General features: G+C 45.3%; 2 long non-coding RNA genes across 5 annotated transcripts; one reads left to right on the forward strand and one right to left on the reverse strand.

The window, feature by feature from the left end:
* The first annotated feature begins 86664 nt into the window (after positions 1 to 86664).
* On the forward strand, positions 86665 to 199745 carry LOC132206614 (uncharacterized). Of its 4 annotated transcripts, none has more exons than XR_009443050.1 (4): positions 86665 to 86718; positions 151346 to 151474; positions 157571 to 157667; positions 199418 to 199745. It is a non-coding gene; the product is annotated as an uncharacterized LOC132206614 (long non-coding RNA). The 4 variants fall into 4 exon arrangements; XR_009443047.1 differs by lacking the exon at positions 86665 to 86718 and adding an exon at positions 141054 to 141174 and having other exon boundaries at positions 151161 to 151474; XR_009443048.1 differs by lacking the exon at positions 86665 to 86718 and adding an exon at positions 141054 to 141174.
* On the reverse strand, positions 102237 to 107062 carry LOC125447882 (uncharacterized). Its single transcript, XR_007246622.2, has 3 exons — positions 106968 to 107062; positions 106267 to 106340; positions 102237 to 104568 (listed from the first exon to the last, which is right to left on the reverse strand). It is a non-coding gene; the product is annotated as an uncharacterized LOC125447882 (long non-coding RNA).
* Positions 199746 to 288358: the final 88613 nt, after the last annotated feature.

Consider the following 288358-nt stretch of genomic DNA (forward strand, 5'->3'; position numbering starts at 1 on the left):
GGTAAGTTGAAATGGTTTCCGACTGGAAGGTGTAGTCGTTTGTCACGAACCGAGTGTAGCTGTTCCAAAAAGCAGTATCCAAGACTCTGCTTGGTTTCCCTGATGTACAGGAGGCCACATCAGGAACAGTGGATACTATAGACCACGTTAGTAGATGTGCAGGTGAACATGTTTGATGTGGAAGGTTTTCTTGGGACCGAGAATGGGATTGAGCGGGGTGGTGTAGGAGCAGGTCTAGCAATCCCTGTGGTTGCTGGGGATAGTGCTGGGGGTTGTGGGGCTGGAGGGGAGTGTGGAGCGGATAAGGGAGCCACGGAGAGAGTGATCCCTCTGGAAGGCAGATCAGGGTGGGAAGGGGAAAATGGGGTCTGATTGCAGGTGGTAGAATTGCCGGAGGATGATGCTTTGGATCCAAAGGTTGGTGGAGTCGTACATGAGGAGAAGTGGGATTCTGTTTTGGTTGTTATTGTTAGGAGTGGGTGTGAGGGATGAGTTGTGGGAAACATGAGAGATCCATTCAGCGGGTTTTTCGACATCTGTGGAGGGGAAGTTCTGGGCCTTGAAAAACGAAAATATCTGGGATGTACGGGAGTGGAATGCCTCATTTCAGGAGCAGATGCGACGGTGGCAGCGGAATTGGGAGTAGGGGATGGAATTTTTGCAGGTCAGTGGGTGAGAGGAGGTGTATGCTATATAGCTGTGGGAGTCAGTAGACATGAAATGCATATCATTTTCCAGGTGGTAGCCAGAGATGGAAACAGAGATGTCGAGGAAGGAGAGAGAGGAATCAGAGATAGTCCAGGTGAACTTAAGGTTGGGGTGGAAGTTGTTGGTGAAGTGGATTATTTGTTTGAGTTCCTCGTGGGAGCACGAGGCAGCACTGATACAGTCATCAATGTAATGCGGGAAGAGATGGGGCTTATAGCCAGTGTAACCTTGGAAGAGGGATTGTTCCACATAAGCTACAAAGGGGCTGGCATAGCTTAGGCCCATGCGGGTCACATGGCCACGTCCTTTGTCTGTAGGAAGTTGGGGGAATTGAAGGGGAAGTTGTTAAGTGTGAGGACGAGTTCGGCTAAGTGGATGAGGGTGTCAATGGAGAGGGACTAGTCGGGCCTGTGGGACAGGAAGAATTGGAGGTTCATTAGGCCATCTGCATGGGGAATGTATGTGTATCGGGGCTGTACATGCTTGGAAAAGATAAGGTGTTGGGGGCTAGGGAATCAGACGTTTTGGAGGAGGTGGAAGGCGTGAAGGGTGTCATCGATATAGGAGGGGAGATCTTGAATCAAGGGGGAGAAAATGGAGTCGAGATAAGTGGAGATCAGTTCAGTGGGGCAGGAGCAGGTGGAGATAATGTGTCGACCAGGGCAGTCAGGTTTGCGGGTTTTGGGAAGAAGATAGAAACAGGCGGTACGGGTTGGGGAACGATGAACTTGGAGGCCGTGGGTCACCTGAAGTGATGAGTTATTGGATGGTCTGGGAGATGATGTTTTCATGGTCAGGAGTGGAGTCATGATCCTGGGGGCGCTTGAAGGAGGTGTCAAAGAGCTGCCCTGGCCTCAGTGATGGAGAGGTCAGTGCGCCATACTACCACTGCACCTCCCTTGTCTGCAGGTTTTGTAGTGAGGTTGTGGGTTGGAGAGGATGGAGCAGAGGGCTGCATTTTCAGTGGGGGAGAGTTTGGAGTTGGAGAGAGGGGTGGAGAGGTTGAGGCGATTGATGTCTCGATGGTAGTTGAATATGAAGAGATTGCGGGAGGGTAGGAGGCCTTGGGATGGTGTCCAGGAGGAGGGGGTGTGTTGGCTGTGGGGGAAGGCGTCAGTAGAGCGACAGCTAAAGACAGGAGCTACTTAAGCCATTGCTTGTCAAGCAATTAAACCTGTTAATATTTTATCTCAGTGGCACAGCAGATGCACTCAACATTCTGCAGTTGAGGCAATTGCCTTGCATTTGTTCAACACTGAAAACTCTTCCCTATTTAATGCAGTGAAGCGAAACAGAATTTTACAAACCCAAACTCATCTTAAAGCTGGCATGCAAAATTTGACTCCAAATTTGGGCATGACTTTGGTCTTGTGTAATGGGTAGCACAAAAGCCTCTGTGCTAGAGCTCTGGATTCGTTTCCCATCCCTGAACATGTGGTAATGTCACTAGCTCTGGACCAAAATTTCTGGTTTCAAGTCCTGCTGATCACAGAGGTGTGTCTCAGCATGTCAGAACAGGTTGATGAACGAATATACAGGAGAGTAATGTTGCAGATTCAGGGGCATCACAGGTGGTGGTAGTGTTTGCATGCTGTATATCTCTCTGTCTCTATGACTCCCTGTCTGTATAATTCATTCTAGTTCTGTGTAACTCCAGAGCAGAGAAGAATGATCTCCCATCTTATCACAGCAAACGTGACTGTTTGAATGGGGATTTCCTTTCCCTCTGTAGCAGCTCCGAAGGGTGGGGTGAGAGAACAACGCATAGGGCTAGGAACTGCAGTTGGCCATTCGGACCCTCGAGCCTAGTCCTTAATTTAGAAAGGTCATGGCTGATCTGTTTGTGGCTGATCATCCCGTTCCTGTTTATTTTTAATGAATATTGACTCCGCTGATCATCCAAGGTAAGTTGAGGTCAGCATTAAATATCTTTAATAATCGAGTCTGCAATGTTCCCTAGGGTGGACAACACGACATACAGCACAGTATATTAGAGAGATATATATATTCTTATCTCAATCTTATTTGGAAGACTCCTTTAAATGTGTTAACTTCTCATTACTTTGGAAATAGTGACCACAATTCTGTAAAGTTTAGAATACTCATGGAAATATATAAGAGTGTTCCGAAATTAAGAATTATAAACTGGTGGAAGGTCAACTGTACCACAATTCGGCAAGATCTTAGGAATGTAGATTGGGAGAAACTGTTTGAATGTAAATCCACATTTGATATTTGGGAGGTTTTTAAAGAGAGGATGATTAGCGTGTAGTAGAGAAATGTTCCTGTGAAAAAGAGGGATAGAAATGGCAAAATTAGGGAAGCATCGATGACAGGTGAAATTGTGAGACTAACGAAGAGGAAAAAGGAAGCATACGTAAGGTCTAGGCGACTGAAGACAGACAAAACTTTGGAAGAATATTGGGAATGTAGGGCGAATCTGTAACGGGAAATTTAGAGGGTGAAAAGGGGACATCAGTTATATTTACCAAAGATGGTTAAGGGAAATCCCAAAGCTTTTTATTCATTTATAAAGAGCAAGAGGGTAACTAGAGAAAGGACTGGCCCACTCAAGGACAAAGAAGAAAAGTTATACGTTGAACCAGAGAAAATGGATGACATTCTTAACGACTACTTCACATCAGTATTCATCAAGGAGAGGGACATGACAGATATTGAGGATAGAGATAGATGTTTACTCACTCTAGGTCAAGTCAGCATAAGGAGGGAGGAGGTGTTGGGTATCCTAAAAGGCATTAAAGTGGACAAGTCCCCAGGCCCGGATGGGATGTATCCCAGGTTTATGAGGGAAGCAAGAGAGGAAATAGCCAGGGCCATAACAGATATGTTTGCAGTATCCTTAGACACGGGTGAGGTCCCAGAGGACTGGAGAATTGCCAATCCTTATTTAAGGAGGGTAACAGGGATAACCCAGGTAATTATCGACCGGTGAGCTTGACGTCAGTGGTAGGGAAGCTACTGGAGAAGATGCTGAGGGATAGGATCTATTCCCATTTGGAAGAAAATGGGCTTATCAGTGATAGGCAACATGGTTTTGCGCTGGGAAGGTCATGTCTTACCAACTTAATGGAATTGTTTGAAGACGTGACAAAGTTCATTGATGAGGGAAACTCTGTAGATGTCATATACATGGACTTCAGTAAGGCATTTGATAAGGTTCCCCGTGGTAGGCTGATGGAGAAAGTGAAGTCACATGGTGTCCAGGGTGTTCTAGATAGATGAATTTTTAAAAAATAAACTGGCTAGGCAACTGGAGACAGAGAGTAGTAGTGGGTGGGCGTTTCTCAAATTGGAGACCTGTGACCAGCAATGTTCCACAGGGATCTGTGCTGGGTCCATTGTTGTTTGTGATATATGTAAATGACTTGGAGGGAGGTGTAGGTGGTCTGACCAGCAAGTTTGCAGATGACACTAAGATTGGTGGAGTAGCTGATAGTGAAGGGGACTGTCAGAGATTATAGCGGAATATAGATAGATTGGAGAGTTGGGCGTATAAATGGCAGGTGGAGTTCAATATGGTCAAATGCAAGGTGATGCACTTTGGAAGATCTAATTCAAGAGCAACGATACAGTAAATGGAAAAGCCCTGGGGAAAATTGATGTACAGAGAGATCTGGGTGTTCAGACCCAATGTTCCCTGAAGGCTGCAATGCAGGTCAAAAGAGTGGTCAAGAAGGCCAGATGGCATGCTTTCCTTCATTGGATGCGGTATTGAGTACAAGAGTGGGCAGGTCATGCTGCAGTTGTATAAGACATTGGTTTGGCCACATTTAGAGTACTGCATACAGTTCCGGTCATCGCATTGCCAAAAGGTGTGGATGATGAGGAGGGGGCGCAGAGGAGGTTCACCAGGGTGTTGCCTAGTATGGAGGGTGCTAGCTATGAAGGAAGTTTGAGTAGATTAGGATTATTTTCATTAGAAAGACAGAGATTGAGGGGGGACCTGATTGAGATCTACAAAATCACGAGGCAGAGAGACGAGGTGGTTAGCAAGAAGCTTTTTCCCAGAGTGGGGAATTCAATTACTCGGGGTCATGAGCTCAAAGTGAGAGGACGAAATTTTATGGGAGATCTGCGTAGAAAGTTCTTTATGCAGAGGGTGGTGGGTGCCTGCAATGCATTGCCAGCGGAAGTGGTAGACACAGACATGATAGTGCCTTGGAAGATGTATCTGGACTGGTACATAGATGGGCAGGGAGCAAAGGAATGCAGATCCTTAGAAAATAGATAACAGGTTCAGACAGAGGATCTCGATCGGTGGAGGCATCGAGGGCAGAAGGGCCTGTTCCTGCGCTGTAATTTTCATCGTTCTTGGAAATGGAGAGTAAAAATAATTAGTTATTTTCAATTTGGAAAGCTCAATCTACTGGAATTCCTCAGGGATCAGTGTGAAGTCATCAACAGTTTACAAACTAGAATATTGGTTTGCATCAAGAGCTGATAGGATTTGAGCTTAATTTGCTAGTTCACTAGCGTATTCATCCAATAAGATGTCTCGTGGAGGCAGAGCATCTATAACGACTTGGAGACAGGGGATGTTGGTGAGCAAACTTCTGGCATTGCAAATAAAACAGTACAGTGTGGGTTATGGGAAGTTTGTGTTTTGGGGAAGGGATAAAAGAGCAGTAAGACCATAAGACCATAAGACATAGGAGTGGAAGTAAGGCCAAGCGACCCATCAAGTCCATTCCGCCATTTAAATCATGGCTGATGGGCATTTCAACAGCACTTCTCTGCACTCTCCCCATAACCCTTGATTCCTTGTGAGATCAAGAATTTATCGATCTCTACCTTGAAGGCATCTAACGTCCCGGCCACCATTGCACTCTGCGGCAATGAATTCCACAAACCCACCACTCTCTGGCTGAAAAAATGTCATCTCATTTCCGTTTTTAATTTACCCCCTCTAATTTTAAGGCTGTGCCCACAGGTCCTAGTCTCCCCGCCTAACAGAAACAACTTCCAAGCGTCCACACTTCCTAAGCCATACATTATCTTGTAAGTTTCTATGAGATCTCCCCTCCACCGTCGAAACTCTAATGAGTACAATCCCAGCATCCTTAGCCGTTCATCATACGTTAAACCTACCATTCCAGGGATCATCCGTGTGAATCTCCGCTGTACACGCTCCAGGGCTAGTATGTCCTTCCTGAGGTGTGGGGCCCAAAATTGGACACAGTATACTAATTGGGGCCTAACTAGTGCTTTATAAAATCTCAGAAGCACATTGCTGCTTTTATATTCCAACTCTCTTGAGATAAACGAAAACATTACATTTGTTTACTTAATCACGGACTCTACCTGCAAGTTAACTTTTCGAGAATCCTGGGCCAATACTCCCAGATCCATTTGTACTTCTGCTTTACGAATATTCTCTCCATTTAGAAAATAGTCCATGCCTGTATTCTTTTTCTCAAAGTGCAAAATCTCCATTTGCTCATGTTGAATTTCATCTGCCATTTCCTGGACCACTCTGCTAAACTGTCTAAATCTTTCTGCAGCTTCCCCACCTCTTCAGTACTACCTGACTGTCCACCTATCTTCGTATCATCGGCAAACTTCGCCATAATGCCCCCAGTCTCTTCAACCAGTTCATTAATATATATGGTGAACAGCTGCAGCCCCAACACTGAACCCTGCGGGACACCACTCGTCATCAGTTGCCATTCCAAAAAAGAGTCTTTTATCCCAACTCTCTGCCTTCTGTCAGACAGCCAACTCTCAATGCACGCCAGTAGCTGACCTCGGACACATGGGCCCTCACCGGGCTCTGCAGTCTCCCGGGAGGCACCTGATCGAAGGCCTTTTGGAAGTCTGGATAGATAACATCCACTGGGTTTCCCTGGTCCAACATACTTGTTACCTTTTCAAAGAATTCTAACAGGTTTATCAGGCACGGCCAAACCTTACTAAATCCATTCTGACTTGTTCTAATCTGAAACCTGCGCTTCCAGGAATTTAGAATTCTCAGCCTTAACCCTTTCTTAAACAAGAGGGTTACAACTGCAATTTTACAATCATCTGGGACTTTCCCTGAGTCCAGTGACTTTTGAAAGATCACAACCAAAGCCTCTGCTATTTCCTCAACCACCTCCCTCAGAGCTCTCGGATATAGCCCATTGGGGCCAGGAGATGCATCAATTTTTAGACCTTTTTTTAGTGCCTACCATACCCAACTCTGCCCCCTGACTCTCGCTAATTGTTGGCGTACTACTCATGTCTTCCACTGTGAAGACTGACGCAATGTACTTGTTAGGTTCTTCAGCTATTTTCTTATCTCCCATCACTAGCCTTCCAGCATCAATTTGGAGAGGCGCAATGTCTACTTTTGCCTCTCGTTTTTTTTTTCTTATGTGTTGAAAGCAGCTTTTACTATCATTTCTAACAGTACTAGCTAGCCTACCTTCATATTTGATCCTCTCCTTCCTTATTGTTCTCTTTGTTATCCTCTGTTTCTTTTTGTAGCCTTCCCAATCTTCTGATTTCCCAGTGCTCCTGGACACTTTATAGGCTGTCTCTTTTTTCTTTGATACATTTCCTGACTTCCTTTGTCAGCCATAGCTGTCTAATCCCACCCCGGATAATCTTTCTTTTCTTTGGGATGAACCTCTGTACTGTGTCCCCAATTACACCCAGAAGCTCCTATCATTGTCGCCCTACTGTCTTCCCTGCCAGGCTCTGCTTCCAGCTGATTTTCATCAATTCTTCTCTCATGCCCAGTAATTACCTTTATTTAACTGTAGCGCCATTACATCCGACTTTGCCTTCTCTCTTTCAAACTGCAGACTGAAATTACCATATTATGATCACTGCCTCCTAGGTGTTTCCTTATTTTAAGGTATTTTATAAAGTCAGGCCCATTACATCGCACTAAGTCCAGAATTGCTTGCTCCCTAGTGGGCTCCATCACAAGCTGTTCCAAAAAGCCACCCTGCAAACATTCCATGAATTCCCTTTCTTTGGATACACCGGCAACATTACTCACCCAGCCAACCTGCATACTGAAGTCCCCCATGATCACCATGATCTTGCCTTTCTGATATGCCCTATCTATTTCCCAGTGCATCTTGTGCCCCTGGCCCTGATCACTGTTAGGAGGTCAGTACAGAACTTCCATGATGTTTTTTTTTTTGCCTTTGTTGTTCCTCAACTCCATCCACACAGACTCCACATCCTCTGACTCTATGTCATTCACTGCTGTAGATTTAATTTCATTCTTAACTAAAAAGGCAACCCCACCCCCTCTGCCCACCTCCCTGTCTTTTGTCAATTGATGTTGTGGATCCTTGGTTGTCTAACTGCCAGTCCTGAACTCCCTGCAACCATGTCTCTGTGATGCCTACCACATCATAATCATTTAGGAGGATTTGTGCTGTTAATTCATCTACTTTGTTGCAAATACTATGAGCATTTAGATAAAGTGACTTAATGCTAACTTTCTTATCATTATTAGAGATATTGGAAGCCCTAAGATGCCTTAAGCTTTCCTTCCTTTTTGCTGTATTCCTCGTCTGCCTCGAGCTTAAACCCAGCTGTACACATGCTATCCTCTTGCTTATCTTTCCATTTAACTCCATACTCCCTGTCACTTTCACAGTCAGTAAATTATGTGACTGGAGAAGGAACGCAGAGGTCGGCGCTACAGAGAGATTTGTGAGTACTGGTACATAAATCATTTAATATTATTCCGAAGATGTCGCAAGTGATTTGGAAAATGAATTAAATGATGCTGTTACTTGCAAAGGTGTCGGGTATGATCGTAGGCATGTTTCCCTGCATCTGTACAGGGCATTGCTGAGACCAAATTTGATGTTCTGTGTGTGATTATGATGCCCGAAACTGAACAAAAAAATACACAACTGTGTTTAAAATTTTTCAAAAAATAGATCTCTGTCCACTGTCCTGGGATGAAAGCATTAAGTTATGGATGATTAACAGTTTAGGCCTGAGAATGAGAAATGTTCTTCTTGACGATATACGATTTTGAAGCGAGTGTAGGTGGTGAATACTAATGGATATTTCCTCGTGTATAGGAGAATAAAACTGAGGAATTAATTTTGAAAATAGAACAGGTTCCGAGGAAGGTTCATTGGGCCCGAAACATCAACTCTGACTTCTGTTCATAGATGCTCCCAGCCTGCTAAACTTTTCTCGTAATTTCTGTGTTTATTTAGGAATAAAACGCATTCATTTTAACACAAATATTGTGAAGACATTAAACATTTTATTTTTAAATTATGCAGGCACATATACACATATATTGAACGCAAATAGTCCCATTTGTTGCTAAGGAAATGGCTGTGTGTACGACCGCAGCAATGATGCACTGACATGGATCAGGAAATGTGGCGGAAACATATAGTTTGGACAAAGTTCAAGGAGACCTCACATATTCCAGTTTGGGATCGAATAATGTTATCGTGTGATTCAACTCAGAGAGGGAAAAATAATGTAACCCCCCTGTTTAGCAACAGCCTATTGCTCCCTGTCTCTTTCCTTCTTCCTCATCACAGCGATGTGTGAGAGTTAAACACCGGTCTGTCATCGTTACCACTCATGGAGGATTCATGACGAGGATTGACTGGAATCTCCCACTGCCTGAAGCAAAGGGAAATCAGCCAAATCTAAGTGTTCTGGGAAGTAATCCCACTGTCAACAACTTGTGCAAACAGGACACATTTGGAAGCAGAATAACATTTGGGGCAATCTCACATTTTTCCTTTGAACATGAGTTCAATTAAGTTTGCCATTAAATGTATGTACGTGTGTGTGTGTGTGTGTGTGTGTGTGTGTGTGTGTGTGTGTGTGTGTGTGTGTGTGTGTGTGTGTGTGTGTGTGTGTGTGTGCGTGTGTGTGTGTGCGTGTGTATATGTGTGAGAGAGAGAGAGATTATTTTTACTAAAGGAAAATATCAATGTACATATTTGCAGGCCAAACTGTTTTATAGTCTTCTTTCCATCATAGCTTGAGTAAATTTATTATGGTCATAAACATGCATTTTAGAAGTTTAAAGAAAACTGACTAACTTGTTCCAAGTACAAAGCCTGACCCAGTCTGAGATCTGTATCATCGGCCATATCACCAACTTGGTGACGTTTAAAATTTGCTGCGACCAGTGGAGGAGAGGGACTGGAAAAGGAAACCATGGCCAGCCCAGTCAGGGAACCATAGACCAGTGAGCCTGACATGAGTGCTGAGTAATTTTTTGGCGGGGATTCTGAGGGATAGGATTTACATGCAATTGGAAAGGTAAGCATTGATCAGAGACAGTCAAAAGGGCTTTGTGTGGTGGAAAACATGTCTCATTAACTTGATTATTTTGTAGAAGTGATAAAGTAGGTTGATGAAGGCATTGTGGCAGACGTTGTCTGTACGCACTTCTGGAAGGTGTTCGATCAATTCTGAATGGCAGACAGATTAGAAATTGTAGTTCACACGGGATGTGGAGGAGGTAGCCAATTGAATTCAAAATTGGCTTGAAGGCAGAGGATTGTTTACAGACTGGAGACCAGTGACCAGCGGTATGCTGCAAGTATCAGTGCTGGGTTCACTGCTTTCCATCATTCAGATAAAGGATTTGGATGTGAATGTCAGAGACATGGTTAGTAAGTTTACAGATGACATCTGACAGTGGTGCAGTGGACAGTGGTGAAGATTATCTCAGAGTGCAATGGGACATTGATTAGATGGGCCAATGGGCCAAGTTTTGGCTGATGCAGTTTAATTTAGATAAATGAGAGGTTTTGCATTTGGTAATGTCAAGCAGGGCAGGATTTATTCAGTTAATGCTAGGGTCCTGGGGAGTGTTGCTGAATAAAGAGACCTTATTGCAGGCACTTAGTTGCTTGAAAGTGGAGTAGCAGGGAGACAAGATGCTGAAGATCAAATTTGTCACGCTTTCCCTAATTTCTCAGAGCGTTGGGTTTCGGGATTGAGATGGTATGTCGTCCCTATACAGGACGTTGATGAGGCCGCATTAAGAATATTGCGCACATTTCGTTTGGCTCTGCTAAAGGAAGGATGGTGTTAACCTTGATAGGAGCAGAAAAGATTGTCAAGCATTTTCCTGGATTGGAGGGTTTGATCTCTCGGGAGACGCTGAATAGTTTGATGCTTTTTCACCTGGAGTGTTGGAGGCTGAGGGGTGACATTACAGAGATTTATAAAATCATGAGGAGCATGAATAGTCTGAATAGCCAAGATCTGTTTCCCAGGAGTCAAAAAGTGAAATCCATATGTTGAAGGTGAGAGGGGAAAGATACAGAAGGGAAGGTGGGGCAACATTTTCATGCAGAGAGTGGTGTGTGTACAAAAAGTACACTCAGAAGTGGTGGAGAAGGGTGCACTTACACAGTTCAAGGGAACCTCGATTGGTTAATGAATAGGAAGGGTTTAGATGGATATCGGCTAAATACTGGAAAATGGGAACAGATCAGATTACGTATCTGGTCAGCGTGGACAAGTTGGACTAAAGGTCCTGTTTCTGTGCTGAGTGAGTTTCTGATTCTATAAGATGGATGGGAAGAAATTCTAAATGGGCATTTAGAATGGGAATTTTCTTCCCCAGAATTCTGTGGTGCCCTTCTGTTTACATTTGTTCTGAGCTACATGAGTGAAATAGTTGACAAATGTTGTGAAAAGAAACAAAGCCTCTCAAGCTGCTTCCTCAAGTCGTATTAACTAGACAGCTTTGTACCTCTTGTCCAAGCCCTCTCTTAAAATAATCCAGGACAAGATAACCTAATGCAGTTACAGCATTGTCACATGAGTTCGCACATCGACCTGTTACAAAGGAACACAGGGAAGCCCAATTCGGCATTTGTCCTGCTGTAGAGGCCCTTGATTCATTGCCTTTTGAACAGGAGGAGAACATTCAGCCCGTACAGTCACTTACATGGAAACAGAGTGAGGTAACCGATGCTCCAACATGCAAAGCAAATGGAGCAGAGGCTTCACAGATAGCCTGTTTTCTGCCGTTCCTCATGCGCCCATTGCTCGTGGTACACATGTGGTACTTTGAAGCAGTTTTCTAACAGTGAGGTATGAAGCCGATTGTTTGGTGCAAAACCTCAAACTGTCATCCTCCGAGAAGAAAGACTATGAAGATCACAACGTGGTTGGAATGGCTTTCTGTTTCAGAAGTAAGGTATTGTGGATAATGTCGGGATTGTGAACAACATGATATTCAGTGTAGAGTCATATTTTAATGTGCTCAGATTTCATCCAGAGTCTGCATTTCTCTCTTAATCGACATGGGGCTCTATGTTATTCAACATGTAAAATCTACATGTATTTACACAGGTAAATTACTGCTTTTCTCATCATATCAATGTGTTTTTTGGACATGTGTTCACCGCCAACCCTAAGTTTTAATGCAATTATCTGTTATTCTTTCACAGCGTTACAGATTAAACACTTTCCTCATGGTGCCAGCATCTCAGGGATGAGACTGGTGATACTCATTTTCACCCTGCGTGTGGGCAGGTGATCTTCCCTTCCAAAAGAGACCAAAGCTGTACACAGTGACCCTAAATACTGTCTGATCAAGGAAGGCTCTACAAGTGCAGAAAGATGGTTTTATTTCTCCACTTGAATCATTTGCAATGAAGGACAACATACCATTTACTTCCCTCGTTACTGATACTCCTGTATGTACTATTTTGGCGACCTATGATCAAGGACATGCAGGTCACTTTGGACAACAAGTCTTCCCAAACTTGCGCCATTTAATCAACACCAAATGATATGTATGCTCTTGCTAGGCACATCCAAATTGTTTGTATGCGTTTCAAATTACTGTGGCCCAAACACTGATACATGTGACACACCAAAGTTAACAGTCTGGAAAAGGGCTCAACTCTCTGTATGGTCTCAAATAAACAATTCTCAATCCATGTAGTATATTCTCCCCCTTACCCCTGGACTCCGACTTTATTCATTCACCTGTGCGCAACCATATCAAAAGTATCCTGGAAATTCAACTACACCACTCCCACTGGTCCTCATGTGTGGATGCTTCAATTATTATATACATATTACTCAGTCGTGCATGCACTGGATAAAGGACAACAACACACAGGAATTGTCAAAACAAATAGGAAGGTATATCTACTTCTGTCGATAATCTAGTTTTCTCAATTTTTACAACTCATCATCCAAATTCGCTCTCTCTTTCTCTGTCTTTCATAAATGTATGATATACATCGAGTTAATAAATACTCCATTCTTTCTCAATGTCGTGTCTCTCACACCTCCCTCTTTCAGTTTAAATACTTTGCTCACGTTTGGATGTGAGATGATTATAATTGAGAAATGAAACTACAATGACAAGTGGGAGGAAGTGGTCAAAGCTAATAGGAATAAAATCTTAGCAGGGAAAACTGTGAAGCAGCAATGGAAGATGTTTCTGGAGATAATTTGGACTCAGATCCGAAATTTGTCAATGCTTTAATTAACACATTGGCCACAGGTTTATCAAAGATGACGTTCCTTTCCTGAAACTAAGTTGACTTTGCCAAGTCATATTATGATTCCACAAGTGTCTGTTTTTCACAGTCCTCATAAAATATATTCATAATTTCCTCATAACTGGCATCAAGTTGTCCAAATTTTAATTTCAATTTGATTTCTCTCCCACTCCAGATTTTGTTGGGGATACAACAACTATTTTCCATTCTGCAGGAACTACAAATTCCAAAATCTTAAGAATTTTGAATGGTAGCCAGTAATTCTTTCTTGTAGTTACAATAGTTACAAGTTTTAAATGACATTTGGATAAGTACATGAACAGGAAACAGTTGGACAGACATGGGCCAAGCCCAGGTGGGACTAGGATAGCTTGCGATTGTATTTGACATGGGCCGATTGGCCTGGAAAGCTCGAAGACCCTCTAGCTCTTTCACTCGCTCTATTACCATCTCCATGTATCCTTTGAGGCAGTACCACAGCAATGTACCAAACTTCAGTTCAATTAGATTTGAGTAATTCCTTTTATTAATTCTAATCTCCCACAGTTTCTCATTTTCACAGTCACTTGCCTGTAGAATTTCTGGATTATTTTCTGCATCTTCTGTAGAGACAGAGTAATGCATTCCACTCATCAGCAGGTTGGGGTTTGGGGGGTGCGGTTGAGGAGAAGAGAGATGGCCTCTGCCACCAAGTGAATGCATTGGAGCGCTGCTGCACTTAGGAGATGATTACATGGCACCCACTCCCGCGTGCAGAGAATCTAAATAGTTCAATGAAACTGTCATTTAATGGCCATCGATGTGTTATGCTGAAACCACTGACACAAAGCTATAACCACCACATTTTAGAATCAAACTGGCTTCACACTTTGCAACTGGCATAGGCCCAGGTAGAGACAAGAATAATTATGCAATCAAGATATTAGTAACTGCAAGTGTGGCCAGAACGGAACTGCAACTGGAAAGGAGAAGATTATAGTTTATTCAGAAACAACACTGAGGCAGAAGCAAAAACTTTGAATATTGTTTGTGATAAAGGGAATATTGTGATATAAATCAGATCAGGACAAAATGGGCCAATGCTGGTTATTAACACTTTTATTCCTCCTCGGGTGTTTGTAAGTGAGGGTGAAAAAAGCCATGGAATAAGAATTGAGTTTATAATTGAAAGTGAATACAACAGCTTACATCTTTGCCAAATATAGGTGATAGAAATTGAGATGCTGTTCACAACGTTTGACACAATAAATGAAATGACAGAGATAGAGAGACTTACCAGGAACACTGCCAATAGCGATGACGGGATAGTAAGCCCCTTGAATAACCATCAGTGCGTATTCTATCCGCCATGTTAACGGTAACGAATTGAAAGAAAGCCAGAAAAGCCCATAATAGAAACCTCTGTCCATTGTTAGAACATTCCAATCGATGACCCTCAGATTCTGGTACATTGTTGTAACATTCCTGTCTATGGTTCTGAGATTCTGATCCATAATAGGAACATTCCAATCTGCTGTTCTCAGATTCTGAACATTTCCTCTCTCTGGAGCTGTTGGTCCCAACCGTGGTGAGAATGACAGAGCCACTGATACTATGGGATAACGCATTGGAAGAAATCTCTTATTAATAGAAGAGGGAAAACCTCCAGTGACACAGTTAGTATGCATGGAGACTGACATTAACACGAGTCATGGAACAAACAGCTCCAGTTAACCCCTTTCACTCTGGCACTTTAACGTAACAACAGTACATGGCCTGGGTGGGATGTTGATATTGCCTGCGATGGGTCTTAGTGTCCATCTCCAATTTCTCTAACATTGATGGAGATAGAGGAGAAAGGTTTTGCTTTCTCTGCACAGGCTCAATGATTCTGTTGTGTTACCCACGTGAGATGCTCGATGCAACCGCATTCCTAAGAGCTGATCGAGACGATGTTCCTGCGCTGAAGTCTCCATCACTACAACTGACAGTTTAAAATCTATCTCCGGACACAACTGCCCTGAAGAAAGACAGGACATGTGGATTTCGTTGATTTTCCCCCTCACTGCTCTAATAAGACAACATTTTATCAGTAACACAACCCATTCAATAATTTGCTTCTAAAGATGCAAACATATTTTGAAGAGTTTAGACACCTTTTCTTTACCTTTTTTTTTGGCCTTAGCTCAAAAGTAAGCATTACATTTCCAATTGCCTTTTTTATTGGGATTAAAGAGTCAGACACAGCATCTATGCCAACAAAATGTGAGGCTGGATGAACACAGCAGGCCAAGCAGCATCTCAGGAGCACAAAAGCTGACGTTTCGGGCCTAGACCCTTCATGAGAGAGGGGGATGGGGTGACGGTGCTGGAATAAATAGGGGGAGAGGGGGAGGCGGACCGAAGATGGAGAGAAAAGAAGATAGGTGGAGAGAGTATAGGTGGGGAGGTAGAGAGGCGATAGGTCAGTCCAGGGAAGACGGACAGGTCAAGGAGGTGAGATGAGGTTAGATGGGGGTGCGGCTTGGGGTGGGAGGAAGGGATGGGTGAGAGGAAGAACAGGTTAGGGAGGCGGAGACAGGCCGGGCTGGTTTTGGGATGCAGTGGGTGGAGTGGATCGAGAACGCCCTCGACCGCATCTCCCGTATTTCCCGCAACACGTCTCTCACACCCCGCCCCCGCCACAACCGCCCAAAGAGGATCCCCCTCGTTCTCACACACCACCCCACCAACCTCCGGATACAACGCATCATCCTCCAACGCTTCCGCCATCTACAATCCGACACCACCACCCAAGACATTTTTCCATCCCCACCCCTGTCTGCTTTCCGGAGAGACCACTCTCTCCGTGATTCCCTTGTTCGCTCTACACTGCCCTCCAACCACACCACACCGGGCACCTTCCCCTGAAACCGCAGGAAATGCTACACTTGCCCCCACACCTCCCCCCTCACCCCTATCCCAGGCCCCAAGATGACATTCCACATTAAGCAGAGGTTCACCTGCACATCTGCCAATGTGGTATACTGCATCCACTGTACCCGGTGTGGCTTCCTCTACATTGGGGAAACCAAGCGGAGGCTTGGAGACCGCTTTGCAGAACACCTCCGCTCAGTTCACAACAAACTACTGCACCTCCCAGTCGCAAACCATTTCCACTCCCCCTCCCATTCTTTAGATGACATGTCCATCATGGGCCTCCTGCAGTGCCACAATGATGCCACCCGAAGGTTGCAGGGACAGCAACTCATATTCCGCCTGGGAACCCTGCAGCCTAATGGTATCATTGTGGATTTCACCAGTTTCAAAATCTCCCCTTCCCCAACTGCATCCCTAAACCAACCCAGTTCGTCCCCTCCCCCCACTGCAAGTATAAGCCCCATGTTTCAGGAGAGGGGGACACAGAAGACAGGAAATCATACGTGGTGGGGTAAATGAAAAAAAAATTTGAAGAAGGATCAGTGGATCCTTAGATTTTGTACAGAGGTATAGATTATAAAAGCAGGAAAGTCGTGGAGTATATTTAAAATTATTTGACTAAACTACAGCATAACAAGGGCACAATTTACAAATTATATTACAAACAGAAGACTTGCAGGTGCGGTTGAAAAGAAGGAAATCGGTTTAAAACACACAGGACCGTACACGACAAACAAATCATTGCCTCAACCCTGTAGTTAAGGACGTTGGGAACAGCTTGAGTTTTTTAAAAAAGTCTAAAAAGCACAATGAAAGCTGCTGCTGCAGAGGTCCCAAGGTACAACTATGTCGTCGATATTGAAGATGAAATAAAGCCAGATATTTGAAAAGATCGCAGGCTTGTTCCTACTTTCTCAGCAACCCAAAGCACGCCATCCAGCAGAAGCAGCATTTCACTTGTACTACGTTCCGTCTACTGTCATTGCTGCTCACAATGCTGCCTGCTTTACACTGGCGAGACCAAAGAGAGACTGATTTGCTGAACACTCTCACTCTGTCTGTCGGAATAACACTAACCTTCTCATTGCTTCGAGTTCAGATAATCTATATTGTTCTCATGCTAACATTTCCGTCTTGGGATCCTGCAATGTTTGAATGAAGGGCACCCTAAGCTCGAGTAACACTTCATTTTATGCTTTGTGCTTTGCAGCCTGTAGGTCTTGATATTCAGTTCCATAACTTCACAGCCCGTCAGCATTGTGAATGTTCTCCATTTTCCATACATTCTCCCTCCCGGTCTCATTGTGGCCTTGTTTTGTTTGTGTCTTGTTTATCTTGCACTCAATGGAAATAACCCACCTCCCCCATTCACACCTGTATTTATTCCTATTTTACATCTGTTTCTCTTTCACCACAACTAAACGTCTGTTTGCCTTTTGCACTGTACCCTACACCCTCTGTTTTCTGTCACTCCTCCTCCACCTCTGTCAAGGTATTAAAAAGATCATTTTCCAATCGTTTTCAGTTCTGAAGAAGCCTCACGCTAGACTTGAGACATTAACTCTGTTTTTTCTGTCTTCATAGATGTGTCCAGAGCTGCTGGGTTTCTCCAGAAATGAATCGGCAGAAAATAAATTTTCAACAAAACATAGAACTATGAACACTGGAAATCTGAAACAACAACAAAAATTGCTATTGACACGGGGAACTTTGAAGAAGCATCGCCCGATCCCACAGATGAACTTGCTTGCACTCCACAGATTCTGCCAGACCTGCTTAATTTCTTCAGCAATATTTGTTTTTGGATAATCTGCAACAATGTGTGTCAAAGCTGCCCAAATGCCCCGTCCAACATGGAGCACCATACACTGGGAAGTGAATGACAGAGCAAGGTGCATATATTCATTGGTTAAGGGTGGCATCACTGGCACTACAGAGCACTTAATCATTGTCAGGGAGAGAAACAGGGAGAAGCAGATTCACTTTAAAAACAGAAAATATCACTATGGGAGGGGAAAAGATTCAGACGAAGATGTTAAATGTGTTTTGAGGAATGTGACAAATTGGAGGTGTGTCATCATGGAGAGGCTCTCAGAAGAATAAGAACATTAAAACAGAAGTGTTACCACATCAGAACCCAGAGTAGGTCACTGAGTACGGGAGCGATGGGGACTTCTTCTGGACTTGGGGACAGGCAGCACAATTACATTGCACATATTGCAACTCAAAACTGGGCATTCATTTGGTTATGTAAACCACAGCAGCAGCAGAAGCAGAATCGTATTCGACCACAATCTGTAACTTGTTGTCCCACATATTCTCTCAGTCTATGGTTACCATCAAGCTGATCAATGATTCAGTGACGAGTGCAGGCAAACATGCCCGGGTCAGAACTATCTGAACCGAAAACTGCTGCCAACCCATTATAGATACCGCATTCGGCAGCTTGCATTCCAAACAGCAGAACTAATACATTGCAGACAGGGCAAAATGATTGCAACAGCAACAGACCAGAAGTCCCACCACAACCAGTGATAGAATATAGAATATAGAATATAGAACATTACAGCACAGTACAGGCCCTTCAGCCCTCGATGTTGTGCAGACCTGTCATACCGATCTCAAGCCCATCTAACCTACACTATACCTATCCACCCTATCTAACCCACTGATTATTTTATATGTTTCAATTAAGTCACCTCTCAACCTTCATCTCTCTAATGAAAACAGCCTCAAGTCCCTCAGCCTTTCCTCGTAAGACCTTCCCTCCATACCAAGCAACATCCTAGTAAATCTCCTCTGCACCCTTTCCAAAACTTCCACATCTTTCTTATAATGCGGTGACCAGAACTGTACGCAATACTCCAAGTGCGGCCACACCAGATTTTTGTACAGCTTCGCCAAAACCTCTTGGTTCCACAACTCGATCCCTCTATTAATAAAAGCTAAAACACTGTATGCCTTCTTAACAGCCCTGACAACCTGGGTGGCAACTTTCAAGGATTTGTGTACATGGACACTGAGATCTCTCTGCTCATCTACACTACTAAGAATCTTACTATTAGCCCTGTACTTTGCCTTCTGGTTACTCCTATCAAAGTGCATCACCTCACACTTGTCTGCATTAAACTCCATTTGCCACCTCTCAGCCCAGCTCTGCAGCTTATCCATGTCTCTCTGCAACCTACAGCATCCTTCGTCACCATCCACAACACCACTGACCTTAGTGTTGTCTGCAAATTTACTAACCCATCCTTCTACGCCCTCGTCCAGGTCATTTATAAAAATGACAAACAGCAGTGGACCCAACACCGACCCTTGCGGTACACCACTAGTAACTGGTCTCCAGGATGAACGTTTCCCATCAACTACTGCCCTCTGTCTTCTTTCAGCAAGCCAATTTCCGATCCAAACTGCTATATCTCACACAATTTCCATTCCTCCGCATTTTGTAACACATAGCAGGAAATTCAATCGAAGTCAACAATGCCTCAAACTTCAAGAAAGACAACTTCAGAACATAATTCTCAACTCCCTGGCCTCATTCTCACAATTCTCTTCTCAAGGACAATTCCACTGCTTTTCATTGCTGTTGATAGCCTGCGATGGGGGAGAAGATTGCTTTACAGGCAAAGCACTTGGCCCCATCCATTCAGATACTTCATGGAGACAGCAGACAATTGTTGGCAGTAACATCATCAGTGTGTGTCTGGAAACTTGGCGACAGATAAAAATATATAAACACAACTGCTTTCAACACCATTAGCTGAAAGGAAAGTGGTTTTGGTAACCGAAATGCAGCCCAAGCGGCGAGGAAGTTTTCAACTGCCTGGACACATTCTGAGGACAAAAATATTTCTGTTGTTTCCCGCCATGATTGAGTGATTATTGGGAACTGAATGCTTGCAAGGCAGCCATTTAGAGAAAGGGGATCGGGATTAGGCCATTCAGCCCGCCAAGTCAAAAATGGTGATTGATGGTTAAACAGCTCCTGGAGGAGAGGGGTCCACAAATATCCCCAACCTAAACAATGAAACAACGGAACAGCCCTCCACATCAGTACAAAGGTCAAGGATGTCGTATCTGCACCATGCTCAGCCAGAAGTATCGGGTAGATGATTTAGCTTGCCCTCAGCATGACATCTACAAAATGGTAGATGCCAGTCTTCAACCAATTCAATTCACTCCACATGATACCAAGAAAAAGATAATGACAAACTGAAGATACAATGAAGGTAACTGGTCCTGGTGCCATTCCTACAATAGGACTGAAGGCTTGTGCTGCACAACAAGCCATGCCCCTGGGGAAGCTGTTTCATTCCAGCTCCAACTCTGACACCTACCTGGCAATGTGGAAAATTACTCAGCTGTGCCCAGTCCCCTAACAGGAGAATAGTTACAATCCGACCAACTGTCACACCCTCAGTCTCATCATGATAGTCGAATTGTTGGAAGTTGTTTTTGACAGAGCGGTCAAGCAGCACAGAAATAACCTGCTCAGTGTGGTTTCTGATAGTTCCCCATGTGGAAACGGTGCTGTTGTGGAAATATCACTGGATTACTAATCCAGACCAGGCTAATGTTTTGTCAGCCGCGGGATATTAAGAGCAATTAATAAAATATCAAAATTTCAAATCTGGTGTCAGTAAAAGTGGGCCTTGAAACCAATATCGATTGTAAAAACCAATGTGCTTCAACAATGTACTTTCAGGATGCAAATCGTCCGTGCTTTCCTGGTACATCCTAAAAGTGACTCCAGACCCATGATGAACTCTTCAATGATCTCTGAAACAGCAATACAAGGCAGTCACACATATCAAACTACTCCGACATCTTGAAGGATAAACTTGGTCAGAACACCCTTCCTCGGCCTCAGTATTCGGAAAGGGGAAATGAAATACTGTCCTGTCAAACCCGCAGAGACCTCCTTCTTGGCATCTGAGATCTTGTGAGAACATGTACAGAGCTTTCCCACAGAATGCACAGAAACATTGGGAGAGGAATAGGCCATTCCATCCATGTAGCCTTCCCCATTGTAGTTCATGGCCAAGCATCTCCTCAATGCATTTCTCCCACACAATATACATATCACTTAACGTGATTAATCTTCCAAAAATATAAAATATGAACTTTAGTTGTCATTTCGATCCATTGATTTTTCTCCCCATTGAACATAATGATGGCTGATCCTCTATCCCCATCCTATACGCCTGTTCCCTCTGCATCAACTTAGCCTTGTTTCCCTTCCATAGACTTGCATGGGAGAGGATGCCCCAGGTTCACCAGTCTCTGACTGCAGACATTTTTTCTCATTTCAATGCATATTGGCCTCCCTGTACCTCATAATGTGGCCCCTCATTTTAGACGTCTCAGTCAGGGGCATGATCATCCCTGTTTCCAATCTGTTTCACCTGTGAGAGTGTGAGATATTTCACTGAGATCTTCACTCATTTTCCTAATCCTCATAGAATTTCGGCCCAGTTGATTTGAACTCTGATCACACAAGAGTCCTGTGATCACAGAGGTCTTTCTGGTCATCATTCACTGTATCCCAGAGTGTCAGGTTTGTCCTTTATGAGGTAAGGAGGCCAAATCTGCACACAATACTGCACAATGTTCAACCCTCTGTCTCCTGCCACTAAGACAACGTTGAATGTGACTTGCCGAGTAACCGTTGATACCATTAGATTCTACTTTCTTTATGAGTTTCCCATGGGGAGCTTTGTCAAAAGGCCTCGCTGGAAAACCATATAACTGACTCCCTCTAAAAAAATCAATCCCATTTGTTAGACATGACTTCCCTTTGATGCAGTCATCCTGACTATCCCTGAACAAATCTTGCCTCTATCATTGCAGATCAATTCGCTCCTTTCCTATTTTCTCCCATGGTTTCCCTAACACTGAGCTGATACTCAGTGGCCTATCGTTGCCCGGTCTGTCTCCGCCGTTCTTCCTGTAAAACGGAATCACATTAGCTGTTGTCCAGTCCTCTGGTACCTCCTCTGTGGCAATACTGAAATATTTGGATCAAAGTCTTCCCTCTCTTGTCTCCTACAGCATCCCGTGATACCAATCAGCCGGACAAGGGGTTTTATCCAATTTTATATCAACCAAAACCCTCAGTCCCTGCTCGCATTTTATATCCATCTGCTCACGGGCTTTACATTCCATCTTCTCGAATTCTGACCCTGATTCCTCCTTCTCCCAAGTAAAACAGATGCAAAATACTCATGTAACAATCTATCAATGTGCAAAACAAAGTTGTTGGAACAGATCAGCAGGTCTGGCAGCATCTATGAAGGAAAAAAAAACTGAGTTAACGCTTTGGATCCAAGGAAGCGTGCTGAGGAGTTCTGAGGATGGGTCATTGGACCCGAAACGTTAACTCTGTTGTTTTGCCTTCACAGATGTTGCCAGACCTGTTGAGCTTCTCCTGCAACTTTGTTTTTCTTCCTCGTTTATAACATCTGCATTTGTTTCAGTTTTTACGTATCAATGTTCTCCAGCTTCACGCAGAAGTTGCCCCTTTTGTTCTGATAGGCCCAATTTCCCCCCGGTTATCCTATTCCCCTTGATGTGCATGTAGAATATTTAAAGATTCTCCTTAATCTTGCCTGCTTCCACTTCTCCATACCCCTGTGTTAGTCAGTCCCCTCTGTGAGAATTTAATAATTTTCACTGTGATCACTCGCACTCTTTGAAACTCTAGAGAACACAGGCCAAGTTTTCTCGTCAGACAATCTTGCCATCTGCAGGAGTAATCTTGAGAATAGCCACTGCACTTCCTCTTCGTTCAGTATATTTTTTTCATAGAAAACTGTACACATTACTTCAAGTGCATTCTCACCAAAACTTCTTGGAACTGCTGCAGGATTTCTTTACTTCTGTATTAACGTCCTCAAACGGTTTGTCAAAGAAAGTTTGTCAGTTGTAATTTTCATTACATCCATTCATTCGTATTCTCTCTCATTTTGTTATTACTTTCTAAATATCCAATATCACATCTTTTATAATAGATTCTAACAGATGCCCTCCTGTGAATTACAAGTTAACTGGTCTGTAGTTGGCCAATCACCCCCTTCTTCTCTTCTTAAACAATTGGATTTATAACTTTCTGGTTAACCAGATTGGCTTCCTGCCTTTGCAGAAAGTACAGGAAAATAACACAGTGATCCCCAATGCAGCCAATGTGTCTGTGGTTGCTTCCTCTGAAATTCCAGTATGAAGTACATCAGGTCCGTCAGGCTTATCAATGCTCAATCCAGTTATGTGTTCAAATGTTACTTCATCATTGTCTTTAGTTACACACGTTCCACAGTCACTTAATATGTCTGTGAGATTTTCTAAAACTTCCTCCATGAAGACAGGCACAAAGTAACTGTTTAGTTTCCCTGTAATGTCGCTGTTCTCCACAAAATATTATCCTCTCCACACATACACATTTCTATATTTGACCGTGTTTTCATTTTGGCTTTCTGGCAGTCTTTATGTTTCTTGTCAGTTTGAATTCTGACCTCTTCTCATTTTTGTTTTAAAATCCCCGTTTTGTGGTTTAATTTATCTAAATTCACTGGTATATCACTATATATGGTATTTTTACAATCTACTTTCCTTGATCTAATCCAATCTTTAACTTCTTTCTTCGACAATGATCGAGTCATCTTTCTCTTTTACTGTTTACACTTCGGGGATATATGTATATTGTCCTCTTTACAATGTTTCTACAAATAACAGACATTGTCTGTCTCTCATTGAAACTTTTCCATGTGTTTTTCCAACTCACTAGCTCCATCTTGCCCCTCATTCCTTCCTGGCTTGCCTGACACAGGTTTATAACTTTTTTTTTGCAAGTGTTTTCAGATATCACATACAATTCAAGATCACTATTATCATCACTACTCCCAAAGGCTCCTTTTTGCAGTCAGGTGTTCAATTCACCATTCTGATCACACAATACCAGTTCCTAAATAGCCTGTTCTCTCGCTTGGCACTCAACATATTGTTAAAGCAAGCCATCTCATACACGCTCACGAAATCCATTTTTCCCAGTATTACCATTCACTTGGATTAACACAGATTATATGAAAATTGAATCTGTCCATTATTACTGCAGTACCCACAAACTTGTGTATTTAATTTCTTGTTTGATAACATGCCTAACATTTACACTGAAGTTTTGTCTTTGAAATATAACTGTAATCAATGTTTGCTTCTCCTTTCTGTTTCTAAACTCCATTTCACCAGATTAAGGAATCTGAATGATGTGGGCTCTGGCGAGATTAATGGTAGATTCAGGGGGGATACTTGGCACGGTCTATCAGAACGTTGAAATCATCTCACCAAATCTTATTCGTTCTTCTCATGTGTCATTGTGACATTTTCACCAGATATTCCGTCGGGAAGGACAATAATATTTCAGGAATGCTGTGTGTTCCTCCAGAGAGCAGATACTGTTCTAACCTAGGTTGGGAACCTTATCGCAGGCTGGCAAAATGTTGTTTCCACTGTACAGGATTTAGTGAGATCGTATCTGGATTAGTGCAGATTTAATCTCCTCACTGATGAAAGAGTAATGTTGTATTGGAAGCAGCTCAGAGGTGCTTCCCTAAACTGATTCCTTCAGTGAATGTATTATAAAGCAGAAATTGACCCCGTTTCAGAAATAAAACTGAAACACCCAGAGAGGAGTGCCTCGCCCTATAATCTGTTAAAAGCAGTGCGCAAAGTGCAGTTATCATTTCTTTTCATCAACTTTTAATGGGTAAATGAAATAAATCCCTGATACTCACTTTACAATGGACAAGTAACAATTTATTTATTTAACTCTCATCCTCAACAAATTAACTGAACTATTAACAAACAAACTAATTGCCTTCTAACGGCTAACAATTCTCAAATAAAACAAAATTCTAAAGCCATATTGTTCCAATAAATATTCGTTCCGCTTATGTAAAACATTTTTTTAAAAGTAGAATGTTGTCTTTTGAACTTGTTCCCAGGTTACATCTTCCAGAATGTTTTGTGCATTCTCTGTTGAATGTTCTGTCAGGAACACTTTCTACATCGAATGTTTCATTACAAATATTAACTAGTTTTGTGGTAGGTACCTTTGATCTCAATGGTGCTTTCTCTAACGCTGAGCAAATTCTGTGAGAGCCAGTCAATCTCTCATTAGAGCCGAGGGCTGTTGGCTTTGACAGATGGCAGTTCGTTGTCCTGTCTTGGTCCAACTGCACCCTTTTTTAATACATTAGATAACATCTCAATTTCTTACAAGAGGGTTTTCCCGATGTCATCAAAACCATCAGATTAAAATTTAATTGTGTTTATTTTTGATATCTAAGTTATGAGATCAAATTAATTGCCAACATTCAAAACGTGTTGCCTTGATTAAAAAAAAAAACAAAACTGACACTTGGCCTGCTAACTACCCTTCTTTTTGACACAAATGTTTCAATTCCAGTTCGACATGCACCTGCATGCACGCAGCCTGCAGCCCAAAGACATCCATTTTGAATGTTGAAGTATAGAAAAAAATACACCATTTTTAAAAGGACCATGCACTGCTCCCCCGACACTTTAAAAAACATCAATATTTTATAAACATCAAATTCTAATGTCCTGCCTCCCAGTTCACAAATGCACCACCTAACTTCACAACACCGATAAGGAAAGAATGCTGAGGTTTACCCAAAACCCATTGGAGTTTACAAGATTGAAATATAAACTTTTTTTTTACATCGAATGTTCCCATTCTGTCACTCAGCCCTTACACCGCAATCAGAGGAAACTTTTTCAGCTTTTTTTGCCCATGGCACAGGAATTAAGATAGAGGTGAAAGAAAAAGTAGAACTTAGAATCAATCAGCTTCACTCGGGAACAAAAAAAGTAGTGAGCAAAGTATTGAGTTTCAAGGTAAATTGCTCGAATCCACTGTCATTGAATTCATAACAGAAGATTTTCAAAGGCAAATTACAATCCATCACTCTCACCATTATTTAAGGGAGAATAAATACAGTTTAAATTACTTGCTCAAGTCCTTTAAAGATGGTGGTACAGTGGCTCGATGATGAACACTGCAAGCAGGGCTGATAATGGGGCTCCTGGAGATGTAATACATGTGGACTTGTAGAAGGCATTGAATAAAGTTCCAGAAACAAAATTAATCCATAAAATAAGAGTGCATGTGGATAGGAGTAATCTATTATCTTTGATAGAGGATTGGTGATCCACCAAAGGAGACAGAGACAGATAACGGGAACTGCAGATGCTGGAGAATCCAAGATAACAAAGGGGAGGCTCAGTTGCATCTTAGGAGCACAAAAGCTCGTGTTTCAGGCCTAGACACTTCATCAGAAAAGGGGGGTGGGGAATGGGTTCTGAAATAAATAGGGAGACAGAGGGAGCCGGACCGAAGATTGACAGAGAAGATAGTGGAGAGGAGATTGTAGGTGGGGAGGTAGGGAGGGGCTAGGTCATTCCAGGGAGGATGGACAGGTCAAGGGGGGGCGATGACGTTAGTAGGTAGGAAATGGAGGTGCAGCTTGAGGTGGGAGGAGGGGATAGGTGAGAGGAAGAACAGGTTAGGGAGGTGGGGACAAGCTGAGCTGGTTTTGGGATGCAATGGGGGGGAGGGGAGATTTTGAAGCTCGTGAAATCCACATTGAAACCATGGGCTACAGGGTTTTCAAGTGGAATATGAGTTGCTCTTCCTGCAACCTACAGGTGGCATCATTATCGCACTGCAAGAGGCCCAGGATGGACATTTGGTCTCAGAAATGGGAGGGGCAGTTAAAATGATTCGCGACTGGGAGGTGCAGTTGTTTATTGAGGTCCCTTCTACATCTTATCCAGCTCACCTTAAACCCACACCCTCTAATTTTGGACTCCCCCACCCAGCTGAAAACATCTTGTCAAGATACCATGTCTCTTCCCCTCCTGACTTCATAAACCTCAGTAACGTCACCCCTCACCTCCGAATCTCCAGGCAAAAGCCTATTCAGTTTTTCTCTCCAGCCCAAACCTTCCAACTCTGGTAACTCTCTTACAAATCTTTTCTGAACCTTATCAAGTTTCACATCATTCTTACAATTTCAGGGAGAGAAGAATTGCATGCAATATTCCAAACATGTGCTAACAATGTGCAGACGCAACAGGACCTCTCAACTACTGTACGCAATGCACTGACCAATGCAGGTGTATCAAATGTGTTTTTATTTTTTATTATCGTATCTACATCTAACTCCACTTTCAAGGAACGATGCGCTGGTTTGGCAGGACTCATTGTTAGGTAATACTCTTCAGGGGCTTACCATTTAGAGTATATATCCTGCCCCAATTTGATTTCCAAAACGTATAACCTCACAGCTATTCAAATTAGACTCTATCTACCACTCCTTGGCTCATTGGCCCATCTGATCAAGATCCCATTATAGTCTAAAGTAACCTTTTTCCAGTTCACTTCATTTCCAATTTGGTGAACTTCTAATTGGACGTTTTGAAGGTCAATTAGCGCTGATCCACCACATTAAAATCCCAAATGATTTTAAAAGTCTGATTTTCTAACAAATTATGAACCAATGTAAACATTTGTATTGATCTATTGAGCTATTCACTGTCTTTGATGTTGTGGGATTATTTTGCAAAAATCACTTTATGCATAAATTGAAAGAAAAATCCAAATCACAGGTCAAAGATAATACAAGATGACACAGCATTTAAAAAGCAGCTGCAGGAGCACTCAAAATGCCAGGGCCTCGTGGCTGTAGACTTCAAGGTAAGTATGATTAATGTAATTGTTTTTTTTTTTACTGGAACATTCATGTTGAGCTGAAGGTCCTGTTTTTATGCTGAATGACTCTCTGACCTGAATTTTTGAAAATAGAAAATGCAGTCTCACAAATGTTGTGAGCATCGAATGGTGAGGATTATAATCCCCAAGGCCACACAGCATCTTGGCTTGGAACTATGTCATTGTCCACTCACGGTCACTTGTTCAGAATCCTGAACTTCTCCATGAAGCATATCTGTTAGTACCCCTGGGTTTCGCCATTCACGTTCTGAATGGAAATTAGACAGATGCAATAAACTCTAGTCTTGCCAATGAAACTCATCTCACCAGAACAATTAAAAGTAATCTGTACTACTAAAGACATAAATTTGTCCCAATTTGATTACGAAAGCAGTTTTAATGAGCTATTAACTTTGTTCTATGTCTCTGATCTTTCTGAAAAACCATGAAACTTTACTGAGTATTTTCATAGTGCCATTTCGAAATTGCATTTGGAAATTGCACCCATCCTTCTGAAAGGGAGAGCCTTTCTGGCCGTGTGAATTCTCTCGTTATTTTCCCGTAACTAAAGACAATAGAAATATAGAAACTTGGATCAGGAGTAAGTGATTAGAAAAATCAAAATAAGTCCGCCAGGCAATGAGCTCTGGAATGGTCAAGTTGTGACCTCAAATAAACATTCCTCTCCACCACTTATAACACCATTGTGTCATTCTTAGTCAAGAATCTGTATGCCTTAAGAATGTTCAATGAGTTATCCTCCACCTCTCTTTGGAAAGACTTCCATAAACACGCAATCCTTTGAAAGGATAAAGAAAATCAGTCACCATTGTCTCACTGAGATATTCTTCAGTTTTACAGTCCTTCCACGGTGGTAATTTCTTGCACAAATTGAAATATATTTTCAGCATTCAGATTGAAAAGGCTGCTCAGAATATTGTGGGTTTAAACAAGACCATGTTTCATTTGCCTGAAGTCCAAAAAATACAGGGCCAGTCTGGTCATGATTTCCTCTGAAGATAAATACTTCTCACAGGAATTAGTTCGAGCAATCATCTCTGGATGGCTTCTGATTTCATCTCTGTCATTATCCTGGAAAACTACCCCAAAACTGCCCCACTTCTGAATGCATTCTGATTCGGAAATTTTCACCATTTGCATTGCCTCCCACAAAACCTGGTGTGCGCACAGTGTTTTTCTTTTCTGACACAGCTTCCTGGTTCCTCTCGACCTCAATTTTGAAATCTCTCAATTGAAAAAAATACACAGATTTTCCACACAAACCTTCAACGTGTTCAAACACAGACACATTTTCCCTACTGTACTTCATACACCAATACTTTCCTTCACTTGACACATCTACACCTCTATTTAGACTCATGTCCGCTCCCCTTTCTAAATTTTTCAATGTTTATAATCTTCCATAATGCAGTCAGAATATTTTGCCAAATATATAAATCGTGGCCACTTTTAGGGGAGGCAATGGCCTAGTGGTATTATCACTAGACTGTTAGTGCAGGGATCTAGGTAATGTCCTGGAGACATGTGTAAGAATCCCACCATGGCAGATGGTTGCATTTGATTACGATAAATATCTGGAATTAAGAGTCGAATGACGAACACAAATCCATTACTAAATGCTGTAAAATTCCATTTCGTTCAATAATGCCCTTTCAGGTAAGAAACTGCCATTCTTACTTGTTCTGGTCCACATGTGACCCCAATCCGACAGCAATGTTGTGGACTCTTAACCACCCTCTTGGTATTCGGAATGACCAATTAATCATGGCCGAACAAGTGACGCTGTCATCTTTTGAATGAACAAAAATAAAAATAAAATTCCTTTGGAATTGACAATATAACACTTTTACTCCATATCTAAACTGTCAACTTGTGACAATGGGTATGTGTTGCGCAGCCCCATCACCAATTCCCCATCTGCAGTGCAGAAAATAATCTTTAAATCTCAAAAGAATGGCCAGCTCTCATCACTTCCGATGCAAATAGTCATTTGCCTTTTTGTCATGGAATTGGCATATTAATTAAGGACTGTCTGTCTGACTGTGACATTTCCATTTTGTTTACACCAGCCAATTAAACATCAGGAATTAGGAACGGGAATAGGCCGCCTGGTTCACAGAACTGCTCTAGCAATCAACAAGACCTGATTGTGGCCTTATGTCAACATTACTGTATTGTTCCACACACATCAAGCAAGCCTGCATCTCCATTAACTGAACCCTCGACTACTGCCACCCCAAAAATCATGAAAGTCTAAAAACCAAAGAACATCAGATGGAAAATCATTGGAACTCAGGAATTAAGAGCGGAAGTAGGCAATTTAAGCCTTGGAGTCTACTGTTACTTAGTATGAACATAGCTAATCTTATCCAGTCTCAAACTCAAATTTCCTGCCTGCTCCTCAGAGCTCTTTATCCCACTTTTCATTAGAAACACCTTTCTTTATTTATTGAAACTGTTGATTGACTTTGCCTCCACTGCACTCTAGGGCAGTACGTTTTACAGATTTACAACACTCAGAGAAGTAGTTTCGCCTTGTGTCAATTTTGAACCTGCCTCTTCTCATTCTACATCTCTGACAACGTGTTCAAGACAAGTTGGTCCCATAAGAGGCCACGTTGCCAACCTCCACCTGATCAACATCCTTCATCATTTCACATATCTTAATCGGATCTTCCCTTCTACTTTTGTACTCCAGCGAATCTCAGCCGAAGCTTTTCAACCTCTCCTCGTAAGACAGCCTTTCTGTCCCTGGAATCAAACTGCTAAACCTCCTCTGAACAGACTCCACTGCCAACAACATCCTTCATGAGTAAGGAGACCAAAACAGGACACAATACTCCAGGCATGGCCTCAACAAAGCCTAATTGTAATAAACATTCTTTACTTTTATAATGCAGTTCTTTTGCAATAAATGCAAGGGATTCATTGCCTTTCTTATTGTATACTGCACCTGCATACCTACTTTTGACACTCACACACAGACACACCGAGATTCATCATCATTGACACACTTTGAATCTGCTTCCACTGAAAGAAGAATTTACTCTTTATTTTTCAGTCCTTGCACTTATCCACATTAAACTCTATCAAACAAATTCTGGCCCATTCTCCTAGCCTATCAATATTCATCTGCAACAAAAAAAATTGCTGGGAAAGCTCAGCAGGTCTGGCAGCATCTGTGGAGGAGAAAACAGAGTTCACGTTTCATGTCCGGTGATCCGTCCTCTGAACTGTTCTGAGGAAGGGTCACTGGACCCAAAACGTTAACTCTGTTTTCTCCTCCACAGATGCTGCCAGAACCGCTGAGATTTTCCAGCAAATTTGTTTCTGCTCCTGATTTACAGCATCCGGAGGTTTTAAAAATTTAATATTCATCTGTAAACTCTTTATCTCTCCATCACAGCCTGCATTACCACCTGTTTTAATGTCGTTTGTGAATTTTGCTCTATTACATTGTTTCTGCTTCCAGATCATTTGAATAAATGGTTAACTGCTAAGCCCAAGAAATGAAAAATGTAGCACCTCACTCGTTTCTGTTCGCCATGCAGAGAAGATCCCCTTTGTCCTAGTGCTCTAGAACATAGAATGTAGAATCGAGAGCACAGTTCCTTTTGTCCTCGATGTTGTGCCGACCTGTGGAGCCAAAATGAAGCCCATCTAACCTATACTATTCCATTATCATCCATATGTTTATTCATTGACCATTTACATGCCCTTAAACTTGGCGAGCCTACTGCTGTTTGCAGGCACGGCATTCCATGCCCTTACTACTCTCTGAGTAAAGATCCTACCTCTGACATCTGTCGGATATCTATCATTCCTCAGTTTAAAGCTATGACCCCTCGTGCTGGCCATCTCCATTCGAGGAAAAAGGCTCTCACTGTCCACTCTATCTAATCCTCTGATTATCATGTTTATCTCTATCAAGTTGCCACTTAACTTTCATCTCTCTAACGAAAACAGCCTCAAGTCCCTCAGCCTTAATTCAGAAGACCTTCTCTCCATACCAGGCAACACGCTGAAAAATCTCCTCTGCACAGTTTCCAATGCTTCCACATCCTTCCTATGATGCAGTGATCAGAACAGTAAGCAATACTCCAAGTGTGGCCACGCCAGAATTTTTTACAATTGTAACATGGCTTCATGGCTCCGAAACTCAGTCCCTTTATCATTAAAACGTAGCACACTGTATGACTTCTTAACAGCCCTATCAAACCGGGTGGTAACTTTCAGGGATCTGTGTACATGGACACGGAGGTCTCTCTGCTCATCCACACTGCCAAGAATCTTATCATTAGCCCAGTACTCTGTATTCCTGTTACACCTTCCAAATTTTGAATCACCTCACACTTTTCTGCGTTAAACTCCATTTTCCACCACGCAACACATCTCTGCAGCTCATCTATGTCCCTCTGTAACCTGCAACATTCTTTCGCACTATGCACAATTCCACCGACTTTTGTGTCATCTGCAAATTTACTAACCCATCCTTCGACGCCCTCTTCCAGGTCATTTATCAAAATGACAAGCAGCAGTGGCACCAAAACAGATCCTTATGATACACAACTAGTCACTGAATTCCAGGATGAATATTTCCCATCAGCGACCACCCTCTGTCTTGCATCAACTAGCCAATTCTTGACCCAAACCACTAAATCACCCTCAATCCCATGACTCAGTACTTCATGCAGTAGCCTACAACGGGGAATCTTATCAACAGCTTTATTGAAATCCATATACACGACATCAACTACTTTACTCTCACTCACCTGTTCTGTCACCTTCTCAAAGAAGCCAATAAGTTTTGTGAGGTACGATCTACCCATCACAAAACCGTGTTGACAATCCCGAATCAAATTATTCCTTTCTAGATTATTATAAATCCTATCTCTTTTAGTCCTTTCCAACACGTTACCCACAACCAAAGGAAGGCTCACTGGTCTGTATTTGCCAGGATGGTCCCTCCTCCTTTTCTTGAACAAGGGGACAACATTTTCTATCCTCCAGTCATCTGGCACTATTCCTGAACATAATGACAACATAAAGATCAAAGCCAAAGGCTCAGCAATCTCCTCCCTAGCTTCCCAGAGATTCCTAGGATACATCCACTCCAGCCCAGGGGACTTACTATTTTCACACCTTCCACAATTGCTAACATCTCCTCCTTGTGAACCTCAATTCCGTCCAATCTAATAGCCTGTACCTCAGTATTCTCCTCAACAGCATTGTCTTTTTCCTGTGTGAATACTGACAAAAAATATTTATTTTGTGCCTCTCCACGCATTTATTGGACTCCACACACAACTTCCCACTATTGTCCTTGACTGGCCCTAATCTTACTCGAGTCATTATTTTGTTCCTGACGTACCTATGGAAGGTTTTAGGTTTTCTTGATCCTACCTACCAAAGACTTCTCATGTCCTCTCCTGGCCCTTCTTTACCGTCTCTTTAGGTCCTTCCTGGCTAACTTGTCATTCTCAAGCACCCTAACTGAGCCGTCATTCTTTACCTTACCATAAGCCTCTCTCTTCCTCTTGATTCACCTTCTTTATTAAACCAAGGTTCCCTGGCTTGACCACTTCCTCCTTGCCTGACAAGTACCTACTTTTCAAGGACACTCATTAGCTGTTCCTTGAACAAGCTCCATATTTCAATTGTGCCCAGTCTTTGCAGTTTCCTTCCCCATCCTATGCATCCTCAATCTTGCCTAATCGCCTCATTATTGCCTTTCTCCCAGCTATAACTCTTGCCCTGCAGTACATACCTTTCCATCGCTAAAGTAAACATAACCAAATTGTCGTCACTATCACCAAAGTGCACATCTATCTCCAAATCTGACATCCTGGCCTGGTCCATTAACCAGAACCAAATCCAAAGTGGCCCCAGCTCTTGTTGTCCTACGTACATACTGTGACAGGAAACTCTCCTGCACACATTGGACAAAAACTGACCCTTCTAACATACTCGACCTATAGCATTTCCAGTAAATATTTGGAAAGTGAAAGTCCCCATAACAAGGACCCTCTTGCCTTTGCTCCTATCCAGAATCAACTTGGCAATCCGCTCCTCTACAAATCTGGAACTTCTCGGAGGCCTATAGAAAACTCCCAACATTTCCTGTTTCTAACCTCAGCCGATACTACCTCAGTAGATGAATCCTCATCAAATATCTTTTCTGCCACCGTAATATTGTCCTTGACTAACAATGATACACCTCCCCCTCTTTTCCCAATTTCCCTGATCTTACTGAAACATCGAAACCCCGGAACCTGCAAAAAACATTTCTGTCCTTGCTCTATTGATGTCTCTGAACTGGCCACAACATCGAAGTCCCAGGCACCAATTCATGCTGCGAGTTCACCCACCGTATTCCAGATGCTCCTGGGGTTGAAGTAGATACACTTCAAACCACTTGCCTGCCTCCCGGCACATTCCTGCGACCTTGAAACCTTATTTATGACTTCACTACTCTCAACCTCCTGGACACTGGAGTTACAATTCAGGTTCCCATCCCCCTACTGAATTAGTTTAAACCCTCCCGAAAAACAATAGCAAATTTTCCCTGCAGGATATTGCTACCCCTCTTGTTCAGGTGTAGATCATCCCTTTTGTAGAGGTCCCACCTACTCCAGATTGAGCCTCAATTATCTAGGCATCCGAATCCCTCCCTCCTGCACTGTTCCTGTATCCTCCTGTTCAACTGCTCTCGCTCTCTATTCATCACCTTGCTAACACGTAGTACAGGTAACAAACCAGAGAAAAGAACTCTCTTTGTTTGAGCTCTAAGTTTCCACCCTTGCTCCATGAAATTCTGCCTCACAATCCATCTCTTTTCCTACCTAGGTCGTTGGTGCCTATGTGGACCATGACTTGGGGCTGCGACCCCTCCCCCTTAAGGATCACGAAAACACGACCCGAGACATCACGGAGCCTGGCACCTGGGAGGCAACACACCAAACACAAGTCTCTCTCGTTCCCACAGAATCTCCTATCTGTCCCTCGAACTGTGGAGTCCCCAGTGACTAATGCTCTTCTCCTCTCCACTCTTCCCTTCTGAGCAACAGGAACAATCTCTGTGCCAGACACCTGTACACCATAGCTTACCCCTGGAAAGCTAACCCCCACCAACAGAATCCAAAATGATATACTTGTTACTGAGGGGAATGGCCACAGGGGATCCCTGCGCTGTCTGCCTGCCCCCTTACTGTCCTCTGACTGTAATCCATCTACCTTTTTCCTGTACCTGAGGTGTGACTACCTCCCTGTAACTCTTCTGAATTACCCGTTCAGCCTCCCGAATGCTCCAAATTTCATCCAGCTCCAGCTCCAGTTCCCTAACGCAGTTTCATTCAGTTAGCCAATCATCAATTTAAATCAATACTTTACCTTAACTCTCTAAGATCTAAGCTTCTGGGTCAGTCTTTTATGCAGAACCTTCTTCAATGTAGTCTAATGTAGTTCAATGAAGCCTAAATATACCACACCCACTGGATTCCCAATATCCAGCTTCCCAGTTGCACCTCAATGTACTCCAGCAGATTTGTCAAGCATGACTTGTCCTTCATGAAATCATGCTGACAGTGGTGAATTAATTTTTGTTTTTCCAAGTGTTCAGTTATCATGTCCTTAAGATTGACTCCAGCAACTTCCCCACTGCAGAGATCAAGCGTGCTGGTGTATACAGTCCCAACTTTCGCCTAACTCATTTTTGAATACGGGTGTCAGATTAGAAAGTTTCCAATACACTGGTGCTTTCCAGAATCCAAGGACGTTTTTTTTTGAATATCATAATGCATCCATCATCTCTGCTGCCACTTCCGCGAACACTGTACAATGCAGGCTATCAGGCCCTAGGTATTTATCTGCCTTTAATCCATCAAATTACTTGATAGCTTCTCCCCTGCCATAATAATATATCAAAGTTTCTGCAGTTTTTTGTATATTGGAAAAGATTATTACCTTATAATGTGAAAACAGAGACAAAGAGTTGATTAATGCCATTTCTGAATTTCGTAGTATTACTTCGTAAATTTCATGCTCGAAGGGGCCAACTATTACTTTCACTGTTATCTTCCTTCTTAATATAGTTGTAGAAGTGTTCAGTGTACGTGTTTACGCTCTCAGCTTGTTTCCTTTTGTCATTCATCTTCGATCTTTTGATGTCGTTTTTATTAACCCCTTAGTGATATTTAATTTTTTCTGTTTTATTCATTCATTGGATGTGGAAATCACTGGCTAGATCTGCATATATTATCCATCCCTAATTGCCCAGAGGGCAGGTAAATGTCACCTACAATGCTGTGAGTCCTGAATCACATTTTGGCTAGACTAGCTGAGGAAGGCTTTCCTGAATAATTTCAGTGAAATAGATGAGATTTTCCTGACAAGTGATTCATGGTCATCGTCAGTCTCTTAATTCAAGATTTGAAATCAAATTCCACCATCTGCCACCGCAGGATTTGAACCCAGGTCACCAGATCATTATCTGTGTTCTCTCAATTAATAGTCCAGTCATAATACCACAAAGACACTGCCTCCGCCAATCGTCCAGAGAGCGAATAACTTGTGCACAATGATATGCTCTAGTTTTTGTCTTCATGTTGTCATTGACTTCTTTATCATTGTTGACAGTTGGTTAAGGTAAGGATGGGATCCTCTTTGACGAGTTGGTGCAAACATGATTGGCTGAATATCCTCTTTCTGGACTTTAGAGATTCTATGATTTGGACTCGAGTCGAGAGGAAATACAAATGAGTCTTTTTTAATGGTACAAGTGCAGAAAGTTACTGAAGATTAATGTCTCGCTGAAGTAGTTTACAGACAAGGGTAAGTTAGAGAATCGGCAGACAGGTGATGGATCCAAGTTAACCTGGGTGAGAGGGCATATATGATCTTTGAAAGTTGCCACTCAGGTTGACAAGGTTGTTAAGAAGGCATACAGTGTTTTAGCTTTTATTAATAGAGGGATCGAGTTCCGGAACCAAGAGGCTATGCTGCAGCTGCACAAAAATCTGTTGCGGCCACATTTGGAGTATTGCATACAGTTCTGGTCACCACATAACAAGAGGGATGTGGAAGCTTTGGAAAGGGTCCAGAGGAGATTTACTAGGATGTTGCCTGGTATGGATGGAAGGTCTTACGAGGAAAGGCTGGGGGACTTGAGGCTGTTTTCGTTAGAGAGAAGAAGGTTGAGAGGTGAATTAATTAAGACAGAGAAAATAATCAGAGGGTTAGATAGGGTGGAGAGGGAGAGCCCTTTTCCTAGGATGGTGACGGCGAACACAAGGAGCATAGCTTTAAATTGAGGGGTGAAAGATACAGGACAGATGTCAGAGCTAGTTTCTTTACTCAGAGAGTAGTAAGGGAATGGAACACTTTTCCTGTAACGGTTGTAGATTCGCCAACTTTAGGTACATTTAAGTCGTCATTGGATGAGCATATGGACATACATGGAATAGTGCAGGTTAGATGGGCTTCAGATTGGTGTGACAGGTCGGCACAACATCGAGGGCCGAAGGGCTTGTACTGTGCTGTAACGTTCTATGTTCTATGTTATAATTCACCTTGAAGCAATTCCACTTTCTTTCAGTGATGTACTTTAATTGAGAGGCATCTCCCTGATTATTTTCTCCTATTCTTCAACTGTCGTGACCTTTAATATTTGTACCCAGTCCACTCGCCCAACTCCTCCCTCAGGCCTGCATTGTTATCTTTTCCTAACACCAAAACTCTGTATGCAACTCTGTCCTCGGTCTTTCAATCTGAGGTTGAAACTCCAGCAAGTTGTGCTCACTCCTCCAAAAGGATCCTTAATGACAAGGCCATTTATTATTCCTTTCTCATTACATCAGACCCAATTAAGCGTAGCCAGCCTCCGGGTTGGGTCCATGACATGTTGCTGTCAGAAACAATCCCTCAACAACCTGGAATAGTTCTTTGAGGCAGCCCTCGCCAAATTGATTCATCCAGTCAATATGCATGTTTAAACTATCAATAATTACTATTGTCTTTCCCTCAAGCCCTCATTATTTGTAGATTTATACTATGCCTGATACTTTGGAAGTACTGTGGGACTGTGGGGTGGGGCTGCAAATTAGTCCTATGGAGATGTTTCTTCCCTCACTTTCGACCCAGAGTAATTTATCATTTTAACCCCTCATGCCAACAACATTTCCTAACACAGCCTTGGTATCATCCTTAAGTGATAGGACAACTATACCAGTGATAATGGGAAGAGCAGATGCTGGAAAATCCAAGATAACAAAGGGTGGAGCTGGATGAACACAGGAGGTCAAGCAGCATCTCAGGAGCACAAAAGCTGACGTTTCGGGCCAAGACCCTTCATCAGAGAGGGGGATGGAGAGAGGGAACTGGAATAAATAGGAAGAGAGGGGGAGGCGGACAGAAGATTGAGAGAAAACAAGGTAGTTTGAGAGGAGAGTATAGGTTGGGAGGTAGGGAGGGGATAGGTCGGTCCAGGGAAGATGGACAGGTCAAGGAGGCGGGATGAGGTGGTAGGTAGGAAATGGAGGTGCAGCCTGAGGTGGGAGGAAGGGATAGGTGAGAGGAAGAACAGGTTAGGGATGTGGAGACAGGCTGAGCTGGTTTTGGGATGCAGTTGGGGGACGGGACGAGCTGGGCTGGTTTTGTGATGCAGTCGGGAGAGGGGAAGAACTGGGCTGGTTTTGGGATGCAGTGGGGGAAGGGGAGATTGTGAAGCCTGTGAAGTCCAAATTGCTACCATTGGGCTGTAGGGTTCCCAAGCGGAATATGAGTTGGGGTTCTTGCAATCTTCGGGCGGCATCATTGTGGCACTGCAGGAGGCCCATGATGGACATGTCGTCGAAAGAATTGGAGGGGGAGTTGAAATGGTTCGCGACTGGGAGGTGCAGTTGTTTATTGTGAACAGAGCGGAGGTGTTCTGCAAAGCGGCCCCCAAGCCTCCGCTTGGTTTCCCCAATGTAGAGGTCGCCACACTGGGTACAATGGATGCAGTACACCACATTGGTTGCAGGGGAAGGTGCCAGGTGTGGTGGGATTGGAGAGGAGTGTGCAGCGGACAAGGGAGTCGTTTAGAGAGTGGTCTCTCTGGAAGGCAGACAAGGGAGGGATGGAAAAATGGCTTGAGTGGTGGGGTCGGATTGTAGATGGTGCAAGTGTCGGAGGATGATATGTTGTAACCAGAGGTTGATGGGGCGGTGTGTGTGGACGAGGGGGATCCTCTGGGGGCGATTGTGGCGGGGGCGGTGTGTGAGGGATGTGCTGCGGGAAATGTGGGAGACGCGGTCAAAGGTGTTCTCGAGCACTGCGGGGGGGATTTTGCGGTCCTGGAAGAACGTGGACATCTGGGATGTGCGGGAGTGGAATGCCTCATGCTGGGAGCAGATGGGGTGGAGGCGGAGGAATTGGGAATAGGGGTTCGAATTTTTGCAGGAGGATGGTGGGTAGGAGGTGTATTCTATGCAGCTGTGGGAGTCAGTGGGTTTGAAATGGACATCAGTTTCTAGCTGGTTACCTGAGATGGAAACTGAGAGGTCCAGGAAGGTGAGGGATGTGTTGGAGATGGCCCAGGTGAACTTGACGTTGGGGTGGAAGGTGTTGGTAAAGTGGATAACTGTTCGAGCTCCTCTGGGGAGCAAGAGGCGGCGCCGATATAGTGATCAATGTAACGGAGGAAGAGGTGGGGTTTGGGGCCTGTGTAGGTGCGGAAGAGGGACTGTTCCACGAAACCCACAAAGAGGCAGGCATAGCTTGGGCCCATGCGGGTACCCATGGCCACCCCCTTTGTCTGTACGAAGTGGGAACTATACCAGCTGCTCCTTTGTGTCTATCTTTTTGGAAGAATGAGTACCCATGGGCATTTTAACGCGCCAACCTTGAACTTCCTGTAACCACATTTCAGGCCCACACCAGGTCACACCTATTATTTCTCGTTGTCCTGACAGTTTGTAAATTTATTCCAAATGCTGTGTGTATTTTGCAAATGTTATTTTTAAAATAAATTCTATTAATTTGTTTTTCTCTTTTAATAATTTCTCCACACCATTCTGATTTATTAATCCCTGATAAATCGGAGACTTATCTCTATATTCCAACTCCAAAGTGTTTCCATACTGTCACTTCAGTCACTTACTCTATCTTAATACCCAAGAGATGATCAAGGTTTGATCCTTCTCTGGTCGGAACATTTGCAAATCTATACAGCATGAAAATTGTCTCTTGAGCCCAACCAGTCCATGCCAAATATAATCCCAAACTAACCCCGTTCCATTTGCCTGATCCTGCCCCATATCCCTTCAAACCTTCAATATTTATGTACTTCACCAAAGGTCTTTGGAACATTATAATTGTGCCGAATACAATACTTCCTCAGGTAGTTCATTCTATATGCAAACCACTGTCTTTGTGAAAAAGTCCCTGATGCATTTTTAAAATCTCTCTCCTTGCACCTCAAAAATGTACTTCCTAGTCTTGAAACCCTACATCCAAGGGAAAAGACAATATCATTAACTCTATGTATACCGCTCATTATTTTATAAGCTGATCAGATTGCCTTTTAACTTCCTACACTCCAGTGAAAGTAATCCCAGCATATCCAGACTTCATTTGCAACTCAAGTCTTCCAAACATGGCAACATCCTGACATAAATATCTTCTAAACCCTCTTCAGTTTAATAATGTCCTTCCAAAACTGGGCAGAATTTGGCATCATGCTCCAGAAGAGGCTTTCCAAATATCCTGTGCAACCTCAACATAACATCCTAACTCCGACATGCGAAGGACTGAGCGATGAAAGGAAATGTGCCAAATGCCTTTTTTAACCACCCTGTCTATATGTGACGCAAAGCTCAAAGAATCCTGTTCCTTCACCCCTAGGTCCCTCTGTTCTACCGCACTACTCAAGGCCCTGCCATTAATTGTACAATCCCTACATTTGTTTGTTGTATCCAGATTGAATTCCATCTGCTGTTTTTCAGCCCATTGAACCATTTGATCAATATCCTTTTGTAATGGTAGAAGAAACTCTTTGAATCCTATTATGCCACTACTTTTGGTGTCATCCACAAACTTACATGCCTTCAATATTCTCATCCAAATTATTTATATAAATGACAGAACAAGGGCGGCCCAGGGCTGGTCCCTGTGGAACACTCCTGGCGACAGGCCTCCAGCCTAAATGATTTCTTTTTGAACATGATTAATAAATGCTTCACTTTTCAAGCATTTAACATGCTGGCAGTGCCAGTCAATGTTTGGGACATTAAAATCACCTGCCATTACAATCTTATTATTCCAACAAGTAACTGAGATCTCTCGAGATATTTGTTACTTTGTTTCCGTCTTATTAATTGGGGGGTGCATAGTGCAATCCCAGCAAGGTGATCACTCCTTTCTTCTTATTTCTAATTTCAACCCATATTTTCACCAGATGATCTTTTACAAATATTTTATCTCGTTAATGCATTAATGTTTCTCTTATTCAAAAACAACTCTCCTCCTCCTCTTTTACCTCCCTTTCTGTCATTGCTATTTCCCCCGCATATTAACCGACTTCACCTAATATAGAGAGAGTCCTCACTGCTATTTTTATGACAAGTCCTTCATCCTGGGATCATTCTTGGAAACCTACTCTAGGCTCCCTCCAATGCCAAGGCATCCATCCTTAGATACAGGACCCCCAAAACGGCTCACAATGTTCCAAATGTGGTCTGGCCAGAGTTGCTACATCCTCAGGAATACATCTCTGCCCTTGTACTCTCGGCCCCTTGAAATAAATCTGAAAATGGCATTTGTCTTCCTGACTGCCAACTGAACCTTCATATGAACCTTCAGTGAATTCCTGAACTAGGGCTCGCATGCCCCTTCGCACTTCTGACTTCTCAAGCTTTCCCATTTAGAAAATGGTCTCCACCGTACTTGTTCTGTCCAAATTGCACAATATTACACTTTCCCACATTGGCAGATGGAAAACATTTCTTTGTCCACGCTCCAAGCCTCCATGCTTCCTCAACAGTACCTGCCCGCAGTTTCTTTGGCCTGATCGTTAATGCATATAGTGAGGAAGTGTGTTCCCAACACTGATCCCTGATCCTCTCCCACTCCAAGTTCCTCTGCAGTCCATATGGGATATCCTGAACACAGGCACCACGTAGGCAACACAGCCTTTGGAACTCTCATTTCAGGCCACAGGAAGGACTGTCTATTTCACTGATGACACTGCCCCAATTACAACTACACTTCTTTCACTTTCCCTCTCTTGAATGACCCCTCTACTGTAGTGCTCTGTTCAGTTTGCTCATGTACACGGGGAACAAACATCTCAAACCTGTTCGACAAGCTCAAGGGCTAAAGCTCCATCAGCACTCCCTTTGTCTTTCTCTACCTGTCTCACTCATGGTCACAACCTTTTGTTCTTCATCTGAAGGGGCTGACTGCCTCCTGAAACAGACCATCCAGGTAACTCCTCCCTACCCTTGACGTTATTTTTAGTCATTAACAGGATGAGGATGTCACTGGCTTGTCAGGGTTTATTGCCCATCCCTAATTTCCCAGAGGGCAGTTGAGTGTCAACCACACTGCTGTTTGTCTGGAGTCAAATGTATACCAGAAGAGGTAAGGATGGCAGTTTCCTTCCCTCAGGGCATTGGTGACCCAGACGGGATTCCTCCCCAACAATCAACAATGGATTCATGGTCATCACTAGATACTTCATTCCAGATATTTTATTGAATTCAAATTCCAAAATCCGCCATGGTAGGATTCAAACCTAGGTACCCAGAATGTTCTCTGGATCTCTGGATTAACAGTCTAGCAATAATACCACATGGCTGTTACTTCCCGTGAGTGTGTGACAGTGTTCGGAGCTCAGCTCCAGTACATCAATCTGAGCCAGACTTCCTCAAACAACCAATACCTGAATATTGTCATAATGAAATACAATGGTCCACTAGCCGGCCCCCACGTAATACAATTACAACACATCGCAGGGACCAGTATCTCCATCTTCATTACTTGCTAATGACATTGTTTTTAAACATTGGACTGAAGCAAAGTCATCATTGATCGAGAGATTAATTAACCGCACTGACGAGGTCAGCAGAAGGCGAATTGGGCAGATGTCTTGAGAGATTGTGTGGCCAGCAGCGATTAGAGATGCGAATGATCGCTATCACGGAGGGATTTGCAAACAGGGATAAGAATTTTGTTTTAAATGTTGCTTTTTCTCATCTGCTAAGCTCTTCAGCTCAATGAGCTCAGGGTGAGGTGAACAAGACTCAGTGCAAGTGATTACATGGACAGCAGAGTGTTGGATGACCTCAACATTACAGGGAAATTGAAAAGGAAGGAGTGTTTTAAGATCATTCAATCTTGAGGTTACAAAGGCCGAACACTGCTACTGACCTTTCGCCCACATCCCTGAATACCTTTGCTGAACAAACGTGTATCTAATTTAAAACGAACACCTGAGTGTTTGGGCATTAACTGGCATTTTTGGGACATAGTTCTGGACCTTTTCCACCCCTTTACCACTGTTTTTGTACAGAAGTGATTCCTAACATCTCTCCTGCACAGAAGGTACGCCCAGGTTCTGAAGTAAATTGGAGGAAATTTCTGTTCATTCAGCAGTGGATGTTGGGGCATTGTGTAACTTAGAAGGAGCTTTGAGGTGTCGATGGTCACATAAGCCTTTTCATTCGTTGTGGTGGAAGTGGCTGATTCGGGATGATTTGCTAAAATTAAGTTTTACCTGTTGGTCAATCATACCCCTCTCATTCACCATCTGCTCCTTCCAGACCTCTGTGGTTAATCGTCCCATCAATCCACACAAGTCCATTGAGGCCAGAGCCTCTCTGACCAGACTGGGTGGCAGTTTGCCTCCCTGAAGGAGCTTTGTGCACCATTTGGGTTTTTATGGCAACTAGCTTTCACTATCCCCTTTTCTGAGTGACCAGGCCCACAAATTCACGTCAATTTCACAAACTGCTCTGTCATTGGGTAATGTTAGAGCACATTAAAGTTGGAATAAAAGGCATTTAGAAACACATGAAAGAATCAAGAAGAGTCAGCATGATTTTGTGAACTGAAAGTCATAGCTGACAGGGTTAATGAATTGTTTTTAGGCAGAAACATGCAAGATAAATAAGAGGGAAACCAATAGATGAAATATATTTAGATTTGCAAAGAAAAACAAACAAAAATTCTGTAGGGTATTTTATATGAGATTATTCATACAGTAAGAACTCATGAACTCACAGTATTGAGGATTTATATTTGTCGAGCATTGGGTAATGCATTGAAGGCAGAGAGTCAAAACAAAGAGGGCAGTTTCATGATGGTAAATTGTAACTTATGGATTCCCACAGAGGGGTCAATACTGGGGCCACAGTTATTTTCAATATTTACTAATCACCTGGAGGACAGAAGTTAATTAACTGTCACCAAGCCTACAGATGACACCAAATAGATGGAAGCAAGTAGTGAGGATGGCAAACGAAACAACAGATGGATAGCAACAAGATTACCAAGCAGACTCAAACTCAGTGGGTGGAACAGAATGTGGGAAAAAATGGTGTTGTTGTATTTGGCATGAAAACTAGGGGAGGTGCATGTTATTTACCAGGGAACAATACTGCAGAAAGCTGCAGCACAGGGAGATTTGTGGGACCTTGTGCTTGAAAGGCAAAAGTTAGCATCCAGGTTTAGTGGGTAATCTGGAAGGTAAACAGTCTGTTGGCCTTTATTTAAAGGGAATGGGGACGTCTTGTTAAAACTATACATGGCACTAATCAGATTACACCTGGGATACTGTGGACGGTTTGAGTCCCCTATTTTAGGAATGGCAGTTCAGAGAATTTTAACAAGATCGATCCAAGACATGAGAGGATTTTCTCAGGAGATGTATCCAAATTATCATCCAGTGCCCTCTTAGAATGCACCAGTTGTGATACAGCTTTTCTGCTCACTCCACCAACTCAGAAATATTCCACATGAGTTTAAATTCAATCTCAGATTCTTGCTTTCCAAGTTTCCTTACCAGTTTATGTTGGCACATTGTTTCTAATATTTGAAGCTTTTTTTTTTACTCTCAGTGACATGTGAGATCAACATCTGATTTCTACCCCTCAGTCCTTGTTCTGATGCACAAGGCCCTTCACCTTTGGAAAGTGCTTTCACTGTAAACAATCCATGGCTTAGATCACATAAATACATCAATAAATGGATTGATCCCTCATCCCACACATCACAGGGACAGGGGCAGGTTGGAACATGGGACGACACAGCATGAGATGTATTCAGCCCTCTATTCCTCACATTACTCTGATAGGGAGGGGTCAGCATATAGAATGATATAGCTCGGGCTATACTAACCTCTCTGTTCTCCACATCAAAGGGTACAAAAAAGTGGGGACAAAGTGTTTGTGAGACAGGATGCACACTGAGCTGTATCTGGCATGGTGGATAGTGTGAGATATGTGTGAGATATGAGCACATAACCAATCTTTGGTCAAATACAACAGCAACATTTTATCAAAAGAGGCAGAGAGGTATACACCACAGATAGAACACTTCAGTCTGACTTGACCATGCCGACCAGAAACCCGAAATAATCCTACTCCTCCAACTGGCCTATATTCCTCTAAACCCTTACTATCCATATACCCAGCCAAATGGCTTTTAAATGTTGTAATTGTACCAGCCTCCATCACTCCTGTTGCAGCTCATTCCATAGACGCACCACCCTCTGTGTGAAAAAGGGACTCCTTCGATCCCTTTTAAATCTTTCCCCTTTCACCTTCAACCTATGTTTTCTTGTTTTGGACTCCCCTACCCTGGGGAAAGGACATTGCCTATTTACTCCATCAATGTCCTCATGATTTTATCAACCTCTGTAGGGTCGGAATTCAGCATCCGACACTCCAGGGAAATTAGCCCCAGTCTATTCTGCCTCACCCTGTAGCTCAAAGCCTCGCAGCAGCGTTGGTACAAAAAATCTCCTGTGCAAACACCACATGTCCTCCCAACTCATACTCAATGCAATGGCCAATAACTGCTAGCACACCAAACGCTTTCTTCATTATCCTATCTAATGTGATTCCACTTTCAAGGAAATATGGACCTGCACTCCAAGGTTTCTTTGTTCATCAACACTCCCCACGACCTGGCCATTTGGTAAATAAGTTCTCTCCTGATTTGCTAAAGGGCAGCATCTCATATTTATCTAAATTCAGCCCCAGTTGCCATTCTATGGCTCATTGTCTCATCTGAGCAAGATCGCTTTGTACTCTGAGGTGACCTTATTCGCTGTCTACCAAGCATCCAGTTTTGGTGTCATCTGCAAACTTACTAACAATAACTCCGATGTTCACATCCAGATCATTTATATAAATGATGAAAAACAGTGGAACCAGCGCCAATCCTTGTGGCATCCTGCTGGTCACAGCCTTCAATCTGAAAAGCAACCCTCCACATCACCCTCCATCTTCTACCTTTGAGCCAACTCTGTATCCATATCAGAGATAATGGGAACTGCAGATGCTGGAGAATCCAAGATAACAATGTGTGAAGCTGGACAAACACAGCAGGCCAAGCAGCATCAGAGGAGCACAAAAGCTGACGTTTCTGGCCTGGACTCTTCATCAGAGAGCCTGTATGATGAAGTGTCGAGGCACGAAACGTTTGCTTTTGTGCTCCTGGGATGCTGCTTGGCCTGCTGTGTTCGTCCAGCTTCACACTTTGTTATCTTGGATTCTCCAGCATCTGCAGTTCCCATTACCTCTGATCACAATTTTAACCTCACTGTGAAGCTTCTTCAAGGAATGCTTAACCTGAAGAAGTTACCCGCCTCCCTCCGGACGAACCACAGGGAATCTCTCTCCCACTGCAATTCGCTGTATCCATTTAGCTAGTTCTCCCTTTATTCTGTGTGATTTAACCTTCCTAATCAATCCACCATGAGGAACCTTGTCAGTTGTCTTAATGAAGCCCATCTTGATCATGTCCAACATTCTGCCCTCACGAGTCATCTTTGTTACTTCTTGAAAAAAAACTCAATCAATGTTTTCCCACGCACAAAGTCATTTTGACTATCCCCAATCCGTTGCCTTTCTAAATACATGTAAATCCTGTCCCTGAGAATCCCCTCCAACAACTTGCCCACCACTGATGTCAGGCTCACTGGTCGAGACTGCCCCTTTTCCTTACCACTCTTCTTTAATAGTGGAACCAGTTAGCCAACCTCCAGTCGTCTACCACCTTTCCTGTGGCTATTGATGATACATATACCTCAGCAAGGGGCAAGCAATAATTTCCTTAGCTTCCCACCGTGTTCTATGGTACGCTTGATGGGTCTTGGGGATTTACCTAACTTCGTACGTTTGGAGATACCCAGCACTTCCTCCTCTGTAACAGTGGCATCTTACAAGATTTTAGTCTATTTCCATGTGTTCTCTGTCGTCCATATCCTTCTCCACAATAAACACTGATCTGAAATACTCGCATCTTTTCCAGAAGTTCCATCCACATACTGTGTCAGAACATTTTCGTGTATGCACTTAACCAATTCCTCTGTATCCAAGCCCTGAACACTATGGCAGTCCCAGTCTATGTTTGGAAATTTAAAATCCCCTACCATAACCACATACTATTCTTCCAGATAACTGAGATGTTCTTTCAAATTTGTTTTTTTTCTTCAATTTTGACTTGCAGTAAGGTGATCAAACCTTTCTTATTTCTCAGTTACAGCAAAATAACTTCCCTGAATGTACTCGTTGGAATATGTTCCCTAAATATAGCTGTAATGTCATCCTTCATCAAAAATGCCATTTGTCATCCACCCTTGTCCCACCACGGACGTTTGATCTTTCCTATAGCATCTGTACCCTGCAACATTAAGCTGCCAGTCCTGTTCATCCTGAGCCAGGTCTCTGTAATTGCTATTCTATCCCAGCCCCATATTCCTAACCATGCTCCGAATTCATCTGCCTTAGCTGTTAGGCCTTTTTCATTGAAATAAATGCAGTCCTCTATTTTGTTCCTGCCTGCCCTGTCTGTTTGACTTACTCTGTTTACCAACTGTACCAGTCTCAGACTTATCTCTTTCTTCACTATGACAAACCACCCTCCCCACCCCAACCCCACTCGTTAAAATCTCCCCGAGCATCTCTAGCAAATCCACCTGCCAATATGTTCGTCCTCTTTCAATTCAGGTCCAATCTGTCCTTCTTATACAGGTGGCTCCTACCCCAAAAGACATTACAATAATCCCAAAATATGAATTAGTCTCCCCTGCACAGGTTCCTCAGCCATGGCTTCATCTGCTCTAGCATCCTGGTTCTACACTCACCAGTTTGTGGCACTGGTAGTAACCCAGATATTTCTATCCTTGAGGACTTAATTTTTAAATTACTGACAGGTGGTCAGTTTCTGATTTACTCTGACACTGACTTGCCTGCTGTGTCCCTTCAGCCGACACTGTGTTGTCTCTGACTCCAGTATCTGCAGTTCTTGTTATCTCTGAGTCAGGTTTTATGTTTTTTTTTGCCTTTTATGTTAAAAGCCCATGGCTGCAAATTATCCGGGCCAAAATCCATTCATTTCCCATTGAAGCAAATACACTTTAAAGAATGAATAGCTGCAAAGTTGAACACTACAGGGCCTTCACTAGCCCATTTCGGAGTGCAATTTTTCCAACATGCCATAGTCCCCATGTTCGCCAAGAACACAAGATGGCCATATTTAGAAATGACAAAGCTGATTCTTTCCAAATAAAGAGAACGAAAAGTGACTGAGAAAACAGAAAGGCCATGCAATAATTCCAGATTTTCTTAACAGAATTGACTGGGATTTCTGTCTGCCAACTCTAAGCAGCGATATTTGCAGATGAAATCCACTGCTAGAGGTGACTGATTGAGTGGTTAAATGATGGGTTGGCTCACGTGTTGTTTTAAATCCTGCCAACTGGAATCTGCAGTGCTGCTATTGTAATAAAACATGTGCTCGCAAGTTGCTAATGACCCAAATACACAGAGAATTTGTTTTTTTTCTTTGTGCAGATAGTAAGAACTGCCGATGCTGGAGTCAGAGGTAACACAGTGTGGAGTTAGTAGAACACAGCAGGCCAGGCAGCATCCGTGGAGCAGGGAAGATGATTTTTCGAGTTGGGACACATCTCCAGAATTGTTTATTTCTGCTGTGTTCTTTCAGCTCCACACTGTGTCATCTCTCAAGCTTCACATGGCTTTTACAAGGAAGTTTGCAAACTGCATTGACCAGGTATTGATGTTGTTTTGCCGTAATTTGTTACATTTTCATTTGGATTCTTCGAGCATGTGAGAGGTCCACATTTTTCCGCTTGGGAACCCTACAGCCCAATGATATCAATGTGGACTTCACAAGCTTCAAAATCTCCCCTTCCCCCACTGCATCCCAAAACCATCCCAGTTCTTCCCCTCCCCCCACTGCATCACAAAACCACCCAGCACGTCCCCTCCCCCAACTGCATCCCAAAACCAGCCCAGCCTGCCTCTGCTTCCCTAACCTGCTCTTCCTCTCACCCATCCCTTCCTCCCACCTCAAGCCACACCTCCATTTCCTACCTGCCACCTCATCCCGCCTCCTTGACCTGTCCATCTTCCCTGGACTGACCCATCCCCACCCTACCTCCTCACCTATACTCTCCTCTCCACCTATCTTGTTTTCTCTCCATCTTCGGTCCGCCTCCCCATCTCTCCCTATTTATTCCAGTTCCCTCTCCCCATCCCCCTCTCTGATGAAGGGTCTCGGCCCGAAATCTCAGCTGTTGTGCTCCTGAGATGCTGCTTTGTCTTCTGTGTTCATCCAGCTCCACACTTAGTTGCTTTAAAAACAGCAAACCTGTTTTGTTTTAACAAAGAGAGGAAAATGCGAGACAGAAGCATTCAAATCATGAAACAATTCGCAAATGGGAACAATTTCCATCTTGGAATCAGCTGAGATCTGTATCCTCACAACAGTGATATTCACCAACAAAATGCACGGCGAGGGGCCATGCCAGCTGAATTACATATCTGTGTCGATTGATGAAGGCGATGGATTTGAAATCCCATGGTCTTACCCCGGTGCGGGTTGGAATCCTACCGACTATGATCTGAAATGGAAAAAAGATTGTCCTGGGCAACAAGCTAAAGATATCAAGTGGGGAAGAACAATTTTCATGGTATTTGATGGAAATTTTCTAAAGGTCGTTGGAAGAAAGAGGGGCAACTGGTAAGTTGGAAGTTTTCAAACGTGAGATAAAATGAGACGTCACGACGAGCATGTTCTTGTTAGTGCGAAGAAAAATGCTGACATAAGTAGCAAACACTGAATGACTGGTGACAGAGATTCTCAGGTCAAGAAAGAGGGGTATAGCTGGATCAATGCGTTCCTTGAGGAGTATCAGAGTGTAGGAATACACTTTATGAAGGAAATCTGGGGAACAAAAATCGGACTTGAGGTAACTTTGGCCAATAATGTTATGGAAAATCCAAAATGATTCTACAAGTATATTTAGGTCAAAATAGTGACGAGGAAGTAAAGAGGGATGCGTAGACATCAATGAGGATACCGATATGGAGACCACAGGAGGTGGGTGAGATATTAAACAGTATTTCACGTCAGTACTTACTTTGAGGAAAGACCAGTAAATTCAGGGAAATAAAGAGCAATGTCTTGAAAACAGCCTCCACTACAAAAGACTGGTGTTGAGGGTCTTAAAAAGCTTAATCAAGTACATTGGAGACTTTTGGGAAACAGGGATGAATTTTTCGCACCCCGAGCACAGATATTTCACTTAAGCACAGGAGGCTGTGTGGTGAACTTTTAGATTGTCATGAATGCCTAAGGAGCATAGTTAAGGTGAGTAGCCAACATCTCTCCCCCAGGGTAGCGGAGTCCAAAACTAGAGGACATGGATTTGAAGTGAGAGGAGAAAGGTTTAGAGGAGACATGAGAGGTAATATTTGCCATGCAGAGAATGGTGCATATATGGAACGATCTGCCAGAGGACCTACAACGTTGAAAAGATAATGGGGCAGGTACATAGACAGGAAGGTTTTGAAAGGATATGGGCCAAACTTCGGCAAACGTGACTTTTTTCAGTTTAGGAAACCTGGGCAATATGAGTGAGTTAGGCCAAAGGGTCTGTTTCTGTGCTGAACAACTCTATGACTCCAGTTACTGCAGGAGGAGCCTACTGAGACAAGACAAGTTGCGGAGTCTGAAGCAAATTGCAGAGATAGGGACGGTCGTCAGGATCGGAGTACGATTCAGATATATGGAGGGATTGTAGGGAGGGGCGGTGGTGACAGAAACAGGAGTTGTTAGAGAAGTTAGAATGTTTGAAGATACCGGTCCACAAGTCATGACACAGATACAGTCATGGAGGGGGAATCACAAAACAAAGATCAGAGCAGCATTTCCATCCTCATGTGGGAGATTTGCATTCTCTTCAGTTGTGCTGATCCTCACAAAGACAACACAGGGCTGGAATGATAACTGTGAATTTCCTCTGCTGCCTTCAGAAGGCAGAGTACAACAAAGCTTAGAGGAGGCCTCCCATGACAGAGTTGTGATCAAATTTGAATCAGTAATTAGGAAAGGAAATCTGCCATCATTATCTGGTCAGGTCTACATATGTCATCAGACCCACAGGAACATGGTTGACTCACAACTATCCTCTGAAATGGAATGGCAAGCCATTCAGTTCACGGACAGCCAGGGGTGGGAAATAAATGCCAACCAGCCAGAGATACCCACATCTCATGAGTGAATAATAACTGGAACTGTGCTGGGACCAGTGTCCTGGCAAATCATGGCGGTAGGTCTATGGACAGGCCTATAAACAGACAGACAGGATGCTGGGATAGGGTTCAGGTGAAAGGAGATTTCTAAATGCAAACACAAAAGGTGAAGCATTGGAACAGCACGGCGATTTTGCTGAAGACAAGCAAGAAGGAACAGGAAGCAACAGAGTTTCACTAAAACTGTCCTTGTGTGAATTGGTATGTGTCGACAAATTTTGGTAAAACGTACATGACACTGTTCTTCTTTGGCATGGACAAAGTATATGCAATTAGATAGGCACATTTGAACAGGAGCTTTGAGATTATTTTTGTCAGTGTTTCCTTGAATAGCATGCTGTGCAACTGACTAGGGACGTAACTATTCCAGATCGACCATTATGGAATGAAGCTGAGTGAATGAGTAATGTCACACCGAGAAATCCTCTGGGAAATTGCAAAAAATTGGAATTCAAAGGAATTATGAAGTTTTAAAATGATCGCACAGATTACAACCAACAATCAGAGTCAGAAACAAGGCCAGTTACATAAGTTTGAGAGTGGAACTGACCAAGGTAAGTAGGGTAAACAGACTGAAATGGATGGCTGAAAATCAACAGTGGAAAACATTTGAAGGAACACTGAAATATTCAAAAAAGGACATCCCACAGAAACAGACAAAACGTCAGCAAGAAAATCCTATGTTTATCTCACTCAGGGCATGAAGCATTAGATTCAGTTCAGAAAGGCTGAGAAGACAACCAAAAAATACCTAACAATTCTAAAGAGAAAGAGTGTGTTTCACAAAATGACAACAAACTACCAAAATGTAGCAGTACAAGTTAAAGGGGTCGCAAGGGGTCTCCTCGCAGGGGGAATGTGGGAGGAAGAGGAAACATTGTTGGGGTTCCATGAGATGATAGGAACGGGGAGAGTTGAAGGTGCTGAAGGTGGTGACAGTGTTGCAGAGAGTGACAAGGGCCAGAGCAATGTTCCAAATCCTGTATGAATCGCTGCAGTGTTTGGAGAGGGTGGGAAGGGAAGTATACCCTTTGATTTTTTTTCATTCGTGGGTTGACGGTGTCACTCGATGGACCTGCTTTCAGTGCCTATTGCTGATTGCATTGGGCGATTGCTGAGGGACAGTTAAGAGTCAACCATTTTCCTTTGGCCTGGAGTTACATGACAGCCAGACCTGGTCAGATGTCCTTCTTGAAAAGGCATTCGTGAATGAGTTGAGATTTTTTAAAAAAACAGATGATGAACAATGGAGACATCATTGTGGATTGTATTTATTCAGTTCTAACTCCACGATCTCTCACAGTGGGATTCGAAACCATGTCCCCGGAACATTAGCTGTGTCTCTGGATTAACAGCCCAGTGGTTTTATCATGTGACTATGGCCAACCCCGTAATTGAGTTGGTTGAAAAGATATACAGTGTTGCAGAATATGGAGACCATTACAACTGCAGAGCACGTTGTGAGAGGCAAAACAGGCTTCAGAGATGGAAAGTGAGAAAGACGTATGAGGTGTACCAGAGACCAACAGGGCAGAGGGTGATTAAACAGGTTCGATATTGTGAGGAGATGTCACAACAGGAAGATATTCCAGCTTCTGGGCAGTTACAGATGTAAGGAATGCTGTAGGGATTGAATGATATATTTAATAGCTTGCTGGCCACAGGTGTAGTGCTGAATGACTGAAGGACAGTTAATGTGATTCTTTTTTCAAGAAGGGCAGCAAAGATTGGCCAGGTAATTGCAGAAGAGATAGCCTGGCATCAGCAGCTGCAGAATTATTGGAAGAAATTCTGAGGGAAAGGGCAAATCAACACTTGAAAGGAAAGAATCAATTGGGTTAATCAGCACGGATTTGTTCAAGATAGATCTTGGCTGATGAATTCAGTCTAGTTCCTTGAAATTGTGTTTAAAAATGTTGACGAGTCAGTGCAGATTATATGGTTTGCATGAACCAGTGATGCCTTTGACAATGTTGCACATAGAAGGCTGGTTCAAAAGGTAAGTCCCATGAGATTTGAGCCAAGTTGGCAAACTAGATGCAAAACTGGTGGAGACTAACTTTTTGTGATTGGACGCTTTTGACCATCTGCAGACCACAGCATTCGGTGCAAGGCCCATTACTACTTATTCTGTACGTTAATGTCTTGCTTGTGAAAGCAGAAGGTATCACCAGTAGGTTTGTAGATGACACAAAAGTCGGGGGTGTTGGCCACAGAGAGGTTGATGGTCTCACATGACAGTCTGATATTGAGCAGCTGATAAACTGAGAAATGAAATGGCAGATGGAATTTATTTTGAATAAGTGTGAAGCAATATGCTGTGGGAGGTATGGTAAGTGAAGGACATACATAATGAACAGCAGGTAGAGAAGGGTACTGAAAAAACAAAGGGACCTTGGTGCACAAGTCCATAGATCACTGGAGGTGTCAGTACAGAGAGACAGCGGGGTGGAAGTCACATGAATTGGGCCATGTCCTCGCAAGGTGAATTGTTAGAGGTACCCGAAAGGATTTAACCAGCCGAGCAGGGGTGTTGCACCGTAAACAGCAGAGGCTGGAGCAAAAGTTCAAGACAGCAATTTAAATAGACAAGGCAGGCAACAGCATGGCATGAAATGAAGTAAAACTGATTACTTAAACGGTATTTATTTCCATGAAATGGGCCTGATAGGTACGGCAGATAAACTCAGGGCATGGATGGGGACATGGGACTGGGAAAGCAAGCGCATTACAGAAACACAGCTGAGGGTAAGAAAGGACAAGCAGTTCAATGTTCCAGGGTACCAACTCTACAGGAAGAATCGAAGGGGAGGCAGAATAGGAGGGGAGAGATATTTTTGAATCGGAAAAAAAGACATGATAGCAGTGTTTAGGGAGTATATTTCTGTGATTTGCCCAGCAAAGCTACTTTTGCGGAGCTGAGAAATGAGAGTGAGTGATTTCTTTGATATAATTGGACTACAGGCCCCCGATAGTCGGTGAGAAATTGAGGAGCAAATATGTTGCGAGATCTTAGATTTATATCAGATAAATAGGGGAGCAATGGTAGGGAATTATAATTTTCCAAACTGCGACTGATACTGCATAGTGTTAAGCGCCAAGATGGGAGGAATTTGTGCAGTGTGTTCGAAATATCTCTCTCAAACATTACGTAGATAGCCCAACTGAAGAAGGGCCAAAACCTGACACCCACGTTCAAACCAAGTTTGGCCAGGGAACACTCATGGTATTGGGGCAGCACTTTGGCCACCGTTTTATTCGTTTGAAAACAACAATGGTAAAAGGTTGCCCTGCTGCTCAAGCTGAAGTTATAGACTGGGGCAAGACTGATTTTTTTGGTATTTGACAGGAACTGCCTAAAGTTGATTGGGGAGGCTATCTGCAGGTCAAGGGGGATGTGGCAAGTTTGAAGCTTTCAAAAGCGAGCGATCAGAGCCAATATATTCTAGTTAGTGTGATGGACGATGCTGACAGAAGGAGGAAACTCTGAATGACTCGTGATAAAAAGGCTCTGCTCAAGAAAAAGGGGACACTGCTGGATCAAATGAATCCATTGAGGAGTATGGGAGTGTAGGAATGCACGTTAGGAAGGAAATCTGGAGAGAAAGAATGGGACATGAGATAAATTTGGTGAATAAAGTCTATGAGAATCCAAAGAGATTCTACAAGGATATTAAGGGCAAAAGAGTGACTCAGAAGAAAATAGAGATTCATACAGATCAATGAGGCCACAGATTTAGGCAACCACAGGAGACGGATGAGATACTAAACTGGATTTGATGTCAGTACTAACTGTGGGGAGAGACCAGTAAATTCAGGGAAACAAAGAGCAATGTCTTGTAAAGAGAGTACACGACAGAGGTTGATCAAGTGTGTCTGAGGACTTCGGGGGATCCACGATGAATTTGTTGGCCCCCGAGCAGAAATATTTCACTCAATAACAGGAGGTTGTGGGGTGATCTTTTGGAAGTTTACGAATGCCTGAGTAGAATTGATCAGGTGAATAGTCAACATCTTTCCCCCCAGGATAGGGGATTTGAGGTGAGGGGGAAAGATTTAAAGAAGAACTGAGAAGTAGCATTTGCCAAAGAGGGAATGGTGCATATCTGGAACGAGCTGCCAGAGAAAGCCACAACATTGAAAATATATTGGGACAGGTACAGAGACAGGTAAGTTTTGAAAGGATATGGGCCAAACTCAGGCAAATGTGACTTGTTCAGTTCAGGAATCCTAGGCTATGTGGCCGAGTTGGGCCAAAGGGTCTGTGTCTGTGCTGCGCAACTCTATGACTCCAATTACTGGAGAAAGAGACGGATAAAATAAGACATGTTGCAGAGATTGAAGCAAGTTACAGCGATAGGGATGGTGGTCAGGATTGGAATATATTTCAAATATATGGAGGGATTGTAGTGAGGGGAGTTTGTTACAGAAATAGGAGCATTAGAGGAGTTGGAACGGTTGAAGACTCTGGTCTACAAATGTCCACATTTGTCTGCATAGACACAGTCATGGAGGGGGGACATAGAACAGAAAGATCAGAGGCAGCATTACCATCCTCTTGTGGGAGGTTTGCTCTCACTTCTGTTATGTTAAACCTCACAAAGACAGCACAGGCCTGAAATGATAACTGCGAATTTCCTGTGCTGTCTTTCGAAGGCATAGTGCAAAGAAGCTTAAAGTAGGCCTCCCATGACAGAGTAGTGAATGAATTTGATTCAATAATTAGGGAAAGAAACCTTCGGTTTTCTCTTGGTCAGGCCTACATGTGACATCAGACCTACAAGAATGTGCTAGACTCACAACTACCCTCTGAAATGGCACAGCAAACCATTCAGTTCAAAACCATCAAGGCTGGGTAATACATGCTGGCCAGGCAGAGACACTCACTTTTCATGAGTGAATAAATAATAACTGGAACCATTGTCCTGGCCAATCATGTCGGTAGGTTTATGGACAGGCCTTTAAACTTAGAGAGGATGCTGGGACTAGATTCAGGTGAATGGAGATTTCCAGACCAAAGCAAAAGCTGAAGCATTCGAGCAGCACTGTGATGTGGCTGAGGACAAGCAGAAAGGGACAGGAAGCAACACAATTTCACTAAAACAGTATATTTGTGAACTGGAATGTGTTGGGAATTTTGGATAAAATGTACTTTATAATGTTCCTTTCTGGCACGGACAAAGTATATGCAATAATATAGTGGCATTCAAAAAGGAGCTTGGAGATTATTTGTGTCAGTGTTCCTTTGAATAACACGTTATGCAACTGGCGAGGGACGTAACTATCCCAGATCGACTGTTGTGTGATGAAGCTGAGTGAATGAGTAATGTCACACCAAGCGATCCGAAGGGAAGTTGTGAAAAAGTAGAATTCAATCGAAATATGAAGTTCTGAAGTGATCACATAAATTACAAACAACAATCAGAAACAGAAACAAGGGCAATTACAGCAGTTTGAGAGGGGAAGTGACCAAGTTAAACAGTATAAAGTGACTGAATTATATGGCTGTCAATGAACAGTGAAAAACATTTGAAAGGACAGTGTAAAATATTCAAAAACAAAGGATATTCCAGTGAAACAGACAAAACCTCAGCAAGAGATTTCATAAAGTATAACATTCAATTTAGAAAGGCTTAGAAGACAGCCAGGAAATGCCTAACAATTCTGAAGAGAAAGAATGCATTTCAGGAAATGAAAGTGGAATACTAAAGTATAGAAGTAGGTGATAAACAGATTGCAAGGGGTCTGCTCGCAGGAGGAATGTGGTAGGACGTGGAATCGTTGTTGGGGTTCCATAAGATGACAGGAAGAAGGAGTGCTGAAGGTGGTGAGAGTAGTGCAGAGTTTGGCAAGGGCCTGAACGATGTTACAAAGCACGTACGAGTTGCTGCAGTGTTTGCAGAGGGTGTGGATGGGAAATATACCCTTTAGTTTCTACATTCGTGGGACTTGGATATCACTGGAATGGCCAGTACTCAGTGCCTATTACTGATTGCATTGGGCAACTGCTAAGGGACAGTTAAGAGTCAGCCATTTTGTTGTGGGTCAGAATCATATGTTGGCCAGGCCTGGTCAGATGCCATTCCCTAAAGGGCATTCATAAATGAATTGAGATTTTTTTTAAAAAACAGATGATCAATAATGGACGCTCGATTACAGATTCTACTTATTGAATTCGAATTCCACAATCTGCCACGGTGGGCTTCGAACCCAGTCTCCAGAACATTTTCCATGTCTCTGGATTAACGACCCAGTGATGGTATCATGAGACAGTGGCCAAACCCGTAATGGAGTTGGTTGAAGTGATATGCAGTGTTACAGGACGTGGAGACCATTACATGCACGTTGTGTGATCCAAAATAGGCTTGCGATGGGAAGTGAGAAAGGGATATAAGGTGCCCCAGAGACCAACAGGGCACTGGGTGATTAAGCATGTTCAATATTGTGAGGAGATGTCAGAACAGGAGGATGTTAGGGCTTCTGGGCAGTTACAGACATAAGGAATGCTGTAGGGATTGAACGACGACAAGGGAGTGTTTTGTTATTTGAGGAAAAGTGGCCAACACAAATGCAGAATGGAACATTCACAGAGCACACAAAAACCACACACACGAATAATCACAATAAAGATCATCTCCACATCATGTCATTTGTGTGTGATATTACTACTCAAAACTCCACAGGATTAAAACTGCTCTCCACACACCATTGACTATTTACAACTCATTTGATGAAAATTCGGTCATAAATAACTGACCATTTGAAGTCCACAGGATAAATAAAAGCTCCACACAGATCATTGACAATTTATAATTCACAACATACGAAACAGCAGCCCACACCAAATTACCTATTTGTAGTAGAGGAAGGATGGGGAGGCTTTAAAGAGAAGGGAAAAAGAGGTTAACCAGGACGTTACATGGGTGAGAGTGTATTAGCTCCAGGAATAGGGTGGATAGACTTCAATTCTTTCTGCTTGATCGTCAGTGGCTGAAAGGGCAACTTGTTGAAATATATAAAACTGAGAGGCATGGATAACGTGAACAATCAGATTCACTTCCCTCAGGTGGAAATGTCAAATGCAAGGGATCATTAATTTAAACTGAGAGGGGAAAATTTAAAGCACATGCGCAGGTTTTTACACAGAGATGAGTAAGCCTGGAACATAGTGCTAGGGGACAAGTTCGAAGCAGAGTCGATAGCAATGTTTAAGAGGCATTTAGACAGATACAACAACTGGCTGGAAATAGAGGGATATGGATCACGTGCAGCCAGGTGGCATTAGTTGAGAATAGCATCATGGTCATCGCAGACATGGTGGGATGAAGGGCCTGTTCCTGTACTGTACTGTTCCATGTCCTATGCTCCAAAAGATTAAATGAAAGCTCTAAAATTAAACAAAGAAAGAATTGCAAAATCTGAAGATCTGAAACAACAGAACTTGGGGCAGAAACTAAATAGGTCTGGCCGCATCTGCACAGGCAACTGAGCTGTTCAGAAATTAAAAAGAAACACAGATGCACACACGCGCAGACATATCTAAATATATTGATGAGGGCAGAGCAGATGATGTCGTTTACCATGAACCTCAGTGAGGCCTTTGACAATGTCCCAAATGGGAGGCTGGTTCAAAAGGCAACAACCCATGAGATTCCAGGCAGGTTGCAAACTAGACCCAAAACTGGAGGAGAGTAGTTTTGTGATTGAAAGATTTTGACCATCAAAAGACCACAGGGATCGGTGGAGGGTCCAAAGCTGTTTATTGTGTACATTAATGGCTTGGTTGTGAAAGCAAAATGTATCATCAGTAGGTTTCTGGATGACACGAAATTGGGGGTTTTGCCCATTGAGAGATGGATGGTCTCAGATTACAGTTTGATATTGATCAGCTGATAAACCGAGCAGAGTAATGGCAGATAGACATTATTTCTACTCAGTGTGAAGAAATACGCTGTGGGAGGTATGCTCAGTGAAGGATAGGCATAATGAACAGTAGGTACACGCAGGGTATTGAAAGAAAAGGTGAGATGTTAATGTGATAACATCCCATTGATTTCTTTGCTTCTATAAATTAAAGTCTCTTATCTGCATTCGATTCCTATGCAGAGACTTTAGTTTAAAGAAGTAAACTCTTATCTACCTACACATTGGTATGCAGGCACTGCCCTGAAGCTTCCTGCCCAGCTGGGAATTCAGGGTAAAGCTTTTGTAACTCCTTTTCTTCTCACACATCGGTATGCAGACACTGTCTTAAGCTTCCTGACTGAATTAAAATTAGAATCAAACTGTTTCAAATAGGGTTAGGTGGGGAAAATTTGTAAAGGTGTGAAACCTCTAAAGCATGCAACTTCTGTCGCTGTCAAAGGAGCCAGGGCACTGACTTTGTCCTAGCCAGACACACTGACAATTTGAAATCAGAATCTGTCACGGACAACAACTCGAAATCACCTCCTGCCATGAGCAGTTACTTCACTAGCGATCAATACTATATTTTGGTCTTTTATGTTCTTGCTGCAATAACGATTCACCTTGGTGTCTGTCACTAACCTGCCACCCCTGCAACCCCTCGTCCCTGCGTGGCTCTGTACTGACGGAACTCGAGACAGGTCACAGTCTTGAACCCCGCTAAATCCGAATGCGTGGAGGTTCGAGCCCTCAGGTGAGTAAAGAAATCCGGGAGATTCGAGTCCCCCAGTGGCAAGGGTAGAGTCCGCAGTTCAGATAAACTAGTTAAAGAAATCCAGGAGGTTCGAGTCCCCCGGTGGCCGGGGTTAGAGTCTGCAAGTCAGAAAACTGGTAATTTTTAAAATCCAGGAGGAGAGATTTCCCCCGGAGACCGGGGGTGAAACCCTGTGTCAGGCAACAGGGCAAAGGTGGGGGATTAGTATAAGACCTAGGTATAGTGTAATTAAAATGTCTGTCTGTTTCAACCATCCTGCCCTAGACCGGTTGTTAAGCGGAGATATCCCCCACGCGGAGGTCAGGACCCTATAGTGGGTGTTGAGACTGAGGATACTGCTGCAGTATATCGAGATATGTAAAAAGTGTAGTAACAGTGTCTGTCTGTTTCAACCACCCTGCCTTAGACAGGTTGTTATGAGGGGAAATTCCCCACGCGAAGATCAGGACCCTGAAGTGGGTGTTGAGACTAAGGACACTGCTCTAGTATATAGAGATAGTAAAAAGTGAAAGCGCTAATAAAATAATAAGAAAAACAGCAAAGGAAAAATGGGACAAAAAACTGGATAAATCGGGTGTCGGCACTCCTTTACATCAATTAGGCCGGATGATCCCGAAAATGAAGGACACCACAGACGTCTGTCAGCATGCTTAAACAAAAGATTAGGAAATGAGATTTGGCCATGGGAGGGGAACGTGGGATATAGATTTATGCACTGAAGCAGAAGAAGCACTATGGACACGCCATGCGGGGAGCAGATGGAGAGGGTTAATGTCATTTTGGAGAAAGAGAGCTGAGGAGCTGAATGAAAAATCAAAACTAAGATAATAAAGTGTTAGGCTGGATGAACACAACAGGCCAACCAGCATCTCAGGAGCACAAAAGCAGACGTTTCGGGCCTAGACCCTGCTGTGTTCATTCAGCTTCACACTTTATTATCTTGGATTCGCCAGCATCTACAGCTCCCATTATCTCTGATACAATTTTAACCTCACTGCGAAGCCTCTTCCAGGGATGCCTAACCTGAAGAAGTTACCCTCCTCCCTCCGGACCAATCTCAGGGAATCTCTGATGAAGAGTCTAGGCCCGAAACATCAGCTTTTGTGCTCCTGAGATGCTGCTTGGCCTGCTGTGTTCATCCAGCCTCACACTTTATTATCTTGGATTCTCCAGCATCCGCAGTTCCCATTATCTCTGAAAAATCAAAACTGGCCAGTTGGGTAGATAATGCACGTAGGAGAGGGATCAGTGCCTGTGATAACGAAGGGAAACCAAAAACCTGGGAAGTTTTAAAACCGCAGTGTGAGGACCATGAGATGAAAGAAATGAGAAGAGTTAACCGAGAAAGGCAGGAGAGAGAACAACGAGACAAAGAACGGGGGCGACAGCGGCAGGCCGCATTGACAGGAAACAAAAAATCGGAGGTACCTCCTGAAATATCTCGCATGCCGATGTTGTTCCAAATTATTGACAGATGAGCAAGTCGATAAGGACTGGGGAAGGCATTCCTCTGCCCCATCGGGACCACTACCCGCTCCACAACCCTACCCGTCCTTGGCCAATCTACATCTGCAGGCACCCCAGCACTGGCATCAGTCCCAGCAAACGCCACTGTACGCTGAACAAACTAAACCTCCTATAGAATCTCCAAGCCCTTCAGTAGTCAGCCCACATGAATCGCCTGGCAAACCCACGCCTTGTACAGACCCGATCTCCTGTCGTACCAGATCTAAAACTAAACAAACACGAAACAAGGACGCAGACCAGACCATTCCTGAACAAAAGGAGGGACAACAGGATCCTTTTAAAACCCATAAGAGAAGCGGAGGAAGACATAAGTCCAGGGTGCAACCTACTTGACCCTCTAACACCTGTTTACTGTTTCCTGGCGACTCCACAAGTAGCAAAGAATATGACAGTCCCAACTCACATGCAGAGGATAGTGAATGTGAGGACAAAGTTTGGAAGAGACCCTCGAATAGCCATCCCCTAAAGAAGGACCCCTGTAAGAAAAACACTCACTGGCGATTCCTGAATCACACATTCCCTCACCCGAACCCAACACAAGGGGGGCAAAATACAATGTAAGTCTATACCCCTTGGAAGTCACAAAAGATGTGTTTAATTATGCCAAGGGCCCCATATCGAAAATCTAACCCAGAAGATTTTATAGATTACATCCTGGGCACTATTTAAATGTAGCAAGCCACCCCGCAAGATCTCTTTGGCCTGTGCTGCGCTCTCCCGCCCTCGGGGTCAGTCCCAGGAACTTGACGACCCTCAACACTATCTGTGCCTTCTTCGGGTTTACCTTCAAACCACTCTTGCACGGGAGTTGCAACAACTCACTAAGTAGGTTCCTCACTCTTGCCGGTGAACAACAGGGTGTCGTCCACGTACTGTACAAGCCTTTGTGGCGCACTGAAATCTTTTAAACAGTCTGCCATACACTGGTGTAGAATGCTGGGGCTATAATAGAAACCCAGTGTCAGACAACTCCACGTGTACCATTGTCTTTTAAAAGTAAATGCGAATTTGTACTGGTCCTGCCGAACCGGGATAGACAGAAACCATTCGAGATATCCAGCACCATGAAATTCCACTCCCCATCCCCCACCGCTTTAAGGCAGGAGAGCGCCTTTCCATCAATGGCACATGCCATTGTTTTGAAATTGACACCCTCTTCTCCAGGTAATCGATACCTCTTGAAACTGTCGGCTGCGGTTTCTCCCACAGCTGTGGCCCCAGCGGGGGGGTCACAGCCACTTATCCAGGTAATTGATACCTCTTGAAACTTACGGTTTCTCCAACAGCTGTGGCTCCGCTGGGTCCGAGAGCCCAACTGCAACATTAATTCTTTTTTTCACAAGAATTTCTGATTTTTGTGTCTGGTTAATTTGTTTTTTTTTAGCATGTACAAATCCAACTCTTGTTTGGTAATTTTTAAACGGACTAGAGATTTCTTCCCCTCCTGCCACTCTCTCTTTATGTTCAGGACACCATTGCAATGTTAGTGCCCATACTGACACTCTGGTTCTGTTTGGTAAATGGGATCTGGTGACACTGTGCAAATGAGGCATGACACAGAGCAGAGATTCCTCCTGTACACTCACCCTGTTGCTCTTCCTCCTGTCTGATAGCAGTCATCATGCAGAGTGAGTATGGAAACTGCCCTACCCCGTGTGGTTCTACATCACTTACACACGCACAGACATCATTCTGAAATTGACAGTTTTACAATAGGCCCTTGAAACTTGAATTATTAGACCAGTTGCCTACTACTCCACTCGCCTGGACACTGTATCTCAGGGATTAACCACCTTGTCCCCAAATTCTCCCTGCGATTTGTTCCTTATCTCTTCCTGCTCCACTAGAAACCCAGCCACATTTCTGGGCGAACCCCCACATGACTGCCTGCTGACGAACCAATTTCTAACCTCTCCCCGCCTGGACCTTATTGATGCCCCACACCCTTCTCCGAAAGTCGTGTGCATTTTTAACGTCCTCATGTACACCCATCCAGGATTCCCTGTCTGTTGAAAACCTCCAGGCAATCCTCCTCCCTGAACAGTTTCACAATTCAAACTAAACAATTGGCTGTTATCAAATGCGCTGCCCATGCCTCTGTTGATTCTATAGTTACTCGGGGCAATGCTCGGGCCGATCCGGCTGCTAAACAGGCTGCTGCAGGCCATATTTTTATTATACCCTCTATGAACAAGCAGGTGGTAAATCGCACGCCTTCAGACAAGACAGGCATGCCAGATATGGTCACTGTTCGGCACTTACAGGTGGACGCCCCTGCTTCTGAAAAGAATATTTGGAAGGTGCATGGATGTTTGCATTTTGTGTCCTCAGGCCTTTGGGTTACCCCAATCGAACAAGTGTGTGTATGTGATACGTTATGCTTGTTGACTGTCTGCATTCTGACACCCACCTTGGCAAGGAGGGAATGAGTGGTATTATGCGCCGTACCTGGGTGGCACCCCAGACTGGCTGAGGCAGCCCAGTCTTGTATAGCATCATGTCTTACATGCCAGCAAAACAATGTGGGTCAGGGGGTGAGATGTTCACCAGGAAAAACACCCTTGCCAGGTGGACCGTTTGAATGCATTCAACTGGATTTTATTGAACTACCACGTGTAAACTGTTAAAAATATTGTCTTGTCATTGTAGATGTATCCAGTAGGTGCATAGAGGCTGCCCCAATGACAAACAACAAAGCCTTAACAGTAGTAACACTGTTATTAACGGAAATAATACCAAGGTTTGGAGTACCGCGACAAATTAGTTTGGACAGCGGCCCTCACTTTGTTGGGAAAATTAATAAGGAACTGTGTGATATATTACATATGCAACAACAATTCCACTGTGCCTACCACGCTCGGGCAGCAGGGATAGTAGAGAGAGCTAATGGAACACTTAAAACTAAACTGACCAATTTGACATCAGAAAGTGGCCTTAATTGGTTAAAGGTTTTGTCACTAGCCTTGTATCACATACGAATAACACCCCACTCCACTACTGGGCTCTTGACACTGGAAATAGTCTATGGCCAACCCAGCAGAACACCATGGGATGCCAATACCAGCCCACCCACCCGAATTGACCTAAATGTGATGGGAGAAGAAATGCAAAGGTACTTCCGACAATGAACATCATCTTGATAGTTTCTTCATTTGGAAATGAAGTGCGCCTTCGGTCCACCTCCGCAGACACTGGAACAAGTCCTCGAGATTCAGGATCGATCTTTGTGGCTGCAGACTGGAGATTTTGTACTTGTCCGGGACTGGGATCGCCCCAAGCTTGGACCAAGGTGGAAAGGACCGTGCCAATTGCTTCTACAGACTCCGACAGCTCTTAAGGTTAAAGGACAGAATCGCTGGGTCCACTTAACTGACTGCAAACAATGGGTTTCCTCATCACCGTGCAGTTAACCATTGGACTGAGTGTTATTCTGCCCATGCATGGCCAGCAGGACAACTTGTTTAAAAGAGCACACATCCAGCTGCATGGGAATCAGACAGCATGTTACCCACTAGCACCGTCCATCGAAGCGTTATTTGTAGCGGCACCTGCCTGGAAGCCTCGTCAGCTTTATGAAATAGAGTACTCCGGTAAGCCTTGCCGAGGGGAGGAGCGAACATGGACTTGTGGGGATTACAATGGCGCTCATGTAAAAACTGACTATGAGTCGTTTCCATTTAACTCCGCAAATTTGCATCCACATAAGGGTCAGTCCTCCTGGCATAGCTTTCAAGAAATATGGGAGTCTGTTACCTGCTGCTGGGCAAAAAAGGGATTTGTTTTCCTCCTTGACGGGACCTTCGCTACTGCCACTCCAACGCTGCCGGTGCTGTTTGCTCTTGGGATCATTGGGCCCCTCACTGTCCCTTGTCCCCAAGAAGCCTGAATTCAACTGCGAATTGTCACACACTTCCTGAGCCGGGAGTTTTGTGCTGCATGGCAGAACCCAGTTTCCTTGGGCTCTTCCTTAGATACAGCTTCCTGGGAACTGTCGGCTCCCCTGGGGTGGTGGCCGCAAAAAACGGAATTACCCGATGTGTGGACTCACCGCCCTGGGAAACAGCACAATGAAGGCAATGGAGGCAGTCAAAAAAGAATTGGTTGAACTTTGGCTCTATGCTCAGCAAAACCGGTATGCAGTGGACTATCAGCTGGCTCAGCAAGTAGGAGTATGCACTATTATCGGGGACAAGTGCAATACCCACGTCACCAACGAGTCCTATAACATTACCCAGGCTATCCAAGCCATACAGGGGCATTTGGAACAGTACGGTGAGGGACCCCGGCCTGGACAGGGTTTGTTGGGATGGCTTATGGGCGGTGCTTGGGGATCATATTTGCTGCATGGGTTAGTTGTTCCAGTGGTTGTCATAGCTGAATGCTGTACATTTATGCCATGCCTGAGCCCTTGTTGCACATTTGTGTTTGACAGGCTGGCAGCTCCCCTCTCGGACCCGTTATAGGTTACAAACAGCTGTGTTGTGAACTGTACCAATTAATAATTGTCAGCTAATCAGAGAAAGAAATGTTGATAAATGCTGATTTGACAGGTAAAGCTGACAATGTTGGCTAACATTATATTATTGAAACGCATAACTAACCCAGTACCAAGGTTACCTCTTTCTCTCCACAGATGCTGCCAGGCCTGCAGAGGTTCTCGGTCAATTCCTATTTCTATTTCAGACTTTCAGCATCTACAGTTCATTGACTTCTGTTACCTTCAATAATTTCTGGGACAAAACAGACCATCGACTGGCTCCAGAGCTTCTTTCCTGCCCCTGAAAATCAGTATTCACAGTAAACAAGCAGAGCAGAACTCCATTCCCTGACCGAAAACAGAACTCAGCCTGTGGCGGTGAAAATGCCAAATCCTCACCATTAGACCACCAGAAAGGGTACTTAAGACTCTGTTATCATTTCTCAACACCACTGCTTCTGACGTTTGATTTGTTATCATTTTGGCTGCAGATAAATTTCTCCCTTTCATCAGATCATTGCAGCATGGAGAAAATACATCTCAGAGCATTGAGTCATTTCCGTCATCAAACCTCCATTTTTCTAATCCCAGTTTCCAGCATTTGGCCCAAAGCCTTCTGTTTTCTGATGTTTCAAGTGCTAATCTCAATGAGATAATCCCTGCAATCTCAAATATCATGACGAATGGGGCTGAGGTGGTCAAACTGTGTTAAAGCCTCCCTGAGTGTCTCAACCTCACGTTCACCCAGAGAGGGAGACACACAGACACAACCCCACGAGTGATAGAGGCCTCAGAATTATACTGCTCTGTGTGCTTGATGCCTACTCTAAATGCCCTCGCAGAAGTTTTTTTTTCAACAAAAGGCAGTTTTACGTGGAACACAAGTGACTTCTCCAGACAATGTGAACAGTTACTGTGAACTGGGATATGAAATGAAAAATGACTTACAAAAGTCTCACAAGCTGCTTAGGTGCAACATTAAATTTTGAAAACTCACTGACCCAATCACTGCAGTTCATGGGAATCTGGCAAAACAGCTCCTGGGAATCTGATAAGACAGCTCCAGGCAGACATGGCCCATGAGAACCAACTGTCAATTTGAAAGTTTACAAAAGAAAGGAAAACGCTGTTGTCTGCACGTGAGCCAGAGAAGATACAAACTTAAAACCTTCCGACTTGAAGGGAGACGCATTACCCATTACAGCACCAGCACAAATTACACTGCTGTAAGCCACAACTTGTCAACTTGTGATGTTAACAGGGAGATAGATGGAAACAGGATTCACGAGCTAAGCAACCAGCAAAGACAATCATCGTCATTGTTTCACTTCAATGGTCCCCAGGTTGCAAAGCGGTAATTTCACAGGCAAAGGAAACACATTTGTCTTCAGGTGCCAGCTTCTGTTTGGCCTGGTTCGCCGCTGGAGCGTGCCATCATTTTATTCACAGTCACTGCGCAATCTTATGACTCACTCCAGTGAAATGTACTTTCATACTGAGGCCAGACTCTGAACAAATTAAGCCTGAAACCTCTGGTCGTTTCCACGCAGTGTTCTGGAATCACCTAAGTTCAATGACACCTTCATTTGTGTCGCTCTTTACCAGAGCTCAGCGGCCTAAACAAACCTCCTGTTAGCAACAATACAGTGTGGAGCTAGAGGAGGCCAGCAGGCCAGGCAGCAGCAAAGAACCAGGAAAATCAACGTTTCGTGTATTTAAGTACTTAGCTCGAAGCCAGCGACCCTTTTTGTCGCAGAGAGCGGCGTGTGCCGGGCCGAAGTGAGGTCACAGCACAGAGACAGCGTTCTGAAGTTATTTTAACCCTCCCCTCGTCTGCAGTCTCATCCAGTCTCGACAATCTCCTCTAGCGCCGTGACATTCTCCCATCACCGTGGTGCTCGCTAATTGTGCCTTCTCCAATCATTACTAGGTTTTTCTACCTCTGTATCCTCCTGAAGTCATTGAAATCATCCATAGATCTGTAACATCTTCTTGATTCCTGTATCCATCTCCAGTTCCTCCAGCTGTCACTATTTCTCACCTCCTTCAGCTCCATGCCTGCGTATTCGCCCTCACTTTAAAGTCACTCCCCATCTGTGTAACCTTCACCAGCTCTAACAACCCTTCTTATCGGTGAAAAAAAAACACTGTCCAGTCCATTGAGTCATCCCTATCCATGTAATCTACCCAGACCCAAGAAACCTCCCTACCTTGCTAACTTCCCTCATGGTCCACAGCCCTCACCATTGATCAAACCATCCGTAAGGTTTTGGAGGAGATTTGTCCCTCATGTTTTGGTTGGGTAACATCATCAATGCAGCCTCTGATGAAGCACCGTTGTATTTTCCTGCCAGGAATTCCCGTGTCTGTCTCTCCTTTGCTTGTCCCAGTATTTTGGTGTGGTCCCAGTAGAACTGGTGGTTCTCCTTATCTATGTGCATTGAGATGAGTGACCATCTCCCACTAACCACCTTCAGTGATCTCAATTCTCCCCAACTCTGTAACACCCTTCAGCGAGTATGATTTTGTCCCTATCTGCAAACTTCTCTAGTGCCTACATTCCTCCTCAAACTCACCTTCCACTTGCGCTCTCCCTATCCACGTAAGTGCCTCTTGTCCCTACATCCTTCCGTTTCTGGGTAGCTCCCTCCAGGCCCTAGAGTCATCTTTACATGTGGTACCTCGTTCAGGTCTCTGCAATCTCTTTCCCTCTCTCTCTGTCCAACGTCCATCCAATCAAACTGTTCACCCCTGTGCCTTTAATATTCTCCAAATGTCACAACTCTCCTTCATTGTGCTGCATTTTTGATTTTTTTTTCTGAATGCTTGTATGCACATCACTCACCATCCCGGAATCCCTTTTCTGCCAATAACAGTCTTCACCAAAAGTACAACAGACCTCGATACTGTTAGATTCTGCAGTTCCTGAATATCTGTCAATCTCTGCAACCTCAATCCATCGCTTTTAGCCTAGTCTTAATGAAAGTCTTTCCACATTTGCAACAAGGCAGATGGAATGATAGCACAAAGTGAAGTGAACAGATAACGATGCATTTCACTCTGATCTAGTTAAGAGATGAGACTTTGCAGGGAGGGGAAGACGGCCATTTAGCCCACTGTGCCTGATCCACCATTGAATGTGATCGTTGCCGCTCTGAATATCCTCATGTCTACTTTCATGCCTTATCAAAGTGACCCTGATTCTCTCACTGAGTAAAAACATGACTCTCTCTGCAGTTAATCCAGCTTCAACAGCCCTTTCCAGTGAGGAATTAACAGATTGTCTACCCTCTGATTGGAGAAATTCTTCCTCATCTCCTTGAATGAGTGAGGCCTTCCTGTGCTTTTTGTACCCTCCATTTCGAGATTCTCATGCAAGGGGAGCCAGATTCTTTGCACTGACCCTGTAAAAACCCTAAAGAGTCTTCAATGTATCAATAGATTCACCTTTTATTCTAAATTCCAAAGAGTTCAAGTTCAATATTTTTCATGTCTTCTCATGAAAACCTCTACATCAAGAGGATCAATCTTGCGATTCTTCTGTGGACTGCCTCTCGGACAAGAATATTTGTTCTCCCTTCATAGAGGCAATACTGATCACAGTATTCTTGGTGTGGGCCATATAGTGCATTCTAGAGTTTTTGAAAACTTCCCTATTTCCATTCTCTATTCCATTTGAAATGCCAGCATTCCATTGAACTTCTCTGTGACCTGCTGAACCTGAATGTGGCCTTTTGATATTTATACACAAGGAATCCTCAGTTGCAATCAATGTGAAACCAAGAGGTGACAGTAATAATCAAGAAAGGGCTGGAATATATGATAAACGCTAAGCCAGAAATGTCAACCGCACACTTGGAAATCAATAGATGAAGCATAGACCAAGGAAGTAAAAGTTATGGGAGTGGAGTAGGCACATTCATTCCATTGAGTCTGCCCCACCATTTGATTGTGGCTGAGATCTATCTCAGCGCCGTTCTCTTGCCATGATCCCCTTGGAGCTTGATCCCCTTATTCATCAGGAACCTACCTATCTTTGTCTACTCGTCATTCAGTGATTTCACCTCGACAGACCTCTGTGGCAATGCACAGATTGACCACTCTCTGGCTGAAGAAGTTCCTCCACATCTCAGCTCTAAAGGGTTGTGCCTTCACACGGAGGCTCTACCCTATCCTCTCCAACCAACGGAAACATCTTCTCCCTTTCCACTCTCACCACACCCCTCCGTATTCTGTCAGTTTGAATGAAATTCTGCCTCCTCCATTGAAATCTCATCATATACAGACCCAGAACCCTTAAGTGTTCCTTATTTGGCCACCATTTCATCCTTGTAAACCGTTTCTGTATTCCCTCCAAGACAAGCACAGCCTTCCTTCGGTTTGAGTCCCAAAACTGCTCACACTGTTCCATAGGATGTCTGAGCTGAGCTTTTTGGCGCCTCATCAGTACATTTCTGCTTTTCTTTGCTAGCCCTCTGGAAATAAGTGCTAACATTTCCGATGCCTTTTTGACTCAAACTGAACCTCCATGTTCAACTGAAGAGTATACAGAACCAGAATTCCAAGACCCTTGTGCTTCAGATTTCTTGCCATTTAGAAAATAGTCTGCACCTCGATTCTTCCTACCAAAGTTCATGACCTCACAGTTTCCCACGTTGTATTCCATCTGCCACTTTGTTTTCCATTCTCATACCCGTCTTTCTACAGCCTTCCATTTTGCTCAGCACTATCTGTCACTCTGCCTCTTCTAGCCGATGACACAAAATTAGCAACAATACCCTCACTTTCTTCACTCAGACTGTTAACATACAACATGTTCACTTGTGGCCCCAACACAGAGTGCTATGGAACTCCACTTATCACTGGCTGCCATCCTTGAAAAGATCCCTTTAACCCAGTTTCCGTTTCAGCCAATCCACTATCCGTACCAAGAATGTTAGGAAAGGCAAATTTTGATGGACGGACCCTGTTGGATTTGTCATTTGTCTGGCTATAAACAGAATAGATCGAAAGAGAGGAATTATTCGTTTGAATTTTCAGAAACCTTTGAATACGTGGCCACTGAAGAGTTGAATAAGGAAAATTGGCACACGTGGGATTGGAGGGAATGTAATGGCAAGGATTGTGATTCTTTATCTGACAGGAAACTCAGTGGAAATAAATGGATTTGTGCTGGACCCTCAACAACTCACAAATTGAATCAATGAATTTGTCGGATGAACAAAATTTGATGTTTCTGTGGACAGCAGATAGCAAGAACAGCATTTGCTGGAAGTCAGATTCGATACAGTGTTGGGCTGGAGGAACTCTGCAGGTCGGGAAGCATCAGAGGATCAGGAAGGGTCTCAACCTAAAACATCAACTTTCCTGCTCCTTTAGATACTGCCTGACCTGCTGTGTTCCTTCAGCTCCACATTGTATTGGCACTAATGGCTACATTCTTGTGGTCACAAAACTAGATGGCAAGGTGATTTGTATGAGGAAGCAAGGGGGGGCATGAACAGTCTGTGTGAATTTCTCTATTTTTAAAATGACTTAAGAGATTGTTTATGGGATGAAGACATCACTGGCTAGGCCATCGTTTATTTCCCATCTCTAAGATGGTGTTGTGCTGCCTTCGTGACCTACTGCAATCCTTTCGGTGTAGGGACAGGCACAGTAATGTTAGGATGGAGCGTGGCTTGGAGGTGACCTTGGGAATACTGGTGATCCCGTGCAACTGTTGCTCCTGTTCTTCCTGATGATACTTGTTCCTGGTTTGTGATGTACTGCGGGAAGGGACTTGCTGAGTGACCTCAGTGCTGCTTGGAGAGCTTTATTTCATTCGTTCATTCATGGGATGTGGACATTGCTATCTAAGCCAGCGTTTATTGTCGATTTTGATTTGCCCCAGAGATGTTGGTGGTGACCTTCTGCCTTGAGCCGCTGCACCAGCCGTTGGAAATGTTGTTACCTGTGTAGCCTCCGAGAGTTGCTTCAACACTCCTCATGTCTGTGACTGCATCCAAAGACCTCTTCATGGCTAATACCCTTCAAGCCAAGCAGCTTGGTAACCCATTTCAATACCCTCTCCAACACATGTACATCCTTCTGCTGGCAAATGTGTCTGAACTAAATTTGTTCACAAATGCAACGTGACTTTTTTTTGTACTCTGTGCCCTGATGTATACAAGCATGAAATATGCTTTTTTGACCACAAATTCCAGTTGTGTTGCCACTCTTGGGGAACACTGGTCCTTTACACCTGGATCCCTTTGCTTATTGCTGTTACCAAGATACCTTCCATTTACTGTATCGTTCACTTCTGCATTCGGTCTTCCAAAATGCATTGCCTAGCACTTGTTCCGATGAAATCACATCTGCCTTTTCAACATCAAAGTTTCCAGCCTATCTCTGCCCTGCTTTATCCTTTGGTAATCGTCCGCACGATCCATTGTCCTCAATCTTTGAGTCATTCCGAAAACTACCGATCAGGCTATTTACATTCTTCACCGGATCATTTATCCATTTTACAAAGAACACCTCCAGTCAGAAAACCACTGTTCCAGCACATTATGACCAAGTCAATGCTGTATCCATCCTAACAGCCCACTGCAGATCCACTTGACTTCACATTCTGTGTTATTGTGCAATGAGGAATCTTATCAAACGTCTTGAGAACATCCATATGGACACCACCCAGCCCCATGATCTCATACGTCATCTTTCGTCCCTGACTCAAAACTTTCAATCAAGTCTGTGAGACATGATTTACCGTGCAAAAAGCCAGGCTGCCTCTTGTTAACAAGTCCACGTTTTCCAAAAATAAATAAATTCTATCCCAAAGAACCTTCTCCAATAATTTCCCAGCTACTGACCTCTGGTTCACAGGTCTGTAATTTCCTGGATTATCCTCGTTGCCCTTAAAGGAACAACATTGACTATTCTCCAATACTCTAGTACCTATCCTGTCACTAAAGAGGACATAAAGATTTGTAATGCTTTTCAGATCACCCAACACGCCACCTTTTCTTTTTAAATATTGAAATGCTCTTGAACATCAAGACACCCCTTCTCTCGACAGACCATCCATCGTACCCTTCTCCTCCGCCAATGCCAATGCAAGCATTCTTCAAAGATTTCACGCACTTCATCTCGCTCCATGCATAACTTCCCTTCTTTGCCCTTGAGTGGATGTAAACTTTCCCTCCCTAACCTCTTGTTCTTTATATTTGTAAAATGGTTTGGGATTTTCCACAATATACCTCCCAAGACCATCCTGTTTTCTTTGTATTTTTAGGGCTCTGTCTGCCTTCAGTTTCTGAAATCTTATGCATGCCTATTTTTTTTCTTTCTGACTAAGCTCATGATTTATCTTGTGGCCCAAAGCTCCCAAATCTTGCCATTCTTATCACCATGTGCCAATGACTGGATTTCATATGCCTATCCTGTGTATCTGCTTGCAACATTGAAAAAAGTTCTGTTGGATTTCTCAGATAATTCTCTCAAGGTGTTCATTACAGCCCATGTTGTTGAGGCCTCTTTACATTTCAATCTACACATAGTTTACCTTGTGTGTCTTGTTTTTTAATCCTGAATATACTTTTATTTTCATTCTCTGTATTGAAAAAAAACTCAAAGATCACCTTTGATGTTTCTTGCCAATGTGATTTCACACACACTGTTTGCTTTCTAATTTCTTGAATTGTACTTCTCCATATTCCACATTCCTCTCAGCTTGTTTTTAAAGTTGACCTGCAGCGTGGAAACAGGCCCTTCGGCCCAACAAGTCCACACTGCCCCTTGAGGCATCCCACGCAGACCCATCCTCCTATAACCCACACACTCCTGAACACTTTGGGCAATTTAGCATGGCCAATCCACCTAGACTGCACATCTTTGGACTGTGAGAGGAAACCCCCGCGGACACGGGCAGAATGTGCAAACTCCATACAGACAGTTGCCCGAGGCTGGAATTGAAACAGGGTCCCTGGTGCTGTGAGGTTGCAGTGCTAACCACTGAGCCACCGTGCCACCCTTTTTGTTGCTTTTAGTTACTATTGTCTGGCATAATGTTTCCTTTTCTGCCTGAAAGTCTCCTGGGCTTTCAGGGCTGTCTGGATTTAGGAGCTTGCACCTTTTCACTTTGCTTTTTATTGGACCTGCATTAACTTCCTCTCTGGATACCTGCCACTGCTCTGATTCTAATTTATCTGCTCGTTGCTGCTTCCAGTTCACCTTGAGTAATCTCTTCTCAGCTCAGAAAAATTGGATTTACTCAAGTTAAAAATCCAGCTCTTCGTCCATCTTTGTTTTTTTTCAAAAATTGTATTACACTGCACTGAATTATGATCACTCTTACCAAAATGCCTCCATTTTCTGTTCAGGGATCAGTAGTGATGTGTGTGGAAAGTACTGTCTAAGGACGGTGATTGCACTCACCACTGCTGGTGGGTTTCGAACACAGAGGGAGTGCATGACTGCTCACCGGGATGAATGAAGTGGGCTGCTTGGTAATTGATTCTGTCAAACTTGCAGACTACTGTTGGAGCTGTAGTCCTTTAGCTAAGTGGGCTGTATTCCATCACATGCCTAACTTGAGCCTTGTACATTGTGGCTAGGCATGGGGATGTTGTTTTGTATTCACTTTTTGCGGGAAGTGCACATTACTGACTGGGCAGTATTTATTGTCTATCGTCCCTAGTTGCCTTTGAGAAGCTGGTGAGCTGATTTCTCGAACCGCTGCAGTCCACCTGATGTGTGTTGACCCACAATGCCATGAAAGAGTGAATTCCAGGTTTGTGACCCAGTGACAGTGAAACAATGGTGATATATTTCCAAGTCAGGATAATGAGTTGCTTGGAGGGGAAATTGTAAGGTGATGGCGTTCACATATGTATTGGATTCTGAAATGGAGGTGGTTGTGGGTTGTGTACTGTCTGTGGATATTTTTTTTTACAGTGCATCTTGTTGATATTACATACACTGCTGTTATTGAGCGTCAGTTGTGGAGGGAGTGGATCCTTGTGGATGTTGTGCCAATAAACCTGGCTGCCTTTTTCCTGGGTGGTGTCAAACCTGAGTATTGATGCACTCCTCCAGGAAAGTGTGGAGTATTCCATCACACTCCTGACCTGTGCCTTGTAAATGATGAACAAGCTTATGGGATTCAGAAGGTGAGTTACTCGTTGCAGTATTCCTAGCTATGACTTGCGTTTGAGCCATTGTGTTGATCTGGTGAGCCCAGTTGAGTTTTTGATTAATTAGAACTCTTAGGATGATAGTGGGGCATTTCGTCATGGTAACACCATTGAATTCATATGGCTATGGTTAGATTGGCTCTTACTGGTGAAGATCAAGGTTTGGCTGTTATGTGGCACAAATGTTACTTGCCACTTGTCAACCCAAGCCTGAATATTGTCCGTATCGTGTTGCATTTGGACACGACTGCTTCAGTGATTGAGGAGTTATGCATAGTGCTGAGTATTGTGTAATCATCGGTGAACATGGTTACCTCTGACTTTAAGATGGAGAAAACGTCATTAATGAAGCAGATGAAAATGGTTGGGCTGAAGACACTACCCTGAGGAACTCCTGCAGACATGTCTGGGACCTGAGATGATTCATCTCCAACAGCCATCGTTATCTTCTGATGTGCCATGTATTATTAAAATCACCAGAGAGTTTGCACTCGATACCTATTGATTCCAGTTTTGATGGGCACCTTGATACTGCGCACACGGTCAAATGCACCTTTGATGTCAAAGGCTGTCTCTCTCACCTAACTTCTGGAATTCAGCTCATTTGTCTATGTTGAACCAAGGCTGTAAGGAGGCCAGGACCTGAGTGACCCTGGCAGAACCCAAACTGTGTTTCACTGAGCAGGTTATTGATGATACAGGGTAAAATTTAAAAGCAGCATGATTTCGAACTTCTGATCTGCTGTTGTAACCACTGCAGAAAAAGTTACAGGAAGATGCAACACAAAGGGAGTTGGGCTCCTATGTGAAATACAAAGCTAACATGTAGGTGCAGCAAGTAACCTGGAAGGCAAATTGAATATCGGTCCTTATTTCAATGGGACAAAAAGGTAAATGATTCAGCATTGGTAATGCTAAATGTTCATGGTGAGATTTCCCATGTTCATGATGGTCATTGTCTGATATATGTGTGGTACAAATGTGCATTGCATTTTGGCACAAGCTCGCATGGAGTCCAGGTCTTTTTGCATTGGGACATGGACTGCTTCAGTGATGAGTTGCAAATGCTGCTGAACATTGAGCTGTCATCTGCAAACAACCCCAGTCCTGATTTTGTGATGGACGGATGCTCATTGAAGCAGGTGAAGAATGTTTGGCATCACAAACTCTGCTGAGGAACTCCTCCAGTGAAATCCTGAAGCTCAAAATACTGACTTCCAAAACCTATCATCATTTTCCTGTGGGCCAGGTCATGTCTCAAGTCAATGGAAAGTTGCCCCATTGATTCTCATAAGACAATAAGAACTAGGGACACCAGTAGGATGTTCTGCTCCTCATGTCATGCATCCATTTATCAAGGCTTTCAAAACACAGGATAACTAACGACAAGAAAAATAATTTCAATTAATGCACGGGAACACTAAGAACTTGAATCAAGGATCAGACTGAAATCGGAACAGGTTGCATAGCTCAGAAAGCCTGTTGGAAGAGATCCTGAGAGACAGGATCTTCATGCATTTGGAAAGGCAAGGATTGATCAGGGTTGGTCAGCACAGCCTTGTGTGTGGAAAATCGTGTCTCAGAAACTCGACTGATATATTTTGAGGAGGTAGCCAGGAGATGGATGAAGGCAGAGTAGTAATTAACTCTTAGCAAGGCCTTCGACAAGGTTCTGCACAGTAGACTCCTAGAGGTTAGATCACATGGGCTCCCGGGAGATGTTGCCAAGCCTTGATGGTGGAAGACAATGGGTGCTGGTAGAGGTTTGTTCTGACTGGAGGTCAATGCCGCAAGGTTCGGTGCTCAATTAACTGCTGTGTGGCATTTATATTAACAATTTAAATGAGAAGATATGAGTCATGGTTATTAAGCTTGCAGGTGGCAGTAAAATAGGTGCAGTGGACTGTGAAGGTGGATATCTAAGAGGGCAGCAGGATTTTGATCTTCTGGGTCAATGGAATGAGGAATGGCAGTCAGAGATTAAAATAGATAAATATGAGGTATTACATCATGGAAAGACATTCCAGGGCAGGACGTAAACAGCTTGGTCCTTGTGTCGTGCTTTCCAACAGAGTGACTTGGGGTGCAAGTACGTACGTACATGAAAGTGGCATTATAGAGAAATAGGCTGGTGGAGGTGGCATTTGACAGATTTGCCTTCATTGGTCAGAGCACGGGGAACACTAGTTGGGGCGCTATTCTGTGGCTGCACAGGACATAGATGACGCCACCATGCAAGCAGGCAAAAACTCCTCTGATTCACTTCTGTCCTTTAAGGAAGGACACTTGACATTCTTGGCTGGTCTGGCTGACGTGACTGCACACCCACAGAAATATGGCTGACTCTGACCTGCGCTCTGACAATTCGTGTTGGGCAATGATTGCTGGACCAGCCAGAGGCATCCTCTTGCCTACCACTGCAAACACCTCCAGCTGCAACAATTCATCCTGCCTTTGTAACATCGTTCAGGCCCTTGCAGCTCTCCATAGTGCGCTCATATTCTCCAGCACCTTCAACTTTCCCTGTTCCTATCATTTCATTCAGTCCCAACAATGTTTCCTCTTCCGACTGCACTCCCCTACGGGGAGATCCATTGCAATCCCTTTGACACCTATGTCCATAATTTGGTAACTCACTGTTCCTAAAACATTCTTTTTTTTCAGATTTGTTAGGTGTTTTTGTGGACTTCTCAGCCACATCCAATTGAATATGTTCCTTTACACCCTGAGTCACAGGTGGGGATTTTTTGCTGAGCTTTTACCAGTTTCAATGGAATGTTGTTTTGTTGAATGTTTTACACAGTTCCATCAAATGTTTTCTACTGTTAATTTACAGTGATCCATTTCAGTCTTTTCACCCTATTCACCTCGGTGAGTTCTCCTCAGGCTGATGGAGAAATTGAATTCGCATGGTGTCCAGGGTGTGCTAGCTAGATGGCTTGAAAACTGGCTCGGCAACAGGAGTCAAAGATTAGTAGTGGAAGGAAGTTTCTCAAATTGGACAACTGTGACCAGTGGTGTTCCACGGGGAACTGTGCTGGGACCAATGTTGTTTGTGATATGCATAAATGATTTGGAGGAGGGTATAGGTGGGCTGATTAGCAAGTTTGCAGATAACACGAAGATTGTTGGAATAGCAGATAGAAAAGGGTACAGTCAAACATTACAGCAGAATATAGATAGATTGGAGAGTTGGGCAGATAAATGGCAGATGGAGAGCAATCCGGGCAAATGCGAGTTGATGCGTTTTGGAAGATCTAATTCACGAGCAAACGGTACAGAAATGGAAAAATCCTAGGGAAATTTGATGTACAGAGAGATCTGGATGTTCAGGTCCATTATTCCCTGAAGGTGGCAACGCAGGCTAATACAGTGGTCAAGAGTGCATTTGGCATGTTTTCCTTCATCTGACGGGGTATTGAGCATAAGAGCTGGCAGGCCATGTTACAGTTGTATAAGACTGTGGTTCGGCAACATTTAGAATCCTGCGTACAGTTCTGGTTATCGCATTATCAAAAGGACGTGGATACTTTGGAGAGGGTGCAGAGGAAGTTCACCAGGATGTTGCCTGGTACGGAGGGCGTTAGATTTGGAGATATTGAATAGATTAGGATGATTTTCATCAGAAAGACAGAGATTGATGGGGGACCTGATTGAGGTCTACAAAATCATGAGGGGTATCGACAAGGTGGACTGCAAGGAGCTTTTACCCAGAGTGGGGGACTCAATTACTAGGGGTCATGAGTTCAAAGGAAGAAGAGAAAAGTTTACGGGAGATATGCACCGAAAGTTCTTCTGCAGAGGGTGGTGGGTGCCAGGAAGGCATTGACAGCAGAGGTGATAGACGCAGACACAATAGTGACTTTTAAGATGTATCTGGACAGATACATGGATGGACAGGGAGCAGAGGGATACAGACCCTCAGGAAATAGGTGACAGGTTTAGACAGAGGATCTCCATCGGCATAGGCTTGGATGGCTCAAGGGCCTGTTCCTGTGCTGTAATTTTCTTTGTTCTTTGTTGTAAAATTCATACAGTTGTTTTTTTTTCTTGTTTCTGATTATTGCTTGTTCTTTGTGTGATCACTTTTAAAATGTATAATCCTTTGGAATTCCACTTTTCCACAATTTACCAGAGGATCTCTTGGTGTGACATTACTCATTCACTCAACTTCACCACTCAACAGTCGATCTGGGATGGTTACGTCCCTAGCCAGTTGCACAACTTGTGATTCAAAGAAACGGTGACAAAAACATTCTCTGAGCTCCTCTTCAAATGCTACTATTTATTGCACATTCTTTTCCCACTCCAAAAAGTAACGTTGTCATGCACTTTTTAGCACAATTTCCTGTCACAAACCCCTTTACTGATGTACGGTTTTGGTGAAACTCTGTACTTCCTGTCCATTCTGTTTGACTTTAGCCACATCACCGTGCTGTTCCGATGATTCACATACTCTGTTTTGCATTGGAAATCTCCTTTCCCCTGTAGCCCTGTCCCAGCATCCTCTCTGTCAGTTTCAAGCCCTGTCCATAAACATAATGGCATGTTTGGCCAGGACACTGGTTCCAGCACAGTTCCAGTCATTATTGCTTCACTCATGAGATGTGGGTGTCTCTGTTTGGCCAACATTTATTACCCAACCCTAGCAATCCTTGAACTGAATGATTTGCTGTGTTGATTCCTTGCTGTGCCTTTTCAGAGGGTAGTTGAGAGTCAGTTACATGTAGTGAAAGGAGACGACATTTCTTAGCCAGAGACTAGTGGGCTTCTGGAATTCATTGCCGCAGACCGCAGTGGAGACCGGGACGTTGGATGTCTTCAAGGCAGAGATCGACAAATTCTTGATCTCAAAAGGAATCAAGGGCTATGGCGAGAGTGCAGGGAAGTGGTGTCGAAATGCCCATCAGCCATGATTTAAATGGTGGGGTAGACTTCATGGAACGAATGGCCTTACTTCCACTCCTATGTCTTATGGTCTTATGGTCGTATGGCCTGACCAAGTGAGGATGGCAGATTTCCTTCCCTGATTACAGAGTCAGACGCAATCACTAGTTTCTCATTGAAAGTAGGCCTACTTTCAACATTGTTGTACTATGCCTTCTGTAGCCAGTACAGAAAGTTCACATTATCACTCTAGCCCTGTGCTTTCTTCATGTGGATCAGCACAAGTTAATTGAAAGCTAATTTCCCAAAGCGGGTTGGTAATGCTCCTTCTGATCTCTCTGGTCTGTGCTCCCCCTTCAGCACTGTATCTGTGTCATGTCTCATTGACCAGTGTCTTCAACCATTATAACTCCCATAACTGCTCCTATTTCTGTCATCACCTCCCCTCTCTACAATCCCTCTATACATTTGAAGCATATTCCACACCTGACCACCATCCCTATCTCTCTAACTTGCTTTAGTCTCTGCAACATGTCTTATCTCGGTAGTCTCTTCCCCCAGTAACTGGAGCCATAGAGTTGCGCAGCACGGAAACAGACTCTTTTGACCAACTCATCCATGCCAACCAAGTTTCCCCAACTGAACAATTCACATTTGCCTGTTTTTGACTCGTATCCTTTCAAACCTTTCCTATCTGTGTACCAGCCCCAATGTCTTTTAACTGTTGTAATTGTACTTATCTCCACCACTTCCTCTGCCAGCTCGTTCAATATTTCCAACATTCTCTGTGGGAAACGTTACCCCTCAGGCCTGTTTTAAAACTTTTGCCTCTTACCTCAAACCTACGCTCTCTACTTTTGGTTTCCCCTACCCTGGGAGCTAAGACCTTGTCTATTCACCTTATCTATACTGCTCAGGCAGTAAACCTCCTAAAAGGTCAGCCCACAGACTCCTATGCTTGAGGGAATTATCTCTGCTCGTGGTCCGACAAATTCATCCCTGGTTTCGCGAAAGTCCTCAGATACACTTGGCAAGCTTTTTAAGACCTCCAGCATCACTCTTCTGCACTGCAAACTGTTTTCAAAACATCACTCTTTATTTTGCTGAATGTGCTAGTCTTTCTCCTCAGTAAGTACTGGCATGAAAAACTGTTTGGTATTTCACCCATCTCCTGTGGTTGTCCATATTAGTGGCCTCAATGATCTCTATGCATCCCTGTTTTTTTTTCCTCATCACTGTTTTGCTCTTAATCTACTTGGAGATTCTCTCTGTATTCTCCCCAATTTTATCGGCCAAAGTTATCTCGCGTCCCATTTTTGCCCTCCGGATTTCCTTCATAAAGTGTGTTCCGACACTCCCTTACACCTCACGGGATTCATTTGATTCAGCTATATATCCCCTTTTTTCTTGACCAGAGCCTCTTTATCACCAGCCATCCATAGTTTCCTACTTCTGTTGGCATCGTCCATCACACTAACAAGAGCATGCTGGCTCTGAACTCTCGCTTTTGAAAGCTTCCAACTTTCCAGATTCCGTTTTACCTGCAAATAGTCACCCAATCAACTTTTGAAGTTTACCGTCAAATATCATCAAAATTGGGATTGCCCGAGTTTATAGCTTTAGCTTGTGCACGAGGCCAATCATTTCCCATAGCTTTTATCATACTCAAAAAATGGTGGTCACTATGCCAAAGTGCTGCCCCAACGTCACCTCCGTCCCTTGCCAAAACTTGTTTCGCAGCTGGAGGATATCTTTTGCCCCTTCTTCAGTCGGGCTATCTACGTATTGGTTGAGAGAGTTTCCTTTTTCAAATACTTAACAAATCCCTCCATCAAACTGCTTAACACTATGACAGTACCAGTTTAAATTTCGAAAATTATAATCCCCTATTTTTCTTACAGATATAGAAGGTCTCAACATATTTGCTGTGCTGTGTTTGGTTAGCACTGCAGCCTCACAGCGGCAGGCACCCGGGTTCCATTCCAGATTCGGTCAACTGTCTGTGTAGAGTTTGCACATAATCCCCGTGTTAGGGTGGGTTTCCTCCGGGTGCTCTGGCTTCCTCTGACAGCCCAAAGATGTGCAGTTTGGGTGAATTGGCCATACTAAACTGTGTTCGTGGGTGTGTGGGTTATATGGGGATGGGTCTGGGTGTGATGCTGCAAGGGTCAGTGTGGGCTTGTTGGTCCCAAGGACCTGTTTCCACATCGTAGGGATTCTGTGATCTCCCAATTTCATGGCTCCTGAATTTCTCACTGTCTGTTGAGGGCCTGTCGTACAATTGTATCAAAGCGATCACCCATTCTGATTGTTCAGTTCCAATAACATCGTTTCACTGGGAAACCCCAGGTATATTCTCCCTAAACACTGCCATAATGCTTTCACAATTCAATAAAAACCTCTCCCCTGCTATCCTTCCTCCCCTTCTATCCTTCCCGCAGCGTTTGTACCCTGGAACATTGAGCAGCTCGCATTTACTTTCCCTCAGCATTGTTTCTGTGATACCTTTGATATGCTGGTCCCATGTCCTGAGTTTATCAGGCCCGTTGCATTGAAATAAATACAGATTAATTCATCAGTTTTACCTCATTTTCTGCCATGCTGTTGCCTGCCTTAAAATTTAAAATGCTGTCTTGACCTTCTCTGTCAGCCTCTTTCCTGCCTCACTGCTGTTTCAGGTCCAACACCGCTGCGAGGCTGGATAAATCCCTTCAGGTACCTCTAACAGTTCACCTTGCGCTGCCCACAGTTCATGTGTCTTCATCACCACCTTGTCTATCTATGCTGACACCTTCAGTGATCTATGGACTTGTGTACCAGGGTCCCTTTGTTTTTCAGCTCTCTGCATGTACCTCCTGTTCATTTTGTATGTCCCTCATTGACCGTACCTCTTATGGGCTATTACTTCACACTTGTTAGAAGTAAGTTCCATCTGCCATTACTCTCCTCAGTTTATCAGTTGATCAATAACAAATTGTCGTCTGAGAATATCCACCTGACTATGGACAATGCCACCAACTTTCGTGTCATCTACAAACCTACTGATGATACCTTCTGGTTTCACAACCAAGTCATTAATGTACAACAGCAATGGACCCTGCACTGATCCCTGTGGTCTGCTGATGGTCAAAGGCTTTCAATCACAAAAAAAAATTGCTCTCCACCAGCTCTGGATTGAGTTTGCCAACTGGCGTCGAATCCCATGGGTTCTGACCTTTTAAACCGGCCTCCCCTATGCGACATTGTCAAACGCCTCTCTGAGCTTCGTTGTAAACCACATCATCAACACCGCCCTCATCAATATTTTTAGACACAATTTCAAACAACTCAACTGAATTCATCAGACAGGATCTCTCTTTACTACATCCATGCTGATTACTCCTGATTGACTTCTTCCTTGGCAAGTGTTGATTCGTCCTTTCCCTCGAAATTCCTTCCAATATTTTCACTCTTACTGATGTCAGGCTGTCTCTTCTACAATTACCTGGCCAGTCTTTGTTGCCCGTCTTGAACAAAGGAATCAGATTAACTATATTCCAGTCATTCCGCCCTACACATGTGGCCACCAAGTTATTAAATATAACTGCCAGGCCTCAGCAGTCTCCTTCCTTGCCTCTTACAGCAGTTTGGGATACATTTCATTGATCACTGGTAATTTATCCACCAATACGCCTGGAAAAACATTTAATTCCTGATCCTTATTGATCACAATATGTTGGAGTCCCTCACAATCCTGTGCCACAACGATGCCACCCAAAGGCGGTAGGACCAGCACCTCATATTTTGCTTGGGAACCCTTCAAAATCTCCTCACCACTGACCTCAATCCAAAACCAGCCAAATTTTTCCCCGCCTCCTTGACCTGTTCCTGTTATCTCCCATCTGTCAGCTCCTCCCACCTCACTGACAGAACCCCACTCCCACCTCCTACCTACCAGCCTGATCCCCACCTCCTTGACCTGTTTGTCTTTTCTCCATCTATTTGCTCCTTTTATCCACCTTCTGTTGTCGCCTCCCCACCTCTTTCTATTTATTTGAGTCCTCTTCCCCTCCCCCATTTCTGAGGAAGTGTCCAGACCCGAAACATCAGCTTTTCTCCTCTGCTGCCTGGCCTGCTGTGTTCATCCAGTTCTACAACTTGTTATCTTCGCCCTGGATTCTCATTGAAAATTTTACAGTTGCCCTACTTTCTGAAGATAGTTTTCAACTGCAAGTAGTTCCTGCCCCAGTCTGTATGTCTCCCGACTAATTATGATTATAGTACCTACTGGTAGAGGTAATCTGATAAGTGGCATTCCTCAAATTTAAACACTTAGATTCCGAACTTAATTATCGCTTTCCATAATGGCATTCATACTTAGAGTTATTGTATCTTTCCCCAAAAGAACACGGTAGGAGGAAACTTTATTTTACTTTTCAGATGCATTTTAACAGATTCCCACAGAAGAAGCAAATAAACAAATTTGTACCACATGGACTTGGAGGTGATGCGCTGGCATCTGTTGAGAATTGCTTACCAGCGAGAAAAGCATATGCTTTATCAATAGTTGATTTGTGAGTTTGCAGGCTGTACCTTGTTAGTTAGAGGAAGGATTCATGTTTGGGCTCCAGCTGTTCAAAATCTCTCTTAATGAGTGAGATCTACAGATCAAATTTAATGTTTCTGTGTATGTTCATGGTATAACCATAGATGGGACTGTGAGCTGCACAAAGGCTGAAAGGGCCATGAAAAGTCTTTGAGTTTCATCGCGTATTCATGCATGGGACGTGGGATCACTGGCTTGGCTTTCATTTACTTCCCATCTCTAATTGCCTAGAGAGGGTGGTGGTGGCCCTGAGCAATGTAAACTTTGGTTTCTCTTCACAGATGGTGGCCTTATTATTTGTGAGCTGCCTTGCTTCTGCCACTGCAATCCTTTGGGTGCAGGGACAGCCACAGTGATGTTAGGAAGGAGCGTGGCTTGGAGGGGACCTTGTAAATGCTGTGGTGTAATATACGTGCTGCTGTTTTCCTTCCAGGTTGTTGGTGGTCTTGTGAAATGCTGCTGCTGACGATCTTTGTCCATTGTGGACACTGCTGTCATGGTGTGTTATGAGTGAAGTGAGTAAATATTATTTCAAACATGAGGCTGTGTTGCACTGGATGGTGTCAAGTTTATTAAGTATTGTTGGAGCTAAATTCGTCCAGGCAGGGGAAGAGTATTCCATGACAGTGCTGACCTGTGCGCAGTAGATGGGCAGCGTGTATTCTGCGGGATGCTGTTTTAAAAACTCCTTTTCATTGCATAATGTCATTTCTGTGTTTGGGAAGATTTATTTTATCCCTTCAATGATGAATGATCATTTCTGTAAGTGGAACTGTCCTTTACTTTCTTGTGGATTGCTAGTGTCCGGGTCTCTGCGTGTTCAGTGGTGATTGTTTTCATTCCGTGGACTATCTGCAGTTATTCATTTGTGGAATGATTTTTAAACAGTAGAATGATTAGAGTGCAAACAGTCCGTTTCCTGAGTGGAATGGGTTTTTTTTTAATGTTCTGTGGGCTGTGATTGTCCGCTATTATGTGCAGACTGCATACAGTCGGTCCTATGTGGCGAATTGTTTCCAACCTGTGAGCTGCTGTTTGTGAGCCCTGTGTTGCGAACTACTTCTTTGTATGTACGTGTAAAATAACTTCACCAAGGCCACTATCCCCGTCAGCAAGTCACCCTCTATTTACTTCTGAAAAGTACACTGCCAATGGCCAGCCAGCTCCGAGTCAGACCACTGAACTGAGGAGATTATAAATCCACTGTTTTATTTTTCCTTTCTCCTTTATTTGGCTTACCCCCCGCCCCCTTTTGTTTGTTTTCCCACAACCTTGCACTAGTGTGGAGCGGGTTTACTCCTGTAAATTGTGTTTGGTAAATTGTGTCTCGGGTTTGTATTTAACCCCTGGATTTTGAATGCTTAGGTGGATTAGTTGAGCTGGTTCTCCACATCATCTCCACATTTATGTCAGTTGTGTGTGATATTACTATTGTGACCTGAGAATGGTCAATACTGTGTGGGGAACTTTATTTGTCTTGTGATCTGTGAACAGGTAGTTTTGTGTGTGGAGTTGACTAATCCTACTGATAATGAATGGTCAGTCCTGTGTGGTGACCTTGTTTTTATTCTCTTCACTTTGTGGTCATTTCTGTTTGAAGGCTGCAATCGACCTGGTCAGTTGTGTGTGCAGAGCTGGTTTTAATTTCTCTGTGGGTAAGTGAGTTTATGCTTTGGTTTTTAAATGGTTCGGTATGTCTGCACGTGTGTGTGTATATTTGTGTGTCTCTTTCATTTCTGAAGAAGTCAGTTCTCTGTGCAGATGCTGCCAGGCCTACTTACTTTCTCCCTTAAGTTCTGTTGTTTTAGATATTCAGATTTTGCAATTGTTTAATTTTTGAGCTTTCATTTAGTCTGTTGAGGCAGAGGCCATAGAACAGTATAGTCCAGAAACAGGTCCTTCGGCCCACCACGTCTGCGATGACCATGATGCTATTCTAAACTAATGTTATCTGGCTGCACATGATCCATATCCGCCTATTCCCTGCCCGTTGATGAATCTGTCTAAATGCCTACTAAACATTATTGTCGCCTCTGCTTTAACAACCTCTCCTGGCAGTATGTTCCAAGCACTTACTGTGTAAAAACTCGCACAAATTACCCCTCTCAATTTAAATTTTTGACCCCTTGCATTTGTCATTTCCAAATGAGGGAAGAGAATCTGATTAATCACTCTATACGTTCCTCTCAATTTTATATATTTCAACAAGTCGCCCTCCTCGACCCCGCCCCCGCCCCCGCCCCCCTCAGCTACCAGTGCGTGAGCACAAACCACCCAAGTCCGTCCAACCTGTTCTGATAGCTCATACACTGTCACCCATGTAACGTTCTGGTTAACCTCTTCTTCCCTCCTCTTTAAAGCCTTCCCATCATTTCTCGACTGCATATAGGTAAATCTGTGTGGACTGCTGGTTCAAATGTTGTGAATTACAAATTGTCAATGTACTGTGGGGAGTTTTTATTTATCCTTTGCCCTTCACATGGCCAATAATCCATTACCTAATTTTAATCAAAATGAATTGTATGTAGCCAATGTTGTGTGGAGAGCAGTTTTTTATCCTGTGGAGTTTTGAATAGTAATATCACACACAACTGACATAAATGTGGAGATGATGTTTATTGTGATTACTTGTGTGTGTGTGTGTGTGTGTGTGTGTGTGTGTGTGTGTGTGTGTGTGTGTGTGTGTGGCCTTCGTGTGCTCTGACATAAATGTGGAGATGATTTTTATTGTGATTACTTGTGTGTGTGTGTGTGTGTGTGTGTGTGTGTGTGTGTGTGTGTGTGTGTGTGTGTGTGACCTTTGTGTGCTCTGTGAGTGTTCACCTCTGCGTTTGTGTTGGCATCTCTTCCTCAAGCAACAAAACCCACATTTACTACTGTGTATTCATCCAGCCTCTGCAGCATTCCTTCTGTCTGAAACTGACCAGAAGCCCAAATATCCCCCTGTTCTGAGATCTCACAACATCAAACCTATTTATTCACCTCCTGCCCTGTTGGTCTTTGGAACAACTGATACCCCTTTCTCACTTTTCATCTCTGAAGTTTGTTTTGGATCACACAACACACTCTGTAGTTGTAATGGTCTCCTTATTCTGTAACACTCCGTATCTCTTATAACAACTCCATTGTGGCATCAGGCATAGTCTTCATGATAATACCACTATGCTGTTAATACAGACACACCGATTATGTTCTGGGTACCTGGGTTCGAAACCATTGTGGAAGATTGTGGAGTCAGGACTGAATAAAATGATCCCTAATGATGTGTCCTTGGTTGATCATCTGATTAAAAAAATCTCAACTCATTCACGAATGAATTTTAACGAAGGGCATCTGACCAGGTCTGGCCAACATGTGACTCCAGACCCATAAGAAAATGGCTGACTCTTAACTGCTCCTTTGCGATGGCCCACTGCATTCAGCAATAGGCACGGATTGCGGGTCTATCCAGTGATGCCCTCATCCCACCAATCAAGAAATAAAAGGGTATATTTCCATCCAACCCTCTGAAAACGGTACAGCAATTCCTACTGGCTTTGTAACATCATTCAGGCCGTTCTCACTCTCTGTAACACACTCACCAGCCCCGGCACCTTCATCTCTTCCTATGATGTCATGGAACCACAACAATGTTTTGTCTTGCTCCCACGTTCCTCCTGTGACCCGTTTAACACCACCTTGTATTTTTTGGTAATTTGTTGTCATTTTCTGAAACACACTCTTTCTCTTTAGAAATGTTAGGTTTTATTTTGGTTTTCTTCTAAACCTTTCTGAATTGAATCTGATACTTTATCCCTGAGTGAGATGCACATCGGAGTTCCTTGCTGAGGTTTTGTCTGCTTCAATGAAATGTCCTTTTTTGAATATTTTAGAGCGTTCTCTCAGGTCTTTTCCACTGTTCATTTACAGTGATATATTTCAGTCTCTTTACCCTATTTACCATGATCAGTTCCCCTCGGGAACTCATGTAATAGGCTTTGCTTCTGTTTCTGAATGTTGTTTGTAATTTGTGTGATCACTTTAAAACTTCATAATCCCTTTGAATTCCTCTTTTCCATAATTTCCCTGAGGATCTCGCAGTGTGACATTACTCATTCAGTCATTTTCGTCACACAGCAGGCGATCTAGGGTAGTTATGTCCCTAGCTAGTTGCACAACGTTATTCAGAGACACTGACAATAAAAACCTCCAAGTTCCTCTTCGAATGTCTCTATCTTATTGCATATACTTTGTCCATGCCTAAAAGGAACAGTTTCATATACTTTTTGCCAAAATTTCCTGCCACAAACCGGTTCACTCATAAACAGTTTTAGTGAAACTCTATTGCTTCCTGTTCCTTTCTGCTTGTCTTCAGCCACATCACCTTGCTGTTCCGATGCTTCACATTGTGTGTTTGGATTTGGAAATGTTTCACCTGAACCCAGTCCCAATATCCTCTCTGTTCCAGTTATCATTTATTTCACTCATGAGATGAGTGTCTCTGCCTGGCAAGCATTTATTACCCAGCCTTAACTGCTTTGAACTGAGCTGCTCGCTGTGCCATTTCAGGGGTAGTTGAGAGTCTACCACATTCCTGTGGGTCTGACGTCAGGTAATGATGGCAGATTTCCTTCCCTCATTACTGAGTCAGATTCGATCACCACTCTGCCATGTGAGGTCGACTTTAAGTTTTGTTGTATCATGCCTTCCGAGGACAGCAGAGGAAGTTAACAATATCATTCCAGGACTGTGCTGCCTTTGAGGATCAGCGCAACTGAACTGAAAGCAAATCTCCCACAAGGAGGTGGAAATGCTGCTCTGATCTTTCTGTTTTGTGATTCTCCCTCCATGACTGTATCAGTGTCATGACTCGTGGACCAGGGTCTTTAACCATTCTAATTCCTTTAACAATCCCTATTTCAGTAACCACGTTCCCTCATTAAAACCCTCCATGTACTTGAAACCTGCTCCAATCCTGACTACCATCCCTGTCTCTATAATCTGCTTCAGTCATTGCAACTTGTCTCATCTCGGTAGTCTCCTCCTGCAGTAACTGGAGTCAGAATTGTGCAGCACGGAAACAGACCCTTTGACCCAACCCGCCCATATGGCTCAGGTTTCCTGAATTGAACAAGTCACATTTGCCTGAGTTTGGCCCATATCCTTTCAAAACTTTCCAGTCTATGTACCTGCCCCATTATCTTTTCAATGTTGTAGCTTTCTCTGGCAGCTCGTTCCACATATGCACTATTCTCTGTGTGGCAAAAGTTACCTCTCAGGCCTCCTTTAAAACTTTCCCCTCTCACCTCAAACCTATGCCCTCCAGTTTTGGACGTCCTTACCCTGGGGGGAAAGATGTTGGCTGTTCACCTTTATTGATGCTGCTCAGACATTCATACACCTCTAAACGTTCACCGCACAGCCTCTTACGCTTGAGTGAAATATCTGTGCTCAGTGTGTGATAAATTCATCCCTGTTTCCCAAAAGCCCTCCAATATACTTGATCAAGCTTTTTTAAGACCTTCAACACCAGTCTTTTGTAGTGTAGACTCTTACCAAGACATCAAACTTTATTTCCCTGAATTTGCTGTTCTTTCTCCACATTAAATACAGACATGAAATACTGTTTAGTATCTCACCCATCTCCCGTGTTGCTCTATATCGGTATCCTCATTGATGTCTATGCATCCGTATTTCCTTCATCATCACTCTATATTGCCTGTAATATACTTGTAGGATCTCTTTGGATTTTCCTTAAAATTATCGGCCAAAGTTATCTCACATCCCATTTTCAAACAGTGTATTCCTACACTCTCATACTCCTCAAGTGATTCATCGATCCAGCTTTATTCCCCCTTTCTTGACCTGAGTCTCTTTTGCACCAGTTATCCAGTGTTTCCTCCTTCTGTCAGCACTGTTCTTCACACTAACAAGAACATGTTGGCCCTGACCTCTCCGTCTATATCGCTTTTGAAAGCTTCCAACTTTCCAGATGTCCCTTTACCTTCAAATTGCCTCCCCAATCAACTTTTGACAGTTCCTGTTAAATACCAACAAAATTGGGATTGCCCGAGTTTATAACTTTAGCTCGTGGTCCAGGCCAATCTTTTTCCATAGCTCTTTTCAAACTGATAAAATTGTGGTTCACGTTGCCAAAGTGCTGCCCCAATGACACCTCAGTCCATTGTCTGGCCTGGTTTCACACGTGGAGATTGGGAGTTGCCCCTTCTCCGGTCAGGCCATCTTCGTGTTGTTTGAGAGATTTTTTTTTTAAACATACTTAACAAATTCTTCCCATCAAAGCACTTAACACTATGGCAGTACCAGTATACGTTTGGGAAATTAGAATCCCCGACAAATACATCCCTATTATTCTTACAGATATCTAACATCTCCCAACATATATGCTCCTCAATCACTCACCGATTTTGGAGGGCCTGTAGTACAAGTGGATCAAAGCGATCGCTCATTCTTATTTACCAGTTCAACTAATATCACTTCACTGGGTGCACCCCAGGAATATTTTCTATCAACACTGCCGTGATATTTTCCCCATTCTAAAATACCTTTACCCTCCTGTCTTGCCTCCAGCTACAATCCTTCCTGTAGTATCTGTCTCCTGGAACATTGATCTGCTCATCTTTTCTCTCCCTCAACTGTGTTTCTCGAATACCTTTGATATCCCAGGCCCATGTCCCCATCCATGTCCTGAATTTATCAGCCTTACCTGTCAGGCCCATTGCATTGAAGTAAATCCAGCTTAATTCCTCGGTTTTACCTCATTTCCTGCCATGCTGTTTCCTGCCTTGTCTATTTAAATTCCCGTCTTGAACTTCTGTGCCAGCCTCTTTCTTGCCTCATTGCTGTTTTGGATCCCACACCCTTGCTCGGCTGGACAAATCCTTATGGGTGCCTCTAACGATTCACCTTGCCCTTCCCCCAGTTCATTTGAATTCACCACCCTTTCGATCTGTGCGGATACCTTCAGTGATCTATGGACTTGTGTACCAAGGTCCCTTTGTTTTCAAGTGATCTGCCTGTACCTACTGTTCACTGTGTATGTCCTTCACTGACCATACCTCCCGCAGCGTATTACTTCATGTGTATTAGAAATAAATTCCATCTGTCTTTACTCTGCTCAGTTTATCAGCTGATTAATCTCAGACTGTAGTCTGTGACCATCCACGTCAGTCTGGACAACGCCCCAAACTTTTGTGTCATCTACAAATCTACGATGAAATCTTCTGGTTTCACAACCAAGTCATTAATGTACAGAGTAACAGCAATGTATACTGTACAGATCCCTGTGGTATGCTGATGGTCAAAGGCTTTCAATCACAAAAATAACCCTCATCCAGCTTTGGATCTTGTTTGTCAACTTGCCTCAAGCTCCATGGGTTCTTACATATTGAACCAACATTCCATGTGGGGCTTTGTCAAAGGCCTTCCTGAGGTTCTTTGTAAACCATTTCATCTGTGCTGCCCCCATCAATATGTTTAGACACAATTTCAAGGAACTTCACTGAATTCATCAGACATGATCTCTCTTCACCAAATCCATGTTGACTACACTGAATCGATTCCATCCTTTGCAAATGTTAGTTCAACCTTTCCCTCAGAATGTATTCCAATTAATTCCCTGCCACTGATGTCACACTATCTGCTTTCTAATTACCTGGCCAGTTTCTGATCCCCTTCTTGAGCAAAGGAAACACATTAACTGTCCTCCAGACATTCATCACATCACCTGTGGCTACCAAGATATTAAATATAAATGCCAGGCCTCAGCAATTTCCTTCCTTGCCTCTTCTAGCAGGGGATACATTTCATTGGGCACTGGTGATTTATTCACCAATACGCTTGCAAAAGCGTTTAATTCCTGCTCCTTTTTGATCTGAATATGTTCAAGGAACTCACCATCCTGACTGAAATCCCCGACAGCAATATTTTTTTCCTTTTTGAACACAGATGAGAAGTTTTAATTTAAGACCTTACCTACGTCCTCTTGCTCTATGCACAATATGCCCCTTTGGTTTCTAACAGTCTTCAATTTCCTTGGTCATCCTCTTCCTCTAACTATACTTCTAAAATAACTTGTGGCTTTTTCCTTAACAGTACCTGCCAAAGATAGATCTTGGCCACTGTTTGCCCTTCATTTTTAAGGATCTCCTTTCGCAAACTCTATCCTTTTGAAGGGCTTACCCATTTTCATTGTGCAGTTTTTTAAATCAAACTCTTGATATTATTTCATCAACATCCGTTGGAATTCTGCCTTTGTCATTCACCTTTTGCGGAACACAATGGCCCTGGATTCTCATTGTACCATTTTATAACGGTTCCACTTTCTGAATGTAGTTTCAAGGGCAAGTATGCCTTCCCCCAAGCTATATGGGCCAGGTCCTGTCTAATGATAGTGATAAATCCGAGTGATGGAAGTGATCTAATGGTAATGGCTTTCCACAAATTTAGACACTGAAATTCCACACTATATTTTATCACTTTCCATAATGATAGTCAAACTTAGAGTGATTATCTCTATCCCCAAAAAATAAGTGGTAGGAGGAAATTTTATTTCACTTTGCAGATGCATTTTAACAGGTTCCCACTGAAGAAGCTAATAAAACAATTTTGGACCACATGGAATTGGAGGTGATGTGCTGGCATGCATTGAGAATTGTTTAATGGACAGAAAAGCCCATGCAAATACATTATTGATTTGTGAGTTCGCAGGCTGTACCTTGTTAGAGGAAGGACTCATGTTTGGGCTCGAGCTATTTACAATCTCTCTTGATGAATGTGATGTACAGATCAAAACCTATGTTTCTGTGATTGCTGATATCATAACCATAGTAGGAATTGTGAGTTGCACAGAGAATGCAAAGACAATGAAGACGACATGGATAGTCTCGGAGTTTCGTCTCATGTTCATGCAAGTGATGTGGCCATCGTTTACTTCCCATCTCTAATTGCCTGGAAAAGGTGGTGGTGGATCTTGGCAATGTTAACTTTGCTTTCTCTTCACAAATATTGAGCTTTTCCAACAACTTCTGCTTTTATTTATGAGGTGCCTCACTTAACCGACTGCAATCCTTTGGTTGTGGGTACAGCCACAATGCTGGTAGGAAGGAGCGTGGCTTGGAGGGGCGCTTGGAAATGCTGCTCGTATCATATGCCTGCTGTTGCTTTCCTTCCAGGTTTCTATTTGGGTTGTGAAATGCTGCTGCTGGTGATCTTTGTAAATTGTAGACACTGCTGACATGGTGTGTTATGAGAGAAGTGAGTAAATATCATTCCAAGCATGAGGCTGCATTGTGGACTCTGGGCTTCAAATAGTCAGTTGTCTGTGATGAGCTGATTTTAACCAAATGGATTGTAAATAGCCAATTTTGTGTGGAGAGCAGGTTTATATCGTTTGGAGTTTTGAGTAATAATATCTCACACAACTGACATGAATGTGGAGATGATATTTATTGTGATTAGTCGTGTATGTGGCCTTTGTGTCCCCTGTGAAAGTTCAGTTCTGCGTATGTGCTGGCATCTCTTCCTCAAACAACAAAGCACTCTCTTATTACTGTGTTTCCCTTCAGTCCTGACAGCATTCCTTATGGCTGTAACCGCCCAGAAGCCTCTGAAGCCTGTTTTGGATCGCACAATGTGCTCTGCAGTTGTAATGGCCACCAAGTTCTGTAACACTCCATATCACTTCAACCAACTCCATTATGGGGCCAGCCACAGCTTCATGATAATACCGATAGACTATTAATTCAGAGACACAGATAATGTTCTGAGGACCTGGGTTTGAATTCCACCATAGCAGATAGTCAAATTAGTATTCAATAATTATAATAATCTGTAATAATGTGCCCATTTTTGGACATTTGTTTTTTAAAAAAACTCAACTCATTCATTGATGTCTTTTAAGGAAGAACATCTGACCTAGTCTGGCCAACATATGACTCCAGACCCACAACAAAATGGCTAACTCTTAACTGTCCCATAGCAATTGCTAATTAGCAGTAGGCACTGAATGCTGGTCCATGCAATGACACCCTCATAAAACAAAGGAAGAAATAAAAGGATATATTTCCCTCCCTATCCTCGGCAGCAAATCGTACTGGCTTTGTGACATCGTCCTGTCCGTTGCCACTCTCTGTAACACCCTCACTACCTCCAGCACCATCAACTCTCCTGTTCCTATCATCTCATGGAACCCGAATGATACTTCCCCTTGCTCCTACAAGGAGCCCCCTTGCCATCTCTTTAACACCTACTTGCATATTTTGGTAGCCAATTGTCGTTTTCTTTAAAGCACTCTTTCTTTTCAGAATTGTTTTTTGGGAAGTGTTCTGAGCCTCTCTAATTGAATTTCTTATTTTACACCCTGAGTGAGATAAGATCAGCAAGATAGTCCTATGAGTTTGTTAGTTTCAATGGAAAGTCCTTTTGTTGAATATTTTATACTATTCCTTCAAATGTTTTCCAAAGTTCATTTACAGCCATCCTTTTCAGTCTATTTATCCTGTTGATCAATTCCCCTCTAAAATTCATGTAATTGACCTTGTTTCTGTTCCTGACCGTTTGTCATTTGTGTAATAACTTCAAAACTTCATAATCCCTTTGAGGTCCACTTTATCACAATTTGCCATAGGATCCCTCGATGTGCCATTACTCTTTCACTCAGCATCGTCACAGAAAGGTCAGTCGGAGATAGTTCCACAACCTCGCCAGTTTCATGACATGTTATTCAAAGAAGCACTGACAAAAGCATTTTCCAAATTCCTCTTCGAATGTCCCTATTGCCAATGTGATTGTCCCAGATTATATGAAGGTTGAAGTATCTCAAAATTATCACAAGCCTTTGTTACAAACTTCAATGAATTCCTATTTAATGTAGTGATATGCAATGAAATGCTGATTCTACTCCATAATATGAGGCCACATACTTTTGTTATCCAATACTGTCAGGGTTACTCATCCTGCTTTCCCGTTTTCTCTGACCTTGTGCAAGGTTTTGCATTGTTAAATATTTATGTCCCACCTTACGTTCACCTTGCAACCACATCTTCCTGGTAACTAAATCTCATTTATCTTTGTGACACAAGTCCATCTATCTCATTGCAGATATTTGTCCGTTCAAAAAAAAAGGTGTATTACAATTTACTGTTTACCACAATTTCCTGTCACACCACTATTCACCCATGTGCTGCTTTAGTGAAGCTCTTTCCCTTCCTGCTCCTTTGTGCTTGTCTTCAGCCACATCACCATGCTGTCGCAAAGCTTTGCCTTTTCCGTTTCGATTTGGAAACCTCCTTTCACCTGAATCCTGCCTTGCATCCTCTCTGTCAGTTTGAAGACTTGTCCATAAACCTACTGATGTGATTGGCCAGGACACAGGTCCCAGCATGGTTCACGTGATTATTTATTCACTCGTGGGATTTGAGTGTCTCTGCCTGGCCAGTGTTTATTGCCCACCCAAGCTGCCTTGGAATCGAGGTCCTTTGCTGCGCCATTGCAGAGGGAGGTACATTGTACATTGTACAGAGGGAGGTACGTAGCACAAAAATTCCTCTGCATTGAGTCACATGTCGGTCAGACCACGTGAGCATAGAAGATTCCTTCAAGGATATTAGGTATTCAGATGAGTATTTATAACATTGTCATGGGTTTCTGAATTAATAGTCCAGGGATAGTCAGCCATAGTGTGTCCCACTTGGAGCTCGCCTATCCCTGAGTACTGATACCAGTGCAGCGTGAATTAAAACCCCTTCTTCCTGACCACTGTGTGAACCTAAGACCTTCCTGGTGATACCGCCCAGTATCTCTTCAAGTGGTATCTGTCTCTGTCTCTGTGTGGATTTAATTGTTGCCTCTGACTGCACCTTTTGCAGCTACTATGAAATCCTGAGCCAACAGAATTCTCCACTCCAGAGAGATGTGGCAGCCGAGGCCAAGGATGGAAACTGGGATTTTCCAGATCTCTGTGAAACTCACTGCCATTCTACATGTGTCATTCTCAGTGGATCAGTATAATTTCTCAGTCTGTCTGTGCCTCTGTCTTTAGCAGCTACTCAGGAAGTTCCTGACTCAGCAGAATTCCCAACTCCAGTCTCGTCCATCACCACATGGAAGTCGATTGGTCAGCTAGAGACACAAAGGGCAGGGAGATCTGGAGCTTTCAATAAATCCTGCTGCGTGGTAAGGCCACTCACAGTGAACAGATTAGACTGCTTAAAACGTCAACCCACAAGACATGATGGACATACAGTGCTGAAGTTGTAGCACAATGCATAAAGACCCCAGACTCAATCACCACCCTCCTTTCAGCTCACTTGTACTGAGCCTACCCAGGACAGCATTGGAAGTTCACAGTTATCAATCTCAGCCTGTGCTGTCTCAGTGAGGATGAGTGCAGCAGAGGTTAAAGCAGACCTCTCTCAAGAGGGTGGTATAGAAGCCTGGGATCTTTCAGTTCTGTGTTCGTGTTCCAACATTGTCTCTGTTGTCATGTCCTAGTCATACAGCAAGTTTACGGATCCCTTGTTCCAACTCATCTGCACAATTGGATTGAATCCTTCTGGCTCTTCCAAAAGTTGGCACCTCTTTAACCTCCTGTTCTCCCTAAAATCCCTCAGTATATTTAAAATCTACACCAATGCTGAGCACCGTCTCCATCTTGGCAAATTGTTTCAGTCTTGATAACATGCCCAATCTCGGTATTCTCCTCCTCCTCCTCCTCCTCCACCTCCAGTCACTATAACAATCCTTATATCTGTTGTAAGATAACAAGGTGCCGAGCGAGATGTAGACAGCAGGCCAAGCAGCATAAGAGGAGCAGGAAAGCTGACGTTTCACGTCTGCACGCTGCTTCAGAAATCGGGGAGAGGAAAGGGAGCTATGACAGAAATGGAGAGAGGAGGGGTGGAGCTGTGGAAGGTAGGTGGGATAGCCATAATTGAGGAACAAGAACAAAGTTGCTGGAAAAGCTCAGCCGGTCTGGCTGCATCTGTGAAGGAGAAAGCAGAGTTAACTTTTCCATTCCAGTGACCCTTACTCAGAACCTAAGTTGAAGTTTTTTTCTGAAGATGTGTCTAGGCCCAAAACGTCAGCCTTCCTGCTCTTCTGATGATGCTTGGGCTGCTGTGTTCATCCAGCTCTACACCTTGTTATCCCTGTGTAGCACATTTGATTTGATGAATATTCCAGAAAACAAAAACTGTGTAAGAACAACAGCAGCTCAAACCTGCTCGGATCTGGCTCAGACCCTGTGTACGAACCATAGAAAAACAGAACCAGAAGTAATACCAACCACCGTAGCAAACTGAGGCATATAACTAACAACAGGGACAGGATACCAATGCTCCACTGGAGGTGCTCTGAAGATGTTACCTTGTAGGGTGACAAAGCATTTGCATCAAACCCACCAGGTATGGGAGCTCTACAACTTCACGTATCTCCGTCAATAACTTCCCACTCACACTGTTTGCCATGCAAGAAGTCCTGTTTGGTTGATTCATTAGGTTGGCAACTCCTTTTTGGGCACGCCTGGTGATGGATCAGTAGCTAGTGCTATGATGTTGTGGCCATAATAGAGACATGGGTTTCTCAGGGGTAGGAATGGTTGCTGGATGTTCCAGGGTTTAGAACATTTAAAAAGAATAGGGAGGGGGAAAAAGAGGGGGTGTTGTAGCACTACTAATCAGAGAGGGTAACACAGCTACAGAAGCTTCCATTGTCGAGGAAGATCTGCCTACCAAGTCAGTATGGGTGGAAATTAGGAACAGCAAGGGAGTAGTCACCTCATTAGGGGTTTACTACAGCCCCCCCAATAGCAGCAGGGAGATTGATGAAAGCATAGGTCGGCAGAGTTTGGAGAAGTGTGGATGTAGTAGGGTTGTTGTAATGGGTGACTTTAACTTTCCCAATATTGATTGGAACCTCCTTCGAGCAGAAGCTTTGAATGGAGCTGTTTTTATAAGGTGTGTTCAAGAGGATTTCCTAACTCAGTACGTTGACAGGCCAACGAGGGGAGAGGCCATTCTAGACTTGGTGCTTGGAAACGAGCCGGGGCAGGTATCAGATCTTGTGGTGGAAGAGCATTTTGGTGACAGTGACCATAACTGCCTCACATTCTACACAACTGTGGAGTAGGAGAGGATTCGGCAAAATGGGAGGATATTTAATTGGGGAAGAGGAAGCTATGATGCGATTAGACATGAGTTAGGAAGCATGGACTGGGAGCAATTGTTCCATGGTAAAGGTATTATAGGCATGTGGAGACTGTTTAAGGAACAGTTGTTGCGAGTGATGAATAAATATGTCCCTCTGAGACAGGCAAGAAGGGGTAAGATAAAGAAACCTTGGCTGACGAGAGCGGTGGAGCTACTCGCCAAAAGGACGAAGGTAGCTTACATAAGGTGGAGGAAGCTAGGGTCAAGCTCAGCTCTAGAGGATTACAGGCAGGCGAGGAAGGAGCTCAAAAATGGTCTGAGAGCCAGGAGGGGGCACGAGAAAGGCTTGGCAGAATGAATTAGGGAGAAGACAAAGGCATTTTATACTTATATGAGGAATAAGAGAATGGTCAAAGAAAGTGTAGTGCTGATCAGGGATAGCATAGGGAACTTGTGTGTGGAGTCTGAGGAGGTAGGGGAAGCCTTAAATGAGTTTTTTGCTTCTGTCTTAACGAATGAAACGAACTTTGTAGTGAATGAAACCTTTGAAGAGCAGGTTTGCATGCTGGAATGGATAGAGATAGAGGAAGCTGATGTGCTGAAAATTTTGTCACACATTAAGATTGACAAGTTGCCAGGCCCGGGCCAGATTTGTCCTCGGCTGCTTTGGGAAACGAGAAGTGCAATTGCTTTGCCACTTACGAAGATCTTTGCATCCTCGCTCTCCACTGGAGTCGTACCTGAGGACTGGAGAGAGCCAAATGTAATTCCTCTCTTCAAGGAAGGAAATAGGGAAACCCCCGGCAATTACAGACCAGTAAGTCTCACGTCTGTCGTCTGCAAGGTGTTAGAAAGGATTCTGAGGGATAGGATTTATGACCATCTGGAAGAGCATGGCTTGATTAAATGCAGTCAACACGGCTTTGTGAGGGGCAGGTCATGTCTCACAAACCTTATCGAGTTCTTTGAGGATGTGACTAGAAAAGTTGATGAGGGTCGAGCTGTGGATGTGGTGTATATGGATGTCAGCCAGGCATTTGATAAGGTTCCCCATGGTAGACTCATTTGGAATGTCAGGAAGAATGGGATACAGGGGAACTTAGCTGTCTGGATACAGAATGGTCTGGCCAACAGAAGACAGCGAGTGGTAGTAGAAGGAAAATATTCTGCCTGGAAGTCAGTGGTGAGTGGTGTTCCACAGGGCTCTGTCCTTGGGCCTCTACTGTTTGTAATTTTTATTAATGACTTGGATGAGGGGATTGAAGGATGGGTCAGCAAGTTTGCAGATGACACAAATGTTGGAGGTGTTGACAGTATAGACGGCTGTTGTAGGCTGCAGCGGGACATTGACAGGATGCAGAGATGGGCTGAGAGGTGGCAGATGGAGTTCAACCTGGATAGATGCGAGGTGATGCATTTTTGAAGGTCAAATTTCAAAGCTGAATACAGGATTAAGGATAGGATTCTTGGCAGTGTGGTGGAACAGAGGGATCTTGGTGTGCAGATACATAAATCCCTTAAAATGGCCACCCAAGTGGACAGGGTTGTTAAGAAAGCATATGGTGTTTTGACTTTCATTAGCAGGGGGATTGAGTTTAAGAGTCGTGAGATCTTGTTGCCGCTCTGTAAAACTTTGGTTAGACCGCACTTGGAATACTGCGTCCAGTTCTGGTCGCCCTATTATAGGAAAGATGTGGATGCTTTGGGGAGGGTTCAGAGGAGGTTTACCAGGATGCTGCCTGGACTGCAGGGCTTATCTTATGAAGCGAGGTTGACTGAGCTCGGACATTTTTCATTGGAGAAAAGGAGGAGGAGAGGAGTCCTAATTGATTTATACAAGATAATGAGAGGCATAGATAGAGTTGATAGCCAGAGACTATTTCCCAGAGGAGAAATGGATAACACGAGGGGTCAAAGTTTTAAGCTGGTTGGAGGAAAGTATAGAGGGGATGTCAGAGGCGGGTTCTTTACACAGAGTGTTGTGAGAGCATGGAATGCGTTGCCAGCAGCAGTTGTGGAAGCAAGGTCATTGGGGACATTTAAGAGACTACTGGACATGCATATGGTCACAGAAATTTGAGGGTGCATACATGAGGGTCAATGGTCGGCACAACATCGTGGGCTGAAGGGTCTGTTCTGTGCTGTGCTGTTCTATGTTCTATGTTCCTGATCGTTAACCACTCCTTTATCTGTCCAACTCTTCTTCTGTTTTTGGGCTCTAGCCCCACTAAGCATTTACTCCTTACCACACCCCTCCACACCACCCCCATTCTACACTCTGCATATGAATTGTCATTTTCTGAGCTCCCTTCAGTTCTGAGGGTCACTTGACCTGAAACATTCTCTGACTTCCCTCTACAGATGCTACCGACCGGGTGAGCTGTTCCAGTAATTTGTTTCTGTCACTGTTCATTTCTTGGTGTCGGTAAGTTAAAAAAAACTCTGGTTATTTGTCAATTTGCTGGTCTCTCAGAAGGTGGGATGACCGAGTGAGCACTTGCCCTCAATTAGGTCAAGTGAATGGTCTGATTCCAATGTGAATTCCGGTGTTCCAATAGTTTAAATGATTGAGTTAATCCTTTCCCATGCTCACAACAGATGAAGGGCTTCTCTCCAGAGTGAGTTTGCTGGTGTCTCATTGGAGGGATGACTGACTGAATACCTTCCCACACACTGAACAAGTGAACAGTTTCTCCCCAGTGTGACTTGATACCGAGAAAGGGAAGTTAAAAGCGAGAAAGTACCTCGTATTCACTTTATAAATAGTTTTAAAAAAACAAAAACTGAACAAACTGAAAGAATTACGGGCAAACTGAACAATTTCCCATAACTACTAAAAATTCTCTAAATAAACTAAGTTCTCCTGGTATGCTATTCCAATAAACAGAAGTTCCACCTATATAAGCCAAGTAATAAGACAAGAAAATAAAATCTCAGTCTCTCAAAGTCTAAATGCTTTACTTCTGCAGCTGTCACCTCATAAATGCCTATATTCCACGGATCCGGGTGTCAGGGATGTTTTCACTGTGAAGTCCTTTGTGAGGGCTCTTAACTAGAAATACCATGGTAACTTTTATGGATACATGGTGCTTTCTTAGCGTCCTTAGTGATTTCTTGTGAGAGACAGATGATTATTTCTCAGATGGCCGTTCATTCTCATATTGATTTTCAAAATCTCTCTTTATATACTGGGATGACATATCATTTTTCTTACAATAGCATTTATCCTAAATTGTCAAAACCATTGGATTTAAATTCAATTGACTTTCAGTTGACAAGTGCTTGGATTAGAATAATTGGCTGATTCCAGTTCGTTACCAAAACACGGTTTCCAATCACATAGCCAGTTGATACGAATTTCAATTTTAGAACGGGCTGAACACCATCAGCTACATGCATACACTGTGTTTTTTCTCTGAGTACAAATCCCTAAGCTTAGAAAAGCACTATCTCTTAAAGGGACCATACAATCTTGACCCTTACTGTTATTTTACAAACAAATTCTAGCTTCCTGCCTTCCAATTCACAAATGCTCGACACAACTTTGTAACAGACTGAGTTGGTGAGCTTTCAGCTGTGATGATTCTTTTTAAAAAAACACCTCCCACAATCCCCACATTTCCACACTGCCTCTAATGTGACTGCACTGGTATTTTGACATTTTAGATAAACAGACTCTTCCACTCAGAGAAAAAGTGTGCTCCTCTCCAGTATGAGTAGTGTTTTTTCGTCAATGTTCAAAACATTTTGACAATTTGGTGATGATGAAGAGAGTGGCTGTCAGATCTGGACATGGTTTCATCTGCACCTTAAGCTGCAAATCAATCTTTCAAAACAGGACGAAAAAAAGGAGTAAAGAGAAGAAGATGCACAGGTTGTGAAATTGAGAGAAATTAATCTGGTCAATTGTGAAGTCAGACTTGGGAGAAAAATTACCACGTAAAATGTCTGATTACCGTTAAAATCAGTCACTGTTTGCAGCAAACTACAGATTTTGGAGATTTGGGAGTGAGGGACCCTTATCCTCAAACAATTTGATCCCTTGAGTCCTCAGAACTATGAACAGATGGAGAAAGAAAGTGTGGTAAGTACTCAGCAATTCTGGCAGCATCTGAAATTTTCCTTTTCCATCCATTAATAACCTCAAACTTCAGCGTCTAGTTCTGTAGTTCCCCCTTCAAACATCTCTGACTCTCTGCTTTTCAAAATTGCCCTTCAAGATGATACAATTTCGCAACGTTCTTGATCATCAGCATTATGTCTCTTTGTGATAAATCTTGTAATATAATATCTCTGAAATTCTAGTGAACATTTCATTGTAGTGCTAATGTAACACAAATGTCAATTGTGTTTATTAACTTATACAACTATCTGCGTTCATTCCTCATTACAGTGTGAGAATTCTCAGAAAGAAAGCATAGGGATTCTCGTGGTTTACATGGTCTGCTCTTACTTGCTCAACAGACTGCTGCGGTTTGGCAATATTTCCTGGTCTGTCGCTACTTAAATTTGTTCACATCCAAGAATGGAGTTTTATGTAAAAACAACTGGAAGGGCAAAATGGATTTAGCGGTTCGATTTGAAAAAAAATGTTACAACAAATGCATAAGTAACACTGATAATACATTGACCTTTAAAAATTCGAGTGCTCACCATAACCACCTACACGTACATTACGAGGATGTGGAGATAAGAGTTCAGAAAAGCTCACCAACGGAGCTCCAGTAAAAGACCCACAACAGGAGGATGAAGAGGAGCAGAGAAGGTGACTGCTCCGATATCGCCCATGACCTCCTCCTTGAAACATCCCAATCCCGCCAAGTTGACACAGCTAACTATCAGCTGGCAACTTCGTGAAGCTGGACCCAGTCCTGCCCAAGAGTGGGACAGACCAAGATGAAAACTGTAACCTGTAAGGGTTGGGGGTGAGGGCGGTGATGGATGATCTCCTGCCCTGTTTTGCATCTCAACTTGTTCCTCCATAACCATCCCATAGCCTTGTAAATGCAGATTGTAGATAGTTGATGGACCTTGGTGTGCCTCATTACTGTGGCAGATATGGTGCAGAATAGCACCTTTCTGTTCTGTACTCATTCTCTGAATCCATCCCAGGTCTTTATCCCATTTCTCCATTCGCAGTAATTTATACATTGTGCTGTTGTTCCCGGCTCTCACTTTATCCTCGTCACTCCTTTCCATTTCTCTGGTAATGGTGGAAACTTCAAAAATTGGAGTAAGTATCGACCACTCGTACTTTCGTGCCTGTTCTGTTCTTCAGATTAATCACGGCTGATCATCCAGCTCAGGGATCCCATATCATTTTAACCCTTTGGCCCTCGGAACTATATCGAACTCCTCCTGGAAAACAGTGAATGTATTTGACTCAGCCACTTCCTGTTGCAAAGAATTCCACATGTTCACCACACTGTGAGTTAAAAGAAAATGTTCTCACTTCAGCCTAAATGGTTTTCATTTGATTCTTTTCTTTATGCTTCTCACTGATTGTCTTTACTTTGCATTTAGGATTTCTGGCGTCATTTCATACTTCATCTGGACACTTTTTTAAAAAAATCTCTTTACTTTTCCACCACAATACCCTCTGATATCGCAACGTGAGGCCTTTTGTCAGTGAATATTTCCCGCGCTTCACCCACTCATTCTATTACCCCCACCCTTCCTCACTGGTCAGAAAGTTCACCTGATTTCTGTCCCCACAGAAATGACTGGATTCAGGGTCCACACGTCCAGAGCCACGAAAGAGACACCTCGACTCATTTAGTTTGTCCCAGTCAAAACAACAACAGACTAACTGCTCTAATCCCTTTTCCAGCACCTGGCCCATTCCCAATATTTTGGCATTGCAAGTACTTATCTAAATACATCATAAGCGTTGTGAGGATTTCTGCACTTACCACGGTTACAGGCAGTGCGTTCCATTTTCCCACTATACTTCAGGTGAAAAAAAATCTCTAATTTCCACTAAACTTTCAGTCCTTTACTTTGGTTCATGCCCCCGGTCATTGATCCATCCAACAAGGGGAATTATGCGTGCTGCCTCTTCCTTCTATGTCCCTCATCATTTCTACACATCTCAATCGTGTTGTCGCTCACCCCAGACTTTGCGGGCTGTGTGCTTCCATGATAGAGAGAAAATAGATTCTCCCCTGCCAGACATTCTGGGGAGGAGTTCCTGCCATTTCCACCAAATACTTTCTGCACACCCAAATCAGTGCTGAAGTAGACCCTGGTCCCTCATTCACGAGAGGCCCCAGAGCCTGCATTCTGTTAGTGGGAATGGGAAAAAACGGCGAGAAAAATGGGGAACGAAAAAATCTAACACTAGCAGAGAACTGAAATCCATCAACACTACTAGTATAGGGCTAGAAAACTCAGAAACGCTCACCAATTCAAAACCCCATGGTTGATATCCCTACATGCCTGTCACTCACACCCGAATTCCTGCCCATTTCAGAGCAAACGTTCATCTCACAGCTTCCTGGTCGTTACCCCAGCCATGCACAGGAGTGGGACTGTTCAAGGTGAGTAACTCAGTACCTCACTATGGGTCATCTTTCTCCGACCCAATCATGTATCTTTTTTTCCCATTGCTCCCTTCCCAGTGATTCCAACCTCCTGCAGTTGTCCCTGTCTCCCAGTTTAATGAAGCAATTTCCTTCCCATTCCTCTGACGATTTTGTTGGGGGCTTAGTGGCGGGGTTCCTCAGACTGTGTCCTGATTTGCTGAATGTCACTCAAGTTCACTATTTGTCTTTCAGATTTAAACCATTGGCAGTGTTTTTTCAGTTCTCTCATCCCAATAGATGGCCTAAATCATTCAATTCATGTTTAATTTGTAGCCTACTCAGAAACTGTGATTAATTTTAGAGCTTTTTCTCAGTTGGGAGAAGATTCAGATGTAGTTGCAATGTAACCACCTCCCCGATTCAATCACAGTCCTTGGGACGAATAGGAAATCCTCAGTAAACATCAATGGGAACTCTGTGGAGGGTAGAAGACAGATGGAGAACAGACATAACGCAAAATAATAAAACAAACCTGAAGAATTTTGGATGGTGTACGTCAGGAGCAAAAAGAAAAGTTGCTGGAACAGTCAGCAAGCCCGACAGCATCTGTGAAGAAGAAATATAAATCAGAATTAATGCTTCAGGTCCAGTGATGCTTCCTCAAAAATCTAAAGAACTGTGGATGCCATAAATCAGGAACAAAAACAGAAGTTGCCAGAAAACCTCAGCATGTTTGGCAACATCTGTAAAGAGGAGTCAGAGTTAACGTTTCACATCTGTTGACCAGAGAAAGGGCCAGTATGGATGGACAATGCTTTTCAAAATGTGAAATATCTAAGTGGACTGGTATGCTGCTAATGAAGATAGATGGCGGAGGTTAGATGGCATCTTGTCGCGTGTGGAATTCTGTGTAAAATATTCGAGCACTATTCCCAACTTCTAATCAAAATACAAACTGGCGCAGAACAACTAATACAATAAACTGAAACAATTTCATTTCTGACAACGAGCCACTGAATTTGAAATCGTAACTGCTTCCTCTGTTTGATGCTGTCACACCTCCTGCATTTCTCCAGCAAATTCTTTTTTCTGTTCCAGGAAAACATTTGCTCTATTGTTGATAATTGGCGAACAGCTCCATAAATGCTGTCAGTTGCAGAGTGACTTTCACCTGAATAATGCTCTCTCGATTCGTTTTCTACATTGAGATGCAAATACCAGAGACAGACTCACTCTTGGCTGTGGAAATACGCACAATTCCAAAAGTCATGGCAACCGCTGTAAGTGCCATCGTCGCGTTCACTTATGGTTGGAGCATGCTCATAACGATTGCAAACCTTGCCGCTGAATCGGCAGAGAAGGCCATCAATCAATTAGTCCAACCAATGGGAGTGAATGATGGGTGGAACTGTAGGACAGAGCCGGAGTGGCTGGTCCTCCAACTCATGGGAGTGAACGTGCTGTGTTTATAATGAGAATCCAGCAGCTTTCGTGACAACTTTCTCCCATAGCAGCCTCAAAAATTTCCAGTTTCATTCAGCTCCATTTCACAACCTGCCCTTGTGCTTTTGTGTTCGCTTGCATTTTTTTTAGTCTTTTCTTAAACTTTCAGATTAATAGGCTGCACAGAATATTAGAGGGGGACAGCAACGTGTTTCAATGTTTCGCCCTGCTGCCTTGGATGGCCGATTCTGAACTCACCTGTATAGAATTGTTACACTGAGCCCTTGTCTGTGTGGGTTCTTCCCGCAGATCAAAAATGTGCAGTTCAGTTGATTGGCCATGCCAAATTGCACGTTGATTCCAGGGATGTATAGGTTAGGTGGTATTAAAGGAACTATCACTGTTCACTATGGAGAGCAGCCATTACCATGTTCTGTGTTTGGACAAGGATTCAGCCGATCATGAAGCCAATCAGAAATAAATGTAATGTTGATTCAGAGAAACCATGGAAAAGTGAGAAATGTGGAAAGAGATTTGCATTCTTGTCTGAACGGGGAATTCACTGACCTAGTTCCAGCCGACACTCTGATTTGACTGCAGGGAAGGAGTCACAGTGAGTCAATCTGCAGATGCACCAGAACTTCCACAATGGTGAGAGACCATCCAGGTACTCTGGCTGCGGGACTGGGTTCAAACTTTCATTTCAACTCACTGCATACCCTTGTTGTAAGACTGGGAGCTAGCTGGGAAATGCTTGCCTGTGATATCAAGGAAGCATTAGATGGAATGTCGCATCAAGGACCAAAATTTGAATTAGTGTGAAAATATTACACTGGTTGGAGTACTCCTTAAGAAAAAAGGAAGATAATTGTGCTTACTAGAGTCCAATCGTCTCAGCTCCTGGATATCACTGCAAGAATTCTGCGGCATGGTGTTTTCAGCCCACACACCTTCAGCTGCTACGACTTCAATCAGGCTCTGCATTTGACAAATTTCCAACATTAATGTTGCATCTTCATACCTGATAATACACTTGAGAAAATAGCGTGAAAAATTGGAATGCGAGTTTTTAATAATTATGATTGTTGGATACCGATCATTCACATGCTTTTTACATTCTCTGTGAATTCTGAATTACAATTAACTTTGCAAAAGCAATTTGAATTCCGTGGTGCCATACTGAATTTAGCGTTAAACTCAAGGGTATGTACGCCGAATCATGTTGATGTTTGGCACAAAACTGTGGTGTGATATCACAAAATGGGACTCACTTGAATTTGCGTGACATCATGGAACACTAGTAAAACTGAAATTAATGGTGATAAAGGATTAAGCTAACAAGTGGCAGGACCATACTTGACATTAAAGATGAGGCTCGCAATTTTGAAGACCAATTGCTTGAGACAATTGCTTCAGATGAACCTAAGGGCAATATAGGGCAGATGGTATTTGCTAGACTTGCTTTTATTGGTCATTGCATTGAATGTAAGATTTGGGAGGTCGTGTTGCTGCTTCATAGCACATTGGTTAGTCTACTTCTGGAATACTGTGTGCACTTTTGTCTCCCTGCTACCGGCAGGATGTTGAGTGAAACTTGAAAGGGTTGAGAATAAAATTGCAATAATATTGCCACAGTTGCTAGGTTTAAGCTATAGGGAGAGGCTGATTAGCCTGGGTTGGGGAGGGGTATATTTGTCAGAGAGGCTTCAACGGCTGAGGGGTGATCTTATAGAGGTCTCTAAAATCATGCGAGACATGGATAGGGTAAATAAACCAGGTCTTTTCCATGGGGTGAGGGAGTCCAAAACAAGAGTGTATCGGTTTAAGGGGAAGGGGAAGTAAATATATGGGGCTTAGGGCAATGTTTTCATGTCAAAAGTGGTGCATGTATGAAATGAGCAAGCGGGGACATGGTAGAAGCTGAGGCAAGTGCCTTCAAAAGACATCTGGATGGGTACATCAGGAGTAAGGGTTTTGTTGAGGGCCAAATGGGGGTAGTTTAATTTAGGATATCTGATTGGCATGGATGGGTTGATTGAAGGGTCTGTGTCCATGCAGTACAACTCTATGTCTGCATCCAAACAAGCCAAATACATAATTTACTTCACCCAACCTGCATTTACGTGCATTCCAGGCACCAGGATGGTCCAATAACTGAATGGACACCCATTTAACTTTGGCAGGAAGCCCTGTACAGTGGCCTTTGCCCACTGCACCTTGGCAGCAATTTCCCCCAAGATTTACAGAGTCCTCATCATGAAATCCTAGACCTTGAATGTGCCTGGCTACAACGCTGTGTCCAGGTCAATACCTTGTTCTGGAACACCAGTAACTATCGAGCAGACCAAGACCTCTTTGCCAGAAATCAGTGACAGTTTGTAAGGGCATGACACAGTATCTATTATTAACGCAAAAACAGAATTTTCTGGAAAAGCTCAGCAGATCTGACAACATCTGTAGACCGAAATCATGGTTAAAGTTTTGGTTCGACTGACCTGTCCTCTGAACAGTATTCATTACGTTGTTTCCGACAGCAGACACCTCTTGTACAGCTGTGGCACTGTCTGTTACATTTTCTCTAAACTCTTCCAGCCTTAAGATTTAGGGCAGCATGGTGGCTTAGTGGCTAAAACTGCAGCCTCACAGCACCAGGGACACGGGTTCGATTCCAGCCTCCGGCAAATGTCTGTGTGGAGTTTGCACATTCTCCCTGTGTCTGCGTGAGTGTGCTCTGGTTTCCTCCGACAGTACTATGATGTGCAGGCTAGCTAGAATGGCTATGCTAAATTGCCCGAAGTGTTCAGGGTGTGTGGGTTACAGGGGGATGGGACTGAGTGGGATGCTTCAAGGTGCTGTGTGGGCTTGCTGGGCTGACGGGCCTGTTTCCAAACTGTAGGTAATCTACACTTGCTACAAACCTTTTCCGAAACACCACAGCATTCACCATTTTCAGCTGGTGACCCTACAAGGTCTGGAAATCCCTCCTTAAAACTCTCTAACCTTCTTTAAGACACACAATGTAAAATAAACGTTTTTCTTCAATGCTTGAAACATTTTAGTTTGATTAATATCTGAAACGGTCCATACAAATGCCAATTGTTGCTGTTATTGGTTTACTCTGAGTGGAACAGGATTATCACTCAAAGATTATCACATTCTCGGACCATCATGGCCACAATCATTTTCAAATTGGAAACTTAATCTTGACAGCCCATTTTCAGTATTCTCGTTGTTCTAACTGACTGCAAAGTGTAAAGGAGCTTCTGTTCCGAGTCTAGAAGCTGTGAACCATAGACGAGAGCAGCTGAGACACATTCCTTCCCCGCCTCACAGGGAACCCTCACTCCTCAAACTGACCAAAAGCGTGAAAAACGGGAAACAGGAAGCATACTTCTCCCCTCCCCAAGCACAGCGTACGCGTGATTGACAGCGGGTTTTTGCCAATAGAAAAGAAGGGGCGGGACTGGAGGACCGAGCTGGAGTGATAATGGGAACTGCAGATGCTGGAGAATCCAAGATAAAAAAAAATATGAGGCTGGGTGAACACAGCAGGACAAGCAGCATCTTAGGAGCACAAAAGCTGACGTTTGGGGCCTAGGCCCTTCATCAGAGAGTAGGATGGAGTGAGGGTTCTCGAATAAATAGGGAGAGAGGGGGAGGCGGACCAAAGATGGAGAGAAAATAAGACAGGTGGAGAGGAGAGTATAGGTGGGGAGGTTGGGAGGGGATAAGTCAGTCCAGGGAAGATGGGCAGGTCAAGGAGGTGGGATGAGGTTAATAGGTAGTTAATGGAGATGCAGCTTGGGGTGGGAGGAAGGGACGGGTGAGAGGAAGAACAGGTTAGGGAGGCAGAGACAGCATGGGCTGGTTGAGTGATGCAGTGGGCGGAGAGGAAGTGCCTCCTTGACCTGTCCGTCCTCCCAAGGCTGACATATCGACCCTCCCCCCCAACCTCCCCATCTATACTCTCCTCTCCACCTATCTTCTTTTCTCTCCATCTTCGGTCCGCCTCCCCATCTCTCACTATTTATTCCAGAACCCTCACCCCCTCCCCGTCTCTGATGAAGAGTGGAGGCCAGAAATGTCAGCTTTTGTGCTCCTGAGATGCTGCTTGGCCTGCTGTGTTCATCCAGCTTCACATTTTGCAACCTCCGCCATTACTGCCTGGCCCCTGCCGTTAAGCCAGTTCCATATTCAATTGACAAGGTCACCCTGAATCCTAACTTTACTAATTAGTCTATCATGCACAACCTCGTCTCCTGCTCTGACATTAACCATTGTTTTGGTAACCTCCTCAAAAAATACATTCACGTTTCAGATCACGATTTTCCTCAGAATATACCATGCTGACTACCCCTAATCAATTTTTGCCTCTAAATGTCCATGAATCCTGTATTTTATATTCACTTTCAACAATTCACCCGCAACTTAAGTCAGTCTTGCAGGTCTATAGTTCTCCAGTTTCACCTTACAATCTTTCCTAAAGAAAGATTTAACATTAACCACCCTCCAGTCATCAGGTACTTCACCTGTAGTTACAGATGATGCAAATATTTTTTGCAAAGAATCTCATAATTTCCTCCCTTACTCCCCCGACATTCTGGGATACATTAGATCCGGTCCCAGAGATTTATCTACCTTTATATTCTCCATGAACTCCCAAACTTCCCCTTTTTTCACATGAAGTTGTTTTGAGATGATCAAAGTTTATTTCTCTGTACTCTCCATACACCTTTTCTTTCTCCACAGTAAAAGCTGACAGGAAATATACATTTAGTATCCCTCCCATCTCCTGGGGTTCAACACAAAGATGATGTATTTGTCCTTTAAAAGTCCCTGCCCCCTCTCTGTTTACCTTCGTGCTCTTAAAGTATTTGTAAAATCTTTGTGGATTAATCCTTTGCCTTTACAAATGTATCTCATGTTTCCTCCGTGTCTCCTTGATTCGCCTCTTAACAAGGTTCTGTTGTATTCTCGACTAGAACTTGATCATACTTATTCATCCATTGTTCCTTAATCTTAGCAGCCTTACCCAGCACTCTAACAGGAACTCTCGTCATCACACTCTTGAAGGCCTCCCACTTGTCAAATGCCCTTTTGCCTGCGAACAGTCGACTCCAATCAACTTTTGTAAGTTCTTGTCTCATACCATTGAAATTTGCCTTACTCCAGTTCAAAACTCTAACATTTATGGAAGGCTTATCCTTTCCCATGACCATTTTGAAACTAATAGAATTATGATCACTAGACCCAACCTGTTCTGCCACATTCATTTCAGTAACTTTCCCTGCATTATTGCCCAAAAGAAGTCCAGTTTTACGCCTCCCCTTGTAAGAGCATCCACATAATCTGAGATCGCCCGACATATTTGTTTCTCAATTTCTCTCTTACTATTGGGGAGCTGAGAGTAAACTCCCATCAAAGTGATCTTCCCTTTCTTCATTCATTCTGTGTGGGAGTGGACAATATTTCTGAAATATTTTCCCCAGTTAAAGCAGTTGTGTATTCCTTCATAAAACACACACACACACACACACACACACACACACAACACACACACACACCCTTTTCGATTGTTCCTACATCACCTACAACTTGGAACATTGAGCTGCCGGTTTTGTCCATCTCACAGACAAGTTTCTATCACAGCTATGCGTTCATCATCTTTACCTTTAAGACTCCTTGCATTGAAAAGAAAAGTTCTTCAGAGTTACTACATATTTTGATTCTCTCATCTTTCTTTTGGAATTGATGTGCTCTCCTCACATTCAGAACCTTCCCCATCAATCATTCTGATTACACTGCGACGTATAATTCCCCGACTCCCCCTCTCTGTCAGTATAAAGTCGACTTTAATGGAATGAGCATAGCTCCTTGCTGAGATATTGATCCATTTCCAGTTTACATTAGACCCATTCTTTTGGAACATGTCTTTTCTACCCCAAAAAGGCATTCCAAATGTCCAAAAACCTGAATCCCTGAAAAATACACCAGATCTTCGCCATCAATTTGTCTCCTTTAACCTTGCTCTCCCCGCCTCGTTTGGCATTGGGAGTAAACACGAAAGTACGACTCGTCAAGTTTTTTCCTTTAAACATTTTACCTAACCGGTCAAATTCACTTTGTACTGGTTTAATCTTTTCCCTAAAAATGTCATTGCTATCAATGTGGACAAAAATTTCTGGCCTCTCAATCTCACCTTTCACAAGAGACATGAAATGTTTAGAGACCTCCTTAATCCTAGCACCAGGCAATTAACAAATCATCCTGAACTTACACTCACTGCCACAGAATCTCCTGTTTAAGCCTCTGACAGGGCAGTCCCATACAACAATAATTCCATTAAATCTTCTGAAATGCTGCGTATCATAAGAATAATTCCAAGTCTCCAAAAAGCAAATGGTCCTTACATTTTCCTCCGAGAGACTCTGTCCTTCAACAGTTTCAAAAGCTGAATAATTGGCAGAGGGATAGCCGCTGGAGACACTCTTACTTATCCTACAGTTACACGTCTATCCTAACTGTGCTGGGTCGTAGATCTGAACACATGTCGGGCTCTGATGAAACTGCTGGTTCCATTAATGAAGCCCAAGGTCACATACAGTTTCCTCGTTTAGATTATGTTCTCTGTCCGATAAAGATTTGTACATAGTAAGTCCCCGCTCCCTGCTCTTTGCATCTGTGCCATTCAAATATATATTCCCCTTTCACGTTGTTTTCCTCAAAATGTATAAACTCACTGTGTGCTCTACAGAAGAGATGTTTTCTACTCAAAATATTAACTGCAGCCCCACTATTCCTGCCACGCAGAAAACAGTGTAGTACAGCAGCGGAAGAAGCCCTTTGGCCCACCACATCTATTCTCATATTGATGCCATTCTGACTTAATACAATCTGCCTGGACATGATCTATGTCCCTCCCTTCCCTGCCTGTTCATATGTCTGCCCAAGCGCCTCTTAAATGTTGTGTTTGATTGTTTTGTGCTTCTATCACCTCCCAAGAGAGTACATTGTGGCCACCTGTCACTTTCTGTACAAGAAACGTACCTCACACACCTCCTTTAAACTTTCTCCCTCTCACCATAATCCTATTGCCCGAGAATTTTTCATTTTCACCCGAGGAAAAAGGCACAGACTGTTCACACTCTCCCTCGCACCCTCGAAAAATACACTCCACAACTGTTGACGGGTGAAATATCAAACAGGAGTCTTGTGTTCTGTATTCAGCAGCACGAGCAACCTTGATGTGGAGCTCCTTAGCAATTCATTATGGGAGAGTTTCTGGTGCGCTGTCACTCCCCCATCCCCCAACCAACTGCAGCATTCTTATACATTAACATTATATGTCATTTCTGTAACGTGTAGTGTAATTGTTGGCCACATTTGCCTAAGCGATACATCCAGTTCAGTAAACACATGGTTAATGGCTCTACAGAACTTGGTGCTCCCACAGTCTGTTGATGTTTCCCTGATTCCTTTATTAGTTGCCTTTAGAATACCTGTTGTTAAATCACATTTCAATCCTGACAGTTTTATACTCCTTCCCAAACATTCACCGGCTGCACCATATTAATTACGAATAACCTCAATACTCCCTTATCACTGAGGGCTCTTCCAAATTTTGTTGGGTTTTACTTTCGCTTTTAACCTGAATTCATAAGAATAGATATGATATTAATTTCAACTGCTTATTGTACGTTCTTTAAAATAGACTCTAACATGAGGTTACTACAGTTCTGTGACAGCTGACAGATTGGGAGCAGCCCCTCTCTCACTTGGCCTGAGAAATCAAACAAACATTCTCTCTGACTTGCAGTTCCAGTTACAAGCCCCAGCACTCAGATGCAGCCAGTGAGTTATGAACCAGCATTTAATTCATGGATAAATCTTTAATGTCTCTTCTCTGAACACTCTGCATCACTAATTTTCTTTACTTAGTGAGACAGCATCTATTCAAATTGCCCAGATATGTGAAATTCAATCTCTTTAAAAAAAAATACCGAGCCATTAAAATAAACTTGTTTATCTTCTTCAAATTTCTGGGCAACATAACCACATCTTCACTCTGTTTTGTAATCTGTCTTTGTCACTTTTCCATTGATCACTGGATGGTTATCTCTCTGAAATCCTAATTGCTGCATTTTTACAACTGTCTTTTGTCCCCACTCCTGGCTATGCTGCTTTTTCGATATTCTGTTTACACTGTTTAAAGCTTTATCTTTCCTGTGATGAAATAGGCCTCATTTCAGTGCCTACAAACATTTACTCAAGAAGCTTAGCTAACTCTTTGCCAACAGTTTGTTGTTTGCCTTTCGAATTTACAATTAACTAAAAAGTTCAGAATACTGTAGGATCAGGCTTTTCTTTTTAAATTTTACTAAATAACAAACTTGGGACTTTGGCTTAGCTTGGCTTTTCAAAAATGTCCCTAACTAAAATTCTTACATGTTTAGAACTACCTGTTTACAGAAATTACAGAGAATCTTGTGCGGTATCTCTGTATGGAAAGTACAAGTCTGGCTATGAAAGTCTATGATGCACATCTGGAAATTCCTTTCGACCATTTTATGACAGCTAAAATCCCCGAACAGCCATGTTAAACCAACTTTAATCATTTGCTGCTCCAGCAACTCGCCCCTCGAAGTACTTGACTTTTACGCTAAGCAGGTCGATGTAACTTATGGGATATATTCACTCTCTCTGGTGTTAGAACTAATGGGGAAATCCTTCACTTCCCATGTTTGCCTGTGCTGTGGCCCTTTGGTACAGCATTGTTCTTACAAGTGTTATGAACACAATCAAAACATTGAATTGTATTCCTTCTCGTACATGACATATGATCTACATCTCGGGTGTGTATTTGGGTAATCAGACCCCCGTCCCCCATCCTTCGTCTGATTTATCCAGTTTTGTTGTTTTTAATTCCCAGTCCGCTTGAGCTGCAGGAGTTTAAATCTCCTTTGTATGTTCAGATCATTGAATAACTTCTTCAGCTCCTTCCACAATCTTCACCCAATCTGCAGTCACATGTGAAATCGGTGGTAATTCCATCACCATGGACTGTAATGATTCTCAATCCACTTCACGTTGCTGGTTTGGAAGATGAATCACTGCCTGTCTTACCGGCTTTGGCCCGGTCTATGCACTGATGGTAATGTTCTTGTTGGGTGTTGATAGAAACATTGACTTTGCATGGCTTTGATCCTTCCTTTAATAGCTGGCTGCCATCACTAGATAATACATTGATCTGACCAGGGTGTACTGCAAGAAGGATCAGTTGTTACCAGCAAATAATAGGTTGTGTACAGTTGTCATAACTTCCAAAACCACAAGCTGTAAAGCTTTGGTCATTTCAACCCGACATGACCAGTGATCCCCTCGTTTAGTCAATTCCCTTTTTCGTTTTATTATGATAACCACGTCAGTGGGAGCGTCTTTTTGTGATAGCCAAGTCCCTTCATGGTATCTCCTAATATTGTGGGCCTTCTCTAGGGAGTACATTATGATTGTCCCCATGTTTGAGGATGTGTAACATTACCCTTGTACAATATCCTTCCTCATCAATGTTCTCAGTACCCAATAATCTGCTGGCAAGGGCTAAACTCCCAAGGTGTCCCAAGAATGTGTTCCCTTCTACCCATTCTCACAATTGCTTATCAGTCACCCATTTGGGGATTTGGTGAATGTCCAATTTCATCAGACTAGTACTGATCATTGTCAACAGCCAGCTGCTGTAGGTTGTGCATGTCTGCATGATATGTTCTTCCTTAGATGTGTTAGCCAGTTGGCCAATGAGTGAATTGGTCATATTTTATAGAGGCTTCAAAATTTCAATGGCGTCTGATATAATGTGGAAAGTCCTTCTGTCAAGCAGACCTGTTTCACCCTGATCTGGATAGCCTCTGTCTCCAATTCTATGCATCTTCTGCAGGCTCTGAAACTGCTCATCGATTGTAGCTCTCTCTCTAATGTGTTTACTGTCACTATCACCTGCTGTTGCTATTTCCAATGATCCTTTCTTTTAAAGTCTGCAGACGTTTCTCAACGTTAAAGACCCTCCTACCCAGCTGTAATCGTAAGAGTTTGGAATACAATAGTTCCGTGGTAGTGGAACACCACTCGAACGCTTGTACGTCCTGTCAGGCCAAAACCTACATGCACAAGCTTATATCCTGGCACAACAGTCTCACTTTTTCCTGTACATTCCACTCCTGACCCAGCCCAGAGATCCTGCTGGCCTTCACAATGTTTCGGTTCAGAGGTGAAAGTTACAGTATCTGGGCTCAGGGTCATGTCCACGTTTTCACTCGTAACGGTGACATTGGTAACACATGGTGAGAATCCTTAGGCCCTATGTAATGTGGGCCACCATGCAGCCTGTTTAAACCAAGTACTACCAATTTCAATTCTTCCCCTTTCAGTCTCATACCTACACTAAATCCATAGCGATACATGAGCATACAGTCTGCAGGTAACATAAATACTCTGGACATATAAAGCATATTGCCGTTCCCCTTTGTCCACACACAAACCTCACTGGCCTTTGTCCTCATCCCATAATTCGGGCTTAATTATATGTAATACTTATTGGGATCCATATTAATCAATTCGCTTTCATTCTTATTTCAATTTGCTGCATGCCTGCCACAGCCAACTTCACCCCTTCAAGTTCCATACTGCCATGAAAACCATTTCTATCACTAACACTCCCAGGGTCATGCTCTGCACATGATTCACAATTAAACCTTCCCATTACATTGCCAATTATACAATCAAACTTCCCTTCCTCTGGTTCAGTTGCTTTCAGAATCCAGGAATAATTCCAAAGTGGATGATGGCGGTGGCCACCAGCCTGTAAAGAACAGGAACCCAACACAAACTTGCCTTAAGGGTGAGTGATCGTGTTTGGACTTTGTATAACTTCACTTGGGACCACTGCTTCCACTTTGGCCCCCACATTTTAATATCTACGAGAGTGCATATCTCACTGTAATAATCACCGAGTCGGGTCTGACCCATCGTGGTCACAGTGCCACATGATGGGATAATACTTTCACCAGGACCTGATCTCCTGGATTAGGAATGCCAGCTCGAATGTTGCTATGCTCCCTTTCCCAATCTCTGATTCCCTGTCCGTCTACAACTTCCCCTCTCAGCTCATGCAGCTGCTTTGCCAGTTCTCTCTCAAATTGTTTTGCCTTGTTATTTCCTTTGCAGATTTCCGGTTGTTCTTCTTCCACGTCCTCCCGCAGCTGCATAGCCTGTCTAGTCATGAATTCAAAAGGGGTCAGCCTCAGTCGCTTTGCTGGGGATAACCTCAGTTTCATTGGAATGGTGGGGTGTCCTCTAAACCATCCTTACCTTGTCTCTTTCAGGGTCTTAGACCAGTTTCCAGTGTTCGGTTAATTTGTTCCACCTGAACTTTCGGGCTGGTACGGGAGATGGAATCTCTGTTCGGCACCGAACAGCACAAATGCTGTTTAATTCCTATTCCTGTATATGTGTCCCTTTTCCAGAATCTGCAGGGGAACGCTTCCACCCACCCAGTAAATCTCAGGTGAAACAGCGATGCTAATTTACTGATGGTGTGCAGGGATGTGCAGGCTCAATCGGTTAACCATGGTAATTGTGGGGTTACAGGGATAGGGTGGACTGGGTCCCTCTTCAAAGTGTCAGTGTGGACTTGATGGGCTGAATGACCCATTGCTAATGTAGGGATTCTATAATCTATGATCTATGGAAAGACCGGATTAGATGGATTAGAGACCATATCGACTGGGTGTGTACTCATTGGAATTTAGTAGAATGAAGGGGGATGGCATAGAAACATAAAATTCTAATGGGATAATTGGAACTGCAGATGCTGGAGAATACAAGACAACAAAATGTGAGGCTGGATGAACACAGCAGGCCAAGCAGCATCACAGGAGCACAAAAGCTGACGTTTCGGGCCCAGACCCTTCATCAGAGAGGGGGATGGGGTGAGGGTTCTGCAATAAATAGGGAGAGAGGGGGAGGCGGACCGAAGATGGAGAGAAAAGAAGATAGGTGGAGAGAGTATAGCTGGGGAGGTAGGGAAGGGAAATGTCAGTCCAGGGAAGACGGACAGGTCAAGGAGGTGGGATGAGGTTAGTAGGTAGATGGGGGTGCGGCTTGGGGTGGGAGGAAGGGATGGGTGAGAGGAAGAACAGGTTAGGGAGGCAGAGACAGGTTGGACTGGTTTTGAGATGCAGTGGGTGGAGGGGAGGAGCCGGGCTGGTTGTGTGTTGCAGTGGGGGGAGGGGAAGAGCTGGGCTGGTTAAGGGATGCAGTTGGGGAAGGGGAGATTTTGAAGCTGGTGAAGTCCACATTGATACCATTAGGCTGCAGGGTTCCCAGGCAGAATATGAGTTGCTGTCCCTGCAACCTTCGGGTGGCATCATTGTGGCACTGCAGGAGGCCCATGATGGACATGTCATCTTAAGAATGGGAGGGGGTGTGGAAATGGTTTGCGACTGGGAGGTGCAGTAGTTTGTTGCGAACTGAGCTGAGATGTTCTGCAAAGCGGTCTCCAAGCCTCCGCTTGGTTTCCCCAATGTAGAGGAAGCCACACCGGGTACAGTGGATGCAGTATGCCACGTTGGCAGATGTGCAGGTGAACCTCTGCTTAATGTGGAATGTCATCTTGGGGCCTGGGATGGGGGTGTGGGGGGAGGTGTGGGGGCAACTGTAGCATTTCCTGCGGTTGCAGGGGAAGGTGCCGGGTGTGGTGGGGTTGGAGGGCAGTGTGGAGCGAACAAGGGAGTCACGGAGAGAGTGGTCTCTCCGGAAAGCAGACAGGGGTGGGGATGGAAAAATATCTTGGGTGATGGGGTCGGATTGTAGATGGCGGAAGTGTCGGAGGATGATGCGTTGTATCCGGAGGTTGGTGGGGTGGTGTGTGAGAACGAGGGGGATCCTCTTTTGGCGGTTGTGGCGGGGGCGGCGTCTGAAGGACATGTTGCGGGAAATACGGGAGACGCGGTCGAGGGCGTTCTTGATCACTGTGGGGGTGAAAGTTGCGGTCCTGGAAGAACTTGGACATCTGGGATGTGCGGGAGTGGAATGTCTTATCGTGGGAGCAGATGCGGCGGAGGCGGAGGTGGAGGAATTGGGAATAGGGGATGGAATTTTTGCAGGAGGGTGGGTGGCAGGAGGTGTACTCTAGGTCACTGTGGGAGTCGGTGGGCTTGAAATGGACATCAGTTACAAGCTGGTTGCCTGAGATGGAGACAGAGAGGTCCAGGAAGATGAGGGATGTGCTGAGGATTGCCCAGGTGAACTGAATTTTGGGGTGGAAGGTGTTGGTGAAGTGGATGATCTGTTCGAGCTCCTCTAGGGAGCAAGAGGTGGCGCCGATGCGCCTATTGGACATAGAACAGTTTTTCCGCCCACGATTGGACATAGAGCAGTTTTTCCGCTGCCTTCGCCTCCATGCCTACTTCTTCAACCGGGACCCTAACCCTCCCTCCGCTGACCCCTTCACCCGCTTCCAACACAAGTCCTCCTCCTGGACACCACCCCCAGGCCTCCTACCCTCCCTCGACCTCTTCATCTCCAACTGCCGTCGAGACATTAACCGCCTCAACCTCTCCACCCCTCTCACCCACTCCAACCTCTCCCCCGCAGAACGGGCAGCCCTCCGCTCCCTCTGCTCCAACCCCAATCTCACCATCACACCCGCAGGCAAGGGTGACGCAGTGGTAGTATGGCGCACTGACCTCTACATCGCCGAGGCCAGACGCCAACTCTCCGACACCGCCTCCTACCGCCCCCTCGATCACGACCCCACACCCGAGCACCAAACCATCATCTCCAACACCATTCATGACCTCATCACTTCAGGGGACCTCCCACCCACAGCCTCCAACCTCATTGTTCCCCAACCGCGCACAGCCCGTTTCTATCTCCTTCCCAAAATCCACAAACCTGCCTGCCCTGGTCGAACCATCGTCTCAGCCTGCTCCTGCCCCACTGAACTCATCTCCACCTATCTGGACTCCATTTTCTCCCCTTTGGTCCAGGAACTCCCCACCTACGTCCGTGACACCACCCACGCCCCCCACCTCCTCCAGGACTTCCAATTCCCTGGCCCCCAACACCTCATCTTCACCATGGACGTCCAGTCCCTATACACCTGCATTCCGCATGCAGATGGTCTCAAGGCCCTCCACTTCTTCCTGTCCTGCAGGCCCAACCAGTCCCCCATCACCGAAACCCTCATCCGCCTAGCTGAACTCGTTCTCACCCTCAATAACTTCTCTTTTGGCTCCTCCCACTTCCTACAGACTAAGGAGGTGGCCATGGGCCCCAGCTGTGCCTGCCTCTTTGTAGGTTACGTGGAACAGTCCCTCGTCCGCACCCACACAGGCCCCACACCCCACCTCTTCCTCCGGTACATTGATGAATGTATCGGCGCCGCCTCTCACTCCCAGAGGAGCTCGAACAGTTCATCCACTTCACCAACACCTTCCATCCCAACCTTCAGTTCACCTGGGCCATCTCCAGCGCATCCCTCACCTTCCTGGACCTCTCCGTCTCCATCTCAGGCAACCAGCTTGTAACTGATGTCCATTTCAAGCCCACCGACTCCCACAGCTAGCTAGAATACACCTCCTCCCACCCACCCTCCTGCAAAAATTCCATCCCCTGTTCCCAATTCCTCCGCCTCCGCCGCATCTGCTCCCACGATAAGACATTCAACTCCCGCACATCCCAGATGTCCAGGTTCTTCAAGGACCGCAACTTTCCCCCCACAGTGATCGAGAATGCCCTTGACCGCGTCTCCCGTATTTCCTGCAACACATCACTCACACCCCGCCCCTGCCACAACCGCCCAAAGAGGATCCCCCTCGTTCTCACACACCACCCGACCAACTTCCGGATACAACGCATCATCCTCCGACACTTCCGCCATTTACAATCCGACCCCACCACCCAAGACATTTTCCCATCCCCACCCCTGTCAGCTTTCCGGAGAGACCACTCTCTCCGTGACTCCCTTGTTCGCTCCACACTGCCCTCCAACCCCACCACAACCGGCGCCTTCCCCTGCAACCGCAGGAAATGCTACACTTGCCCCCACACCTCCTCCCTCACCCCTATCCCGGGCCCCAAGATGACATTCCACATTAAGCAGAGGTTCACCTGCACATCTGCCAACGTGGTATACTGCATCCACTGTACCCGGTGTGGCTTCCTCTACATTGGGGAAACCAAGCGGAGGCTTGGAGACCACTTTGCAGAACACCTCCGCTCAGTTCGCAACAAACAACTGCACCTCCCAGTCGCAAACCATTTCCACTCCCCCTCCCATTCTTTAGATGACATGTCCATCATGGGCCTCCTGCAGTGCCACAATGATGCCACCCGAAGGTTGCAGGAACAGCAACTCATATTCTGCCTGGGAACCCTGCAGCCTAATGGTATCAATGTGGACTTCACCATTTTCAAAATCTCGCCTTCCCCAACTGCATCCCTAAACCAGCCCAGTTCGCCCCCTCCCCCCACTGCACCACACAACCAGCCCAGCTCTTCGACACCCCACCCACTGCATCCCAAAACCTGTCCAAACTGTCTCTGCCTCCCTAACCTGTTCTTCCTCTCACCCATCCCTTCCTCCCACCCCAAGGCGCACCCCCATCTACCTACAAACCTCATCCCACATCCTTGACTTGTCCATCTTTCCTGGACTGATCTATCCCCTCCCTACCTCCCCACCTATACTCTCTCCACCTATCTTCTTTACTCTCCATCTTCGGTCCGCCTCCCCCTCTCTCCCTATTTATTCCAGTTCCCTCTCCCCATCCCCCTCTCTGATGAAAGGTCTAGGCCCAAAACGTCAGCTTTTGTGCTCCTGAGATGCTGCTTGGCCGGCTGTGTTCATCCAGCCTCACATTTTATTAGCTTATTCTGGGATTCCAGGTCCACAGGTACAGACCTGGAATGAGACAGTATCCTATTGCAATGTAAGTACGGTGTGGGTTTTGCTACTCGAGGATTCTGTTCAGTGACAGATGTGTTTTGGGAGGTATTGTTGATAGGGAGGCAGTTTGAGTCATAAGGCGTTAGTGATTTAGTTTGGGATGCTGTCAGTCTGACTGTTACCTGCTTCAGCCAATTGTTCATGATCACAATTACTGCCTCCTCAGCCCCAGCTTTTATGGGGTACTGTTTTAGTGGTGGAATGAGAGGGCCCTTGATCTTTTACAGGGTTTACAGATAGTAACCCATATTCCTGTTTGAGAATGGGTCCCAGATGCAACTGCCCAGATTGCCTGACTGCCCCAGTCTCCCTACAGTGTAGCTACTCTGGAGATGCAGCCAGTCTTTTCCCTCCTGCCCCTGTCCTGGCCGGATACTCGCCTGTCATAGTTCGTGTTTCTACAGCGTTAGATGCTCCTCATTGTTTTCAAAGATCAACTCCCAGAATTGTCCTTATCTCATTTTCACGCATGTCACATTCCCAATCTGCATCCGAAAAGCTTCACTTCATCTCGCTTCCTTCGTTCTTTCTGCAGTTCCTTTAGTTTCACTGGTTGGGGTGGTGAGGGTCAATTCTATATGGGAATGTTGGTTTAGCTTCTGTCAATAGTCACAGAATCATAGAGATGTGCAGCATGGAAATAGACCCTTCAATCCAAATCATCCATGCCGAGCAAACATCCTAAATTCATCTAGTCCCATTTGCCAACATTTGGCCCATATTACTTTAAACCCTTCCTATTCATGAACCCATCCGGATGACTTTTAAATGTTGTATTTCTACTAGCATCTACCAATTCCTCTCACAGCTCATTACATACGTGCGCCTTCATCTGCGTGAAAACGTCGCCCCTTAGATCCCTTTTAAATCTTTCCGTCTCACCTTAAACCTCAGCCCTCCGGTTTTGGACTCCCAACCCTGGAAAAAAGATCTTGACTATTCACCCAATTCGTGCCCGTCATGACTGAGTAAGCCTCTGTAAGCAGCCCCTCCCACTCTCCGCTAGCCTACAACATTCCAGGGAAAATATCCCCACCCTTTTCAGCTTTTCCATTCAGATCGAGCCCGCCAATCACGTCAACATCCTTGTTCATATTTTCTGAACCCTTTCAACTTTCACAACATCCTTCCTGTAACGGGGAGATCAGAATTGGATGCACTATTCTTAAAGTGGCCGAACCAATGCCCAATATGTCTGCAACATGACCCACTAACTCCTATATTCAAGACACTGACCAATAAAGGCAAACGTACCAAATGCCTTCCTCACTCCCTTGTCTACCTGCAACTCCACTTTCAAGAAACGATGAACTTGCACTCCAAGATCTTTGTGCGGTAACACTCCCAGGGCCTCACCATTAAGTCCATAACTTCTGCACTGATTTGCCTTCCTAAAACGCAACACCTCACATTAATCTAAATTAACCCCCATCTGCCACTCCTCAGCTCATTGGCCCATGTGATGAAGATATTGTACTCTTGAGATAACCTTCTTCACTGTCCTCTACACCACTACTTTTGATGTCATCTACAAATCTATCTCCTATATTCACGTGCAAATCATTTATATCAATGATTAAAAAAAACAACGTCCTTTTGTTCCCCCCATGAATCGGCCACTTAAAAGATAATTACTGTAATTGGCTAAAAAATATTTACATTTTGCACAGATAATTGGACCAAGGAACATACAGGTTGTAAATGTGTTTATTCAACAGAATACACAAGAGATATTTTTCCCCAGGAACTAATTATACATACACAGCTCAAGGTAGCTTGAGATATACATAGAAGCCAAATGATCAATGAATTAAGAAAGATTCCATAGTTATATCTGACAGTTTAAAAGTCTAAATATTAGTAGCTACGCATTCACATTGTTCAAACAAGGAGCATGTGGATCAAACATAAACCTTGGACGGACTGTCGGGGACAAAAAGGCACTGTTTTGTGATTTACATAAATGATTTGGATGTGAACCTTGGAGGTAGGTTTGCAGTTGACATTAGAATTAGTGGCAGATTTTCATGTTGGGATGCATGTCTGTTAAACTATAATCTGTTCTGTTCTCAGTGTAAGAGGCTGTTGTTGTGTGTGATGGACTGTCACTAACAGTGTAACGTCCCTGAGAGCCCTGGGATCAGGTTTCCTTTGTCTGCAAATCAGGCGGCCAGTAAACCCCATACCTGTTCTTCTTAGGTGATGTAGAGGTTCAATTCTTAGTGAATAAGTGGTAGATACTGATGTTATTTCACTCAGAATGTTTTCTAGCATGCACCATCAATCAATGTACCTGGTAAGTTATTTTCTGAACAATTCCAATCTCTATCTGTCAATCTGATGGTACATCTTGCTTGTCAGTTTTATGAGATTTCAACCCTTTGTTTCTGAGCTATTTTTGTCAATGATTCGGTAAATCTATTGCTTCACTGTGGGGAATCTGAGTCATTATGAGCCAGTTTCACCAGTTAGCCACACTAACTTACCCTTGTCTCATTGTATTGTATTTTTTTTAGCATTATCTTATCAGCAAGTGAGTTTTTTTTAGCTGACATTTTCTCTGCTTACTATTTTAATTTTAAAACATTAGACGATGGCTTATATTTGTGAGGGGGTCGTGTTGCTGTGTGCAACAGCCTGTCATTAATGGGATTATGTTCCCTGGAACACAGATTTCTTTTGCCGACAAATTACACGTGAAGTTACTTGAGAACCTGGAAAAAGGATGCGTTCATTGCAATGTGATTTCTATCAATGCACGTTGTGCAACCTTCTGAAGCCAGAGATACGCAACTGTGTGCAGATTTGTTTTCCACACTTAAGGAAGCGCACATTAGCACACAAGTGATTGTAACACAGGGGTAGCAGATTTAACTGGGGACTGGAGATTATAATGAGGTGTGACTGAGTCGGCTGGATTTGGATATCCTATAATGCATGTGAATAAGGAGGTGTTCTCTTTGAACTGCATATTATTACCAAAGACAGTCACAGGATAAATGTTGGCAGCTATCTTTGCTGATAGGAATGCAACATAATGGTTCAGTCTCAGAATGGTAGAACAGCCTCAGTGACTGAGATAAGCAGAAATATCTTCACTCAATTACCTGTGAATCTGTGATCATTTCCAGCTCAAGGACTGAATCAATGACTGTATTCTAGAAAATGGTCTGCAATGTTTGCGATGCTCAGGGGATCGAAAAATGTTGCAAAAACTGGATGAGTGCTGAGAAGTCAACAATGATGTCACTAAAAATGAACTGTGGATGCTGAAAAATTGAAAAAAAGCAGAAAAAGCTGCAGAAATCCAGCCGATTAGGCAGCACATGTGGAGAGAGAAACAGAATTCAAGTTTCAGGTCTGATGTGACTCTCCTTCAGAACAAACAGTGCTGTTAAACTGCAAGTCAGGCTCCAGATGCTAAATAATGTAAATCTGACCCATTGAAATTCTTTTGCAGGCGGTGTCAGGCGGAAGGTGTCAGTGTTTTTTGAAGGTCCCCAGTGAGTGTGTGAGGATTTGAAGAGTGCCTTTGGGGCATTCGTGGAGGATTCTGGTTTGCAGTTACTTTCCTGATATTGAGGCTTCTCCCAGACCTGTGATTCTGAACACTGGACTTACTTATGGGGATTTGGATGAGGAGACTTTAGACAGGTATTTCAGGGCAAAGGAATCTCCATTTATTTAGGCGCATAAAGGTAATTATAGTTTAAGAAGTGGGTACCTCAGTAAATTCATGAAGTTAATCCAATACACTATGAAAAGAGATTTCCATGATTAGACATAATTTACTGACACACAGAAAACAAACATTTACACTGCCTGCCTGAATTCCTCCCAATCGGGTCCAAAAGCACAGCTACCTATGGTGGAATTTGGGATCTCGGAGTTTCTGCTCCCATCCCAGAATGTGATTTTGAAATCCCAGTGGTATTCTGGATCACCACACCTGGAGCCTGGATTTGGAATTTGTGGGTTTTTACATTTGGGTTGAGTCGGCTGATGCACTAAGGTGTGTTTTGGTGAGTAGCCGTTTCTCTTCACCTTTGGGTTTTATGAGCGGGTTTTCACCTCGGGTTGTGACTGAGGACTCGTGGCTTCGGTGAAGTCAGTGATTGATCGTGTTTGTCGGTGTCTGGTTTGGATGGTCTGGGTCAGGATCTTGTTGTCGGTGTTTTTGGTTCAGAAAGACCCCTGTTTGGAAGCTGTTTGTTCAGATTCCTCCTCCTCTGAGATTGGGGCTGGCAGTTATACTGACTGTGGGTCCCATTGTCTTCACACCAGATTTGTAGTTTTCACTCTGCTCTTGATGCTCTCTTCTGAGATTAATTGGCTTTCTGATTGTTAGAGCATGTGAGAATGGATTTGAATGGCAAGTATCTCTGTCGGCTCCATGCTGTCTGTACTGAGTAGCCCGAGGTGTAAAATCTGTCTTGGATTGGTTTCTGTTGGTTTTGGTCAATCCTCCTTTCAGAGAGGAGGTGAAAAATGGGATTCCACGCTGAACAATAATTTTCTGAAGAAGGGCCTCAGCCCAAAACGTCAGCCTTCCTGCTCCTCTGATGCTGCTTGTCTTGCTGTGTTCACCCAGCTCTACACCTTGTTATCTCAGTAATCCCACACTCAATCTCCGTTCCCAGGCATGATGATTGTGTTGTGTATTTCTCACAGACTCCGCCCAACTGTCACTTTGAAAAGTTTGGAAGCCCAGGATTCTGCCCAAAAATGCAGAGTTCGTTGAAATATTTTACTATAGGCGATTGTTACTGGGTCTTGCATGAATCAGTACTTGTGCAGGTTTCCCAGTGAGTGTGTCAGTATTCACGGTGAGCCTGTGGTTAATGAATCAGTATCTATAGACTTTTTCCAGTGATTGTGTGGAGTGCCATTTACAGAATGATCACTCGGAACTATCTCAGTACCCCAGGGAGTTGCTGGGGAGTTTGTCCTCACTGCTGTGAGCGAATGCTATTTAAGGTGTCCTTGGGGAGTGTGACAGTATTGGCAGTGTGTCTGGGGTATTCATTCAGTGTTTACAGTGGGTCTGGAGGGACTTTGTCATTATTTACTTGGGGGTCCCTGGTAGTGTATCACTATTTACAGGGGGGGGACGTTCAGGGAGATTCTGATGTTAATACAGTATCCCTGGGGAGTGCGTCAGCATTTAGAGGGAATCGTTACAGCATTTTGATGGACCCCATGCAGAGGAGATTGAGGAATAACCTGACAGAGGTTTAAAAGTCATGAGCAGTGTCGATAAGGTGAATGGCAGATTTCAATTCAAGAGGGTGGGGATTTCAAGGCTGAGTCACACTTAGCAGTTGAGAGGAGAAAGATTTTAATAAAAAATGCTTGGAATTTTATTTTTGTTTACACAGTGTTCATGTACAGGATGGACTTCCAGAGGAAGTACTGGGTGCGGGTACAGTTACAGCATTTAAAAGGCAGTTGGGTAAATGCATGAATAAGATCTATTCAGAGGGACATGTCCCACCTTCCTGTGCTTGGCCCCAGTTCAGTTTGAGTTTATGGTCGGCGTGAACTGGTTGGACTGAAGGATCTGATTCTGAGCTATGTGGCTCTGTATCTCCTAAAAACAGTATCCAAAGGGAATCCAGGATGAGTGCGTTAATATTTACAGGGGTTCCAGAGGGGATGCATCAGTATTTACAGCATGTCCCGGGGAGGATTTTCAGCATGTACTGGGTGTTTCTGGGGAGGGCATCAATATTAAGAGAGCATTCCTAAGAAGTGTGACAGATCTTTTCAGGAAATTCCAGGGCAGTGCATCAATATTGACAACAGATTTACTGGGAGTGCGTTAATAATTTGTGGGAACCTGACCAGTAGTGTTTCAGTATTTAAGTGAGGGTCTGGAGAGTGCGTAATGTTGACAGGGAATTCATGTACGATGTGTTAGAATTTTCAGGGGTCTGTGGGCAGTATATCAGTATCTGCAGAGAATCCAAGGGGAATGCGCCAATAATTGCTGGGTGCTCCAGACGGAATACAACAGCATCTACAGTGGGTCTCTGGGGAAGTCTGTCAGCATTTACAGCCAGTCCAAGGTGACTCTGATGATGTTTACGTGCGTTCAGTGGGACTGTCAGTATTTACAGGGGATCTTTGTGCATGTGTCAGTATATTGAAAAAATGTTCCATTGTCATGTGGTAGAGTTTACAAGGAATCACCAAGAAGTGTGTCAATTTTTAGAGGCTTCTCCCAAGGAAATTGTTAATATTTGCCAGGATTCTCACAGGGTGACTTTAACAGAATGCTGCTGACCGTGTGTCATCATTTACATAAGATGTTGTCCACGTTTACATGGGTCTTGGGGTACTGTGTATGTGTAACGGACTTGCACAGAGAGACCACAGTGTGTTTCCAGTGACTGACCGTAATTTTCAGGTGTGCCCAAGGACAGTGTCAGGACTTTGTGCCTTTTGGGAGTGTGTTCATAATTATAAGGGATTTGTCGGGTAATGAGTCAGTATTTATAGAGATTCCCCAGTGAATGTGTTTGTGTTTACACAGTGGGTGCAGGTGCAGGAGGGGTTGAAGAAGGCAAATGGTATGTTGGCATTCACAGGGAGAGGATTCAGGAAGATCTTGCTGTATTTGTACAAGGCCATTGTGAGACTGTACCTGGAGTATTATGTGCAGTTTTGGCCTCCTTTATCTGAAGAAGGATGTTCTGACCATCGAGGCAATGCTTACCAGACTGAGACCAATTTGGACTGACATATGAAAAGATATTGGATTGATTAGGAGAGTATTCGGTTAAGTTTATGAAAATGAGGGTGGCTCTCATGGGAATGTATAAAATTCTAGACAGAGTAACAGAAAGAACAATATTCCCGATGACCAAAGAATCTGGAAGCAGGGCTTACAGTCTAAGGGTACAGGATAGGCCATTTTGGACTGAGATGAGGAAAAATGTCCTTGCCAGAGGTTTTTTTTATTCACTTGTGGGGTGAGGACATCGCTGGCTGGGCAGCATTTATTGCTCATCCCTAATTGCCCAAAGGGGAGTTAAGAGTCAACCGCATTGTGGCTCTGGAGTCACATGTCGGCCAGAAAAAAAAATCAGAATTGCAGTTTCCTTTCCTAAAGGACATTCATGAACCTGATTGTTTGTTTGTTGAAAAAAAACACACCGGATTCATGGTCATCATTGAACTCCAAATTCCAGGTATTTATTGAATTCAATTTTCACCATGTGCCATGGTGGGATTTGAACCCAGGTCCCCAGAATATTATCTGAGCCTATGGATTAATAGTCCAGTGATAATGCCACTAGGCCTTCGCCTCTGAGTCTGTGGAATTCACTGCCACAGAAAGTGGCTGAGGCCAAACCATTGAATGTTTCCAAGAAGAAGGTGAATAAAGCTCTTCAGCTTAGAGAGAGCACATGATATAGGGAATCAGCTTGATCAGAGGACTGAGTTTATTGACCAGCCATGGTCATGGTTATTGGTAGCACAAGCTTGATTGGGCAGATATATTCTACTTTTGCTCCTCATGCATATTCATGCTCTTGCGTATGTTTAGGGGCCCCAATGAGCAGACCAGGATATGTTCTATGTTCTATGTTCTATGGGGAATGTGATAGTATTTAAGGTGGCTCCCATTGTGTCCTGGGGATTGCGTTAGTATTTACTGTGGGTGTTGGAGTGCGTTGATATTTCTAGTGGTTTCCAGGGTGTCCTGGGGATTGCATCAGTATTTACTGTGGGTCTCAGGGAGTGCATCAGTCTTTACAGTAGGTCCCAGGGGATGTATTGGTCTTTAACGAGCATGTACAGACTGTAGCACCAGACTAGATGAACTGAAGCTGATTCTGTTTTTCCAAGGGTTTCAGCTCATGGTAGGGGGGTGTAGTGTGAGACGATACTGTCACCTTTTAGAAAGGTTATTTTGTCCTTTTTGATTAGTCAATTAATTAATTGGTTTATTCATTTTTAAAGATCGTTTGTAAAGGCAGAGGCAGTGAAGTGTCCAGGGGTTTTAGGAGGCCTTTGGGTTTTTTTTTGTTTTAAAAGCAACTTAATAATGGAAGAGGAGTGGCCAGTTTCAGGCTCTCTAGTTATATTTCAGCTGTAGCAGCCATGAGATTTGTGCATCCAGCAGGTTTGCAAGCTTCAATAAATAATTCCTGACTGGCTTTCTCTGAAATCTCTCTCTGGATGTTGTTCCCTCCTGCCTTTTAAGAATCCGTGTTTGACCTTACCTTTTTGCCAAGGGGTGCGTTTATAGGATGTGATTATATTGGGACAGTTAATTCGTAGTAGTTACTGTATTGGGTTGGTTAGGTTTTCTGATATTTGTTATTCTAAATTCCACTTTCTGCTGTTCATGTTTTAACTGTAGTGTTCAAATAACTTGTGTTTTGCTTCAAACCAAGTGCCTCATACCTAGAACACCCACTTGACATCTGCCTCGAAAACAAGAAAGTTAGGGTGTAAAGATAGCAGTGTGGAGCTGGAAGAACACAGCAGGCCAGGCAACATCAGAGGAAAAGTGAAGTTGACATTTCAGGTCGGGTCCCTTCTGACTATCTCAAAGTTGGGGTCTCGGCTCCTTTCTTAAAAACTTGAGGAAATTCACACCTGGCCCATAAGAGACTGGGGGCTCTTGCTGCAATAATTCTCCAATTCCACTTTGGGATTACGGTTAAATGACTCAAAGGTGGTCAGTGCTAGTTGTTAGTGTCTTTAGTTTCAGGTGTTGCACTCCCTTGGTTTAAACAGGGAATGCCTTGTGTAGGAATGGCTCTTTCAGTCGCCCCTCAGTTTTCTGGGGGTGGAAGCAGTGACGTCAGTGCCTTTGCATAAAGTGACCAAGGCAAAGCTGTTGGATTTGGTTGACAAGCTGGAGTTGGGGTTTCCCTGGTCTGTGAGGAAAGGAGAGGTCCTTACAACACTCTTGTGAAATGGCTAAGATTCAATTGCAGATGAAGCAACTTGAACAGGAAAAGGAACTCAGTCTAAATTCTGGTTAAAAGCAGATGAAAGAGAAGAGAAAAGAAAAGAATTGCCCCACAGACAATGCGGACAGTCTGACAGCCCTCTTTGTCCAGTGTAAAAATGTCAAAATTTTGCGTGCCCAGGATGGAGGAAATTTTAAATGAGATGTGTGAGGCACGTGAGTGAAGTTTTTGTGTAGGATTGAGATAAATGCAATGAACAGGCAGAGGATCGAGGGATATGTACTGTGTGCAGGCAGATGGTAGTAGTTTAGAATAACATTGTGGTAGACACAGCCATGGTAGGCCAAAGACCCTCGAGCTGAGCTGTACTGTTTTATTTTTTAACCCTGTTGAAAAAAGTGCTCAGAATCTTCGATATTCCATTCTGTTTCTCCCTCATTCTTCTCAACAACAATGAGACAAGCTCAGACCACTTAACCTCTCCTCATTAGAAAATCCCCCCATTCCCAAGATCAGCCCAGTGAACCTCCTCTGGCCAGTCGCGAATTCAAGAATATCTTTCCTGAGGCTGTCATACTGTTTGTAATATTCTTGGTGTAGTTTGACTCAACTTATTTATTTTAGCAAGGACTCCCTATTTTTAAACTTCATTCCCATTTTAATAATTGTCACAATTTGATTTGTCTTCTCTGTTACCTCTGAACCTGTAAGCTCCTTTTTTCAGAGAAAATGGGAACTGCAGATGCTGGAGAATTCCAAGATAATAAAATGTGAGGCTGGATGAACACAGCAGGCCAAGCAGCATCTCAGGAGCACAAAAGCTGACGTTTCGGGCCAAGACCCTTCATCAGAGAGGGGGATGGGGTGAGGGTTCTGGAATAAATAGGGAGAGAGGGGGAGGCGGACCAAAGATGGAGAGAAAAGAAGATAGGTGGAGAGAGTTTAGGTGGGGAGGTGGGGAGGGGATAGGTCAGTCCAGGGAAGACGGACAGGTCAAGGAGGTGGGATGAGGTTAGTAGGTAGATGGGGGTGCGGCTTGGGGTGGGAGGAAGGGAGGGGTGAGAGGAAGAACAGGTTAGGGAGGCAGAGACAGGTTGGACTGGTTTTGGGATGCAGTGGGTGGAGGGGAAGAGCTGGGCTGGTTGTGTGGTGCAGTGGGGGGAGGGGACGAACTGGGCTGGTTTAGGGATGCGGTGGGGGAAGGCGAGATTTTGAAGCTGGTGAAGTCCACATTGATACCATATGGCTGCAGGGTTCCCAGGCAGAATATGAGTTGCTGTTCCTGCAACCTTCGGGTGGCATCATTGTGGCACTTCAGGAGGCCCATGATGGACATTTCATCGAAAGAATGGGAGGGGGAGTGGAAATGGTTTGCGACTGGGAGGTGCAGTTGTTTGTTGCGAACTGAGCGGAGGTGTTCTGCAAAGCGGTCCCCAAGCCTCCGCTTGGTTTCCCCAATGTAGAGGGAGCCACAACGGGTAGAGTGGATGCAGTATACCACATTGGCAGATGTGCAGGCGAACCTCTGCTTAATGTGGAATGTCATCTTGGGAGAATCCCAAGATATCATCCCAAGATGACATTGCACATTAAGCAGAGGTTCACCTGCACATCTGCCAACGTGGTATACTGCATCCACTGTACCCGGTGCGGCCTCCTCTACATTGGGGAAACCAAGTGGAGGCTTGGAGACCGCTTTGCAGAACACCTCCGCTCTGTTCGCAACAAACAACTGCACCTCCCAGTCGCAAACCATTTCCACTCCCCCTCCCATTCTTTAGATGACATGCCCATCATGGGCCTCCTGCAGTGCCACAATGATGCCACCCGAAGGTGGCAGGAACAGCAACTCATATTCCGCTTGGGAACCCTGCAGCCTAATGGTATCAATGTGGACTTCACCAGCTTCAAAATCTCCCCTTCCCCCACCACATCGCTCAACCAGCCCAGTTCGTCCCCTCCCCCCACTGCATCCCAAAACCAGTCCAACCTGTCTCTGCCTCCCTGACCTGTTCTTCCTCTCACCCATCCCTTCCTCCCACCCGAAGCCGCACCCCCATCTACCTACTAACCTCATCCCACTTCCTTGACCTGTCCGTCTTCCCTGGACTGACCTATTCCCTCCCCACCTCCCCACCTAAACTCTCTCCACCTATCTTCTTTTCTCTCCATCTTTGGTCCGCCTCCCCCTCTCTCCCTATTTATTCCAGAACCCTCACCCCATCCCCATCTCTGATGAAGGGTCTAGGCTCGAAACGTCGGCTTTTGTGCTCCTGAGATGCTGCTTGGCCTGCTGTGTTCATCCAGCCTCACATTTTAATATCTTGATCTATCAGGTTGATAGGATGAGGAATAGCAGATGGAGGTTAAGGTGGATAAAAGTGAAGTGTTAAATCTTGGAAAGACAAGCCAGGGGAGAACACAATCAGCTGTTGTTCAGGCCCTCGATGGTGTTGTCAAACAGATTGACTTGGGGTGCAGATACATAGTTTCCTGAAAGTGGCGTCACAGATAGACTGGATGAGGTAATGAAGGTGACATTTGGCATGCTTGCCTTCACTGGTTAGAGCATTGGCAATATGAGATTGGGACGTCATGCTGTGGCTGTACAGGACATCGATGAGGCCACAATAAAAGCATTCTTAATTATCAGCAAAAATGTACCTGGTTTACTTGTGCCCTTTAGGGAAGGACATCTGACATTCTTAGCTGCTCTGGCCGACATGTGATTTCAGACCCACAGCAATATGGCTGACTCTGAGCTGCGCTGTGGCAGTTAGTTAGTGATGGGCAACGATTGCTCGACCAGCTGATGACATCCTCAGGCCATGAATGAATAAATAAAAGTACGTATTTCCCTCCCTACCTCTACAAGCCCTCTAGCTCAGCAATTCCTCCTGGATTTGTAACATTGTTCAGGCCCTTGCCACTTTCCATAACACTCTCATAACCTCCAGCACCTTCAACTTTCCCTGTTCCGATCATCTCAATAAATCCTGACAATGTTTGCTGTTCCTGCTGCATTCCTCTGCTTGGAAATCCCTTGCAATCCCTTTAATATCTGCATCCATACTTCGGATAACCTTTTTTGCTAAACAGCCTCTTTCTTCTGATTTGTTCTTTCTTTGTGTGGTCTTCTAAGGCTCTTTCAATTGAATATATTCCTTTCCACCCTGAGTGAGACACAGGTAGGAATTTCTTGCTGAGTTTTTGTCAATGGAATGCCCTTTTTGTTGGATATTTTACAGTGTTCCTTCAAATGATTTCCATTGTTCATTTACAACCATTCATTTCAGTCTGTTTACTCTGTTTACATTGGTCAGTTCTCCTCTCAATGTCATACAGTTGGCTTTGTTTCTGTTTCTAATTATTGTTTGTTCTTTGTATGGTCACATTAAAACTTCATTATCCCTTTGAATTCCATTTTTTCAGAATTTCCCATCGGACCTCTCAGTGTGACATTACTCATTCAATCAGCTTCATCACACAACAGTCGATCTGGGATAGTTACATCCCTAGCCAGTTGCACAACAGGTTGTTCAAGGAAATACTGACAGAAATATTGTCTGGGCTTCTCTTCGAATGCCACTGTTTTGTTGCACGTACTTTGTCCATTCCAAAAAGTAACATTATCATGTACTCTATATTACAATTTCCTGTCAAAAACTGATGTATAGTTTCCGTGAAACTCTGAGCTTCCTGCCCCTTCCTGCTTGTCTTCAGCCACATCACCATGCTGTTCCGATCACAATTTCCGTTTGGATTTGGACATCTCCTTTCCCCTGAACCCTGTCCCAGCATCCTTTCTGTCAGTTTAAATCCCTGCCCATAAACCTACTGCCATGATTGGCCAGGACACTGGTCCCAGCATGGTTCCAGTTATGATTTATTCACTCATGAAATGTGGGTGTCTCTGGCTGGCCAGCATTTATTGCCCACCCCGAGCTGCCCTTGAACTGAATGGCCTGCTGTGCCATTTCAGAGGGTCGTTGTGAGTCAACCACTTTCCTGTTGGTCTGAAGTCACATGTAGGCCTGACCAAGTGAAGGTGGCAGATTTTCTCCCCTAATTACAGTCAGGCTCAATCACTCATCATCATGCGAGGTCTACTTTCAGCTTTGTGATACTGTACCTTCCAAAGACAGCAGAGGAAGTTCACAGTTATCAATCCAGGCCTGTGCTGCCCTTGTGAGGATCAGCACAATAGAAGTGAAAGCAAATCTCCCATGATAGGGCAGTAATGCTGTGTCTGATCTTCCAGTTCTGTGTTTTCCCCTCCCTGGCTGTATCTGTGTCTTGACTTGTGGACCAGTGTCTTCAATCGTTCTAACACCTATTTCTGCCACCACCTCTCCTCTCTACACTCTCTTCATAAATTGAAATGTGCTCCAATCCTGACCACCATCCCTATCAATGTAAATTGTTTCAGCCTCTCCAATATGCCTTATCTTCGGAGTGTCCTCCTCCAGAAACTGGAGTCCTAGAATTGTGCAGCACGGAAAGAGACCCTTTGGCCCAACACGTTCATGCTGACCGGGTTTCCCGAACGGAACAAGTGTCATTTGCCTGCGTTTAGCCTGTATCCTTTCAAACCGTTCCTGTCTGTGTACCTGCCCCGATGTCTTTTCAATGTTGTAATTGTGCTTACCTCCACCACTTCCACTGGCACCTCATTCCATATTTGCACCATTATCTGTGTAGAAAACATTACCCCTCAGGCCTGTTTTAAAACTTTCCCCTCTCACCTCAAACCGATGCCCTGTACTTTTGGACTCCCCTCCCCCTGGGACCTTGCCTATTCACTTTCTACATGCTGCTCAGGCATTCTTAAGCCTCGAAAAGGCCACCCTGCAGCCTCCTATGCTTTATTTCCCTGAATTTGCTAGTCCTTCTCCACAGTAAGTACTGATGATAAATACTGTTTAGGGTCTCAAACACCTTGCTTCTCCAGGTCTGTTCTCGGACCTGTGCTCTTTGTGATCTTTATTAATGACTTGGATGAGGAAGTGGAAGGACGGGTTAGTAAGTTTGCTGATGACATGAAGGTTGGTCGAGTTGTGGACAGCGTGGAGCGCTGTTGCAACGGGACTTTGACAGGATGCAGATGGAATTCAACCCAGAAAAGTACGAAATGATTCATTTTATAAGGTCGACTTTGAATGCAGCATACAGGCCTAATAACAGGATTCTTGGCAGTGTGCAGGAACAGAGGGATCTTGGGGTCCATGTCCATAGATCCCTCAAAGTGGCAACCCAAGTTGATAAGGTTGTAAAAGTGGTGTATGGTGTGTCGGTTTTCATTGGCAGGGAAATTGATTTTAAGAGCTGTGATGTTATGCTGTAGGTCAATAAAATTCTGGTTAGACCACACTTGGAATATGGCGTTCAGTTCTGGGCACCTCATCAGAGGAAAGATGTGGAAGCTTCAGAGAGGGTACAGAGATTTACCAGGATTCTGCCAGGACTGGAGGGTAGGTTTCATGAGGAAAGTTTGATGGAGCTAGGGCATTTTTACATTGGAGTGAAGACAGATGAGAGGTGACTTGATAGAAATGTGCAAGATAATGAGAGGCAAGAGATAGAGTGGATAGTCAGAGACTTTTTCCTAAGGCAGAAATGTCTATTATGAGGGGGCATAATTTTAAGGTGATTGGAGGCAGGTGTAGGGGAGATGTCAGAGGTAGAGTCTTCACACAGCGTGGTGGGCATGTGCAATGTGCTGCCGGCAATGGTCGTGGAATCAGATACTTCAGAGACTTTTAAGCGACTCTTGGATAGGCACATGGAGGATTGTACAATGTAGGGTATGCAGGGGAGATTGACCTCGTCGGATAACAGGTCGGCACAACATTGTTATCTCACGTCCCATTTTTGCCCTCTGGATTTCCATCAATAAGTGTATTCCGAGCTCATGCTCCTCAAGGGGTGCATTGATCCAGTTATGTCCCCTCTTTCTTGACCAGAGTGTCTCTATCGCCAGACATCCAGTATTTCCTATTACCGTCAGCAATGTCCATCACACTAACAAGAACATGCTGGCCCTGATCTCTCTGCTTATCTCACTTCTAAAAGCTTCCAACTTGCCAGATGCCCCTTTATCTGTAAATAGCTCCCCAATTATCTTTTGAAAATTCCTATCAAATACCATCAAAATTGGTCTCACCCCAGTTTATAACTTTAGCTTATGGACCAGACCAATCATTTTCCATAGCTATTTTCAAACCAATAAAGTTGTGCTCAGTTGCCAAATTGTTGCCCTAATGACACCTCAGTCCCTTGCCTGACCTTGTTTCGCACGTGGACGTCAGGTTTTGTCCCTTCTCCAATCGGGCCATCTACATATTGTTTGAGAGCGTTTTCTTGAACACATTTTACAAATTCCTCCCATCAAAGCACTTCACACTTTGGCAGTACCAGTCTAGGTTTGGAAAATTTAGAATCCCCGACCATTACACCCTTATTCTTCTCACTGTTATGTAAGATCAGTCAGCATATTTGCTCCTCAATTTCTCACACACTGTTGGGGGTCTGTAGGACAATCGCATCAAAGCGATCACCCATTCTAATTTTTCTGTTTTGCTAGTATAGCTACACTGGGTAAACCCCAGGAATACTCTCTGTCAACACAGTCATCATGTTTTCCCGATTTAGAAATACCTCTTTCCTCCTATCTTGCCTCCTCTTCTATCCTTGCTGTCGCGTCTGCCCCCTGTAGCATTGAGCTACTTGTCCTTTCTTTCCCTCAGCTGTGTTTCTGTAATATGTTTGATATCCCAGTCCCATGCCCCCATCCATGCCCTTAGTTGATCTGCCTTGCCTGTCAGGTCCATTGCATTGATATAAATGCAGTTTAATTCATCAGTTTTCCCTCATATCCTGCCCTGCTGTTGCCTACCTTGTCTATTTAAATTGCTGTCTTGAACTTCTGTGCCAGCCTCTCTTTTGCCTCACTGCTGTTTAGGGTCCCACACCCCTGACAGACTGGTTTAAATCATTTCAATGCCTCAAACAATTCACCTTGCCAGGACATGTGATCCCCGGCACCAGTTCAGGTGCTTTCACCCCCGCCAGTCGATCTGTACTGACACCTTCAGTGATCTATGGACTTTTGTGCCAAGGTCCTTTTTTGTTTTTCAGTATTCTGTGTGTACCTACTGCCCATTATGTATGTCCATCACTGAGCATACCTCCCACAGTGTATTACCTCACGCTTCATAGAAGTAATGTCCATCTACCATTACTGTGCTCAGTTTATCAGTTGATCAATATCAGACTGTAGTCAGAGACCATTCACCTCACTATGGACAACACCCCCAACTTTTGTCTGAACATGTTCTAGATCCTCAGCATCCTAACTGAAATCCACTGCTCCAATATATTTCTCCTTTGTGAGCACAGATGAGAAGTGTTTATTTAAGACCTCACCTACTTCCTCTGGCTCTGTGACAATTTGCCCGTTTAGTTTCTAACAGGCTCCACTCTCCTTGGTAATTCTCTTACTCTAACTATACGTAAAAAATACCTTGTGGCTTTTTTCGTTAACAGCACCTGCCAAAGATATTACATGGCCATTGTTTGCTGTACAATTTTAAGGACCACATTTTGCAAACTCTATAAGTTTGAAGGGCTTTACCGTTTTTCATTGTGGTCAGAGATAATGGGAATTGCAGATGCTGGAGAATCCAAGATAACAAAGTGTGGGGCTGGATGAACACAACAGGCCAAACAGTATCTCAGGAGCACAAAAGCTGATGTTTTGGGCTGAGACCCTTCATCAGAGAGGGGGACGGGGAGAAGGTTCTCAAATAGGGAGAGAGGGGGAGCCGGACCGAAGATGGATAGAAAAGAAGATCAGTGGAGAGAAGAGTGTAGGTGGGGGGGGGGGTAGGGAGGGGATAGGTTAGTCCAGGGAGGACGGACAGGTCATGGATGTGGGATGAGGTTAGTAGGTAGGAAATGGAGGTGTGGCTTGAGGTGGCAGGAGGGGATCGGTGAGAGGAAGAGCTTGTGCGCTCCTGAGAAGCTTGGCCTGCTGTGTTCCTCCAGCTTCACACTTTGTTTTCTTCCCTTTTTGTCTGTGCTGTATTTTCTTCATCAAACTCAAATCGCTTCGTCAGTATTCACTGGAATGCTGCCTTTGTCATTCACTCTCCATGGAACACAGTGGCCCTGGATTCTTATTGTATCACTTTATAATCGTCTCACTTTCCAAAATAGAATCAACTGCAAGCAGTTCCTCCCCCAGTCGATGTGTGCTTGGTCCTGTCTAATGAGAGTGATATGGCGAGTAATAGAAGTGATGTAATGATACGTGACTTTCCTCAAACTTAGACGCTTCTGCACTATCCTTATCACTTCCCATAATGACATTCAAACTTATTATCTTATTAACTATTTAAAAATTGGAGATCGGAGGAAACTTTATTTGACTTTTCAGATGCAATTTCACCGGGTCCCACTGAAGAAGCTAATAAACACATTTGGACCACATGGACTTGGAGGTGGTGTGCTGGCGTGCTTTGAGAATCCTTTCACAGACAGAAAAGCACATGCTAATAAATTGTTGATTTGAGTCTGCAGCTGTACCTTGTGAAATTGAGGAAGGATTCATGTTTGGACTCCAGCTCTTCACAATATCTGTCGATGACTGAGACGTACAGATCAAATCTAATGTTTCCGTGTTTGTTGATGGCATAACCATAGATGAGATTGTGAGCTGCACAGAGAATGCAACAAGGATGAAGAAGGACATTAATCGTCTGAGTTTCGTCATATTTAAATGCATGTGATGTCGCCATCAGTGGCTAGGTGATCATTTACTTCCCATCTCGAGTTGCCAAGAGAAGGTGATGGTGGTTCTGAGCAATGTGAACTTTGGTTTCTTTTCGCACATGTTGAGCTTTTCCACCAATTCTGTTTTTATTTGTGAGCTGCCTCACGTGACACACTGCAATCTGTTGGGAGCACGGACAGCCACAGCGCTGGTAGGAAGGAGCTTGCATGGCTCGGAGAAGACCTTGGAAATGCTGCTGGCGTCATACACCTGCTGTTGTTTTCCTTCCAGGTTGTTTATGATCTTGTGAAATGCTGCTGTTGATGATCCTTGTAGATTGTGGACACTGCTGTTACGATGTGTTTCAAATGTAGTGAGTAAATATAATTCCAAACATGAGGCTGCTTTGAGCTGGATGGTGTCAAGCTGACTGAGTATTGTTGGAGCGACATTCATCCAGGCAAATGGAGAGTATTCCTTGACATTATTGACCAGTGCATTGTAGATGGGCAGCATGCATTCTGTGGGATTGTGTTGCTTTTAAAATTTCTTTTTCATTTCAAAATCTCATTTCTGTGTTTGGGAACATTTATTTTGTCCTGTGAATGATGAATGGGCAGTTCTGTGTTTTCAACTGTGCTTTATTTTCTTGTCGATTGTGAGTGGCCGAGTTTCTGCATGTTCAGATGCGATTGTTTTCATGCTAGCAGTTGTTCAAGTGTGGAGTGATTTTGCTTTTAAAAAGAAGTATTTGGAGAGTGAGCAGTCATTTTCTGAGTGTAACAAGTTCTCTGTTAACGTCCTGCAGACTGTGATTGTTCGCTCTTGTGTGTGTGCAGACTGCATATGGTCAGTCCTGTGAGGGGAGTTGTTTCCAACCTGGTCAATCCTGTGTTGTAAACTGCTTTTGTGTGTATTCATGTGAAATAACTGCACCGAGGCCGGTATGCCATCACCAAGTCACCCTTTATTTACTCCTGCTCAGTACATTGCCTTTCGCCAGCCAGCTCTCAGTCATTCCCCAGAACTCAGGGGATTATAAAAGCGCTGCTTTCTTTTTGCTTTCTTCTTTTCTTCTTGTTTTTTTTTCCCTTCTTTGTTCGTTTTCCCCTAACACTGCAGCAGTGGGACGTGGGTTTAAACCTGCAAATTGTGTTTTGCAAATTGTGTCTCGTGTTTTGATTTAAGCCCTGGAATTTGAATGGCTCGGTGGATCAGTTAAGCTGGTTCTCAACCGGTGGCCTGAGCATGGTCAATGCTGTCTGGGAAGCTTCTATTTATCGTGCGGGCTGTGAGCAGGTAGTTTTGTGTATGGCTTTAGTTAATCCTACACATTATAAATGGTCAGTTCTGCGTGTAGAGCTTGATTTTATTCTGTGGAATCTGGTCATTTCTGTCTGACGGCTGCAATTGACCTTGTGGACTCTGGTCAGTTGTGTGTTCAGAGCTGGTTTTAATTTCTCAGTGGGGAACTGAGTTTACTATTTGCTTTCTTAAATGTTTAGACATGTCTGCGCTTGTGTGCATCTGTGTGTCTCTTTCATTTCTGAAGAACTCAATTCTCTACGCTGCCAACCTACATACTTTCCGCAACAATTTCTGTTCTGTTTCAGATCTTCAGATTTTGCAGTTCTTTGTTTAATGTTAGCGCTTTAATTTCAACTGTGAGTGCATAAGGCATAAAACAATATTGAATCGGAACTGGTCCTTCAGCCCACCATCTGAGATGACCATGATATTCCAAACTAATGCTCTCTGACCGCATGTGGTCCATATCCCTCTCTCCCCTGCTTGTTATGTATCTGTCCAAATGCCTCTTAAACATTTGCTCTCGTCTCTGCTTCAACCACCTCCCTTGGCAGTATGTTCCAGGCACTTACTAATCTCTGTCAAAACTCTCACGCCTGCTTTAAATTTTCCCCTCTCAGCTTAAACTTCTGATCCGTTGTATTTGACATTTTCACCTGAGGGAAAAGACTGATTATTCACCCTATCTGTGTCTCTCAGGTTAATATATTTCAGCAAGTTGCCCCCTCAGCCACTGACCCTCAAGCAGAAACAATCCAAGCCTGTCCACCCTGTTCCTATAGCTAATACACTCTCAGTCATGTAATGTCCTGGTTAACCTCTGTTTTTTGCTCCCTCTTTAAGGCATTCCCATGCTTCCACTACTGCATATAGGTAATTCTGTGTGGACTGCTGATTCATATGTTGTCAATTACAAATTGTCAATGCTCTGAGGGAGGTTTTTATTTATCCTGCAGACTTCAAATGTCCAGTTATTTATCGTCTAATTTTCATCAAATGAGTTGTAAATAGTCAATGTTGTGTGGAGAGCAGCTTTTTATCCTGTGGAGTTTTAAGTAGTAATATCTCACACAACTGACAAATGTGGAGATGATCTTCATTGTGATCCTTTGTGTGTGTGGCCTTTGTATCCTTGGTGAATGCTCCCTCCTGCATTTGAGTTGGCACCTCTTCCTCAAACAACAAAATATTCCCTTATTACTGTGTCTTCGTCCAGTCCCTACAGCATTCCTTATGTCTGCAAATGACAGAATCCCTAATATCCTCCTGTTCTGACATATCCTCACAATATTGAATCTGTTTAATCACCTCGTGCCCTGTTGGTCTCTGGTACACCTCACACCCGTTTCCCACTTTCCATCTCTGAAGCCTGTTTTAGATCACACAATGTGCATTGCAATTGTAATGGTCACCGAGCTCTGTAACACTCCATATCTCTTCAACCAACTCCCTTATGGGACCGACCACAGCCTCATGATAATGCCACTGGGCTGTTAATCCAGAGACATAGATAATGTTCTGGTGACCTGGGTTCGAATCCCACCGTGGCAGATTGTGGAATTAGAAATCAGCAAAAATAATCAGGAATGGGATGTCCATTCTTGTTGATCTGCTTTTTTTAAAAAAAAATAATCTCAACTGAATCACGAATGCCCTTTTGGGAACAGCACCTGAGCAGGCCTGGCTGACATGTGACTCCGGACCCACAACAAAATGGCTGACTCTTAACTGTCCCTGAACACTTGCCCAATGCAATCAGCAATAGGCACTGAATACTGGCCCATCCAGTGATATCCGAGTCCCAGGAATGAAGAAATAAAAGGGTATTTTCCCTCCACACCCTCTGCAAACAGTGCAGCAATTCGTACTGGGTTTGTGACATTGTTCAGGCCCTTGCCACTCTCTTAAACACTCTCACTACCTTCAGCACTCCTTGTTCCTGTCATCTCTTGGAACCCCAACAATGATTCCACTTCCTACTACATTTCTGCTGCGAGGAGACCCCTTGCAATCTGTTTAGCACCTAGTTCTATACTTCGGTAGTCCGCTGTCATTTTTTGAAACACACCCTTTCTCAGAATTTTTGGGTATTTTCTGGTTGTCTTCGCAGCCTGTATTAATTGCACCTGATCATTTACTCCGAGTGACTTGCACATAGGAATTTCTTGCTGAGGTTTTGTCTGTTTCAATGAAATATCCTTTTGTTGAATATTTTACACTGTTCCTTCAAATGTTTTTCACTGTTCATTTGTGGCCATATATTTCAGTCTCTTTACACTGTTTAACTTGGCCAGTTCCCCTCTCGATCTCTTGTAATTGGCCTTGTATCTGTCTCTGGTTGTTGGTTGTAATTTGTATGATCACTTCAAAACTTCATGATTCCCTTGAATTCCACTTTTTCATAATTTCCCTGAGGATCTCTCGGTGTGACATTACTCATTTACTTCCTTCGTCATACAACGGTCGACTTGGGATAGTTACACACCTAGCCTATTGCACAACACGTTATTCAAAGAAATACTGACACAAATAATCTCCAAGCTCCTCTTCAAATGACACTTTCTTATTACATCTACTTTGTCCTTGCCAAAAAGGAACATTATTAGGTACATTTTACCAAAATTCCCTGACACATACCGGTTCACAAATGCACAGTTTTAGAGAAACTCTGCTTCCTGTCCCTTTCTGCTTGTCTTCAGCAACATCACCGTGCTGCTTTGATGCTTCAGCTTTTGCTTTGGTCTGGAAATTTCCTTTCACCTGAACCCAATCCCAGCATCCTCTCTGTCACTTTACACGCCTGTCCATTAACGTCCCAACATGATTTACCAGGACACTAGTTCCAGTTATTATTTATTCACTTGTGAGATGTGAGTGTCTCTGCCTGGACAGCACTTATTACCCAGCCTTAACTGCTTTGTACTAAATGAAATGGCACTGCAAGCCAGAAGGTAGTTGAGAGTCCACTACATTTCTGTGGGTCTGACGTCACATGTAAACCTGACCAAGTGAGAATGGCAGACTTATTTCCCTAATTCCTGAGCCAAACTTTTTCACTACTGTCGTGGGAGGCCTACTTCAAGCATCTTTGCACTATGCCTTCCAAAGACAGCAGAGGAAGTTCACAGTTATCATAGCAGGTCGGTGCTGTCTTGTGAGGATCTTTATAACTTTATTTGGTGGACCAGGCCAATCTTTTTCCATCGCTATTTTAAAACTAATAAAATTGTGATCTCTTTGCCAAAGCGCTGCCCCAATACCATATCAATCCCTTGCCTGACCTTGTTTCGCACGTGGAGATCAGGTTTTGCCCCTTCTTCAGTCAGGCTACCTATGTATTGTTTGAGGGAGTTTTCTTAACACACTAAACAAAGTCCTCCCATGAAAGCGCTTAACACTGTACAGTGTCAGTTGTGGTTCGGAAAATTATAATCCCCTACCATTACACCCCTATTATTCTGATAGGTAGCTGAGATCCCTCAACACATTTGCTCCTCAATTCCCCACCGTTTGTTGGGGGCCTGTAGTCCAATTATATCAAAGTGATCACCCACTCTTATTTCTCGGTTCCACAAAAATAGTTTTGCTGGGCAAACCCCAGGAAAATTCTCCCAAAACACTGTTTCTCCAATTCAGAAATACCTCTTCCCCTCCTAACTTGCCTCCGCTTCGAACCTTCCTGTGGTGTCTGTACCCTGGAACATTGAGCTGCTCGTCATTTCTTTCTCTCAGCTGTTTCTTTTCTGTAATACATTAGCTGTCCCAATCCCATGTCCTCATCCATGCCCTGAGTTTATCTGCCTTTCCTGTCAAGCCCATTGCATGGAAATAAAAACAGTTTAATTAGTCACTTTTACTTCATTTCCTGCCATGCTGTTGCCTGCCTTGTCTATTTAAATTGCTGTCTCGAAGTTCTGTGCCAGCCTCTGCTGTTTCGGGTCCAACACCCCTGCTCGGCTGGATAAATACTTTCGGGTACCTCTAACAATTCATCTTGCAAGGACGTGGCCCCAGTTCGTGTGTCTTCACCACCCTGTCTCTCTGTGCTGACACCTTCAGGAATCTAAGGGCTTGAGTACCAAGGTCCCTTTGCTTCTCAATACTCTGCCTGTACCTCCTGTTCATTATGTATGTCCTTCACTTACCATAACTCCCACTGTGTATTACTTCAAACTTATTAGAAATAAGTTCCATCTGCCGTTGCGCTGCTCAGTTTATCAGCTGATCAATATCAGACTGTCATTTGAGACCATCCACCTCACTCTGGACAGCCCATCCAACTTTCGCATCATCTACAAACCTACTGCTGATACCTTCTGCTTTCATAACCAAGTCATTAATGTACAGAATAAACAGCAATGGACCTTGCACCGAATGCTGTGGCCTGCTGATGGTCAAAGGCTATCAGTCACAAAAATTACTCTCCACCACTTTAGGATCTAGTTTGCCGACTTGCCTTAAATCTCATGGGTTCTTGTCTTTTGAACCAGCCTCCCACGTGCGACGTTGTCAAAGGCTCCACTGAGGTTCATGCAAACCATATCATTTGCACTGACCTCATCAATATTTTTAGATACAATTTCAAAGAACTCAACTGAGTTCATCAGACAGGACCTCTCTTTACCAAATCCGTGCTGACTACCCCGATCAATTCCTTCCTTTTGCAAGTGTTGATTCGTCCTTTCCTTAAGAATTTCTTCCAACTGTTTCACTCCTGCTGATATCAGGCTATCTCTTCTGCAATTACCTGGCCTAACTTTGCTCCCCATTTTGAACAAAGGAAACACATTAACTATCCTCCAGTCATTCAGCATTACACCTGTGGCCACCAAGGTATTAAATATATCTGCCAGGCCGCCACAATCTCCTTCCTTGCCACTGCTAGTAGCCTGGGATAAATGTAATTGGGGACTGGTCATTAATCCACCAGTATACCTGAAAAACATTTAATTCTTGCTCCTTATTAGTCTTAACATGTTGGAGATCCACACCATCCTGTGCCACAGCTATGCCGCCTGAAGGTAGCAGGGACACCACGTCACAGTTTGCTTGGGAACCCTGCAGCCCAATGGTCTCAGTGTGGACTTTGCAAGCTTCAAAATCTCCCCAACCCCCACTTCGTCCCAAAACAGCCAAACTTGTCCCCGCCTCCTTGACCTCTCTTTTGTCTGTCTATCCACTCCTCCTACCTCACTGACTAAACCCCACCCCCACCTCCTCCCTACCAGCCTCATGCACGCCTCCTTGACCTGTCTGTCTTCCCTCAACTGAACGACCCCCATCCTAACTCCCTGCCTGCACTCAGTTTGACTGGATTCATATCCATACCACCTTGACCTGTCTATCATCTCTCCTCCAATCTGCTCTTTTAGCCACCTCGCACCACTGCTTCCCCCCGCCACCTGAAATTTATTTCAGAGCCCCCTTCCTATCCTCCATTTCTGAAGAAGGGTCCAGAGCCAAAATGTCAGCTTTCAAGATCCTCTGATGCTGCCTGGCCGCTGTGTTCATCCAGCTCTACACCATGTTATTTTATCCTGCATTCTAATTGGATCACTTTATTCGGAAAGTGGAACCATTATTGAGACTCAACTGCAAGTAGCCCCCCCCCCCACCCACTCTGCCTGTATGTGCCAGGTCCTGTCTAATGAAAGCAATAATGCCTAGTGGTAGAGGTAATCTAATGATAAGCTGCATTCCTCAAATTTAGACACTTAACCTCCATATTAAATTGTCATTTTCTATAATGACATTCAGACTTAGAATTATTGTATCTATCCTCAAAAAATGATGGTAGGAGGAAGAGAGAGATAATGGGAACTGCAGATGCTGGAGATTCCAAGATGATAAAATGTGAGGCTGGATGAACACAGCAGGCCAAGCAGCATCTCAGGAGCACAAAAGCTGACGTTTCGGGCCTAGACCCTTCATCAGAGAGGGGGATGGGGGGAGGGAACTGGAATAAATAGGGAGAGAGGGGGAGGCGGACCGAAGATGGAGAGCAAAGAAGATAGGTGGAGAGGGTGTAGGTGGGGAGGTAGGGAGGGGATAGGTCAGTCCAGGGAAGACGGACAGGTCAAGGAGGTGGGATGAGGTTAGTAGGTAGCTGGGGGTGCGGCTGGGGGTGGGAGGAAGGGATGGGTGAGAGGAAGAACCGGTTAGGGAGGCAGAGACAGGTTGGACTGGTTTTGGGATGCAGTGGGTTGGGGGGAAGAGCTGGGCTGGTTGTGTGGTGCAGTGGGGGGAGGGGATGAACTGGGCTGGTTTAGGGATGCAGTGGGGGAAGGGGAGATTTTGAAACTGGTGAAGTCCACATTGATACCATATGGCTGCAGGGTTCCCAGGCGGAATATGAGTAGCTGTTCCTGCAACCTTCGGGTGGCATCATTGTGGCAGTGCAGGAGGCCCATGATGGACATGTCATCAAGAGAATGGGAGGGGGAGTGGAAATGGTTTGCGACTGGGAGGTGCAGTTGTTTGTTGCGAACTGAGCGGAGGGGACCGCTTTGCAGAACACCTCCGCTCAGTTCGCAACAAACAACTGCACCTCCCAGTCGCAAACCATTTCCACTCCCCCTCCCATTCTCTTGATGACATGTCCATCATGGGCCTCCTGCACTGCCACAATGATGCCACCCGAAGGTTGCAGGAACAGCAACTCATATTCCGCCTGGGAACCCTGCAGCCATATGGTATCAATGTGGACTTCACCAGTTTCAAAATCTCCCCTTCCCCCACTGCATCCCTAAACCAGCCCAGTTCATCCCCTCCCCCCACTGCACCACACAACCAGCCCAGCTCTTCCCCCCCACCCACTGCATCCCAAAACCAGTCCAACCTGTCTCTGCCTCCCTAACCGGTTCTTCTTCTCACCCATCCCTTCCTCCCACCCCCAGCCGCACCCCCAGCTACCTACTAACCTCATCCCACCTCCTTGACCTGTCCGTCTTCCCTGGACTGACCTATCCCCTCCCTACCTCCCCACCTACACCCTCTCCACCTATCTTCTTTGCTCTCCATCTTCGGTCCGCCTCCCCCTCTCTCCCTATTTATTCCAGTTCCCTCCCCCCATCCCCCTCTCTGATGAATGGTAGGAGGAATCTTTATTTGACTTTTCAGATGTATTTCAACAGGTCCCCAATGAAAAAGCAAATAAACAAATTTGGACCACATGGACTTGGAGATGATGTGCAAGCAGGTGTTGAGAATTGAAAACACTGCAGTAATTTATTCTGACTTTGTAACATCATTCAGGCCCTTGCCACTGTCTGTAATCCTTTGACCAACTCCAGCACCTTCATCTCATTGAGCCCTGAAAATGTTTCCTCTTGCAACTCCACTCTACTTGTAAGGAGACTGCCTGCAATCCCTTTAACACCTACTTCCATACATTGCTAACCGGTTGTCATTTACTGAAACACATTCCTTCTCTTCAGAATTGTTACTTTTTTTGGGTTGTCTTCTCAGCATTTCTGCATTGAATCTGATACTTTATGCTCTTAGTGAGAGAGAATGGGTATTTCTTGCTGAGGTTTTGTCTGTTCCAATGGAACATCTTTTTGTTGAATGTTTTCCACTGTTCATTAATAGCCATATATGTCAGTCTGTTTACCCTGTTTACTTTGGTCAGCTCCCCTCTGAAACTCCTGTAATTGGCCTTGTTTCTGTTTCTGTTTCTGATTGTTGTTTGTAATTTGTGTGGTCTCCTGAAAACCTCATAGTTCCTTTTGAATTCTACTTTACACAATTTCCCAGAGGATCTCTGTGCGGCATGACTCATTCATTCAGCTTCATTACACAGCGGTCGATCTGAGACAGTTACATCCCGAGCCAATTGCACAACGTGTTATTCAAAGACCCACTTCAAATTTCAGATTCCCAATTCTCTTTGAATGTCACTATTGCCAGTGTGATGGTCTCAGAGTGTATGAAGATTGAAGTCTCCCAAAATTATGCCTTTGTTCAAAATTCCAATGAATTCATGTTTCATGTTGTGATGAACAATGAAATGCTGGTTGTATTCCATAATCTGAGGCCAAACGCTTTCTCTGCACTGCTTTTGTTATCCATTACTGTCAGGGTTACCCATCCTGCTTTCCCATTCTGCCTGAATTTCCGTCAGGTTGTGTGTTGTTGAATATTTACATTCCACCTGCTGTCCACCCTGCAACTCCGTCTCCCTGGCGACTAAATCTCACTTATCTCTGTGATACAAGTCCATCTATCTCATAGCAGGTGTTTGTCCTTTCAAAAAAAGTGCTAAAATTTACTTATTACAGCAATTTCCTGTCACACACCTATTCACAGATGTACAGTTTTAGTGAAACTCTATCCCTTCCTGCTCCTTCCTGCTTGTCTTCAGCCTCATCACCATGCTGTTCCAATGCTTCACCTTTTCTGTTTGGATTTGGGAAGCTTCTTTCACCTGAACCCTTTCTCTGCACCCTCTCTGTCAGTTTAAAGTACTGTCCACAAACCTCCTGATGTGATTAACCAGGACACTGATCCCAGCACGGTTCCCGTGATTATTTTTTCAGTCGTGAGATGTGGGTGTCTCAAGCCGGCCAGCATTTATTTACCACCCAAGCTGCCTTTGAGCTGAGGGCCTTCCTGGGCCATTTCTCAGGGAGTTAAGTGTCAGACATGTGACTTCAGACCCTGAGCACTATGTTGGTCAGAGCAGATGAGCACAGCACAAGTTCTTCCCTGAAGGATATTAGGGGGTCAGATGGGTATTTCTGACATTGTCAATAATTTATGTATTTGTAGCCTAGTGAGAGTAACACGCGGCCATTGTCTGTCCCACTCGTATCTCGTATATCCCTGAGCATTGGTACCAGTGCAGCATAAATCAAAACCCCTTCTTCCTGACTATTGGGTGATCCTGACTCCTTCCTCGTGATATCACTCAGTATCTCTTCATGCGGTGACTGTCACTGTGATCATCTAATTGTTGCCTTTGTGTGCAGTTTTTCTAGCTACTATGAGATCCTGAGTCAACAGAATTCTCAATTCCCGAGAGACGTGGTAGCAGAGGCCAAGGATGGAGATTGGGATTGTCTAGGTCTCTGCGGTCCTCGGTCCCATTCCACATATGTAATCCTCACTGTGTCAGTCGAATTTCTGAGTTTGGTTACGTTTCTGTCTTTGACAGTTACTCAAAGTTGCTGACTCAGCAGAATTCCCAACTCAACTCTCATTCATCACCACATTGAAGTTGACTGGTCAGCTCGAGAGACAACAGACAGGGAGACCTGGAGCATTCGTTCGATCCTGCAGTCAGGTAAGATATCACAGTGACAGAGCAGAAGGCTTAAAACATCAACTCATGAGTTATGACGTACCTACAGTACTGAAGGGGGTGCACAGCGCAGAAAGACCCCAGGCTCAATCCCCACCCTGCTGATATTGTACACTTGCTCACCCAGCCAGTACCGGGTAGGTCAACATGTCGGCCAGCCAAAGAATGATAACGAAAGCTGAAATACGTCATGGACAACACTACCCGATCCATCCATTCCTCCCAAGAATTCTTCCACATCATCAAGGGCACCAGAATAGAAGAGGATGAGATGATGATATTCTTTGATATAACAGCTCTATTTACATCCATAAACACTGAACGAACCAAAGAGACAATGGCCACACTGCTGGATGAACCAGGATGGCAGATGCTCCATGACACCAACAGAATCAACAAGGACAGCACCCTAAAAATGCTGGATATGTACCTCACAATCCATATACTCAAACAAATCAACATAAAACCAATGGGATCCCCGATTATCAGGAGTGTTCGCAGAAGCATTAATGCAAAGATTAGAATGGAAAACACTCCCAACTATCCAACCCAAACTCTGGGTCTGCTGCGTAGAGGACACCTTGATGTTGTCACATGCACAAGACTAGAAGAAACCCAATGACAGATAAACATCCATACCAGAATAAAATTCATAAAAGAAGAGGACAATAACCCTTCCTCAGCTTAGGTGGAACGTAAGAGCAACAGGGAGCTCCAGACCATTGTATACAAAATGTGTGCCACACATACGGACCAGATGCCTTATCACACCACCAACTATCCACCAACACCCGTAATGGAGGTGCATCAGGACATTATTCAAACGAACCTCAACACACTGCAGCAGCCTGGAACTGCTCAGAGCAGGCGCGGAGCACTGATAGAGTTTTTAAAGGGAATGGATACCCAAAAAGCACAATCCGCTAGTACCCATCGGATAGACCATAACAACCAGGTACAATACAGCCAGGCACACCAGTCACCCTACGGCAAATCCGAAACCTATCAGAGGTGACCACAAGACTATTCAGACCCTGAGGTATCAGGCTAATCCACAAACCAACAACCACCTACGACTGCTTTTGACGAATGCATGGGACCCCACACCCAAAACCAATACAAAATACCATGCAAGGACAGTAAGAAACATTATGCAGGCAAAACTGGATGAAAACTGACAACAAGGATGCACAAATACCAACTAACCACCAAGAGACATGACCAGTTCTCACCGATTTCAGTACACACGGACAAAGAAGGACACAAATTTGACTGGGACAACACATCCATAACAGTGCAAAGCAAACAGAGACATGCTAGGGAATTCCTGGAGGTCTGGTATTCCAACCAGAACTCCATCAACAAATACATTGATCTGGACACAATATACAAACCACTGAAAAACAAAAGCGGAAGTGATGCCAACCACCCCAGCAAACCGAGACACATAAATAACAAGTGGGACAGAACACCAGCCCTTCACTGGAGGCACACTGACAACGTTACCCAGCAGGGTGATGAAATATCTGCAGTCAAACACACTGTCTCAGCGAGCAAGTCTAAAACATCATCCACAACCTGAGCTGCAAATCTTATCAAACTTCATCACCCTACTTTCAGCTCTGTTGTACTGGACCTTCCGAGGACAGCACAGGAAGTTCATAGTTATCAATCCAGGCCTGTGCTGACTGAGTGAGGATAAATGCAGCTGAGTTCAAAGCGGGCCTCTCTCAAGAGGGTGGTACTGAAGCCTGGCATGTTTCCGTTCCGCGCTCCCTCTCCAACAGTCAGTCATACAGCAAGTTTACAGATCCTTTGTTCCAACTCATCTGTGTCAGTGCATTGAATCCTTTTAACTCCTCGAGCATTTGGTATCTCTGTCACCTCCCGTCCTCCCTCAAACCCCTCTGTATAATTAAAATCTATGCCAATTCTGACCACCCGTCCCATCTTTACAAATTGCTGCGGTCTTGATAGCATGTCCAATCCCGGTATTGTCCTCCTTCTCCTCAAGTCACAACAGTAATGTTGACATTTGTCATCATGTCCACTACTTACAGTCCACCATGTCTCTGTCATATCCTCCAGCCCCGACTCACCTCCCCATGTGGACATCATCCTCATGCCCCTGCAACACATGATATCACTGTAACCTTCTCCAGTCCCGAGAACACTCCTGCCTCTCGTAACACAGCACCACATGATCTCTGTGACAATCGACCATTCCTACAGAGCTCCCTGTCTTTATCAACTCCTCCAGTCGGATAGCTCTTCCTGCCTGTGTAAACTGCTTCAATCCCTGCAACCTCCTTGAGCATTGCATTCTGAAGCCACTTTAATCCTCCTCATGTCCTCAACCTCATTCAGTCTCTGCAATCTCCCCTATCGTTACAATGCTCCCTCATTCTCCCTCCTCCAGCCATTGTTAGCCTTCCTAACTCTTTAACCTTTTGAAGCCACTAAAACCATTCATGTATCTGTAAAATCCTCTTGATTGCTGTATCCAACTCCAGTCCCTTCAGCTCTCTCTATCTCTACCATCCTTCAGCCTGAAGAACCGTGCAAACTCTGCCACCTCATCCAGTGTCTACAATCCCTTGTATTACTGACTTCAGCCATTTGCAAAAACCACCCTGAACTCTGTAACCTGCAGCACGTGAATCCCTCCCTATCTCTGGAATTGGCTGCAGCCCCATCACCCTTCATATTCCTGGAACCTTCTTTTGTTCTTGTAATGTATTCTATGTATGTAACCTTATCTCATTCCAAACCACAACTTAGCTGTATCCTCCGCCTCCTCTTGTTCCTATAACCTTTGTGAACTTATTGACCTCATCCAAACTCTGTAATGCTCTGTATGATTGCATCTTCTTCCAAACCTGTCAACTGTCTTTCTCTCTTAACCCTTACCTAGTTCCTGCCCATACACATCTCTCTGTAAAGCCCCTTGGTCTCCAAAGTGCTACTTGCCAATGTAACCTTCTCCTGCCCAAACAAAGGGCCATATGACTGTTACCTGTTGCCACTGAAATTCTCCCTGTGACTGTTACCTTCTCTATTGGTTATAGTGCTCTCCTTCAGTGTCACGTCCTCTGGCCCTGAGAAACATCCTGTCTCGTAAACTCATATTGTCTGTACAGACGTCTCTTGGACTGTAACTTCCACAGATCGTCTCTGTCAATAATGCCAGTTGGTCACAATCCAATGCCCCCCATCCTTACAAGACTGACCATCTCTGTAACCTCTTCCCCACTCTATAACCCTCCCTTTGTCTGTAATCCCCTCCAGACTTTCTAATCCTTCCCCTGTTTGTAACCATCTCTAGTCCATTGAAAACTCACTGGCTCTCCCAGTTTCTTCAATCTCCAACATCGTCTCTATCAGTGTAACCTTCTCCAGGGGATAGAACCTTCCCTGTCTATGTAAACCCCTACAGATCACCCAGACACTGAAGTGACAAATGAATGCAGGGCAGATAACCAAGAAATGGCCCTATCGCTGTAGCTCCTCCTATCAACACAACCCTCCATGCCTGTGTATTTGCTTTCACTCCTTAAACCCTCCCCATCCTTGTAACCGTCACCAGCTCCATCAACTTTCCTTATCTGTGGAATTAATCCTCTCCCTTCAGCCATCACCATCTATGCAGTCTCTTCCATTCACAAGAAGCCTCCCTACATTGGTAACATTTTTAATGCCCCGAACCCCTCACTATCAATGTGTATCCTTGTAATCTTCTCCAGGCTCCATGACTCTCCATGTCTCTTTAACCCCACAGGGCTCCACGGCTCTCCTTATCCCTAACTTCTCCCAGTCAGTCCAACGCTTCCTATCATTGTAAATTGCTCTAGTCATGACAGTCTCCGTACGGGGAGAAAGTGGGAACAGGGAACAGCGAAATGATCAGTTGTGATCTTATTGAAGAGTGGAGCAGGCCCATGGAGCTGAAAAGCCTACACTTTCTCCTCTTACATGGGTTTTTATGTAACACTGCCTGTCTCCATAAAGACCTCCGGTCCCGACTATCCTCACTGTGTGTGTCACTTACACAGCATCCTTTCATTGGCACTTACTCTGACTGCAATATCCTCCCTATCTCTCAAACCTCCTCCAGTATGTACAGTCCTCCTAATCTGCTTCTTCCTGCAGCCCGATAACTTTCCTGATCTTTGCAACTTCCATTTGCTGCTGGAATCCTCGCTATTTCTGTAGCATCATATTTTCCAGTGTCCTCACCTTCGTGTGCTCCTCCAATCCCAACAGCCACCCACTCTCTGTGAACTAATTCTACACAGTCACACCTCTTAAAACATTGAAACCTTCCCTATCTGTGTTACCTTTTTCTGCTCTTACAAACCTTCCCTGTCTGTATGATGATCTGTAGATCATCATCCTACCCTGTCTCTGCAATTTACACCAGCCTCTGTTGCCCTACTTACACCTGTAAACTCCTCCAGCCCTGACAAACCTCTACCGCTGTAAAGTCCTCCAACCCCTATCTCACCCCCGCATCTGTCAGGCCTGACAGACTCTGCAGCCCACTGTCTTTCTAACCTCCCCCAGACCCAACAAATCTCCCTACAATCTGTATATTTTTCCAGCCATTACCACACTTCATTTCTCTGTTCGCTCTTCCCCTGCCTTCAGCCCTCACATTTTTTGTAAACCAGCATCTCAAACACTGTTTGTGTAATTCTGCAACTCTCCCTCTGTGTTCCCTATTATTGTACCTTACAATTTCCTCCTCTCTTTAAACAGCACTTCCACCTCTTGTCAATGTAAACTTTCACCTACAGCTATTACCCTCCCTGCCTCAGGAATTCGTCCAGTTTGAAAAATGCTCCTTATCTGTACAGCTGTGTCCAGCCCATTTTGCTGTTCCTCTCTCAGTGAGCCCTTGCAGATTACAGCCTTTGATCTTTATAACTTGTAGAAGCTAAGCCTTACTTCATCTGTACATTTCTTCAGTCGCTACAGCCATCCATTTCTGTGTTAGATCCTCTATTCCATGCAGCTCTCTTTAGCTGTGTATAATGCACCATTCCAAAAAGCATTGCCTTTTTGTGTCAACCACCCCTATCCTACAAACACCCTTATTCCTGTAAACTCCTCCAGCCCTCCTAACCTCCCTATCTGAATGAACTCCTGCAGCCTCTACATCTCTTCATTTCTGTGTAACCTCCTCATAGTTCTAAGGTCCTGACAACATGTAAAACCACCTCCAGTTACCCTCCTTCCACAACCCTCCAAAGCTGTCTGTGTAATCTCCTCCATTCCTGACAACCCTTCCTATTTGTGTTACCTCCTATTGATCACATGTTTTCGTACTCCCTGAAACCCCTTCCTGTGATTGCAACCCTCTATATTTATGTAAAAATCTCCTGTGCTTTAAAATCTGCCTCCAGTGCCGTTCTGGGGACGTTTCAGAGAGATGAAGGTTTTAGATCCTGGACAGGTTACAGACAGGGGAAGGCTTACAGACATGGGAGAATTGTGCAAATTTTGGAAATTTGCGGATCCTGCAGTACGTTAGAGCTTGGGGGAAGTACAGAAGCTGTAGGATGGTACAGAAGTAGAAAGGGTTGTGGAACTAGAAGGAAGTTACTATTTGTATAATGGGCTTTCCCGATTGTATTGTGAAATTCGAACGCGAAATAGTTTGTATCTGCAAATGCACAGTTGTGGGATCTTGCTGAGCTGGTATTGAAGCTCATTACGAGAATGGCCGAGCACAGCTTCAGATTGCGAGGCTGGGTGATGTGAGCTCAAATGTGAATCTATTTGCCCATTCTATCTGTGTGTCTGACGCTCGTCTGGTACTACGCTGGTAGAAAGCACTCTCCATGCATATGGTGATACCCTCATCTACATGACTGACCAGAACTCCCCTCATCAAAGCATTCATTTGGACTTCTTTGCTATGTTACTTTGAAGTAGGAGTTTTGTGAGCTACAAGATTTGGTTTCTTATGGGAGTGAACGAAAACTTTAGTTTAAAGCTTTGGCAACGATCTGTAACTTGGATTGTGGACAAGGTTGCTGACTTGCTTGCTGACCTCGCTTGCTTTTGTTTTTTCAGCTGTTTTGTGACCATGTTAGGTGGTATTATCAGTGGTGCTTCCGATGAAACGATGTTCTTCTAAACTGCTTGGAATTTACACTGTCCGGTTGTTACGGTGAGTAGAATCATTTCTGGTTTTGATCTGTATGGGTTTGTAAATGTTTGTTTCGATATGTTTGTTGGTTGAAATATGGGTGGAGAACCATGCCTCTAGGAATTCCCGTGCGTGTCTATATTTGGCTTGGACTACTAAATTTATTTTGTCCCAGTTACCTTGATGGCCATCATTGTCTGAATGTACAGATGTTAAGAAGAGTCGGTCGTGCTGTTTTGCTGCTTGCTGATGGTCATGTATTCTGATGGCTAGTTTCCTTCCTGTCTGGCTTATGTAATGTTTTATGGCAGTGGTTGCATGATATTACATACCAGAATTGACAGCAAACCTCCTAAGACCACTAGGAATCATGGTGACTGACAAGCCTACAGCCACACTATGACAAACACTTAGAAGGATTAAAGACGCCATTTGCACAACATGCAGAACGAACGTGGCTTACAAAATACCATACAACAATCGCCACAAACATTACATTGGACACTCAGGAACATAAACATGCCAGCTCGGCGAGACCGTCAACAACCTTGCAAACATTAGTGTTGAGCGTGATCCATGCAGTGCAGTTTCGTGGATCCTGTTGCTTTCTCCAAACTGCCATTAATGGGATTGTGTAACCAGGATGCCTGGGTGCTGAGTTGCTTTCCTTGGTAAAGTTAGTCACCATGTGAATTTTAATAGTGTATACATTAAGACCAATGCTAGGCGAGAGTATTTCTGGACAGTCTGTCACAGTGCGAATACCTATCCGATATAATCTCACCAACTGATTCACAAATTAGTGCACTCGACCCTGAGACAATTCCATTCAGTGAGCCTGTTCTGTTCACCAGTCCCTACAGTACACCGTGCCTGTAAAGCCCTCCAAATGCTGAACGTCTCCCCTAGCTCTAATCACCTCCAGCACGTACAGCCTGGTCTTCAAATGTTACATTCTGCAGCCCTTAAAGACTTCATTCCTTGTTACATCGGCAAATTGCTGTGTAACCACCTCAATTACTACAGTTTAGTATCTTTGTAACATCTTCCAGCATCTGCAACCTTCTGAATTTCAATAACCACCCACAAAACATCAGTCCACATCTCTCTCTAACTGATGGGAATGCTGCAAACCTGCTTGCACAGCCCTCACTCACTCTCTTTCACTCCGACAACCCTGAGTCCCTCTGGCTCCTCCAGGCCATACCTCAGTTAAGGCCTGCAGCTTCAACTACCACTCCTATCAGTGTATTTTCCAGTGCCTGCAACACTCCCTATCTCAGTTAACCCCTTCACAACCAATGACCCTCCACATCTACATCACATCTTTTGTCCCTCCAACCCACCTGATCTGTGAGCACCTTCAGTGATAGAACATAGAACATTACAGCTCAGTACAGGCCCTTCGGCCCTCTGTTGTGCCGACCTGTCATACCGAACTGAAACCCATCTAACCTACACTATTCCATGTACGATCTCAAATCTCCTCAAATCTGTAACATCCTCCAGTCTCTACAACCTTCCTCCTCTCTGTAAGCTTCTCTCTACTGCCTACATTCCTCCCCGAATATGTAAACTCACCTTCCACTGGTATCCTCCCTACCTCTTGACCCTACATCCTTCCCTTTCTGGGCTCCCTCCAGGCCCAAGAGCCATCTCTATATGTGGTACCTCCTTCAGACCCCTGCAATTTCTCTTCCTGTCTCTCTCCAGTGTTCTCCATCTCATACTGTCCACTCCCGTGCCTTTAATATTCTCCAAATGCCACAATGCTCCTTCAATGTGCTGAACTCTCGATTTTTCCCGAATGCTTGTCTACACATTGCTCACCATCCCTGAATCACTTTTCTGCCATTAAGAGTCTCCAGCAAAAGTACAACAGTCCTTAATTCTGCAAGATTCTGCAGTCCCTGAATATCTTTCTATCTCTGCAACATCGAGCCATCACTTTTAGCCCTATCTCACTGAAAGTCTCTCCACACTTTGAACAAGACAGATGGAATGACAGCACAAAGTGAAGTGAACAGATAACGTTGCATTTCACTCTCTGATATAGTTAAGAGATGAGACATTGTGGGGAAGAAGGCCGTTGAGCCCACTGTGCCTGCTCCACCATTGAATGTTGTCGTTGCTGCTCTGATAATCCTCATCCTGACTTTCATGCCTTTTCAAAATAACCCTGATTCTCTCACTGATTTTAAAAACCTGACTATCTCTGCAGTAAATCCAACTTTAACAGCCCTGTGCAATGAGGATTTAACAGATTCTGTACCCTCTGATTGGAGAAATTGCTCATCATCTCTTTGAATGAGTGAGCCCTTACTGTGGTTTTGACATACTGCTTTTCGAGACTCTCATGCAAGCGGAGCCAAATTGTTAGCACTGACCCTGTAAGGACCTGAAAGTGTCTTCAATGTATCAATAGATTTACCTTTTATTCTAAATTCCAAAGAGTTCAGGTTCAATCTTTTCCAGGTCTTATCATGAAAAATCCTTCATAAAGAGAATCAATCTTCTGATTCTTCTCTGGACTGCCTCCAGGGAAAGAATATTTATTCCCTCTCGACAGGTTCCCCACTTGTTCACAGTACTCTCCGTGCGGGCCAAGTAGTGCATTCTAGAGTTTTTGCAAAACTTCCCTATTTCCATTCTCTATTCCCTTTAAAATGTCAGCATTCCATTTACCTTCTCTATAACCTGCTGAATCTGCATGCATCCTTTTGAGTTTAATACACAAGGAATCCCAAGTTGCAATCAATCTGAAACCAAGAGGTAACAGGAGTAATCAGGAAAGGGCTGGAATGTGTGATAAACAATAAGCTAAGAATGATAATGCACACTTGGAAACCAATGGACGAAACATAGTCCAAAGGATTATAAATTATAGGAGAGCAGTAAGACTATTAAGCCCATTGAGTCTGCTCCGCCATTTGATTGTGGCTAATATCTATCTCAACCCTGTTCCCTTGCATTGATCCCCTTATTCGTCAAGAATCTCCCTATCTCTGTCTTCAATTCATTCAATGATTTCGCCTCCACAGCCCTCTGCTGCAATGCACAGATTCACCACCCTCTGGCTGAAGAAGTTCCTCCACACCTCGGTTCTGAAGGGTTGTGCCTTCACATTGAGGCTCTGCTGTCACCTCTCCTACCAATGGAAACATCATCTCCATTTCCACTCTCTCCACACCCGTCCGTATTCTGTCAGTTTTAATGAAATCCTTCCTCCTCCATTGAAACCTCATCAGATACAGACCGAAAGCCCTTAATTGTGCCTCATTTTGATAACCACCTCATCGATAGCATCGTTCGTGTAAACCGTTTCTGTACTCCCTCCAAGTCAAGCACAATCTTCCTTCGGCCTGGATCCCAAAACTGCTCACAATGTTCCATAGACTGTCTGTCCTGAGCTTTTTAGAGCCTCAGCCATGGATTTCTGGTCCTGTATGCTGGCCCTCTTGAAATAATTACGAACATTTCCTGTGCCTTTTTGACTCATCTGAACCTCCATGTTAAACTGAAGAGCATACAGAGCCAGGATTCCAAGACCCCTGAGCTTCAAATCTTTCGCCATTTTGAAAATAGTCTGCGCCTCTGTTCTTCCTACTAAAGCTCATGACCTCATAATTTCCCACGTTTCCCGGGTTCATAGCCTTTTTCTACAGCCTTCCCTTTTCCTCAGCACCATCTGTCTCTCGACCTCTTCGCGAAGATGACACAAAATTAGCAACAATACCCTCACTTCCTTCATCCTGACTGCTAATATATAACGTGTTCACTTGTGGTCCCAACACTGACAGTTGCGGAAATCCGCTCGTCACTGGCTGCCATCCTTAAAAAAGACCCCTTTCACCCAGTCTCTCTCTCTCTCTCTCAGCCAATCCCCTATCTGTGCCAAGTGTGTTGTTATGAAAGGCAATTTTTGATGGACAAACCCTGTTGGATTTGTTTGCTTGTTTGACTATAAACAGAATAGATAGGAGAGGAATTATTCATTTGAATTTTCAGAAATCTTTGAACTACTTGCCTATGAGGAGGTGGATGAGCAAAATTGGCACATGTGGGAATGGAGGGAATGTACTGGCATGGATTGTGAATTCTTTATCAGACAGAAAACTGGTAATAAATGGATTTGTGCTTGTCGCTCAACAACTCACAAATTGAATCAATGAGTTTGGTGGATGAGCAAAATGTCATGTTTCCGTGGACTAGGAGACAGCAAGAACACCATATTCTGGAAGCCAGTGTCAATACACTGTGGAGCTGAAGGAGCACAGCAGGTCAGGCAGTCTCGAGGATAAGGGAGGGGTCTTGAGCTGAAACATCAACTGTCTGCTCCTCTGATGCTGCGTTTACTGCTGTGTTCCTTCAGCTCCACATTGTATCGGCTCTAGTGTCTCCATTCGTGTGGTGACGAAACAAGATGGCAAGGTGATTTGTATGAAGAAGCAAGGAAATGATTTTAAAAATTAGTTATGGGATGAAGGCATCACTGGCTCGGCCATCATGTATTTCCCATCTTGAACGTGGTGTTGTGCTGCCTTTGTGTCCTACTGCAATCCCTTAGATGTGAGGACGGGCACAGCAATGGTAGAATGGCGCGTGGCTTGGAGGGAACTTCGGAGATACTGGTGATCCCGTACAACTGTCGCCCTTGTTTTTCCTCGCGAAAGTTGTTCCTGGTTTGTGAAGTACTGTGGAAAGAGACTTTCTTAGTGACTTCAGTGCTGGTTGTAGATCTTTATTTAATTTGTTTATTCATGGAATGTGGACATTGCTGTCTGAGCCAGCCTTTCTTGTCGATTTTGATTCACCCCTGAGAAGGTGGTGGTGAACTTCTGCCTTGAGCCACTGCACCAGCTGTTGGAAATGTTACCTGTGTAACCTCCACCTGTTGTGACAGCACTTCTCATGTCTGTGATTGCATCCAAAGGCCTCGTCGTGGATAATACCCTTCAAGCCAAGCAGCATCCTGGTAACCCATTTTGGTACTCTTTCCATCACATGGCAAATGTGTCCGTACTAAATTTGTGTACACCTGCAACATGTTTTTTTTTAAAATACTCTGCACCCTGATTGGCGTACACGAGCATGAAATATGCTGTTTTGACAACAATTTCCAGTTGTGTTGCCACTTTCAGGGAACAATGGACCTGTATGCCTGGATCCCTTTGCTTATTGATTCAAGAAGATTTCTTCCATTGACCGTATCTTCCTCTTCTGCATTCAATCTTCCAAAATGCTTTACCTTGCACTTTTCCAGATGAAATCACATCTGCTTTTTCATCATCTAAGTTTCCAGTCTATCTCTGACCTGCTTTATCCTTTGGTAATTGTCCCACGATCCACAATCCACAATCTTTGAGTCGCCCAGAAAATTACTGATCAGGCTACCTACACTCTCCTCCAAATCATTTATATATTTTACAAAGCACATCTGCCCTAGCACCAATCTCTGCAACGCACAGACCTCAAGTCAGAAAACCACTTCCAGCACACTATGACCAAGTTATCTCTGCTTCCATCTGAACAGCTGACTGCAGATCCACCTGACTTCACATTCTGTGTTACCCTGCAATGAGGAACCTTATCAAATGTCTTGTGAACATCCTCATGGATACCACCCCGCCCCATGATCTCATAAGTCATCTTCGTCCCTTACTTAAAGTATTCAATCAAGTCTGTGAGATCTGACTTAGCCCGAATAAAGCCACATTGCCTATTGTTAACAAATCCACCTGTTTTCCAAAAATGAGTAAATTCTGTCCCAAAGAACCCTTTCCAATAGTTTCCCAACTACTGACCTAAGTTTCACATGTCAGTAATTTCCCTGATTATCCTCGTTGCCCTTAAAGGAACAACATTGGCTATTCTCCAATACTCTAGTAACTATGCTGTTACTAAAGAGGACACAAAGATTTTGTATGAGGCCCCAGCAATTTACTCCCTCAGATTCCGGGATTAACCCCATCAGGGACTGAGACCTTTCTACAGTAATGCTTTTCAGAACACCCAGCACCACCATTTTCTTTTAAATATTGAAATGCTCTTGAATATGAAGATACCGCCTTTCTAGACTGACCATCCATCATACCCTTCTCCTTTGTCAGTACCATTGCAATTATTCATCAAGGATTGCACCCACTTCATCCATCTCCATGCATAAATTCCCTTTGTCCTTGAGTGGTTTGAACCTTTCCCTTGCTCCTCTCTTGTTCCTTATATTCTGTAAAATGGCTTGGGATTTTCCTTCATCCTGTCTGGCAAAGATATTTCATGGCCCCTTTTAGCTCTCCCAAGATCTTGTTGTTTTCTTTATATATTTGAGGGCTCTGTCTGCCTTCAGTTTCTATAATCTTACATACGCCTCATTTTTCTTTTTGACTAAGCTCACGATTTCTCTTATGGCCCAAGGCTCCCAAATTTTGCCATTCTTATCACCATGTGTCAATGACCAGATTTCATGTTCCTAATTCGGATTATCTTCTTGCAATATTGAGAAAGGTCTTATGGATTTCTCAGACGATTCTGCCATGTTTCCCATCATAGCCCACATTGTTGAGGAGTCCACATTTCAATTTCCATATGGTTTATATTTTGACTTTTTAATCCTCACCTGACTTTTCTTTTCCTTCTGTGTTTGAAAATAAAACTCCTGAAGATCATCTTGATGTTTCTTGCCAATATGATTTCTCAGACACTGTTTGCTTTCTCATCTCTTTTTAGATTGCATCTCTCCATGTTCTACAATCCTCTCAGCTTATTGCAGGGTTGACTTTGCACCGTCAGACATAATGTTTCCTTTTCTGCCTGAAAGTCTCCTAGATTTTTAGGGAGGTCTGGGTTTTGGAGACTGGCCCTTTTTAGTTTGTCGGAATGCATTTTTTGAACCACGTTAATCTCCTCTCAGAATACCTGCCAGTGCTGTGATTCTGATTTATGTTCTCATTGCTGCTTCCAGTTCATATTTACTAAACCTCTTCTCAGCTCAATAACATTGAACTCAGTCAAATTAAAAATCCAGCTGTTGGTCTATTTTTGTTTCTATTTTCAACAAATTATATGACACTGCACTGAATTATGATCATTATTACAAAGTGCCTCACCTTTCCATCCAGATATCGGTGGTAACGTGTGTGGAATGTGCTGTCGAAGGAGGGTAATGACGTTCACTGCTGCTGCTGGGTGTCAGAGATAGAGGGAGCGAATGACGACTGCTTGGGACCAATCAAGTAGGCTGCTTGGTAGTTGCCTCTGCCAAACTGTCAGAGAACTGTTGGAGCGGCACTCCTTCAGTTAAGTGGGGTGTTCTCCATCACATGCCTAATTGAGTCTTGTAGATTGTGGGTAGGCATTGAAATGTTTTTTATTCAATTTTTGTGGGATGTGGGCTTTACTGAGTGGCCGGTATTTATTGTCTACTTGTCTTTGAGAAGGTGGTGGTGAGCTGACATCTTGGATCGCTATAGTGCACCTGCTGTGTGTTGACCCAAAGTGCCATGAAGGAGTGAATTCCAGGTTTGTGACCCAGCGACATTGAAGCAACAGTGGTATCTTTCCAAGTCAGGATGATGAATGGCTTGGAGGGGAAATTGAAGGTGACAGTGCTCACATACATGTGCTGCCCTTGTCTTCCGAGATGGAAGTTGTTGTGGGTCTGCGCTGTCTGTGGATCTTTGAATTTTTGCAGTGCATCTTGTAGATATTTCATGCTCTGCTGCTATTGGGTATCATTTGTGAGTGGAGTGAATCCTTATGGATGTTGTGCCAATAAAATTAGCTGCTTTTTCCTGATGGTGTCAAACCTGAGTATTGAGGCACTCCTGCAGGAAAGTGTGCAGCATTTCAGCACACTCCTGGCATGTGCCATGCAGATGGTGAACAGGCTTTTGGAATTCAGAAGGCAAGTTACTCATCCCAGTATTCCTAGCCTTTGACCTGCTTTTGTAGCCATTGTGTTTATCTGATGCGTCCAGTTGAATTCCTGATCAATGGCAACTCCTGGGATGATGGTAGTGGGGAATTCCATCGTGGTAACACCATTGAATGTATTGGGACTGTGATTATATTAGCTCTTATTAGTGAAGGTCATGGCCTGGCTTTTATGTGGTGCAAATGTTACGTGCCACTTGTCGGCCCAAGCCTGAATATTATCTGCATCTTGTTGCATTTTGTCATGGGCTGCTTCAGCGTCTGAGGAGTCATGAATGGTGCTGCACATTGTGTCATCATTGGCGACTATGGCTACCTCTGACTTTAAGGTGGAGGCGAGGTCATTGATGAGGCAGCTGAAGATGGTTGGGCCGAAGACACTACCCTGAGGAACTCCTGTAGAGATGCCCGGGAGCTGAGATGATTCATCTCCAACCACCATTATCTTCTGATGTGTCACGGATTACTCCAACCACCAGAGAGTTTGCACACGATACCCATTGCTTCCAGTTTTGCTTGGGCTCCTTGATGCTACACTCAATCGAATGCAGATTTGATGTCAAAGGCTGCCACTGTCACCTCACATCTGGAATTCGGCTCTTTTGTCCATGTTGAACCAAGTCTGTCATGAGGTCAGGAGCTGATTGACTCTGGTGGAACCCAAACTGTGAGTCACTGTGCAGGTTATTGGTGAGAGTGGGAAAAAATGCCAGCAGCAGGATTCCTAGCTTCTGATCTGCTGTTGTAATCACTGCAGAAAACCCTGCAGGAAGCTGCAAAGGGAGTTGGGGCTCTTCTGCATTAAACACAAAGCTAGCCCAGAGGTGCAGCAAATAATCTGGAAGACAAATAGAATATTGGACCTTATTTCATTGAAAAAAGAAACAGCAAAGTATTCAGGAATGACAATGCCAAATGTTGATGGTGAGGTTCTGAATTTTCATGATGGTCAATGTCTGATATTTGTTTGTGACAAATGTGTGCCACATGTTATCCCAAACATGAATGTAGTCCCGATCTTATTGCATTGGGACATGGACTGCTTCGGTGGTGAGTTGCAAATGATGGTGAACGTTGTGCTGTCATCAACAAACATTCTCAATCCTGATCTTACGACAGAGGCAGGTCATTGAAGCAGGTGAAGAATTTTGGGCCATAGGAAACTTCTCCGAGGACCTCCCACAGAGAAGTTGAAAAAACTGATTTTCAAAATCTATCATCAGCCCCCTGTGGGCCAGCTCAGTCTTAACTCAACTGAGAGTTGCCCATTGATTCCCATGAGACCATAAGGACTACGGACATGAGTTGGCTGTTCTGCTCTTCAAGCCTGCTCCACCATTCAAATGCAAAAGGAGCTGCACAATAGCCAAGCTTAAACTGACAAGTGGCAAGGAATATTCACACAACTCAAATGTCAGGCATTGACCATCACCAATAAGGGTCAATCTAACCACTGCCTCTTGGTGTTCAATGCTTTCAGCATCATTGAATGCTCCACTATCAACATCGTAGGGGACCATTGACCAGAAACACAGCTGTAATCGCAATATACACATAGTGGCTACAAGAGCAGGTCAGAATCTGGGAATACTGCAGCGAGTAACTCACCTGTTGACTCACCAGATTATGTCCATTACCTACAAAGAGCAAGCCAGGAGTGTAATGAAATACTTCCCACCTTCCTGGGCAGGTGCAACTCCAATACCATCCAGGATAAAGCAGCCACTCGATCTGATATCACATCCACAAGCATCCGTTCTGTCCACCACTGATGCTCAGTGGAACCAGTACGTATCATCTGCAGGAAAGGCTGCAAAAATTCACCAAAGATACTCACCACATTGTAAACCATGACCACTTCGATCTAGAAGGACAAGGTAAGCAGATATGTGGTAACATCACAGCCTGCAAGATTTTCTCAAATCCACTCGCCATCCTAACTGGGAAGTATATCACTGTTCCCTCAAGGTCACTGGGTCAAAATTCTGGGATTCATTCCGTAAGTACATCGTGGGCCAACTCACATCTGGTGGAATGCAGCGGTTCAAGAAGGCAGCTCACCATGACTTTCTCAAGGACAACTAGGGACAGGCAACAAATGCCAGTCAACCAAAAGCCCCCACATCCTATGAATGAATGAAAAAACGAAGCAGTCGGATTATTGTGTTCAGAGATAATGGGAACTGCAGATGCTGAAGAATCCAAGATAACAAAGTGTGGAGCTGCATGAACACAGCAGGCCATGCAGCGTCTTAAGAGCACAAAAGCTGACATTTCGGGCCTAGACCCTTCATCAGAGCTAGAAGGGTCTAGGCTTGAAAAGTCAGCTGTTGTGCTCCTAAGATGCTGCTTGGCCTGATGTGTCCATCCAGGTCCACACTTTGTTATCTTACAATAAGACTATTGCTGATCCAATTATTGCTCCCATCCACATTCCTTCTCTGTCTCTGCACCCTTGATACCACTAGTGGTCGAGAACATATCTCATCTTCAGTGTTACAAAGACTGTGTTTCCACAGCTCTCTCTGTCAAGGTGAGCCGTAGGCTTTCAACTCTGTGCAGAACGAATCCCCTCTCATTTCACTCCCTTTCTGTTACAGCTTTCTACGTTTTTTCCAAATTTAAGCACTGTTGTGTTCTTGCTTCCAATATTAAGAACTGTGCATCTTCCCACATTATGACTCCAGTTTTGCAAAGGATCCTTGATCCCACATTTGGTCATATGTGGCCACTAAATTGCTTCTAATGTCCAGTTCTTTATTCATGCTTGAACCAAAGCTGGAATGGCATCAGGAGCTATGACAGCCTGCAGAACCCAAACCGAATGCCATCTGATAGCACTGTGCTGTCCCCTTCACTCATTCTATTGCTTATGAATTTCTAATTGGCCAATTTGGACTTTTCTAGTTTTTTACAGACACAACAAAGTTGGACAGATTTCCACCATATCAAGTAGATGACAACACTGTAATGATACTGGAACAGCTTAGTTGGGGCTGCTGGATATTTTGGAGGACATGAATTCAATCGTATCACCGGGCACTTGCCAGTGTTCTCTGCATATTTCAGTGTCGCAACCCGTTTTTCAAAATCCTATCTAAAATGAATGATGTTTGCTGAATGATCTATGAAGGAGCCTGAGATGAACCATCCCATTAGCAATTCTGGCTGAAGGTTGTAAATGCTTCAATCTAATTGTTTTCACAAATGGGTTGCCTTTTTCATCAATGAGAGTGCAGATATTTGTGAGGCTTCTGCCTTCAATAAGTTGTTGTTAGTTGTCCTCTGCCATTCATAACTGGATGTTGAAAAACTGCTTGGCTTGCCTGGCCCTGTGTATCTGCTGCTGCTTAGGTTTGATCCTGATTCAAGTTGATAGTGTTCCCATGCATGAACTGCATTTGTCCTTCTGTGGAATGTGTATTACATCTTATAGATGGGCCTTGCTGCAGCTACTGTGCAGTGGCGGTGGAGGGAATCTACAAAAAGTCATGCATCCATTCATCAAGGCTCTCAAAAGAAGCACATTCTAGACACAGGGTAACTAACAGCAAGAACGGCAAGTGCAATTAATATATGGAAACATGAATCAAGGATCAGACTGAAGTCGAACAGATTGCATAGCTGAGAAAGCCTGTTGGAGGAGATCCTGAGAGACCAGATATTCATGCATTTGGAAAGGCAAGGATTGACCAGAGATGGCCAGCACAACTTTTGTGTGTGGAAAATCGTGTCTCAAACTCGATTCATATATTTTGAGGAAGTAGCCAGGAAACGAATGAAGGCAGGGTGGTACGTGGCTCTTAGCAAGGCCTTTGACAAGGTTTTGCATTGCAGGCTGCTCAGTAAGGTTAGATCACGTGGGCTCCCAGGAGAGGTTGCCAATTGGGTACAAAGTTGGCTTGATGGTGGGAGACAGTGGGTGCTGGTTGAGGTTTGTTGTTCTGACTGGAAATCTGTCTCCAGTGGTGTGCCACAAGGTTTGGTGTTTGATACACTGCTGTGTGGCATTTATGTTAACAATTTGAACGAGAAGACATGAGTCATGGTTAGGACGTTTGGAGGTGACCTTAAAATTGGTGTCGTAGACACCCAGCTTCACAGTCCAAGAGTACAACAGAATCTTGATCGACAGGGCCAGTGGGATGAGGAATGGCAGATGGAGTCGATATGTGCCAACTCCTGTCAAATTATAGCGATAATGCCTAGTGGTCGAGGCAATCCAATCAAAATTGGCATTCCTCACAATTAGACACTGAGCTTGTGTACTAAATTATGTCTTTCCATAATGACATTCAAACATGGAATTATTATGTCTATCCCCAAAAAAATGATTGTAGGGGGAACCTTTATTTGCCTTTTCAGATGCATTTTAACAGGTTCCCACTGAAAAAGCAAATAAACAACTTTGGACCACATGGACTTGGAGGTGATGTGCTGGTGTGTGTTGAGAATTGTTTAACAGACAGAAAAGCACATGCTTATGAATTGTTGATTTGTGTGTTTGCAGGCTGTAACTTGTGAGTTAAAGGAAGGATTCATGCTTGAGCTCCAGCTAGTCTTAATCTCTGCTGATGAATGAGATGTCCAGGTCAAATTTAATGTTTCAATGCATGTTGATGGTATAACCGTAGATGGGATTGTGAGCTGCACGGAGAATGCAAAGAGGATGAACGGGGACATGAATGGTCTCTGAGTTTCCTCACATATTCATGCATGTGATGTGGCCATCAGTGGCTTGGTCGTCATTTGCTTCCCATCTCTAATTGCCTGGAGAAAGTGGTGTCAGTTCTTAGCAAAGATGACTTTGGTTTCTCCTCTCACACGTTGAACTTTTCCAACAAATTCTGTTTTTATCTGTGAGCTGTCTTGCTTGATCCACTGTAATCCTTTGGGTGCAGGGACAGCCACAGTGCTGGTAGGAAGGAGTGTGGCTTGGAGGAGCCCTCGGAAATGCTGCTGCTGTCATACACCTGCTGTTGTTTTCCTTCCAGGTTGTTTGTGGTCTTGTGAAATGCTGCAGCTGCTGATCCTTGTAGATTGTAGACACTGCTCTCATGGTGTGTTACGAATGAAGTGAGGAAATATCATTCCAAACATGAGGCTGCTTTGTGCTGAATGGTGTCAAGCTTATTGAGTATTGTTGGAGCTGCATTCATCCTGGCAGGGGGAGAGTGTTCCATTACAGTGCTGACCTGTGCACTGTAGATGGGCAGCATACATTCTTTGGGATGTTGTTTTTAAAACGTCTTTTCATTGTAAAATAGCAGTACTGCATTTGGGAAGATTTATCTTATCCCTTGAATAATGAATGACCAGGTTTGTATACGGAGCTGTCCTTTATTGTCTTGTGGATTGTGAGTGGCCAACTCTCTACATGTTCAGTGGCGATTGTTTTCATTCTGTGGACTGTCAGCAGTTGTTCATTTGTGGAATAATTTTTAAAAAAAACAAAAAAAACACATTTTTGGGGAGTGAATAGTCAGTTTCCTGAGTGGAATGACTCAGTTTTTTTTCAACATTCTGTGTACTGCGATTGTTCGCTATTGTGTGCGCACATTACATATGGTCAGTCCTGTGTCAGGAGTTGTTTCCAACCTGTCGGCTGCTTTTGTTCAGTCCTGTGTTGCAAACTGCTTTTGTATGTTTACGTATGAAACAACTGCACCGAGGCCGGTATCCCATCAGCAAGTCACCCTTTCTTTATTCCTGCACAGTGCACTGTCTATGGCCAGCAAGATCTGAGTCATTCCCCTGAACTGAGGAGATTTCAAATTCACTGTTTTCTTCTTTTTTTTACTTTTTTTTATTTTCTTGGTTTGTTTTGCCCTCACCCTGCCCGAGTAGGGAGCTGGTTTACTCCTGAAAATTGTGTCTGGCTTTGGATTTAACCCCTGGACTTGAAATGGCTATGTGGCTCAGTTGAGCTGGTTCTCAACCTGTGGCCTGAGACTTTCAGTACAATGTGGGAAGTTTTTATTCATCCTCTGGACTGTGAGCAGGTAGTTTTGTGTGTGGAGATGATTAATCCTGCAGATAGTGAATGGTCAGTTCTGTGTGGAGAGCTTGTTTTTATTCTATGGACTGTGGTTATTTCTGTCTGAAGACTGAACTTTACCTTGTGTACTCTGGTCACTTGTTTGCCGAGCTGGTTTTGATTTCACTGGGGAACTGAGTTTCTACTTTGGTTTTTTTTTAATGGTTAGGCATGTTTGTAAGTGTGTGAATCTGTGTCTCCTTCATTTCTGAAGAACTCAATTCTCTGCGCAGATGCTGCCAGACCTATTTACTTTCTCCTCAATTTTCTGTTCTGTTTCAGATCTTCAGATTTTGCAGACCTTTGTTTAATTTTAGAGCTTTCATTTAGCCTGTTGGGGCATAGGGCAATGAACTGTACAGAACAGGAAAATGTCCTTCCGTCCACCATGTCTGCAATGACCATGATGCTCTTCTAAACTAACACCATCTGGCTGCTCATGATCCATATCCCTCTGTTCCCTGCCTGTAAATGTATCTGTCTAAATGCCTTTAAGCATCGCTATCATCTCTGCTTCGACTCCTCCACTGGCAGTACGTTCCAGTCACTGATTAGCCTCTGTATAAAAACTCGCACATGTGCTTTAAACTTCCTTCATCTCACCTTTCACTTATGCCCCCCTTGTAGTTGAAATTTCCACCTGAGCGAAGAGACTCTGATTACTTTCTCTATCCGTGCCTCTCAATGTTATATATTTCAACAAGTTACCTCCTCAGCCTGTGACGCTCGAACAGACACCATCTTGTTTAACCTGTGGACTTCAAATCGTCAGTTATCTATCATGAGCTGATTTAAATCAGGTGGATTATAAATAGCCAATTTTGTGTGGTGAGCAGGTTTTTAATCCTGTGGAATTCTAAGTAGTAATATCACACAACTGACATGAATGTGGAGATGATCTTTCTTGTGATTAGTCATGCGTGTGGTCTTTGTGAGCTCTGTGAATGTTCAGTTCTGCATGTGTGTTGGCATCTCTTCCTCAAACAACAAAACACCCCCTTATTACTATGTCTTTGTCCAGTCCCTACAGCATTCCTCTTGTCTGTAACCGTCCAGAAGCCCTAACATCGTCCTGTTCTAACAGCTCCTCGCAATATCGAACCTGCTCAATCACCTCTTGCCCGTTTGATCTCTGAACTCTGGTGTATTTCATCCCCCTTTGATCCTTTTCATCTCTGCAGCCTGTTTTCGATCACACAACGTTCTCTGCAGCTGTAATGGTCTCCATGTTCAGTAATACTCCATATCTCCTCAAGCAACTCCATTATGGGGCCGACCACAGTTTCATGATAGTACCACTCGGCTGTTAATTCAGAGACACAGATAATGTTCCGGGGACCAGGGTTCGACTCCCACCCTGGCAGATAGTCAAATTAAAATTCAATAATAATAATCTGTAATGATGTGCCTATGTTTGATCTTTTTATTTTAAAAAAAATCTCAGCTGATCCATTAATGCCCTTCAGAAAAGGCCATTTGACCAAGTCTGGCCAACATATGACTCCAGACCCACAACAAAATGGCCAACTCTGAACTGTCCCATAACAATTGCTAATTAGCAATAGGCACTGAATGCTGGTCCACCCAGTGACACTCCCGTCCCACAAATGAAGAAATAAAAGGGTATGTTTCCCTCCCCACTCTCTGCAAATGCTGCAGCAATTCATACTGGCTTTGTAACATCGTTCAGGTCATTGCCACTCTCTATAACACCCTCAACCACCTCCAGCACCTTCAACTCTCCCTGTTCCGATCATCTCATGGAACCCCAACTATATTTCATCTGGCTCCTACAAGGAGACCCCTTGCAATTTCCCTACTACCTATTTGCATAATTTGGTAGCCCTTTGTCGTTTTCCGAAACACACTATTTCTCTTCAGAATTTTTGTTTGGAAGTTTTCTAAGCCTCTCTTAATTGAATCTGTTCTGTTATTTTACACCCTGAGTGAGATAACATAAGCAAGAAATTCCGATGTGTTTTTCAGTTTCAATGGGACGTCCTTTTTTCGAATATTTTATACTGTTCCTTCAAATGTTTTCCAAAGTTCCTTTACAGCCATCCATTTCAGTCTGTTACCCTGTTTACCTTGATCAGTTCCCCTCTCAAACTCACGTAATTGACCTTTTTTCTGGTTGTCATTTGTGTGATCACTTCAAAACTTCATAATCCCTTTGAATTCCACTTTATCACAATTTTCCTGAGGATCCCGGGATGTGACTATTGGTTAGATGAGATTAGATCCCCTGCAGTGTGGAAACAGGCCATTCAGCCCAACAAGTCCACACCGCCCCTTGAACCGTCCCACCCAGACCCAGTCACCTATAATCCACACAGCCCTGAACCCTACAGGCAATTTAGCAAGGCCAATCTACCTAGCCTGCGCATCTTTGGACTGAGGTAGAAAACCGGAGCACCCGGAGGAAACCCAAGCAGACACGGGGAGAATGTGAAAACTCCACACAGACAGTCGCTGGGGGGGTGGAATCGAACCCGGGTCCCTGGAGCTGTGAGGCTGCATTGCTAAACACTGAGCCACCGTGCCGCTCATTCGCTCAGCTTCATCACACAAAGATCAATCTGAGATAGTTACACAACACGGCCAGTTGTGCAATGTTATTCAAAGAAGCACTGACAGAACCATTTTCCAAATTCCTCTTCGGATGTCACTGTTGCCAGTGTGATTGTCCCAGATTATGTGAAGATTGAAGTGTCCCAAAATTATTTCAGTACCTCCGTTACTAATTTCAATGAATTCCTATTTAATGCAGTGATATGCAAGGAAATGCTGATTCTACTCCATAATTTGAGGCCGGATGCTTTTTCTGTAATGCTTTTGTTATCCAGTACTGTCAGGGTTACTCATCCTGCTTTCCCATACAGGCTGACTTGGTACAAGTTTTGTATTGTTGAATATTCATGTCCCACCTTATGTTCCCCCTGCAACCACATCTTCCTGGTAACTAAACCTCATTTCTCTCTGTGACACAAGTCCATCTATCTCATTATAGATATTTGTCCTTTAAAAAATGAAGAGTACTACAATTTACTTTTTGCCACAATTTCCTGTCGCACACCTATTAACAAATGTGCAGCTTTCGTGAAACTCTTTCCCTTCCTGCTCCTTTGTGCTTCAGCCTCATCACCATGCCGCCCCAAAGCTTTGCCTTTTCCGTTTCGATTTGGAAATCTCCTTTAACCTGTACCCTGTCTCTGCATCCTCTCTGTTAGTTTGAAGACTTGTCCATAAACCTACTGATGTGATTGGCCAGGACACTGGTCCCAACACGGTTCATGTGACCATTTATTCACTTGTGGGATGTGGGTGTCTCTGGATGGCCAGTGTTTATTGCCCGTCCAAACTGACTTTGAACCGAGGGCCTTGCTGGGCCATTTCAGAGGGAGGTACATTGCACATTGTACAGCAAGAGATACACGTCAGGCACGTTGCTCTGGTTATGGAGTCACATGTCTATCACGTGAGCGTAGCTGAATCCTTTGAAGGATATGAGGTGATCAGATGAGTATTTATAATATTGTCATTGTTTTCTGGATTAATAGTCCAGTGAGAGTTAGCCATTGCCTGTCCCACTTGGGGCTCACCTATCCTTGAGTACTGATGCCAGCGCACCATGAATTAAAGCCCCTTCTTCCTGACCACTGTGTGATCCTAAAACCTTCCTGGTGATATCACCCAGATTCTCTTCATGTGCTATCTGTCACTGTGTGGATTTAATTGAGCTTCTGACTGTACCTTTTGCACCTACCATGAGGTCCTGAGCCAACAGAATTCCTATGTATAAGGAAGAAAGTATTAAAAAATTGAAAGAGATATGGTCCATCCCTCTGCAACACTCATCCATTCCATCCAGACCGAGTAAATGTTCCCTGTTATTGTGATATGGAAAGTGATGTAAGGAAGGGGCACACTGAACCTGTTTGTTCAGTGACTGTGATTAATGTTAGTCTCCATGGTTTCTAATTATCCCAGTGGAGGGTTTCCATCTTTTAGTGATAAATGGGCTCCATTCAATGTGTTATCCCATTGTATGAGCACAAAACATCACCTACAGCACTAGCAGGGATCTGCAGCTCCAGAGAGAGGGGAAGGAGAGATCAGCATTTCAGAATGATAGGCTGGAATTTTGCAGCAATGGACAGGAGTTTATCCTGGAATGTTTGGTATCTTTCCACACATTATGATTTGATGTCATTATCACGGCGGATCTTATATGCACTTCTCATTATTCAATATGTTTATTATCCTATCCTGGTTATTGTTGGAGTGCCTGGTAAGTCTCACGGTTCAGTTATTATTTCCTTAAACAACGTACTACTCTACCACTGTTCTTGTCATTTACTGGACACTTCCTTGTGTCTGTTATCATTCCAGCTAAAACTCGGTATCCAGATATTCACTCTAAAAACCAGTACTAACTGTGTCAGTGAACTTGTTCATTCACTTTCTCCCTCTTTGCTTCTGGCAGTGTCCTTCCTGGGTCTCAATAGCGAACTATTCAGTTTCAGCTGTGAGCCATGATTCATTGTATCACTATCATTGTTATTTAAATATTGAGATAATGCAGGTCACTGTATTCTGTTCAGGTTACAAACTCCATTTCCTTCCTCTGCCTCCATCCCAACCCTGGTAATCCCTTTGGATGTGAGCTGATTCCTGATACCATACCCTATGATTCCTAATTTTAACTATTGACACCTCAAGAATATAATTTCCTGGCTCATCCCATCTGCTATTTGAACCTTGAGCTATGAAATACAGTCTTAATAATGTCAATGATCTACTGCTAACAATACCAGCTTCAAACCTACTGAAACAAATCTGAGTTGATACACCATAGCTGGTATCCAAGCTCACAACAAAATCCCATCCATCCTTCATCCCGGTGTGCACTGATCTATGTTGTTATTGGTTCTGGAAATACCTTTAATTTAATATTGTCAAGCACATCATCGCATCTGTCCATGAAACCTCCCTCATTCTCTGTTTTTCAAATATCCAAACCATTGACAGTTCTACATAGTTTTAACTGATTTCCTCTGAGTGTGTTCTGTTTCAGCAATGATTTTCAGATCTACTGTACCACTCTCCCCTCAATAACACCCAGCGTCGACACACAAACACCTTGCCTTGTTTTGTTTCAATGGAGATAGTGAAAAATACATTTATAGGAGCACCTCCAATAACAGGAGGCAGTCAGAAACCCCTCAGCTACAAGATGCCCAGCCCTTTTCAGAGCTCAAGGGCTATTCCTTGTATTACTGAGCACATGATAAGCTGAGAGGGGCAAACACAGGGGCTCAGTGGAGAGGCATAGATCAAGTTTCAAAGACATGTCTCAAAGCTGCTGAAACCACCCCACCTCCCCATCCAAAATGGAGCACATCATGGGACACACCAGGAAGTGAACAACAGACTGATACACCACTTCATTGTTTCTGAGCCTCACAATACCAGTATTTTGTGCACTTAGGATCCAAAGCACAATGCCAGGGTAAGGGGCAGATGGACAGAACGATTTACATTAAAGATAGAAACAGACAATAGAAATGGAGGGAGAGTGGAGTGGTGGGGCAGGGGGAAGACAGGAGCATGGCACTCGGAGAAAATGGGAACTGCAGATGCTGGAGAATCGAAGATAACAAAGTGTGAAGCTGGATGAGCACAGCAGGAAAAGCAGCATCTCAGGAGCACAAAAGATGACTTTTCGGGCCGAGCCCCTTCATCAGAGAGGGGAATGGGGGGAGGGTTCTGAAATAAATAGGGAGAGATGGGGAGGAGGACCAAAGATGGATCGAGGAGAAGATAGGTGGAGAGGAGAGTAGATTCACTGAGTTTGGTCCGGAGGGAGGAGGGTAACTTCTTCAATAGGGTATCCCTGGAAGAGGGATGGGTCCCGAAACGTCGGCTTTTGTGCTCCTGAGATGCAGTATATCCTGCTGTGTTCATCCAGCTTCACACTTTGTGATCTTGAATTCTCCAGCATCTGCAGTTCCCATTATCTCTGATAACAATTTTAAACTCACTGCAAAGCCTCTTCCAGGAATGTCTACCCTGAAGAAGTTACCCTCCTCCCTCCAGACCAACCTCAGGGAATCTACTCTCCTCTCCACCTAACTTCTCCTCTATCCATCAGCCTCCTCCTCTGTCCGTTTTTATTTCAGGAGCGTGGGACTAACTGGAGAACTAAGATCTCAGAGGGTCCAAAATCAGAGGAATGAGAACATTGCATAAAGTTTTTTTTTCAAATCAGTCAAAATGGTTCGTTATATCAAATTCTGAATCTGCCTCACAGAACCAGCCATCAACTGGGACACCATGACAACCCAGCATGGGGAGCTGTGCACACTATGCTAGCTTATTGCTCAGTAAACTGGGCGATCTGCCCAGCACAGGGGCCATAGCAAGTCTTTGCCAGTATATTGCAACTATACTTGCCTGAGATAACTGCCTTGCACAGGGAAATTTACAGCCCATACTGTGAGTGACAGTAAGCGGGACTTTTACAAATATATTTCTCCATATTTCCATGACATCTGAACAGCCAAGGGGTTCACTCTGTCTGTGGTGGGTGTGATGGAGTGTGAGATGTAAAAATCATTATTTGAGAGAGAACACACATGGAGAAAATTAGTTTTAAAATGCACAACTGGCAGTGGTTTGGATAATAGATAGAGCGAGACGGAGGGACATTTCATGGATGGATGTGATGACATGATTGGGAATATTAAAATAAATGCATTTGCCAGACCCAATAACAATATGGATCAGTAGATGAATGTTGGATGGATGAGATTTTGTCCTCGTTTGGATATGGGTGCTGGAGAATTGACTCAGATTTGCTTTGGCTGGTCTGAAGCTGGAAGTGATTGCAGTGGATTATTGGCATCATGAAGGCTATATTTCATATATCAAGGTTGAAATAGTAGATGGGATAAACCAGTATAGTATATTATGCAGGTGTTAATAATTAAAATTAGGAGAGAAGAGCAGGGGTGTGGGACTAACAGAGAAGGAACCCGAACTCCATTGACCATACACAGTACACCATGTTGATGAATACCCACTGTCCTGGCAGCATCCACAGCCTCTTCATTCAGAAGCAGGCAGCTGTTCCCAGTGTCTACAGGTCTCTGCATCAAAAGAGAGGATTGCATTTTGAATGAAGGCCTTTCCTGTGATACACGGCTCAAAACCCCCTCCCCATCACCATACCTCACCACCAACCAGACACAACAAGATACCCTGTATGTAGTGAGGGCAGTGGGGCCAGTGGGAACATCAGAGAGAAGACCATCAGGGAGATGGAGCAGCATTTCTGAGGTATGAACGCGTCAGAGTGATCCCTCCAGTTCACTCTACACGACTAAGCCCTGTAATCTCTGTCCATTTCAGTAAAATACTGTCTTCCATTCTTCTGGGGAAAGGGAAGAAAAATATCAAGTGATGTATCATATGACATTCTCCCTGTTAAACTATTATCCAGTGACTTTACCTGTCTATATCCATCTACACATGCTCCACCTTCTCTTGATCATTTAATTTTGTGCTTATCTTAATCTGATTGTCAAATGTAGTTGCAGTACAGTTATTCCACTTCTCCATATCATTGATTAAGTTTGTAAACAATTGAGGACGCAGCAGAGCTCACTGTGACTCCAGTGGTTACGTTTCTGTCACACTGAAGAATACTGATTTATGCCGAATGTCTGCTTCCTGTTTGCTCAGCAGTCCTCCTCCACTCTTGTGTCACACATTGAATGGCTGAATAAGAACAAGAACCATCAGTCACAATTCAGCCGCTCGAAACGGCTCCACCACTTAATATGATCTAGGCTGACAACACGTCGGCCCAGTACCATTTTCCTGCCCGCTCTCCATAACCCTTCATTTACCCAATTTATCCCAGCATCCAGTGCACCGTGGGGGAGTGACTTGCATAGAATCACAACCTGTAGAGAGAAGTAATTTCTCCTCACCCCTGTTTTAAATCTACTCCAACTTTTCCTAAAAATTATCTCTTGTTCTTGATTGATTCACTTGAGGAACCGTCCACCTCACATTTATATTGTCAGCCAGCTTTAGCAGCTTACATACCGAAATGAAATTTCATCTCAATCTTCTAAACGTCAGAGAGAATACGCCTGATCTACTCATAAGACAAACTCTTCATTCTGGAATCAATCCAGAAGACCTCTTCGGACTGCCTCCGATGCACCTACATCTCTCCTCCAGTCAGGACACCAAACCTGCAGACAATACCCCAGTCTCAGGCTCACTAAAGGCTTGCATTGTTGCAGCAACGCTTTCCTGCTTTTCAGAAATTAAAGCTAAAATTGCAATTGCTTCACTCAATACCTGCTGTACATGCATGCGGGTTTTCTGTCATATGTATAATGACACCCTGATCCCTCTGCTCCTAAGCACACTGAAAGTTCTCTCCATTTAGATGACAACATTCTTTTCCATTCCTCTGGCTAAAATGGATAGCACCATAATTATCCATGTTAAATTTTATCTGCCAAATGTTGGCCCATTCACTGCACCTATGCATATTTCATACATTTTCATGCATCTTAACTTTCCATCTATCTTTGTTTCATCTGAAAATGTGGCTATCGTATTTTCTATCCCATTATCCAGCCAACAATATAGATTACAAGTATTTTAGGCCTTGGAACTTAACTTTTGGGATGGAATAGAGTTGTCAACCAGAAAGCGAACCATCTATTCTGTCTCTCTCAATTATTTTTTCATTCACCGATGCTCTATTAAAGCCAATAAATTATTCCCAACCCCATGTGTTCTTATAGTATGGATTAATCACTTGTCTTGTGCCTTATTCAATGTATGCTGGAAATCCAGATGTAGTATATGCTCAGGAACCCCATTATCTACCTTGCTTGCTGTGCTCACTGCCAAGCCACCTTGCTGTCATCTTTATAGAACTTGAGGAAATAATTCAGGCTCTATTTATCCTTCATGAAACCATAAAGACTACAATGGGTTGCGGTTTGCCTTTCAAAATCTCCTGTTTTTAATTCCTTGACAGTGGATTCTAATAATTTACCTTGAATCCCAACATGTGGCTCATTACTTTTTTATTCCCTCGATTAGATGATTCGTGTTTTCCCTTTCTATAACTTCTATAACAATTCCTGTGTAACAGGCACAAAACTGTAAAAGGTCTCTGATTTCCGTGTAAGAGGCATGAGTGGCTGAATTGGCTCATTCTATGTCAAAATAAGAATATCTTTCATTTTTTTTAATAAACTGTAACGTGCACTGAGCCAACCTGAGCATCCTTTCATTATCAGTGTTGCGAAGTTGGGTAGGGTATTTGAGAACTGGGAGACAGGACGCTAGAATTTGGTGTTTGTAAAATATTACTGCTTGTAAAATGCTGGGAGGGGAAATACTGTGTAGTCTCTGTAAAAGATGACATGCTTTTTCTGTGCCTTAGAGAAAGCACCGTCTAAGTGAAAGATACCTAGAGCACAACTGGTTAATATTTATGACAGAAGATTTAATGCAGATGGTGTTCTTTACAGAACATTCAGCAGAGAAGACAGTACATTCCAGAAGATATAACACACTGTAATTTCGAAAGACTAGATTTTTTTTATTTTACATCACTGGGACTTAGGTTTATTGGAACATCATACCATTAGAAGTTTGATAATTTGGGAATAGTTAGCAATTAGCAGGGGTTTGGTTCGGAAATAGTGTAGTTAATTTATTCACTATTCAAGTAAGATAAATAAATTGTTACTTGTTGATTGTAGAGTGAATGACAGAGATTTAGTTTAGTGAACCATTCAATTTTGCTGAAAAAGCAGACTACACCACTTATCCCACTCCTTTTAACAGATTATAAGTTGAGGCACTCCTCTCAGGATATATGGGTTTAGTTGTCAGTGGGGGTCAACTTCCGCTTTATAACACCTTCATTGAAGGAATCAGCTGAGGGGACCATCTCTGAGCTGCTTCTAATGCAACAATATCCTTTCTTCAGCCAGGAGGCTAAATCTGTACACACTACTCCAGATGTGATCTCACTATGATCCTCTGCAGTAGAAACAACACTTTGCCAGCCTGTTGTAAGGTTCCCAACCCAGGTGGGAGAAATGCACAGCATTGCTGAAATATCATTGTCCTTCACTGTTGGAAAACTGTGAAAATGTCACAATGACACTTGAGGAGAACAGACAAGATGTTGTGAGATGATTTCAAAGTCAAGGTAGGCCATGCCAAATATCCTACCTGAATCTACCATTCATCTCCTCAGAACCCACATTGTTCAGATTCCTTAATCTGCTAAAGTGGAGCTTAGAAACAGTAAGGAGAAGCAAACTTTGATGGCAGTCATATTTCAAAGACAAAACTGCAGTGTAAATCGTGGGCATGTTATAAAACAGGAAATTAGATATACGAGTTTGTGGGTTCTGCAGTGATAATGGACAGATTCAATTTTCACCTACGTGAATACTAATTCTTGGAAAAGTGGATTTCATGAATGCGTATGAGTTGATTTTATGTTGAGCACCAAGCTAGAGATATGGCTATTTGGGAATTGGTGGTGTGTGGTCAGAGCGGCGAATTGGAAACATTGCTGTGAAGGAACTTCTGGAGTAGTGATTACAGTATGTTGAATTTTACATGACCCCTGTATAGATTTTGTTTCCTTGTATTGGTTTAGATTTTTAAAAAAATCATAAACCTGAACCAGGCAATCCGTGAAGGTATGAGGAACAAGGTGACTTCAGTGAGTTGGAAAAGTACATGAAAAGAGATTTAATGGAAGACAGGCAATGTCTATTATGCAAAGAATCTCTGCAAGGTTCACAACATACAAAAATCCCCCAAGTGCAAATAGCAAGAGGGAAAGATAGCATAATGGTTGTTAATGAAAGAAGTTAAAGATGGCATTCGATTTCAAAAATGCCAGATATTGTGGTAAGCCATGGGTTCACAGTAATTTAGCACCAACCATAGGAGGAACAGCAAACCGATGGGGTGAAAAAAAGTCATAAAGAGAACAAGAACTAACAAGAATATAAAGACTGCCAGAAAGAAAATCAAAACGAGGTCAAACATGGAACAGTGACTGCAAATAGGAAACCCCACTGCAGAAAACAGAGACGTTACAGGGAAACTAAACAATTACCTTGTGCCTGCTTTCATGGAGAAAGACCCAGAAAATCTCCCAGAAATATTAAATGACCATAGGACGCGTGTAACTAAAGACTAAAATCATTCATACAAGTGACAAGGTATTATTTGAAAACCTAACAGGATTGAGCATCCATAAATCTGGCGGACCAGATATACTACATATGAGAATTTTGGAGGAAGCCACAATCAACATTTTGTTTGTATTGGGCATCTCTGTGTAATTTTCTTGTACAGTTTGCAAAGGCAAGAAGCCAATCTGGGAAACAAGAAATATTTCAATGTAATCCAATGGATTAAGAAGGGAAAATGGAGAGTGGTGAACTACAGACCAGCTAACTTGTCATCCACAGGAGGGAATTTGTTGGAATCCAACATCATGTATGGGATATTGGATATTTAGAAAGTAAAAATAAAATTGGAGGGAATGCTAATGAATTTATGAAAGAAAAGATTCCAATTAACCATCCTTTTTTATCAAATTGTTTGAATTTTTTGTAGACATAGATAATGCAGAACTAGTGGATGTGGTATATATGGAGGATTTTCTAAGTATACACAATGAGTTAATAGGCAAAATTAAAGTGAAGGGTATGTGGAGGAACATGTGCAAATGGAAAGCTGAAAGTTGGGCAAACCCTCATCCAAAGGGAATGAGCATATATAAGTAAAGACATCCTGTCGCGGTTGCATCGAATGTTAGTAAGACTGTACTGTCAACAGTTTTCTAAGTAAGAATATACTGAACAAAATGGAAGTGCAGTGGGTATTCTCCGGCTTAATCCCACAGATGGCAAGATTGTCTGATGAGGAAGTTCGGCCTATGTTCTCTGGAGTTTCAAAGTTTGAGAGTGATCTCAGTGAAACTTAGAAAATTCACAGAGGGGACTGACTCACACATGGGTGTAGAGATGTGCAAGGTCACAAGATTAGGGAGATGACCAAAACATTCTAAAGGAACAAGATAGCCAAGGAACAATTAGGACATGTCAGAAACCAAGGGCCAATCTGTGTGTAGAACATTGATGGATTGTTACATCGGTATTTTGCATCTGTTTAAAGTGGAGAAATCAAGAAGATGGAGGATGAAGCTCTCGAGCAGATTGGAATAAGATGCAAGCAGGGATTGATGGTTTTGGCTGATGTAAAATTGGGCACATTCCCAAGTATGGATGAGTTTTATCATAGGATGTTATGGGAGAAGAGAGATGAAAGGCCCTGAGCCAAATTTATACGAATCTCCACAAGAGACGAGCCAGAGGACTGGAGAACAGATGATGTGTTTCCTGTTTACAGTTTATGATAGTGGTAGACCGGGGATCAGTAGACCAATGAGCACCAGATCAGTGTTCGGGAAAGCATGGGAGGAAATAGGAAGGGAGAAAATTGATCTCCATTAATAGAGCAAGGTTTGATCAGGGACAGACAGTATGATTTTACCAGAGGGAAGTCACGCTGAACAAATTTGACTTTTTTGTGTTGGCCATGAATAAGATTTTTAAGCAATGCCTTTTGAAAAAGCCCTACATAAAAAACTGATAAATAAAATAATATCTCATGGCATCAAGTGTAACTGGGCAAGTTACATCCAAAATTGTCTTAGTTGCAGGAGACAGAGGATGATGATAGAAGAAGGCTGTTTGTGTGACTGTAGACCAAGTCGCAGATGTGACTCACCTCGATAATTATGCAGTATTTTGTGCATGTTTTGATCTCCTTACCTCATAAAGGACAAACCTGACATTGAGGGAGTGCAACGCAGGATGATCAGTCTGATCTCTGGGGTGACACGCTTGTTGTTTGAGCAGAGTCCGAGTCACCTGGGCCAATATTCCATGAGGGTTAGGAAAATGAGTGGAGATCTCAGTGCAACATACAAAACTCTGACAGGGTGAGACAGGTTGGAAACAGAGATGATAATGTCCCAGACTGGAACGTCTAAAACAATAGACCACAGTATCAGGTACAGGCAGCCACTGTGCATTGAGATGAGAATAAATGCCTGCACAGAGAGACTGGTGAACCTGGGACATTCTCTCCTGCACAAGGCTGTGGAAGCCATGCGTTGAATAAAAATAAAGATTTCCTGACACTAAATGGATGGGAAGACACCTGCAGTATGGGAAGCGGATACAAGATCATAATGAAACCATTCTGTTCGATGGGGGAGCAAGATCAATGGGTCGAAGGGATGACTGTAGTTTCTACTTTCCAATTTTACCATGATTAATCGCATGAAGCGATATGTATATAGTGTGGGAGAAGTGCATTGAGATATTTGGCCATGAAATATAACAGGGAAGGCTCAATGGGTTGATAAGCCTACTCCTTTTCTGATGTTTCTGTGCAATCTGTGGGAAAGCTCTTTAAGTGTTCTCACAAGCTCTGAAACGTCAGGAAGGAGGGCTCTGCAGGATCAACAGGACAGCGTTTCCTGTTCCCTTTTTCCATTACTGAGGCTGGGGCCAAGTGTTTTGTCTGGTTTTATATTTTAAGATGTTGGAGCATTTTGATACAATTGACTGCCTTGCATTGCTGTTTCAGAGACCATCAAAGAATTCATCACAGGGCTGGAGTCACTTTCAGGACAGACCAGGAAAACACGATAGATTTGTATCCTGAATGTATGTTGTTGAAGCAAATTTATATTCACAATCGATATTGGCTTCAAGGTCACTGTTACTGACACCAGACTTTAGATCTCAATACTTTATAAAATGTTTTTAACATGCACCAGCTTCCAGAACATTCGACTGGTTTAGATGAGAAATCCAGTGACATTTCCACAACAATGCCATTTCCACATGGGGTCCTATTGGGAACCACATTTGAGCAGGTTATTTCTGTGCTGCGTGACAGCTCTGTCAAAAATAGCTCAACTATCGTGATGAGACTGAGGGTGGGATAACTGCTCAGATTGCAATTATTCTCTTTGGGAAGTGGGCATAGTTGAGTAATTTTCCACATTGCCAGGCAAATGTCAGAGTTGGGGCTGGAATGAAACAGCTTCCCTCAGGGGCATGGCTTGTTGTGCAGCACAAGCCTTCAAGCTTATTGCAGGAATGGTGTCAGTGCCCATCTGCTGTGTTTAGCTGTCTCTGGATGTCCCATGCAGCGAATCTAATTGGGTGAAAATTGGCATCTGTGATCCTGTGGACACCATGACAAGATGGTGGATCATCCACTGAATACTTCTGGCTGAGAATGGTGCAGACTCCACAGCCTTGACTTTTGCACTGATGTGGAGGGCTGTTCCATTATTTAGGATAAGGTTATTTGTGGAGCCCTCTCCTCCAGGGAGTTCTTTAACCATCCAGCACCATTTATGACAGGGTGTGACAGGATTGTGGGTCTGTTGGTCTTACCATCACTTTTTCCCTGTCTATAATCGATAGGTTCTGCTGCTTGGAATGTAAGCAGCCGAATGCGGTATTTATAAAGGTTTGGCATCAGTTTTAAGTTCAGCTGGTTCTGACTGAGGCATGTTCATCCACACTTGCCACTGCATTGACTGGCTTGATGATAATGGGAGACTGGTGAATTATCCCTACCAAAAAATTTACAGACTGTGCTTGAACACAGTTCTGCTTCGGCTGCTTCTCATGCTGCTGTGGTCTCCGTCATCACATGAATGTCCAGTGTTGAGCTGAGATACCTGCATAGTAATTCTGCTGCCTCTCCCCCCGTTCACACCAAGGCCAATCCCCTACCAGCTCTGTACTCAGTGAGCTACTCTGGGCTCTGTTGTAGCAACACTTCCATTTTAATATTCTCATTCTTTTGAGCTTCAGTCCATGGTGCCATGCCTCCAATTTGTCACATTCCTCAAAGCCCTTTAGCGTATTCATCTGAATATTCTCCCTTCCAGTAGTGCCATCTCCTGTGTTTAAAGTGAATGTGCTTCTCCCTGTTTCTCTCCCTGACTGTGATTAAGAGCTCTGTAGTGTCAGTGGTGCCAGCCTTATGAAATTTCAGAACCAATGAATCTGTGCACCTTGTGTTTATGTTCACCTCTTTGACATTTATTCAAAAACAGAAAATTGAGGAGAAAATAAGCAAGTCTGGCAGCTCCTGTGGAGTGAAAACAGAGTTAATCAGTTGGACCCAGTGATGCTTCTTCAAAGTTCCCACTTTCACTGGCAATTATTGTTTTGTTTTTGTTTCAGATATACAGTGTCCATAGTTTTTTGTTTTGTTGAAAATTTATTCTGTGCTTATTCATTTCTGGAGATACCCAGCAAGCCTGGGCATACCTATGGAGACAGAGGAACCGAGTGAAAGTTTCCAGTCAGCATGACCCTTCTTCAGAACCGAAAAGGGTTGGAAAGTTTTTTTTTATTTTAATACCTTGACAGAGGTGGAGCAGAGGGTGTGGAGGTGCAGTGCAAAAGACGAACAGGCATTTAACTTTGGTGAAAGAGAAACAAGATGTAAAATGGGTGTAAATTAAGGTGTGAATTGGAGAGATGGGTTCTCCCTATTGATTGCAACATAAACAAGACAAGGCCTTAGGGAGACAGGGAGAGAGAATGTAAGAGAAATGCAGGACAGTCATAATGGGTCCAGGCTGTGACTTTATGTAATACAATATTAAATTTGACTATTGCAAAGTACCAAAGTATAAAATGAGGTGTTACTCGAGCTTAGGAACTGCTTCATTGGAACATTATGGCAGCCCAGGACTGAAATATTAGCACGAGAGTAAATTGGTTATTGATATTTTAAGCAATGAGAAACTCAGGGTGATTCCAAAAGACAGGGTGGACATGTTACTCAAGGCCGTCTCTGTTTGGTCTCACCAGTGTTAAGAGGAGTGCTGAGTGAGCAGCAACAACAGTTGACTGGATTGAAAGTATACGACTGAAATGTTGCTTCACTTGGAAGGGGTGATTTGGGTTGCTAGGAAATGAGGAACAAGTCCACATACTTTTCAAATATCTGTTTTTATTTCTTCTTCACTGGAGACGACATAGTTGCATGTTGGGACCTCGACAGCAACAGCTTTAATCATGCATTTTGTTTCAATCTGTTTCCTTGCAAACTGTTCGCCACATCCTAACTACAGAATCTAGGCAACAGTTCGTTTGTCACGTATGGTTCTGTCTGCTTCGAACTGAGATTCTTCGTTTCAAAAGTACTTGCAAGTCTGCTTTTGTGATATAATTTGTGAATTTAACCCTTGTTATGCTGTAGGTTAATAACAGAATTTTCAAAATGCCCCACAACTTCCTTGCTTTTGTCCGCTCCATCTGTATCCATAAACCCAAGGATCCACTGAGCCTTCCAAACAACAATTTCAGCTTGTCCAGCCATTTATAATTTCCTGTCTCCTGCATCTCTTTCTCCTTAAACAGGGGAGATATGTTTGCCAGTCTTCCAGGACCATCCCTGAAAGATCACCAGGAAAGCCTCCACAATCTCCTCAAATATCTCCTTAAAACCTTGGGATGCACTACATCTAATCTTCTTAATCTACCTGCCCCAAAACCTTTCAGCTTCCCCAGCACCACCTCCTTCTCACCTCTGCCCTCTGACTTCTTTGAAGTTCTGGCATGTTGCTGGTGTCTTCCACTGTGGAGACTGATGCAAATTACCTGTTCAATTCCTTTGCCAAATCTTTGATTCCCATAACTATTCCAAACGCATTTTCCAGCAGTCCAATGTTTGCTCTTGCTTCCCTCCCTTCCAGAAAATACATATAAAAATCTCTGCGAAGCAGAATATTCCATCCTCTCCTCCTTGTTGTTTTAATTATTTCTGCTGTGCTTATATTTAAAGTCTTCTCTGGATTCCCAAGAATCTTCACAACATTGTATGCTCCCTGTTGTGCTTTTGTGCTGTGCCTGACTTCCCTTATCACCCACTGCTGCCTTGCCTCCCCTGAGTATGCTTCTACCTTGTGATGAATTTTAGGTGTGCCTCCGAATTATCGGCAGAAACTCCTGACATTGCTGTTCCGCTGTCTTCCCTGCAGGGCTTCCCTTCCAATTAACGCTGATCCATTGCTCCCACATGTCTTTGTCGTGAATTTCCCCAATTATAACCATGTCACATCCAGGTGTGGGCAACTGAAAGAGGAAGATTTGTGATTGGCGACATGAAGAACGATTGGAGGATATAGTTACTCGATATAAAAGGGGAGAGAGCAAGAGAGAGAGAATATGGAGGAGGAGGTGTAAAATTAGAGAAAACTAGGTTATCAACGGATGTAAAACTCCTTCCTGTTCGTTTTTGGTGAAATACCTTGTGCTGTGGTCCTCTGTACATTGTTTGTACAAGTTCGCATTGTGTGTCTGATGTCAGAACTTTTACCGCCAATAATATGACAGACGCTTGCCCTTGACGGAACCCAGTGGGCCAATATATTTGTTTCCTGGTAGAGTTTTAATTATTTTTAAAAACTGGGACAGAAGAAGAAGGAATTTATGACACACAAACAGAAAAGAATGAGAGACTATATCAGGGAATCCCGGAGAGGGCGAATCCTTGAGAGAAGGGAAGTATACCACCTCAGCTGATAATCAAATAATGTTTCAATATTTTGTGCATTTTGTACATCATCTGTACCATATTTTTGTTAGCTGGCGCTCTGTTGGTCATTCAGGGTGCCTTGTGCACCAATGAACAATCTTATCCATCTCTACACACACGCACGCACACACACAAAACTGTGCCTCCTACATTCCATTTCACACTGTTCCGATTTGCTTACATTCTCACTTGCCATTCCTTCTTCAAAATGTATTCCGTTTCCTTCTCTGCGTTGGTTTCATTCCATGTGTGAGGAAGATAATGGTGCCCAAGTGATACAATGTTATTCCTGACCAGTTTCCACAGCAACTGTCGTCTCTTCCTTCCTGTTTCGTAACTAATCACATAGATGCTGTGTAATCACATAGATGCAGCTCTATAAAACCCCTTGTTGGACATATTTGGAATAGTGTTTTCAGTTCTGGTAGCCTCATTACAGGAAAGATATGGAAACTTTAGAGAGGGTACAGAGGAGATTTACCAGGATATTGCCTGGACTGGAGATAAGATCTTATAAGGAAAAGTTGAGGAAACCAGGGCTTTTCTCATTGGAGTGAATAAGGATGAGAGGCAATTGATAGAGGTGTACGAGAGCCGAGAGGCATAGATAGAGTGGATAGCCAGACACTCTTTTTTTTCCAGAGCGGAAATATATATTTTGAGGTGGCATGAGTTTAAGGTGATTGGAGGAAGGTACAGGGGAGATGTCAGAGGTAGGTTCTTTACACAGAGAGTGAGGGGTGCATGGATTGTGCTGCCAGCGTTGGTAGTGGAGTCGGATACATTAGGGGTATTTAAGCAACTCTTGGATAAGCACATGGATGATAGTAAAATGTAGTATCTGTGGGATAGTCTGATCTTAGGTTAGTTTAATAGGTCAGCACCATATCGTGGGCCAAAGGGCCTGTGCTGTGCTGCACTGTTCCATGTTCTATGTTCCAAGGCGACTGGAAATATAACATTGACTTTTGGGCTAAACTAATAAATCTGAAAAGAAAAGGCATATGAACTGTGCAAAAAGATGTTTGCAACTTCAGAAGCAAATTATTGAATGTATTGTGTTAAAGATAAACTGTTGCCTTATTAGACAAGTGAGTGCAAAGTTCAGGGACATCCAAACTTCCTGTGCGTGTTCAGGGCAGTTGTGGCCTGAGACAGTTTTTTTTTTTAAATTGGCTGTCGTTCTGTTGGAGGAGACTTCAGCATAGTGACAACTTCTCAATTGTCTCTTTGGAATGCGGTTACAGAGAGCATTGTCTGTTTGTGACACAGCAGAATCATTGAGCCTGGACAGAGAAAGCATCACTTTTCTCCTTTACCTGTAACATTGAGAGTAATTGGAGATGGACAATAAGACCAATAGCTGGTCAACATCCCACCCAGACAATGTATTGCTGTTACATTAAAAGAGTTGTAGTGACGGGTTGACTCAACCTGTTTGTCTGTGACTCCGATTAATATCAGATTCAATGGATCCGAACTATGTCACTTTGTCACTGAGTGGTTTTCCTCTCCTATTAATAGGGGATTCTTTCAATGTGTTCTCCCATCGTATCAGCAGCAGCATCATCCTCAACACAATTAGAATCAGCAGCTTCAGAGAGGGAGAGATCAAAATTGGTGAACAGAGGATTGGGGAGTTCTAATAATGGCTCAGAATGTGAGAACAATAGACTGGAATGTTCCAATAATGGACAAAATCTCCAACCATAGACTGGAATGTTCGCACAATGTACATGAATCGGAGAGTAACAGATTGGAATGTTCCAGCAACATACAGGAGTTTATCTTGGGCTGTTTACTGGCATTCTTTCAATTGGATCTTGTTAACGTTGTGGAAAGAATATGTACTGATGTTTATTCAGGCGTGTTACTAGCCCATTCACAATATTGCTGGCTATCCCAGGAAGTTTCTCTATCTCTGTCCATGTATTAATTCTGTAAGCCATTGTGAATGTCATCACTATTCCTGTGATCTGTTTGGCAAAGCTGTAAGCTATTGTATTTGTTTTCAATTATAAGCGCTGTTGCTGTTCCATTGATTTCATACCCTTCACTTACAAACATCTGAGGAGGAACAAAATTGTTCCTCAGCATTATTGCCCCATTTTGTCCTGAGCTGATTTATATCTAAATATTCCCTCAGTCACCAATAGTGCCCCCAGTCTTCATTCCTGCTGCAGTGCTGTTTCTAAATGAACCAGCATCTACGCTTTTCCAGTTGCAGTCCTCTACTGGCCACTCATCCAGTTATAAATATTTTGACTGCAAACTTATTCTTGTCTCTAGCTGGAACTGTGTCAGTTGCAAAGTGTGCAGCCAATTTGATTCAAAAATGAGGTGGTCACGGCATTGTTCCACTGGTTTCAGCATAACCTGTCGGTGGCCATGAAACAACAGTTTCATTGAACTGGTTAGATTCTCGAACTCTCCAAGCAGGAGTGGGTGCCATTTCCATCAGCTCCTCAGTGCAGTGTTTCAATGTATTCGCTCGTAGACAGGGGCCATCTCTCTTCACCTCAATCCCACTGACCCACTGCTGAGTGGAATACATTACTTCTGTTTCCACAGAGGAAGATGCAGCAAACCTTCCAGAAATCCTGCAGGACAGAGTGACTGGTGAAAATGAAAAATTGTAACAGATTAGAATTAATAAAGAGGAATTACACAAAAAAAAACTAATTGAATTGAGCTTTGGTATGTTGCTGTATCTCCATCCCAGAATATTCATGGAGGTGGCCGTTGAGCTCGTGAAACAGTTCCAGGGCCACCCAGCACTTCAGTCCAACGGCCATATCAAACATAATCCCAAACTAACTTTGTCCCACTGGCCTGTGTTATTCACGTATCACTCCAAATGTTTCTTATTCGTGCATGTATCCAAAAGTCTTGTAAAAGTTGTAATTAAAAGGTAAAATTATTGATTTTGCTTCAAAATTCTTTAGGTTCTGCAAATTCAGTTTCCTGCACCTGGAATGTAGAAGTTGTAGGCCTAAAAACAAGAGAAAGAGGGGAAAAAAAAGAAACTAAACATTGAACAACTTGATGTATGTGATGAGCAAAATGTTGGAATCTTTTATAAGGACAGTTTGGGAATCATGATATTACTTGGCAAAATCAACTCAGATTCAGGAAAGGAAATCGTCTTTGTTAAACCTTCGGAGTTTTTTTTTCTTGAGGGATCCACAGATCTTAGATTAGCATCCAAATTGTACCCAGAAACATGTCTTCGTACTTAACGCACACACGCACGCACACGCACGCACTGTATAGAGAGAGATAATATGGATGAGGAGATGTAACATTCGAGAAAACCAGATAACCGACAACATCAGATATTCTTCCCTATTTTTGTTGGTAAATCCTGCATGTAGTGGCCCCTTGTCCAGCATTTGTATGACTGAGTAATATGTACATCATAGTTGGGACATCCACAAATGAGAAATAGTGAGAGTGGTGAATTTGAATTTACGGTAGACTTTTGACATGGTTGCACACAGGTAAATGAAGAAAGTTTTTGAGTTTAGTATTAAGGGACAGTATACGGCATGAATTGAGAATTGTTTAGCTGTGACAATACAGACAGCGCCTTTTCCCAGACTGAAGGCCATTATTCATGTGTTATCACATGTATCATTTGGATCCTGCGATTGTAGAGCCTTGATGGGAGAGCATTTGGGGCACTGTGTATATATTTAATCGCCTTTGTAAGAAATAATCTCTTGCCATGGACACAGTACAAATGTGTATCACCAGTCTAATCTCCGAGATGATGGTAACATTGAGGACAGTGCGAAGAAACTGAGAATTTAATCTGTTGTACTGTGAGACAATATGAGATGATTGCATTAAAACTTGAGAGTTGGCGACGAACATTCATGTCCAAAAAATATATTGATAGGGTCAGAAATTCCATACATTACCCAGGAGATTGCATTCCTAATAGTTTATGTCCCTCTGCGGAGTCCCACGGTGATTGAGGAGGGTACCAGCTCTGAATGAACTCTCCCCAAATTAATGTGTGAACCTGCACTGAAGGTCATGTTGTTCACAATCCCCACAGCATCCTCCACTTTCCTTCTGAAACTAATCATTCCCACTAGCTTCTGACAATCCATAGGGAATATCACTCCATTGCCTCAGAGATTCAAAATGCCTCCTTGAGACTTTGCACAAAGCATTTGACTTCCCCCCCTCACTGCTATAAAACCATGTACAAGTACCACGTGTATTCTACAAGCAACAGAGACACGAGGAACAATATGGAGCAGTCTATCTGTGCAGCCTCTGCTCCAATTTTATGTCATGTTGCAGCATCAGTTACCTCGTTATGACCCCGAACAAGTGGCAAGAAGGGCTGAATGGCCTCAAACCTGTTCCTGTGTAAGTGCCTCAAGAGAATGAATGGCTCCTTCCTCATCCGATTGAACAGGGCCAAGGGCCTGATTGGGTTACCCCCGGTTCCTGTTTAACAGTTCGATGTGCTCACTTGTATGACAAAGCAGTAACTCCAAGAAGTAATTTTGTCATGATTTCTTTTCAGAGAGAGATTGACCAAGAGGTATAAGCGGTCTTGTTAATGACACTTGAGGAAATCGCTTGGGAGGCCATGGGTTTTTTTTATTTCATGCAGCCTGCATGAGTGTGACCAGCTCTCTCAGGTTAGGATTTCTGGGGTTTGGTTTTCATTAATGTCAGAAGCTATTGGGGTCTCAACAAAGTTCGAAATTTCAATGAATGTCTCCTGGCTGCTACTGTCTCTTGAATTTTCACTGGATTTTTTTTCCCAACTGGATTGGAGGACTGCATATGAGAATCTTTGTCTGAAATTTCCTTTGTGACAATAGGTGTGTTTATGGGAAGTTACTATACTGGAACAGGTAATTCATAATATGTTACATTTTCCAATAGAGTTAAGTTATTCTAAATTCCTCTTTCTTTATTTGTATTTTAACTACAGTGCTGAATAAATTGTGTTTTGTTTAACATGAAGCAGCTTAAACAGGCACATTGGTTCTGGAACATGACACTTCATATTTGCCTTTAGTAAGAAAGTGTTAGGGTCGAGGCTAGCTGCCGAAAATGTTTTTGAGGCGGGGGGGTCTTGTCTGGTCCATAAAACTAGTCTCCTCTTCTTCATGTGTAAAAGGCTAGAGGGACTGATTGAGCTATCCATCTTCTTGCCCAAGAGCTTTGATGGGCTGAATGGCTTCCTCATATTCCTGTGAAGCGAGCGTGAGTTGCTGAATAAGCTCCTCTTTGTTCTGTGGAAATGTGCAGTGTCCAGCAGTACTGTTACCTGCATGTTACATACACTTTAACAACACAAGCTTGGATGTTGCCCAGGTCTTGCTGCACATAGACACAGACTGCTTCAGTACTTGAGTGGTGACAAATTGTTCTGAAGTTTGTGTAATGTTCAGTGGCCATTCCCACTTCTGATCTTAAGATGGGGAAAGACATTGATGAAGCAGCTGAAGATGCCTCTGCTGAGGAAGCTACTCTGAGGATCTCCTGAAGAGGCATCCCTAAATTAATCTCGTCGCAGTTGCTAGCATTTGGCACGTGTCCCTCAAAACTTTTCCTGATCATATAGCCATCCGGATGCCATTTAAATGTTGATTTAACCAGCCTGCACAACTTCCTCTGGCACTTTGTTCCATACACGGATCATCCTCTGCATGAAAAGGTTGCCTCTTCGGTCCTTCTTAATTTTGTGCCCCTCTCACGTTAAACCCATGTCTTCTAATTTTGAACTCATTTACTCAGGGAAAAAGACCTTGACAATTCACCCAAACCATGCCCTGCACGATGTTACAAACGTTTATAAAGTGCAAATTTTACTCCTCTCAACATGAATCACTATGTTTTTTGCCATCCCTGGCCTAAATCATGAAATTCAAAATTGATACCTCTCCCTTCTCGATCAAGTCACAATTTTAAAATAATTTTAATAAACTTGTTTAGATATATTATGTAACACCTGTATGGGATTTGAATCTAGACCTTTGGGCACAGAGGGAGGGACACTACCACCACACTGCAATAGGCCCTGAATCTGCAACACTATTCTCCTGTATGTTTGCTCAACAACATGTTCTGTCATGCAGTGACACACCTCTGAAACAGGCAGGACATGAACTGAGAACTTCTGTTCCAGAGCTGGGAACATTACTACAGTTTCAGGGATTGGAATCAAATCCAGAGCTCCGCCTCAGGGGCATGGGCGCTACCCACTTCACAAGACCTACAATATGCCCAGATTTTGGATCACTTTTCAAGTGCAAGCTTTTGGCTAAGTCTGATTTTCTGAAATTCTAGTCAATTTTACTGAACTAGACGGGGAGCTTTTTTTTATTACAACAAACACAAGGCATTTGGCTCAACTATAGGATATTGAGTGGATTCACTCTGCCATTGTGATAAACTATTAATACCTTTAATTGCTTGGCTGTGAGTTCTCGCTTAAATGGCTATTATCTGTAGACTGCAGTGTTTGGGAAAGAAATCCTGCAGGGACACTGTGCGCTATGAAGGATCTCAAACTGATATTATTACTGAAAACCAGAGACGATGAAAGGGCATAATTTCTGCCCCAAAACCATATTGTAGATCACTATTTCTGCCTCAAATGTGTGAACACCCTGTTCTCAACACGGTTAAATGTTACAAGACAACAAATTATATTCCTGCATCTCCTCACCACTAGCTGGTCTGCAATCCCCCTCCCTGCTCCACCTGCCTGCACAAGGCAAACCAAGCTCAGGGTCTTTTGAAAATCAAGGTCGAGGTTTGCAGGCCTTCTAGAGAGACAAGGGTTTTCAACATTTCAAGAGTGAGTGGGAATTTCATTCACTTGGCTGTGGTCTCTCAGATAGTGTTTAATTTGGATAAATAGGAGGTATTGCATTTTGGTAAAACAACCAGGGGCAGGGCTTGTAAAATTTAAATAATTTCTTTGGTAGTGTGACAGAACAGAGAGAAAAACAGACAGTGTAGTTGAGAAGGCTTTTCGTACATTGCCCTCATTGCTCAGACCTTTGAGTTTGGGAGGAGGCACATCATATTGAGATTGCACAGGATATTAGTGAAGCCTCTTCTGGAGTACTGTAACCAGTTCTGGTCACATTGTTATAGGAAGGATAATATTCGGCAGGAGAGGCTTCAGAAGAGATTTAACAAGATGTTGCTGGGAATGGATCGTGTGAGTTATGGGGAGAGGCTGGATCAACTGGGAGTTTTTTTTGCTGGAGCATAGAAGGTTGACAGGAGGTTCAAATACCACAGGCACTGTCAGACCTACCCGACACAGAGACACACACAAATACATCAGTACTAACACAGGTAAGGGGAGCCTGTCAGATTTCTCTTGCTCTGTGGTTTGTCCATATTTCATTCTCCACATGTGGTGTGTATCAGGATGTCTGCTGTTCTGTTGACAACATGTCAATATTTGACTCGGTCTGTGGGAGTATATCAGTGTGTCACTTGCCCACAATAGTGAATGTGGCAGCATTTCAGGTGTTCTATGGGAACTGTGCCTCTGACAATTTCAGTGTTTGCTTATTGAAGATCCAGGACAAGTTAGGAGATAGTAAATATTACAGGTTGGTTTCAGATCTGAGCTGTCCGATGGAGAAGGTATAGGAGGGAGACTCCACGCTCCCTTCATGGGAGCTGGTAGAGACGATGTGTTGTGAGCCCACCCTCCTGCCCACCAAGACACTGAGGATTCCATTTGTGCCGGCTCGATATAAAAGGGAGATGGCATCAGGCACACGGTTTCTAAGCTGCGTCATGTGGAAATGGAACTGACAGTGGGTTTACAGTGAGAATTACCCTTCACTGAATATTGCTCCTTACTCGGGTGATGGGAAGTGAATATTTTGGAATCTCCACATGGGTTGTTCCAGTTATCTCCATGTGGCAGGCAGAGTGGGTTGAGGGAACTGATGTCAGACACTCCAGGACCTGGCTTGGAACCTTTCAGTCCTATTCCAGGCTGTTTCTCCTGGAATGGGAGAAAGGGAGGGAGAGTGAACGTGGTTGTCCTGCTGTAAGTGCTGGTTTAGGTTTGGGATGGAGGGGTGGGGTTGGTGGTAGCCGAGGGAAGGGTGAGGTGTGCGGAGAGACGCAGTCACCAATGTTGAATCCATACAGTGTTTTCAGTGCAGGGGTACGGAGGAGGTGAGAGAGAGAATACAGTGATACTTATCCTGGCTGAGCGAGGAAGGTTACTGATTCTTGTCCTGTATTGCTGGACATTTCTTCAGACTGCAGATACTGCACTGAGCTGGATGGTGAGCTCAGACCATGCTCAGTGGGTCTAGTGGTGTGACCTCATCTGGGAAGAGAATGGCCTTTCTCTGAAAAAGCCCATCCGCCAGCAATTCCGTGCACCTTCCAACAAATCTTGGTGAAATTGCCCCTTATCTGTCAGGCTCGGGGTCTCCCGTGCAGGCTGGCTTCGAACTGAGAAACGTCAACTGTGTGCTCATTGGCCTTTTAATGGTGGCACCTGCACCAGGGATAATAGAATATTCAGGCCATCCAGGTGATGGGAACTATTACCACCCATGATGGTTGGGAGAATCAGGCTGGCATTGAATGAGAGGAATGACATGTGCTGGGGGAGGTAGATTATGAGGAGAGTTTGATGAGAAATCATCAGAAAACTAGCTCGGCCTCCTGCAGACTATCCCTCTGTCACACTCAATTAAAATGTCACTGAGACAAATTAATGTTAGTTTCAGCCCAATGAGTCAAAAACTGTGTGACGGAGAGTGGTGAACAAATGCAGAACAAATGCTCATTCAAACGCTCCATCATCTTAACTCACAACAATATCCTATTCTTGCATCATTCCTGAAAAACTGACCCACGTTTCAAGATGCTGTCAAAATGTCCTCATGTCAGCATTCTAAAACATGTGAAGACATCTTTCCATGACACTGTCTCTCAATCTCCCCCTCTCTGTCTATATATCCAACCCCACCCATTTGTTTGTATTTAAACTGATGCCCCACCATCTCTCTCTGGCAGTGATTGTCACACCCACGGCACCCCTTGTCATGGCACAGTGGAGATATGGAGCTGTAAATGGATGGGAGCCGCACATCCTGTCACTTCCAGCATTGGCTGCAAGTTTCCCCAGGCTGGGCAACGATTTAACACAGCGTTACTGAGCACTGCACTGGGGTGGTCTGTACAGATCTACACATAGAACATTACAGCACAGTACAGGCCCTTCGGCCCTCGATGTTGTGCTGACCTGTCATACCGATCTCAAGCCCGTCTAGCCTACAGTATTCCATGTACGTCCATATGCTTGTTCGCTAGGAGGGCAACTGCTCTAGGTTTACAGATCAGTTCAGTGGTGTTCACTTCACAGCCCCCCATGCTGGAGAGATACCTGGTCCGGGTTTATAGATCAATGCACTGGTGTGGTCTGCACAACACCCCGTGCTGGACTGATATCTAATTGGCTGGTGAAGCCTGCACAGTGTCCCACTCTGGACAGATTGCTGGGTTGTATTGAGCAGGACACTAGCCTGGTCTGCACAGTGCCCCATGCTGAACAGATATTCCATCTGGATTTGTGGTGTCTGGGCTGGTTCTGTGAGGTGGATTGAGAATGTGAGATAACTGACCACTTCAGCTGATCTGAAAATGCCTTTACTTTGTGTTTGCCAATTGTGTTGAGTTTCGCGAGAGGTTTCTGCCGTGAGGCTGAGTGGGTCTCACCAAAACTGATGGGCATAAGGACCTTTGTGATGTGGATCTTCATGACTCCATCACATTCTGTAACCGACATTACCTGGAACGTTCTGTAACCGACATTCCCCGGAACAGTCTCGAACTGACATTATTTGTGAACAGTTGGATGTCAGTTAATTGAACAAAAGATTAGATCCCGAGGGAAAAGATCCCATTCCAGGGAGAAGGGGACACTGTTTCAAAATCCCCTCAGGCAGTTAAAGGGTGAATACGTTTTCCCTGTGTTCGTTTTTCTTCACAACCGAAAATTGACCACAATGTGGATAAAAAAGATGAAAATTTCTAATCTCTGTTTGTCTTCAAGGAACTGGGAGAGAATCCTTCAGGACGGCAATGTCTTCACCCTTTATATCAGGAACTGTAAAGAGGTGACATGAGCCTGCTCTCGAGCGATTGAGTCTGTGGGAATGTTCTAGAAACCATCTGTTCTTATGGATGTGCGTTTGTGCCATTCGGAGGGGAGAGTTTCTTGTGCTTTACATTACATTTTTCTTAATAAATGAGACATAGTATTTGTCATTTCAGCTTCATTTGTTTTTTCATTAAATCAGTGACACATTTGAAAATGTCACTGGGTCCTCAATCAAACTGGTAACTTTGCCTCCAGGCTGATGTATAATTTATTTGTTTTCCTTCCTCACAGTTAATGTAGTGACGACCTACGTCCTGCTTTATAAAGATTGTGGATTGTCTCCATGTGTCAGGCGTTACCTGGGGGCCATGGCAGTGGCGGATCTACTGGTCATTATCCTCGACCTGATACTGAGACACATTCCCATTGTTTATTGGGAACCGTTTTATTTCCTGCGGGACATCTCTGTGTGTAATATCCACGCCGTCCTGCTTTATGCAGCCACTGACTGCTCTGTCTGGTTCACCGTCACTTTCACCTTTGATCGATTTGTGGCCATTTGTTGCCAGAAGCTGAAAAGTAAATATTGCAGTGAGAAAACGGCGGCTGTGGTTCTGGGAACAGTGACTGTGCTGAGCTGTTTAAAGAACATTTTCTGGTATTTTATGCTCACAGGTCGGTATTCACTGGGGAACGCCCCCTGGTTTTGTGATGTAACCGATGATGTTTATGACTCTGGTGCCTGGGTCACAATCGAGTTCCTCCACCACATTCTAACCCCGACTCTCCCATTTCTCCTGATTCTGCTGCTCAATGTTTTCACCGTCAGACACATTTTGGTGACCAGCAGAGCCCGCAGGAGACTCCGGGCTCACACCAATGGGGACGGTCAGTGTGACTCAGAAATGAGAAATCGAAAAAAATCCATCATTTTACTGTTTGTGATCTCAGCCAATTTCATCCTGTTGTGGTCAATGTTAATGGTGTTTTCTATATGGTTCCGGATGAAGTGGATTGGGTATAACTCTGTGTATCTACATGCCTGTGTGCAGGAACTGGGCTTCATGCTGCAGCTCCTCAGTTGCTGCACAAACACCGCGATTTATGCCGTGACCCAGATTAAGTTCAGGCAGCAGCTGAATATCGTGCTGAAATATCCCTTTACCCAAATTCATCAATCAATCAAATTCTCTCATTAATCAATCCAGACAGGATTTTCTCATTTCAGTTCAATGTTTCAGCAATGAAGCAGCCTGTCGCTATGGTAACAGACTGAGGGTAGTGCTGGTTTATCCAACCTTATCCCTCAGGGGGTTACAGGGAAGCATGTCAATGATTCTCTCAACTCACAGGCCAAGGAGAAAAGGCACCATTCCACTGACTGTATCTATAACTTCAATATATAATTAACGTTCATTTAAAAGTGCCAAGCAGCACAGCGAAGTATATTGTTGTTTGTCTTTGTGTGGAAGAAGCTTAGCTGGAGAGAGACAGGCTGCCTCCCTGTCCGTCCAAACCTGTCTACCTCCCTGACCCTCCCTGCCCCTCTCCCTACCCCTTCCTCTCTGTTGTTTGCTTCGTTCCTGTTCCTCCTCCTCATTCTCTGTCCCTGTCCCTCCCTCCCTGTTCCCTGTCACTCCCCCTCCTTATCCGTCCCGATCCCTGTCCCTCGCCCCTTCTCTCTTCCTGTCCCTCACTCGTCCTCTCTCCCTCCCTGCCCCTCTCCCTAGCCCTCCATATCCCTCGCTTCCTCCGTGTCACTCGCTCCATGTCCCTCGCTCTCTCCCTGTCCCTTGCTCCCTCTCTTGCTCCCTCTACATCCTTCGCTACCTCCCCAGCTCCCACCCCATCCATCCCTCCCTCTGTCTCTCGCTCCCTGCCTCCCCATACCTTGCACCTTCTCCCCCTCCCTCCCTTGCCTCCATCCCTTGCTCCCTCCCTACCACTGTCTCTCTCTCCCCATCCCTCACTCCCTCGTTCCCCATCTTTCCCTCGCTCCCGCCCTTGCTCCCTGTCCGTCCCTCACTAACCACATCCCTTGCTCCCTCACTCCTCTCCCTCCCCCTCCCCTAAGCTTTCTCCTGATCATCTCCCTGTCTGTCCCTCGCTCTTTCCCCCCTCCCTGTCGCTCTCTCCCTCCCTGTCACTCCCTTCCTTATCCCTCACTCCCTGCCACCCATCCCTCGTTCCCAATCTCCCTCCCTCCCCATCCCTCACTCTCTCCGTCCCCTACGTCCCTCCCTCCCTGCCCCTCACTCACTCCCCATCCCTTGCTCCCTCCCTGCCACGTCCCTTGTTCCCTTCCTCCCCATCCCTCACTCCACTGCTCCCTGCCCTGGCTCCCTTTCTTGCTGCCTCCCTCCCAGTCCCTCCCTCCAACGCCCCCTCCCTTGTCCCCTCCAACTCACCATCTTTCCCACCCTCGCCGCTCCCGACTCTCTCGCACTCTCACTCCCATCCCCCTCCCTCACTCCTTCCCCATCCCTGGTCCCTAACTCACAACCTCCCTCTCTCTCTGGCTTCATCACTCCCTCCCCCTCCCCATCTCTCCCTCGCTCCCTCCCCATCACTCGCTTCCTCCCAACCACTGTCCCTTGCTCTCTCCCTCCCCATCCTTCACCCCCTCACTCACTCCTTCCCTCCTCCTGTCCCTCCCTCCCTGCCTCTTGCTCACTCCCTGTCACTCCCTCCTCGTCCGTCGCTCCCATGCTCCCTCCCTCCCCATCCCTCGATCCGCATTCCTTGCTCTCTCACTCCCTGTCCTTGCCTTACCACATCCCTTGCTCCCTTCCTACCCCGTCCCTTGCTCTCTTCCTCCCCATCCCTCATTCACTCACCCCCTCGCTAACTCCTACACTCCACCTGTCCCTCGCTCCCGTCCTCCCTGCTCCTCCCTCTATCACCGTCCCTCTCTGCTGCCGCCTCCCGGCCCGTCCCTTGATCATTCCCCGTCCCTTGCTCCCCCTCTCCTTCCCTGTCCATCCCTGCTCCTTCCTCCCTGTCCCTGTCCTATCTCCCTGCCCCTATCCATTGCTCCCTCCCTGTCCCTTGCTTCCTCTCCTTGGCCCAGTCCCTCAACCCCTCCCTGTCTGTCCCAACCTGTCCCCCTCCGTGATGCGCCCTGTCCCCCTCCCTGTTCCCCCCCCTCCCACGCATCCTCCCTGTCCCACCCTCCCTGTCCTTGTCCTTTGCTCCCTCCATCTCCCTCTCCCTCTTTTTCCATCCCCATCCCTGTCCCTGTCCCTAGCTCCCTCTCTGACCTTCCCTGTCCCTGTGCCTACTCCTTGCCCCCTCTCTGTCTCTCCCTCCCTATCCCTTTCCTTGCTCCCTCCCTGTGCCTCCATCCCTGTCCCTCGCTCCCTCTCCCTCACTCCCTCTCCCTCCCTCCCTCACTATCCCTGTCCCTCATTCCCTGTCCCTCGCTGTCCCTTTCCCTTGCTCCCTATCACTGTCCCTCAATCCCTCCCTGTCCATCCCTGTCCCTACGCCACCTCTACTCACTTCATCTCCACCTCCTTGACCTGTCTGTCTTCCATCCCACATACTTGCCTCTCAATCCTCACTGATCGAACCACATCCAACGCCCTACCCACACTCACCTTTACTGTCTTCAGACCTGCCTCCATGACCTTCCCATCTTCTCTCCAGCTATCTGGTCCACTATCCACCTTCTCTTACTGCCTTCCCCTCTCTCGATTTATTTCAGAGTGCCCTTCCCCTCCTCATTCAAGACGAAGGGTCCAGACCTTAAATGTCAGCTTTCCTGCTCCTCTGATGCTGCCCGGTCTGCTGTCTTCATCCAGCTCCACACCCTGTTATCCCACACCTTGTTATCTCAGACCCCAACATCGGCAGTTCCAACTAACCCCAAAGGGTACCATCTATCTTTTGTGACCTCTCTCGGGGCAGGGAGCTTGTAGAGTCCACCACTGGGCTGGGTACTTCCCATCACAAGTTGGTACCTCAGGGTATACAATGCCTCACAGACACTGGGAACAACAACCTGATTTACTCAGGAGAGTTGCTTTTGCATTTGGCACTGATTTTCAAAATTTTTAGTTTGGGTCATAAGTTTTGGGGTGGGAGCAATCAAGGAAAAATATCTCTCAGAAATTGAATTTGTTTGTTCTGATTCTTTACCCTGTTCAGACAGTGATGATGTTTGTAATATTAATAGAAAGAAAAACATTGAAGATGGGAGAGTCAAATCAAACACGATGTCAATATCCAACAGAGTTACTCAATTCATCAGGACCAGAAGGGAATATGTTTATCTGGTATGTCTGTGGGAAAAGATTTCAGACATCAGTGTGAGTGGGAAAGCGCCAACACCCGCACACTGACACACCTGATTCTGAATGTTCCAGTGAGCTAAGTGCAGAAATTATTCAACATCATCCAGTTAACATTCTGAAAACAAAATCCACAGCACAGAGAATCTGTACACACATTGTGTTTATGGACAAGGATTCAGCAGACCATCCAACCTGGAGAGATGCCAGGAGATCAGCATCATGGAATAACCGTGGGAATGTGTGGATTGTGCGAAGGGATACAGATACCCAGGGCAGCTGGAAGTTCCCCGTCACAGTCACTCCAGGGAGAGACCATTCACCTGCTAAATGTGTGGGAAGGGATTTGCTCAGTCACCCAGCCGCGTGTCACACCAGTGGGTTCACACTGACAAGAGGCCTTTTAAATGCTCTGACTGTGGGAAAAGCTTTAGGAGCTCTAAAGGTCTAATTCAAGATCGACCTGTTCACACAGAGGAGAATTTGTTCAAGCTGTTCCTCATGTGGGAAGGGATTCATTTGGAGTCCCAGCCTAATGTCACACAAAAGTCTTCACAGGGAAGGAAGCTTCATCTGTTCTGTGTCTGGGAAGTGATAGAATTCATGGTCCAGCCCAATGCCACACAATCGAGTTCACACTGGAGAGAGACTGATGCCTGCTGTGTGTGTAGGTGGGGATTCATGTCTTCATCCATTCTAATGTCACACAATCAGGTCACATGGGAGAGAGATCTTTTACCTGCCCTGTGTATGGGAGGGGACATTTTAAATCATCTCAGCTTCTGATACACCAGCATGGCCACATTAGAGAGAGACCGTACACCTACACTGAGAGTGGGAAGGGATTCACTTGGACATCTGACACTGAGTGAGCACCAGCCATTCACACTGGGGAGAAACATTTTACTTGCCAAGACATTCGGAACTGCAGATGCTGGACAATCTGAGATAACAAGGTGTAGAGCTGGATGGACACAGCAGGCCAACAGCATCAGAGCAGGAAGGCTGACATTTTGGGTCTTCTTCAGAAGGGTCTGCTGTGTTCATCCAGCTCTACACCTTGTTATCTAACATTTTATTTGCTCTGTGTTTGGGAAGGGATTCACTCGGCCCTCCAATTACAGTGGACATGGGCTTATTCACACTGATGAGAGACCATTTAAAGCTCTGACTGGGAGAAGATCTTTAGAAGCAGCAATGGTTTGATGAAACACCAGCAAACCCATTCTGGGGAGATCCATCATAATTCAGTAATGTGACCAATGGGAAGACCTAGAGGCATGGAAGGACTCTGGACCTCCAGCCGATCAGAGCCCCCCGTCTTGTTGAAACATGAATGTGGGACAATCACCTTCTGAAGCTGCTCAGAGCTGCCCAGCAACGCTGCTGTTCCTCTCTCTCTTCATGAAGATTGAGCTTCACCCAGACTGAAACTTCTTCCTGTCTCCAATATCTTTGAGGAAACAATTTATCCCAATTCATTTTGATTTTATTTAAATTCTGGTGTGAAATTACTCACTTGCAGCAGTGAAAGGAAAGCAAGTGACCACAGGGAGGGAGTTGAATCTGTTCAGCCAAGAAGTGATGATCAATTAGATTGGATTGTTTTGAATTTTTAACCTAATTTCTGATCCAATAACAATAATAACAATAATAATCCTTCTGCAGGATGTTAGAAAGGGAAGATTTTCAGACTGAAATCTCAAAACAATCATCACGTAAAGATCCAATGGAGTCTCTGAAATTAGTCACATTTGAATATCATTGGCTTGAAACGATAGATCAGAAAATGTCTATCTGTTTCAAAAGATTTGTACCAACAGTTAGTCTGGAAAAGTACTGAGACGCAGACACCCAAGTGAGAGTCTTCCAGTGAACTGATATACCTCCACCTCGTCTGAAAGAAACATCACACCATTCACAGTAGGAACTTACAGAGACACAAGAACTCCTATAATATGCAGAAACGATGGAAATGTGAGGGCTGTGTGAAAGGATTCCACTCCCTGTCAGTGCTGGAGTTTCATCAATGCAGTCACACGAAGCAGAGACCTATCATCTGCTCTGAATGTGGGAAAGGATTCCCTGATTCATCTGCTCTGTGGAAACACCGATGTGCTGTTACTGGAGAGAGGCCATTCACCTGCTCTGGTTTTTTTTTTATTCATTCATAGGATGAGGGCATCGCTGCCGAGGCAGCGTCGATTTTCTATCTCTAATTTCTCAGAGGGCAGTTCAAAGTCAACCACATTGCTGCAGGTATAGAGTCACATGTGGTACTCACCAGGTAAGGATGGCACTTTTCTTCCCTGAAGGACATTAGTGAACCGGACAGGTTTTTCCAACAACTGACAATGGATTCACAGTCATCAATAGATTCTTACTTCCAGATACTTGTCGAATTCAAATTCCACCATCTGCCGTGGTGGGATTTGAACCTGCGCCCCCAGAGTGTTTACCTGGGTCTCTGGATTAACAGTCTAATACCACAGTCCATCACATCCCCAAATGGCACTAAAATTCCAAGAATATTTCACCCTGATGAAACACCAGTAAGTTCCCACAGGGAAGAGGCCACCTACTTGTTTGGAGAATAGTAAAGGATTCACTCAGTTATCCAGCCTGCGCATGCATCATCGAGTTCACACTGGGGAGAGGGCATTTACATGCTCTGGTTGTGGAACAGAACTCACTCAGCCATCTGCCCTAGTAATACACCAGCGCATCCACACAGGGGAGAGGCCTTTCAAATGCTCCAAGTGTGGGAAGTGGTTCAGAGATGCATCTGGCCTACAGGGTTAGGGTTATGGTTAGGGTTAGGTTTAGGGTTCGCGAGGTTGTCCTGTGGAGAGGCCATTCATATGTTCTGAGTGAGGGAAAGAATTCATAGAACATCGAACAATACAGCGTAGAACAGGCCCTGCGGCCCTCGATGTTGTGCCGACCTGTGAACTAATCTAAGCCCACCCCGCTACACTATCCCGTCATCATCCATCTGCTTATTCAAGGACTGTTTAAATGCCCCTAATGTGGCTGAGTTAACTCCACCGGCAGGCAGGGTGTTCCACGCCCTTACCACTCTCTGAGTAAAGAACCTGCCTCTGACATCTATCAGCTCTCAATTTGTAGCCATGCCCCCTTGTACAAGTTGAAGTCATCATCCTCAGAAAAAAGACCCTCACTGTCCACCCTATCTAATCCTCTGATCATCTTGTATGTCTGTATTAAATCCCCTCTTAGCCTCCTTCTCGCCAATGAGAACAGACCCAAGTCCCTCAGCCTTTCCTCATAAGGCCTGCGCTCCAGACCAGGCAACATCCTGGTAAATATCCTCTACACGTTTTCCAATGCTTCCACATCCTTCCTGTAATGGGGCAACCAGAACTGCACGCAATATTCCAAGTGAGGCCGCACTAGCGTTTTGTACAGATGCAGCATGACATCATGGCTCCAGAACTCAGTCCCTCTGGCAATAAAACCTAACATACCATCAGCCTTCTTAACAGCACTATCAACCTGGGTGGCAACTTTCAGAGATCTATGTACATGGACACCAAGATCCCTCTGCACATCCACACTACCAAGAATCTTTCCATCGACTCAGTATTCTGCCTTCCTATTATTCTTCCCAAAGTGAATCACTTCACATTTATCCACATTGAACTCCACTTTCCACCTTTCAGCCCAATTCTGCAGTTTATCCAAGTGTCCCTGCAACCTGCAACATTCTTCCACACTGTCCACCACTCCACCGACTTTAATGTCATCTGCAAACTTACTAACCCATCCACCTATGCCTGTGTCCAAGTCATTTGTAAACATGACAAACAGCAGTGGTCCCAAAACAGATCCTGGAGGCACACCACTAGTGACCTGACTCCAGGCTGAATATTTTCCATCAACCACCACTCGTTGCCTTCTTACAAAAGGCCAGTTTCCCATTCAAACTGCTGAATCTCCCTCAATCCCTTGCCGCTGTATTTTCTCAGTCCGTCAACCAGTCTGTCGAAGTGTCAGAAAGTTAACAAGAAAACATAACAGTTGGACCTGCTGTTAATCTGCATTATACATGCTGCTAGACAGCACATTTCAAAGACACAGCATCTTCTCCATACTGCACACAATTCTCATGAACAGGATGTTCGAAAGGGAAGATTTGCAGACAGAAATCTCAAAATAACCATCACATGAAGATCTAATGGAGTCACTGAAATAATTAGGACTCGAATATCATAATGTTCCATATTGGATGTTCCTTTACTCTCAGTGATTTTCAATCCTGGAACGTCTTCCAAACAACATTGTGGGTGACCCTACACCTCAAAGACTGCAGCCCCAGAAGCCATCATCTTCTCAAGGAGGACAACTGGGATGGGCAATAAGTGCTGACCTAGACAGTGATACTATACCCCATGAATTGATTTGAAAATGAGCGAAAATCACATCCAAGACTGAGCCATGTTCATTCTGACAGTGAGTAAAGTGGGAGGGTCAGAGTTTCTTTCTGCTGGTCTGGTCGCTCTCACCACTTTGCTTCCAGTGAGACTGATGCCCTGTGAGCCTGGGACTGCGCATTTCCAAGGAAATGATCCACAATGATGACTTCAGCTTGTACAAGGGGGCATAGCTACAAATTGAGGGATGATAGATTTAAGACAGATGTCAGAGGCAGGTTCTTTACTCAGAGAGTGGTAAGGGCGTGGAACGCCCTGCCTGCCAATGTAGTTAACTCAGCCACATTAGGGGCATTTAGACAGTCCTTGGATAAGCAGATGGACAATGATGGGATAGAGTAGGTGGAGGGTCTTAGATTAGTTCACAGGTCGGTGTAACATCGAGGGGTGAAGGGCCTGCACTGCGCTGTATTGTTCTATGTTCAATGTAAAAGCCTATGAAGTAAATTTATTTTGCCCTGGATCGGAAATAATGTTTTCCTTACCAATACAATGAGATCAGAAGTAAATATGTTTGTCTTCGTTTCATTGAGTCTCTTGCCCAATCAACTCAATTAGTCTCCATCAGTATTTATGCTTCACATCCTCCCCCTTCATCGTTGCAACTGGTGGATCTTAATGCTGGCTTTGGCCTAACGCTGGTTCAGGGTAGCAGCCAACCTGCAACGATGGCTGCGGCAAGTGCTCGTGCCCCGGGTCAGGGGTCCAGAACACCATCTGCTTTTCCGTGAAGAAGTGGATGAAGGTGCACCTGTGGACCGCACCTTCTTCGTGAAGAGGTTCCTTTTGGACTGTTGTGGGTTCACTGCTGCGGACAATTACTGCCTGCAGGATTTCCCCGGAGGAGGTTTTTACGATCAAAACCTTCCGGAGTGCCAAGCTTTGCGAGTGCTTCCTAGAGGTTTTCAAGGAGAAAGGAGGTGAGGGCCCCCTCTCTGTACTGACCGCTGTCCCGCTGTTCGTGATGCCGGTGCAGAGGAGCCGTATGGTGACTCTACACATATACAACCCGCATGTGCCAGCAGCTGTTGTCCTGGCCTTCCTTGGAAGGTACGTGAAGGTGGAAGGGGACCTAACTGACATCATGGACCCTTCGGGATCTGGACCAGTAAGAGGCAGGTCAAGGTGATGCTGAGGATGGGCTCGGACGGGAACATTGTACACCCACCGTCCAGCTTCACGATCAGCGGGAGCAAGGGCTACTTGACCTACGCAGGGCAACCTAAAGTCTGCCATGCCTGTGGTAGGTCAGGTCACATGGCGGCCGACTGCAAAGTCACCATCTGCAGGAACTGCAGGGAGGAGGCACACCTTGCAAAGGATTGCCCAAAGGTAAAAAGCTGCAATCTTTGCGGGGAAGCAGGCCACCTCTATAGGGCATGCCCGCAGCGGGGGATGACCTACGCACAGGTCGCTGGCAGAGGCAATTCGGGGCAAGCCCCCCCAGAGGAGAGGAAGGCATCAGGGCCCTGCAAGGACCCCCATAATGTGCAGGAGGGCCATGTCATGCAGGAGGGCCCAGCTCCGCAGGATGGACACGAGGCCAGCAAAGTGCACCTGCAGGCTCCGCCCCCCGCGCCTGACAACCCGGAGTCGATGGAGGAGGCGACAGGTGACCCAGGGGAGTGGACGATGGTCCAGAAGGTGAGGAGGAAGGTGCGCCGGCGGGCCCAGGCACCGCAACCAACAGGCGGGAAGAGGCAGCTACAGGGGTCTATAAGAGCTCCTCTGACGAGGGAGATTGGGCAGAGGCCCGCCCAAAGCAGAAGCTAAAGATCTCAAGGGAGAAGGAAAGCAGCACCCCGCTTCCAGGTGACAGGAGGCGTCCTGAAGCTTCCTCCAACACCTAGCCACGCGCTGCTGGGGCCCTGGAGGGCCCCCCAGAACTTTCCGGTGGGAAGGAGGAAACAGTGTGCCCCCAGCCTGCCCCAGAGCCGGACTCTCCTGCCTCCGTACCCCCGACGGGGTGATGCCACCCTGAAGGCAGCAGGGATGGTTTCCTGAGCCTGGAGAGCATCCAGCAGTTAGCCCTGGCAATGGGCATGAAGGGACAGATGGAGGGGTCTGGACCTTGGACTCGGGGAGGGTACTGCGGTCACTGCCCGCAATGGGGGTACGAGTTGCGGGCAGTAATGTGCGCAGCTACAAGTCCACCACAAGATGTGTGTCCACATTGGCTAACCTGACCACCATCAAGGCAGACCTCCTGTTTCTGCAGGAGTGTGGGATACCGCACCTCAGCAGATACGGGAAATGGTCCGGTGCCTGGACCTGTGGGCCTTCGATCTGGTCAGGGGGTAACGACTGTCGCTCCTCGGGCCTGGCTATTCTGCTGCGGGAGCGCAACGTCACCATCTCTCAAGTTCAGGAGTTGGTGGGTGGGGCGCCTCCTAGTGGCTGACGTCACCTACAGGAACACTCCCCTGAGGCTAATCAACGTGTATGCCCCAGCGGTGCGGAGTGAGCAGTTGGCCATCCTGCAGTGGCTTCCAACCCTGTTGGCTACCTCCAGGCCGTTCATCCTAGGCGGAGACTTCAACTGCATCATCGATGCAGACGGAAGATCCGGCGTGGGGACAGGGGGTGGGGGAAGTCAACTGGACGTCACGTCCAGGTTCCTGTTGGGCACGGTGAAGGACGACAAGCTGCTCAACATCTTCAGCACCCCTGCAGACGGAGCGCAGCGGAGATACACCTGGCCGTGGCCAGACGACTCTATCTGCTCAAGTACAGACTTCCTGTTTGTGTCACGGGCGTTCTCGGTCAGGTCCACCGGCGTTGAGCCAGTGTTCTTCTCTGACCACTGCCTCCTGCTGGCCGACTGTCACTTACACGATGACCAGCCGGCCGGCAAGAGGACATGGAAGCTCGACACAATTCTGTTGACCCCAGAGAACCGTGAAACCCCTCTTTGAGTCTCCAGGCGACTGGTGGGAGACGGTGCAGGAGAACATCAAGAGGTTCTTTGTCCTTAAGGGTGTTCGGAAGGTTGAGAGAGAGGCAGGGAAAGCTGTCGCGACTCCAGAAAAGGGTGCAGAACCTGTTCCTTCTGCAGTTGATGGGGGTCAATATCACGGATGACCTCTGCGAGGTGAGGGGCCAGCAAGCCTTGCTCTTCGTGGTACAGGCCTCCAGGATAATCTTCCGGTCCAGGGTCCGCTCCATGGAGCAGGACGAGCCGTGCTCACATTTCTTCTTTCAGAAGGTGCACAAGGAGAGCTCTGTGTTTAGCCGGCTAAAGGACGACGGCTCGGTGACGTCGCCTAGGCCCGACATTTTTGAGGATCAGCAGATCCTTCTATGATGGACTTACGACATGAAGCCCACGGACAGCATGGCCTCCGAGTCGTTCCTGTCGTCCATCACGGAGGTCTTAGATGACGGCACGAGGGAGTGGCTGGACCGGCCGATATCCCTGGATGAGCTGACCAGAGCCCTCAAGTCCTTGGAGAGGAATAAGACTCCCGGGAGCAACGGCTTACCGGTCGAGCTGTTATCCGCTCTGTGGGACCTGGCCGGCTAGGACCTGCTGGAGGTGTACGATAGTGCATGTCGGGCAGGGGAAATGTGCAAGTCCATGAGGAAGGGCGTCATCACCCTCATTTACAAGAGGAAGGGGGAGAGGGAAGAAATTAAGAAATGGCGTCCCATTTCACTATTGAACGTGGACTACAAAATCCTGGCCAAGGTCATAGCCTACAGGGTCAGGTCTGTCCTTGAGTCGGTGATTCACCCTGACCAAACCTGTGCTGTGCCAAGCAGGAAGATCGCTGAGAGCCTCGCGCTCATCAGGGATAGGAGCGCCTACATGCAGGACAGGCGGGTGGACACCTGCCTCGTCAGCCTGGACCAGGAGAAGGCCTTCGACAGGGTCTCTCATGCTTACATGAGGGACGTGCTCTCCAAATTGGGGTTCAGGGAGGGCATCCGCAATTGGATTCGGCTGCCCTAAACCAACATCGTTAGCGCAGTCTGGATCGACGGGTGGGAATCGGACAGTTTTCCCGTCAGATCTGGTGTCAGGCAGGGGTGCCCGTGCTCTCCTGCCTTGGTCGTGTGCTGTGTGGAGCCCTTCGCCGCATCCATCAGGAAGGACGTGAGCCTCAAGGGCGTGGCTATCCCAGGCAGCAGAGTCCTTCAGGTCAAGACCTCCCTGTACATGGACGATGTCGCCATCTTCTGCACCGATCATCGGTTGGTGTGTCGGCTGTTGGACATCTGCGGCCAGTTTGAACTGGCCTCGGGTGCCAAAGTCAATAGGGGCAAGAGTGAGGCCATGTTCTTCGGGAACGGGGATGACCGCTCCTTCATCCCCATTCACCGTCAGGACAGACTACCTGAAGGTGCTGGATGTTTGCTTCGGTGGAGCTGGGGCATGCACTAAGACTTGGGAGGAGCGTATCACCAAACTGAGGCAGAATCTGGGCAGGTGGACGCTGTGATCCCTCCCCATCGCGGGTATGAACCTGGTTGTCAGGTGCGAGGGGCTTTCGGTACTGCTGTCTGTGGCGCAGGCCTGGCCTATTCCCTGGACCTGCGCCGCTGTGGTCACCCGGGCCATCTTCCATTTCATTTGGGGTCGAGGATGGACCGGGTCCGCAGGGACACCATGTACAAAGACCTGGAAAATGGGGGAAGGGGCGTACCGAACGCCACCCTCGCCCTGATGGCTACCTTTGTGTGTGGCTGCATCAAGCTGTGCGTAGATCCCCAGTACGCAAACACCAAGTGTCACTACTTACTGAGGTTCTACCTGTCCCTGGCGTTGTGAAGGATGGGCCTGGCCTCGTTGCCGCCGAACACTCCGAGTAGTTGGACCGTCCCGTACCACCTGTCGGTCATGGAAAAATTTTTGAAGCGAAACGCCTTCGACCACAAGGCCGTCAGGCAGTGGTCAGCACGTAGTACCCTCGAGACCCTTCGGGAAATGGAGAGGGTGGATCGCGTCGTGTGGTTCCCCACTCAGACTGCCAAAGTCATTTGGCAGAATGCCTCATCGCCAGAACTTTCAAACAAGCTAAGGACATTGCTTGGCTGGCGGTGAGAGGGGATCTGCCAGTGAGATCCTTTTTGCACGCGCGGAATCTCTGCACCATCGCACGCTGCCATCAAGGCGGCTGCCGGGGGGATGAGACTGTTGTTCACCTCCTTCTGGAGTGTGCCGATGCGCAGGAGGTCTTCACCGGCATGCAGTGGTATTTGTCGACGTTCGTCCCAAGCAGCTCCGTGACATGGGACTCCGTGCTCTACGGCTCTTTCCCGGGACGCACACCAAGACCAACATCAACTGCGCCTGGAGGACCATCAATGCGGTGAAAGACGCTCTTTGGTCTGCCCGCAACTTGCTGGTCTGCCAGCTGAAAGAATTGACCCCGACCGAGTTTTGCAGACTGGCGCACTCCAAGGCCCAGGACTACGTGCTGAGGGACGCGCTAAAGCTTGGGGCAGCCGCCGCCAAGGCGCGATGGGGAAAGACTACCGTATGAAACTCCTCGTCCAGAATGTAAAAAAGGGCCCTATCTGGTAACTGGGCCCCGCTGGCACCTCCCCCAGCTGGTCAGGGGACTACTAGGACTGTGCGGTGTGACGACTGCCGGGGTAATCTTCTTTGCTTTGTTTTTTTTCTTCTTTGTTTTGTTTTAGCCTTTAGTTGGTGTACGTACCTCCTGGGTAACCCAGAGCGGCTGGGTAGGTGTATAAATGTTTTATTTTTTTGTACATTCTATGAATAAAGTATATTTTTTCAAATAAAAAAAGGTGACAAAACTTCTGAAAACTAACCTTCCAGCTCAGCGAGCAAACGCACATCCAGCTACTTTGTTACTTTGTTACGCGCGATATTGAAGTGATAAAGTCAGGCGCAGTGTGTAGAAAGCTTGTGTTTCCAAAGAAACCTGTTGGCCTCTAACCTGGTGTTGTGTGATTTTTGACTTTGTCCGCTCCAGTTCAACACTGGCACCTCCAATTTCGGGGATTTTGCACAGGTTGTTGAAGCCCTTTCTCCTTCCCTTCCTGTCCCTCGCTCCCTCTCTCTCATTTGGTCTATCCCCATCCCTCACTCCCTGACCATTCCTCATTCCTCACTGGCCCTTGCCCCCTCCCCGTCCCTCGCTCCCTCGTTCCGTCCCTTACTCCTTCACAGACCTTCACTCCGTCACCACCCCTAACTTGCTGGCTCCCTCAACGTCCCTCCATCCCTCGCTCCTGCACCATCCTTCGATCCCTGCCCATCCCTCTCGCCCTCCATGAGCCTTGCACCCTCGTTGCGTCCCTCGCTCCATCCCTCACTCCTTCATTCTGTCTCTCATTCACTCACTCTGTCCATCGGTCACTCGCTCCCTACCCATCCCTCACTCCTTCCCAATTACTCGCTGCTCTCCCTTGCTCCCTCACCGTCTCTCACTCCTTCCTTCCCAGTCCCTCCCTCGCTCTGTCCGTCCCTTCATCACGACATCTCTTGCTCCCTCCATCTCCAACACTCGGTCCCTCGCCCCTGTTCCTCGCTCCCCGTCCCTCGTTCCCTTGCTTCATGTCTTTCTATTCCCATCCCTCCTTCCCTCCCTCGCTCCTTCCCCATCCCTTCCTCGCTGCCTCCCTCCCTGTCACATGCTCCCACCCCATCCCTCACTCACTCGCTCCCTCCCCATCTCTGCCTCGCTCCCTCCCTTTCACTCGCTCCCTCCATGTTCCTGGCTCACACTCTCACTCCCTCCCTGTCTCTTGCACCCTTTGCTTCGCATCTCTCCCTCCCCAGCCCTTGGCCCCTCTCTGTCTCCCCATCCCTCCCTCACTCCCTCCGCCTCCCTCGCTTCCTCTCTCACTACCTGCCCATCCCTCTCTCCCTCTCCCTCGCACCTTCCCTGTCACTCCCTCCCTGTTACTTCCTCCCTCGCTGCATCCCCGCCCCTTTTTCCCTCGCCATCCCTCACTCCATTGCAAACTCCCCATCTGTCGCTTCCATCCCTTGCTCCTGCCCTGTTCCTTGCTCCCATCCCTCACTCCCGCGTTTGCCCGTCCCTCCCTCTTCATCCCTCACTCCCTCCCTCATCATTCCTTTCTCCCTCACTCCAGCGCCATCCCTAACTCGCACGTTCCCTCACCGTCCCTCCATCCCTCATTCATGCCCCGTCCCTCGCTCCCTCCCCATCCATCACTCCATCCCCTTCCCTCCCTCCCTCCCCATTTCTCAACCCCTTGCTCCGTCCCCATCCCTTGCTCCCTTGCTTCCTTCCCTGTCCCTCACTTGCTCCCTTTCCATCCCTTACTCCCTCACCCACTCGCTCCATCCCTGTCCCTCGTTCCCTCGCTCAAAACTGCGACTCGCTCCCTCCCTATCCCTCGCTCCATTGCTCCATCCCCGTCCCTCGCTCCTTCCTCGTCCCTTGCTACCTCTCTTGCTCCCTCCCTATCCCTCACTGCCTCGCCATCCCTCGTTCTCTCACTCCGTCCCTTGCTCACTCACTCCACCCTTATTCCTCACTCCCTCACCGTCACTCGCACCCTCGGTCTGCCCCGCTCTCTTTCACTCCGTCTCTTGGTCACTCGCTCCATCCCTCACTCACTTGCTCCCTCCCCATTGTTTGCTCCCTCGCCCTCCTTCATGCCAGCCCTCCCAGTCCCTCACTTGCTCACTCCATGCCTCGCTTCCTCACTCCAACTTTTGGTCCTTCCACCTCCATCCCTTGCTCCCTTCCTTTTGTGCCTCGCTCCCTCCCTCCCTCACCATCCACTTCTCCCACCGTCCCTGTCCCTCATTCATTTGCTCACTTCATCTCCCTCCCAGGCCCTCACTCCATCATCGTCCTTAACTCGCTCGCTCCCTCGCCGTCCCTCCATCTCTCACTTCTGCCCTGTCCCTCGCTTCCTCCACATCGCTTGCTCCCTCCCCATCCCTCGCTCCCTTCCCGTCCCTTGCATTCACCCTCCGTCTCTCGCTCACTCACTCCGTCCCTTGCTCACTGGCTCACTCGTTCCCGAACCATCCCTCACTCCCTCACTGCCCCCGCTAGCTCCCTCCCCACCCCTTGCTCCCTCACCATCCCTCGTTCCTTCCCTCCCAGTTCCTCACAGCCTCGGTCCAACCCTCACTCTGTCCCTTGCTTCCTCGCTCCCTTCATCTCTGTCTCTCCCTCCCTCCTTTCGTGCCCCTCCGCTCACTCCTTTCCTCTCTATCCCTTGCTCACTCCCTCACCGTCCTTTCTCCATCCCTCCCTGTCCCTTGCTAATTGGCTCCCTCCCCCTCCCTTGCTCCGTCCCTCTCCTTCGCTCCCTCACCATCCCTCACTGCCTTGTTCCCTCACTGTCCCTCACTATCTCTCCATCCCTCTCTCCCGTCCTGTCCCTCGTTCCTGTACCTCGCTTCCTCACTCCCCGTCACTCCAACCCCAATCCCTTGTGACCTCGCTCACTCCCTGCCCATCTGTCGCTCAGCCTCCCCATCCTTCCCTACCCCCTCCCTACCAGTCCCTTGCTGCCTAACTCCCACCCTGTGGCTCCCTAATTGCTCCTTCCCTATCACTTCCTCCTATTCCTTCCTCCCTCCCTGTCCCATGCACTTTCACTCACTCCCCCCTTGTCCCTCGCTCCTTTGCTCCAACCCTATCCCTCGCTCCCATCCCTCCTTCCCTCGCTCCCTCTCCGTCCCTCACTTCCTGTATCGTCCCTCGCACCCTCCCTCGCTCCCTCCCTGTCCCTCGCTCCCTTATGTCCATTGCTCCCTCTTCCCTTGCTCACTTGCTTGCTCCTTACGCATCTCTCACTCCCTCCCCATCTTTCGCTCCCTCCCTCTCCGTCCCTTTCTCCTTCCATGCCTGTCTCTTGCTCCCATCCCTCCCTCGCTCCGTCCCCCTCCCCCACTCCCCCTTTCGCTCCCTCTACGTTCCTCGCTTTCTCCCTCGTTCCCTCCCTGTCACTCGCTCCCTCCCTGTTTCTCACTCCCTCGCTCTCTCCCTGCCCCTTGCTCCCACCACTCCCTCGCTCACTCCCTTCCCGTCCCTCATTCCCTCCTGTCCCTCGTTCCCTCCCCGTCCTTCACACCCTTTCCCTCACTCCATCCCTGTCACTCAGCCCCTGTTGCTGCCTTCCTAGCAGCCCACCCATCCCTCACGCAACCTCCAATCACTCACTCCCTCACTCGGTCCCCATTCCTTGCTGCCCTCGTTCGCTCCCTCCCCATCCCCTGCTCCCTCACCATCCCTCGTTCCTTCTCTCCCAGTTCCTACACCCTCGGTCCAACGCTTCCTCCATTGCTCACTTCCTCGCTCCGTCTCTCACTCCCTCCATCTTCATCCCTTCCTTTCTGTCGCTTGCTCACTCCCTTCCTCTCCGTCCCTTGCTCTTTCTTCCACCGTCCCTTTCTCCCTCCCTCCCTGTCCCTCGCTAATTTGCTCCCACTCTCCCTTGCTCCCATCCCTCCCTCGCTTCCATCCCTTCTTCCCTCACTCCCTCCTCATCCCTCACTTGCTCTCTCGCTCCCTCTACATCTCTCGCTCCCTCCCTCGCTCCCACCCTGTCCCTTGCTCCCTTATGTCCGTTGCTCCCTTGTCCTTCGCTCACTTGCTTGCTCCTTCCCCATTTCTCACTCCATCGCCATCCCTCCCTCCCTCCCCATCTCTCGCTCCCTCGCGCTCCCTCACTCCCTCACTCCGTCTCCATCCCTCGCTCCCTTACATCTGTCACTTCCTCCCCGTCACTCACTCCCTCTCTCCCTCCCTCCCTTGTTCCCTCCCCATCCCTCTTTCCCTCCCTCACTCCCTCCCTGTCCATTGTTGCCTTATGTCCCTTGCTCCTTCTCTGTCCCTCGCTACCTCGCTCGCTACCACCCCACCCCTCAATTCCTCACCATCCCTTGCTCACTCGCTCCATCCCCATCCCTCATTCCCTCCTTCCCTCGTTCAAACCCTCGCTTCCTCCCCATCCCTCGCTCCCATTCCTTGCTTGCTCCCCTTACTTCAGTCCCGTCTCTTGCTCTCTCACTCCCAGTCCCTCCCTCTCCATTCCTCGTGGCCTCCCTCCCTCCCTCCCCATCCCTCACTCCCTATTTCTTGCTCTTTCCCTGTGACTCCATCCCTCACTCCCTCCTCATTGCTCAATTCCTCGCTCCCTCCCCACCCCTTGCTCCATTGCTCCCTCATCGTCCCTCACCACCTTGCTCCCTCCACATCCCTCACTTCCTCCCAGTCCCTTCCACCCTCACTCTGTCCGTCTCTCCCTCACTCCGTCTCTCGATCACTCGCTCCATTCCTTGCTCACTCAGTCCCACCCCATCCCTCACTGCCCTAGCTCGGTCCCTCCCCATTGCTTGCTCCCTTGCCTCCCTCACACCCTCACTCCCTGCCCCTGGCTCCCTCGCTCTACCCCCCGCTTCCTCGCTCCATCTTTTGCTCACTCCATCACCATCCCTTTCTCACTCCCTCCCTGTCCCTCACCCATTTGCTCTGTCCCTCGCTTCCTCGCTCCATCTTTTGTTCCGTCCATCTCCATCACTCGCCCCCTCCTTCCCAGTCCCTCACTCAGTTGCCATCCCTAACTCGCTTGCTCCCTCGCCGTCCCTCCCTCCCACACTCCTGCCTCATCCCTCGCTCCCTCCTCATCCCTTGCATCCATGCTCTCTCTTGCTCAATCAATCCGTCCCTCACTCACTCGCTCCCTACACATCACTCAGTCTCTTGCTCCCTCCATCCTTCGCTGCCCTCGCCCACTTCCTCCCCATCCGTTGCTCCCGCTCCATCCCTTGTTCCTTCCATCCCAGTTCCTCACTCCCTCACTCCAACCCTCAATCCATTCCTCACTCCCTCTCACTCCCTCCATCTCTATCCCTCCCTCCCTCCCCATCCCTTATGCACTCCCTTCCTCTCTGCCCCTCACTCTCTCACTCACTGTCCCTTTCATCCTCCCTTCCTGTCCCTCACTAATTCTCTCCCTCCCTCTCTCTCACTCCATCCCCCTCTCTCGCTCCCGCACCATCCCTCGCTTCCTTGCTCCCTCACTGTCCCTTGCTACCTCCCCATCCCTCGCTTCCATCCCTCTCTCCCGCCCTGTCCCTCGCTCGCATCCCTCACTTCCTCACTCCCCATCCCTTCCTCCATCACTTCCTGTCCATCTCTCCTACCGGTCCTCGTCCCTCCAACCCCATTCTCGTGGTTCCCTCCCTCCCTGCCATTCTGTTCCCCCGCTTCCCCATCCATCCCTTCCTCCCTCCCAACCCTGCCCCTTGCTGCCTCTCTCCCTCCCTGTTGCTCCCTCCTTGCTCCTTCCCCATCACTTTCATCCCATTCCATGATCCCTCCCCATCCCACGCACTTTCACTGCCTCCCTATCTGTCCCTCGCTCCCTTGTTCCCTTCCCTTTCCTCTCTCCCATCCCTCCCTGTCCCTCGCTCCCTGCCTGTCCCTCAATCCCTCATGGTCCCTTGCTCCCTCCCTGACCCTAACTCCGTTATGTCCATTGCTCCCTCCTCCCTCACTCACTTGCTTGCTGCTTACCCATTTCTCACTCCCTCACTGTCCCTCTTTCCCTCGATACCTCCCCATCCCTCGCTGCCTTACATCCATCACTCCCTTCCCGTGCCTTCCTCCCTCCCACCCCATTTCTTGCTCCCATCCCTTCCTCCCTCACTCCCTCCCCATCCCTGGCTCCCATCCCTTGGCCTGACCCCCTCCCTCACTTCCACTTTTGCTCTCTCTATGTCCCTCGCTCCCTGCCTCACTGTCCCCGGCTCACTCCCTGTCCCTTGATCCCGTCCCTCCCTTGTTTGCTCCTTCCCTGTCCCTCCCTCCCTCGCACCCCTCCCTTGCGCTGTCCCTGTTGCTCCCTTCCTAGCCGCCTCCACATCCCTCGCTCCTTCCCCATCCCTCGCTCCCATTCTTTGCTCCCTCCCTGTTCCTCAGTGCTCCCTCCATGTTCCCCTTGCTCGCTCACTCCCAGTCCTTCCCTCCCCCACTCCCTGTCCCTCCCTCTCTGTACCTCCCAGCGTCCCTCCCTCCCTCTCCCTGGCCTCCCCATCCCTCCCTCCCTCCTTACCCGTCCCTTGCTCCCCCGCTCCCTCTCTTTTTCTCCCCCCGTTTCTCCCTCCCCATCACTTCCTCCCCGTCCCTCGCTCCCTCCCTGTCCAATGCTCCTTCACTTGCACTCTCCCCATCCTTCACTCCCTCCCTGTCCCTTGCTCCCTCCCTGTCCCTCACTCCCTGCCAATCCCTCGTTCCCTCTCTGTCCGTCCCACCCTTTCCACCTCCTTGTCCTCCCTCCATGTCCCTCACTCTCTCCCTGTCCCTCCCTCCCTGCCCCTCGCTCCCTGTCCATACTTCACTCCCTGTCCTTGTCCTTCACTCCTTCCCTGATTCTCTCTGTCCAGCCCCCGCCCCATCCCAGTCCCTATCCCTGTCCCTGGCTCCCTCTTGCTCCCTCCCTCTCTGTCCCTGTCCCTTGCTCCCTGTCACTGCCCCTTGCTCCCTCCCTGTCCATCCCTGTCCCACCTCTACTATCTTCATCCCTGCCTCCCTGACCTGTCCGTCTTCCCTCCAATCTACCCACCCTCCCTCCTCACTGACCAACCCCCATCCCCACTTCCCAGCTACATATACCTTTACTGACTTCATCCCCTCCTCCAGGACCTGTCTGACTTCTCTACACCTATCTGCTCCTCTATCCACCTTCTATCACCACTCCCACTCTCTCTATTTACTTCAGGGCCCTGTTACCCTCCCCCATTTCTGACGTGGGGTCCAGACCTGAAACGTCAGCTTTGCTGCTCCTCTGATGCTGCCCGACCTGCTGTGTTCATCCAGCTCCACACCTTGTTATCCCACACCCTATTATCCCACACCTTGTTATCCAACACCCAGTTATCCAACACCCAGTTATCCAACACCCAGTTATCCCGCACCCTGTTATCCCGCACCTTGTTATCCCACACCCTGTTATCCCGCACCTTGTTATCCCACACCCTGTTATCCCGCACCCTGTTATCCCACACCCTGTTATCCCGCACCTTGTTATCCCGCTACTTGTTATCCCGCACCCTGTTATCCCGCACCTTGTTATCCCACACCCTATTATCCCATACCTTGTTACTCCACACGTTGTTATCCCACAACCTGTTATCCAACACCCTATTATCCCACACCCTGTTATTCCACAGCTTGGTATCCCACACCCTGTTATCCAACACCATGTAATCCCACACCCTGTTATCCCACACCCTGTTATCCCGCACCTTGTTATCCTGCACCTTGTTATCCCGCACCCTGTTATCCCACACCTTGTTACTCCACACCTTGTTATCCCACACCATGTTATCCCACACCTTGTTATTCCGCACCTTGTTTTCCCGCACCTTGTTATCCCGCACCCTGTTATCCCGCACCCTGTTATCCCGCACCCTGTTACCCCGCATCCTGTTACCCCGCACCCTGTTACCCCGCACACTGTTTATCCCACACCATGTTATCCCACACCCTGTTATCCCACGCCCTGTTATCTCAGACCCCAACATCGGCAGTTCCTACTAACCCCAAAGGGTACCATCTGTCTTTTGTGAGAGGGGAGCTTTTAGAGCCCACCACTGGGCTGGGTACTTCCCATCACAAGTTGGTACCTCAGCGTATACAATGCCTCATAGCCAACCGGGAACAACAACCTGATTTACACAGGAATGTTGTTTTTGCTTTTAATACTGATTTTCACATCTTTTAGTGTGGGTCATAAGTTTTGTGGTGGGTGCAATAAAGGAAAATTGCCTCTCAGAAATTGATTCAGAGATAATAGGAACTGCAAATGCTGAAGAATCTGAGATTACAAGGTGGAGAGCTGGATGAACACAGCAGGCCAAGCAGCATCAGAGGAGCAGGAAAGCTGGCGTTTAGGGCCTAGACCCTTCGTCAGGAATTGAATTTGTTTGTTCTGAGATTTTACCCTGTTCAGACAGTGATGATGTTTGTAATATTAATAGAAAGAAAGACATTGAAGATGGGAAAGTCAAATCAAACACAGTGTCAAAATCCAACTGAGTTATTCAATTCATCAGGACCAGAAGGGAATATGTTTATCTGGTATGTCTGTGCGAAAAGATTTCAAACATCAGTGTGAGTGTGAAAGCGCCAACACCCGGACACAGACGCACCTGATTCTGAATGTTTCAGTGAGCTAACTGCAGAAATTATTCAACATCATCCAGTTCACATTCTGAAAACAAAATCCACAGCACAGAGAATCTGTACACACATTGTGTTTATGGACAAGGATTCAACAGACCGTCCAACCTGGAGAGATGCCAGGAGATCAGCATCATGGAATAACGGTGGGAATGTGTGGATTGTGCGAAGGGATACAGATACCCAGGGCAGCTGGAAGCTCCCCATCACAGTCGCTCCAGGGAGAGACCATTCACCTGCTAAATGTGTGGGAAGGGATTTGCTCAGTCTCCCAGCCGCGTGTCACACCAGTGGGTTCACACTGACAAGAGGCCTTTTAAATGCTCTGACTGTGGGAAAAGCTTTAGGAGCTCTAAAGGTCTAATTCAAGATCGACCTGTTCACACAGAGGAGAATTTGTTCAAGCTGTTCCTCATGTGGGAAGGGATTCATTTGTAGACCCAGCCTAATGTCACACAAAAGTCTTCACAGGGGAGGAAGCTTCATCTGCTCTCTGTCTGGGAAGTGATAGAATTCATGGTCTAGCCCAATGTCTCACAATCGAGTTCACACTGGAGAGAGACAGATACCTCCTGTGTGTGTAGGTAGGGATTTGCGTCTTCATCCATTCTAATGTCACACAGTCAGGTCACACTGGAGAGGGATCTTTTACCTGCCCTGTGTGTGGGACGGGATTCACATCATCATCCAGCCTAAGGTCACATAAACCGTCTCACACTGGAGAGAGTCTGTTCATCTGCTCTCGGCGTGGAAAGAGCTTCAGTCAGTTTAGTCAGTTACCCAGCCTCACTAAACATCGATGTGTTCACATTGGGGAGAAGCCATTCACCTGCTCCCTATATGGGAAGGGATTTACCTGTTCTTCCCACCACACTTATGACAGGCCTGTCACACTGGGGAGAGACCATTTGTCTGCTCAGTGTGTGGGAAGGGATTTATTAAATCAGCACAGCTTCTGATACACCAGCATGGCTACATTAGAGAGAGACCGTACACCTGCTCCATTTGTGCGAAGGGATTCACTCGGACATCTGATACTCAGTGAACACCAGCTATTCACACTGGGGAGAAACATTTAACTTGCTCTGTGTTTGGGAAGGGATTCACTCAGGCCTCCAGTTACAGCAGATGTGGGCTTATTCACACTGATGAGAGACCATTAAAATGCTCTGACTGTGAGAAGATCTTTAGAAGCTGCAATGATTGGATGAAACACCAGCAAACCCATTCTGCAGAGATCCATCATAATTCAGTAATCTAACCAATGAGAAGAACTGGAGCACTGGAAGCACTCTGGACCTCCAACCAATCAAAGCCTCCCCCCCAACTTTGTCTCAACACCAATGTGGGACAATCAATTTCTGAAGCTGCTCAGAGCTGCCAAGCGACGCTGATGCTCCTCTCTCTCTGAATGAAGATTGAGCTTCACCCAGACTTAAACTTCTTCTTCTCTACAATATGGTTGAGAAAACAATTTATCCTGATTTCATGCTTTTCAATTCTGGTGTGAAATTAATGACTGGCAGCAGCTCAAAGGAAAGGAAGTGAACCCTGGGAGGGAGCAGGACCTGTTCAGACAAGAAGTGATGGACAATTAGATTTGATTGTTTTGAATTTTTAACCCAAATTCTCATCCTCTAATAATAAACAGAATAATCTTTTTGCAGTACGTTAGAGAGGGAAGATTTTCAGACAGAAATCTTGAACAGCCATCATGCAAGATCCAATGGAGCCACTGAAATAGGTCACACTTGAATGGTATTGGCTTGAAACCATAGATCAAGAAATGTCTGTCTGTTTCAAAAGATTTGAAACAACAGTTTCTCTGGAAAAGTACTGATAGATATGCACCCAAGTGAGAATCTTCCAGTGAACTGATATACAATCTCGTAGTCTCACAGCTGGAAGAAACATCACAACATTCACACTAGGAGCTTAGAGAGATGCAAGCCCTCCTACAAAATGGAGAAACCATGGAAATGTGAGAGCTGTGAGAAAGGATTCCATTCCTTGTTGGTGCTGGAGTTTCATCAATGCAGTCAGAGGCAGAGACCATTCACCTGCTCTGAATGTGGGAAGGGATTCTTTGATTCATGTGCTCTGTGGAAACACCGATGTGCTGCCACTGGAGAGAGGCCATTCACCTGCTCTGATTTTATTTTAAAAATTCAGTCATAAGATGAGAACGCCACTGGCTAGGCAGCAGTTATTGCCCATCTACAATTGCCCAGAGGGAAGTTCAAATTCAACCACATTGTGCAGGTCTGGAGGCACATGTGGTGCAAACCATGTAAGGATCGCAGTTTCCTTCCCTAAAGGACATTAGTGAACCAGCTAAGTTTTTCAGAATTCGATAATCGATTCACAGTCATCATTAGATTCTTAATTCCAGATATTTGTTGAATTCAAATTCCGCCGTCTGCATCCACACAGGGGAGAGGCCATTCAAATGCCCCAAGTGTAGGAAGCAGTTCAGAGATTCATCTGGCCTACAGGTACACCAGCGAGTTCATACTGGAGAGAAGCCATTCATATGTTCTGAGTGAGGAAAAGGATTATTCAGTCATCCAGTCTGTTGAAGCATAAGAAAGTTCACAAATGATAATTAGAGTTGGATCTGTTGTTAATCCGCTTTATATGTGCTGGTGGACAGCACATTTCAAACGGACAGCATCAACTGTCTAGAAATACAAGTGAAGCAGTTACATGAGACAGTGAGCATCTGTGTGCTCTTCTCCATACTGCACACCATTCGCATTAACAGGATGTTAGAAAGGGAAGATTTGCAGACAGAAATCTCAAAATGACCATCACATGAAAATCTGATGGAGTCACTGAAATAACTGGGACTTGAATATCATCATCTTCCATATCGGCTGTTTCTTTCCTCTCAATGATTCAAAATCCTGGAACTTCTCCCAAACAACATTGTAGGTGACCCAACACCTCAAAGACTCCAGTCCCAGAAAACACCATCTTCTCAAGGAGGACAACTGAGATGGGCAATAAGTGAGGACCTAGACATTGATACTGTACCCCATGAATTGTTTTGAAAATGAGGGAAAATTACATCCAAGATTGAGCCATAATAACAAAGTGTGGAGCTGGATGAAGACAGCAGGCCAAGCAGCATCTTGGGAGCAGAAAAGCTGATGGTTTGGGCCTAGACCATTCAAAAAGAAAAAAAAAGCTCATCCAGCTGTACTCTTTGTGATCTCGGATTCTCCACCATGTGCAGTTCCTATTATCTCTCTCCAAGACTGAGACATGTTCATTCTGACAGTGAGTAAAATGGGAGGGTCAGAGTTTCTTTCTGCTGGACTGGCCGCTCTCACCACTTTGCTTCCAGTGAGGCTGATGCTCTTTGAGCCTGGGACTGCACTTTCCCAAGGCAATGATCCCCAAAAGCTGATGGAGTAGATTTATTTTATCCTGGATAGGAAATAATGTTTTCCTCACCACTTCAATTAGATCAGAAGTAAATATGTTTGGCTTTGAGCCATTGATTCTCTCGCCCAATCGACTCAATTAGTCTCCATCAGTATTTATGCTCCATATCCTCCCCTTTCATCCCCCCCATCAGCAGTTCCTTATATTCCTTTCTTCCTCACGTATGCATCCAACTTCCTAAATATATTCCTCTGTTCGCCTCCATCTCACACTGTTGGAATGAATTGCACATTCTGACCTGTTGCAGGGTAAAGAGGTTTCTCATGAAATAACTATTGGATTTTTAAAGCCCTTCATCATTTTAAAGGTTTCGGTCAGATCATCCTTTAGTATTCTCTTTTCTAGAGAAATGCTCCCCAGGCTTGCCTGAGGGTTACATGGTTTCAGTTCTGACAATGCCTTTTTGAATCTGTGACACATTCCCAGTGCCTCTATTTCCTTTGACCAAATGACATGACAAATGTTGACAGTGCTCCCAGTGGAGTCAAACTTTCATTTCAAATAATTGAAATATAATTTTCCTCCTTTCAATTCTATCTCTGCAGAAATGAGCCCAAATATTTACTGTGTCTTTGCAGAAAGTTGTTAAGTTCCTAGAGGCATTTGAGACTGGAATTGAAAGAATGTCATCAGGGATTCAGGATTTCAGTTGGTTAGAGATATGGAGCAACTGATCCTGTTCTTTTTGGATCTTAGAGTCATTGTGGCCGAACAGAGAAAGAGAGAGAGAGACCATTCAGCCCTATGAGGTCATGCTGGCTCTGTTTTGAACAAATGTTAGTCATTGTTCAATCTCAACCACCCTGCAAGTTTATATGCATCACAGAACCTCAAATTTTAAATAGAAAGTAATGAACATACTGTTCGGGATGATAAACAAACTAGAATAATTAATTTCAGGTGTAGTTTCGGAGAAATCTGCAATCTAGAGTACACCGTTGTTGCAGTTTAAAAAAAATGGAATGTTGAGCTGATTTGAACAAGTTGATATCGTTCCTTGGCAACACTTACATTTTGTTTTTGTTTTAATTTTGTTTCAGGAAACCACATTTGATAATCTGGTCTTTACATGACAGAGCAGCACCACGTGGGAAGATGTTGAGGCAGACATCCATTTTGACAAATACACCTGAATGTTAATATGTGGCATGATGTTGGACTATCAGTGGATGTGCAGGTATAATATGCAATATTTGAAAGAAATGGCATGTCAATTCACGGTGAACCCGCACTGCGGAAAGGGTCCCAAACACTTGCAGCTCCTTGAGAAACAGCCGGAAATGAAATGGTTAATGTGGCCGGGGGTAACGAGACAGCATTGTGGCATCATCAAGGCAGTGACACGTTCTCCCGAGAGAAACTGACCTGAAACAATCCGGAGAGATTTCAACCCACAGGGAATGGTCAGGAAGTCAGTGAGGTTCATTAGGAATGGGCTATACAGTTAGATTGGGATCATTAGGAACTGTCCACATTTAGGACACAGGTAAATAAAAAGATTGGAGATTCTTGACACCCACATTTGATCTGTTGCTTGAAGCTCACGTATCTGTGTACAAGTAATTTATAAACTCATGGCACTCCTCAGGGAAAGAACAGGCCAAATCGATGTGACTCCAGCAGGGCCAGAACAGAAATGGGAAGTAATAAAGTGCAAATGATCGAAGGGTGATAAAGAGCACCACAACCCTTCAACATGTGGTCTGTAAATATCCTGTTCCGGTTATCTTGCTATTTAACATATATTAATTTAAATATGATAACGATTTGATTTGCTTATGAGTCATTAGCATCGTTGGGTAGGCCCAGATTTGTTGCCTATCGCTAACCCCCTTGGAGAGGATGGGGCCAGCTGTAGACCATGTACTGTCGGTAGATCCACAGTGCCATTCAGGGAGGGTCGAGGTCCGAAACATCAGCTTTGGTGCTCCTGAGATGCTGCTGGGCCTGTTGTGTTCATCCAGCCTCACATTTTATTCTCACCCTTCATTCACCTCTGATTCCACTTCCCAAAGAGAATCTGAAGTCCATTGAAGCTGAGACCAGGTGATTTGGTTTGTTTGTAGCTGCAGTGATTGAGAAACCAAAAAGCAGGCGTGAGCAGCTTTTGGGACTATGTCAGCTTTGCCTTCTCTGAAGAGGATGGGATATTTCTGATATTCACTGAAAGGAGAAACTGAAAGGGTTCTTGTTTCTGCAAAAATTCAAACGTCACTTCGGCTTCACAGCAGGGAGGAAATAAGTTGCGAGGTGTAACAACTTTTGATACCGCTCTTGAGCCAGGTAGGCGTCAAACGTACAATCTCCTGATCTATAGTCAGGTGCGTTATCCTTGCATCACGGGCCCACTCAGTGTTCGAGCTTTACACACTTGCAGTTGTGGTGTTAATGCGTACATGAGCACCAATGGTAACATTCACAACATGAACAGCCAGCAAAGTTCATCACTGCCACTGCTTCAGTTCACTGCCCAGACTTTGTGATGCAGCGAGTTTCACTGGCAAAGAAAACACAGCTGTCCACAGGGAGCTGCCATTCACTCTATCCAGTCCACTCAGCTATTCAATGAGGTCACTACTGTTCTAATAAATCACAACTCCACTATCCTGCTTTTTCTCCATAACGTGAGGAAAACTTGAGGCCAATCACAGCATTGTATTTTTCTGAAGAAGGGTCTCGACCCTAAACGTCAATTTCCTGCTCCACTGATGCTGCTTGGCCTGATATATTCATTCAGCTTCACACTGTGTTATCTCAGATTCTCCAGCATCGGCAGTTCCTACTATCATTGTATATTCACGTTATTTTTCACAAGTTAGATGACTTTACTGGCCTGAGTGTTCTTGGAGAAAATTGAGCAACACGAAACAAGCAATTCAACTGAGTGCAGAGACAACCATACGAGAAAGTTCAGAGACCGAAAATATTACCTCCATTTCTCCCTGCACATGTATCTCTCTTTACCGGTTGAATATTTGCAGAATTTTTCTTCATAATTGAGACATTCTCGCGGACACATCCTCGCTCAATCCACAAACATCCGTGCTGCCAAAAACTATTTGCTCTATATTAAAATTGCTTTCCCAAATCCTGAAGTCCTAGTATCCTTTGGTCCATGTCAATTAAAGATGCTCCATGTGCTGATTGCCATCCCCATTTCCGGTTGTATCTTTGCGGCTGGGCCACTGAGTTTCTCTGGCTCTGGGCCTGGGAACTGGGATTATATGGTCATTTCCAGCAATGGTTACTTCCTTGTGTGAGGGAACTGGTGAAGTAACCTTTGTTAAACTGCAATTCTTTTTGAAAAATAAATTTTCAACATTTTCCTGCACTATCCTGTAAACGTGTGATGTTTTGAAATTTTGGTTTGGAACAGACTCAGTGACTGACCCTCCACAGCCTCCGGGCCACACAATTTTAAAGTTTCACCCCACTCTGACATTCCCTCATCTCCATCTGTTATTTGGTAAGTATTCCTGTCATGGAAAATTCATTGTGTACATTCTAAACGATGAACGCATTGTGGAAAACATGCGACCAGTGGCACAATCAGTCAGTATGTGATAGTTATATGACAGTGTAGAGGCCTGTGCAATACCTGGTATGAGTTCCAGCTTCACGTGGATTAGCTTTTACTGACATGGAGACAGTACGCTAAGAATAACGGCCACGTTGAGCAAATTGGACTTTATTGCAAAGTGTCAGCTTCTGTTGATTGAGAAACAAAGCTTTCAGTGGGGTCTATCTCAAATATCAACAAATACCCGGCACATATTCAACGCGTGTGGGAACATCTGTGGCGAGAAAACCGAAGGAGATGTTCCAGCGTGATAACCTTTCTCATGTGGCTGACCCTGCAGTGGCTCCCCTCTGGGGAAAACAGAACATTTTTTACCCTGTTTCGTGTTCCTCAGTTTGCTGGTAACTGGCAGGATCTATGACAATAATTTTTTAAAAACACGGAATTAGGTTCATCTTATTCTACAGCTTGACTGGTGCATTCAACTTTTGTCAGAATTCATTTAATTCAAGTGCTGCTGAGAAGAACAGACGCTTGAAAATACAAAAAAGGCAGAGTCTAGTTGGTGGATTTCTTCGGCAGGGATCAGTAAGTATGTCATGGGCACAAAATCATGGTAAATGTGATTATATCTTTAAGATACAAGATAAAATCAGGAATTCTGTCTCTGAGAAACGGTTCACTTCCTGATTATGATGGTATAACGTTATTTACCAATTAATAAGAGAGCTCTGTTTCATTTCTAGAGCTTCACAGGAAATCATATGCCACACATTTCAAAACCATGAGAATTTTAATAGTCGCTGCTATTCAACTGCATGGGTTCACAAAATTTATTGATATCTAAATTTCCTTTCTGTAATTTTCAAAATCCTGCTCAGTTGTTTAAAAAATTTATAATGCTTCACATCAAATAATATACCATGCCTTATAAAACTATTAATATTTTTATAATCACTTTTAATCAGCCGCTCATGAAATTTCGTCACATCTGAAGTCATTCAATGTCAAATAGATTCCCCACCCACACAACTTGCCATCCCACCATTTCTCCCACCCAGCCCCGGCGACAGACTCTCCCCACTTGTTAAATACACTCCTTGTGTGCTTGCTCATATGTCCTTTAAAACGAACTGTTGCCTTTGTTTCTGGAATTTTTTTGTAGATTTTAATACCTCTCTGATGGAATGAAACTCTGCTCCAATGTTTCCTTTGTTATTCACTGGCACTTTTGAATTTCTGACCACTCTGAATTTGATTCATTCGAAAGATGGATTTTTCATCTTATTTAGAAGCTCCAAACCTCTTAGCATCTGGCAAATCTCCATTTGTTTCCTTCCCAATGTTTTCTGTTCAGTTACAGCATTTCTGATTTTCCCATCATCTCGTTTATATAATCTGAAACTTTTCCACCAAGCTGTTAAAACCCGTCTGTGTCCGTTCTAATGAATTTATATCCCTGTGGACCTCAACTGCGTCTTTTCTAATCTGTTTACATATTTGTGGTGAAGAGTGTGGATAAAGATTACACACAATGCTCCAAGTGAGGCTCAACTACAGATGTTACGGTTGCACTGTGATCTCAAGCACCTCACTGTGGGGCTACAGTCACTTCCAGGGCTGACTGGTTAAGGACAGTAAATATCTTCACCAAAGCTAATCATAGACCTGAGATCTAAAAGTTTCAAAAAGATCTTCCCTACTTATTGTGTATCATCTCTCTATGTTTGTGTCCCCTTAGTTCATCACTTTGTGCATCCCTGTATTGAATTTGACCTAATGATTAAGATATTAATTAAGACATTTCCCGCAACTCTCATTATTCTGAAATCGATGTTGCACAAACTGATATTACGTGTATACTCCTGGTATACGGACCTCTCATCCCTGAGATGAATCGAATGGACATTGCTGATGTGACCTCGAGGGCAAGTAATTCCTTCTCTGGTTTAGGGAGATCATTACTGCGACAACCTGCATTTGTGTGTGCATTCCACCCAAGGCAATTACAGCAAGACCTTCATATTCAGCTTTTACAATCTGTTTGCAGCCAAGGTAAAGCTGAAAGCTGCATTTCTCCATGGCTAATCTCTGTGCGTGGTGGCCTGTACTTTGCCGTGTAGAATGACACTCAAATTTGTCGAAACACACAGTTTCAAATATTTCAGACAATCTGACTTGTGTGTATCAAACTGATAGAATGCAGTAGTTTAGCAGCACCTGGACACTACAAGGATGTGGTGGCTTGTGGAAAGACACAGGTCTCACAAAGGGGATTTCAATGATTTCAATCCCCAATTCTACCCAGCATTGGTTGTCAATCGCTGAACCAAAGTGTCTGCCATTTCCAACAGTTGGACTCTGGACTCTTGTTGTTCCACTGCTGCCCTATTTCAAGCACCTTTCTCTTTTAAGTCACTGTGCAACAATAATCTTTGGTGATTCTAATGATGATATAAATTGGTCACGCCAGATTGACGAATGTAGTTTGAATGGTGAGTTGATGAGGTGTTATTGGGGCCATTTCTAGGAACAATACTATCCAGAAGCAACCAGAGAGCATGATACCTCTTAATATGCAATGGCACAGAATTCGTTATTGACCTCATATTGAAGACGCCCCTGGGTGGCAGTGATCGCAGTGTGACTGAGTTTTATATTTACTTTGAGGAAGGGAAGGTTGGTTCTAAAATTAGGTCTGAAAACCAAATTGAGGAAAATAATAGCAGGACGAAGTTAGGCCTGACTGAAATGAAGTGGAAAATTAGGTTAAGAGTGAGGTCAGTAGACTTGTAATGGCAGATATTTATGGAGGTATTTCAGAACATTCTAAAAAAGCTACATTCCAGTCAGGAAGAGTCGAAGAGAATGAAGGACCAACTACGTCTAAGGAAGGAATGTAAAGATAAGATGAAATTGAAATAAGAGTTCCACAAAAAAATGTTCATATTCAGACGTATGCACACAAGTCACATTGTTTAGGTGAGCACGTTTTCTATACCACCTTTTCATCAGTACTATCAGTTCTGAAGCAGAGTCACTGGACTTGAAACATTAATTCTGCTTTCAGGATGGCACTGACATCGTGCAACTTCTTATGGCATCCCCAGAGCAGATCTAACCCTAGCATTTCTCCTTACTGTCCAACACATTCAAATTTATATTAAGTCTGAAAGAATTACTCATAATGTTCTTTCAAATCTAGTAACAGGTTGAAGGATGCTGTAATCGTACGGATCCAAGTACTGACCATGTTAGACTCACAGACCCAGGACAGCAAATAATGCTGTTCTTGCTAACTTTGATGTTGCTCAGTGCGTGCCCCGCACAATGTAACCAGTATGCCTCTGTCTAAATCTTTTTACAACCTCTGATCACTACAGCCTTTCATACAATGATCTGCTTATCCTCCTTGTAAACAAAGCTTTACACTGTTCTCTGGTACACTTGACAATCAATCAGTTATGTTCACAGATGATGCCAGTCATGCTGCATTTCTCCAGATATTGCTGCTGTTGTTCGGAGAACGTTGTTCGGTCTGATCACTGGATTGCAGGAAAGGTGCAAGTGTCCAAGAGGCCGTACAGAGCACATTGACCAGGGTATTACCTGGGCTGGACCATTTCCTCTGTGAAGGCAGACAATCGAGGCTGATGTTGTTTCTCTGAGAACGGAGAAAGTTGAGAGGAACTTATTAACGTGCTCAAAATTACAAAGGAATAGATGTAGGAGATTGTAATAAACTTCATCTAATTGAAAAGGATGATTAACCATCGATTTCGGATAAAAGCAAGGGACAGAGGACTTAGAGGAAATTTAAGGACGATGTGTTTCTCCCCCAGACAGTTCTGGGTTTCTGGGATTCACTGCCTGGACGTATGGTTAAGCTAAGAATCATCAGCTCATTTTAGGAATGTTTAGATGATTACTTGAAGTGCCAGAACACACAAAGATAGGACCCAGGTAGAGTAAAGCGGGGACAAACTCATACAAAAAGCTGGAAAGCTCAGCAGGTCTAGCAGCATCTGTGAAGAAACGCCAGAGTTTGGGTCTGCTGACCCTTCCTTCACAGGGAAAACACAGATACTTGCTGAAAGACACAAGGATAATGTGCCAAAGTTAACTTTCTGTACTGTTAGACTTCAGCAGCTGTGAAGTAATGGAGAGCATGTTGGGTTTCTAAAGACTTATTAACCGTGTTATTCAAACATTGTGGGTTTAAGTCTCACCAGAGTCAAGTTTTAGTTCACATTAGATAGGAGTCAATGATGGTGTGTAGAAGCCGATTCATTGTCACTTCCTGTTGTCTCAGTCCATACCGCTGAAGAGAGGAAGTTTGTCGGCTTGTCAGGGAAAGCTTTCTGAAAATAAAACCACAGGTTACTGGTAAAGCTCAGCATCTGTGGGCAGAGAATCAGGGGTCACGTTTCACAACTTCTTCAGAACTGTTTTCTCCAACAGACAGTGCCAAAACTGTTGAGTTCTTCCAGCAGTTTCTGTTTTAGTTTCAGACTCCCAACATCCACGGGTCTTTACGTTAGCCATCACAACAACATCAAAACGCCTTTGAGACGACTCACTGGATAAGATTTCCATTTGGGGAGCATTTTCCTGACCACATTAAAAACCCAGAACTGCACTGCAGAAACAAAACTGACAGAGTGAGAACAGCATTGGCTCCAGCCTTTGTGGCTTCGAGCCACCAAACTCACGTCTACGAGGTGTAAGCACTGACCCATTGTGACACAGAAGCGTGTAAGCAACTGATTTGCAAGATCCCTTAAAGGTGGCTCTTAGTAAATTGCTCTGAACAAAACAGCAAGGAAGGAACCCCTTCACGTAGCGATACAGAGGTTTAAGCCTCTCCCTCTGAAAGCATGGACTGTTCTTAAACTGTGCCCAGTGCTCTTTCTTCGCATTGATGTCAGAGTCTGGATGACAGGTTCCCATCCCTGGTGAACATAAGTTAATTAGTTGGTGATTTAATGATGAGACGGCAGCTTTAATTCTCATTATTTCCCTGTGCCAGCCCCAGAAATTACCAGAACATGCATCTTGATTTCACAAGCTACCTTTCTTTTTTGTGTTATCTTATGCTCCTTTCCTTTGTTCTGGTCAATACCACATTGGTTTGGAATTTGAGGATGTGCAGTTGGGAGACAGGATCTGACAGAATTGCTTCATTTTAATAGAAGATGAATATCATCAGATTTTGAATATGGAAGGTGGATGCACCAGTCACAGGGAAGAGAAACTGTGCACAGTTTCAGTCTGTGGACGATGCTTCAGGGGATCAACTGACTTTTTGAAACAAAAGCAATGCCACACTCACCAGGAAACTATGGATCTGTGGGGGCTGTAGGAAGAGTTACAATTACCCATCCAAGCTGCAAAAACACCGGTGCAATCACACCAGGAAGAAACTGTTCACTTGCTTCGTGTGTGAGAAGGTATTCACAGCAGTTTCACACTGGAAAGAGGCTGTTTCCATGCTGTCAGAGTGGCAAGGAATTCGTTCAGCCATCCCACCTGCTGACACAACAGGGAGTCCACGCTGGGAAGAGACTATTCACCTGCTCCGAGTGTGGGAAGGATTTCTCCCGGTCATCCGGGTTGTTGAAACACCAACAGGTTCACTCTGAAGAGAGACCCATCAAATGTGCAGATTGTGGGGAGTGATATACCATCAACGTGCTCACACTGAAGGAAGGACCGTTGTGCTCTCACAGTGAGGCTGGGTTCAGGGCATCATCAACCCTCACTGTGCACCAGCAAATACACACTGGGGAGAGGTCATTCACCTACTCTGTGTATGGGAAATAATTCACTCATCATATAGCTTGAAGAAACACCAGTGGGTTCACAAGTAACTTCAGTAATTGGAGATAATGGGAACTGCAGACGCTGGAGAAGCCAAGACGACAAAATGTGAGGCTGGATGAATAGAGCAGGCCCAGCAGCATCTCAGGAGCACAAAAGCTGATGTTTCGGGACTAGACCCTTCATCAGAGAGGGGGATGGGGTGAGGGTTCTGGAATAAATAGGGAGAAAGGGGGAAGCGGATCGAAGATGGAGAGAAAAGAAGATAGGTGGAGAGAGTATAGGTGGGGAGGTAGGGAGGGGATAGGTCAATCCAGGGAAGACCGACAGGTCAAGGAGGTGGGATGAGGTTAGTAGGTAGATGGGGGTGCAGCTAGGGGTGGGAGGAAGGGATGGGTGAGAGGAAGAACAGGTTAGGGAGGCAGAGACAGGTTGGACTGGTTTTGGGATGCAGTGGGTGGAGGGGAACAGCTGGGCTGGTTGTGTGGTGCAGTGGGGGGTGAGGACGAACTGGGCTGGCTTAGGGATGCAGTTGGGGAAGGGAAGATTTTGAAACTGGTGAAGTCCACATTGATATCATTAGGCTGCAGGGTTCCCAGGCGGAATATGAGTTGCTGTTCCTGCAACCTTCGGGTGGCATCATTCTGTCACTTCAGGAGGCCCATGATGGACATGTCATCTCAAAAATGGGAGGGGGAGTGGAAATGGTTTGCGACTGGGAGGTGCAGTTGTTTATTGTGAACCGAGCGGAGGTGTTCTGCGAAGCGGTCTCCAAGCTTCCGCTTGGTTTCCCCAATGTAGAGGAAGCCACAACGGGTACAGTAAATGCAGTATACCACATTGGCAGATGTGCAGGTGAACCTCTGCTTAATGTGGAATGTCATCTTGGGGCCTGGGATAGGGGTGAGGGGGGAGGTGTGGGGGCAAGTGTAGCATTTCCTGTGGTTGCAGGGGAAGGTGCCGGGTGTGGTGGGGTTGGCGGGCAGTGTGAAGCGAACAAGGGAGTCACGGAGAGAGTGGTCTCTCCGGAAAGCAGACAGGGGTGGGGATGGGGAAAATGTCTTGGGTGGTGGGGTCGGATTGTAGATGGCAGAAGTGTCGGAGGATGATGGTTTGTATCCGGAGGTTGGTGGGGTGGTGTGTGAGAATGAGGGGGATCCTCTTTGGGCGGTTGTGGCGGGGACGGGGTGTGAGGGATGTGTTGCAGGAAATACGGGAGACACGGTCAAGGGCGTTCTCGATCACTGTGGGGGAAAGTTGCTGTCCGTGAAGAACTTGGACATCTCGGATGTGTGGGAGTGGAATGCCTCATCGTGGGCGCAGATGCGGCAGCGGCGGAGGAATTGGGAATAAGGGATGGAATTTTTGCAGGAGGGTGGGTGGGAGGAGGTGTATTTTAGGTAGCTGTGGGAGTCGGTAGGCTTGAAATGGATATCAGTTACAAGCTCCATTGTACCCGGTGTGGCTCCCTCTACATTGGGGAAACGAAGCGGAGGCTTGGGGACCGCTTTGCAGAACACCTCCGCTCGGTTCACAATAAACAACTGCACCTCCCAGTCGCAAACCATTTCCACTCCCCCTCCCATTCTTTAGATGACATGCCCATCATGGGCCTCCTGCAGTGCCACAATGTTGCCACCCGAAGGTTGCAGGAACAGCAACTCATTTTCTGCTTGGGAACCCTGCAGCCCAATGGTATCAATGTGGACTTCACCAGCTTCAAAATCTCCCCTTCCCCCACCGCATCCCAAAACCAGCCCAGTTCGTCCCCCCCCGCACTGCACCACACAACCAGCCCAGCCCTTCCCCTCCACCAACTGCATCCCAAAACCAGTCCAACCTGCCTCTGCCTCCCCAACTTGTTCTTCCTCTCACCCATCCCTTCCTCCCACCCCTAGCCGCACCTCCATCTCCTACCTACCAACGTCATCCCACCTCCTTGACCTGTCCGTCTTCCCTTTGTCTGACCTATCCGCTCCCTAACTCCCCACCTATACTCTCCTCTCCACCTATCTTCTTTTCTCTCCATCTTCAGTCTGCCTCCCCCTCTCTCCCTATTTATTCCAGAACCCTCACCCCATCCGCCTCTCTGCGTCAGCTTTTGTGCTCCTAAGATGCTGCTGGGCCTGCTGTGTTCATTCAGCCTCACATTTTATTATCTTGGATTCTCCACCATCTGCAGTTCCCATTATCACTCCACCTTCACCTGCTCGGGTTTGACTCGTCAAAGAATGTTGTTGCTACTGCAGTAATTCACCAAAGATCCTCAGGCAGCACCTACCAAACCCAGGACCACTTCCATCTGAAAGAGCAAGGGCAGCAGATATTTGGGAAGATCACCACCCCAACGTTCCCCTTCAAGTCACTCACCTTCCTGACTTGGAAATATATCACTGCTCCTTCGCTGTTGCTGGGTCAAAATCCTGGAATTCCCTCCCTAATAGCATTGTGGGTCACCACACATCAGGAGGACAGCAACGGTTCAAGAAGGCAGCTGACCACCACCTTCCCAAGGGCAACTACTGATGGGCAAGAAATGCTGGCCAGCCAGGGACACCCACATCCCACACATCAGTTCAAAAAACTGTGTGAACACTCACAACAGGAGGATCCTGGAGTCTCATTCCCCTGAAACAAAAACAAAGTTGCTGGAATGGCTCAGCAAGTCTGGAAGCATCTGTGACCCTTCCTCACTCTCCTGGGATTTACAAAACCCATTTATTATTTCCACTTGCTCTTTCGTTCTGACTCTTTAATTTCTCAATTTCAGTCCATGTGCCTTTTGAGCGCTTCAACAACCCCTTTTGGGAAAATGAGAGAAAGCTGGAATTAACGCAGGGAACTGGGAAGTGGGCGGAAGTATGAGGAGAGGCCACATCAAAGAAAGCTCCCATTCCAACAACAGAGCTTCTCAAAACACAAAGGCAGCATGAAAGCTTGAGCTGAATGAACATGGTGATGAGTGGGCTGTCATGAGGAAAATGTGACCATGATAACAAATGGTTCAGATCACAGGATCCCGACAGTGCAGAAAAAGGTCATTCAGTGCATCTAGTCTGCACTAGCTCTCTACCCCACCCTACTCCCATAAACCCCACATTTACCGCAGCTAACCAACCACCTAACCAGCACACTCGCGGACAATTTAGTGTGGCCAATCCACCTAACTTGCATTTTTGGACTGTGGGAGCATCACAGTTTAGCTCTAAAGAAGCGAGATTGTGGATGAAGGCTCAAAAAACCTCAACTCTGAAACAATTTCATGGCTTTTGTTTCCAAAATTAAAATCTAGGGAAAGCTGCACCCACAGTGATTTCAGTTTCTCTCTGGAGGAAGCGAATTTAAAACTCTGACCCGGGGGCGCTGTGAGTTGACCGAGGCCTCGGACCAGAAATGTAACAGATTCTGAGCAAGGTGGGGGTGAGACAAGGGCAAAAGGCAGATGTCACGGGGGGAAGGCAGGAGAGATGAAATTGCAGAAATGTCATTCGTCCCTCAAGGTTGCAGGGAATGGAGTTAGGGCTGGAAAAGAAACAAATAAACAAAAGATGTGCCTGGAGCCAGGTGTGCCGTGGACCCAGAAACAAATTGAAAGAAGAAATGTAAACAAATTGGGGCAGAGTTCACAGTCTGAAATTGTTGGTCTCAATGATGAGGCCAGAAAGCTGTAAAGCCTGGCTCGTTCTATTCCAGCCAAAACAAACATGATGGCAAAATATGAGGCTGGATGAACACAGCAGGCCAAGCAGCATCTCAGGAGCACAAAAGCTGATGTTTCGGGCCTAGACCCTTCATCAGAAAAGGGGGATGGGGAGAGGGAACTGGAATAAATAGGGAGAGAGGGGGAGGCGGACTGAAGGTGGAGAGAAAAGAAGATAGGTGGAGAGAGTATAGGTGGGGAGGTAGGGAGGGGATAGGTCAGTCCAGGGAAGATGGACAGGTCAAGGAGGTGGGATGAGGTTAGTGGGTAGATGGGGGTGCGGCTTGGGGTGGGAGGAAGGGATGGGTGAGAGGAAGAACAGGTTAGGGAGGCGAAGACAGGTGGGACTGTTTTTGGGATGCAGTGGGTGGAGGGGAAGAGCTGGGCTGGTTGTGTGGTGCTTTCCGGAGAGACCACTCTCTCCGTGACTCCCTTGTTCGCTCCACACTGGCCTCCAACCCCACCACACCCGGCACCTTCCCCTGCAACCACAGGAAATGCTACACTTGCCCCCACCCCCCCCTCACCCCTATCCCAGGCCCCAAGATGACATTCCACATTAAGCATAGGTTCACCTGCACATCTGCCAATGTGGTATACTGCATCCACTCTACCCGGTGTGGCTTCCTCTACATTGGGGAAACCAAGCGGAAGCTTGGAGACTGCTTTGCGGAACACCTCCGCTCAGTTCGCAACAAACTACTACACCTCCCAGTCGCAAACCATTTCCACTCCCCCTCCCATTCTTAAGATGACATGTCCATCATGGGCCTCCTGAAGTGCCACAATGATGCCACCCGAAGGCTGCAGGAACAGCAACTCATATTCTGCCTGGGAACCCTGCAGCCTAATGGTATCAATGTGGACTTCACCAGTTTCAAAATCTCCCCTTCCCCAACTGCATCCCTAAACCAGCCCCGTTCGTCCCCTCCGCCCACTGCACCACACAATCAGCCCAGCTCTTCCCCTACACCCACTGCATCCTAAAACCAGTTCCACCTGTCCCCACCTTCCTAACCTGTTCTCCCTCTCACCCATCCCTTCCCCCCACCCCAAGCCGCACCCCAATCTACCTACTAACCTCATCCCACCTCCTTGACCTGTCCGTCTTCCCCTGACTGACCTATCCCCTCCCTACCTCCCCACCTATACTCTCTCCACCTATCTTCTTTTCTCTCCATCTTCGGTCCGCCTCCCCCTCTCTCCCTATTTATTCCAGAACCCTCACCGAATCCCCCTCTCTGATGAAGGGTCTAGGCCCGAAACGTCAGCTTTTGTGCTCCTGAGATGCTACTTGGCCTGCTGTGTTCATCCAGCCTCACATTTTGTTGTCTTGGATTCTCCAGCATCTGCAGTTCCCATTATCTCTCACAAACATGATGGGGCAAGGGTGAATACTGCTGGCCAGCTAACAATACGCACATCACACAAATGAATTTAAAAAGGCCTTGCTCTGCGCTGTAATTTTCTGTTACTTTAGTTTTGACATTTGCAGTTTGTTTCTGATGATGGATATAACCCTAAAATTGAACTAGAGTTTAGTATCCGAGAGAAATGTAAAATAAGTCAGCTTTGCTTCAAGCACATCACTGTGGATTGTTGTATTTGTCCTGAGGGTTGAACAGCACCTGGAGCTCAGAAAGGACAATCTCAGGGTCGGGGGTATGGGGAATCGTGCACAGCAACAGAGCTTCAGTGGGGGCATATCCTTCAGGGTCACACTGAGGGGGTCAGGTGGCACTTTACTCTTTCATGTCTCTCTTCACTGACAGCCAAGCCACAGTGTGGGTTAATCCTGCTGCGTGTAAGAAATGTGTCCAAGGTCCTGTCTTCCATCGCTCACAGCTCCTTGACACCAAACAGAATCTCATTTCCAACATGGTTTCGAGTCAGGGGCAGTACAACTGTGAATGTTGGAAATGTGCTTCAAATCAAAGATTAGTGTAAATCAATGATCTGTTCCTGACTGGAAGTGAACTATCAGGCTCAGGTTTAGGTTTCTTCCACATTGGTAAAAATAAAGCAGTGTTTGGGAAATGTACAACACTGAGACCTAGAGCAGTGGGAGCAGGGGTATGAACATCCTGTCCCTGCCTCTGCTGTAACCACACAGAATGTGCCAGGGTGAAGTGAGAGAAGGGTCTGGGTTTGAAATTATATTTCACCAACAATGATGACATGGGGAGAGTTGATAAAATGTTAATTTTCATTTTCAATTCCTACACATAACATGCATATATTGGTCAGGAAAGGATGAAGAGGGCTTCGTGCTGGCAGTGGGAAGAAGTTTTTCTGAAGGAGTCTTGTCTGAGACTTTATCACTTTCTTATGATGTCTCCAGGACATGTCTTTTATTCCCACTTTGATATCATTTCCTAACCTGACTACCTTCCTTCCACTTGTTTGATCCAGAAGAAACTGTCAAAAACCAATGTCTCACTTTGTGGATATTTTCATGTGACTTTTTTTTATTTCAAAAGCCTTACATCAGGTTGAATCCAATCAAACACAAAACAGCCCTCTTGATTTACACCCAAACGACATCACTGTGCTCCTGAGAACGTGCGATTTGGACACAGGCACAAGATGCTGCTGGTGTCAGTTAGCAACAAAATGGCTTCTAGCCTGGGAACTGTAAATTCTGCTGGAGCTGCTCTTTTCGCCTAGGAACTGTGAGTTCTGCGAGAGCTACATAAATAATGCAGGAAAGATACGATAACGCAGTAATAACCATTCTAGCTGCCCTTCAGTTGCAAATGTTGTGGCGCTATGTGGTGAGATAAAAAGTAACCTATGTGTTGCGATGTAAGTTGTTTACCAGTTAATGTTATAGGATTATGTAACTGTCAATGAAGCAATATCATGTATGAATTGTTTGAATACACTGTGCTATCACACCGTGTACCCCACTTCAAGAAAAGTATAGAAATGTCTTTGTATTAACCTGTGGGTTGCAGCTCCTCCGAGGAATACAGAAGTCCTCAACTGCTGCGTTTTACGGTTGATCTGATGAAATAAAGCGTAAAGTCTTAAACAGCCAGACCGACTGTGAGTATTCATTGACTGATCAGGGAACCGAGAGACCCCACCGGGGGTCGAGATTTACACAGGGATCGGGTGAATCCTGAGAGGAGTGTAAGGGCAGTTGGAGCATGCTTCAGAAGGAGATCACCACTGATGCAAAGTGGCAGCAGTCTGTACCATCTACAAGATGCACTGCAGTGACTCAACAAGGCTCCTCCAACAGCACCTTCTGAATCTGCAGCCTTTACCATCCAGAAGGACAAGGGAAGCAGTCACATGGGAACGCTACCACCTGCAAGATCCCCTCTAGGCCACATACTGTGCTGACCTGGAAATATAACGTGGAGGTGCTGGTGTGGGATTGGGGTGGACAAAGTCAGGAGTCAGATGACACCAGCTTATAGATCAAAAGGTTTATTTGAAATCACAAGCTTTCTGAACGCTGCACCCAACTTGTCACTTTCTCATGATGTGTAATGAAGTAATAAAGTGACGCTTCATCTGTCAAAGGTGGAACACCGCGAAAGGTTATGATTTCAAATAAGCCTGTTGGACTTGAACCTGGTGTTATGTGTCATCTGACTTTGGCCTGGGAATATATCATGTTCCTTCTGTGTCGCTTGGTCAAATTCCTGGAAGTCTCCCTCAATAGTACTGTGGATCTATCAACAGTACATGGACCATGGCTAGCTCCATCCTCTTCAGGGCGGTTAGCGATGGGCAATAAATCTCGGCCTACAGTAATGCCAATGACTCATAAGCAAATACAATATTTAGATCAGTGAGGGAGTGATGGGCAGGGAGTGAGGGAGGGATGGGCAGGGATCGAGGCAGGGGCAGGAGAGGAGGGAGCAAGAGAAGGAAGGTGAGGGGGAGAGAGCGCTGAGGGAGGGAGGGGGAGAGCGGGAGTGAGGGGGCACCACTGGGAGGGAGGGAACAAGTGAGGGAGCAAAGGACAGGGATCAGTGGACAGGGAGCGAGGCGTGGGGAGGAAGGGAGCAAGGGACGGGGTAGGGAGGGAGTGAGGGATGGGGAGGGACAGAGGCAGAATGTGACAGAGAGTGAGCAAGGGGCAGGAAGGGAGGGAGCAAGGGAGTGAGGGATGTGGAGAGTGGGGCCGAGGGACTCAAAGGGAGCAAAAGGACAGGGAGTGAGTGAGGGAGGGAGGAGTGGGGAGGGAAGGAGTGAGGGTTGCAGGGGAGGGATGAGGAGTCGGGGAGGGAGCGACGGGGATCGAGGGAGTGGGGGACCGGGATCGAGTGAGTGAGGGACCAGGATTTAGGGACTGAGGGCGAAGATCCAAGGACAGGTGCGAGAGACCGAGGGACAGGGGGAGGGAGCGAGTGAGGGAGGATGCAAGGAATGGGGATGGAGGGAGTGAGGAACATGGAGGAGGGAGAGAGTGTGGGAGCAACAGACGGGGAGGCAGAGTTTGAGGGATGAGGAAGGGAGTGTTGGGGAGGGAGCGATGGAGGGAGGGACAGGAATGTGTGAGTGATGGGGATGGACAGAGAGGAGGGAGGGAGCAAGGGGCATGGTAAGGGTGGGAGCGAGTGACAGAGAGGGGTCAAGGGAGGGAGTGAGGGATGGGGAGTGAGAGATGGGGAGCGAGGAATCGAGGGATGGGGGTGAGGGACAGGGAGTGAGGGATGTGGGTAGGGAGGGAGCAAAGGATTTGGAGGCAGGGAGCGAGGGACAAGGCATTGACGGGGAGGGAGCAAGGGATGGGGAGGGGGAGGGAACGAGGGACGGTGAGGAGGCAGGGAGCAAGGGACGTGGTAAAGTTGGGAGTGAGGGATGGAGAGGGATAAAGGGAGGGAGTGAGGGATGGGGATGAAGGGAGCAAAGGACCTGGTTAGGGAGGGAGCAAGGGAGGGAGTGAGGGAGGGGAGGTACGGGGACATGGGGAAGGGAGGGTGGGAGCGAAGGACAGGGTGGCAGTGAGCGAGGGATGAGGAAGTGACTGGGAGGGATCAAGTGAGGACGGGAAAGGAGAAAGCGAGGGACGGGAGGAGGTAGCACAGGATATGGAGGGAGTGAGGGAGGAACAGGGAGGGGGTTGGGGGGAAAGGACAGGAAAGGGCAGTGAGTGAGGGAGAGGGGAAGGAGCGAGGCAGGGACAGGGAGGGTGGGAGGGAGGGTTGGGGAGGGTGGGAAGGAGGGAGGGAGGGACTGAAGGACGGGGAGGGAGGGACTGTGGAGGGAGCGAGGAAGGAGCGAGGGATGGGCAGGGAGGGAGTGAGGAGGGAGTGAGAGGGGAGAAATGAGGGGGCAAGCAGGGAGCGATGGGTCAATCGATGGACCGAACATGGGACGAGGAGGGAATGAGGGACAGGGAGGGAGCGAGTGAGGGAGGGCAGGATGGGGAGGGAGGGAGAAAGGGATGTGGGTGATGCGGAGGTAGGGAGAAAGGAATGGGGAAGGGAGTGAGGGAGGGATGGAGAGGGGGGAGGGAGGGAGGGACAGGCAGGGAGGGAAGGAGCGAGTGACGGGGTGGGAGAAAAGGCGGGAGCGAGGAACAGAGAAGGAGCGATGGAGGGAGTGAGGCATGGGGAGGGAGCGAGGGAAAGGGAGCCAGTGAGGGAGACAGTGAGAACGGAGCGAGGGAGGAAGCAAGGCAGAAGCGAAGAAGGAACTAGGGATGGGGCCGGAGTGAGGGAGGGAGCGAGGAGGTAGCAAGCGGGGAGCAATGAGGGAGCAAAGAGGGACGAACGGACCGATTGAGTGACCGAGTGAGGGATAGGGAGGGAGTGAGGGACGGGGTGGGAGTGAGGGAACAAGAGGCGGAGATGGAGAGATGTGAAACGAGGAGGCGAGTGACGGGGAGTGAGGAAACAGCAACGAGGGACAGGGAGGGAGCGAGTGAGGGAGGGAGGGACAGGGAGGAAGCAAGGAATTGGGTGGGAAGGGGTGAAGAATGTGGAGGGAAGGAGCGAGCGATGGGGAAGGAGCAAGGAGGGAGTGAGGGACAGAGAGGGAGCGAGGGATGGAGTGAGGGTTGGGGAGGGAGCAAGGGAAGGGGAGGGAGTGGTGGAGATAACGAGGAGGCACCAAGGGAGGGAGCATGTAAGGAGCGAGGAAGGGACGCAGTGGGACCAAGGGAGGGAGCAAGGATGGAGCAAGGGCGGAGCGACGGACGGATCGAGTGACCAAGCGAGGGACAGGAGGGAACGAGGGTCGTGGTGGGAGTGAATGAGGGATGGAGAGGGAGAGATGCGAAGCCAGAAAGCGAGTGACTGGGAGCGAGAAACGAGGAGTGAGGGATGGGGAGGGAGTGAGTGACGGGGAGTGAGAAACAGGGAGGGATGGGGAGGGAGCGACAGAACGAGGGATGGGAAGGGTACGAGGTAGCAAGGGATGGGGAGGGAGAGGTGGGGAGGGAGGGAGCAAGAGGCACGGATGGAGGGCTGGGAGGGAGTAACGGAGGGAGCGAGGGACGGTAAGGGAATGAGGGAGCAAGGGACAGGGTGGGAATGAGGGAGGAAACAAGGGAGCAGGAAGGAGGGAGTAATGGGGTTGCAAGGGACCGGGCCGGGGACAGGGAGTGAGTGAAGGAAAGAGACAGGGAGGCAGCGAAGGATGTGGAGGGAGCAAGCGAGGGAGCAACAGTCGGGGAAGGAGTGAGGGGCGGGTAGGGAGCGAGGGACGGAGAGGGAGCGAGTGAATGGCGGATGAAGCAAGTGAGCGAGAGGTGGGGGGAGGGAGAAGGGACGACAAGGGAGAGAGGGATGGGAAGGGAATGAGCGAGGGAGTCAGGGACAGGGAGACAGTGAGGCACATGGAGGGAGGGAGCAAGGGACGAGATGGGAGGGCCTGGGAGCAAGGGACAATGATCAGGGACCGAAGGGCGGGAGCGATGGACGGGGAGTGAGGGACATGTGGGAGGCAGGGAGCGAGGGACGAGTGAGGGAGTGATGGGGACAGATCGAGGGAGGGAAAGACTGGGACGGGGGAGGGAGAGAGCGAGGGGTTTAGGGAGCGAGGGGCGCAGGTGGAGGGTGGAAAGGAGGGAGGGACTGGGAAGAAGGAAGCGAGCAAGGGACAGGGAGCGAGGGAGTGAGGCATGGGGAGGAAGAGAGCATGGGATGGGGGTAGGGAGGGAGCAAGGGACAGAGAGGGTGTGAAGGACAGGGGTGGAGGGAGGGAGCGAGGGATGGAGTGAGAGAGAGGGAATGAGGGTCAGGGTGGGAGTTAGTGAGGGACAGGGAGGTAGCGAGGGATGGGGACGGAGTGAGGGAGGGAGCAAGGAGGAAGAGTGGGGAGCAAGGAGGGAGCAAGTGGGGAGCTATGACTGATCAAGGGATCGAGCGAGGGATTGGGAGGGAGCGAGGGACGTGGTGGGAGTGAATGAGGGAGTGAGGGATAGGAAGGGAGTGAGCGAAGGAGCGAAGGATAGGGAGCGATGGAGTGGGAGCAAGGGGTGAGGAGGGATGGAGGAATGGCAAGGGAGCAAGGGATGGGAGGGAGCGAGGGACGGGAAGGGAGCGAGGGATGGGAAGGAAGCAAGGGAGCAAGGACAGGGAGGGGACAAGGGAGGAAACAAGGGAGCAGCGAGGAAGGAGTATGGGACTGAGCGAGGGACTGAGCGAGAGACAGGCCATGAATGAGAGAAAGAGACAGGGAGGGAGTGAGGGATGGGCAGGGACTGAGGGATGGCGAGGGAACAGGGGATGGGTTGGGAGTGAGGGAGGGAGTGATGTGGAGGGAGCGAGTGAGTGACAGATGAAGTGAGTGAGCGAGACGCAGCGGGAGAAAGAGAGCGATGGATTGGGAGGGAGAGAGAAGGGACAGCAAGGGAGCGAGGGACAGGAGGGAACGAGCGAGGGAGCGAGGGATGGGGAGAGAGTGAGGTACAGGGTGGGAGCGAGGGAGTTAAGGATGGCGAGGGAGTGAGGTACGGGGAGGGAGAGAGGGAGCTATGGATGGGGAGGCAAAGAGGGAATGAGGGATGGGAAGGAAGCGAGGAAGCAAATGTGCAAGGGAGAGAGGGACGGAGCCAAAGAGAGAGGGTCAGAGCGAGGGAGCAAGGGACTGGGAGGGAGGGACCGAGAGACGGGTAGGGAGGAAGCAAGCGATGGGGAGGGTGTGAGTGAGGGAGTGAGGGAGGGAGGGAGGGTTGGCGAGTGAGCAAGGGGCAGGGACGAAGGGAGCAAGGGAGTGAGGGACAGGGAGAGAGGGAGTGATGGAGCGAGGGACGGGATGTGAGCTCGGGAGGGAGCGAGTGACATAACGGGAGTGAGAGAGGGAGCGAGTGGCAGGGAGGGAGTGACGGAGGGAGGGACTGGAGCAAGGGACGGGATCAAAGGACAGAGGGACAGGAGAGAAGGATGGGGAGACAGCTCGCAATGGGATCAGGGGATGGGGAGGGAGTGAAGGATGGGGAGGGAGCGAGGGACAGGGAAGGAGTGAGAGACATGGAGCGAGGGACAGGGAAGGAGCAAGGGGTATGGAGGGACAGGGAGGGGAAGTGGTAGGGAGTGAGGGACAGGGAAGGACAAGGAGGGGGAGGGACAGGGAGGGAGCAAAGAACAGGGAAGGAGGGAAAGGGATGAAGGAACAGGGAGGGTCAGGGAGGGAGACAGGGTTGGACGGACAGGGTGGGAGCCTGTTTCTCTCAACACAAAGACAAACAACAATATACTTCGCTGTGCTGCTTGGCACTTTTTAATGAACGTTAATTACATATTGAAGTTATGGATGCAGTCAGTGGAATGGTGCCTTTTCTCTTTGGCCTGTGAGTTGAGAGAAACATTGATATGTTTCCCTGGAACACCCTGTGGGATAAGGTTGGATAAACCAGCACAACCCTCAGTCTGTTACCATAGCGACAGGCTGCTTCATTGCTCAAACATTGAACTGAAATGAGAAAATCCTGGATGGATTGATTAATGAGTGAATTTGATTGATTGATGAATTTGGGTAAAGGGACATTTCAGCACATTCTTCAGCTGCTGCCTGAACTTAGTCTGGGTCACGGCATAAATCGCGGTGTTTGTGCAGCAACTGAATAGCTGCAGCATGAAGCCCAGTTCCCGCACAAAGTAATCGAGGTACATAGAGCGATACCCCAAATCATACATTCGGTACCATATATAATACACCATTAACATTGACCACAACAGGATGAAATTGGCTGAGATCACAAACAGTAAAATGATGGATTTTTTTCGATTTCTCATTTCTGTGTCACACTGACCGTCCCCATTGGTGTGAGCCTGGAGTCTCCTGCGGGCTCTGCTGGTCACTAAAATGTGTCTGACGGTGAAAACATTGAGCAGCAGAATCAGGAGAAATGGGAGAGTCGGGGTTAGAATGTGGTGGAGGAACTCGATTGTGACCCAGACACGAGAGTCATAAACATCATCAGTTACATCACAAAACCAGGGGGTGTTCCCCAGCCAATAGCGAGCTGTGAGCATAAAATACCAGAAAATGTTCTTTAAACAGCTCAGCACAGTCACTGTTCCCAGAACCACAGCCGCCGTTTTCTCACTGCAATATTTACTTTTCAGCTTCTGGCAACAAATGGCCACAAATCGATCAAAGGTGAAAGTGACGGTGAACCAGACAGAACAGTCAGTGGCTGCATAAAGCAGGACGGCGTGGATATTACAGACGGGGATGTACCGCAGGAAATAAAACTGTTCCGGATAAACAATGGGAATGTGTCTCAATATCAGGTCGAGGATAATGACCAGTAGATCCGCCACTGCCATGGCCCCCAGGTAACGTCTGACACATGGAGACAATCCACAATCTTTATAAAGCAGGACGTAGATCGTCACTACGTTAACTGTGAGGAAGGAATACAAATAGAATATATATCAGCCTGGAGGCAAAGTTACCAGTTTGATTGAGGACCCAGCGACATATTCAAATGTATCTCTGACAGTTTGAAAAAAAAGATGCTGAAATAACAAATTGTAATGTCTCAATTTTTACAAAAAACAGAACATAAAACACAAGGAACTCTCCCTCCTGAAAAACACAAATGCACATCCATCAGTACGGATGGTTTTCAGAACATTCTCAAACACTCGATCACTCAAGAGTCGGCACAGGTCACTTTCTTGCAGTTCTTAATGCAGAGGGTGAAAATGTTGACTCCCTGATGGATTCTCTCCCAGTTCCTTGAAGACAAACAGAACTTGGAAATTTTTGTCTTTTCGTCTAAATTGTGGCCAAGTTTCGGCTGTGAAGGAACATGAACACAGGGAAAATGTATTCACCCCTTTAACTGCCTGAGTAGATTTTGTCTCCTTCTCCCTGGAACGGGATCGTTTCCCTCAGGATCTTATCTTTTGTTCAATTAACTGATATCCAACCATTCACAAATAATGTCAGTTACAGAATGTTCCGGGGAATGTCAGTTACAGAACGTTCCGGGGAATGTCGGTTACAGAATGTGATGGAGTCATAAAGACCCACATCTCAAAGACCCTTCTGTCCATCAGTTTTGGTAAGACCCACTCAGCCTCACGGTGGAAATCTCTCCCGAAACTCAACACAACTGGCAAACAAAAATTAAATCATTGTCAGATCAGCTGAAGTGGTCAGTTATCTCACATTCTCAATCCACCTCACAGAACCAGCCCAAACACCACAAACCCAGATGAAATATCTGTTCAGCATGGAGCACTGTGCAGACCAGGCTAGTGTCCTGCTCAATACAACCCAGCAATCTGTCCAGAGTGGGACACTGTGCAGGCCTCACCAGCCAAATAGATAAAGTCCAGCACGGGGTGCTGTGCAGACCACACCAGTGCATTGATCTATAAACCCGGACCAGGTATCTCTCCAGCACGGGGGGCTGTGAAGTGAACACCACTGAACTGATCTGTAAAGCTAGAGCAGTTGCCCTCCTAGCGGACAAGCATATGGACGTCCATGGAATACCGTAGGCTAGACGGGCTTGAGATCGGTATGACAGGTCGGCACAACATTGAGGGCCGAAGGGCCTGTACTGTGCTGTAATGTTCTATGTGTAGATCTGTACAGACCACCCAGTGCAGTGCTCAGTAACACTGTGTTAAATCGTTGCCAAGCCTGGGGAAACTTGCAACCAATGCTGGAAGTGACAGGATGTGCGGCTCCCATCCATTTACAGCTCCATATCTCCAATGTGCCATGACAAGGGGTGCCATCGGTGTGAAAAATAACTGCCAGAGAGAGATGGTGGGGAATCAGTTTAAATATGAACAAATGGGATGTGTTGGATATATAGACAGAGTGGGGGAGATAGAGAGACAGTGTCATGGAAGGATGTGTTCACATGTTTGAGAATGCTGACATGTAGACATATTGATAGCATCTTGCAACATGGGCCAGTTTTTCAGGAATGATGTGTGAATAGGATATTAGACCATAGGCCATAAGACATAGGAGGGGAAGTAAGGCCATTCGGCCCATCAATTCCACTCCGCCATTTAAATCATGGCTGATGGACATTTCAACTCCAGTTCCCTGCACTCTCCCCGTAGCCCTTGATTCCTTCTGCGATCAAGAATTTGTCAATCTCTGCCTTGAAGGCATCCAACGTCCTGGCCTCCACTGCACTCTGTGGCAATGAGTTCCACAAGCCCACCACTCTCTGGCTGAAGAAATGTCGTCTCATTTCCATTTTAAATTTACCCCCTCTAATGTTAAGGCTGTGCCCACGGGTCATAGTCTCCCCGCCTAACGGAAACAACTTCCCAGCGTCCACCCCTTCTTCGCCATACATTATCTTGTAAGTTTCTATTAGATCTCCCCTCAACGTTCTAAACTCTAATGAGTACAATCCCAGGATCCTTAGCCATTCATCATATGTTAAACCTATCACTCCAGGGATCATCCGTGTGAATCTCCGCTGGACAGGCTCCAGGGATAATATGTCCTTCCTGAGGTGTGGGGCCCAAAATTGGACACAGTATTCTAAATGGGGCCTAACTAGAGCTTTATGAAGCCTCAGAAGCATATCACTGCTTTCTCTTCCAACCCTCTTGAGATAAACGACAACATTACATTCGCTTTCTTAATCACGGACTCTACCTGCAAGTTAACCTTTCGAGAATCCTGGGCCAACACTCCCAGATCCCTTTGTACTTCTGCTTTATGAGCTTTCTCACCATTTTGAAAATATTCCATGCCTGTATTCTTTTTTCCAAAGTGCAAAACCTCACATTTACTCACATTGAATTTCATCAGCCATTTCCTGGACCACTCTCTTAAACTGCCTAAATCTTTCTGTAGCTTCCCCACCTTCGGACTATAATTTTCCATTTTTTGCCTTGATCCTTTCTTAAACAAGGGAGTTACAACAGCAATTTTCCAATCATCTGGGACTTTCCCAGACTCCAGTGACTTTTGAAAGATCACAGCCAAAGCCTCCGCTATTTCCTCAGCCACCTCCCTCAGAACTCTAGGATGTAGTCCATTGGGGCCAGGAGCTTTATCAATTTTTAGACCTTTTAGCTTTTCTAGCACTTGCTCTTTTGTAATGCCTACCGTACTCAACTCTGCCCCCTGACTCTCCCTAATTGTTGGCATACTACTCATGTCTTCCACTGTGAAGACTGACGCAAAGTACTTATTAAGTTCTTCAACTATTTCCTTATCTCCCATCACTAGCCTTCCAATTTGGAGCGGCCCAATATCTACTTTTGCCTCTCGTTTGTTTCTTATGTATTGAAAGAAACTTTTACTATCATGTCTAATATTACTAGCTCGCCTACCTTCATATTTGACCCTCTCCTTCCTTATTGCTCTCTTTGTTATCCTCTGTTTGTTTTTGTAGCTTTCCCAATCTTCTGATTTCGCAGCGCTCTTGGCCATTTTATAGGCTGTCTCTTTTTCTTTGATATATTTCCTGACTTCCTTTGTCAGCCATAGCTGTCTAATCCCACCCCGGATAATCTTTCTTTTCTTTGGGATGAACCTCTGTACCGTGTCCTCAATTACACCCAGAAACTCCTGCCATTATTGCTGTGAGTTCAGATGATGGAGAGGTTTGAGCAAACATTTGTTCTGCATTTGTGACTGAGAGTTTGGTGAGCACAGTCTTTGGCTCATTGGGCTGAATCTAACAATAATTTGTCTCAGTGACATTTTAATTGAGTGTGACAGAGGGATAGTCTGCTGGAGGCTGAGCTAGTTTTCTGATGCTATCTTATCAAACTCCCCTCATTACCGACCTCCCCCAGCACATGCCATTCCTCTCATTCAATGCCAGCCTGATTCTCCCGCCCAATCATGGCTGGTAATAGCTCCCATCGCCTGGATGGCCCGGGTATTCCATGATCCCTGGCACAGGTGCCATCTTTAAAAGGCCAATGGGCACACACTTGAACTTTCTCAGTTCGGAGCCAGCCTGCACGGTTTACCCCGAGTCTGGCAGATAAGGGGCAATTGCACCAAGATTTATCGAAAGGGACACAATTGTCCTGGTGAGTGGCCTAGCACAAAGGAGGACCATTCCTTTAGCAGAGGAAACCACAACACCAGATCCACCGAGCATGGCCTGAGCTCACCACCCAGCTCAGTGCAGTATCTGCAGTCTTGAGAAATGTCCAGCAATACAGGACAAGCAGCAATAACCTTGCCCGCTCTGTCAGGATAAGTGTCACCGTGTTCTCTCTGCTCCATCTCTATCTCTCTCTCTCTCTCTCTCTCTCTCTCTCTCTCTCTCTCACACACACACAAACACACACACAGACACACACACACACACGCGCACCTCTGCTACTCCCCGACACTGAAAACACTGCAAGGATCCAACACTGTCGACTGATTCAATCCGGACACCTCACCACTTCCGCCTCATCTTCACCATCACTGACAGCAGGGCCACGCACATTCACCTTCATTTCCTCCCTCCCTTTCCCTCATTCCTTGAGAATTCCAGCCTGGAATTGGACAGAAAGGGCCAAGCAGGGCGGTGGTGTTCCCCACGTCAGTTCCCTCACCGACCTTCCCCCGCCGCATGGGGTGGGCCTGGAATGAGCCGGACAGAACCAGGACGACCCGTGTGGAGATTCCAATATATACACGTCCCACCGACCGAGTTGGAGCAATGTTCAGTGAAGGGTAATTCTTACTTTAACCCCACTGTAAGTTCCATTTCCACATGACACAGCTTAGAAACCGTGTGCCTGATGCCATCTCCCTTTTTTATCGAGCCGGTACAAATGGAATCCACACGGTCTCGGTTTTCAAAGACCCTCCCATCCCAGAATCTCGACAAACTCCGGCCTGTATTTTCCCAAAGACCCTGAGCTTGGCTTGCCTTGTGCGAGCAGGAGGAGGTGGGTGGGGGGTGGATTGCCGACCAGCCCGTGGTGAGGAGGCTCATTTTCTTCAGGAAAGAGAGGTTGCCATGGATACCCACATGGGCCCTAGTTATGCCTGTCTCTTCATTGGGTACAAGGACCGTTCCATTTTCCAGTCCTATTCCACCTCCTCCCACCATCAACAACTCTTTCTCCAATGCATCGATGATACCATCGGAGATAGTGGGAACTGCAGATGCTGGAGAATCTCAGATATCATCTTCTCTATCTCGTCTGGAATTGAAAAACTTCAAATATTTTGCTTCCAATTTCCACCCTGCCCTCACTTTCACCTGGTCTATCTCTGACCCCTCCTTTCCCTTCTTCAACATTTCTGTTTCCATTTCTGAGAATAGACTGGCCACGAATATCCATTACAAACGCACCGACTTCCACAGCTACCTGGACTGTACATCCTCACATCCCACTTCCTGTAAAGATTCCATCCCATTCTCTCAGTTCCTCTGTCTCCATCGCATATGTTCAGATGAGGCTAACTTCGACAAGGGACCCTCCGACATACCCACCTTCCTCTTCAACCGAGGATTCCCCAGCTCCATTGTCAACAGGGCCCTCAACCAGGTCCGACCCATCTCCCACACGTCTGCCCTCACTCTTTCTCTTCCCTCCCGCAACAGCAATAGGGTTCCCCTTATTCTCACCAACCATCCCACCAGCATCCACATCCAGAAGATTGTCAGATTCCATTTCCTCCACTTTCAATGAGATGCTACCACTAGACACATATTCCCCTCCCCTCACTTGTATGCCTTCTGCAGGGACCGTTCCCTCTGGAACACTCTGGTCCCCACTTCCTTCACCCCCAACACCTCCCCACAGCCCTACGGCCCTTCCCCGTAACCGGTGAAGGTGCAACACCTGCCCATTTACCCCCTCCCTCCCCAGTATCCAAGGGCGCAAACATACCTTCCAGGTGAAGCAACACTTCACCTGCACTTCCCAGAATCTCGTCTACTGCATTCGCACCTCACAATGTGGTCTCCTTTACACTGGGGAAACAAAGTGTAGACTTGGTGACCGCTTTGTAGAACATCTATGTTCTGCTCACAAAAAATGACCCTGAGCGACCTGTTGCCTGCCACTTTAACGCACCACCCTGCTCCCTGGCCAACATCTCTGTCTCTGGCTTGATGCAGTGTTCCAGCGAAGCCCAACACAAGCTAGAGTAACAACACCTCAGTTTCCGCTTGGGGACCCTACAGCCCTCCAGCCTCAATATTGAGTTCAATAATTTTAGGGTCTGAACTCCCCCAAGTCCCAGCCCCCACCCCACACACCAGGCCTTGTTACCACATAGCCTGCCATTACACACCCCCATTGTTAGTCACTAACAGACCCTATTAACAACTATTCACCCTCCCAGCCTGATCCTTATCAACTCTTTTGTCTGTCCAACTTCATTCTCCTTCTTTGGGCCCGATCGTATCATTTACTCTCTTCAACCCACCTCCTTATTTTCGGCATATAATCTGACATTTTCTCAGACGCCATCACTTCTAAGGAAGGGTCACTGGACACCAAACATTAACTCTGTTTTTTTTTACCATCACAGGTGCTGCCAGACCTGCTGAGCCTTTCCAGCGACTTTGTGTTTGGTCCTAGAATATAATTTGTTGCCTTGTAACAATTAATGGTTTTAGGAGGAGAGCAGTCACACATTAGAGGCGGGAAATAATGATCTGCAATATGATCTTTTGGGGTTGGAAACTATGCTCTTCTGTCATGTCTTGTCTAATTGAGATTTTTCATAATGCAGAATATGTCGGCAAGATTTTGTTCCCTAACATTGAAGTCTACAGAGATGGTAGGAACTGCAGATGCTGGAGAATCTGAGATAACAGGGTGTAGAGCTGGATGAACACAGCAGGCCCAGCAGCATCAGAGGAACAGGAAGGCTGATGCTTTGGGCCTAGACCCTTCTTCATAAATGGGGGAGGGGCAGGGTGCTCTGAAATAAATAGGGAGATGGAGAAGGTGGGCAGAAGATGGATAGATGAGAAGGTAGGTGGAGGTGAGACAGACCAGTCAAAGAGGCAGGTATGGAGCCAGTGTAGATGGGTGTAGGTGGGGAGGTAATGAGGGGATAGGTCACCCGGGGACAACGGACAGGTCAAGGGGGCGGGATGAGGTTAGTAGGTGATGGGGGTGGACCATGAGGTGGGAGGAGGGGAGAGGTGGGAGGAAGAACAGGTTAGGGAGGCTGGGACGAGCTGGGCTTATTTTGGGGTGTAGTTGGGGGCAGGGAGATTTTGAAGCTTCCGAAGTCCACATTAATACCATTGGGCTGCAGCGTTCCCAAGCAAAATATGAGGTGTTTTTCCTGCAACATTCAGGTAGCATCATTCTGGCACTGCAGGAGGCCCAGGATGGGCGTGCCATCCATGGAGTGGGAGGGGGTGTTGAAGTGATTCATGACTGGGAGGCGCTGTCATGTGTAGGTGTTCCACAAAGCGGTCTCTGAGCCTCCGCTTGGTTTCCCCGATGTACATGAGGCCACATTAGGAACAGGGGATACAATATACCACATTAGCAGATGTGCAGGTGAACGTCCGTTTGATGTGGAATGTTTTCTTGAGGCCTGGGATGGGGGTGAGGACTGAGGTGTACGGGAAGGTGTAGCACTTCCTGTGGTTGCAGGCAAAAGTTTTGAGGGTGGTGGGGCTGGTGGGGAGTGTGGAGCGGACAAAGGAGTCATGGAGAAAGTGGTCCCTCTGGATAGGAGATAAGGGTGGGGAGGGAACAATGTCTTTGGTAGGGGGGTCAGATTGCAGGTGGCGGAAGTGCCACGTGTTGGATCCAGAGGTTCGTAGTGTGGCACTTGATGAGAAGGGGGACTCTGTTTTTGTTGTTATTGCGGGGAGGAGGTGTGAGGGATGAGTTGTGGGAAACCTGAGAGATGTGGTCGATGGGGTTTTCGAGCACTCTGGAGGGGAAGTTGCGGCCCTTGAAAAACGAAGACATCTGGGATGTCCGGGTGTGGAATGCCTCATCTTGGGAGCAGATGTGGCAGAGGCGAATAAATTGGGAATAGTAGATGGCATTTTTGCTGGAAATTCGTTGAGAGGAGGTGCATTCTACATATCTATGGGAGTTGGTAGGAGTGAAATAGGTATCGATTTCCAGGTGTTTTCAAGAGATGGAAACAAAGAAGTCCAGGAAGGAATGACAGATAGCACAGACAGTCCAGGTAAAGTTAATGTAGGGGTGGAAGGTGTTTGTGAAGTGGATGGTCTGTCCGAGTCCCTTGTAGGAGTACAAGGCAGTACCGATACAGTCATCAATATAACGGAGGAAGAGGTGGGGGAGAGGTCCAGTGTAGCTTCAGAAGAGGGACTGTTCCACGTAACCTACAAAGGGACAGGCATTGATTGGGCCCATGCGGGTACCCATGGCCACCCCCTTTGTCTGTAGGAAGGGGGAGGAATTGAAGGAGAAGTTTTTAAGGATGAGGATGAGTTCAGCTAAGCAGATGAGGTTGTCAGTGGAGGGGGACTTGTCAGGCTTGTGGGACAGGAAGAAGCGGAGAACATTTAGGCTATCTGCAGGGAGATTACAAGTAATAAGGTCTGGACATCCATGGTAAAGATGAGGTGTTGGGGACCAGGGAATCGGAAGTTTTGGAGGAGGTGAAGGACATTTGTGGTATCATAGATGGAGGTGGGGAGATTTGGGACCAATGGGGAGAAAATGGATTTGAGATAATTGGAGATAGGTTCAGTGGGGCAGGAGCAGGCAGAGACAATGGATCAACCAGGGCAGTCAGGTTTGTGGATTTTGGGAAGGAGATACAAACAGGGAATGCTGAAGTTGGGGGCTGTGGGTCACCTGAAGTGATGAGATTGCGGATGATCTGGGGGACAATGTGTTGGTGGTCGAGAGTGGGGTCATGATCAAGGGAGTGGTAGGAGGAGGTGTCAGAGAGCTGGTCCTGGCCTTGGTGATGTAGAGGTCTGTGCTCCATACTACAACTGCGCCTCCCTTATCCGTGGGTTTTATCACGAGGTTAGGGTTGGAGTGCAGGGGGCTGGGGCCTGCATGTTCTGTGAGGGAGACATTGGAGTGGAAGAGAGGGTGGAGAGGTTGAGGCAATTGATGTCTCAATGGCAGTTGGAGATGAAGATGTCGAGGGAGGGTAGGAAGCCTGGGGGTGGTGTCCAGGAGGAGGGGGTGTGTTGGCAGTGGGAGAAGGGGTCAGTAGAGGGAATGTTTCAAAGAATAACCATTTAAGATGGAAATCATAGCCAAGCAATTAAAGATGTTCATAGTTGATCTCAATGGCACAGCACATGCACCCAACATCCTAAAGTTTTCAGCAAGTACCTTGAATTTGTTCAACACTGAAAACTCTTCCCTGTGTAATTCGGTAAGGTTAACCAGAATTTGATAAATCCAAACTCAGCTGAAATCTGGCATGCAAAATGTAACTCAAAATCTGGGCATGGTTTTGGTGTTGTGTAATGCATAGAATGCCTCTGTGCCAGAGCTCTGGATTCGATTCCCATCCCCGAACCTGTGGTAATGTCACTAGCTCTGGACCAAAAGTTCTGGATTCAAGTCCTGCCAGTCGCAGAGGTGTATCACAGCCTGTCAGAACAGGTTGATAAGCAAATATACAGGAGAGAAATGTTGCAGATTCAGGGGCCATCGCGGTGTGGTGGCAGTGTCTCCACCTTTGGGCCCAAAGGTCTAGAATCAATTCCCACAGATGTGTTTCATAAAATGTCAGAACAAATCGGTTAAACGTTTTCTAGAATTTTGACTTGATGAGAAGGAAGCAGTATCAGTGTTGAATTTCAGAATTTAGGCCTGGGATAACAGCCATTTGTGTTGATTGGAGTTAAATGTGCACCTTATACATGTTTATAAAATCATGAAGGGCATGGATAGGGTGAATAGTCACGCTCTTTTTCCCAGAGTATGGGGAGTCAAACATTAGAAGGGACAGGTTTAAGGTGTAAGGGGAAAGATTTTAAAAACATTTGATTGAACTGCCAGATGAAATGCTGGAGGCTTGTGAAAACACCATTTTAAAGGTATCTGGATGGGTATATGAATTGGAAGGGTTCAGAGGAATGTAGGCCAAACACTGATAAATGGGACTAGATTAATTTCAGACACCTGGGCAGCATGACATGTTGGGCCAAAGGATTTGTTCCCATACAGTACATCTTTATGATTTATTCATTCAATTGGTCAAGTTCACTTTGTAATCTTGGAGAGCCTTCCCTGTTGACAGTTCAAATAATCTCAGTGTTATATGTAAACTTGCTAACCATGCCTTCTATCATTTTCATCTAAATCATTTATTGAAATGACAAACAAAAATAAATCCAGCACCGATCCCTGTGGATCACCGCGAATCACAGGCTTCCAGTCTGATGGACAATCCCACATGACCACCATATTTCCTGCCATAAAGCAGAAATACACAGACACACAGACATACACACAGACAGATACAGACACACACACACACACATACACACACATACACACACACACACACACACACACACACACACACACACACACACACTCGCGTCTTTAAAACAGAGATAGATACGTTTTGATCAATGAGCAGATTGAGGGTTATGGTGAGAAGGCAAGAGAATTATTTTGAGAAGCTTGGCAAGCATGATCGAACAGTAGAGCAGACTTGATGGGCCAAATGGCTAATTCTGCTCCAACTTCTTATGCTGTCTGGTCTGAAGGTATCGGGAATATTTTCCCAAGAGAGCAGTGATGGCTAAGATTGATTGATACTTTACTGAACAGAATCAATCGGAATAGGGAATAGGTTTGAGGGGATGAATGGCCTACATCTGCTCCTATTTGTTGTGCTCTTTAAAGAGGAGGTAACTTGTTGTGAGATTAACACACTTCAAGGAATCTCTCAATTAAGATTGAGATAAGAATATATCTTTCCCTTGAATCTGGTGCTGTCTGTGGTGTTCTCACCCCCAGGGAACAGTGAAGACTGGGTTAGTGAAGTATTCAAGGCGGAGCTGAACTGACCTTTAATAGACAAGAGGGTCCATTATTGGGAATAAACAGGAAAGGGGTATTCAGCCATAAACAGATCAGCCATGATCTTTCTGAATTGAGCAGCAGGCTCTAGGGTCCGAATGGCCAACTGCAGCTCCTATCCTGTGTGTTGTCCTCTCACTCCAACCCTCGAAGCTGTTACAGAGGAAAATGAAACCCCATTCAAACAGTTGTGCTTGTTACAATGAGAGGGGAGATCATTTTTCTTCCCTCTGGAGTTACACAGGACTGGAATGAAGTACTCAGACATAGAGTCATAGAGACGTAGAGATATACAGGATCCAAACAGACCCTTCAGTCCAACTTGTCCATGCCGCCCAGATGTCCTGAATAAAACTCAGTCCAGAGATAATGGGAACTGCAGATGCTGGATAATCCAAGATAACAAAGTGTGGAGCTGGATGAACACAGCAGGGCAAGCAGCATCTCAGGAGCACAGTGAGATGCTGCTTGGCCTGCTGTGTTCATCCAGCTCCACACTTTGTTATCTTAAATCTCATTTCATTTGCCTGCATTTGGTCCATACCTCTCCAAACACTTCCGAAACATATACGCATCCTGATGCCATTGAAATGTTGTAATTGTACCAGCCTCCACCACTCCCTCTGGCAGCTCATTCCATAAACACACCACCCTCTGCATGAAAATGTTGCCCCTTAAGTCCCTTTTAAACCTTTCCCCTCTCCCCTTAAAGTTGTGCCCTCTTGTTTTGGACTCCCCCACCCCGGGGAAAATTCCTTGATTGTTTACACATCTGTGCCCCTTATGGCTTTGCAAACATCTGTAAGGTCACTCGTCAGAGACATGTTTTTCATTTTATTGTGTACCCATTGTGGCAATTTTTCCACACAGCACCCACAGCCAAAAATGATATTAATCATTAAGATTATCTGTATTTGTGGTGTTGTTAAAGGGACAGATGTTAACCAGGCTGACAGGAAATCTTCCCTCTACATTATGTGTGTCTGAGGTAAATTGAGCACCTGAGAGGGCAGACTAGATTTATTACTGATTCTGAAAGGCAGCATTTTTTACCGTGCAGCTTTCTACTCAAATGCTACTCCACATTCTGTGCTTGTCTTTCAGACACTCAAGGATCAGAATCATTGACAGTACAACCTCTACCTGATGATCTGACAACAAATAGCCCTAATGGTGTGATGCTGAGCTCAGCTACACCTCAACAACCAGCTGCACACCACAGGAGAGGCCCTGCAACCTTTCCCAGCTGCTGCACAGGGAGCCCTGGTGAGCTAACAGGAAATGCAGAGAAGAGATAATGATTTATTTTCAGGTTGCAAAGCTGCAACTAGTGGAATTCTTCAGGGATCAGTGTGAGGTTATCAAAAGTTTAAAATCTAGATTCACAATTTGGATGAAGGTCTGATAGGATTGGAGCTCAATTTGCTCGTACACCAGCATAGTCATCCAGTAAGATGTCAAATGGAGGCAGAGCATGTAGAACAGTGTTCAGACAGGGGGTGGTCGTGAACAAACTTTCGGCAATGCAAATAAAACAGTACAGTGTGGGTTACGGGATGTTTGTGTTTTGTGGAAAGGATAAAACAGCAGTAAATTATTTAACTGGAGGGAGAACGCAGAGCTCGGTGTGAAATAGGGAGTTGTGTGTCCTGGTACATAAATCATACAAAGTTGGCCTGAAGATGTCACAAGTGATTTGGAAAGTGAATTGAAGAATGTTGTTTCTTGCAAAGGGTGCTGGGTATGATCTTAGGCATGTTTCCCTGCACCTGTACAGGGCATTGCTGAGCCCACATCTGATGTAGTCCTGATGCTGTAAACTAAAAAAACACAATGGCCTTGTAAACTCTTCAAAGATGGTTCTCTATATACCGTCCTGTGATAAAGACGTTATGTTATGGAGAATTAACTGTTTAGGCCTGAGAACGAGAAATGGTCTTGACTATGTAAGATCTTGAGGTAGAGTGTAAATGGTGAATACCTGATGGATATTCCTTCTTGTATGGGAGTATAAAACTGAGGAAGTAATTGGAAAAATAAAACAGGTTCTGAGGAATGTTCACTTGACCTGAAACATTAATTCTAATTTCTCTTCATAGATGTTGCCAGGCTGCTGAGCTTTTCCAGGAACTTCTGTATTTCTTTAGGAATAAGACACATTCATTTTAACACTGATTTTGTGAAGATATTAAACATGTTATTTTTAAATCACGCAGGCACATATAAATATATCTCTAAATCAAGTGGGGCCATTTGTTGCTAACGAAATAGCTCTTTGTACGACAGCAACAACGATGCACCGACATGGAGCAGGGAATGTGATGGAAACAGATAGTACGGACAATGTTCAAGGAAACCACACATGTTCCAGTTTGGGGATTGGATAGCATTATTGTGTGATTCAACTCAGAGGGAAACAAGTGTAATCCGCCTCAAAAACAACAGCCTATCGCTCCCTCTCTATTTCCTTGTTCCTCATCACATCAATGTATGAGAGCTGAATACACACCAATTATCTTTACCACTCATGGAGGATTCATGACAAGGATTCACTGGAATCTCCCACTGCCTGCAGCAAAGGGAATTCAGCCACATCTAATGGTTTCAAGGAATAATCTCATTCTCAACAACTAGTGCGAGCAGAATAAATTTGGAATCAGAATAACATTTGGGACAACCTCTCACATTTTTCCTTTAATCATGAGTTTTAACTAACATGTGGTCGAAGTTCTTTCAAATTAACATTTCCACTTTTCATCAATTGTGTGTGTGTGTGTATGTGTGTGTGTGTGTGTGTGTGTATGTCTGTGTGTGTGTGTATATCTGTGTGTGTGTGTGTGTGTATCTCTGTGTGTGTGTATGTGTGTGTGTATCTGTGTGTGTGTGTGTGTTTGTATGTGTGTGTATCTGTGTGTGTGTGTGTATGTGTGTGTGTGTGTCTGTGTGTGTATGTGTGTGTATCTCTGTGTGTGTGTGTGTGTGTGTGTGTGTGTATGTGTGTGTGTGTGTCTGTGTGTGTGTGTGTGTGTGCATGTGTGTGTGTATCTGTGTGTGTGTATGTGTCTGTGTGTGTGTATGTGTGTGTGTATGTGTGTGTGTATCTGTGTGTGTGTGTATGTGTGTGTGTGTGTGTGTGTGTGTGTGTGTGTGTGTGTGTGTGTGTGTGTGTGTGTGATTCAGAAAATTCTGCAGACACGAGACATTCACTAAAGGTTCCAACTCTGTTGAGACCCCGATAGCTACTGATGCAACTGAAAAGTAAAACTCCGAAATTCTAATCAGTGATGACGGGAACTGCAGATGCTGGAGAATCCAAGATAATAAAGTGTGAAGCTGGATGAATACAGCAAGCCAAGCAGCATTTTAGGAGCACAAAAGCTGATGTTTCGGGCCTAGACCCTGCATCAGGGTCTAGGCCGGATGATCTAGGCCCGAAACGTCAGCGTTAGTGCTCCTGAGATGCTGCTTGGCCTGCCCTGTTCATGCAGCTTCACACTTGGTTATCTTGGATTCTCCAGCATCTGCAGTTCCCATCATCACTTGCTCTCACCTATTCCCTCCTCCCACCTCAAGCCACACCTCAATTTCCCACCCACCAACCTCATCCCGCCTCCTTGAACTGTCCGTCCTCCCTGGACTGACCTATCCCTGCCCTCCCCTCCCCACCTACACTCTCCTCTGCACCCATCTTCAGTCCGCCTCCCCCTCTCTCCCTATTTATCCCAGAACCCTCTCCCCATCCCCTCTCTGATGAAGGGTCTAGGCCCAAAACGTCAGCTTTTGTGCTCCTGAGATGCTGCTTGGCCTGCTGTGTTCATCCAGCTTCACACTTTGTTAACTCCGAAATTCTAGTCTGTGAGAGCCTGTCACACTCATTCAGGCTACGGCAGAAAAAGGTCTGAGTCCTCTCAAGTTATTTACTCAAGCGGTCTTAACTGGACAGCTTTTTGCAGCTTGTTCAATCCCTCTCTTAAAAGAAACCTGAACAAAATAACATTATACAGCTACAGCATTGTCACACTAGTTCGCACATCGAGCTGTTACACAGGAATCCGGGGAAGCCCAATTAGGCACTTGGCCCTGCTGTGCAGCCCCTTGAGTCACTGACATATGAACAGGAGGAGGCCATTCAGCCCTTCCAGTCACTTACTTGGAAACAGAGTGAGGTAACTGATGCTCCAACATGACAAGCAAATGGAGAAGAGTCTGCTCCACGCTGTTCCTCGTGCCTCCATTGCTCATGGTACACATGTGGTACTTTAATGCAGTTTTACAGCAGTGAGGAGGGAAGACTAATGTTTTGTGCAAAATCTCAAGGTGGCATCCCCCGAGAAGACAGACTGTGTTCTCTATGGAGATCAGAATCTGGTTGGAATGGCTAACCATTTCAGAAGGAGGGTATTATGGTTGATGTCAGGATTGTGAACAACATGACATTCAGTGCAGGGTCGCACATTAATGTTGGGAGAGTTCATTCAGAGTCAGCACTTCTCTCTCAAATGCTGAGGGGGAATATGTCATTTTACATGTAAAATCAACATGTAGTTACATGGATAATATATGGAATTTCTCACCCTATCAATGTCTTTTTTGGACATAAGTGTTCACCACCAACACTCAACTTTTAATGCAATTATCTGTGATTTTCTCACAACGCCACAGATTAAACATTCAGTTTCTTCACTCTCTACTCATGGTACCATCATCTCAGGGATTAGGCTGCTGATACTCATTTGTACCATGTCTGTGGCAAGATCTTTCCTTAAAGAGATGAAGTCTGTACACAACGCCCCTCAAAAACTCCCTCATCAAGGCTCTACAAGTGTAGACATATGGTTTTGTTCATATACTTGAATTATCTCACAATGAGGACAACATACCATTTACTTCCCTCATTACTGTTACCCCTGTATTTGGCAATTTTGTTGATGTTGACCAATGACCAAGAACATGCAAGTCCTTGTGGACAACAACACTTCCCAACCTCACAACATTTAATCATTACAAAATGAGATGTTTGCTCTTGCTGGCTACATCCAAATTGTTTGAATGCCTTTCAAATTGCTGTGTTCCAAACACTGATCCATGTGATACACCAAAAGTAACAGTGTTCAGCCTGGAAAAGGGCTCAACTCTCCGTGTTGTCTCAACTAAACAATTCCCAATCCATGTAGTATATTTCCACCTCCCCCTCGACTCCAACTTTTGTCACACACCTATGTGCAACCACATCAAAAGTGTTCTGTAAATTTAAATACACCACCCCCTCCCCGGTTCTCATGTGTGGATGCATATTACTCAGTCGTACATGCACTGGGGAAAGGGCCACAACACACAGGAATTGCCAAAACAAACAGGAAAGTACAAGATAACAAGGTGTAAAGCTGGATGGACACAGCAGGCCAAGCAGCATCAGAGGAGCAGGAAAGCTGATGTTTCGGGCCCAGACTCTTCTTCAGAAAGCATTTCCAAAGAGGGGTCTGGGCCCGAAACGTCAGCCTTCTTGTTCCTCTGATGCTGCTTGGCCTGCTGTGTTCATCCAGCTCTGTGCCTTGTTATCTTAGAATCTCCACCATCTGCAGTTCCTGCTATCTCTGAAACAAATTCAAAAGTACATCTAATTCAGTCAATAACCTTGTTTCTCTATTTTTACATCTCATCATTCATATTCTCTTTCTCCTTCTCACTCTGTCATACATACATTATATATATTGAGTTAATAAATACTCCAATCGTTCTCCATGTCTTATCTCTCAAACCTCCCTCTTCCAGTTTAACAGCATTGCTCACATTTGTATGTGACTCGATTATAATTGAGGAATGAAACTGCAAAGGCATGGGGGAGGAACAGGCCAGAGTTAACAAGAATAGAATCTTAGCAGGGAAGACTGTGAAGCAGCAATGGAGGACGTTTCTGAGGATAATTTGGACGCAGGTCCGAAATTTGTAGATGCTTTAATTAACACAAACACCACAGGGTTATCAAATATGATATCCCTTTCCTGAGTCTAAGTCGATTCTGCCAACTCATAACAAGATTGCCCCCAAGTGTCTAATTTTCACAGCCCTTCCAAAAGATTCTAATATTTTCCTCATAATAGACATCAAGTTGTCCAAAATTTAGTTTTATTTTGTTTTCTCTCCCACTCCAGTTTTTATTTGGGTTACAACAGCTACTTTCCATTGTGAGGGAACCAGAAATTCCAGAATCTAAAGAATTTTGAATGGTAATCAATAATTCTTTCTCGTAGTTACAAGTTTTAAATGACATTTGGATCAGTGCACGAACAGGAAACAGTTGGAGAGATATGGGCCAAGCCCAGGTAGGTGGGACTAGATAGTTTGGGATTATATTTGACATGGACTGGTTAGACTGAAGAGCTGTATGACACTGTAACTCTCTCACTGGCTCTATTCCCACCCCCATGTATACTCTGGGACGTACCAGAGCAAAGTACCAAACTTCAGTTCAATTAGTTTTCAGTAATTCCTCTTTATTAATTCTAATCTCCCACAGCTTCTCATTTTCACAGTCACTGTCCTGTAGAATTTCTGGAAGATTTTCTGTATCTTCTTCTGTGGAGACAGAATTAATGTATTCCACTCAGCAGTGGGTCAGTGGGGTTGGGGTGAAGAGAGACGGCCTCTGTCACCAAGTGAATACACCGGAGCACTGCACTTAGGAGATGATGGACATGGCACCCACTCCTGCTCGGAGAGTTCTAGAATCTAAACAGTTCAATGAAACTGTCACTTGATGGCCATCGACGGGTGATGCTGAAACCAGTGACACAAAGCTGTGACCACCTCATTTTAGAATCAAACTGGCTTCACACTTTGCAACCGGCATAGGACCAGGTAGAGGTAAGGATAAGTATACAGTCAACATATTAGTAACTGCAAGTGTGGCCAGGAGAGATCTGCAACTGGAAAGGAGCAGATTTTAGTTTATTCAGAAAGAGCATTGAATAAGAAGTGAAGGCTGGGAAGATTATTGGTGAAAAAGGAAAAATTGTGATATAAATCAGCTCAGGACAAAACGGGCCAATGGAGGTTGTGAACACTTTTGTTCCTCCTCGGGTGTTTGTAAGTGAAGGTGGAAAAAGCCATGGAATAAGAATTGAGTTTGTAATTGAATGTGAATGTGATAGTTTCCATCTTTGCCAGATACAGAAATTAGAAATTGAGATGCAGTTCACAAAGGCTTCCAGAATTAATAAATGGACAGATGTAGAAAAACTTCCCGGGAACACCAACAATAGCGAGGATGGGATAGTAACCAGCCTGAATAAACATCAGTACATATTCTATCTGCAATGTTAATGGTATCCAATCAAAAGAAAGCCAGTAAAATCCATCAGATAAACCCCTGTCCATTGTTAGAACATTCCAATCTGTTCCTCTCAGATTCTGGTACATTGCTGTAACATTCCTGTGTATAGTTCTCACATTCTGATCCATAAGCAGAACATCCCTATCTGCTGTTCACAGATTCTGATCTCTCCCTCTCTCTGGAGCTGCTGATCCCAATCGTGTTGAGGATGGCACAGCCACGGATACTACGGGATAGCGCATTGGAAGAAACCCCTTATTAATTAAAGAGGGAAACCCTCCAGTGGCACAGTTAGTATCCATGGAGACTGACATTAATTCGAGTCACGGAACAAACAGCTCCAGGTAACCCCTTTCACTCTGACACTTTTAATGTAACAACAATACCTGGTCTGGGTGGGACGCTGACATCGCCTGCTATTGGTCTTAGTGTCTATCTCCAAATACTTCAACAAATACATGCTCCATGATTCTGTTGTATTAACCATGTGAGTTGCTCGATGTAACCGCACTCTGAAGAGCCAATCGAAAGTTTCCTACTGCGCTGAAGACTCCATCACCACAACTGCCAATCTAAAAACTGTCGCTGGAGACAACTGCCCTGAAGAAAGACAGGAAATGTGGATCTCGCTGATTTTCCCTCTCAATGCTCTGACAAGGCAATATTTTATCTTTAACACAATACATTCAATAATTTGCTTCTAAAGTTGCAAACATTTTTGCACAGTTTATGTACCTTTTCATCACCATTTCTTTTGGCCTTTTCTCAAAAGTCAGCGTTACATTTCCAATTGCCTTGTTTATTGGGATTAAAGAGTCAGAGGCAGCATCTATGTGATTGGTTAGCAAACAGAAAGGAAGAAGAGACAGTGCCTGTGGAGACTGGGCAGGAGTAAAGCGATATCCCCCAGACACCAATATCTTCTTATAGTCAGTATAAAATAAAATGCAGAGAAGGAAACAGAATATACTTGGCTGAAGGAATGGCAAGTGACAATGTAAACAAAACACAATAGCTGGGAATAGAGGAGAAACAATTTGATATGTACTCTCTGTCAGTGTGTGCAAATAGATGAGGCTGTTCATGTGTGCATGAGATATTCAGAGTTAACAACGGAGACATGGTTAACAAAATATAGTGCATACAATGTACAAAATTTATAAAACATTTTAACATTGTTTGATTCTCAGCTGACGTGTTCTGTTCCCATTCTCTCAAGAATTTCCCCTCTCTGAGTTTCCAACTCTTGTCTCTCATTCATATCAGTTTGTACGTTATAAATTTCTGCCTCGGGTGTCCCACCTTATTTCAATTAATTAACACACTGCGAGGGAATAAATATACTGACCTGATGGGTTCTGCCAATGACTGGCGTCTGTCATATTAGTGGAGATAAAAGTTCTGGTATCAGACAGAGAATATGAACATGTTACTCTGTTGTACGTACATTATACAGATGACCACAACACACAGAAATTGCCAAAATAGTGAAGTACATTTACTTCAGTCAATAATCTAGTTTTGTCTATTTTTACACCTCTTCATCCATATTCCCTCTCTGTCTCTCTCAGTCTCTCTCTCCCATTCTTGCATCCACTACATCCACAACATTAATAACACTCAGTCCATGGATTGAACACTGTCGAATGACTCACTCCGAACACATCACCATTTCCCGCACCCCCAAGCCCCCACCTACACCAGCACCAACATCAGGGCCACCCGCTTTCACCTCACACACTGCCTCTCTTGCTCTCATTCCAGGAGAAACAGCCTGTAATAGGATAGAAATGTGAAAGCCGGATGGTGGAGTCCCTGACATCCATTCCCTCATGCTCCTGCCCCCACGTCATGTGGAGAAAATCCTGGTATAAGCCGGAGAGGACAACGCATGTGGAGATTGCAAAACATCGACATCCCGCACCAAGGAGGAATATTCAGTGAAGGGTAATTTTCACTTTAAACCCACTGTCAGTTCCATTCCCACCTGACACAGCTTGGAATTGTGCCCCTGATGCCATCTGTCTTTTATATCGAGCCAGTACAAATGGAATCCCCACGGTCTCGGTGGGCAGGAGGGTGGGCTCACAACACATCGTCTCCACCACCTCCCAGGGAGGGAGCACGGAGTGTCCCTCCGACACCTCCTCCTTCAGACACCTCAGATATTGAAGCCAAATATTGAACTCGGCCCCATCTGTATCAATGGAACTGAGTTTGAGAGAACAGAGAGTGCCAAGTTCCTCGGAACGACAATAACCAACAACCGGTCCTGACTTCCCACGTAAATGTGACCGTCGAGGAGGCATAACAATGCCTCTTCTTCCTTGGATGGCTCAGGAGTTTTGGCCTGTCTATAAGGTCCTCAGCAACTTCTACAGAAACGCCATTGAAAGCATAATGTCCGGGTGAAGAATAGCCTGGTATCGCAGCTGCTCTTCCTCGGGTCGTAAGAAAAGACAGAAGATGGTGTGTACAGTTCAGACTGTCACGGAGGCCAAACTCCCATCCATGGGCTCCATTTACACGGCTCACTGCCGTGGAAAGGCTGCCAACATCATCAAAGGCCAATCGCACCCCGGTGATGATCTTCAACAGCCTCTTCCATCAGGCAGCAGATAATGAAGCCTGAACACACGCACGCACACGTAGGCTCAGGAACAGCTTTATCCTGACCGTCATTGGACTGATGAATGGACTCTCTCGCCTCAAATGATGCTGATCTTGCCAAGCACATGCCGGTGCACTGCAACCTGTCTGCCTCTAAGTCTTTTTGATCTGTCCATCCTTTGCTTACTCCAATCTGCCTGTACCGCTCATAAACCAAGCTTTTTACTACATTTTAATACACAGTTTTAATGAACACATAATTTTAATGACAGTCAATCAATCTGACAGATTCACTGCATTCCCCACTCACAAAGAACAAAGAAAATTACAGTAAAGAAACAGGCCCTTCACCCTCCAACCCTGCACCAACACACTGCCTGTCACAACTAAAACCCCCTATCCTTCTGGGGACCTCTATACCCATCCTATTCATATATTTGCCAAGATGCCCTTTAAAAGTCACTGTAATACCTGCTTCCACTACCACCCCTGGAAGCTAGTTCCAGGCACCGACTACCCTCTGTGAAAAAGACTTTCCTCATTCATCACATTTAAACGTGGTCCCACGCACCTTAAACCCATGGCACCTGGAACTCCTCTGACCACCCAGTCTGTCCTTGCCCTTCATAATCTTGGATACCTCCATCAGGCTGCCTCTCAACCTACGTCATTCCAGTGAGATAAGCCCAAGTTTCTCCAACCTCTCCTCGTAGATAATGCCCTCCATACCAGGCAACATCCAGGTAAATCTTTTCTCTACCCTCTCCAAAGCCACCACGCCCTTCTGGTAGTGGGGCAAACAGAATTGAACACAATATTACAAATGTGGCCGAAACAAGGTTCTACAAAGCTGCAACATTACCTGCCAACTTTTAAACTCAATACCCGGCCCAATGAAGGAGATGCATGCCATACGCCATGTTGACTACCTTTTCCTCCTGTGTAGCCACTTTAAATGACCTGTGTACCTGGACACACAGATCCCACTGTCTATCAACACTTTTCAGGGTTCTGCCATTGACTGTATATTTTCCATCTGGATTAGACCTTCCAAAATGTGCTACCTCACATGTTTCCAGGTTGAACTCCATCTGCCTTCTCTCTGCCCAAGTCACCTACCGATCTACATTCAGCTGTATCCTTTGATGGTCCACATCGCTATCTGCAATTCCACCAACCTTTGCGTCATCAGCAAACTTACTAATCAGGCCAGTTTGATTCTCCTCCAACTCATTTATATATATTCCAAATAGCAAATGTCCCAACACTGATTTTTGAGGAATGCCACTAGTCACTGCCCTCCACTCAGAAATGTGCCCTTCCACTGCTACCCTCTGTCTTCTATGACTGATCCAGTTTTTTAAAATCCATTTTGCAAGCTCACATCTGACCCCATGCGACATTACCTCCTCTATCAGCCTGCCGTGAGGGACCATGTTAATGGCCTTCCTGAAGTGCATGTAGACAACATCCATTGCCCTTCCTCATCGATTAACTTAGTAGCTTCCTCAAAAAACTCAACCAAGTTAGTGAGACACACCTCCCCTTCACAAAACCGTGTTGCCTCTCGCTAATATGCCCGTTGATTTTCATGTGGACGTAAATCCTGTCTCAAAAAATCCTCTCCAAATTTTCTCCACCACTGGCATAAAGCTCATTGGCCTGTAAATAGCTGGCTTATCCTTGCCACCCTTCTTAAACAAAGGAGCTCTTGTCCAATCCTCTGGGACCTCCCCTGTAGCCAGAGAGGATATGAAGATTTCTCTCAAGGCCCTAGGAAATTCCTCCCTTGCCTCTCTCAGTATACTGGGATATATCCCATCAGGCCCTGGGGACTTGTCTACCTTAATGTTTCTCAAAACCCCCAACGCCTCCTCACTTTTGATCTCAAAATGACCCAAACTACCCACACAACCTTCCACAGGCTCATCATCAACCAAATCCTTCTCTTCGGTGAATATTGATGCACAGTATTCATTTAATAACTCACCATATTCCTCTGGCTCCAGACATAAATTCGATTCCCAGTTCTTGAGTGGGCCAACCCTCTCCCTGGCTACCCTTTTGTTCTCTGTATATATGGGATTTCCCTTAATCTTGTTGGTCAATGACTTTTCATGACTCCTTTTTATCCGTCCTGACTCCTCAATTAAAATTCTTTAATCTTTCCTTGTATCCCACCCCTGCTTCATATATTCCCAACGTCCTGCCCTTAACAAATGCTTCCTTTTTCTTTTTGATTAGGCTCACAATATCTCTCGTTATCCAAGGTTCCCTAAACTTGCCATATTTATCCATCATCCTTACAGTAACATGCTTGTCCTGAGTACCCAGCAAGTTACATTTGAAAGCCTCCTACATACCAGATGTTCATTTGTCTTCAAACATCTGCCCCAATCTACATTCTTCAGTTCCTCCTAATATTGTTTTAATTAGCCTTTCCCCAATTTAATACCTTCACCCGATAACTACAACTGTCATTATCTATCAGTACCCTTAAGCTTACTGAATTGTGATCACCATTTCTGAGCTATTCCCCTCATGAGACATCGACCACCTGGCAAGGTTCATTCCCCAATACTAGGTCCAGTACGGCCCCTTTCCTAGTTGGACTGTCTACATTGTGTTTCAAGGAGACCTCCTGGATGCTCCTTACAAACTCTGCCCTGTCCGAACCCCAAGCAATAAGTGAGTCCCAGACCATATACGGGAAGGTAAAATCACCCTCGTCAACCCTGTTACATTGACAGCTTGCCACAATCTGGCTAGTTATCTGTTCTTCTATCTCCTGCTGGCTGTTGGGAGGCCGATAGTAAACTCCAAACATTGTGATTGCACCCTTCCTGTTCCTGAGCTCTACACATATTGCCTCACTGTATGATCCATCTGAGGTGTCCTCCCACAGTTCAGCTGTGATATTCCCCTTAGCAAGTAGTGCAACTCCCCTAGCCCTTTTATGTCCCCTTCAATTCCACCTGAAACATCTGTATCCGAGAACTTTAAGCTATCAATCCTGTCCCTCCCTTCACCAAGCCTCTGTAACAGCAACAACATCATAGTTCTGAGTACTAATCCAAGCACTACGTTCTTCTGCCTACCCTTTTACACTTCTTGCATTGAGGCAGGTGAACTTCAGTCTCCTAGATCCACTTTGATCAGCAACCACACCCAGTCTGTTCTTTCTCTGAGACTTGCTGGCCCTATTCTCTCACTCCCTTTCAGTCCACTCACTTTGCATTGATTCCCACACCCCTACCAAGCTAGTTTAAATCTTCCTGAGTGACACCAGCAAACCTCCCAGCCAGAATATTTGTGATCTTCCAGTTTAGACGCAACCCATCCTACTAGCACAGGTCCCACCAGCCCTGGAAGAGATCCCAATGGCCCAGATATCTGAAACACTCCCTTCTACACCATCTGTTTAGCCACGTGTTGAGCTGTACTATCCTCCTATTTCCAGCCTCACTGGCACGTGGCACAGGAAGTAATCCCGAGATTACCACCTTGGAGGTCCTGCTTTTTCAACTTTCTACCTAACTCCCTGAACTGCTGCTGCAGGACCTCGTCACTCATCCGACCTGTGCTGTTAGTGCCAATATGTACCACAACCTCTGGCTGTTCACCCTCTCCCTTCAGAATACTTTCTGACCATTCAGAGACATCCTGGACCCTGGCACCAGGTGCGCAACGCATCATCATGGAGTCTCTTTTACGTCCACAGAAGTGCCTATCTGTCTCCCTAACTATCAAGTCTCCTATAACTGCTCTAGTGCTTTTTGTCCTTCCCTTCTTGAGAACAGAGCCAGTCGTGTGCGCCTGCTGCTGCTATTATCCCTTGGCAGGTCATTCCTCTCAACAGCATCCAAAACTATATGCTTATTGGACAAGAGGTTCCTGTACTGGCTGCCAGGTCCATCTACTGTACACCCACCTACCTGCCAGCACCTTGGCTCAAAACACCTCTAAAACTATTGCCTATGGGGGGGTGTGTGTGTGTTCAAACACCCAAAGAAGGCCTCCCCTCACTCACCCTCCCACAAGACTCCCTGCCTCTCTCCTTTTCCCGTCACTTGACAACAGCACCTCCACAAACCATCTTCTGGAAGCAGTAACTGCACTGGTGCAGATCTTCCCACATCGGCCAATCAGCGTCAACACTCTGCTGTCCTCTTCAAGGTGACTTGTCCCAAGCTTTTCAATAATCTGTACTCACATCCATTGAGGATCCTCTGCTCCTGCACCCCCTTTCTAACGGTACAGCCTATTTCATATTGTCTTTCTACCAATTACATCATGTCATTCTGTTCTACATTGTCCCTCATGTACCATATACTTGAACACAATACCAACTTGTCTCTGAGATAATAAAATGTGAGGCTGGATGAACACAGCAGGCCAAGCAGCATCTCAGGAGCACAAAAGCTGACGTTTCGGGCCTAGACTCTTCATCAGAGAGGACCAACTTGTCTCTGTCCAGCTGGTGTCCTTCACACACTTCACAATTCAACGAAGTTTGGTTTCTGCAAGCATTGACTTTGTAATACGGTGTAACACACCCCACACAGAAGGACTGACACACTCCCCACAGAGCAACAGAAATATTTACGCACACCAGATAGATTGAGAGAATTATTGAGAAAATCATCACAGAACAAAAGAAATGTTGGCAGACTCCGCATGTCCGTATAAATGTCAGTGTATTACTTTGTATATCTGTGTTTCTGTATTAATGTCTGCGTTTCTGTGGCATGACGTCTATTTCCATGTCTGTGCCGGTGCGTGTGCCTGTGGGCACGGTGGGTCTGGCAGTCGGCGTGTAATGTGATGCAATGTCTCCCTCTGCTGGCCTCTACACCACAATGCACCAAGGAGACCGGAAGGTCATTCAGTCTTTGAGGGAGAGAGGGAGGACTGCAGCTCTGAGCACCATCTAAACTGACAGCCCATCAATACAGACATACACACGTACAGGGCTATTGTCGGGAGGACTGTATTTGTACAGAGGCCCTTAAGAGTCGGAAATTCTCATGTCAAGAAATGTCTATGTTCTCTCCGCAATGTGGAATTGATTTGTCTTTGGACATTATTTGTGACTCTTAGTGTAATGTGAACACATTAAAGAGTATTTCCACTGCAATTGTATACAAATAACTCTGAGTGAACCATTTTGTAAGGAAATGAATTGGATTTCATTCCATGGCCTTTAGCTTGCAATGTTTTGTCATGAACTCTTACAAATTAAAAGTGAGAAAGGATTGTAAAGTCCAAAAATAGACCCGATGGTGATGGTAATGTATCAGGAACAATGTCGCTAGGTATAGAATGAAACTGCTCTGTGCCTCCAAAGGCATTATTGAAGCAGAGGGAGAGATTGTGCGATTGTAAACACAACAGGAAAAGAGAGTGAAAGAGTGGAGATAACAATGTGTAGAGGTGGATGAACACAGCAGGCCAAGGAGCATCTTAAGAGCAGGAAAGCTGACGTTTCGGGCCCTGACCCTTCATCAGAAATGGGGAATGGGAAGGGATTCTGAAATATTAAGGGAGAGAGAGGGAGGCGCATAGAAGATGGATAGAGGAGAAGATAGGTGGAAAGGAGACAGTCCGGTCAAAGAGGCAGTTTGGAGCCAGTCAAGGTGAGCGTAGGTGGGGAGGTAGGGAGGGTATAGGTCAGTCCATGGAGGACGGACAGGTCAAGGGGGCAGGATGAGACAGAGTCGGCCTTGAAGTGGCAGGAGGGGAGAGGTGGGAGGAAGGACAGTTTCGCTGGGAAAGAGCTGGGCTGGTTTTGGGATGCAGTGGGGGGACGGGAAATTTTGAAGCTGGTGAAGTCCGCATTGATACCATTGGGCTGCAGGGTTCCCAAGCGGAATACGAGAAGCTGTTCCTGCAGCCTTCGGGTGGCATCGTTGTGGCACTGCAGGAGGCCCAGGATGGACATATCATCTGAGGAGTGGGAGGGGGAGTTGAAATGTTTTGTAAATGGGAGGTGCAGTTGTTTAGTGTGAACCAAACGTAGATGTTCCGCAAAGCGGTCCCCAAGCCTCCGCTTGGTTTCTCCGATATACAGGAGGCCACAACGGGTACAGCGGTGGGGTGGGTTTGACTCCAATTTCAATGGATTTACTGCAAACACAAGTAACCTCATTGCACGTGGATGCAGACAGGGATACACACACTAATACACACAACACAGACACACAGAGATGTGGACACACAATCAGATACAAACACATAAGCAAACCCACACACACGGACACAGTCGTGTCTTTAAGACAGAGGTCATCTGTTTTCCATCAATAAGGGGATCATTGGTCAGTAATAGGAGGCAAGGGAAGGGGGTTGAGAAACAATTCAGCCATGATCAAACAGCATCACAGACTTGACAGGCCGAGGAGCCTGTTCCAATTTCTTTTGCTGTTACCATCTTACTGTACCTGGAGATAATGGGAACTGCAGATGCTGGAGAATCTGAGATAACAAAGCGTGGAGCTGGATGATACTCAGAGATAATGGGAACTGCAGATGCTGGAGAATTCCAAGATAATAGAATGTGAGGCTGGATGAACACAGCAGGCCAAGCAGCATCTCAGGAGCACAAAAGCTGACGTTTCGGGCCTAAAGCCTTCATCAGAAAAGGGGGGTGGGGAGAGGGAACTGGAATAAATAGGGAGGGGGAGGCGGACCGAAGATGGAGAGTAAAGAAGATAGGTGGAGAGAGTATAGGTGGGGAGGCAGGGAGGGGTCAGGTCAGTCCAGGGAAGACGGACGGGTCAAGGAGGTGGGATGAGGTTAGTAGGTAGATGGGGGTGCGGCTTGGGGTGGGAGGAAGGGATGGGTGAGAGGAAGAACCGGTTAGGGAGGCAGAGACAGGCCGGACTGGTTTGGGATCCACTGTACCCGGTGCGGCTTCCTCTGCATTGGGGAGACCAGGCGGAGGCTCGGGGACCGCTTTGCAGAAGACCTCCGCTCAGTTCGCAACAGACAGCTGCGCCTCCCGGTCGCGGACCGTTTCCACTCCCCCTCCCATTCTCTGGATGGCGTGTCCATCATGGGCCTCCTGCACTGCCACAGTGGTGCCGCCCAAGGGTTGTGGGAACAGCGGCTCGTGTTCCGCCTGGGAACCCTGCGGCCATATGGTATCGGTGTGGACTTCACCAGTTTCAACGTCTCCCCTTCCCCTACTGCATCCCTGGACCAGCCCAGTTCGTCCCCTTGCCCCACTGCACCACACAACCGGCCCGGCTCTTCCCCCCCACCCACTGCATCCCAAAACCACTCCGGCCTGTCTCTGCCTCCCTAACCGGTTCTTCCTCTCACCCATCCCTTCCTCCCACCCGAAGCCGCACCCCGATCTACCTACTGACCTCATCCCACCTCCTTGACCTGTCCGTCTTCCCTGGACTGACCTATCCCCTCCCTGCCTCCCCGCCTATACTCTCTCCACCTATCTTCTTTACTCTCCATCTTCGGTCAGCCTCCCCCTCTCTCCCTATTTATTCCAGTTCCCTCTCCCCATCCCCCTCTCTGATGAAGGGTCTAGGCCCGAAACGTCAGGTTTTGTGCTCCTGAGATGCTGCTTGGCCTGCTGTGTTCATCCAGCCTCACATTCTATTAGCTGGATGATACTGCTTGGCGTGCTGTGTTCATCCAGCTCCATGCTTTGTTATTATGGTACCTGGACTTGTCTTCCTGTGATTACTTAAGTTAGTTAAGTAATTTGTTAAACCCGTACCCGAAACATTAGCCTCCCTGCTCCTCTGATGCTGCTTGGCCTGCTGTGTTCACCCAGCTCTACACCTTGTTATCTCAGATTCCAGCATCTGCAGTTCCTACTATCTCTGAGGAAGTTCTGGAATGAAACCAATTCACTTGATGCCCTTTGTCAGTACTGCCCTCTCCCTGGTGCATACATGGCACACTCTCTCAGTGTTGAAAATGCCTTCCTCTCCTTAGTCTATTTTCCTGGCTGATCAACAGTCATATCTCTGCACAGTCGCAGTGACCTGAAATATTAATGGGTCTGCTCTTAACAGAAGCAGTTGACAATGTAACTGAACAATTTTCTGTACTACAGTCACGGTAACAGCAACACCACTATTTCTGCCAGGGGTGAGTGGGGATGTTGGGGATGAGATGGCCTTGTGGTGTTATTTCTCAAAACATGATCCAAGGACCCAGGTACTGACCCACACCCCGATTCATATCCTGCCATGGCAGAATGTGGAATTTGAATTCAATGAAATACCTGGAATGGTGGAACTATTAAGCTAGTGTTGATCATTGGAAAAACCCATCTGGATCACTAATGGCCCTCAGGGAAGGAAATCTGCCATCTTCACCTGGTCTGAACTACATGTGACTCCAGACCAACAGCAATGTGATTAACTCTCAAGTGCCTTTTGGAATGATCAAGCCAGCCACTCAGTTATATCTATCACCATAAAGTCTCAAAGAAATGATACTGTACAGGCCTATATAACAGCAACGTACAGCACATGAACTGTAGTGATTCAAGAAAGCAGCCCAAAAATACCTTCTCAAGAGCAACAAGGAAAAAGAAATAAATGTTGGCCCAGCCAGTCACATCCACATCCCATTAATGAATAAATGAAGATGATCACACTCAGGGAAGACAGACTGAGGGGACAGAACTTACTTTAGACAGGGACTTAGATATTGATCTACATGGGCAGGATGTTCAGGAACGTGGAAAAAGGCGAAAAAATAAATGTAATTAATTTCACATTTTATTTCCATCCCACTTGATCATCAACAATCCTTTTTTTTTGCTTTTTCCGCCCCGCCCCCCGCTCTGTCTCTCCCTTTCTCTATTTATTCCACTCATTCCTTCTCCCCTTCAAAACAAACATCCCTGTCACCAGCATAAATCACAATAGTTGCCAACTGATTTCAGTTCAGATGCCCGTTCAGTGGACATGAAACGCTAACTCTGTTTAAATTTCATCAGAGCCTGCCAAACCTGCTCAGTTTCCTCAGCACTTTGCTTCTTTTTGTTTCAGATCTCTGACATCTTTCTTTCTTTGATTTACACGTTATTCTTTTTATTTCATGGGATGTCAAAATCACTGGCAAGAGCAGCATTTGTTAACCATCATTAATTACCTTTAACTGTGACCATTCCACAAGGCAGTTTGGAGCCAAACACATTGTTATGGGTTTGAATTCACAGTTAATCCAGACCAGGTAAAAATGTGATATTTCTTTACCATTGTTGCTGGTTTTATGGTTGCTATGAGTGAAATTCACTTTGGTTACAATTCTTATCATTAGAATTCTGGTTCTGCCACCAACTGTGAATGTGATTTGAAACAGTATCTTTATTGTAACAACCAGTTCCTCTGAATTACCTGCCGAGTGAATGAACTATTCTAACATGGTGTCCCTATCATTAGTTACTTTAGAAACAAGAACAAGGGTGTGCTCAATTTGTTTATAACTTCGAACACTGGTCAGAAGAGAGCTGGAAACATACAGTCTGAAATTTACCAAGGCTTACATAATGGTTTATACGGCAACAGCACAGAGATGGAGATTGAGAGTGGGGATATTACGGAACTGGTGTTGGACAGGTTTGGTGATGGAGACAATAGCAAAACATTTTTTTTTTTAAAAAGCCCTCATTGTTGTGAACAAGTCTTGTTCTCAGATGCTTGCAAAGGATGAGTCTGAAATTCATGGATAATAAAGTGAGGTTTTAATTGAAACTGAAGGTCGTTGTTTCTGTCTTTTCCAAATATAGGTAACAGGAACAGCAACAAAGTTCTATGTGCCTGATGGAATTAATGACTGGACAGAGATAGAGATACTTACCAGGAACACCAACAACAGCGAGAACGGGATAGTAACCAGCCTGAATAATCATCAGTACACCTAGTATTCGAAGTGGTAACGTTGACCAAGATGCAGTAAGATAATAAAGACCAAGGGATAAACTCCTGTCCTTTGCTGTAACATTCCAGTCTATTGTTCTCAGATTCTGATCCACTGTTGTAACATTCCAGTCTATTGTCCTCAGGTTCTGATCAATTGTTGCAACATTCCAGTCTATTGTTCTCAGATTCTGATCCATTGTTGTCACATTCCAGTCTATTGTTTTCAGATTCTGATCCATTGTTGTCACATTCCAGTCTATTGTTCTCAGATTCTGATCCATTGTTGTCACATTCCAGTCTATTGTTCTCAGATTCTGATCTCTTGGCCCCCTCTCTCTGCAGCTACTGATCCCTGTTAGTGCAGTAGCTGATGCTCCCGCTTATTCTATGGGATAAGACATTGAATGGCAGCCTTTTGTAATAGGAGAGGGAAAGCCTCCTGTGACACAATTAGGACCCATAGAGACCGACATCAATCACAGTCATTGAACAAACAGTTCCAGTTAACCCCTTTCAATACACCTTCAGTGAACCTTCAGTTCACTATTAAAACTGGACTGGATTCCATGTTAACAATGTTGGCTATAGTTCTTATATACCATTGCCAATTTTTTAATCAATGTCTGTGGTTTGGGAGAATGATGGGTGTTTTCATTTTGCAGGCTAAATGGCTCTGCCTTGTCATGTACGATGCTGTACCCACCTGCATCAACACCCTCCCCCCAAAAAAAGCACAACCAAAATGTTATTACTGTGCTGATTACTCCTACATAACCAAAAAAAAATATTGCTGGGCATAGTTGGGCTGACCTTGCAGAGAAAGTGTGGATTTCTCACTACTGTAATAAAACAACATTGTATCTTCAACGTGCAAAGTTCTTCCTTTCACTTTATGTGCTTTAATGTGCTTTACATTTACATTTCTTGATTCAATTTATCAAAACTAAAATCAAACCTGGCATATACAATAATATTGTTCATTAAAGCCCATGGACTAAAGAGCCAGGGACAGAATGAATGTGACATTGGTTCGGAGACAGAGAGGAATGGGGGCAGTGGCTGTTGAGACTGGAGAGGAAGACAGTGATATCTCAATGTCACCAGTATTTAGCTAGCACTTATTCTGACAGATGGAATGAAATGTAATGCAGAGCAAGGAAACAGGTCATATTTGGGAGATAGAATGCCAAACAACAACGTGAACACACCATAGTAATTTTGAATGTGTCATAGGAAACTATGTATTATGTAAACACCGTTTAATCATGTGGTATGCAGAATGATAAAAATTGTTCATATATGCACAGGATATTCAGAATTAAAAACTGACAATGATTTCAAAATGTTAGGTGTATAGGAAGATTACAGGATAATAATAGTAATGATATAGTCCATCCCCAGCTGGTGCAGAGATGATGAGCTGAGTGACCATCATCGTTGCTGTAAATATTCTGAGAATTGTATGAAAAGTTTTCAGAGCCTGAGAGGAGATGCTTTCAGTGAAGGACACAGATTGTGCCATCGAGTAACCCAATTCTGTTGTCTCATGAAGTGCAGCTGCCTCCAAAATTTCTTTTAATCAAAATAAATTTACTGAAATTCATGCATTTAGGAGGATATTCACAGAATGTGTTTTTTTTCTGGAACTTAAAGAAGAAACAGACTCTGGTGTATGATGGGTGTAATTGACATAATAGCTATAATGGAAACAGGAATACGGAAATCTGAAATAGAAACAGAAATTGGCAGAGAAACGCAATAAATGAGGCAACATCTGGAGACAGATTCTGATTTAACATATCTAGTCTGTTATGAACCTGTTCTGAAATAAATCATATCGCAGATGCTGCCAGACCTGATGTTTTTCTTTTAATTCCAGCATTTTTTTTCTTTTGGACTGCCACAATTGGACTGTCTGATCTGAACCAGAATTGTGAAGCTACCATTTGAGTTGACTCTCAGGTATTTGTGAATGGTCATTCAATGAGGCTTTGCAGAGTTTCTTTAATAAAGATCCCGAATATCGATGGTGTGTTGCATCGAGATAAATGACCATGAAAAGTTTGAACTCAGTGGCATTGACATCTCACAATCAGTCCTCTGATGGAAAACGAGGGGATCCTTATCTCAATGTCATGCTGTGCTCCTGATGTCACTGGGGTTACACTCATCGAGCAAAGTCTTACCTTTCTGAGACTTTAGACTAAACGGTGAAAGCATAAAGTATCTTGATATTTTTAACAGGACACACTCATCCATGGCTTTTAGCAGGCACTAGCAAAGGCTGAGTTTATTTATCATCACCAATAGCTCTGGAGAAAGTAACATAGAGTGGCCTTCCTGAAACACTTCCAATCCATGTGGGGCAGAAGTACACACAGAGCTGTTTGTTAGGGTTCCAAGATTTTTTTTTCAATACCTCATGTCCAAGGAACAGCAATTTAATGTCTATCCAGGATGACAAGTGACTTGAATGACAACTTTCAGAGACTGATTTCCCCACTGTTCTGTCGAGGACATTACTCGTGCAGGATTCTCCCCAATTCCCATTGCTCACATTTTTATTCAGCGTCCTTGATGCCGCAATGAGGGAAGTAAAACGGGTGGCATGGGAAGTTACTCTCATCTCACTTCAAATGATGTTGGAACATGAGCTGAAACAATAAAGAGCGAAAGTATAGAACACTGTGCTCACTGTCCTCACAATATTCCAAAGAAATCTTTGGTATGGACTTCCGATTCGGTCAGGAGACATTTGTCCTGTTTGTGATGAGGCTATTTGGTGTCTGGAATGCACTGCTTTGAAGAAAGGTTGAGGCAGGTAACATCCCAAGCTTTAGAAAGCACTTGGATCAGCACCTGGTGGTGCAGTTTCCATGGGCCTTTTCTCAATTGTATGGTCCTATGTGGTAGCAGGCATGAAAGGTCTGATATATTCCGAAGTACTAGCCAGTGGCACTTGTTTGTCTGTTCCATCAACTGTGTTCAGAATGCTCTGAAGAAAGTTCTCAACGCGAAACGTCAACTTTCCTGCTCGTCTGATGCTGTTTGGCCTGATGTGTTCATTCAGCTTCACACAGTGTTATCTCAGATTCCCCAGCATCGGCAGTTCCTACTATCTCCATGCTCAGAAAGTGTTTCTTTTTCAAAACAGCATCACTGATAGAGTATCAGCATTTACTCAACCTAGGACAGCCAGCTATCTCTGAAAACATCCAGGATTTTTCAAATGGTCAGTGCCAGATTATTCCAGCTGTTTCTCACCATTATTTTAACAAAACCAATAAAATGGATACAGCTTTCCCTTCATTAGAATAAAGTATTTTAGCTGTTATGGTATCATTCCTCAAAAGAAGAATAAATTCCTTCTTCCCATGTAAACATTTTTGGGATGTATTTTTTTTCCTGCTGGTTCGTAATCCCCACTCCCCTCCAGTGCTGTTTCCATGATCTGGTTCCATGTTCGTGTCACACTAATGTGCATTGCCAAAGAGAATGTTTCTGTTTGAGGCAGGACTGTAAACGCTCACCAACTCACAGGCCATATTGACAGGGGGGTTAAAATATCAGTGACCCAACTGTACTGAAACCACTTCCTCAGCACCGTTTCACAGTCCTCAGTTATGTCGTTATTCCAAAATATGTGGACATCGTTCAGGTTTAGCTGATGAATGGCTAACAAGAATAGTTCTTCAATGTTGCTGGGCAGGAATTATCTCCAACAGGAGGCAACACAAAAGCACACCCCCAAGCACCCCCCACCCAATCAACTTCCAGTGATAAATATCCTGTGCGGAACTATTCATCAGAAATTCACCAAATCATAGAGACATAAAGTTGTGAAGAACGGAAATAGATATTTTAGTTTCACTTCGTCCATGCCAACTACATATCCCAAATAAATCTTGTCCCATTTGCCAGCATTTGGCCCATATCGCTTTAACCCCTTCTTAATCACATACAACATTTGAAAGGATGGGTAATTGTACCAAACTCCACCACTTCCCCTTGCAACTCATTCCACACACACACCACCCTCTGTATGAAAAAGTTACCTGAGGTCCCTTCTGAATCTTTTCCAGCTCACCTTAAACCCATGCTCTCTAATTTTGGACTCCCCCCCCCCCCCCACCCCGCTGAAAACACACTGCCTAGATGCCCTATCTATTCCCCCCTGACTTTATAAATCTCAGTAAGGTCACTCCTCAGCCTCCGAAACTTCAGGCCGAAGCCAAAGCAATTTCTCCCGACAGCTCAAACCTTCCAACCCTGGCAACATTCTTTCAATCTTTTCTGAACCCTTTCAAGTCTCACAACATCCTTCTGATAGCACGGAGATGGAAATTACATGCAATATTCCAAAAGTGGCCTAACCAATGTACAGCCGCAACAGGACCTCCCAACAACTACACGCAATACACTGACCAATAAAGGCAAGTGAACCAAACACTTTATTTACTACCCTATCTGTCTCTGACTCCACTTTCAAGGAACTATGCACCTGCACGCCAGGACTCATTGTTCAGCAATAGTGCCCATTGGCTGACCATTCAGAGAATAAGTCCTGCCCTAATTTGATTTCTAAAACGCATCACTTCACATTTATTCCAATTAAACTCTATCTGCCACTCCTTGGCCCATCTGATCAAGATCCCATTGTCCTCTGAAGTCACATTTTCAGTGTCCAGTACATTTCTAATTTGCCGAACTTCTAGTTGGAAGTTTAAGGTCAATTAATGCTAGTCTATCTACATTAAAATCTGAAATGAATTAAAAAGAAAGTCTGATTTTCAAACAAATTATAAAGCAATGTAGACATTTGTGTTGATCTATTGACCTAATCGCTGTCTTTGATGTTGTGGGATATATTTGCAAAACTCAGTTCACGCATAAATTGAAAGAAAAAGCCAAATCACAGCACAGGTCGTAGATAATACAAGATAACACAGCATTTAAGAGGCAGCTGGGGGAGCACTCAAAATGCCAGTGTTTAGTGGCTGTAGACTTCAAGGTAGGTGTGATTAATGTAGTTTTGTTTGTTTGACTGTAATAGGCATGCTGAGCTGAATGTCCTGTTTGTCTATTGAATGACACTCTGACCTTAATTTTTGAAAACAGAATATGCAGTCTCACAATTTCCATATGTTGTGAGTATCAAGTGTTGAGGATTACACTCTCCAAGGCCACACAGCATCCTGGTTTGGATATATATCATTGTCCATTCACTGTCACTTGCTCAGAATCCTACACTTCTCCATGAAACATATCTGTTAGTGTCCCTGAGTTTCACCATCATATTCTGAATGGAAAATAGACAGAGGCAATAAATATTGGTCTTGCCAACAAAACTTATCTCACCAGAACAAATAAAATTAATCCGTGCTATTAAGCACATATTTTCTGCCCAAGCTGACTACGAAAGCAGTTTTAATGAGACTTTAACTTTGTTCTATGTCTCTGATCTTGCTGAAAAACCATGAAGCTTTCCTGAGTATTTTCATAGTGCCATTTAAAAATCGTATTTGGAAATTGTACCCATCATTTGGAGAGGGAGAGCCTTCGAGGCCATGTGAATTCTCACTATTTTCCCGTATCTAAAGACAACAGAAATGTAGAAGAGATAATGGGAACTGCAGATGCTGGAGATTCCAAGATAATAAAATGTGAGGCTGGATGAACACAGCAGGCCAAGCAGCATCTCAGGAGCACAAAAGCTGACGTTTCGGGCCTAGACCCCTCATCAGAGAGGGGGATGGGGGGAGGGAACTGGAATAAATAGGGAGAGAGGGGGAGGCGGACCGAAGATGGAGAGTAAAGAAGATAGGTGGAGAAGGTGTGGGTGGGAAGGTAGGGAGGGGATAGGTCAGTCCAGGGAAGACGGACAGGTCAAGCAGGTGGGATGAGGTTAGTAGGTAGCTGGGGGTGCGGCTTGGGGTGGGAGGAAGGGATGGGTGAGAGGAAGAACCGGTTAGGGAGGCAGAGGCAGGTTGGACTGGTTTTGGGATGCAGTGGGTGGGGGGGAAGAGCTGGGCTGGTTGTGTGGTGCAGTGGGGGGAGGGGATGAACTGGGCTGGTTTAGGGATGCAGTGGGGGAAGGGGAGATTTTGAAACTGGTGAAGTCCACATTGATACCATATGGCTGCAGGGTTCCCAGGCGGAATATGAGTTGCTGTTCCTGCAACTTTCGGGTGGCATCATTGTGGCAGTGCAGGAGGCCCATGATGGACATGTCATCAAGAGAATGGGAGGGGGAGTGGAAATGGTTTGCGACTGGGAGGTGCAGTTGTTTGTTGCGAACTGAGCGGAGGTGTTCTGCAAAGCGGTCCCCAAGCCTCCGCTTGGTTTCCCCAATGTAGAGAAAGCCGCACCGGGTACAGTGGATGCAGTATACCACATTGGCAGATGTGCAGGTGAACCTCTGCTTAATGTGGAATGTCATCTTGGGGCCTGGGATGGGGGTGAGGGAGGAGGTGTGGGGACAAGTGTAGCATTTCCTGCGGTTGCAGGGGAAGGTGCCGGGTGTGGTGGGGTTGGAGGGCAGTGTGGAGCGAACAAGGGAGTCACGGAGAGAGTGGTCTCTCCGGAAAGCAGACAGGGGTGGGGATGGAAAAATGTCTTGGGTGGTGGGGTCGGATTGTAAATGTAGAAGCTTGGATCAGGAGTAAGTGATTAGAAAAATCAAACTAAATCTGCCATGCGATGAGGTCTTGAATGATTTGGCTGTGGCCTCAAATAAACACGCCTCTCCACTCTTCATAACATTAGTGTGGCATTCTCAGTCAAGAATCTGTCTGCCTCTCCCTTAAGAATATTCAATGACTTATCCTCCATCTCTCTCTGGAAAGACTTCCATAAACACACAATCCTTTGGAAAGGTAAAAGAAATAAGTCACCATTGTCCAACTGAGATATGCTCCAGTTTTACAGTCCATCCACTGGTGGTAATCTCTTTCACAAATGGAAATATTGTTTCAGCATTCAACTTGAAAAGACTGCTCGGAATATTTCATATTAATCAAGTTCATGTGTCATTCGCCTAAAGTGCAATAAATCCAGGGCCAGTCTGGTCATGATTTCCTCTGAAGATAAATACTTCTCACAGGAATCAGTTCGGTCAATCATCCCTGGATGGCTTCTGATTTCGTCATGCACACAGCCTAATGCAGCCTCACCATTACCCTGGAAAAGTGTCCAAAAACTGCCCTCTTCGGCCTTGAAACTGCTCGACCACAACCTGAAACAAACCAGGTACTACAGTCACGTTACCTTCCTCAGCACCCACCCCATTGGGTGGGATCAACCCCATTGGACTACAGTCCACATTCAAGCCTTCCCAATTTGGCCCCAAACGTGACAATGTCTACATTCAGAACATTAAGGCCCTTCAGAAGTGTTTCTCCCTGCGACTCCTGAAACACACACTCGCAGCAATCCGCCAGCATCTCCAGGCACTACAGTTCAGCCTACCCCAGCTCAGATCCTCCCTCTCGCAGACCTGCAAAGGACCTCTCCTGTTTTTTATTCTTTGTAGGATCCAGAACCTGAACTCACAATTCTACTCAGCTTTAGTGGGCACAAAAAAACCATAAGTACAGTAAACCTACTGGTACCTACCACCCAAAACGGGCTACCTCCACCTCCCAAAACCCCAACCCTACCCAGGAACTCCCCCACAATGTGCCCGCCTATATTGGCCACGTGGCCACTGTCGGAACCACCAGGAATGACGTCACATTCTCCGCCACTGGATACACCGTTTCCGGGACAGCGAATGCCACCGCTGCCATTTCCGAGTCCAACACCACAGACACTGAGGACACACCTACCGCCACCGCTGCTGCCTCCTCCTACCCTGCTCCGCCCACCACTGACACCTACGGTGCTGCATCCACCGCTGAAGCAACTCCGCCCACCACCTCCACAGCCAACAGCTCCAGAGGAGACAGAAACACTACGTTCTGCTGAGTCTAAACCATCCCTCCTTACTACCCCCCCTTACTGAGGATGCACGGTCAGTCCTCAGCAAAGGGCTCACCTTTGTCCCCCTCCACCCACACATCAACGAGTACCGCTCATGCTTGGACACTCAGTAGTTTTTCCACCGCATCCGCCTCCACACTTACTTCTTTAATCGTGAGCCTAACCCTCCATCTACTGTCCCCTTCTCTCACTTCCAACGCACCCACCCCTCCCGGACACCATCCCAAGGCCTCCTACCCTCCCCTCGGTCTCTTCATCGCCAACTGCCGTCATGACATCAATCGCCTCAACCTCTCCACCCCTCGCACTCACTCCAACCTCTTCCCTGCAGAACGTGCAGCCCTCTGCTCCAATCCCAACCTCACCATAAAACCCATGGACAAGGGAGGCGCAGTTGTAGTATGGCGCACTGCCCTCTACATCGCCGAGGCTATATGCCAACTCTCCGACATCACCTTCCACTGCCCCCTTGATCATGACCCCACGCCCGACCACCAAACCATCATCTCCCAAACCATCCACAACCTCATCACCTCAGGTGACCTCCCACCCACAACCTCCAACCTCCTCATTCCCCAACCCCAAATCGCCCACTTCTATCTCCTTCCCAAAATCCACAAACCTGCCTGCCCTGCTCGACCTATTGTCTCTGCCTGCTCCTGCCCCACCGAACTCATCTCCACCTATCTGGACTTCATTTTCTCCCTCTTGGTCCAGGAACTCTCTACCTACGTCTGTGACACCACCCACGCTCTCCCCCTCCTCCAGAACTTACAATTCCCCAGTCCCCAAAACCTTATCTTTACCATGGACGCCCAGTCCCTATGCACCTGCATTCCCCATACAGATGCCCTAAAGGACCTCTGCTTCTTCCTGTCCTGCAGGCCCGACAAGTCCCCCTCCACTAACACCCTCATCTGCTCAGCCAAACTCGTCCTCACACTCTACAACTTCTCTTACAATTCCTCCCACTTCCTACAGATAAAGGGGGTGACCATGGGTACCTGCATGGGCCCAAGCTATGCCTGCCTCTTTGTAGGTTACGTGGAACAATCCCTCTTCCGTACCTACACTGGCCCTAAATCCCACTTCTTCCTCCGTTACATTGACGACTGTATCAACGCCGCCTCCTGCTTCCAGGAAGAGCTCAAACAGTTCATCCACTTCACCAACACCTTCCACCCCAAACTTAGGTTCACCTGGACCATCTCTAATACCTCTCTCCTCTTCCTTGGCCTCTCTATCTTCATCTTCGGCAACCACCTTGAAACCACTATCCATTTCAAGCTCACCGACTCCCACAGCTACCT

This window comes from Stegostoma tigrinum, chromosome 39 (assembly GCF_030684315.1).
Source record: "Stegostoma tigrinum isolate sSteTig4 chromosome 39, sSteTig4.hap1, whole genome shotgun sequence".
Taxonomy (NCBI): Eukaryota; Metazoa; Chordata; class Chondrichthyes; order Orectolobiformes; family Stegostomatidae; genus Stegostoma; species Stegostoma tigrinum.